Source organism: Agelaius phoeniceus, chromosome 4 (assembly GCF_051311805.1).
Source record: "Agelaius phoeniceus isolate bAgePho1 chromosome 4, bAgePho1.hap1, whole genome shotgun sequence".
Lineage (NCBI taxonomy): Eukaryota > Metazoa > Chordata > Aves > Passeriformes > Icteridae > Agelaius > Agelaius phoeniceus.
Genome location: NC_135268.1, coordinates 14,891,169 through 15,179,526, shown reverse-complemented (window position 1 = coordinate 15,179,526; position 288,358 = coordinate 14,891,169). Strand labels below are relative to the sequence as shown.

Here is a 288,358-nt window from a genome sequence, read left to right as displayed (position 1 = left end):
GTGTTTTTAGGAGGTCAAAATTCAGGGTACATCACACTTTTTGAAGCAGAGGGGCAGTGACTTTTCTTGTTTCTTTAAAATAAGTCAACTTTGTAAATAATTTGGGTGTAATTTGTACACAGTCACTGTGATACTTGTAGTTCATCTTGTACAACTTCTTGAAAGAGAAATTCCTTACCTGATAACAGTAATGATCTAAAAAAGGGACTCTAGAAGTCACTCTTCCTACCAGACCTACATTATTTCAGAATCAGCTTAGTCCCCATATAGGTCTATACTGACCACAGCAGTGACTGTCAACTCCAAAAATCTTAGGAGAAAGCAACAGAAACATGCTAACATCTCTTGCTTCATGTGAATTTACCAGAAGGAAAATGGCATAATACAACCAGATTTCTTTCCTCCATATCTGTTTTGCTTTCTTTTCTCTTCCCCCCTTTCCACCTGAAGTAAACTTACAACTGCAACCTACATTTAATGACAAAGCAGCTACAAAAGTGAAAAATCTGTTATTTCTCCAGAAAAAAGTTAACTCCCAAAGCTATCACAAGTCCATTGTATTATGTACAGAACACATTAATAATGTATATAATTCAGGAAAGGAGATCAGTATTTTCTTTCAGTTCAAAAGACATCTAAAGTTTCATATCAAGATATTTCCAATAAAGTAAGCTAACCAAAACAGTGAGCAGATACATTTCTCCTATTTTCCATCTAGCATTGTCTTACTGAATTTAAGATGAAAGGCGTTTCCATATTTTAGGTAATTTAGTCTGACATCACTAAATAATGCATTCAAAATTTTGCTGGAACCTTAACATGTATTACATCAAAGTATCCTGTACATAAAAGTCTTGAAAAACCATTTCATAATGTGACTGCACAGCCAAAAAAGGTGAGTTATGAACTAGAGACACATAAAATGTCTTTCAAAAAGCTGTAGAGACATACTGTGTACATAACTCTAGCTAAATACAAGTAATCTGTCTTTTAGAGTGAAAAAAAACGTAAAACTGAGATTAGAAGACTGGCAGATGTAATTAATAAGCTTGTACATCAGTGGGATTCTTTTAAAGCAGACTTTTCTTAAAGTAGCACTTAAAAATGTGTATCATACTTACGAGGATTTTGTATCTTCACCGTTGAATCTGGGTCAGGATGTTGTTTATGTATTACTTGAGTGCAAATTTGTTCAGTCAGAATCTAGCAAGAAAGAAGATGCCAAATCAATGTACATGAAGACAGCTTACTGAAAAATAGTTGGATACAGCACAAAAAACATCATTCTAAAAATCATCCCAAAAAATCCCCACTAACTTTCTTGATAATTTAATTCATCCTGTTTCTAAAACTCTATAAGCTGCTTTATTCTTTTATTTCTCTCTTAAGTGCATACTGTTATTTAAAGTACACTGGAAGATGAACGCGTATCTAACCAAAGCAATTACACTAAGGCAAGATCATTGCTATAATAAAATTCCACATCTACATGAGCATCTGGTTGAGACATACAGGTTACTCATTATCTAGAATTGTTCATAATGAGCATAACCAAGTTAAGGAGGGGATAAATCCAAAGTAGTGAGCTTTGGGGGGGAAAAAAGCAGCATTCAGCTGCATCACACTAAGTTTTAGTGTCATCTGGAACATATCAGCAAAAATATGTAAGCAATTTTCTAACAATGTCTTACAAGTAATTAGAAAGATTGAATTCTAACTACAGTGTATGACTACCTCAAACAGGACATTGTATGTGGTCATGGTGAATAAGCTTGTCTGAAGCATCAGCCTTTCAGCCAACAAAGAGAACAATCCATGTCCAAGCATGACTTCAGCTTTTCTCCTAAAATGGTAGAGAAAGATTAAACAACGTGCATTCCATTTGCTTTAGGGGAGAAAAAGTTTAAAACGTGTGCCTCAAGAAATACAAAATTACTGTTAAGATATTTTTCTTGTTTGTTCCTTAAGTCTTTCACTTTTGGTGAAGGAAAAGGGGAAGTGTTCAGATTCTGAAAGGACAAATCATTCCCTGAAGGCAGCCACTTTTCTTCCATAAATGAGGTCCACTCACCCATAGGCCCAAAGAGCTGAAACACAGCCTTGGGGATTTCTGGATAAAGACTGAGGAAAGCACACCTTGGCCCTCACTTCACTCAAAAATGCAACCATGGATAGCAATCTCAATAGTTATCTACTATCACAGTCAATTCAAGACATATTAAACCTAGTTTTCAGTAACATGGGGTTCCATCTCACCAATCTAATTCTTGCTATTGATTTCACTGGAAAAGGGTCACTTTAAAAAGAAGGAGGCCATACTGCAAGTAACTATTCAATCAGCCTGATAAGGAGTGATAATGTCTCAACACTACCTGCCAGCAACAAGCAATTCCACCATATCAAAAATACATTTGTGACAAATAGACTGAAGAAGGTAGTTGAAGAAGAGTAGCTCCTATTCAGTGAAGCCTATTTAGTGATTAACCTCCATTATAGCTTTTTTCTGCTTTACACACAAATGTGTGTATTATACACCCAATAATTTATACCCAAAGCAACAAATAGAATGTCTGTGTCACAACCTACCTTTACTCCTTCCTTTCTTGGGAGGTTTAGTTTTAAGACCCAAATCAGTACTTACTTCGGAGAAAGATGCTTTAAGAAATATCCCATCACTTTCAGAGCTTGCACTCTGATGCCTTCACTTTGTGATGCTAAAAGCTTGTAGACAACCCTAAGTGGAGAAAACACATTGGTCTTCTGTCAATGTGAAGAATAACAAACAGAGGTTTTTGTTCCTTGTAAACCTCCCATAAAAATTTAAGACATCTAAATGTATTTATCAGTTACATCCAATTTCTTTGATCACTTACTTTTTAGACAGTCAAGTGCTTAGGGCCACATCACTATCTGATTCTAGTTTGACTGTGGTTCATAGTATTCAACAGATCATTAAATCTGTGAAATACAATTTTACTTATCTACATGGACTACTAAGCTCTTTTTAAAAAGAGAAAATATTAATTTCCAAATGTTCCATGAAATTATATTGGAACAGAAGGCACAGTACTTATCCTTTACCATAAATAAGATAAAAATTTTGAAGAAATTTAGATCATTTCATTTGGGGGAAGGAAAAAGCCTACCTCATTTAAACAATTTTGGAGAGCCTTTCCAAAACTATCCCATGTTATGATATGGCATTTTATATCTGCAAGTTTTAGTGTTCAAAGGACTTGATGTTTTTAGGCCTTATCTATACATAACTGAGCACTCATCAATAGTTAGGTACTTTTATTTTTATATACCCAAAAATAACTCAGGACACCTGAACTAAGACGAAAAAAAAAAAAAAATTAGTTCTATACCAGATACCAGAATTAAAGGTAAAACCTAAGGTGATTAAATAACAGTTATGTATAACAAATAATTTATCCTGGAGAATGCTGCAACCACAGAAACTTTAGAAGGAAAGAAATAAGCCAAACTTACAATGCACTGGCCATTCAAGCAATAGAATCCATTTCTCTTCTTTTCTTTACAGAACACTATCAGGATTTCCTAATTGTATAGGGGAAAAGCATTTCCTTGCCTTTTTTTTTCTTTCCCCCCACTAGACTGGTTACTTTAACATTTTAACATTTTAATTTTAAGAGAACTCCAAATATTTATAAAGTTTTGGAAAATTCTTTTTAAATTTCAAGATTATTATGCCTTAATTGCAAGAAGTAGATGTATCAAGAAGCATACAAACAATCCATTAAGTGACTGGAGACAATACCAGAGCAAGGAGTGTAACAAATGAGATGGGAAAACAAAGTGATTTCTCACTGTGGACTGACTATTCATGCTGACTTGCTCATACACTTGTTAACAAAAAATAAAAGCACCTACTGCTAGTTGTTAAATAAAACCAAATGTACTGCATTGGAGACCCAACCTGACACTCAAATACTTTAGTATTTAGAGTATTTTATTAGTTTCCCATACATAACACATTACCATACAAATGAAATCAAATCTGATGAAAATGGGTAAGAAGAAAAATAATCAGTCTAGCACTAAAAGGGGAGAAAACAGTTAGAAACATGTCTTAATGCAGTCTCTTGAGAAAGGGCACCTGGAAAAAGAATATATATATAAACAGGGATTAACCAATAGGTGCACCTAAATGTATGAAATGAGACTCTGCCTTTACACAGTGAGAGAATTACTACTCCCCATATCCTTCTATGAGTTGTTCTTACATTTGTTTGCCTGTACCAATTTTTTCCCCACTGCGTTCAGGCAGGTTCCTGTTAAATTAGGAAAGCTCAATACCATGACCACCCTCTGAGAGCCACAAGACAAAAGGAGTCATAACTTTACTCCTCTAGCAGATTTTCTACTTGTACAAGTAGAATTTGCTACTTCCCCTACTTTTCTCTCATGATAGTGTTAAACACTTTTTTTTCTATTTGTTGGGAGAAAGATTCCAAACAGTGCATAGCACAAAGTGCTACTTTTAAACAAATAATAAGTTTTTCTGGAAAAGTCTCACAGGAAAAAAAAAAAAGGGCAGAGAACTAACAAGGATCAGAAGACATCTGAATCAATTTTTGTCAGCCTCCTTCCAGTTCTAAGACATCTGTAAGAATGGGGGCTGAAGACAGAGCACCAGTAGATGAAGACATCAATGCACAGACTGAAATGGATCACTCCCTGTTTAAGTGTTACTGGCAGCTTGGAAACATTAAAAAATACCACCTCGTTGATAATAAATCCAACAGCACCTCTTGTCAAAATGAACACCTGGACCCAAAAATCTCCCAAGATGAGGAGTCTATGATTGCAATGCACACACTGATGAGAACCATTCAGATTTCATGGGAATTCTTGCAAGCAACAGTATGGTCAAAACACTGTTTCCTTTTTCCCTCTTAGAAAATTCAAACTTACTGTAATCCATTCCTCTGATCAAATGCAGGAATCATAGAACCAGGATGCTCTGACATCAGAGCAACCAGCAGCTGCAAGACATCCATTAGATTGTCATCCTGTTGGATAAAAGTTACAAATTTGAATTAACAACACATACACACCAGAACATTGTTTTGGCTAAAAGAACCACTAGAAAACATTTCAAAAGTATGTAGAGATTAATAATAAACTAAGGACCAAATCACTTTGGCCAGGATCAAAAGAGCTATAGCTCTAAAGGCAAGTGCAGGAGAAAACATTGCAAAAAATATATTTAATTGTTAAGGGTGAAAAGTGATATATCAGTGTCTGGGATGTAAGGATTTGACAGGCAATGGAAATTTAGACCATGTTACTTCCTTCCATACACATGCTCCTCTGTTTGCATGTGTATTTCCCAATCCTTTCCTGCACAGGAGCTACAAATAAACTGCTGCACATTTTCTGGGGCACAGGGTGGTGTTTAATGAAAAGTTTCTACTTAGAAATGTCCAAACCATGAGAAAAAAATACTACCTCCTGCCACAGACAATATTTTACATGGGTAATTCAAGTCGCTTAGTAAATTTTTCCATACTTTTAATTTAAAGCAGTCTAAGCTACAGTTCATTAATTTGTTCCAAGTTCATTGTAACTAAAAATAACCTCAGAAATAACAAAATGTAACTGTCTTTGCACATACTCTGTAGTACGAAAATGAAAGTTTCTTTTAAAACAAAAAGAGTCCACAAATAAAACACTGACCAACACTTTTGAACAAATACTCTGATTCTTTACTCTAGAGTATTCTGTACAAATATGCTAATACTCAATTAGAAAAATCAGTTTTACATTCTCCTGAACAACTCTGTTCACCTGATGATATTAACAGCTGACATTACAGATGCTATCACTATTTAGCCATATGAGAAGGCTAAATTTTACTTTTTTTGTTGATGTTTTTCTGAATCCACAGTTAGATTGTGAGATTCAGCATTCATGGATCTTTGACACATGAGTATGCAAACTGCCAAGATATTTAAAACATCACATCTTCATCTGAAGGCTATGTAAAGCTTCTGCAATTTTAGTTCACTCTTATATGGTACCAAGGGTCTTATTATTTACTTCTCCACATAAAAGTAGAATTGCTTGACTATGGTAATACCAAGTAGTAGTAATCAGCACACAGAATAAAATGAAAATATAGGTGTAAGCAAAATTCTTTAAAAATACAAAAATCTATACTGCTTGAAATGAAGTTCAATTAATTCCTGATTTTACCCATTTCAAGCACCCTTACAGAGATGAGATCAGTTAGATTTATGTACCCATTTCCCTTGTCTTTGATGTTGCATCTGGCATAAAGTGCCTTTTCCTGGTGCTAAAATATGAAGATGCAGATGTATCAGTGGTAACCAACATTTTCTCCCAATTAAGTTTATATGCTTCTCTTAGATGCCATTAACATACATCTTTATTTTTTTAATGCATGTTTTCAATTTTATTGCTTTATTTAAGAAGCAAAATAAAAAGGAGAGGGAAAAGAAAACAAAAAATATTACTTAGGCAGCCTAAAACAAGGTTTTGACTTTTTTTAAAGTCAGTCTCACCATCTGTTTTTCTGCTTGGTAAATTGGTTTGTAGAACATAAGAAACCATTTTGAGTTACTGGCTTAATGAACTTCAATCTAACATTGAACATAGTGCTTAAATCACTGCAAGAATATTGGCATATCAGCACACTACTCTAAAGAATTGGACAATGTTTGCTACTTCCTCTGCAGAGCCATCTTGTGGCACGAAGGAGGTTATATTTGAAATTAGTCAAACATTTGGTCACAAGCAGCACTAGTATGCCATTCTTCATAAACACACCCTCCAAATTAAAAATTACCTCGTGTATAGTAAGCAGGTAATTGAGGATAGCCTGCAATTCATCTTCTTTTATTCCATAGTCCTTTAAAAACAAATAGGTTTTAAGTATCACCTTTCAAGTACAGAATGCTGTTTCCAAAAAAAGCATTGTTACAAGAAATGTTTATATCACAAAGCAAGTACCACACAACAGATTTGCTTTCACTTGATCCTGTAATAGCTTCATAGCTGCAAGGTAGCTTCTTCCCTGCCCCCAAAAGCACCCGCTGGATGCCATAAAAGTGCTTTAAAGCAATTTCAACACAGGCATAAAAACAATATAAATAGCAATATAGTATATAGAAATTGTTAGAGTAATACTTGTTAATTGATACAGTCAATTTGAACTGAGAGCTTCCTGTTAATAGAAGAATTAAATTGAGGTAGCATAAAGGACCCAAAAGCAGATCTGGAAGTTAATTATAAGCCTCTTAGCTATACCCATATCTATGTTTGGTTCTTATTTTCCACTAGAGAAGCCCATCTTCAGTTGCTATCAATTTTGAAGAAATCTCAATCATTTATGGCACCTATGCCAGCAATTTGCCTTGAGGTATTTTTTGTGAAAACAAAAACCAACAGTTTCTAAGAACAGGATGAGGGTAGGCAAAAGCAAGCTTCTTCACTTATAGGGCTTTTATTTTTTAAAGCAAGTCTTTCATTTCCCAAAAAGATTTTGCACCACTATGTACAAACAGAAAACTTGCCAAAGGATCAAACTCACCAAACTTTTTCAACGGGTGCTCTATCTATTTTTGTGCTGGTTTTGGTTGGGGTAGAATTGATTTACAGGAGACAGCACACACTATGGTTTGGGTTTGTGATGGAAACAGTGTTGATAACATAGAGATATTTTTGTTATTGCTGAGCAGGGCTTACACAGAGAGACCAAAAACTTATGATAGGAAAAGGTCATGAAGAGCCTATAAGCAACAGAGCTCCTGAATTCCAGTATTCCTCTAATGTCCAAAGAAACAGTTGTGAAACTTACTGATAGTCTTTCTTATCCTCCTCTGTCCCACTGACCCACAGCACATAGTATCAAATATTTCTATTTAGTCTTTAGGCACTTAAGACATAGCTGATACTGTTCAGGTTAAAAAAAAATTAAATACTTTTTTCCCCAACAGTAAATATTGCTAAGCTAATAATAGCTCCACTTCTAATTAAAACAGCTTAAAAGGGGAAAAAAATACATCCTTTAGCACTGCTCTCTGTGGCAAGAGCCACAACAAAAAGAAGCACCTGACATGGCTGTTTCTATTTATTTGCTATCACAAAATTCAACATGTTTAAAGCATATTAGGCATTTCTTTGTGAAAGGAAACTCAAATATCCTACCCTAATTTAAAGCTATCCTACCTTCATGACTAGCTGTTTAATGAACATCAACAAAAACGCTCGCAGGGATAAAATCTCCTTCTGAGTAGGCCGTGGACCATCTACAAAAAAAAAAGTAGATATATATAAAATAAAAATTAACAGTCGTTATTAGCACAGACAGCATTTCCACAAAAAGAAAAATAAAAGGCATTTTCTGGGTGAAGAAGGCACAACTCTAAGTCTTCCCACCCTCTATTTCAGACTACAAAACACTACTGTGTTTTATCACTTTTTATTAGCAAAATGTCTGGATAGTGAGGTTCCACTAAGGCTTCACCTAAATTCTGACAGTTTTAACGTTTCCTTGTAGTGCTATAAATCAACTTCATGCAAGGAATAAGACTGATACGAGAACTTTAGTTCAGAATTTCCAGATTTCAAATTTTTGCAGTTTACATGTTTTTAAGTTTGCCATAGCTCAAAGCAAGAGCTACGTGCCACCATTATATACTGGCTAAATGCACAAAAATCAATCTTACAGTGCCATGTATAAAGAGTACCTTGAAAGACATGACTTAAATTTTTAACTCAAAGTCAAAAAGGACTGGCTTCTGCCATCTCTGTGTAAAGCAGACTTCCGAAGAAACATTTTAAATACCCAAACACTCAGTAGCTCCCAGGAGAGGCAAGGTTAAAAAAACAGGTGCAACCAAGTGTCAAAGTCAAGTAGAAGCTTTGGTACAGAAAGCAAATGAAGTGCTGCAAATACATTTTGGGGGACAGCTTTTACATTTGCCTGTAGGGTCACAGCTCTCATGATCTTAATCATCACAGAAAAGCAAACCATCTAGAGAATGAAAGTGATCATATGAGTCTGGTTTTATACAGCATAGGCCCACAGGCATATTTGGTTTAAGAAGAGCTATTTTCAGTATAAACCAGCCTAGTCAAAATAAGCCATTAAACTGCATTACTAAGAGTATCCTACTCATCCACTTGCCTCAGGCTCAATAAATGAGTTACGAAACTAAGTAAATCCACAAGAGACTAAAAAGAAAGGAGAAGACATGCATGCTTTGCTTCTTAAAGGATGAAAAGTACTACAAAACAATCCTTACAGCCCTCTAACAGGCAGGTAATTTTGAGAAGTTGGTGTCAGGAAGTCAGACTCATCTAGGGAGTACTGACTCCTAGTAAATCTAGCTCTCTCCCATCTTTTCTCTCTGAAATTCCAAAAATAACACAGAAAGACCATATTCCCAAGCACAGCTCTAATGTTCCAACATCCTACCATTTCTCTGACCACCTCTGCCTAGTATCAGTTGATATAGGTGTCTGATGACAGAGGATATGACTTCTAAAGAAAGTTTCCTATAGATTGTGGGAAAAAAAATCTTTCAAGGACAGAAGCACACCACTGACCCTGTTACAGGGAACCCACCCCACTGAAAGTTAATTATTTCTGAAGAACTGACAGATCTATTCTAAACATTGTCTATAAAACTTTTTTTAAAACAAACATCAGATTGTGAGACTAAAACTCAATATATATATATATATGTATATATATATGTACATACCTATGCCCTTGGGAGTTATCCCACTGCGATCCTGAGGGTTCACTACCCAGTAATAATACTTGAGGGTGTGCATGACCAAAAGAACTGTCCCAACCCGCCGGATTGCTCCATAAATGTTAACAGTGGCAATGAACTCAGTAGACAGGTAAGTGTACAGGGTCAGCTGAACCTACACCGCCAGTCAGGAAAACAAAAAGCATCACACCTGAATTACAGCATATCAGACAACTGAATTCTTATGTTTTATCTATCAAAATATCCTAAATCGATTTTTTTCTGTATAGCTTAGTCTTAAAACCTCTGAAAACTGATGAAAAATTTAATTACATTTCTGAAACTGCGCAGTGCTGGTAATAAGGTTACAGCTGCAAAGTTTTGATCAAAGTTGTTCACTGTCAGAGAACAGAAATTCACCAAAACAAAAAATACTCACTTCCAATTTATATCAAGACTTAAAATCTGACAACCAAGATAATTTCCTCTTCAAAAATTGCTGAGTTTTTCCCAGCTAACCCGTCCAAACTTCCTTCCCAGACTGGGTCAAAAGTCACAACTCTGTTCTGCAGAACACTCCAAGTTTCCCAAATCCCAGAAAACCCTGAGAGTCTCTGCAAAACTTGACAATTATATGCAGCAAAGCAGAGCCTGAAGACAATTCCTGGATGATTTCTGTTGTGGAGCCGAAACCCATAATTCTTTGGAGTTAAGGCTTAGTTTCAACACTCCCAAATCAATACACCAGAAGATACCTTATTGATAAGAATAAGCAATTTTACCTGTGCTGGGATATGAATCCATATTGCAGGATTCAGGAGAACATGATCACACAGCTGCTTCAGCAGGGGTACCCCATTGTGTAAATTGCTCAGGTATTTTGAGAAGGCAAGGCAAAGTTCTAGCACAGCTCTGGTAACGTGAGCTTTGGAAGACTGCAAAAGAAGATTTGCTTAAAGAGAGCCCTGCAACAGTCTAGGAAAAGTATTTAACTCAAGAAAAAATTCAACATTAATGCAAAACATTAAGGAAGATTTACTTTACCTTTTCTAGGCTGTGTCCTATCACAAGGAAGCCTTTACAGGAAAGCATCTGTTCTTGCATAGCAATAGAGTTCTTCAACAACTCCATGATGAATGCCAGTAAAGTAGAACTGGAAAATATGTTTTAGTAAACAAAAATGCGTTAAAGGGTTACAACAAGACAAAGTATTTCCAAATTAACACTCCCACCACACAATCCTGAGATACAAGTTAAGTAAATGTTCTGTTATGTATATCAGAACTTTTAAAACAAAAAGCAAGACTAAATTTTGAATGTTTGCTTCAAAAAACTTCTTTATTTTATTAATGCTTTTCTAACTTGAAATTCTGAACTCTGAGATAACCATAAAAGCAAAATCCGTCTGAATTCTTGCAAAAAGGCAACAGTCAAGTTTGTACTACTCTCTGCTTTATGTTTCAACTACCAACTCCTGCAAGATCAGTTACAATTGCCATTCTACTTCTTAAGCTATCAGATGAGCAAATATTTTTCTAGACACAGCTTTGCTGTTGTGCCGCTGCCAGAGGTAATATTCCTGTCAAGCCATTACTGCCTGTGGATCAAGACTTCAACCAGTTGAAAACCCCAGTATTGTTGGGCCTATTTGCAATTGCATCAAACACCTGACTTATCACATAGATGCCCAAGTCTGAGCCAGCTCAGGAGACACCCAGACACAAACAGATGGGCTGAAGGAATATTGTGACCATCCTTTCTAAGAAACAATATGGATGCAGATAATCTTTAAAGAGTCATGAAACTACAAATGCAATGAATCAGAGCAATTACACAAAAATTCTAAAAAGCAATCCCTTTGCTTTTACTGCTGCTCTTTAACTTAGGAGCTCTAGAGCTTTACCAGCTTCTGTGTCTGGGTGTTCAGAAGTTGGATAGAGTTGAAACAGAGCTCAAACCAGAGGAAAAGCCTAGCAGCAACACTAAGTAACAGTATGTTCCAAAAATCTGAAGGTTAAAACAAAACCAAGAAAAATTCCAAGGAATGACTTCATCTTGCTGAAAAATTCACCCTTCCTGGAGTTTCTCTTGAAGCCTTCCCCAGTGAATTCTCTTCATGACAGGAATAAGCTCAAGAGAATTACCCATTATTAATGCTACAGAGGAAAAAAAATGTTGTCAACTATAAAATTTGTGTACATTTTGATTCTCTGTGAGCTTTCACAGAACATGTGGTGCAAACAAGTACATCACTTTGAGGTCCTGCCTGTAACCTTTTTGTTCTTAGACATAATTCACTGTTGCACAAGACAATGCCAACTACTCTGCCATTGGATAAAGCAATAGGCAATTTCCTTTACTTCAAAGGAACAAAGCCCAGGACACTGCAAGTACATGCACTCACCAAACAGTTGTGTCAATGTGGTCTGAGGAATATTGCCTATAGTCCAACTGTGCAAAGAGAGGGAAAAGCACCTGCACTCCTCCAATGGAGTGCAAGGCACTTTGGATGGAGTGCGTCAAGACTGCTTTCACATCCTGAGAAAGAAAAAACATGAAATATTAAAACCTCATTCAGACACTGATAAAAAGTTTGTTAAAATAGCCTTTAATTTCTTCAATATAAAAGCTGTATTATTACCAAACAAAAAGAAACAGTAAAAACAAACTGGCTGGCACAGTCACACTAAATGCCCAGTATGCCTGACCTACTGCTTTAGCTATAGATACTTCTAGACAAAGATCTACAGTGCAGATCCTCAAGTGAATATACAGAAGGTAGCATTCAAAACACAGGGAAGAAAAGGATTTCATATTAACAGGGCAAAGGATGGGAGATAGGGAACATCTGTAGGGGAGTGAACATGTCAGAAGTGAGGAAGAAGGATTTTTTTTTTAAAGCTAACCCAGCCTTTGTATTTATTAATAGAATAAATTGTTTTCTTAGGATTTTTGGCATTTTCTTTAGTTCAAGAAACAGGGGCAGGTCCAATCCAAAAATCCCAACCTATACGCAATTCCATATCAAAATCCCTATAAAACTGGATTTTAGGTTTTCAAACAGAAATCATTTGTACCTTCCAAATCTATGAAAATGTTGATTTACCTGCAGCATGAGGGCATGTGGTGAATGAACAAAAATAGAAGGGTTATCCTTAGGGGATGACTCAAGACACAGCTGTGCATCTGTAGCCCTTGGATTGTACATAAAAGCAATAGCACTGGAGAGTTTGCCATCATATAGCAACAATTTGTGATGTTCATCGAGGAAGAGATCACTTTCTGCCTTGAACTTGAACGTTCCCTGGATTGGGAAACAGGGTTGAGGAAGGAACAGAGAAAAAAATTAGATTAAGCACACTGAAGATACAGATCAGAACAACTACTGCAAAAAATGATTAAAATATTGACTCTTGAATCAAGCAGTACTTCATAAAGAAAGGTTCTCATAAGAACCAAAGACTCATAAGACTCAAAGTCAATTTTACAGCATTAAAATGGCAGAATTCTTTTGTCCCTGAAGAGTGTCATTGCCAGGATGGTGGGTAATGTAAAAGAACCACATCAGCCTGGAAACAGCAGGACTGTCAGCAATGTTCACTCAGAAGGAACTAATAATTGAGGAGCAGATAGAAAAGGAACCATCTTTTTTAGCATATGTTTGTACAGCTGCTGGGGAACAACAGCCTTCAATTAGTGCCCCTCAGGCTATGACAAAACAAATAATAAATCACTGCAACAAAACTAATCCTCAGCACTGACTTCACACATTAAAAAAACCCCACTAGCACAAGCAACTATAAAGCCACATTTCTAAAACAAATACATCATAACTGATCTAAAGTTTTCAGTCTCAATGAAAAAGTGAACTCAGTCAGAGATAACAGCCGTATCCCAACCACCAACATGGAAATTCTGAGAAGCAAATAGAAGCACCATTCTTTTTGTTTTATAAGAAATCAAGAAACTGAACTAATGCTTACTTGTAGCTTCTAAGGCCATACATAGGCTTACAGAAGAAACATAGAAGAGTTTAATAAAAATATTATACTGTAAGATCATTTTTTTTGGACACAGAGGTCTCACAACATTCTTAAGACCTACCATAAAGAATTAAACTTAGGAAAGTCAATTCTAAGATACCTTATATCCCAGGCCAAGCTGATAAATGGCAAAGATCTGAGCAGCATTGAGAGCCTCACTAAAAAGGTAAACAGATGTCATCTGCCCACAAAACACTCGATTGGCATCTGCTGTTTCTGAAGAACCCAGGAAACATTTGTCAAACGTCTGAAAACAGAAAACAGAACCCAGTAACAGGGTTTAATCCACGCTACACAAGCAAATCATGCAAAAAAATATGCATTTCATAGGGAATATTTTTACATAAACAAGTACTTGAGAGCCCCAGCAGAAACAAGTATTAAGTTCTGAGATGCATAAAACCACAATTTATTCCTCTACCAAAAATTTACCATTTTTATTTCAACATTTTTTGAAAAAGCATAAAATGGGGGAAGTTTATTAATAAAATGGCAAAGAATATCTATGTAATGCATCAAGATGATCAGCTGTAGACAGTGTGCAGGGATTACTCACATCACTGGTGTTGACAAACCACGTTATTTCCCCATAAGATGCCAGCTCCCCGTTCACATAACACCGGAGTTCGCTGTTCTTCCAGCGGTTATAGATGTGCACTATAGTCACCATGTACCACTAAACAATAAAAAAACAATTGATATAACTCTATAAACACTTGGGAGTAGCTTAAGCATTCAAGTGGGGCTTGGAAGAACAAATTCAACTCTTTATGTGAATTAAATTAAGACTGAAATATGTATTTTAAGTAGAAAAGATTAATAAGTCACTGGTGAGTTTTCTTGCATTGCTATGTTAAAGAATAATATGCCATTCTTTCCACAAAGGAGCTTAAAAGGTATTTATGGCATCTAACTCCAAAAATCTTTATGACAATGCTGAACGAAATTTACATTGAAACTACTCTGTAAATAAGTTCTAAACTGAGCTACTCCTAGCAGGATGGACTACTACAGATGCCATTCCAAAGAGCAAGGATGGCTCCAGACTAAAGCCTCTCAAAGGCTGTGCATGTCAAATTATCACAAACAGAATCCATATTTACAGCAAGGGATTGCTGATAAGAAATTCCTGAGGAGGCCTGTTCTCCCACAAGATGTTTACATCAATTCCAGAATATCTAAGTGAAAAAGGGAACATCCAACAATATATAACACTAGCTAATAGGCAAGTCAGCCTTGAACACCAGTAATAAAATCAACTCATCTTTTAGTTGTAAAATTCAAAATAAATAAGAATTCAGAACACATATTTGTTCTGCTCATTCCAGTGAAACTTTTTTTCTACAGAAAGATGAGATTAATCAACAGCTACAACACAGACTCCCAGGCTACAATTTTAGACTCGTGAAACATGTTTGAATGATTTTATTATTTTCACTCACCTTTTGTGGCTTGAAATCAAATTTTACACAGTGCTGGAAACCTTTTCCCTTTGATTTTATGGACGTTATGATCAAGCAGCCTCCAACAAAGTGAGCAGAATAACCAAGTCCTTTGTTTGTTCGAAAACTGACAAATCAGAACAAAATCAGCACATACACAAATGGATGCAGAAATCATTGAAAAATTACTAGAAACTGAACATTAGCAATATCAGCTTTACATAATACTCACCAATATAAATAAGGCTTATCCTTATCCACATTAATATTATTTACAGGATCCATTCTTAGCCAAGTGTGGAAAGTAAATCCATTCTGGTAGGGCCACTTGGCTATAGGAGGTAAGGCAATAGCCTGAAGAAAGCAAGAAGTTATTCATGTAGAAAGATCAACACAAGAATAAAAGTGTGCAGCTTAAGATACACTCTACAAATATGTGCTGATAAACAGAGGCACACTGCAAATGTATACAGTTCCTCTATACTGAAGAAAAAAAAATCTGGCCTAACTTCTGTTCTCTTTGTACTTGATTGTTACAATATTTTATTAACTTAAACATTTAAAAACTGACCTTTATACCTCAAAAAAGATTATTAATAGTAACCTATGCTTCAAAACTTCACTTTAGTGAAAGCCTTATGGAATAACAACTTCTTAAAGTGCAAACAGATTGGTTTGGTTTTATGGCAACCTGACAGAATAATCAGTTCCATTTCACATAGTGTTGGTATTCAGGAAAATAACTGATCATAAAGGGAAAGCTGGCCATATTTCACTTAATAAATTATTTTCTCTCCTGAAGTTCATATTTAAGTAGGCTTCCAGAGAGCATAACACAGAATTTCAAACTTCCTCAAATGAAACAATGCAATCTCCACCAGGCAAAAATCTTCCTATCAAACATTGTGTTTTTAGTGCAAAGCCCTTGAGTTACAAACCATGTGTCAGAATCCTTTGTTTCAAACAGCTGGGGTTTATTTTTTGGAGTTTTTCAGTTCATTGGGTTTTTTAGCATTACTATTAACTTTCTGCTGGTGTGCAGCCCAGATTTGCAATACACACTGCAATTAAGATTGCCATAACCTCTGATCAAAGATGCCACCCAGATGATCAATATCAATGAATAAAAAAACATCAAAGAACTCAAGTGTCTCCAGACTTGTTGTTATGTTCCCATGCTCCATTCAGCTACTCCTGTCCACACAAAATGCTATAAATCCTTCTGTATATCAGCTAACCAATCAGTCTCCATGTCTTTGCAGCCAAGTCTTGGGAATTGGTAGCATTATCACTTTACTTAACTCACAATGGATCACAGAGTAATTATAGTAAATACTTAATTTCTTAAACTTCTTAATTTAAATGTATATAAAAATACCCACACATAAAGGTTACTGAGGCACCCCAATCATAAAATATGGTTAAAGCAATCAACATAATTAACCAAAGTTAAAGCAGAAGTTAAATAGAAAACCATCAATACCCAAAATGAACACAAATGTGTCTGTCTATTGCCAAGTTCTGTTGCATGTGATAAAACTGTCGGAGCATTTTTCTAGTAGTTGGCATTTTTCAGCCTCCAAAGTTTTCATTCAAAAAAATAATTCATTATGTCATCAAGTTGGTGAAATTCAATCTCAAGCCACCAAGGCAGAAAGCTAATGGGTTTACGTGAAGAAAACGTGAAAGAGTCATCTGATAAATCTTATTCAAATCTTATTCTGAATTAAGCATGAAATTTTGAACATAATTTTTCATTCTACAAATGTAGAAGCAAAAGTGTTGACATACTTGAATTCCATCAGAAGATTCTGCAAAGGATTTTCCAACTGCCTATTTAGTTTCAAATTCTTTTTCAAGTGAACACCACAGAACTTAGAAATTAGTCACATGACTCATTTACAAATTACTCAATTACAAAAAGACTAATTGTTGCTAAATTAAATCCTTTCCAGTATTATTCAGCCTATAAATATATAGCATTGTCTAGGATCAATGCTTTCTCAAAGATTTCTCATAAGCATCTAGAGTGAAAAGCAGGTATATTCTCTTGCAATACGATTTAACTGAACCAGTCTGAAAAAAACCCAACAAAATACAAAAAAGCAGCCTCATTTATATCCATTCTTTATGTAACATTATTGTCCTTCTGTAGTGATATCACACATCTATTATAAACACAATTTGTTCAGCCACTAGTGTAGGTGTCAGGCAGAGAAAAAAATTTGGTCAGAACTCTATGACAATGACAGATGAGACAAAGAACACCATAAATGAAAATAACCAAAGGCCTTAATAGAACAGCAAGCAAACAAACCAGAAATGTAAAATATCTACATACCGCAGCACTTTTTCCTGGAAAGTTGAAGAAGGCATCAGGTCCATACTTCTGAGGCATGTGTTTCAACACAGACAGTAACTTCCCAGCATGGGGTGGCTGACAAAGAGAGTTATTAAATTTGTAAATAAGTAAAACAAACCTCTAAGAAAGAAAAAACTACACATACAAAAAGCAAATTTTAGCACATTTTTAAAACTTTGCACATGGTTGAATAACATCCTACTAAGACACTCAGCACTCTCAATAAAACAACATTAACAGTCATGAATACCTTCACACAATATACAGTAGATGCACTGAATTAAAGCTAATTAGGTAACTTCACTAAGGACTTGAAGGCCAGAGCCACATTCACCCAGCATAAACTAAACTGACCCTGAATGTTGATTCCTGCCACTGTCTGTTCATTCCCATCAGCTCTCTGTATGACTCTGCTGGAAGCTAAAGAAAATGAACTGGTCCAGATGAAAACTAATTTAGGGAAAACAAATGCAAACCAATTTTTAATTGCAGTTGTTCTGGGAAGAGGCTGAGCAAAACCTGTGCCAGCACAAGGGAGACAGGGAATAGCTAGCAGAAGGGAGAGGGAAGATCAGCAGAAGGATTATTTTCATCAGGACGACAGTCACACATTAGATTAAACTGATTTGGTTTATACTTTCACTTAAGTCCATGGAGAAAGATTCCAGTCCCAAGGGCAGTTTGGAGGACCTAAACTGAGTGCTCAGTGTGAATACTTAACACTCCACCACCCATATCCTGCTGATTTTATTGTAATAGTCTGTAACTATACACTCCAAATCAAGTGTATGAGCTCACAGCAACAGGAGAACAGCAAATACTGATCATAGTGACAGGACAATTTTGCGTGTTGTCTTTCACCACACCATATCTTTCCGGCAGATCTATTTTTAAACTACAATTTTATAATACTGATATTTTCCTGAAAGTGCCCTTTTTCACTCTGTGGTTAACAGTTACCCTCTGAAAATCATGCATGATGCTGGAGCATTGCATGATCCATCACAAGTATTTCAAATGTACCAAAGTTGGAGTCAGCTAAGCAGTGCTTCAAGAATCTGAGTTAAAACTGAGGAGGAAATGCTGAGAGCTGCTTAGATGTCTGCAGTGCCATAGAATTTGACCAGGTAAATTGTGTTGCAGCAAAATACTTGGTATCTTTTCAGTTCTGCTGATTTCAAGATTTATGGAGTTGTACAACTCCTTGGCAATCCAACTGTGGCATTTTTCTCTTGCTTTCCCCTGTATTTGGTCTTTAATAAGGAAAGGAAATTAAATGCAAATAGCAGAGAGACAGGAAATGAAAAAGTTAATGTTACAGAGACAACTTTATTTCACCTACAGTTAATTATACTCTCTATGTTCAATTACTAAGTTTAAACCATCTATAAAGTTTAGAGTATTTTTCTTTAAGGAGGTTAAGATCTCCAGAGCTATTTATTTCAAAGGGCCTTTTAAAGTCTGCAGTATTATGTGTGCATACTTGCTTTTATATGGTATACTATTTTTTAAAATTATTTGAAGTCAACAGAGACACTGCTACCTCTCCCCTACACTAGTCAGAGTATGTAGAAATAACAGGAGCTGAATTAAAATTCAAAGCAGGTAAAATTATTGTTAAAATAGTTCCCAAGTCCAAAGAAACAACAACTGTGTGTTGAAGAAAACTTTATCAGGTGGCCTCTACAACTCACACATTTTTACTTTAGAGAAAGTGGTTATTCAGCTGTAAAAGGGTCCCTTTCTACTCCACACAGGAACAAGAGAAAAATTTTATAATTTTTCATTGGGACTTACTTCCTTCAGTTCAATTTCTGCCAGAGTTTTCACTTCCCTAACTGGATAATTTTTTTTTCATCTTCTAGTAAAGTACAGCAATGTGAAAATGGGAGCAAACAGAACTGCCTCTGTAGGCATGTTTTATTTATTTCTCTCTTCTGATTTAAAAAAAAAAATACACCTTTTTCCTTCAATTTCACATAGCTAGAATCAAAAAAATAAAATCATGTGCATAAAAACACTTAAGAGTCACTTTATTATTCCCAGGTGTTCAAAAAGACCAATATAGTTCACAGGTTCAGGAAGAAATTTAACTTCATAACTATTCTACTCTCTGTATTTTAATTGCTTTCAGGTAAAAAGATTCTTCATATAATACAAGAAAGCTCCCTATATTTTTTGGTACATTCAAAATTTGTCTATCATGAAGTTTTTGGAACAGTCTTAACTTGTGAAAATTAGGAAAAACAAAAGCAACACAATAAAAATTGTTTCAGCTTTGTGTTTTGTTTTACCCATCTCCCTTTTTCTCCTTGCAGCTTGCTGAAGAATAACTTCAGCTCTCGAACTGTCAGGTTATAGCTCGCCAACACACCAAGCATGTCCACTAAGAGATCTGAAAAGCAGAAAGAACAGCGATGGAAGTGCTTAATAAAATGCAAAGGCAAATTGTTATCATCTAATAACTGTGTCCATGAGAAGCAGCACAGTTTGAGTCCTACACTGGGGGAGGCTGTACCTGCAATCATGTTGTCAGCTCTGTCGATCCTCCTGAGCACTTGTTCCACGAGCCCCACTTCCGTGCAGGCCTGGAGATTCCGTATGCTTTTCTTCAGGATTGCTGTGAACATGCTCCAAACCTCAGCCTGGCAGGTGATGTCACACTTATCCAGTAAGTCCACCATGCAGGTGATGCCCTCTCCTTCTTGGATGATAAAGTTCATTTCCAAGTCAAACTGGCCCCCAACGAGCTTTCAGAGAAAAATATTTCAAAAAAAAAAAGCTTAAGGCAACTGTATCAAAGTATTACTCTATGCCTAAAGTTATTCATTTGTGAGAAGAAAACTACTGAAGGGGAAAAAACATAATAATGAGACCAATATCTTATTTTTCTTCTGTTTCAAGTTACCATCTTATTTTTCTTCTGTTTCAAGTTCTGTTGAGTAACAAAGGTGCTCTTAAGGTGTCAACAATTATCAGAGACAATTCCTGCAGAAAAACATTTGGGTAGTTCAGGACAGAGATGTCCCAAGTTGAGCTGAAAAGTGAAGATACCAAGTGAATGTTCTAAAACAGGTGAGCCCAACAAAGCAGTCAAGATATCTTATATGACCTGGAGTGACCTCACATTTGCTTAACAAATCTCAATTAAGAAGGCAATTCTAACCAAAAGGAGCTGATGCACATCAGAAATATTGCCACTTATAAACACTTATGAGACGTTTCCGTGACTAAAGCTGGTTAAGAATTAACTGCCATTAGCAGCCCCAGGTACTCAAAGGAAGCAAAGGCTTGCTGTATTTGCAGGCATGTGGAACAGCAGCACTGTTCCAAGCCTTTGGCTGCAATTTGGCTATGACACTTAAATCCTGTATTATTTCAGGTCTCCTAGAGGCGAGTTTTGTTTGAACGTACACTGAGTATGTAACAGGCCACATATGCCTGTGCAGAGGAGGTGGAGGGGGGAAGGAAATAACCTGCTCCACTCTCACTTGCATACTTCATAAAACAAAAATTCCAGCTGAAGGCAAAATGCATTATACTAAGTTAACTCATTTATACCAACTCCCTACATCCACTCTTTAAAGTTCTCTTGGACTTCAGAGCTGTATTAACCTTAAAAATGTGCCATGCTTACCAAAATAACCATTATATACCAGCACACAAACAAGAATTCAGATATCATTGACTCAAATTATCAAATGGCTCATAACCAGAAATATTTCAGCTCGTTCTCACTTCTGCAAGTTTATGTTATTATTTCCCTCCTACGTGGTGGTGCTCTTTGACAGGCTTTGGCCATTAACAGCTTCAGTACTGTCACCTGCTGAAGTCACACCATATCTAAACTGCCCCAAAATCCTAACTTGCTTCCATATTAGCTCCAACATTCTCTCTCACCTAGTCAGGGTCCAAAGAACAATTTACAGAAGAGAACATACGCTCTTCATTAACCACTGAAATTACCATACGTTTTCCTGAAGTGTCTAAACCTTGCCACTTTGAAGGAGCAATCTTTGGACTTCTGGGAATAAATCAGTAGTGCCAAACATCACAGGAAACAGAGAAAGTTACTGCTCTTTTGACAGAATAGACAATGTCACATGGCAACGATCTCTAAAAAGTAATTTACACTTTTCCATTTTCTCCTCTCTGGGTCATGAAAAATAATTATGCAATTTACTGTCAGATGCTTCCACAATATCTCGGAAAACAGCAAGAACTGAATGGGGTGACTTGAGTTATATTCCCAGCTTCTCTATATCAACTCATGCTGTCAACTCAAACAAATCCATCAAATCATTACCATCCTCCAAGCCTTAGCTTTCTCCTTCCAAAAGATGGAACAGAGGCCTAACTCAAGAAAGATCTGTAGGGTATGCTAAGCAGAACAAATTGACACAGAATTATTTCAAAATAAATGTGAAGAAAAATATACACCCTCCCTTAAAGAAAACTCTCAACAGAGCATTTGAAAATGTAAAATACATAATCAGAGTTATACCTCATTTCACTGAATTTATCTTCTACAAAACTGAAGTATTCCTCAAGAATACTCTTCTTAAAATCAAGGTAAGAAACAAAGAAAATATTGTATTCTGGGTAGAGACAGATCAGCTAAAGATTAAATTCTGGCCACAAACCACCTGCTAATTCTTAACAAGAAATTCAACTCTTTATGCATTTGGTTTTAACTATCAGCCAACCATCAATTATCACATGAAAACCACATACAGCTACTGGAGGTGACCTTACCTTCACCCTATAGTCTACACCACCAATCTTTCATTTTTGGCTACATACACTATTATCAGAACCCACCCATCCAGGAAGCTGTCAAATTAGGCTTCCAATCTCATCTGCAAACATAAGCATTTCAGGAAGGACGTTCTAGGAATAATATGCTATGGTAAAAAATAATTACCATTTTAACACTTCCTGTAAGGGAAGTGAGGACAAAAAAAAATTGCCAGGGAAAGCAGAAAACCCAAGGCAGGGTGCAGCTGATGCACAATATGTATGCAATCCATTAGATACACACAGGCACACACACTCCCCCACACTATGTCATATTAACCCTTTCTAATGGTGATTTGAAACTGATCAACCTTCAAAACACAAATTTGTTTCCAATGACAGGGATCATAATCCAGGTCCATGCATTGGCTAGTTATTATCTGAGCTGCAGTAATGGCTGTGCACAGCAAAATGTAATCTTCCCAAATGTCACAGTAAGTTATGAATATCTGAGCAGCTTAATGCACCTTACTAGCCATGAAGTGTGAGAATGTAATCTTATTACCTTTTTTATGGTTGTATTTTTTTGAATAATGTAGCCTTTGAACTGATGTATAGTCTTTCCTTGCACTTTAGCATGATTTGGTCTCCTGTGTCGCGCAGTACATTTTTCAAAATTCTCCAATTCAACGTATTTTAAGTCCTGTGCTGAGCTGCATAAACAATCTTTATAGCAACCCACAGGGTGGCATAACGTTTTCTTTCTCCAGCATGTAGAATTAAGTACAAGCTTACAGGAATGGTTTTAAAGGGCAGCATTCAAATACATCCTCACAAATTTTGGATTTTGCCAGTTATATCCATCCACCTTCAAAAAAATATATATATCCTAAACCAATAGCTCAAGCTTCTCAGTAAATAGTTCTACATTTAGCTGATTGAGAACAGGGAAAATACAGCAATTTTTGAATACACACGCAGAAAGTGTATTTTTCCCCCCTTAGGGAATTAAACTGATGAGAAGTCAACATAGTAGCACTGACTTTTAGCATAAAATAGCACTACAACACTTATAAATAAAACCAAAAAGACAATTTAAACACACTTAACTTTTCTTTGTAATGAAGTGATGCGAGATATGAAAGAAATGCTTCACTGTTTGGGGGTGCATCTACCAAACTACTGCATACAGAAAATAGCCCAGAATAAACAGTCAAGCTCCACTTTCCTGAAAGAACATGACCTGGATTAATAATCTAATCCAAATTATTCCTCCCATTAACAGATATAAAACATTTAGAAAGCTTGCAAGACAACCCAAGAAAAATTATTTCAATGACCTATAACACAAAAAGAAGAAACCAAGTCCAAAATCAGCATTTTCCCTGGAAAAGACAAATTGGCTATACTTGGGAGAACTGCAGGGCTGGATCTTCACATTTTAATCTCTAACTCCCCAAACAAGTCTTCACTTCTATAGAGTTTCCTCATCCTTCTGGCTGTTAGATAAGCCACAGATCAAGTACTTGCTTTGTTCCTCAAAGCCAAGTTGAAGGGCTGTTAACCAAACTGTGAACTCCCCCTTTTCCTACAGATTATCATTTTTTAATATCAGAATTGTTTCTTTAGTATGTCCAAAACAAGGAATATGAACACCTATTCCATGAAGAAAAAAAATGCAGTCAAACAGGCTGGCTCAATCTCAGCGAATTTTTTTTAAGTTTATGCTTAATAAGAACCTGCAAAGCTGGGCATTTATAATATTCTTTGTCTACGCTTATCCCTTTCTTCCACCAAAGAAATAAACCACGTCCCTGACTCCAATGTCCCCTATCACATACTCAGAAACACATTTCACATATGCAGAGATTCACTGAATTTAGTTGATTGAAAATTATTGATCATCAAAAATAAATGCCAAAGCTATGGGAAGCATAAGAATTAAAATCTCTCTAGGGTAAGAATCTCATAAGATCATGTATGATTCCAAGGTGGTCAAATTCCAAGGGCACACAATAAATAAGAAAAGGCAGCACCGTGATACACATTCATGATGTGATAAAAAGATGGTTGTGATTTGGAAAGGCTTCTTCAGAACAGAAAATGAAAAACATTGCAAAAGATAATAACTCAGACATACTAATTTCCATGCATTCTTTTCCACCACACCTAGAGGTGAGAACATTAAAATCTGAGTCTTAAGAAGATTTGGCAGGAAAGCCAAATAGTTTGGATAGTTTGGATAAGTACATCAAATAGTAACATTAGCATGAATGTCAAGTCAGTGAAACAGGGCTTAGGTCCAGGGAGGTTAATAGGGAGGGCAAGAAAGGGGTGGGAAAAGCCTGGGAAAAGCCTGGGTGGATGTCCACTTTTTTCTTCATTATACTGCTATTGTATCAACCACAATGCACCAGAAAAACTAGAGAAAACACAAAGAACGGGGGAAGACCCACTCAAGCAAGACACAGATGATTTACAGTCATTTGCTACCTTGACTCAAAGTTTAAAGTAAGTGAGACCATGAAGGTGCAAGTGACCAGTGACTCGTTCACAGAAGGAAAGATTCTGTTCCAACCACTTTTGTAAGCAGAAGACTCCTCTTGAGTCTCACTCCAATTTCAGACTTGATCTCTCCCATTGGAAATAGGTTTCTCCCATTTTCAAACAAAACCAGAAATTACCCAAAAAACCCCAAACAAACAAACAAAACAAAACCAAAAAAACACCCCAACAACATCAAAGAACAAACAGGTAATTTTTGCAGAAAATCACAAACTTTTCCTGCTGATGCATCAGGTTGAAGTCACCAATCTCCACCATCCAGCATTATCCTACAGTTACACCACAAAAAAAAAAGAATACTAATAGTACTAATCTACCTTCCAAAGGAAAAAGGATGGTAAGAAAGGAAGAAAAAAAAATCTCCTTAATTAGCTGCTTTCGCTCTTATTGCCAAGTTCATAACAAAGCCTACAACTTCATTTACCTGGCAAATGAGAAGTCCATTTTAAACCCAGCATATCAAAAGTGGCATTGCACAATAGCATTACACCCACTTTAAACTTGATGCTTCTATGGGATTCTGTTCAACACTGTTCTTAACTATAATCAGAGCTGGATCATTCAGGGAAAAACCATTCCCATTGCTTCCCTTCAAAGGGATGTAATATAAATGTTTTGCATTAAAATAAAATTTCTTCAAGTCTGTCATTTGGAAAACTGCCTAAATGTGAATTCAACAGGCACCCACAGGGTGTTAAGAGTCTACTGCTACCACCTAATGTTGTATTTAAAACCATCAGCCTAGAATCACACATTTTTAAGGCAGTGTCTCAGCACTGTATCATTCTCTTCCTCCTCCACACACCTCTACCAGCAGCTTATATCAGCATGCTTCATCACAATGAAGAAAAAAAGCTTTATCTTGAGGAAGTAAGACAGGATAAAACTTCCAAGTAGCAGAAGAGTTTACATTTAAGCACTGGCTTCTATAAAATCAGACTTTCATCAACTTCACAAAAGCTAACTACAGAGGACATACAATCTACCCAGGAAATTACTGGCAAGTCTCCTATCCAGTTCATCTGAGACATAAACAAACTCATTAAAACTGTTCTTTAAAAATGCATTTAGCTATGCATACATGAAAATTACTCTCTCAGTGAAAATAAATGCAAAAAAAGCAAAATTCTTGACCATGTAGGTACAATACCTCTGAAGCATCCTTCTGATGGGTTTTTCTTTCCCAAGAGAATAGGAGGAGATAAACAATTTTAAAATACAATTATGCTATAATCAATGATTATTTACCCTAGTTAATAATCTAGTATTTCCACTCTACTTGCAAGCATTTTTATGTCAAATTAGTTCACTAACACAATTAGTTCAGTTTGTAGTGTGCAGCTGAAGGCCCAGTGAAAACAGAGCAATGCAAGGAAGAATTAGCTCTACACAATTTTTTTAAACATGGGGGCTGGGGAAACAGGTCTATGAATTTCAAATTTTCTATTTGTCTTTAATCTTGTGTTTGTTTTTGTGTTCAATCTACTTTAGAAAGAGCCATTAAATATCTTTTAAGTACATACCAAAATCTGAAAATCAGTATCTCATAAAGGGACCAACACCAGTTTTAAGTAAAAATATTAGCAAAGTTAAATTTTATCTTACACAAACAAGAAAAAAAATTTCTACAATTATCAGTTTGGTATCCGTTCAAAAAGGGATCTTAGTACAAACAGTTCAAATCAAAAACACCATGCTTGAACTCAAAACAGTTACAGCATTCCATGCTAGATGATCTTTAAGGTCCCTTCCAACCAAGCCATTCTATGATTCTTTGACACCATCATGCACTGTGCCTCTATCTTCCAGAAATTCAACAACAGATTCCAAAGATGAAAGGCAGAAACAAGTCCAATATAAGGAATTCTTCTCTTCTCCCAGTCTTTACTGCCCTATCAGGAGGTGGGAAAGCTGATACACAAAGGATTGCCAAGAACACAAAGCACAAGTCCCAGGAGCCCACAGTGCAGTGACCAAACTGGAGATAGTACCCAGCAAGCCTGCAGCCATTGGAAAAGTTCAGATGGGGAAACAGAAGACAGGATAAAACTGATTCCCTACCAGATTCTATCTGACACACAACACTGGGTATAAAGGCCCTTTGCCCCTGAGGAGGCTGCACCACTGAGATTTATTTCAAATCCCTGAAAACAAGGAACTACAAAGTTGAATTTTTGTAAATCAATTTCAAGACTAAATTTCAACATTCTCCAAACAACTGCTAAAGGTGTATTTACAACACATGGCAGTTTCCCTTGTTTGACCTGCATTATGTATTTCAATAGATATTACCATAGAAAATATCTAAATCCAGGAGAAATTCCCATCTTTCCAGTACCTGTATTACCAGCATTAAATTCTGCTTTTGTTTTAATTAACTTTTTTCAGTGCACCTTAGCCTATGATCCTGTTTAAGACATAAAAGAAAGATATAACTGAGAGATCGTTTAATAACATGCAAATTTGTAGCTCCATGCAGGAAATGAAATATCCTAAATCTTTACATCACATCAGATTCATATGTGCATTGAAAGCAAATAAATCATTTAAACCATGATACAGAGAACCTTTTTAAATTTGCATTTATCTACAGTAAATACTGCCATGTTCTTTAATAGCTTGCTAGTGCAATCTTAGCAAACTAATGATTTATGGTTTTGGCATTTTAAAAATCAGAAATCTGTCATTTTATGACACCCAGTAGAAAGTCTGCTGGAGTTGGAGTTACATTACTCTGAATTTAAACTCAGATACATGAAGCATACATAGCAAAGCACTGTACCAAATATCCATTTCATTATTCCAACACTTCCCTCCCTAGCTACATGTCTAAAAGTTATCTAATGTTTTAACTTGATTTTTTTTTTTTTTTAATTTTCATCAAGTAAGATACCTTTCTGTCAGTTCTGGAAATATCACCCATCAGCAAACAAACCCAATCTGCTGTGGTGCACTGAGAACACCATACTTCAGTGACCAAGTACACAGGTCTGCATCATGTCCTACCTTAATCCCTCCCCTCAAGGAAGGCGCCCAAAAGATAACATTTCTAATACCACATTAATCACAAACAAGTCCAGAGTGGGGAACAAACCCTACAGTCAGAATGGCTTTACAGGGAATAATACCCTGCTTGCACCCACTTCCATCAGTCAGGACATTCATGCTGTAAGCAATTTTTTTTCTGCCTAGAGGTTAAATCAGACAAAAAACCAGCACTGCCCACCACTGACAACATGCCTGAGCAAACATAGCTGCAGTTTACATGCTTAGCATTTTCTAACATGCTTAGTGTTCATCATCAAAACAAAACTAACAGCCCGCTTTTTGTTACTTAAATGTAAAATATTACCAAATATATGTTTTCTGTCAACCAAGCCGGTGTGCAAAGCCAGTCACTATATTTCAACAAGAAAACATTTTAGGAAGTTTCATTTAAGCATTTATTTTATTTATGATTTTATGAAATATTATATTTATTTCCATTTGGCAAAGGAAATCACTGGTGTAGTAAACCCCTTCCAATTATAAAGAAATACAAACAATTATTGAGTTTTTCCTGTGTATGCCACTTGCACCAAACAGAGATGCTTCTAAATATATATAGATACATATCCATAATGAGTAAACAATGTACAAAACACACTACATTTGAGCTTCTGAAAATTCCAACTTCCAAGCTAAGAAAACTAGAAAGAATGTAAGTAATTCTCAGAGTCTCTCAATGCATCCAAAGAGAGGTATCCACCCCCAAGCAAGACATTTCTCTGGAACATGGGAAGAAAATACTTTTTGAATCATTACTAAAAAAAATTTAAATTAGAAAGTTTTTATTTTCTCTTTAAGCCTTTTGAATTCCTATTTTTGTATTTGTTATAATATTCTATACTAGTATAGCAGCATGGATATAATTTACAAATAATAGTATGTATTTATTGGGAATGAATGATTATTTTTTTTAACTGGCAGTTTGTGCAATCAAAAAGGTTTGAAGACCACTTCCCTAGATGCCAGAGAACAGACAATGTATCCCCATCTTCTCCTCCAGATCAGAACATCTGACTGGTATTTAACAGCGGGTTGAGGGCAGGAAGCTACCACTCTTTACAGAATCTGAAGTTTGCATCCTGCAAGTCTCCTACAAACAATTCCTCACAGAACTTTATAACATGTTTGAAAGTGTTTTGCTAGCCTGTAGAAACTAGGGAATAACAGTAACAAGTAAAGGAGAAAGGTGAAAGAAACAAAGGAAATCGAAGGAAAGTAACAAACCAGAAGATGTTCCAAACATGGAATTGCACACCAACAGCAAATAAACTTGCAAGGGAAATAAATCAGAGCTCAAAAAGCCAAGAAAGTACACAAGATGAAGAGATTACTCAATTTACCTATGAAGCTCTGGCAGGTTTTATCAGATTTAGAAACCATAACGTTAAACACTTCCTCTCCTACAGGAAGGCGCAGCCCCCGTGTAGCTCCTCCACTGCCATCACCTTTCACAGCACAGCAGGCAAATTGCTGGGAATTTCAGCACAACTTCCAGGCACCAGGTTACAAATTCCAGCAGAAAACAAGAACCAGCACATCTGTTTTCATCATTTCTGGCACTGCCTCGATCCAGAACAGCTGGAAAACACCCACCACAGTTGCCTGCTCAGAACTGGCAGAGTTTGCTGCCATGGCTGCAGCAGGGACAGTGATGAGCTGGGATGTAAGGAACACTAAATGACATGCTACAGGAAACGTAACACTCAGCTTGCCTTCTCACCATTTTTAAAATTTTCTGTAGCTGTGATCAACATGAGACCACCAAGCAGCCAACTCTGGCTAGAATAGAGGGTGCTTACAATAAGTAACAGTCTTTTATTTATTCTTACCAAGTAATAACTTTTGGGGATTTTTGCTTCCAGATTCTGCCATTCCTTTGTTCAGAGTTTTAAAGAAAATGAACTACTGAAAGCCAGTGTATAGAAATATTGCTAAACAGAAGATTTCTGCTAATCAGGAAAAAAAAAGTGCATTTGTGAGAACAGGTATACCAGGAAAGCCTCCACAACTAGACCATTTTTATCTTTATTCCTTTCAATGTCCATAAGACAATACTTAAAGCAAGGACAGAACCGTGACTCTGACACTTAATGTTTGTTACAAGTGGCTTACATTTCTATGTTTGCAAAAATATTTTAGATCTTCCCCTCCTCCCTGATTTACCACAACACTGTTTTGTGGTTGGTTGGGTTTAGAAACTACTATTACTCTAAGACTCTACCCCACCCTGATTTCCCTCTTAACCCTTTTCTCAGCGTATAGGCAATGACTGAAACAAACTGTCTCCAAGGAACAAGGACAACAGTAAACAAGATAAAAAAAATCTCACAAAATCACAAAGAAACAAGGAAGACAAAGACTACAAGTGTTGCATACTATCTCTATCACACCATCGCCTACAAATGCACTCTCCTGTTTACAGCGTTGCGACCAAGGTAATTTCAGTTGTTGAAATTGAAAGCGCTGTAATTGAAATTGAACCTAAAAAGGCAAAAAGCAGCCTCAATTAATACAAATCCAAACTACATTCTGTTTTTTAACTTGGCAATCAAATTACCAACAGCAACTGCCACATATTGTTCAGCAAACCTGGCAAGACCCTTCCATTCCCTGTGACCGACTGCAGTTCAGACTGGAGGAAAGTAACTACTGTTAAATAAAATGGGGCTGAATTGCATTTTGAAGCAAGCATTTAGCCAGTAAAGCCAGCGTTTGCTTAGGCTTGACCTCCTCTATTCTTAACCTTAAAAAGAATTTATTTAAAACACAGAATTCATCAGATTTATAAAAAATTCTGCTAAAGACACAGTATTAATGGAGTTCTCACCATTTTTTCATCAACACTGTCACATGTAGCTGCACTTCTAAGGCAAAATGCTTTTTCTGGAATTACTACACTTGCAAGGATTCAAGAATTTAGGAGGATGCTTAAAGCTTGTCCCACACAAAAAACTGTGAATCAAAACTAAATTATTACCCACAAGTGATAATCCATATAAGCTGAAAAAGGCTACATCTGAATAATGTACGAGTTTGTGACACGGTGTTTCTTAGAACACTCTTTTCCCCATGAAAAGTGTGATTAAGTGAACAATAAATCTTGCTTCAGTGCGACAGTGAAGGAAAGAACATCTGCCAGTATGAAAAGCTACTCAAGTTGAACACAAAGAAAGCATCATTATCAAAGGAGAGGTCAATGCCATCAAGACAAACAACAGCATAATCTTTTCAGAAAAATCTTCTCTCTCATTCCATACCCAAATTATTCCATATCCTTTTTTCTTTAGTGTTAACAGCCACTGTTAACTAATAAACATAATTTCCCTCCAATTCTGTAACTAGCAAAGCGTCACAATAATAAAACAAAAAGTAACCATCCTCCTAGTTTCTTAAAACCTCTCTCCTATATGAATTGTATTTATTTACTAAAACAAGTTTCAAAGAAAATATAAAACATCTATTATAGTCATGGATTCTGGGGCTGCAAAGGTAACTACAGATTTTACAGATAAAAACTTTTGGAAATCACACAGGACTTCAATATTTTTCATCTAAACAAATAAATAGAAAATCACTTTATCTTTAAGTAAATCATTTTGATTTAAACTCTAAACCTGGAGATTTGGTGAAGCTTCTCTCAGAGGAGCTATTTTGTTCTCTTTCCTTCTACTGGCACGTTATCTCTAGCAATGAAGTTTTGCCAAGCAAATTTGGCACTATGAAGAATCACAGATGCATTCCTCAAGTTTTATCAAATCAAGTTCTCAGTAACAGCATTTCCTGCAGCTTTCCATGCACATAAATATTTACTTATACGAGAAAGAGATTTCCCAATGCAGCAACAGAAGTAATTGCCACAAAAACTATGAAACAAGAAACAAGTTTCAAGACAACAACCCAATCAAGAGTATAAACTGTGGTCTCTTAGGTGTGAAGCCAAAGACCAGCACCAGTATCTGGTACCTGCAGTGGGATAAGGGAGTATGTCATGAAATTCATGGACACATACGCCTTTAAGAGGAAGACAGGAAAAAACCCTAACGACAACAACAACAGCCTTTAATCTCAGGGTTTCCTTTTCCTTTCAGCCTACACATTACCCTTTGTTCCAGTGTAACTTGGAGAACAAAACACAAAGAGCATTACTATCTACCACCTGCCCCAGCAGTAGCACTGGTGGGCATACACACACACTCCTGCACAGCTCATCACACTTTTCTGGGTAGAAAGGCACCTTTAAAGTGGCAGCTATGAGTTGGTGAGATTAAACCACCATTAATATTACACCAACTTCATTTATACACTGAGCTTTAGTGTTGGCCTTTTTTTGTCAAAGATTAAGTCAGATGGCTCTGTTCCAAAGCTCCAGTGTCCTCACAGCATGCACATTTCTCTGTAAGGCCACCAGTTACTCTCTGTAGTGGGCTGACCCTGGCTGGATGCCAGACACGCACCAAAGCCTCTCCATCACTCCCCTCCACAGCTGGAGAGGAGAGGGAAAATATAACTAAGGGCTCTGAAGTTGAGATAAGGACAGAGGGAGATCACTCACCAAACTGTCATGGGCAAAGCAGACTCAAATTAAAGACATTAATTGAATTTATTACTAACAAAATCAGAGCACTATAATGAGAAGTAAGATCAAACTTAAAAACACCTTTCCCCCACCCCTCCCTCCTTCCCAGCTCTATCTGCTCCCCACCAGAGGCACAGGGAGACAGGGAATGGGGTTCTTCTCCACCCCTGTAGTCCCCCCAGCTACCAAAACCTGCCCACAAATGCAATACATTCTCACACCTCACATTCTTCCAACTTATATTTCTCTACCCCCCTTAATTTTGCAATCACGTATAGAGCTCACAGTAGCTGTAGTCTTTCCACCCATTCTGTTTCTGCAAAGAAAATGTTATGTTAAAAACCAATCATTTCATCAGTATTTTCTTGCTGTTTGGAATTCAGAAAACTCCTCCTAAAGCCAAGATAAATGCAAAAGCAAGTTTCCTGAAGCTTCCAGTTCCTAGGCTTTTATGTCACTAGGCATCACAGAATTTTTAGAGTTGGGAGGGACCTCTGGAGATCATCCAGTCCAACCTCCTGCCAAAGCAGAGTCACCTGCAGCAGGTGACACAGGAACACATCCAGGAGGGTTTTGAATGACTCCAGAGAGGGAAACTCCATGACCTCCATGGGCGCCTGTCCTAGGGCTCTGCCACCCTCAGCGTAAGGAAGCTTTTCCTCGTGTTAAGTTGGGACTTCTGAGTTTAGGGCCACTGCCCCTAATCCTGTCACTGGACACAACTGAAAAGAGCCTGACACCACCCTCTTGACACCTGCCTTTGTGGTATTTCCATGCATTTAAGAGATCCCCTCTCAGCCTTCTCTTCTTCAGACTAAACAGGCCCAGCTTCTGCAGTATCTCCTCATTAGAGAGGTGCTCTGGACCCCTCACTATCATCTTCATCCATCCATCAGATAAGCTGGCACAAAACTACAAATACTTTATGACACTGGTAATCCTGTCAGATTGTCATCATACATTTTTTCTAAACAAAATAAAGCAGGGATGGTTTACATGGTTACAAGCAAACCTACAAACAAGTTGGGGTATTCTGCACACAAAATAAACTCAAGTACACCTATCCAGCTCTGCTACCTATGCTGGTTATTCCACACAAGTGAACAGCACAAGCTCATATGCAGTAAGATTGCAACGTGACAGCATACAGAGTAACTGAAAAAAGAAATCACTTCGCAAGTCACATGTGGTCAAAGCCACAAGGAGATTTTTTTCCTTTTTTAAAAATACTGATAAAAGAATACTGTACTAGCAGGGAGGAGTACAGATTGCAGAAAATAAGTTCAAAGAAATAAATGTGAACCTCATTCACTTACACACTGTTCAAATTGTAAGCAAAACTACAAGGTCTCTAAGCAGGTTTCCTAAAAAGAGAGTCAACTTAATTTTAATGGATGATGTAAACAGGGTGTAGTACATGAAAACTGATTTCATATGCTATGAAACTCCTGACTTTATATTCATGTTTGTTTTCCCCGTTATAATGACTCATTCAAACTTGAATATGAAAATATTCTCTACTGGACTATGATAAGAAGAATGTTTACTCCTACTTCACACATTTCTCAGAAGCCACAGTCCCTTGTGAGGCTGTAGCAAGGTGGGAGTTGGTCTCTTTTCCCAAGTAACAAGCAATGGGACAAAATACAATGGTCCCAAAGTTGTGCCAGAGGAGGTTTATGTTGGGTATTAGGAAAAATTACTTCACAAAAAGTGCTGTTAAGCACTGGAACAAGCCACCCAGGGCAGGTTGAATCTCCAGCCCTGGAGTCATTTAAAAGATGTGCAGATGTGGCACATGGGTACGTGGTTTAGTGGTGGACTTGGCAGTGCTGGGTTAATGGTCAAACCTAATGGGCTTAAGGGTCTTTTCTAACCTTAATGATTCTGTGTATTCTAAACAGTCAGAAAATTCTGCCATTCAATTTTGGTTGGTTTTTTTTTTACATTTTAAACTCAAGAAAAGCATTATCTAATTGCCAGTGAAAGACTCCAAATCACTTATTCTACACCTGCTTAACCTGATCCCTCCAAAAACTAAACAGAATTGAAGTCAAACACAAGTCTGATGCCTTCTCTGCTTGTCAAGACAAGAACCCATTAATGCTGACAGCTGAGTACAGGCAGGGTACTTGGAATAGCTGACAGCTGCTGTATTAAGGAGTAACAAAATATTAAATTTCAGAATACTGCCTTCAAAAATAGTTATTTTACTATGATAATAATTAAATTAATTTTAAATACTTGATTAAGAAAATAATGATAATTTGTTGCAACTGGGATAACACTATTTCACAACCCATGAACAGGATGCAACTGCTTACTTCAAAACCTACTTTCATCTCAACTACAAGATATTATATGCATTGTTTGTTTCAAATCATACAACTATAGAAGAAAAAGCAGTTCTTAGTGTAAAGCAAAACTCACACGAGTGCTTCAGCAATCATTTCAGTGTACAGCAGTTTTCTTAATGTAAAACAAACAGCAAGTATAAAATACATGTTTTGATTCTGACAAAACTTGTGGTTTAAGCTTTATTCTTAACAAATTTAAGACTTGTACCATCAGCTCAGTAAAGGGCAATTTATTCAGAAAATCTATTTATTATGGATTCAAGATTACTAACAGGAAGCTTTTTGCTTGTTTGTTTCACAATTTTCTTTTTTCCATTTGTAAGAAAATGTCCATACAAACAACCTTGCTTCTAAGCTGTGGGGTATTTCAAGCTGTAAAACACTCATTTCCTGAGAGACACAACTGCTGTCTTTTTAGAATTATTATTAAAAGACCTCTACCTCTCTTTACATTCTCATATGAGAATGAAAATACTGATTCCTGGGGAACTGCACTTTAACTTAATTCTCTGAAAATGTACTCTCTTTGAATTGTTCAATATGAGATTTGCACTGTGAGAAATAGCAGTATCTGATGAGAAATGAGTTTTTCTGGGCCATGAAATAAAAGCACTTTTTGGAATGAAGCAATTCTTATAGACGTCACTTTTAAGAATTGTCAAAGGTTCAAAATCTGTGTTTTCATCATATGAGATGTAGGCCCACATTCTCCTCATTTGTACTGGCCCTACTTCCAGCTGAGCTATTTTTTTCTAACACCAACACAACAATCTCCAGGATTCATTTCATAGTCTATCTTGACTTCTTCCATAATCAGCAACTTCCCTGAAGCACTGCAACATTATTTCTTGTTAAATGAAACATTCCAAAACAGGGCAGGGAAACCCACAAAGAAGTGAAGGAGAAAACAACAATAGATCTGAAGGCACAAAGAAAAAGAAATTATTTTTTAAGGGACAATAAACAGAATGAGAATTACAGACTATCATCTCAGTGAAATAGTATGGTGAGAAGACTAAATCTAAGAGCAAGTTCCCCAGGTTCCTCAGAAAGAGGGAAAGGTTGCAGGACACAAAGGGGTTTGTTTCAAGGGAGCAATGCTGGAGTGTGAAATGGAAAAACAAGTACTGTTTCTGTAATATATTATCCTGCATTGTAGAAATATGTACAGAAATCATATTCTGCTTGTACCTGTCCCTGGTTTCATCTTTTGCATATATTTGTTCTCCTAGTTTCATTCAGCTTTTCCATAAATATTCTTGCTGAAATCTCCTCTATATAAGTTTTTTTTGCACAGTCTGGACTAGGGTTAAAAAACTGTTTGTTGTTACCTTGCCTTTTCATTCTTAAGCTTTACCTGATCTTCAATTACCACTTACTCACATACATTATCACAGAATCTCAGAATGGTTTGGGTTGGAAGGGATTCCAACCCAATTTTGCTCCAAGCCCCCTGCCATGGGCAGGGACACCATCTGCTAGACCACGTTGCTCAGGACCCCATCTAACCTGCCTTTGAACACCTTGAGGGATGGGGCTTCCAACTGTTTCTCTGAGTAACACCTTCCAGTGCCTCACGACCATCACAATTAAGAATTTCTTCCTAATATCGAATTTAAACCCGCTCTCTTTCAGTTTAGAGCCATTACTCATTGTTCTACCAGTAGAGTTTTGTAAGAAGTCCCTCTCTAGCTGTCTTGCAGCCCCTTTATGTACTGAACAAAAGGCTGCAGTGAGGTTCTCCTGGAGCCTTGCCTTCCCAGGCTGAACAACCCCAACTGCCCCAGTCTTTCTCCCATGGGGAAAGGTGCTCCATCCCCAACCATCCCAACACAGATGACTCAGCATCAATACATAAATGACAGAGCTCCTTCTTTCACCATAATCATCAATTCAAAAATTAGCAAAAAAACTTTCTGAATCCTCCTTGCTCATCTCTCTCAGCCTCCAGTAGCTACAATACAATTATGCCAAATTACAGTCCAAGATAATTTTAAATGTTTGTCCTGCTCATTTCAGCACACCCTGAACATGTGCAAATCCTCCTGTTCCATGTGAAATTTAACATTCCAAAATGAAAACTTAAAACTCCATTTTGCCAAAGGAAATTCAACCAGAGCTTAACTTTTTTCTTTTTCACCTAAAACCAGAAACCCTGCTTTTCAACAGATACTTGTCTTTTACTTACTCTGGTTTTACTCTTGTCTTTACTTCTGGTTTTGCCTTTATTTTTATGTCAAGGCGCTCTTCTCAAGCACTTCATTATCTTCTATTCTATGCTGTCATAACACTGCTTTCAGCAACCACTGATAGAACTGAACATACAGACAATTATAACTCAAGTTGCTTACTTGATCAAAGCTACAGTGATTTGAGAAAGAAAAAAGGAAAAAAGCCTATGAAAAACACAAAAGAAACATTTAAGCACCATTCACAGAATTTGGAAGGGAAAAGAAGTTTCCAGAGGAAATAGATTTTTTCCTATGTCCTCTTGGTCTGATTTATTTTGAGCAGCCTGTACAAAGATTGTCTTTGTACAGAACTGATCTTTGAATACCTCCCTTAGATCAAGTCATCAGGTTTAAAGCTGCCCTCATTTTCAGAGGCCTGTAATCTCTGCTACTAATACTTAGCAGATACTTTCCTTGAGTGTCATCTTAGTCAGTTATAGCAGAGGTGCTGATCACTTCATTCCACTTCTCATACAACCAGCTCTTGTTCTCACACCCACCTATCAATATTGACAAGTCCTTCCTTGGGAGTTTATCTCTGTCAGTTGTATCCTCTTCCAGATCTCCTCCCAAGTTCCCCAGACCATTCAGGTCACAACTCTCAAAATAACAATGAAAACAGTTTGAAATTGTAAAATAACTCATCTGGTTCTACCGTGCTGCAGCCCTACTGACAGAGGACACACGACAGACACCATGAATGGCCACAAGCATCAGCACTTTATTATTGCCCAGTACAACCTTTTATACACATGCATAACACCTGTGTGCCCTTCTGTGATTGGTCAAGGCACATCAGCATTCCATGCTTCTCTTCCTTCAATACTGTTCACCTGTCTTATACAACTGCAACCTGGCAGGGGCAAGATTGCCTGCAGTGCTATCTCTATTCTTTTACAACCCATTCTCCCACACCCTACTGCAACTATTTCTGTAACCTTACTTCAACTAGAAGACTCTCCTAACTTCTGCCTCTTATTTTGCTGGTTTTCTCCCCATCTTGCATCTAAAATTACACAGTACACTTTCAGAAAACAGCAATGGGGCTTTGAACGTTCAGTCTAGCTCAGAGAAAGGTCGAACAAGGATTTGAGCAGCCTGGTCTAGTGAAAGGTGTCCCTGGCCATGGCAGCGGCTTGGAACTAAAAGATCTTTTAAGTCCCTTCCAAACTAAACCACTCTCTGATCCTCCCTGCCTTAATTAACAGGAGTTTAGCATTTCTCTCTTCTCTCCTTGTTATAGGCTACCTGCATGACTCAAGGAAAAACCTCAAGTCTTTTCCAAAAACCAAACAAATCAACCTCCACCAGAAACATTACAAAACAAAACACACTAGTGTAGATTAGTAGCAGAATGTTCTCTGCACATCTGCTTCCCTGGTGTTTAATACTGGGTAGGACACTTTGGGTACTTGGTGTCTCATGAGGATTTGAGGAAATGTGTAATTGCTGTTAGCAAAGGTGGTTGATGAGTGGTTGCAGAGCAGAAACCAGACAATTTGACACAGACTGTCACTTCTGGGCCCTCAGTAGCCTCATGCTGAGCCCTGCTGCCACAGAAGCCATTTGGAGCTCCATTTAGCCTGGAGCTGGTACAAGAGCAATGGGAATGTTGTTGTGAAGACCTTTGGTTGTTGGGGAGTGGATCCTTGTCACCTCTTAACCTTGTACTGGCTCTGTAAGGGATATTGGACAGCAGGGCTCCTGGACCCAAAGCTCTGACCTCATCTCTCCTGTGAGCTTTCCTTTAGGCGCCATTGGAAAGATGGTTCCAGGTCCAGCAAAAGCACCCATCTTAGGAGATCTCTGAGAAACATCCCTGCTGCAGCTCAGTAGTGTCCCACCTGTTCATGTCTTGCTGAAGCCAGAGGAATAGAAAGCAAATAGGAGTTTTAATGTTGTAGTTCAGATTCTTCATTTGTGATCGTTTTAGCCAAGCTCCCTCCTGTTGCCTGTGGACCTGATTACCCCAAACATCCAAACAAGGATTTAGGGGAAGAAATGGCAAATGCCTTGTTGGAGAGACACCTTTCACAGTTGGTAGTATATCTTTTCTGAGTATGATAACCTGGCGCCTTGCCCTGCCACAGAGAGCAGTATTTCAACAGAAGGTGACTCAGCAATACAGATACAGGAAAAAAAAATCTATTTACACAGCTAATGGCTGAGCTTGTCTGCCATATCACCTCTGGCAGACTGATGGAGCAGTGCCATGAGTTGAGTTTTCCTGTGCTGCCCACAGAGACTGCATCTGAAAGACAGCCTTTGAGTCCTTGCTCAATTATTTCAGAAAGAAAAACCTTCATGGCATTCTCAGCTTGCCCTGCGCTGCTGTTCCAGTGGCCTGTAACTTGCATGCTTTGGGGGAAAGTTTGCACCCTGATGTCTTAGGGATTGATTCTGAAATTTTTTATTTTAATATGATCAGCTCAGGGGCTTCCCTTATAACTTCTGGCCTGGTGGCTCTCCCCCTGAGTTTGATAGCAGCTCCAAGGGCACAGTGCTTACAAACTTAGTCACAGCCACTGGATTGCATCCCTTCAAAGACGTGTCTGTAAAGAATCAGTTATAGAAAAGTTGTTTCCTTGCAATTTAAATTAGTTTAAATTCAGTTAGAACAAATAAAACTTTCCCAGATCTTAGGAAATAAAAGACAAAAGTAAAAAAGAAGAATGAAAATAAAGCAGCACAAAAAGGATAGATGTCTAAACACTTTCCTATCCTTTGGCTATTTAGAAACACATTTTTTACAAAAAAAATTGCTAACTTCTTATTTGTGTAAATTAGCATCAAATCCATCTGTCCAAAGATAATCAGATATCAAAACTGGTTTTACACACACTTCAAAATAACATAGCAATGGGTATTTTGTCAATTAATTCAAGGTATTGTCAGATTTTTTTGTTATTTTTCTTTCTCTTATAAAGGCAACAATGCCAATCACCGCATCCTTACTGGAAAGTCAGGACTATGCACAGATCTCCTGCTACACAGAAACAAGACTGATGAGCACCATCTCATGGGCATTTTAGGTAACAGAAAAAAAAATAACTTTGTCAAGTCTCCAGTATACGGATTTACTTTCCAATATAAATACATTGAAATTGAATGACACACAAGCATAATTTCAAAGTTTCAGATGCTTAGATATAAAAATATGGCTCATATTAAGCATATTCCAAAAAATCATTCACTGCAAGTATACCTGACAGGAACATTGTCACATTCACACAGGAAGAATTTTAGAAGTATTTAGCCACTAAAAAAGTATTTAAAGGCAGTTAGGTACATACAATTAACAACACACCCATCCCAAAGAATCTGGCAGAGGAACTGTAAAATAAGTTCTAAAAAGAATAAGATAAGAGCAGTACCAACAGAACTCTTATTTCCCTTTTATATGTAATTTTAAAAATAACTTTAAAAGCATGATTAAACACTTGACTGTTTTCTTTTCAGCTGTATAATAATTAATAACGTTCTAAGAGGTTGCTTACATCCATTCCAGCAGATCCTAGAATGACTAAAACATGACTCGTTAAAAACAGTCTTGAGGGCCACATTACTTGGGAGTACTTGACATTCAACAATGCAGTTCCTCTGTGGCCTGAAATTTTACCCAGCAACAGCAATACCTCAGAGAGAACAACCCAGTTCAAGTTACAAAGACACTCCTGTTGTAGCTCATGACATTTTGATCTTTCTTCAGTTAATTGGAAAGTTTAATACCAAATAAATTTATAGACAGCTAACTTTGCTAAGTACATTTCCTGATAAAAAAATTGTTTACTATGGTTTCTGTAAGCTTTATTGGTAAAATATCTTGAAATAGTCACTGTCAAACTAGTTTTACTCCTTTGAGTGCTAAATTTTACCAGCCCTGAACATCAAATGAAACTTTGTTTAGTGTCTTTATTTATTGGATACCGGTTAACTAACAAACCAAGGACCAAACCAAAACAATAGATTAATCACAGCACTTTTAGCACCACTGCAGAAATTAGAGAATGCAGATTCTGCCAGCACAGGCAAAGCTGCTCCAGGCTGAGCACTCAACTACAAAAAAACAGACTGTTCATTCTAGAGCAGCATCATTTTTTAAAAGATATGAAGCATTGTCATGTCCCCACTGCCCTGAAGACACTCTAGTTCTGGGAAAGGTGTTCGTTAGAACAGTGAGGCTGGGACCTGGAAGTGGAGGCCACAGCTCTCCAGCCTTTGTGTCACCTGCCTGCACCACCTCTGCCATCATCCCACCGCAGCCGGGGGTCAAGGCAGATCTAATATTTCAGATGCAGATCAGGATGACTCTGTGTAATCCCTCCGAGCAAACCCGACAGTGTTTCCTTGGCTTCCTCCCAAAACTCACTCCAGTGATCCCTCTGCACAGCCTCCCCAGCACAGAGACTCAGCCAGCTCCCCACTCACATTGTATTAGCAAATTTGCCAGGCTAGATCCTCCCCAGTTGATTATATGATATAAATTCTTGTTACACAACTTGTCATGTCACAACATGAATCTTCATGAAACTATCAGGTTCTAAGCAGATGCCTTTTCTCAAGTTCACTTTTGCGAGGACAAGAGTATCAATTCTCAATCAGCTGAAATAATTCTAGTTATGACCTGAGGCAGACCAAGACTGGACTGCAGGGTCACCAACCCTGCCAACTAACAAGGGTTTCCTGCCTGGTAACAAATATTTCAGCTCCATCCCATGAGTCCCATCTCACATCAAAAAATTAACACTAGGGCAAGACACATTTTATATGAAGAAGAACATAATTATCACAGTCCAGACACTTCAGCATCTTTCCATTCCTGACTCAGGCAGGTCTGTACCAACTCAAATATTATCTTACTCTGGTTTCCAGATTTCTCTAATAAAGATGAGAGATTTCTGCAAGGCCAAACATATAAAGTTCCACCCAATGTATCAAGCCAATTTCATCATCTTTGGATGGGCTTTCATTAGAGCACTGAAGTTTCTTCCCTTTACAAACAAAAAGTTGATGCATCATTTGTTCTAATAAATACAAAATCCAGGCTTTTTAAATTAGTCTACAAGGCTGATCTGCATTCTGTAAGACTCCATGGAACTAATTTTAGTACAGTGTTTCCAACATCTTCAAATTTCTAGCAGAACTCCTCATATAAGAAACACTTGGCTGTTTTTAAGTTTTTGCACTGTTAAACTTACTGCCACTCAAAACCTAGATGACTGCAGGCCTATTGGCAATTGTTCTAAGCTGTCCCCTAATCCACTTTGCCAAGATTTATTATTACACTTAGTCTGCTGACTAACTCCATAAAATATTAGTTGGCCTTATGGTTGATGTTATGCAGGAGGTCACATTAGCACATTGATCCCTGGGCCTTATAATCTATACTTGACACTCTTTCAAGGGATGCTTTTATTGGCAACTGTAAACTTTGAAGTGCTATTCCAAGATAAGCCTTTCAGTAGCCGAATCTTAGGAGGAATGTTGCTCTTCCCTCAAACATTTGTATCTTTTTTAACACTTAAACTTCCACTGTTACAAAACAACAGTACTTGCCTTCTAAATTTTTATGTCAGCCACCACAATTATGGCACAGAGTACTACACTTCTAAAGTTGGATCACTCTGCTTCAATGGAATTCTAGTAACTGGTTTTGTTAAACAATATTATAGCTCTCTTATACTTCTGTGGAATACAACAAATTTTTTAAAAGCCATAAGCATATCTATAGATAGCACACATGTACAACACTATAAAGAGTAAGACAGCATCATATGCAGGTGAACTTAAGTAAAAAGCTAAAAGAGTATGCAAAATATTAGGTTTTATCTTAAATTCAAAGAGTCTGAACATAAACACTTTTCAGGTGTAAATGGCTATGTCTTAATGCACTAAGTACATTGCAAATAGCTTTATACACGTCCCTGAAAACCCAACTCAGGCTGGTCTCCAAATGTAAAACATCCCCATTGTGTTATCAGATCAAGTTAATATAAAAACCCAAAGTAAACCTCTCCTTGTACTGGCATGACGGGTGAGCACACAATTTGTATTAGAGAAGACTTTCTGTAACAGAAAACTGAAGCAAGAAACACAAATACCGATTTTGGCATGGCCGCCACATTATTTCAGCTCTATTCATTGCTGAGTTATGAAGAGTAAGAAAGAAAACCTCTCTCTATTTACTCAAACACTTGCAGTAAGAGCAATGAGGTCTTGGAAATCCAGCTACACTTATAAATAATAAGTTTTCTGTAATACCCTTAAGATGTTTGCAAAGTATGGGATTTTCCACCCAGTAAAGTCTCATTTTCCTTCTGAGATTTATGATATATCTTTTTCCTATTTAGCATTTACTTAAGACTGAATTATGCAGCATGAGTGAAGCAGATTAGCATTTTAGCCACATTAATCCCTCCTCAAGGGAATAAGCCTGTGGAAGCACATGGGTGTCTCATGTATGACTACTTAGACATACAATTGTAACATTCTTACTTTATAGAAAGCCATCACTACTGATGTGTATTTATCCTGTGAAATTGTAGCATTACACACTTTCAAAAAATCATGTTTGTTTGGGTTTTTTATACACGTAAACAGAAATACTGAGAAAGAAATTATTCAGTTACCAACACTGGGGAAAATATGGAGTCAATGGAAGGTAAAAGGAAAAATATTTGTTTCTTTGTGTTTGTCCTGGTTTAGGGCAAATTTGGGACTTAACTTGAGAAAGGGATGGGATTGTTCAGGGTTTTTTTTATTACTGGACACCTTTTGCAAAGCATTCAGCACAAAATACAATTCTTAAATAACCATTCTTTTTTCAAAATGAACCCAAAACTTATTTCATCCTTGCTGCCACTCACCTGCCTTCTTTTATGTGCAATGCTGTCTTTGGCAAAATTTTTACCTAAAAACAGCTGGTCAATGACAGAATTGGAATACAAAAGGTTCCTGTGATACAAATATTATCCAGAAACTGAAGTGTACTTCAGTATAAAAACTTCAACTTTGTTCCTTCCTCTCATGCAAATTTTGAGACAAGAGACAGGAAAGGGACATGTGAAACACATTTATAGTCAGCCCAACCAAATACTAATGAAACACTTAAGTAAATGTTCAGGAAGAAAAGTAAAAGTTGTAGAAGAAATTCAAGTTACACTTATCTGTAACCTTATCAAAGTATAAAGCTAGTGTCAATTATGCTCTGACAAAATACTGTCAGCTGCAGCTTGTAATGTTTGTACAAAGCAACTTTCAGACAAGCCAGAAAAGAGAACAGATTTCAACATCTAGAAAATTCTAACAAACGAGCGTTTGACTGCAACACCAACAAAACACATTCAACAACTGTGCTATTCCAGTGATTCTATCACCTCAAAGATCCTTTTGTTCAAAAACAAGGTAAACAAAGCTTTAAGAAGAAATCAACATTACTTAAAATGTCATTGCCGTTATATTTACTACATAAATGAATCACAAGTATCTTGCTGAATGTCACTAGCCTTCCATATCAAAAGGTCATATGAAGCAAGGTTCTATTTTTGATTTACACACTTCCCATTAAGACAACTAACCAGAGTGCCGAACACTGTACCCACCTGTCTCTTGAACAGTCGTGGGACTGTTTGCAAAAGTTTGGAGCTAATTTAGCTGCCTAACTCTGGAGACTGCTGCAAATCCTGATGCCACTAAAGTAAAGAACAACCATTACAGTGCTTCTGTCCCTTTCTGCCTGTGGGCAGTCCAGGCCAAGAGGAGAGGCTGCAGCAAATGTAGGGCAAAGCACTAACACAGTTCTAGACTGAGCAGAACATACAGAAGAAACAGACAGTAACAGCATTCTCCCTGAGAAAACTTATCACTGGCAAGCACTTCATCACCACCAAAGCTCTGCACTGAGGGGACCAACAGGGAAAGAAGAGGATTATGGAAAATAAAGCTACCAATAAAAACCCCTCTCCATGGTAGACGCCTAAATTCCTAAAATATTACATACTCATTTGCTCAGCAGCCATTTTTAATTTAACTGGGTTTATCCTATTATACCAGTTTAACTATATTACACATGGCACTACAGATGGTGCTAAATGACTCCAGGTAATCAGAAGAATGCTCTTGTGAGATAACATTTAAGAAGCAATAAAATTAGATTTCTTTTTCTTGTTATGTTCCAGACCTATTTCTCACTGTGTTTAATACAAAACTAATTTCAGCTTTATAGCACAGTAATATTTTTGGAACCCAAAAATATGTGAATGAAGTCAGTCATGCAAAACTCAAGACTTTGTTAGACTGTCATAAATAACCTGAGAAATGCATCCATTTAAGGGAGAATTTTAAGGAGTCTGGTAGGGAAACAGGAGTAAATTTTTCTGTTTATGCCTCCTATTACTCCAAAAATTAGGAATAGCTTTTATTCACAATACATTAAAATGCTACATTTACTAAATAACCCAATTTACATATTTCCATATTTCATAAGCATTCCGTCCATGAATAACCCACCCTACTAGCCTTAATTCTTTCCATCAAATCCACAATTAGATTCTCATAAATTCAAAAGCATCATCTTAGGGGACAAGGGGCCTTAATTTTTTTCAAATTACACTAGTCTGGTTACCAGTTTAAAAAGTTTTCCACATGGTAAGTATAAAAGCTCTTGGTTCTAACCTCAGATAGCTGTTGGCAGTAACCATGATTACGGCCATCTGCAGTAATAGCAGTAACAACAGCTGCAGCCAAAGCCAAGCAAGTCAGATACTTCAAATTATAACACATCTGTCCTTCCTCAGAGATCATCCTCCACACCTGGCATTTGCTGCACAAAACTAGGCAACCTAAAGATCTGTCCACAATGTATCTGCTTCACATGACCTACAGGAGCTCCAAACTTTAGCTGCTAACAGTTACACATTTCTGACTTCACATTTGAAAACCTGAGAATTTTCACTTCCTCCTCCATTTGAAGCTGCTTCTTTAGAATGCACACTCCAGAGAATGAGCAGATAAAACAGAAAAACAATTCCCAGCACCACTTTTAGCACTAGCAAACAGGACTACTTCAGTATTTGTATACTTTCTTTGGTAATTATTTTTTCAATACAAAGAGCAAATATTATTTCTGCCAATACATGTTAATACAAACAGTAACTATTACTCTTCCTGATATGTGTTGTTCTTCACTTCAAAGAAAAATTAAAGAAGCATTTTGCATTCACACAACTACTATTATTTGGGTCTGGTTTCAAGCAAGTATCACACGAGTTCTAGCATGACTTTAGGTTTTAGGACACCCTACTTTAGGAACTTGTTTGCACAACTCAGCCTGTCTCCTGCCTTTACAGGAACAAGCCTCTCACTGCACTGTCAGTCACCAAGAACAGCTTTGGTGTTCAGTTCCCTTTGCATAACTAAGCACTATGTAAAGTAGTGATTGGCAATAAGATTCTCAACACAAAGATGATGAAGTCCTCTAGTTTCTCACTGCAGTTAGCAGTAGGCTAACTTTTGGGACAAAAAGAGTGTTTCAACAAAACACAAAAGTCTGTCATTTTCCCAATAAATTAAAAAAAAAAAAAGTAGCTCCTCACCCCCAAGTCTACCAGAGGACTTGAGTGTTTACAAATTTTCTTCAGTGACAATCACTGTTATGGGACAGGTCACAACCACAGCAAGACAGAACTCCTAAACAACACAGCTTCATATTCCACTGCCAAGCTGTAGTGATACGATCCTTGCTAGAGCTTCAACCTCTATAACCTCACTTCAGGTTTTAGGTCATTACTTTCTGAAGAGCTTCAGTCACAGTTATAACATGTTAAAACAGCTAAAAAAATACCCATATCACAAATTACATGCTTTAAAAACTAGACTTCCCACCTCCTTTTTTTTTCCAGTATTAGGCAACAACAGAATTAGCATAGCAATATCTTACTGATAAAGCGGCTTTTCAGGAATATTGCTCTTATGGTGTTCACAAAGTGATTAATAGACACCCACATTGTCTTAGAACAATAAAGTTTAGCTCACTTCACAGTTTCCCAATTTCTAGTTCTCATTTGACAATTTCACTTTTTACTTTCTCATTTTTAAACAGGTTTTTACTTTTTGCCATATAGGCCATCTCATGAATTGGAAAACAAGTAACTAAATGGCAACCTACACATAGCAAGTACCCCTCAGAGGATGTTTCATGACTTGAGCTAACAGCAGTGAAATCTTGCAGTATATCCTGATATGTATTGACAGATAATCAATCACAGAATCACCCCACCTGTTTAAAACACAGGGAGATTAGAAGAGAAAATCAGCCCTTCAAAGAAGGACAGCTTGTTACACCTTCAGAATGAGAACCCAGCTTCAGCCTTCCAGCTGCCTTACAACAGAATTTGCAGATGAAACAGAACCAATTATGTGTATACAAAGTAGAAGAACAATGGGTGCTGCTGAAAATGCAATATTTCATTCCAGTCTGTAAAGTTTGTGTGGCTATTTATTGGAAAAGTCACATTCTGAGTTACAACAAACAGAACAAATGTTTTCCTTTCTGCCTTGTAAATGCAAAAGGAATTCACACTTCACATAACAACACAATGCAACAAGCATAACAAGGCAGCTCTAGAGCCAGGTACTTAGACTCAATACTCCTTGATTATCAAGGAGGAAGAATAGCTGGGCCAAGCAGTGGGAAGCCCAACACGACCATCCTCCTTTTCTAGGTTCCAACTCAACTTCCCTGATAAGCCTGACTGCACCCAGCAGAAAGCACACATTTGCTGCTGCTTTGAAAGCACAGAATCACAGAACAGTTTGAGCTGGGAGGGGCCATAAACAGCACCTAGCTCCAAACTCCCCACTGTGCACAGGGATGCCACCCACTAGATCAAGTTGCTCAGGGCCCCATCCAACCTGGCCTTGAACACTCCCAGCAGTGGGGCACCCACAAACTCTCTGGGCAGCCTGTGCCAGTGCCTCACCACCCACTGAGTAAAGACATTCTTCTTGGCATCTAATCTAACCTGCCTGCTTTCAGCACACTCTGTGCAGCGAGAGTGTGTGTTAGAAGATCTGTTGTTATGTGACCAAAGGCTGAACCCACACGTCACTGGAGCACAGTATCACATAGTGCCTGCAAAAAAAGGGTAGAACTTCTGAGAAAATCCTTTTAGATTGCTTAAAACAGAAGACACTGAACAATCTTAAGGTATGAACCACTAACTCTTCAGAGCAACTTCTCAATTATCTCAACATCTTTTACAGTACACATCTGACTCTATAAATACCTTACAGGGTCACAGCACCAGAACACAGAAATGCCTTACAGAGATCACAACTATGTCACACATAACTAATATAATTATAGTTGCTATCCATACATTTGATTATTCTGTTTTCTTTGACACCATGGTTAATTTAACCAGAGAGAATTAGCATGCAGGCTCAAAATGGGCAATAACTCCTCTTGTGCAAATTATTAACCCTCCTAAACAAAGGCATCTTTGCCTTCAAAATTCTGAATATTAAGACTGAGGTTCAGGCACCTTTTAACATAGAAATTTGCACATACAATTACTGAGAAATCCTTTACTCTGCATCGATCCCATTGTTATAATGATCAATACCTGTTTCAAGAATCCATATGTGCATTCAAGCATTCTTTCCAATTTGCACGGTAAGGTCACAGGCAAACAAACCCATTTAGAAGGATCCTTGGTAAACAAAACTCCTTAAGAGTTGAGAAACACAATTCTAACTACAACCCTAGCCTCATATATGTGAGCACTAGAGCTATAGGAAATATTAAAGCTGACTCTTAGAAGCTGAGAAGTTGAACAACCAGCTGGAAAATTACTATAAATGAGCATTTAAAGCTGTTCACCTCCTTCCTAACTGGAAATTGAAGCATCAAGATCACTCAGTACTACAGAACTCAAATGCACTGCCAAGCCACAGAAGACACACTCTAAGTGTATTTCAGAGCTAAAGAGCTATTCTGCACAGTAGGTATCATGCATGGTGCAAAATGGTAACTAAGCCTGTGTCTGACCAGTCCCATTGTAATATGCAGCATCACTAAGCTGAAATACACAGTAATATCCTGTTCAGGATGATACTGGAATTCAGCTACAAGTGCAGGAATGAGGCATGAAACACTCACTAAACCCCACATGTCAGCAATAGCTACAGGATAGTGTCACACTACAGAGTAAATGAAAACACAGACACTAAACAATACGTGACAGAGATGGCACAAGCCAAAAGCCTCTGAAATTACTCTCCCTCCTGGGGCACCACATGTAAATTAAGCTTAAATTTCTGGCACTCTTGTCTACTTGAAAGTGGGTTTTCCCATAGAGATGAACAAAGAATTACAAAATCACCAAAAGGTTTGGGTGGGAAAGATCATTGTGTTCTATCCCCTCTGCCATGGGCAGGGACACCTTCCACAAGACCAGGCTGCTCAAAGCCCCATCCAACCTGACCTTGAACACTTCCAGGGGTGGGGCATCCACAACTTCTCTGGGCAATTTGTAATCCTGTGAGTGGCCCATCCATCAAATTCACGCCTCTCCAGTTTATAGACAAGGATGTTGTGCCAAATGCTTTGCACAAGTCCAGAGAGATGACATCAGTTGTTCTTCCCTCATCCACCAGTGCTGCAACCCCATCAGTGAAGGCAACCAAATTTGTCAGGCCCTTTGATATGCCCTTAGTGACACCTTGCTGGCTCTCACCAATCATCTTCTTATTTACTATGTGCCACAGCACAATTTCCAGGAGTATCAGTCCCATGATTGTGTAAGGCACAGAGGTGAAACTGAACTGCCTGGAATCCCTGGGTTCTTCCCTTTTTCCCCCCCTCTTTTAACACTGGGAGTTATGTTTTCCCTTTTCCAGTCACTGCTAACTTCACTAGTCTGCCACAACTTTCCTAATAGGACAGATGGTGACAAGATCGTGATATTTAGATAGTCAGGATTTGAATCCAGAAGCTTGAATTTGAAACAAATAGTTTATAATCAAGTTTTATAACAACACAATTACAGTGATTAAACTAAACTGTGTGATGTTATTTTATGATGATTTCTTTGGGCAGCTTGGTTGCTCCTCTAAACTTCTATTCATATGTCTAGAATGAATGAGACTCCCAACTACTCCTTGCATACCTAGTTAATGAATCCCTACAGACACATCCATCTTTAAAGAACAGCAACAAAGACAACAGCTCAGCACTCAAATAAAATTTCAGTGTTTTTCCCCCATTTCCACTTTGTATCCAGTACTCCAGGTTTCTCAATTTGCACACACAAAACCCAGTTGAGGGTAAGCCTGAACTGACAAGTTCGCTTGTTACAGTCACCTACATCTTCTGACAATGTGAAAATTATTTTCACCACATGCCTTTTTTTTGGAGGAGGGGGCAGACAATACACTACACTAACTTGTATCAAGAAGTGTTATATGACTTTTTTTCATGATCCAGTTGGAAACAGGGATATCACTTACCTGAAAAATGACACCATCATGAAGCAGGAAACCCAAGTTTCTGCCATCTAAATTCTATCTTTTTGAAATATGTCTAAACAACTCTAGTGATATCTCAGTCACTGGACAAAGCCCTTCACCTGAAAATAATGCACTTTCCAGGAATCAAGTCAGGATTTGGTACATTACAAAGAAATCTTTAGTAAAGTCCTAACATGCAGGCAAGAAATTCACTGTCTTCCAGCTCCAAACCTCCCCTGTCATGTATGAGTGACTAGAAAACCTTGTTCAAACACCTTAACCACAAGGTCTGACATTTGTTTCTTTCTGTGCCTTCTCCCCATACTCATTAATCTGGCATTTTTTGCTGTGTATGAGCCTAGTCTTTGCATTAGAGGTGTTACAAGTGCTCCTTTACAAGTCTTTCACAGCATCCTCAATCCTGACAAATGGCAATTTGAATCCCCTCCTGCTAAGGGGAGAAATCAGGGTGGTTTTCACTTCCTGCAGAGGTGAGACTTTACCAAATCAGCAAAACTCCCAAAGAGCCATATAGATTCCGCTTTAAAAGCAGTACACAGGAAGGGCACAAGTCTTCAGCACCAGGTCTCAGATGAGTCATGGAAGAAACATGTCCCCAAGGCAATGCTCCTCCTGCCAATCAGCTGATCCACAGCAACTGCAGCACACTGTGGCATTCACAGATTCCCAGCCAGCTACAGATTCCAGTGAGTGCTCAGACTCATTTCTGCAGCCAAGGGTGAAGGCAGCAGGTGCCAGGTCATGGAAGAGGAGGCAAGGGGGCACAGAAAGGACAAAGCAATGTCCTGGTGTGAGGTTAGACAGTGGATAAACTAGAGTGGCACAAGACTGGGACCTTACTTTGAAGGTAGAAATGGGCAAGGAAGCATGGCAATAATTTCCTCATAAGCATTTACTGATTTATATAGAGATGGGAAACCAGTAGCACACTTTCTGATCCTGAGAACTCTTTTCACTGCACTTTACTGTTCAGTTGAGCACCACTGCTACTCTGTTTAAAACAAGGACATTTGAAGTGATAAAGACATCATAGCTTCAGAAGGTGGCCTTTAGCTATAGATTACAAATTGGACAGATAATCTCCTGCAACTCCAATTGAAATATCCATTCCCAGCATCTCAGGTGTTCTCCTATTCTATAACAGCAGCAATATATTAAAAATACACATCTCCCCATCTCATGTTTGATGGTTCAAAATACATTCTAAAAATGCAATCACAGTTACTCAGTTTTATACTCCATATCAGATACCTAAAAGCCAGGCATTAGGGCACCTAAATTACATACTAGAAGCAAATCCTACAGTATAAGTAAGCTTCCATTATATAGGGAGAAAAAAAAGCTTGCAAGTTCTTTTCAATCAAGTTCACAACCACAACTAGAGACAAATCACATGCTTAGTTTCAACAAAAACATTAGCAGGAGGCAGATGCTGACTGGACTAATAGTTTCCATTTGTTTATTTAACAGTCATGCACCATTCACAACGTTAGTCATTTGGTTCTTATCCTCCCCTCAATGGCATTGTTATAAGGCTCATCAGCAATTCTACTTCTTTATCACTGGCCATATTTTGTAACTGAAGTCTATGATTCCACATAAAAAGCTTTTGGGTTTGGTTTGATGGGCAGGGGGGCAGGGAAAGTGTGGTGTTTTTCAGATTGGTTTGGGGTTTTTGAGGGGAGGGGATTGTGGTTTTGGTTTTTGGGTGGTTTTTTTTGGTGATGGTGGTTTTTGGTTGGTTTTCTTAAGCAGTGATTGATTCCAAGGTCCACCTGGATCATTAATAATCACACACAAAACAATTGTCTTTAGGAATACTGTTTTAACCCCAGGAAGTGCAAACAGCATAATTTAGAAGCTTCTCTAATAACAGATTACTAAAACTTAAAAGTTGCAGGATCTGCAAAGCCTTTATTCAGCAGTTCTACAGCAACAGAGTTTATCTCACTCCTTACCTACCCCCACCAGAATCACATGTGGGAAAGCAGCCAGTACAATTCCCACCCAAACATACACAGTTTGATAAAGGAACCACTTTGTGAGGGTTTACCATGCAAACATTCAGCATCCTGGACTTCATAACCACACATTTCCCAGTGTACTGTGAAATGCTACTGGTTCTCTTCTTGCTGGTCTTCTATTACAGAAATTGCCCTCCTGCTGCAGTTACCATCTTACCTGCTGCCTCCTGGTGCCTCTTGTATTTCAGGACTTCCCAAAGAGAGAATAAATAAGCTACAGGTCACCCCATGCATTCTTACAGTTACTGTTTTACAGGGCTAGGCCAGGACAAACCGAGAAATTTGGAGTATCTAAGTGGAGCAAATAGAATAGGCTCCATTTAGTGAATTTATCTCAGTAATTTCTGTCCACACCTCAGACAACTGCTGATGGAAAAAGGGGAAATGCTGACACACACAAAACACACTTTCATAGAACAGATGAGTCCTACACCATTACTCTGGTTTTGACTTCAAACTGCAATAGAAAGATAACCCAGAAGCTCTTCAGGTCTTGATTTCTTCAGTTGCATCAACAAAGGAGAAGAGGTTTTGCCTGAACAATTCAATTCCAGCTTTTCAGTCACACAAAAAATAGTCTGAATTTCCTGCATTGATGCATATAGAATTTTTTTCCAACATATATGCAGAACACAAAAACATCAACAAAACTATTCATATGCAGGCTGCAGTAAAGAGATTTGCAGCTCAAACTCATGGAACATTTACAGGAGGCAATAGAGCACATCCTATTCCCACTAGCAATTCTCATTTAAATATCTTCTCAAGGCAGCTATTAACAAGAAAATCATGCTCCCAGCTCCCCAGTTACTACTAGGGGAATCCAGTGCAACAGAAGGCATTAGATTTTTCTTCTCCTCAAATTAGTTTCTATTTAGAAACTACTTATGCCTATTTGTGAAGCTCTGGAATCTAAAGCACTGTGGCAACACAAAGCTCTTCACAAATTATTCCAGGCTCCCAGTGTCAGCACAAAGCCCCCAGTGGCTCAGGCAAAGGTACTATTGCAACTCCTGCAGTATAATCATTTGGTGAGTTTGATTACAGCAGTTGTGCAAGGATGCATCTCGATTGCTATCTGCCCTAAGCACAGAGTGCTGCATGCTGGAAACTGCAGTCTCCACTGGCCAGGCAGAGCATTCACAAAGCAGGTGGCAATAGTATCCTGTTTTACCATATTCATGGAGCCCTCAGCCTCCTGGCAAACGGCCAAAGCTCACAAAGCTTGAGGGTTTCCCAGAGTCAAATAAAAATGGCCAAACTAGCTTTTGGATGGGCAGTAACGTGATCTAGCCTGATATCGAGTTCACCAGAAAAATCCAGAATTAGTTAAAGCAGAAACATAATCTAAATTAGGACATTAGTAATTAGGTCAAGCTAATACCAAAAACCATTATGCAAAACGCTGTGAAGAGGCCAGCAAGGCCTCCAGGGGCTGGGGAAGACACTTGAACAGCAGAAAGTTAGCTAACTGTAATTAGTGATTATGAATAAAAACTTTCTGGCAGACTGACCCATTTAAAATAAATAGAAGTTTTTAAAAAGATATGCAGAAATTTAATGCATGCAAGACTGAATTTGACAGAATAGATTTTTAAAGAGGACAGACAAAGACAGAAACACCAAAGGTAGCAAGAAGCTATTTCACATTCCAGTGACTAAACGGCAGAGCTTACTTCATCTGTGCAATGGATTAAAGCTTCTCCTTAAGGCTCATAAAGAACTTGATGACTGCATGAAGACAGAAGCTATCAGTGCTTTAAGCTGCCAACTTATCTAGCAAAAAATAAAAGGTCAGAGCAACGCATCAAGTGACAGACAGCTCAGAATGAGAGCAGGTTCACCAAGAGGTGGTAAAGTAAATATACAGATAGTCAATGAAACCACAGACAAAGCTAATTTTTATCTTTCATCAGACTTCAAGCCATAACACATGCCAAAAAAAATATCAGGCTTGATGATTTTCAGAAGACAGGGATTTCTCAGCAAACTTCAGCATTTGAATGTACACCTGACTAACCAAAGGGTACTGAACACTGTACCAAACCAACACTACCTCGAAAAAGAATTGAGCAAATACTTCATCTTTGATTTTCCTCAACCTCCAATGTTCAGCCAATACAGCAACTTCAAAAGCCTTCTCTTCACTCACACGCATTTTCAAAGAGACTACTGGAGGAGTGAATCAACGTGTGCTGATTCAACATGCATTACCAATATCCATTTTTGTATCACTCTGCAATATCCAGCCTTTGTGGCAACCTTGACATGCCATCCACCTGCTTCCCTGATGCTTTTGACTAATTTCATTCCATTCCCTAATCCGCAGATGCTTTTCCTGAGCCAGTCCATATGGCCCCTAGGTTTCTGTGCTCTCTGCACTGCTGGGTCAGGCCCATGGTCCATCCAGCCCAGGAACTGTCTGGCAGAAGCAGCAAAAAACCCTACCCAGAGACAGCAAAGCAACTGCAATGGAAACCTGATTCCCTCTCCTCTGTTACCAGACACCACCTAGAAAAATCTGTCATTGAACTGATGTGCTCCCCTCTAAAGGGGAGTTCTAAGCCACGCTATAAACACATTTTGACCAGGCTTCCTTGTAGAACAAACTGCTAATTAAAAATTGTCAATAAATTTTGCATTATTGAGACAAGATATAAATAAATGCACAGCTCAGTTTTGCTTTTTTGGCTTTATGTTTGTACAGAGTCTATTAATGTCAGTAAAGGATGCCAACACTGCTGTAAAACACAAAGCATGTTCCAGGCTTTCAGAGACACTTGAAATCTCATTTTGGACACACAAAGCTATAAAAGTCTGGCAACTTAGCAGAGGAGTAAACAAAACTGAACACTTTCCCATGCAGTCTTTGAAATTTTGTCCTCAATATTTTGTTGTCCTACATTGTGCTTTAAGTTGCAGTTACAGAAGTGAGTTGATACTACAGCCAAAGTACAAACCAGCTCCTCTTCAGAGCCTACACAATTTTCTTCTACATTGTTGCATGCCTAATTAAAGACAGCTATTACCACCTCACTACATTCCACACCTTTCTCAGCCAACCACAAAATTTCCCTCAGTTCCTGCATATACTACATAGAGTAGTATTTCCACTAAGTACAAAGTAATGTCCAAGTTGCATCAACACCTGAAAAAACCCCAATATGCATCACTTCAATAAGTAAAAACCATGTGTGACCTCTAACACAGCTGACTGTTGCATTTACTATGATTTTTTTAAAAAACCCTACAAGCCTGACCCAGCTAAAGCCACGGACTTACCTATCATCTGCACTTTAAGTGGACAGAAGTGACTGAACTAGGATAACTGTTGCCAGAGGTGAATTTACTGGGAAGCTGCTAAGGAAGACTGCATCTACTAGGAAACACACAACATTCAGTGATTTTCTAGGAACTACTTGGTTACTCTCACTTGTCATCAGCATTGATAAGTTTATCTGGAAAATAAAGTCTCTAAAAACAAACAGTAACGTAATGAAAGGAATGCATTGTTATAAAGACATTTATGGTAGATTTTTACCACTGCAATACATTTAATTCTATCAGCATTAACTTTGTGGGGTTTCTACAACATGATACACGCAAAGTAAGTCTGCAACAAGAGATGAGAAAAGGGGAATTCAGACTTCATTAAAACCATTATGAGTGACAGGGTTCTAGTTGCATTAGTGTGCCCAAACCATCCAAATTAGAAACGTGATGTATCAGCAGGAAAATAATCTGTAAGAATTTTTTAAAGTTAGTTTGATTTTTTGTTTGTGGTTTTAGTTTGTCTGGCAGAAGTGAAAGAGCTGACAAATTAAATTTACACAGCAATTTAAGCCTCTGCTCCTCAGATCCCATTATTTTTCCTCCAAAGGTGATAAAAACTTGTGTTTCTTTCTCATTTGCACTTTGTCACTCTTGGTGAGAATCTCATAATCCATGAATAGAATCAGAAACAACTGCACATTATCTTCACCAAAGAGAAATTTAAAAAAAAAAAGTCTTTGCATCACAGACTGAGGGGAAAAAATTGAGCCAAATCAAGTAACAATCTATACCATAATCAATAAAACAGTTTGAAGCACTAAAGCTTTTTCAAACAAAACTGGCTTAGAACTATTTTAAGTTAGTAACAGATCCCACTGTAAGTAATTTATTTTTTCATTCTATCATCTTCTCCAACCAGGAGGGGTTTTTATTTTAATAAACTAAGGGGGCAAATATGAGGTAACAAACAGGAATTCACCTGATTTGTATGCAAAGGAAATTAAAGGAGTTATTGCTGCCCACAGTCAATTAAAAATAAAATTCACAATGCATGAGGAATATATATCCATAGTTTAGCTTAGTCTATCTAAAAAAGGTACCAGAACAGATTAATACTTGAACAAGAATGTGTTTTCAAAGTTGTCCACAGAATAATCAGTTTCTTGAAAGCTCCTATTTCCCTCTTCACTTCTAAGAGGTGCTGAAATATACAACAACATATTCAACACGGGCTGGGAAGCTGAGTTCATTGAGAAACTGACCAAAACAAAGCAGATCAGCTTAGATCAGCTTATATGTTTCTAGGAGTAGAATTTCCAAAGACAACAAAATGAGACTAGTAGAGTTTTGATGCTGGAAGTGAGCTCATTAAGCACTTTGTTACACTGCTGGACAGAGAAAATGTCAGAGGGGGCTCTTCAAGATCCAACACTGCTGAAGTGAACAACTTATTTCCTTGAGTAATCAGAGCTACAGAGGCTTACATTTCTTTAGTAAGCAGCAGATCAATTACTGTGCACTTTAGATTTTTGACCTCCTGAGTCTTTCACATATAGAATGTGATCATCTCTTAAAGATGAGAAACATCAAGACAGCACTTGGGTCTTCTCTTGATAACCTCCTTATGCTACAGCAAGTTGGAAGGGCATAACTAAGTGCAACATGTTTTCTCAAGAAGTTCAAATTAGGGCACCTAACATCCTTGTTTTTAAACTAATCTCTTCACATTCGAGGGTGGTTATGCCAGAAAGAACAAATATATTAAGCCCCCTTTCCACCCAGATTTGCTCAGCCCTCCTTCCACTCTGGCCCAAAGATGCCTCAAACTGGTGACCAAATAAAACCCCAGATAGAGCAGGTGTCCTCCTTCCAAATCATGAGAAGCAGGCTAGCAGATCTCTGCTCCCAACCCTGGTGACTGCAGCTGTGAGTCACCACACAGAATGAAACCAAACAGGAGGGGATCCAGGGCTTAACCCCACCAGGCAACAGCAGATCAGGGTGTGATTGCCATACCCCCTGCTCAACCTGCACACACCCACGGAAACGCTCCCAGAGCCACTGGGAAACAAACTACCAGAAAAGCCAGAGCTAAGCGTCACCTTTTCAGGTAAAAGTTACAGACTTTCTGCACACCCACACAGAGGAAACCAAGTACACCACTGCTAACCAGTACTTGACACACCTTAAATTCTGGTCAGTGTGATTTCAGAGGTATTACTTGACAAAATGGTCACAGGTAACAATTTAACAGAGGCAGAACTCTGTGACAGATGGATGAGCATTGCTTTGAAGAAAGACTTCATATCCCTCGTATCCCAAAAAGCTACATCAAAAAGTCAGCTTCACAGTTTTTATTTTATTTTTTTAATCTAGAAAACAATGGCTTTCTGTAACAAAAATTATGAGTTTGTCGGCTGGTTTGATTCTTTCATGCATTTCAGTATCTTCCAAAATACCTGATTTGCCAACTAGCTGATGTTTCCCTAGGTCTCAAAGAAATCAAGGGGCCTACTGTTTTTGCTGTTGCTCCAAAATTTGGATTTTGTTCTCACATATCTAGGTAAAGTGTCCTTACTACCAAACTGTTGGCTGTGTCATGACACCCAACAGCTAATAAAACAATGTGAGCACAAGCATGACCTTTAGCCTCCCACATGGTAGGCAGGTGTGCTGAAATGGTTGAGGAACCATCTCAGAGAGGTCGGGGTTGCTGTTTCACTTGTAGAAAAAGCGAGAACACAGTTTCAAAAATTTCCAATGCCAGAAACTCTCCCCTGTCTATCTGGGAAATGAAGATCCAAGAAAATGCAGTCCACAGATCAAATTCTCTTAATCTAAAATCAAGTGTACTCTAAAAAATGCTGAAGTTTTTGGTCCTCTTTTCTCCAAAATGGAGCAGAAGGAATCAAGGAGCTTTTACATTTTTAATTATTCTGCTGAACCTCTTTCCACTGCTGCCACAAAATACACCTCTAGCAAGCCACTCAAAAGGCTACACTAGAAACAAAGTAAAATTTAACATGTTCATGAACAATTTCCCCTTACACAAGTGTCCCAAATTCTAAATTATTCACCAGAATTTCCTTTTGAACCTCATGTCTATATATGTGAGCACTCTGTTTAGTCCGGGACATTGTCAAGTGGACTCCAAGTACCTTTAATCACTTCCTCATACTTGAAGAATCCTTGAAACCTCTGCTCTGCACCTTATTTCATCACTACTGCCATTTCCCTGTATTGAGATTTTCATCCAAACAATCTAGGGCACTACACTGTTAATGCAAAAATATTCCAAACCAAATATTTATCATAACCCAAGAAGATAACACCGAAAAACATGAAACAGACACTGCATACAAATATTTAGTGACCACTGAAACTTGCATGTAGCAAAGAATACCAAAACCAAAATGACTGAAATGCAAACAGCATAAAAAACCAGTATGACTTCTGCCTCAACTTTTCTTGTTACTGAGCTTTAAATTATTAAATGCTCTCACTTCCTGGTCTGTCAGAAACCACATTGTTTTAGAGTCAGAGCTGCTCACTCAAAGGAAGAAGGAGGGACAGCAATTGTTTTTAGAGATGTTTTAAGACCTCTAGTAATAGCAGAATATCTTCGTAAACTTGAGGGCTTTTCTCCTAACATTTGATCTCCTGCATCAAGGTAACTTTACTTACTAGTCTACTTGCTTTAAATTAGGCAATTTAAAGCAACTGGCCCAAAAAGTTCAGTGGTATATATTAAATTTGTAGCTTCAACAAGGAAAAGTTGTATCCTCAATCTTTAGTGAGATCTGTTATGAAATTTTAGATACAGCCACAGAGCATTCAAAAAATAGCAGCTGAGTCCCTAATTCATTAATTTAAAAAAGGACACTGAAACCATATTCTGCTCTTTCCAAAAAGCAGACCACGTAAAACATGTTTGAATGAACTACTCCCTGACACCCTCACCCCCAGCCCAAGCCAACAGGAAGCAATAAGGGATGTAAACATCTTTGAAAAACAGCTTTGACTTATAACAGCATGTGTTTGTTGATGACAGTTTGAGTTACTAAATTAACACTTAACTTTCTTGTTGAGTACACGTTAAATGTTATAACAATATGTTTCTCTTCTCTAAATAAAGCAACAATTTCTCTGATGAAAATGATGAAATAGGATGCTTACAGCTGATTCAAGTATAAGAGTGTCTATAAAGAGGCTCATATGCTTTTTTCCCATCTTTTGAGGTAAGTAAAAAGAATATGGTTGAAATCCAGCATGGTGAAAGTGTAAACACGTAAAAACATATTAACAGAAAAACAGCATCAAAACCCCTGCAGATTCTTCTGCATACCCATGCTGTTTTTCCCCTCATTCAGACAATCAACTTACCAGGTTAAACACAGTGTCAACTATATCTCTGTTGGACACTTCACCAACTTCCACCAGTCCTGTCAGCACAGCAAATTTCATCTTAATGCCTCGGATGGGGACTCCTGGATTCAAAGGCTGCAGCACACTTCCCCCTTCAGCAGCATTTCCTTCTTTTCCCGCTCCTCCTCCTCCATCATCACCTGTTGGCTGAACAACTTGTTTGCCTTCACTCGCCATGGCCAGTTCACCGCAGGCTACGGCTTCCAGCGCCAGCTCCACACGCTCGCCGCCCCGGGAAGAGCTGCCCAGCCGGGAAGGTGAGCGGCGGCCTCTGCTTCCTTCCCTTGAGCTCCGGTTCCCGAGGAAAGCGGCGTCCGGCGGGGGAGGGTGTCAGGCGCCCTCGAAATCGCGGCTCTCTCCTCGGCAGGAGGCGTGTGTCACAGCGCTGCCCTCGGGCAGGTGCTCGCAGCCCTGAAGGACAGCCCGAGGTGTGTTTCAGCCCGCGCTCCGTCAGGCGCTGCCCACAGCCCGCACGCCCCGGCCCCAGCCCCGCGCCCGGCGGGAGCCGCCCTGGGAGCGCTCGCGCCTCTCCCCGCGGAAGTGCTCCCGGACCCGCCGTGCTCCGAGCCCCCACCTCAAGGGTTTCATCTGCTTTTTTCTCTTTTTTTTTTTTTCCTTTTCTTTTTACCAAGAGGGAACACGTTCCTCCTTCCCGCCCGGCTGCTGCCCGCCGCGGCCCCGGCTCTGCTGGGGCACGGCCCCGGGCAGGTGCAGCGCCCCGCCAAGTTCGCACTCACCGCGGGCTGCGGAGGGGGCGCGGGCTGCCCGACGCGCGGCTCCGGGGCCGGGAGGCGGCTGCACTGCGCGGCTGCGGGCTGCGCTGCGCCGGCCGCCACTCCGCCCGTCCAAAGGCGCCTCAAGTTCCAGCCGCCGCTGCTGCCGCCGTCGCTGCTGCCGCCACCTCACAGCGCCGTCCCGGTCAGCCCCATCTCCTTCCTGCCGGCGCTGCCGCTCGCTGCCGCCATGACAGCGCGGAGCCCCCGGAGCGCCTGCGCGGGCCGGGCGCGGGCGGGGCCGCGGCGCGGGGCGGGAGCCGCGGGCTGCGCACGCCCAGGTGAGCGCAGGTGAGCGCAGGTGAGCCCGAGCCGCGCCCTCCCCCTCGTCCCCCTCATCCCCGGGGACGCTGCAGCGCCCGCGTGGGCCGGACGGTCTGGAGGCTGTGTGCAATAACTTGTCCCAGACTATTGCAGTGTTCACAGAGTTGGTCGGGAAGGGGCCTCTGGAGATCGTGGGATTCATTCCCCCTGCCAAGGCAGGGTCACCTGGAGCAGGTGGCACGTCCAGGTGGGTATGGAATGTCTCCAGAGAGGGAGAGTCCTCCCTGGGCAGCCTGTTCCAGTGCTCTGTCACCCTCAGTATAAAGTTCTTCCTCATGCTGAGGTGGAACTTCTAGTTTTAGCTCATGGCCATTACTCCTGTTCCTGTCCCTGGGCGCTTCTGAAAAGAGTCTGGCACCATCCTCTGGGCACCACCTTTGCGATATTTATGTGCAGTAATGAGATTGCCTTCGGTCTTCTCCAGACTGAAGAGACCCCAGCTCCCACAGTCTCCCCATAAGAGAGATGCCCCAGACCCCTCGTCATCTTTGTGGCCCTTCCCAGGACCCCCTCCAGTAGCTCCTTATCTCTCTTCTCCTAAGGAGCCCAGAACCAGACACAGCCCTCCAGACGTGGCCTCACTAGAGTTGAGTTCTGCAGCTGTTCAATAACTGAAGTCTGCCCTGCCTGAAACAATTTTCTTTTTCTTTTTGGGAGGGGTGGTTTTGGAGAAGGGCGGGTTTTTTTGTTGTTTTTTTCGGGGGCAGTTTTTTCTCTTTGTTTGTTTGTTTGTTTGTTTTAAGAATCAAAGAAACCCAATGCGAACAGCGGGCCCCCAGCCGGGCGCTCCGCGTTCGCGGACACTCTCCGGGGGAAAACCGCAGCTGTGCGGGAGAGGAGGTTGTTTGGATGCTCCAGCTCCGGCTCCTGTCGCTGCCACAACGATCCCGGCGAGTCGGGTGAGTCGCTGCTGCCACCCAAACCTCCAGCATGGGCGGGCGCGCTGTCGTTCTTCCTCCTGCTGCTGCTGCCGCTCCCTGGAGAGCGCCAGGGGCGCGAATGTGGGTCGTGAGAGACGCCACCCAGATGTGACGAGCTGAGGAAAAAAGGGGGCAGGATGAGGGAAGGGAAACTCGCTCTCTTCCTTCAGGTGAAAAGCCCGTGGCGGCGGCGCCGGTTGTTTCGGTTTCTCAGAGCCGCTGTCGCAGCCGCTCCCCAGCCCCAAAAAGTCTCCCCAAAGGGGCGGCAGTGACAAAACCCGGTGCCCCAAAGCCCCCGCAGAGCCCCGGCGTGGGTGGCAGAACCTCCACGTACAGTTGGGGTAAAGCGCGAGAAGTGCTGCCCTTTTTGTGCTCTCTCCTAGGGTGAGTGAGCTATAAATAGGCATCAATCCCATCCTGTCTCTTTTGTTTGACCTTTTACTTGAATTTATTTGATATTAATCAGAGTATCTGTTAATAAAGAAGCGGGAGGGTCTACTCGTCCGAACTCTTCTTTCAAGGAGTCTTCAACTGTGCATTTTTAAGGAGACTGCCTGTGTTAGTAAGGATTAGACACACTCCTCAAGGCTGTAGGGTCTTGTACCAGCTCTTTAACACACAGACAAGTGTTTGAGGTTTGTTAATAAAGTATCACAGCCAACATGACAGCATCAAAGATTTCCAGAGGAAGGATCATCTCAGGAATGTGAACACAACCTGCAGACAGATACAGAAAACAAATATAAGCACATGTACCTTTTAACCTTTCACATCCTCTCTGATATAAAAAGCTGTCATTTATGTAATTCTATGGAGGGGAAGGGAATGAATCTTTAAACTGGTAAAAATTTCTGTGTTTTGAGATCTAGCATTAAAGAATTTCCAAGGAGGACAACTGGCATTTGTATGGGAAATAAAAATCTCCCCTTACATTTGATACTGCACCGTGTTCGGGATGAAACCATTTGGATGTACCCCTCCCTGACTGTGTTTACACAGACAAAAAAAAGGTAGAAGCAAACTCAAACTGCAGTTTTTCTGGAAAATGCTTTTCTGAAGTGATCTGCAATGTTCTTTATAAGCATACCATATATGATTGCAATTATTTAATATTAATTATTATACTAACTCTATTATCACTATTAATATTATTACCAACATTGTATAAAATTTTAACTTGCCTGTGGCCCAATTTGAGAATGCCATATTTAGTATGTGTAGGTATCAAATTTCCCACAGTTTTGGGGCAAAAAGTATGAGGCACTCAAGACAAGACACATTCCATTATGCCTGTTCCATTCTCTTCCTACATAATTTTCTCACATCGTTACTTTTATCTATAGAGAACATGTCAAGACTAGAACATTTCATAGCTGCTCTCCTGTTTGAATTTCCAAGTCCTAATTTCCAAGAAAAGACTAAGCTCCTTTCTTTCCTTTTCTCATTTTCCTTGGTTACATACATACGTATACATTATTAGGGAGGGATGGTAATCTCTAATTTGAGCAGCAAACATCTGCAGTTTCTTCCTCAGAATGAGAAATGTTTAGAACTGTAATGTTGACACAGTCAGTCTCTGCAAAGCTACAGTGGTCTTGTGTGGCTACACACACGCTGTGTAATCTTGAAATTTTAATCTTAGTGTTTGCTGCTGCCAGCATTTCCCATGCATGTTTTGGATTCCTTACACCTACTGCTTGATCTTCCCTGTCTTTCTGAGTCACCTGTAGTTTGCTGAAGTATTACCTTCCCTCTTGTAAGGGACATACCATTTTTATTTGAGCCTTTAAGCTGGCTAAGTACACAAACATGTCAGTTTTATCTGCCTGCTTTTAAATACCCTCTCTCCATGGCCTTTAAGGTTTCCATCAAGCTATTTGCCACCAGGCAAAAGCAGAAATGAAATAATGTTTGGAATTTTTTGCGTACCTAGTGACTTGGAGTATGTGTTCTCTTTGTGGCCTCTCTTGTTATCCAAAGAGAATGTAACATTTATTGTTAATATTTTTCTGCTTTCTTCTTTGTTTTAACATCTCACTAGAAAGAAAATACATAAAATACAATAATTGCAAAAATCCAACTTAATGGGTTTCAGATGTTTTCATCTAAACTGCCTACTCCAATAGCCAGCAAATCCAGCTTGCCAGGAAAAGCAGCACTGTCACGTTGAATTCTGTCAGATCTTCCTGTATTTCCTTACAGATAAATAAATATTCCCCGAGTGGCCTTGATTGTTAAAGGCAGTGGGGTATGTGCATTAGTAAGGCCAGTAAAGTTCAGAAGACTGCCAGTTCAGAGTTCCATAGACAATTGTTTAAAAATTATTTTTCAACCAGGTAAAATCAGTGTTAAATTCTTCAGCTGACCTGTTGATCTCAATTTGGGCTGGGTTTATGTTCAAGCAATCATGCCAAAAACCCATCACCAAAGATCTGGAAAAACAGACTACATTGGATTAAATAAAAGTTATTTAAAAGATAGCTGAGAGTTGAAAGTAAACCCTGTGGTTCTGAGCTTCCCAAGTGTGGTTACAAGCCCAGTGCTGGTTCTGCCTCCCACAAGCAAACTGGAAGTGTTGTGCTAGGGGAATAAAAAATGACAGAAGCTTTCTGTAAACCTTGCACCCCAAAAGAAAAATCAGAAAGTGTGGATTAAAAATTTACTTAAACCCCATCTTGGGAATGAACTCCACAGGATCTTATGGAAAGTATTAGCAAGGTCTCTAGGCCCCATTTTAAGAAAAATTATACTTTCTCTTTAAATAACCTTTAAAGTATTACTGTGGGTGCTGGTTTAGAAGCTCTGTTCCAACCTTCTGAATTCATCACTGGTCAGACCCCTTTGGGGAGGCTGTGTCCAGTTCTGGGCTCCTCAGTACAAAGGCTCATGGGCACACTGGAGCAGGTCCTGGAGCAGCCCCAGAGATGGTGAAGAGACTCAAGCATCTGGTAGGAGGAGAGTCTGAGGGACCCAGGCATAGAAGCCCTGGGGGTCATTTCAATGTGCATTAATAGCTGGTGGGGAAGTAAAGTACAGCACTGAGGAACAGACCCATTGCCAGCTCCATTGCATCTGTTGTAAGAGTAATTTTTGGCAGCTAGAGTCATTACCCTTTAAATTGCTGCAGATAAATCTGAGCAGTGCTCAGGGATCAGATCTTTTAAGTAAAAGCTCCCATTTAGTTCATAAAGGAGAAGAAAGCAAGGGTCCACAATACCTCATAACTTTCTTCTGCTTTCGCAGTGCAACTAAATTGATGTTCAGTTTTGTCGGGGTCTGAGTGGGCTTCATGACACCTAGCAATGTCAAAAAAAGTTTTAAACTAAGTATATTTTAACAGCTTAATACTCTGCCTTTAAGCAAAATGAGGGAAGAGAAGTAATACATGATTTTATAACTTTTTATGACCAAATGCTTCTTAATCTTCAGCAATGGATGAGAAGAAATGGCTGCAGGTTGTGCCAGGGAGGTTTAGATTGGATATTAGGATCAAAGGATTATCCAGCATTGGAGCAGGCTGCCCAGGGAAGTGGTGGAGTCACCCATCCCTGGAAGTATTTAAAAGATGTGTGAATGTGGCACTTGATGACATGGTTTAGGGGTGAGATTGGCAGTGCTGGGTTGATGGTTGGACTCCATGATTTAAGAGCGATTTTTCCAGCCTAAATGATTCTATGATTCTGTGATTTAGAGCTTCTTTAAAAATCCTTTAATATTTTAATATCCTGGATATTAAAATTCAAATGAAAAAGCCTCTTTTAAATATGGTTCACCTTAAATATGACAGGTGTCCTCAGTTTCTACAGAGAGCATACTACGTCAAGAGAGCAATGTCATCCCAAAGCAAAGATCAGCCTTGCCTGAAGAGAAAACTTTTTTTGCTTTCCTTTTGATTAGGTGAGAAGGTTTTTGCAGTAAGTGTTTGATGGCATTATTTCATTTTTAGATATATTTTGGTGCATTTTTATAATGTACTTTTAAAAATGCAGATGGTGATTTTTTTTCTCATTTTTCTTTACAAGTGTAATCAGTATAACTCTTAATTTGTCTGCATCATGTGTTCATGATTGGAAGATTGCTGCTATCAGTGTTCTTAAAAGCATAGAATTAATAAATGAATGTTTAATGAATCTCAGCTAGGTGGCATTGGAAAATGTATTTCCATTCTCTAAGGAATTTATTCAGGCACTGAGCTGAAGAAGCTGCTTTACCTCATTTCTTTGGTTCTCTTAACCTAGAAGGAGTCTTCAAAATGTCACTGTAACTCCTTACACTATGCAGGTTATATCAGGAAATATCTCATGAAGATTTACCACAGCAAATTCTGAATAAATTTATGGAACACCTCATTATGTACTACTCTTAATGAGCAGTCTTTACTTTACCTTTAATTCTGCACCCTTATTTTCTGCACCCTTTTTCTTCCACTGACACATTTGTACTAAAAGATGTGATTCTTCTTGTTGTTGTTGTAGTCTCCTCTTCAGAATCCAGCTTCTGGCAGCACTGAAAGACATATTTGCTTTGCTTTCTGCTTTGGTAGTAAACCCCACGTTGGTTTTGGGCAAAACAAAGGTGCCTGACATGAGCAAACAGAAAACACTACAAATCATGTTTCTTCACTTGGGCCCTGTTCACTGAAAGCCAAGTTTAAATTCATGAGGTCAGATATCTGTGCACTTGCAGAGTGTGCTGGAAGGAGGTGCCTTTGCAGGTGCTCACCTGCCCTGCTGCACCCAAAGGATTCTGTGAGCCTGTGGAAGCAGCTGCTCCCAACCCTTCCCTCAGCACATTCAGCTTGCACTGCAGTTGTTTTTAACATACTGTTCAAACTCTCCAGCCAAGCCTCATCCAAAAGAAGCATAAGATCCAGAAATAACTCCATATTTGAGTTTTGAGAGGGATTATGAGAGGTTTTCTGCATAAAACTCTAGTATGATCTCAGCGGATGTTTTGAAATCCCCAACAAATTGCTTCTCACAGAGGCTGGATTAAGATCTGTGGAGTAAATGCAGTTGCTGGCCTGTGCTACATCACAGCAAGGAATGAGTAACAAGAACTTGAATTACTACTATTATTATTAAAAAACAGCTCACAGTTGGTAGATACGGTGATGCTTCAGTCTTTCAGTTCTATTGTACAGATTGAGCTACAAAGGTTAGAGATGGTCCTGTAATGGACACAGGAGCCATGTAATCTCCCTCTGGCTTTTAGTACTCCTCTAGATCACAACACTGAATCAAAAACAGAAGAGAACAGACAAGCCTGAGGATTTTGGCAAAGTAATTTTTTTTCCCAGAGATCACATAGCAACTGGTGGCTACACGAAAGGGAAAAAAATAAGGGGGAGATTGTGTCTCTGAAAATTCGTGCTGTATTTGGTTTTCTTTTTTTTTTTTTTAATAGCTTATGTACATTTGGGATGCTATATTGATTTTGGCTCACCTGAAACCTTTCTATTATAGATACTAATTCCTTATATTTTTCTGTCACATATATTTTTGCTACCTCATTTTCTTTTCAATATAGCTCCTCCTGAATTGATGCTTTTCTAGGATTCAGAGGGAGGAGGCTCTGTGGGAGGGAGAAAATTTAATAGGGCTTTGTGTAGAATGAGGAAGCATAATGACAACATCCATCCAGTTTGTGTAGAACGAGGAAGGTGTAGGTCAAGGAAGAGAAGGTGATCTTCATGTTTTAGAAGGAAGGAGAAGGACAATATCAAAATAATGAGGTGAATTAAACAGAGGATGGAACAGCAGAAAGTGAAAGGAATGGAGACTAAGAGCCTATTTTAGAGAAACAGGAATCAATGGCAAGGAAATGCCTAGGGAGACAGTCCATACAGAGCAGTAATGAATCTGTTCCTGCTTTAGGAACAGAATGGAAACAGGAATAAAATATTTAGAAGATTGCAGTTTTACCAGCCTGCAGTGTCTTTCATTAGATTATTAGAAGACATGCACCAAGGAACATTCTTTTACTTATTTACCTGAGGAGTCATAAAGTGATCAAGGATTGTCTGACTGGATTAGCTTCGGTGTTTTGCATATCAAGTCACTCAAACTGCCTACTTTGCAAAGCAGCCAGGTGCTCTAAGACAGTAGCTTATTGTTAAGTATCAGGCACTGTGGAAGCCAGTATTTCCTGAAGATACAAATCTTTTACATAATCCTTTCTGTATTATCCCCTATATGCTATACCCACTAGATTTATGAAACCAGTGATTTGCCACTGATCCAATTACTCCAGTTAGCACCAACTGAAAACAAAAAAAGTACTTGCACCTCAAAATGCTATGAACATCTAGCTAACCCAGGGGAGATAGGAGATCAGAAGAAAATCTGCAATTTGGTAGCAGGGACCCTATATTAGGATATGGAATTAAGGCAAAATGAGGAGATAGAATTAAAGAATTAATTGAGCAAAGTTGGGTCTAAACAACCTCCATTGCATCATGTCCATCTTGGTTTGGTAACACTTGACCAGATGGTAATACATTGATAGGAGGTGCTACTGATGTTACAGCAATTCATCTGTGGAAGGAGCAACAAGGGACACGAAGCCAGTCCCAGCTGTTACCTCGATGAATAGTCTGTGTGAAATTCATCTTCTCATAAGAGATGAATTGCGGGATGAGTCGGTGGAGTTGTGTGGTGACTTAAATACGATGTCAAGTGATCACCCCAAATGTTATTAGTAAAAGCAGGACTATTGTTATCTCTGCAGCTGCCAGCCACATACTCACCTGCCTAAGGGATAAACTGATCCATTTCTGTTAATGAGGATTAGACACCATTGCAAAATTATTGATTTACATATGGCCAGATAAATTAAATTAAACTTGTGGTTTGTTACTGCACTTTCATAATAAAGCCCTAGCAGTATTCTAGCACTTGAAAATATTGCAAGAGTTCTGATCCAGACTATGATGCACTGCTGCCACATTATCCTGTCTAGAATTATTTTTCATTACTGCTATCTGCTGCAGAGTTTCACAAAGGTACTTAAGTATTGTTTCACTCTTGCTCTGGTATTACAATCTTAATAAATGCAAAAAGGCCCCAAAGATCCAGTCTTTTTTAAAACTTATTCCAGTAATTCTCATAAATCCTAAATTCACAGCAAAAATTTCAGAAGAAAACATTCCTGAGAGACTTTGGTTTTCTCACATTCATGCACAGAAGGCTAGAGAGATGTTCAGTAGGATTGTTTGAATCAATAATCTGCATCAGATGAAGAAACTGTATACTTCAGGTCAGTCAAAAATGCCAAAGGAGGAGGAAAATAGTAAAAGTTTAGCAATGAATATCACATTTTCTTGATTTTTGGTCTATTTAAGTCATGGATTCTTTTCATATGGGAAAAGAAGAGAGATGGGAGAATGCTGCAGAAATAATTGCACGACTGTGAGTATTTAACAGCCAAGTAGGCACTGGGAATCTTTAGACAGAGCTTCCCAAATCATGGCACGTGCCAGTGGTGGCACACAAACCACTGCCAAGTGCTGTTCAGGAAGAGACAAGAACTGCTGCTACCTCAGGGGCTTTCAATAGCAACGTCAGGTGCTGCACATCCTCCCCTTTAGGCCTGCCCAGGGATCCCAGAGCACACAGGCAGAGGCCTCTGTGAAGAACCTGAATCCTCCTTCAGTTAGCACTTTTTGTGTGATTCACTTCCAGACACCTTGTAAATCTGAGGGAAGATGAAAAGTCTAGGTTATCCCATGTCCTACACTTCGGTCATTCCAAGTGCCACAGTAGATATTATTACTTTTTTAAGTATACCTAAGTTTTCATTGTAATAATTTTAAAAATTATTCTTAATTAAGTCTCTTCTCTTAAAATAATGCAATTTTTAATTACTCTACCAAATTCATCACTAATGGGTTCCCTGTACATTAAAAAGCTAGCTTTCTTCTGCATGTTTCCATTTCTTTGTTATGTTCTTATGAGCTTGCAAATCTGTAAGCACTTTTCTCTGTTTGCAGGCCAGTGGGGGAGGTCAGGATGTTTATAAAGACCTGGAATTCCAAAAAATTCATTTTGTATTTTAGTTTGGATTACTACCACTTAAGCGTAATGACAACATCCATCCAGTTAAAAGTCCAGCTTCATTGGAAATTGGGGGTTTTTTCCAGCGAAACACAGCTAATCAAAAATGTATGAGTAATGCTTTCATAAGTAAAACAAAAAAAAAAAAGGTAAAATAGTCTCATAAAATAAAATAAATAATGGAGAGTGAACAACTTTCTGTTCTAACATGGCCATCTGTCATTTATAAAGACATCACCCCATTAACCTGTCTAATCAACTCCATTCTTTTTTCAAAGTTGGTTAGGTAAGTTTATGAGGAGACGTGGATGTTCTCTTGATTAAATCTGTTGTAAAATGGCGTCCCTGGTGTTCTGCTTTGTGTGCATTTACACATATAAAGGTAATTACAAGTACATATCACTACTGTAAATTCCATGCTTGTCATATTACAGTACATGACATTTTCATTTCCTCCTGGTGAAAATGAAATCTGATATTTTCTGTTCAAGCAATAATGACCAATTAGAATTTGTTATTATTAATGTTTACCCAAAAGTACTCCAAGTCATGGGGTGGTTTCCTCCAAGGCAGCTGAATTTATAATGTGGAAAAAAGGGGGTTGACATGTTGCTATACCACCTTCAGCCATTCCCTCCCAAGCCTGGTTATCCCTTCAGCAAACAGGAAAACCCACAATGCAAGGAAGAATATTACTGAGTTCAAGTCTGGAAATGAAAACCCTGAGATTAGCTGAGTTGGTCAGAGCCTGGTGCTAACAACGCCAAGATTTTGGGTTTGATCCCTGTATGGGACATTCACTTAAGAGTAGGACTCTATGATCCTTGTGAGCACGTTCCAACTCAGAATATTCTGTGAAATCATTCCTTTCTTTCTGTGAAACCACTCTCCTTGCAGAGATTTCAGAAGTCTGTCTGACATTTCCTCCCTGGTATTTTGCTTTTATCACAGGAAGCAGAGCTCAGCAGTTCTGTGGCAGTTGGAGGCAGTTGAGTTGGACCAGTCTTGGTGCAATGTGGTTCAGTTACCTACACCAGGATTGCTTCAGTGGCCTTGGGTGCCACCAGCAATGGGGGAAATTATTGGAAACTGACTCTCAGAAGGACTGCCCAAGAATCAATCCAAACTGCGCTGTCCCTGGGAATCACAACAGGAAGGTTTCTCTAGCATGTGGTCAAAGTTTATTGAGGTAGCTCAAATACTGAGTACATTTTAAATGCTTAACTGGTCACTTAGGGAAGCCCCAAATTGCTGTGTTTCACAAAATGCCAGTTTTTTCACTACAAATTTCAGCATTTGGATTATTTTTAATTGCCTATTTCTTTTGTTTAAAAGACACATTCTCAAATCCTGAGATGCATAGATTTACTCAGATTTACGTAGATTTTTCTAAAAAATCCTTCAATGGGTGATGGAAAGCACCCTTATTTTTAGAAAGGTTTGAGTCTGAGAATGAAAACTTGTTATATTTGAAATCTTCCCTCTAAAAACTTTCCTCTCTGGAGGTAACCTGAGAGATGGACAACACACAAACCCACAGTGAAGAGAGGAGGAAAACCAGCCCTATATTCTATGGAGAGAGAGAGGGTTAAAAAGCAGTTGGAATTATGTTGGGGTATATCATAGGACAGAAAGCAGAAGATAAGTTTGGGATCCTCCCTTTGGAAGATGGAAGCAGATCTGCTCTACTCTCACTGAAATTCAGTGGAGGAAGCTGGCTGGGGAGTGTTACAACTCAAGGAACGGCCAGCACATCTCTTGACTTCCTGAAGGGTGGCTGTGGTGAGCTGGGGGTCGGTCACTTTCTCCGGGCAAGAACAGACAGAATAAGGGGACACAGTCTCAAGCTGTGCCAAGGGAGATACAGGCAAGAATTAAGGAGGAAGTTTTTCACAGAAAGAGCGGTCAAATACTGGAATCATCTACCCAGGGAGGTGGTGGAGTCACCATCTCTCAATGTGTTTAAAAAAAGACTGGATGTGGCACTTGGTGCCATGATCTAGCTGAGGTGTTAGAACATGGGTTGGACTCGATGATCTTAAAGGTCTTGTCCAACCTAGAAATTCTGTGATATATCTCAGGGTATTAGAAATTCAAGGCAGCCTAAAAATATTCAGATATAAATTAAATACCCATAGCCTTGTGTCTAGCATAGAGACAGAAGAATGGAGAATCTGACTGGCCACTTTTTCCTCTTTCCCAGGTCATAAGCACCCATGTCATGATCACAGACATAATGTGGCAGCTGTTTCATCACCTTTTTTTCTCTCTGAAGGAAACTGACACTTGGAAAAACAAGGAGTAGGCTTAGATCACCTTCATGGTCTGAAAACAGCAGGATGTGATACTATGCTCAGCTATTTTTAAAACTTCAAAAATTGTGCAGTTTTGAATGATTGTGCTTTACTGGCTCTTCCCTTAATACTTTTTTTTCCTCAAAAGTGAAGAGAGAGAGTAGTATCAGAAGCTGAGAGTAGAAGTAGTAGTGGGAGACTAAAAACTGAACTTCTGCTTATTCTGGCAGCCAGAAGATAGGATGTCATGAGAATTTGTGGATGCCCCATCCCTGGAAGTATTCAAAACCAGGCTGGATGGGGCTCTGAGCAACCTGGTTTAGTGGGAGGTGTCCCTGCACAAGGCAGGCAGGTTGGAATGAGATGATCCTTAAGGGCCCTCCCAACCCAAATCACTGTGTGGTTCTGTGATTCATGGCAGGGTGCTCTGAAGGGCGAAGGGCCACAGAGATGGGTCAGTCTTGGATACCAGCCTCCTGAGAGCACAGGGACCATCCACCCAGAACTGCAGGAAAATGGGTGCACACAGAAGGCAGCCAGACTGGTTGAACAGGAAACTCCTAACTCAGCTCAGATGCGACAAGGAAGTGTGTGGGGATGGAAGTGGGGATGGGCTGAGCAGTAGAAACAGAAGTTTTGTGGCTCTGCAGGGATGGAGTTGGGTGGAGCTACTGCATGTTGACAGACAGGGTGTCGAATCCACAGCTGTGGAAATTTTAATAAAGCTTCAGTGCATAAAACCCTGAGCAACCTGACTGAACTTTCCAACCTAAATTAGTAATGATTCTATATTCTTTACAGAAATCAGAGTTGAACAGGCCAGCCCAGACCACTTTCCTCAGGGCATTGTCCATCTGAGTTTTACTCTACAGGAAGGCTACTTGCCATTTTAACTTAGTCTTATGAAATGAACCTAACTTAAACTCAATCCTTACTGTTTCATTTCTGGCAGTCTTTCTTTTCAATTTGTGTGACATGTATGTACCACTATATGCATTCCTTTCTTGGAGGGGATGTCAGTTTTCAAATCAGGATCTGCATTGTTATGAGGATTTGAAGATGGAATCAATGAACATCCTGATTAAATGTAGGGTAGAATTGTTTTTTTCTATAGAAATATAGGCTGAAGTCTACCTTTTTGTTGTTTCTTTCTATGTGCACAGGCAGTTTATAAATGTATACTATCATATTTTGTAATGAGAGGTACTTCAAATTCTTGTTAAAAGTTGTTTCATTTTGAATATTGGTAGTTATTAAAAAATGAAAAGATTTACAAATGTTTTCTGATAGCCAGTCAAATCAGAAGAAAAAAATCCATGTGTTGTTAGCATGATGAAAAATAAAGAATACAAGAGTAGCATGAATTTTCTACAACAATCACTGCACTTTTTATATAACATTTTATATAAATGAATGGATCCAAAAATATTTATAGCAGGGAAGTGAACTAGATGACTTCTTGATGGCTCGTCCTGTAAAATATTTCTGTGATTTTTTTTGTCAGGATATCCCATTACTACAGACGTAAGCCCAGAGTTGAGAAGCCTTTGTGCATAAGTTCATGCATATTGAAATATGATGAGGTCTCTTTAGTTAGACCATAGTATTTAGCTGAAAAAGGTCCAATAAAGAAGGCCTAAGTGCAGAAATAAAGATTTACATGATCTGGTATTGCAGCTGGACTGGTTTTTGATGAAAATATCATGGGTGTTTTTTCCCCCTTTTATATTTTAGGTACATTTCCAGTAGAATAGCAAGGATATGTATCCATTTCAAAAGAATCTCTTTTTCAACTTACAAATTTGTATCTTAAAAGAGTATAGAATTAAAATAGGTGTTATCAAATGTTAGCACATAACCTCACTGTTTAAATTTAATAAATATAGCAAATGTGAGTCCTGCTTAAAGAAAGAAACAAAAACTGAACAAAGGGTTTGGGATTCAGCTATAAAAAATAACTCTAAGTATGCACAAGTTTTTAAAGGCTTGAATTCCAGCATTACAGGAGTGTGAACATTGTTGGGGATTGGATATAGTATCATTCTAGTGATAAGTCTATTTGCTGCTTTTTGAAAAAGAATTTTCCACTAAAATTATGGCTGCCAGATTTCCTACATCCTTTGCTTTCCTCAAATATTTTGAAGGCTCCCATCATCTTAATATAAGCTGTGAAAGGGATGATTTGGCCCTGGGAGCACATATACAGCAGTTCCTATGACACTTCAGACAGCTGGTAGTCTGAAAAGCACAATTTGAAAACTCTTATGTGAGCAAATAATCATGTTCTCCACTTACTAAATTAATTTAATGGGCCACATTGTAAAATTACACTGCAAGCCATGCCTGGACCTTGAGATGAAACATGCTACTCTTCAAATAATGCTGTACAGTGAAATATTTATTCCTTGAAAGGAAAAAAAAAAATCACAGAAATATCTTAATTTAGCTGTGGTACCTGATCTTTCATATTTTTAACATATGGACCCAGTAAAAGTGATGATTGGGTAAATAGACAGTCAGGCAAATGCCTTTTAGACAAAAACTTTCAAAGTCTCATTTTCTTAATTTGAAGTGGGTGCTGGATAAAATGCATGAGGAAAGTCAGGGGTTTTTTTGCCAACTACAGCATAGTGGAAATCTTCTTGCATAATGAAGTGTTAACTAAGTCATGCTTTTGGAGAATGATTTAAAGTGTGATTCCAGCACCAAGAGACTGTGAAAAAAGCAGGGCACCATGGTGCCTCAGTAATTTCAGCATAGGATATGCTGAGTTTGCAAGGAAAAAAGGTGGGAATGTTTGGTTTGGGATTTTTTCCCCTTCCTAATTTCCAGCTGGCCAAACTCCTCCTCTGAGATTTTTACATTTCATGCATGATTAAGTGGAATAAATTATCATAAGACTAAGTTGCATGATTGACTATAGCTCAGTTGGTAGGAGAGAAGGGGAGATTTTAAGCTGCACCATGGGCAAATTTGGAGGGCAATAACTGATAAAGAAAATTCTTAACCACCTCACTAGGGCTCTTTTACAAAATAAGGTAGGAGAATCAGATCTTTCAGAATCGCATAGTAATGAGCTAAAACAGCTTGTATAAAAAGATGCATGCTATTCCAGTTACAGGAAAACTCACTAGCAATTTTATGGATGAATTCCAGATTGTTCTATCAAACATCAGGAAAAAAATCCAGGGAATTGGGAAGCAGACCAGTAAATAAAATTTTGATAATCAATCCTTTGCTTAGGATAGAAAACAGGAAAAAGAAGAAAGAATACACAAAAATGCCCTAAAGCAGGTAAATGTGAACAATCAACTGAAGCATAACCTAAAAGAGCAGAGGATTATGGACCACTGCCCTCCCCCCCCACCCTGTTTGATTTGCAGAAGTGAAAAATTAACAGGCAGTGGCCTCTTTTCCCTACAGAGGCCACATTTAATTGTACTTACACTAAGAGACCATTATTTTGTCTAAGTAGCTTTCTGCTCTTTCAGCCAGAGGGCTCTTAGGACTCTGGCTCTACCTGTGCCCTGCAAAGCTGCAGCAGAAGGAAATGGATGGAGATTCTGGGGGAGAGGGCAGGAGTGGCCACTCCCAGGGAAGGGAGTAATATGAGAGATGAGAGGGGCTGGAAATTCACTGTGCTCCCTCTTATTACAAATGCTGGGAAGTGATCCATGCTAGCAGTATTTTTTCTTCATAATTTATGTGCTATGCCATGGTGTTTTGCTACAGTGGGATCCAAACTATTCTAAGTATTTTTAATTAACAAGGACCCATAAAGGAAGAATTATATATCCATGCAAGAAAATAGGACAGCAGGGAGGTTCTCATGTGAGCCAGGGCTCTACAGAAAATGTTGCCAATAAGGCATAAGGCTGCCTGCATCTGCACTTACAGAGTGCTGTAAATACTTTGGGTGAGTTAAATAATGTAAATTTGAAGGAAAATTGAAAGTAGAGAATTAAATACACTGGAGAAGTGCCATAGAAAAACATATGCTCACCAAAAATGAAGACTGTGTGACAAAGTCCTCAGATCCTAATTTTTTTCTGGCTAAATTACACCTGAGCTGTTGACTAATGTGACTCCCAATGAAATTCAGGTTTGACTAATCTATTCCTTAATACCTGCTTGTTGTAGGCAAAAATAAAGCATTATACATATCAAAACCAAATATTTTTTCCTAAATTAGAGTATTTTACTAAAAACTTAAGTGAATTTGCCATGGAAGTGGGCCATCAAGATCTGGCTGTGCTGAGGTACAGAGCTGGCTTGGCTTTTTTGCTATGCAAGTTATTTCTGTAGATATACCCTGCCTGTAAGATTTGCTAAACTAGAAGTGCAAAAACAGTTGTAGGAGTTATCTGAGAAGGGGACAGGAGGATTTAAAACAAAGAGCTCGTGTTTTACTTTGCTTGTAAGGTAAAAGCAAAGGGAAATGTCAGGATAATGTGTATTATGTATACTTTATGACAACTAAAATAAAAGGGAAGATACTTTTTTACATCTGGAAAAAATAATCTTCTTGATTCAGATGCTAAATAAAATGATGATAATTCCTCCTTCAAAGATGGAATACATAAATAAGTTATACAGAAATACTGATTTTGTTGTGCAGTACATTCATAAATATTAGATAAAAAAGGAATCACAGTTACAGAAAGCAACTTACAAAAGCTGTTGCAGTCTTTTGGGTTTTCCTTTTATTAAAATAAATTAGTAGTCTTTCTTGGATCTTTAAAACCAATTTCTATCCACAAGTTAAACGTATTTATTTAAATGGATAGCATAGATTTCCAAAGAAAGAAAGGCCCAACGTTACTGTCAGATTTATTAAGAAAGTTCCTTATTTTTATTTTAGTAGATTTAAAAATATATTTTGAATAAAGCATGGTTTATGTTGATTTACTTGATCATAGTTTGCATGGTCAATGTATAAAAAAATTGGTCTCTAGAAAAGAGTCTGTTTTGGCAGGAACTGAAAGTTTTCACTGATGGCTTAAAAAAATATCACAAGGTTACATTCTTAGGAACATTTAAAAATATCTTTTACATGTAGCAATAAGAAAGTGTTCAAAGCTTGATCATTTAAAGAGAGCTAATAGTGTTGTCTTATACATCAAGAGTTCTATTATCATTATAGTACAAGGAGTCCATATTTGTTGTCTTATATATCAAGACTTCTCTTATCATTATAGTGCAAGGATTTTCATATTGCCAGAGTTTCGTACCACCTCAACATTTCTTGTAGGCATCTCCTCTAAGCACTGACTGTTCCTGGTCCTTGTAGTAACCATCATCTGACTCCAGTTCCCACCAATCCACTCTTTTATACCAAAGTTCTTATTTGCTGCAGGTGTGGTCGGTTAGCATCAGGCCTGCTTCTAATTTTTAGTAATTGGTTCAGCTGCAACTCTTTAGGGGATAAGATTACATTCTATACCACCTTCATTTACCCATACTGGATCCCCCAACATAACAGAAATCCATTTTGTTCAGACTGGTTATCTGAAAGGACAAGACTGAACAAGACTTTCATGCCCCTTTTTTAGAAAAAGAACAAAGTAATATCCTGAAGTGTTGATTGAGCTGTGCGCTCTCAGTTCTCCTTGGCTTTAAAGGTGCCCTATTCTTTGTCTGCAGTGTGTGATATGGGAAGTGACTTCTCCTTTCTTAAACCTGTGTAAAGATCTTTGGGACTGATTTGATTTTATTTGATTTAGGGAATTTGAGAACAGGAAATTTCTGGCACTTCCATTGTCCTTATCTTTCATTGTGATTATTAGCAAAGGGCACTACAGAACCACTTCATGTTGAGGAAACTCTTTGCAAAGGCCAGTCATTTTGGGTGGTATAGACAAGATCTCAAAACAGTTAATTAGTTCCATGAATGAACAAAGCTAGTGGGGAGGGCAGACTTGGCTTCTTCTATGTTTCCACAGATTTACCAGGAGCTACATAAAACATCCTGGCTTCTGAAGTAGGAAATCATATTTATTCCTAGGTGGGGGTTACAAGTCTTCATAAGGAGACAAACAGTTCCTTTTCTCACAAAACCTTTCAGCTAGCAATAGAAATGAAATAGACCTTAGCATTTAAAGTGAGAACTTCTTTAGCCCTTAGTTATTCTCTTTACACATATATTTTAAACCCAGTTCTAGGGTAGACATGCATTTCAAAACTAGTTCTGACCATAGGAAGTAACTTTGTCTGACATTGTGGATAGGAAAACCACATTTCACAGCTTACCTTCTCTTCTGTCTCCTGCCAGTCAGTAGGAGCCCTCATGGGCCAGTCTGGTGGGACAGTGGGCAGGAACACCTCTGCTGCTTATAGCCTCTGCTGAAGCCAGCTTTATTTAGAGAAGTACCAAAGCCTAATGAAGCCCTTTACTCAGCACTGCTGATGCCACACCTGGAGAACTGTGAAGGCCAATGGCTTCCTGGCCTGCATCAGCAAGTGTGGCCAGAAGGACCAGGGCAGTGGTGATCCCCCTGTACTTGGTACTGCTGAGGCCACACCCCAAATCCAGTGCTCAGTTCTGGATCCCTCACTACAAGAAGGACATTGAGGTGCTGGAGTGAACCAGAGAAAGGAAATAGAGCTTGGGAAGGGTCTGGAGCAGAATTCTGATAAGGGAGATAAGGGTGTTTAGTCTGCTGAAGAGGAGTCTCAGGGGACCCCTCATGCTCTCTAAAACTACCTGAGAGGGGATTGTAGCCAGTTAGGGGTTGGTCTCTTCTCCCAGGTAATAAATGACAAGACAAGAGGAAATTGCCTCAAGTTGAGCCAGGGGAGGTTGAGATTGGATAATTAGGAAAAATATGTTCGCTGGAAGGGTTGTCAAGCTGTGGACCATGCTGTGTGGGTAAGTGGTGGTGTCACCATCCGTAGGGGCACGCATAACCCACATACAACCCATTTGCTTTTGCAGTTTAGATGTGGCACTTGGGGACATGGTCTAGTGGTGGACTCGGCAGTGCTGGGTTACCACCTTTAACTCCTAAGGGTCCTTTCTAAGCTGCAGGACTCCGCGGCTCAGTGCGCGAATCCCAGCGCGGGGGCCGGCATCAGGCGCGCTCCCAGGCCGTGCCGCAGTGCATCCTTTGTGCCACCAGGCGGCGGCAGCGAGCGCCGCTCTGCCCCCCCGCTCCCCGCCGGGCGGGCGGGCGCTGCTGCGGTGCCGCGCTCCGGGCACCAGGCGAGCGCTCGGCGGGCGGCGCTGGGCGGGAGCGGCACCGGTGCTCCACAGCCTCTGGATCGCCCTGCGCTCACCGCATCCTGGTGATCCACAGCCTCTGGATCGCCCTGCGCTCACCGCATCCTGGTGGTCCACAGCCTCTGGGACTGCCCTGCGCTCACCGCATCCTGGTGCTCCACAGCCTCTGGGACTGCCCTGCGCTCACCGCATCCTGGTGCTCCACAGCCTCTGGGACTGCCCTGCGCTCACCGCATCCTGGTGCTCCACAGCCTCTGGGACTGTCCTGCGCTCACTGCATCCTGGTGGTCCGCAGCCTCTGGATCGCCCTGCGCTCATCCCGCTGGGAGATCTGCGCTACTGCGGAGAACTGACACGGAGAGCTTGTGCCAGCACCCAGCGCGGGACGTTAAATCACAGCTGAGGCTGTTTCATCGCCCCCTCCGGGCAGGAAAAGCTCCCAAGGCCAAGAGAGGAGGGGAAAGGAATGAAGTGCTTTGAGGCACAGGTTTCACGGTGGTCACATAACTCAAGTACACTACAGGTACTATTGCTGGACATCATTATGGGAAATAAATACAAACGCGTACATCCTGGTCTCCACGGAGGAAATACGCTGGGTTTTGTCCCAGCTAACAAGCTCCCGATAAAATTTACTCTGAGGCACTGGGGAGACCCTGCAGGAAAGCACCCTCCAAGCTATCCCATTCCTTCAGCAATACAGACTAAGGGTTACAGTGTTGAAGGCAGTTCTTATGTGGCAATTACTCTGAGATACTTAAATCAACTTACTGTTACCATCTTGGTCCCTCTCCCAGTTAAGGAGTTGGGAAACTCCCATTTTTGCTAGAACATTTTTCCCCATGCACAGATGGAAACACTATGCGGAGGTTTTGCCGTGGAGGAGTTTGCTGAGAGTGGGATATCCTGGGAACCCAGATACCTGAACTACTCCTGCTTGCAGTCGTCATCCTGTGGGTTACCCTCAGAGACAAAACTGAAGCAGGGAATTTGAAATGTGTTTTCCAGTTATTGGTTCCTGTGACACTGTGCAGACAACCCCTATGAGTGCTGCTGATGGGGCAAACCACAACCCTGGCCAGACACAGGATACAACAGCAAAGATCTCATCTGTCACCCGCAGGCTGCAGAGTCTCAGCAGGACTTGGCTGGGACTCGTGCTTTGTGCTCTTCGTCTTCATGGAGCTGGCACTCACAGTGTCTTTTCAAGGAAAGGGAAATACTCACTAATATGAATCAGTGCAGTAGGAATTGCAACGCTGCTTCTTTAACTGGCATGAGGGTCATGTTACGTGATTTATTTCTGTACCAGAGGCCAAGGTTATATTTAATGTGCCCTTTGTATGCTTGCTGGGATTGAGGCAGGCAGATGAGCAGACACAGGTCTCAGAAGAACTGCTGAATTCAGAGCTGGTCCTGATGATGAGCAGCAGGACACAAAAGCAATTTTGTCAGTATTTACAGATATATTGCATTTCCAATGGAGCAGGTGATTACTGCCCTGTGCAGACATGGACACAAGGGAATAACTCTGTGGGGAGACAGATTTTTGCCCATGTCATGATTTGGGGAAAGGGCATTAGAATAACTTTGCAGCTCACCTGCCATGTCACCCCCAGCTTTTGCTGTTGCCCAAGATGTCTATGAGCATTTTGGTAGGAAGGGACATGATGAAAAGCCACTGTGGTCCTGCATTTGTAATTCTGTGTCATGGTTTAATCCCAGCCAGCACTTCAGTCCCACAAAGCCACTCAGTTGCTCCTCTTCCCTGGTTAAAGGGGGAGAGAATCATAACAGTAAAAGTGAGAAAACTCATGGGTTAACAGAAAGACAGTTTAATAGGTAAAGCAAAAGCTCCACACACAAACAAAGGGAAAGTAGGAATTCAGTCACTGGTTCCCATGGGAGGAGTTCAGCCACCCCCAGGAGAGCAGGTGACTTGGGAAGACAAACACCATTACTCTGAATGTGCTTCCCTTCTGCCTTTTCCCCTCACCTTCACATGCTGAGCATGACTCCATATGTTATGGGATATCCCTCGGGTCACTTAGGGTTGGCTGTCCTAGCTGTGTCCCCTCCCAGCTCCCTGTGCACCCCCAGCCCCTCACTGCTGGGGTGGGATGAGAGGCAGAAAAGGCCTTGGCTCTGTATAAGCCCTGTCAGCAATAACAAAAACATCCCTGTGTTACAAACACTATTTCCAGCACAAATCCAAAACAGAATTCATGCCAGCTACTAGGAGAAAAGTAACTCTACCCCCAGCCAAAACCAACACAGACTGGTTCTATGAGAGAGCCCAGTTATTAAAAAGGAGGCACAAGGAGGTCCCCTAACCACAATGTCCTCATAACTAATCATTTTCCTTTAGCACCCAAGAGAGACACAATCAAAAGTCCACATCTTCACCCAGCAAGGCTGCAAATAAAACCAAATGGGTTTTATTTATTTACCTCAAAATCTCCACAGCATTATACTCATTCCAGATAAACACCTACACAGCATGAGAGACAGGTTTTCTTGGTGTCAGGCAATTAAACCTTTATCAAGGTATGATTCAAAACACCAGGTTACAAATCACTGTCATCAAACATTGCTGGAGGTTATGTTTGCCTGATTCTTTTCTACACCTTACTAACCATTAACTTTCTGGAATATGCTCTTTTAGATTTGTCAGAGAGTAACACAGAACTTGAATTCAGGTACATGGATGAGTCTTAAAATACTGGAAAGAACGTTGTGAACATTCGTTAAAGCTGCTTGTGCCTTCATTTATTGGCTGTTACATTAACTTGAACCCATGTCATGTTATGGAGAAGTATGCACAGATACGAAGCTGTCAGATGTGTCACAGCTAATTGTGTTGGACTCCAAAGAGCCTGAGGGTCTGTCCTGTCAGCTGGATTGTGCACCTGTAACTGATACCCACCTGACCATCTTATACATGCTGGGAAGGTGCCCAGCGAGGAGCTGGGGCAGCTGCCAGGTCACTGATTTCTGACTGTCGCACGCTGACGTCTGTGAAATTTGACTTTGCTGTGCTACACAATTACTTAAATGCATTACCTACCCTTTGAGGCAAACAAATCAAATTTGCTGCTGCTGCTGTACACTGTGTTGTACTGGGCACTGTGCTTTTTCTTTATTCCAGCCTTACACCATCAAAGCTGTCATTGAAAGAAGATGTAAAATGGAAGGCAAAAAACTGTCTGCATTAAGTGACATTTTACTGTATAGGCCATGCTGGATGGAGTCCTGTTTATCTCCTCTCTGTTGCTCATAGTCATATCTTTTAGAAAGGAGAATATTTTGCATGGTTTTATCAAACATTTTGAACGTAGTTCATGCAAAGATCAAGTGTTCCTATGTGGTCAATAAGTGATGAGCCATGTTTAAAATGCATCAGTTAAAAGACAATCTAAAAGTGCTGCTTTTCCAAAGGATCACGCAGAATTCAGAACATGCTGAACTCAGAAACAGGTACATCATGACTGCTGTGGGAAGTGGAGGCCAAGCAAAAAAGTGACAAGGTGCCTGTTGAGACAAGGAGGTATAAATCTTGCAGGAACAACAGCCAACTCCACTCACCTTTCACAGGATATTAATGCTGACCCTAAGACCTGGCCTTGACTCCCCTGAAATGAAGAGAACCAGGGCCTGTGTCTGTCCATGTCTCCTCTGTGCCAGAGTGCTGCAGTTCAGCCCCTGCAGAGGTACCTTGCAGAACATCTGGGTTTCCTCCTCAGCTTACAGGCACTGTGTGTGGAAAGGATCCTCCACGTCAGCTCTGCAGTCTGGGCCCAGATTTGGGCAGCATTTTGGAAAAGATGCACTCTAGCATCTCAATGGCTGTTCACACTGTGATTTAGGGTTAACAGCTGTTAAGAGAGAAGCAGCACGTACATGTTTTTGTTTGTCACAAGAACATTTAAAACCAGACCTCGTAAATCTGCAAACAACAGTGGTGTTGGCAACACACTGTGCTCTGTGCAAGGGAGAACTCTGGCCAACCATAGCTGGAGCATGATGATCACAGGGAGGAAGAGAATGGGGCCAGGGAAGGGAGAGATTCAATAATTAGATGTGCTCTCACAAAGCATTTTGGCTGGTTCTGTGCTACAGGAAAAACCTCTTTCTTTGCGACACCAAGTATAAAACATATTTTCACTTATTTCAATACACTGGAAAAACAGTCATTTCTCAGTGGTGTAGAAAAAGATGAGAACTTAAATACAGACTGGGAGCAATCTGAAACCCAAAGTGAGAGAGAGGAACAAAATCATGCACAGATGCAACTGCACAAAGTGACTCACCTGAAAGACAAAAGGCTGACCAGCTCACAAGAGTCTCAAGGAGCAGAGACCAAAGGCATGTAGAGACAGGACCCATGAGAACCTGTGAGGGAACACTTCTGTTTACTGAGGTTTTCCCATCTGATGGGATAACCATATGTGTTTTCATTCAGGACAACTGGGCCAGGCTTGCCCAGGGTTAGAATACAGTAGGTGACTGAAACAGGATGAGCCTACCTGCTCAAATTACCATTCCCTTAACTGGGTGAAAAAAACAGGTAGGCTCTGCCACCCTCTGTCACAGTAAAGGCAAGAATTAAGGCCATACTTCATTTTTGTTTTCATCAATATTTACTATCATTTCTTTCAAAGCAATTCTTTTAAACATAGCCTTCTGGATGACCCTCCACCTGGTTTTGGAAACATTCAAATAACATTCCTAAAGATCATCCCAGGCAGTTAATCCTGCACAGGTGGATTAAGAACCGTGTGACATTTAACAGTGTAACTATCACACCTCCACCCTGTGAACAAAGCTAAATGCAAATATTACTTCTTTCTTCTCCCTGTATTGAGTTGTTCTGAGAACTAAGCAGGTATTTCCCTGAAATGCTGACAATAAAATTTGTGTTATTCAATCAGCACAAATGTAGAGTTTTGGAATAATCAGAAATGGAAGAAGATGTCAGCAGCAGATATTCTGCAAGTGCAGAATCACAGCACCCCAGATTCCCAGTGCCTGTAATAGGCCTTTACAAAAAGTAGATGGCAAAGCAGCTCAGATCACACACAGAGAAGGTTTCTACATGACATTCTCATGTCAAACCCAAAGATTACACACAGCTGAAGCTTCCATTCAATGCTGGATATGATTTTGAATGCATCCATCTTCCTGTGGACACAGTGCTGTCCATGCTAAGTCAAAATTTGGAGGATTCTCCGAAATTTCCATATACTATGGGTCAGGACCTGCAAGTTTCCAGGGTCACTTGTAAACACAAGATTTCATGAAATTGTTTGCATTTCAAAATGATGCTTGAGGATTTCATTTTGCATGTGGACTCTGGTTTTTCTGGTTTTATATAAACAGGTAATTTAATTTGAATATTGCTTCTATTTTGGTCTTACAGAAGGGGCATGGATTTACAACACTGAATGCTTATTATCCTATTCTTAATTGCTCTTAAGATAAAGCAGTAACCCTTTCCATAACAGCAGGCAGTGATTGGAGTAACAACTGGTAAGTAAAGATGAGTAGGAAATAAAAAGGCACAGGAAATAAAAACTGCTAGTAAGTATAATAATACCACAGGCTGTGTCACACATGAGCTGTCTTCTGTATGATTTCTACTTTGAGGAATTTGTGCTGATTTCTGCCCTCAAACCCATAAATACAAAGAAGCAACTGCTTTCAGAAAGCACTCTCTTTTTCTGTGTCAGTTCTAGAAACTCTTGAGAGTTCCAGAAAGAAAAACATGGCAAAGCAAGAAGCTACTCCTACACATCAGGCTTACCTAAAGAAACAAGTATGAGAATCTCTTAAAGAATGCTTGTCAGCCATTACCTCACTTCACCTGCCCTATTTTCCAAGTTTGCCCCCAGAGACCCCAGAACTGCTGGGGCATCTGATGAGGCTCCCACGGGGCTGATGACAAACACCAGGCAAGTGCCCTCCATTCAGATCACTGTAGCACATTTCCCCTGAGCAGCATATGTTTTCTTGAAGATGCTCAGCTCAGTTCTGCTAAAGCTGCCTTAAATCCCAGATATCCATAGCAAATAAGGAAGCCAATCCAAATCAGAATTAATACATAACTGGAAAGCTTTGGAGAAGAGCAGGAGATATTCTTTATGTTAATGATGCCTCCAGGATTCTCCATCATTAATGGCTTTACATTCTTATTGATCATAAATGCTGAATGTGGGGTTGAAGGATAAATTATGTGATGCCCCAGACAGTTGAGATGTAAAACATAAATTAAAAGGATGCAGGTTGTGCAGCTAAGAGCTGTGCTTGCTTTCTCTTTCAATGAGGAACCACAAGTCACAAGAATTGTCTTGCGGTGGTGGGTGAAGCGTAGACAAATGAGAAATAAACGCCCCATTGCTCAGGGCTGTTGGATAACACAGCCAATGTGAGCATGGACAGCTCCTCCACCCCTCTGGAAGCCTATGCCAGCTCAGAGGTGTGTCCTTGCTTGTCTGGAAAAAAGCCTGGCAGGCAGCAAGCTTCCCTCTGAGCTCCAGGCTGTTGGGCAGTCAGGAGCTGCGCATGACCCAGCAGTGCTGGAAACGAGTGCCTTTAATATTGCAAGGCTGATCCGAGTCCAGCAGGATACTTAATAGCATGGATTGATTGCTAAAGAAGAGTGGTTGCCAAGGAAACCACTTAAAAGCCTGCTTTAAAATATTTGCTACATATTCAAAAGCCACAATCATTTCCTGCTGTCAAATTACAACAGCTCTTCAAAAATAATTTGGAATATTCTTTAATCATCAAGGCAGAAATAGCCACGTGGTTCTTCTCAGCAGGCAGATGACTGAATTCTGATCCATAATATTATCTTTGTAAAACCAAAGCTGTGATACTGAAACAAAGTCAGCTGTGCTGCTGTGCAACCATCCCAAAAATCAGATCTTTCAATTTCATATACAAATAATACAAAGTTATCATGCATGGCATCCTCATATTTTGAAGCATCACAACTTCTAACTTATGATACTTCCTAATAGAATAATACAATCATTTAGGTTGGAAAAGTTCAAGGAGAAATTCAATTTACACAGCTTACATGTTGTAATTGGAGAATGCCAAAGGCACAATGTGAAGGGCTAGGAACACTCTGTTCTAACTCACTTTTCCCTGCATTAAGATGACATCTTCTTCACAAGGGGCACAAAAAGCTCAGCCAAACCTTTTTTTTTTGTCTGTTTCCAAATAAACTACTTGAATACTCCAAAGCCATTTAAGTCAGGATAAACAATTCAAACATTTTCTTTTACTTTAGGAAACTCAGTGTGTTGGGTTAGTTAACTTTCTCGTAGTTATCCTCAGCACTGTGGTTTGTATTAGTAGCTGGAGTGGTGTTGAAAACACAGCAGTGGTTTGGCTACTGCTGAGCAGTGCTGGTACTGCTCACTGAGGAGGGGGAGTGACAGTGGCTTCACTAGGTGGCTGCTCAGGTCAACCCACCACACCAGGGATCACCAAAGAATGAAAGCTGACTTCCATTTTAATGACAACAGCCAATCCTCTAGGCATGCTCTTGATCTGACTTTCCCAGCACAGTGTTTCGATGCAGGAGTTTATTTTCCATCTTCACCAGGACAGAATCAAGCTATGTCATCTGAATTGAGAGGAATCCTGTGGGAACAGATGTACATCTGACTCCCACCTTCCTTGCAAGTGAGAACTGGTTCAGAGCCTGAAGTTTGATCTGGGCAGTCCTGGGAATGTGCTTAAGCTACATCACAGCCCTTCTGTTTCAGAATGCCTTTTGTCTCTGTGTAAACCACGAGTCCCAAATGAAGTAGAAACTTACTGAGTAGGATAACCAGAGGAAGACTACCATATCCCAAAGTCTGAGCACAGAAGGTTTGCACATCACCCATAAAAGCATAGAGTATGAGCTTGAGAATTAAGTGCTGCACATCATTTGAGCAGCGTCAAAACCAATATTTTTTATTTCTTGTTTCTAAACAGAATGCCTATTAGCCTGCTTAGTCATGTTCCAGTGTTAACACTGTGATTATTTATACAAGGGCAATACCTGGCAAGAGTTTCAAAAAGCACATTTCCTTGGAAGTAAAAAGCTGCTTGTTACCCACACCCTGAGGACTGTGTGCAGCCCTTGTCAGCATGGAGAAGCATGGCTGCTCCACCAGGGCTGGGGATAAGGGAGATGGTGAGGCAGGCAGGAACCTCCCTGACAGCTCCATGGCACCTAAGGAGTGCCAGGCCAGCTGGGGACAGCAACAGGGCATCAGCTGCAGTCCAGGGACCACCAGGCCTGACCACAGAGACTAGCCAGATGCGAGGTCAAGACAGAGGATCTGTCAGCCAGGGAAGCAGAGGATCAGTGAGGTACCAGGCCAGGAATGGGCACACCCCCAGCATGGCTAAGGCAAGGGTCTGAACTTAAATTTGGCTCCTGATCCAAGGAAAAGAGATCCCCAATAGGCTTTCCTGCTGTTCTTTTCTCATCACCAATGTCCACGCTGAGAGCTGGAGTATCCAGAGCTGTCCATGAGCTGCTGAGAGGCAGTCAAGTGGTCATGGCAGGGGTGACACAGTAGCTCACCTAATTTTGAAGGGTTGCCTTTGAAAAGTGCTGTGAGAAATTATAGCTGTTGCCAGTTATTTGAATGTTGATGTTAAAACAGTGGCCACTTCACTGTAGACACAGGTTGTTTTCTGGTCTCTTCTGACCTGCTAGGAGACCTAGATTGTACAGGCAGATAATTAGCCAGAAGTGTACCATAAGGAAAAGAATTTCCCTTATGAGGACAGAAAGCATGGTGTAAGAGTAAATTCTCCAACTTTTAACATCATGTGCTTGTGAAATGGCGCTAGAATCAGTTTGCCCTGCATTTATCTCAGCTTGGTCTGAGATATGATACATGGATATTACAATGGACATTTCTTTTCACCCCACCCAGAATTCCAGCTGCTGTTTGTTAAGTTACAATGCTGGGCAGGACAGCACATAGAAAACCAACCTGCCCCTGCCCCCAGGAGCTTGGTTTGTTTTCCAGTCACACAAGACAGTCCCAGATTAAGGGTTTAGAATTTGAAGATGGAAGCTTACAGGAAAGATGAGTGAAAAAGGGAAGAAGAAGCAGGAGAGAAATAATCAGAAAAATATGTGCAAATCATTAATAAAAAGAAGAAAAAATAAAGTAGAATAGGAGGCAAGGGAGGGAAAGGTCAGGAACAAGATGAAGCAGCAAAAACAGAGGCAGTAAGACAGAAGAGACAGAGAAGCTTGCAGGAGCAGAGATTCCTTGTTAGGAGAGCTGGAATCTAGGAATACTTACCTCATCCTTTAGGGGAAAAAAAACTTGTGAGGGGAAAGTCCAAATTAACTCTTTGAAGTCAAAACTAAATATTGCAGAGTACAATTTCCTGCCTTTTGTGTTCCTGAATTTTTTTGCCTCCTGTCCTCCAAGTGTTATCAGAGGCCCCTCAAAATACCAAATGCTGCACTGCAGCCCATCCTGCCTGCCCTGTGCCCTGATCTGTTCCTCTTTGTGTTCTTGCCATTGTGCCCTGGCCTTGTCTTCGAGCCTTCTGCCTTCTCACAAAGCTATTCTTATGCTTACTGCCTCATTTTTTCCTGCTGCCTCTCCAGATGCCTCCCACTTGCCTTCCAAAGCCTTGTAAAGATAAGAGCAGTTCTACTGCACATAAGGGCTCAACATGAAACATTTATCATTTCCATGCTGGCCTTTCACTGCCAATTCAATGGGGCAGAAATTGTCTCCCAGCACTCGTGCCTCCATGTCATGTAGGACCCTGACACTTCTGAGAAGACCCCACTGGTGCTGCTCTGCAAATGTTTTACAGATAATATGCTGGTTTTGTTCTCAGTAATTCACTGTGATACACTCCTGTATGAATCTTTTGTGCTCAGGAGAACTGCTACTCTCTGCCCAATGCCAGGAGAGTTGGCAGGAGAGCTTTGTTTTTCCTGCCTCACTGAGGACAAACGGGAACCAGAGAACAACTTGCAGTGACAGATGACACTGTTGCTATATCCAAAAGACTCACAGGATCAAATTCCATTCTAAATGCTGAGTGGGACACCACACATCTGGAAACCAGAACAATCTGGTATGTGCTGCCATGTTCACCTAACCCCTTCTTCTACAGGTAGAACTGTACAGTGAGAGGTCTGAGAGGTTTTATTGCGGCTTTTCTGATCAGGTTTTGCAGCAACCAGAAACCTCACTCCAACAAAACAAAAGCTTCTTTACCTCAAAAATATATAGGACAAATTTGACAGCAACCTCCTTAACCTCCTATGGAAATTGTATTGGCTCTGACTTTTCTCTCAGGTGTCTGTTTTCGAGTACTCTGGTCTCCAGCAGACAGCACGAAATGGAATGGACAGTGTGTTTCAAGGCTTTTGTAATCAGAGCCATCTGATTTGCCAAATTGCGTCAAAGGTCAGAGATCAGCAGTAGCACAGCGTGGAGCAAATGATCCCTTTAAAATCCTGATCAGACATGGGTCTCGTCAGGAGGCAGCAGGGCTTTGCTCATGGAAACAGCTGCCTTAGAGCAGTGCACACAGCTGTGCTTTAAATCTTTCGGATATTTGTTGCATAAGGGCATCACTGCTACTTCCAGAGGCCTCTTGGGCAGCCTGTGGGCAGCAGCTGCAGGCACAGCCTGGCTGTCCCGGCCCTCGGGCTTCCACCTGCTGAATCCAGGCCTGGAAGGAGGCTGGAGCCAGGTGGGGGTCGGGCTCTTCTCCCAGGCGACCAGCGTCAGGACGAGAGGACACAGCCTAAAGCTGCGCCAGGGGAGGGTTAGGCAGGACCTGTGCAGGGCCAGAAGTGTGTCTCTCCAACCCAGTAAATTCCGTGATTCTGTGAAATTAGGGGGGAATTCCATCACAGAAAGGGTGATTAGACATTGGAATGGGCTGCCCAGGGAGGTGATGGAGTCACCCTCTCTGTATGTGTTTAAGAAAAGACTGGATGTGGTTGGACTCAATGACCTCTGCGGTCTTTTCCAGCCTGAGCGATTCTGTGATTCTGTGAAACCGGGGGCTGTTCAGGGTCACCCGCAGGGTCACTCCGGCCACGGCCACTGCCGCGTCTCTGCTCCCGGCGCGGCCCCAGGCCCGTGTGAGGGGCCGGGCGCGGCCGGGGGGCGGGCCGGGGGCGGTGGGGGAGGCTCGGCCGGCGCGGCCGCCGCCGCCGGGGCCGATTGGCCGGGCGGGCTCGGCGGGCGGGGCCGGGCGGTGGCAGCGGGGCCGCGCTGCAGCCTCGGCCGGGGAGGCGCCGCTCTCGCACCGCTGAGGCGCTGCCGCCGCCGGGCCCAGGCGCGGGAGGAGGTAAGGGCCGCCCGCCCGGGGCATGGGCCGGGGGCGAGGGAGGGTGAGGGGCCGCGCTCGCAAGTGTCTCCTGCTTTTGCCCCTGCCGCTCGCTCCGCTCTCCCTTCTCCTTCAGCCGCGGCTGCTGGGCGGGAAGGGCCGCGGCAGGGTTGGGAATGTCAGGGAGCGGGGCTGGCACATCACGGAGCGGGGCTGGGCACGGCTGGCGTTCCGCAGGGGCTGCCGCCGGACGCCGCAGCTTTGATATGCACGGAATAAACGCGGTCTGTGGCAATTCGTGATACGCAAACTGCAGCAGAGACGTCTTTAAATTGCTGCTGTGCGTGTCCAGTTTGCTGTCCGGGCAGGGAAGCGAGACTAGATTGACACGGATTTAAAAAAATAAAGCCAAACAACAAAACAACAACGCACCTGCTTTATGGCGAGCTTAACCCCCAGAACCGCACGGTCCTGCCCACAGCCGTGGGGCTGGGAAGGCACGCGAGGCAAGTGCACTTGGAGTTGTACATTCCTTTTTACATACGTCGGATCCCCTGGGGCAGCAGGCATGCCTTCGCTTTCTTCCGGGTTTCCTTTTCTTCCCCTTTTCTTCTGGCAGCCTGGAAAATTTCCATCTTCCGAGGAGCAGGCAGCCTGTAAAACAACAGTTTTAATCACCTCATCCCGCTTTAAGTGCTGTGTTTCCCTGCCTGTCTGTAGGACCGGTTTCCCTCCAGGAAAACGTGTACAGATGAACAGGATCAGATGGAGCACCTCAAAGCACATTTCTATCTAGAACTGTCCATCTTGGACTTTGTCTCTAACACCAGTGCCCCCCTTTTCATTACCTCGGTCTTGTTTTGCCCAGATGGGTCTGCCCAGTGTTTGCAGGCATATCAGCTGGGAAAGCACAGACTGCCGTGTGTCCAGAGCTGTTTACATAACAAACTAAAGAGCAGGTTCCTACTTCTGTCTTGCAGAGACACTTGGAAGGCAAAACTATCGTCACTATTTTTACTTGCCTGGTGAGAGCTGAATTTGATAGGGAACAAATGCATTAATTAGCTGGTGAGTTTGGATTGATCCTCTGATTCATGCTGTGGATACTGGGTAGTCTAAATATAGCAAGCATTTCATGTTCTCTGCTCAAGCTGACAGAAGTGAAAGTGAGCGTGGGTTTTACTAATTGACAGGCTTTTAGTTTGGGCCTGCTGTGTTTCACAGAAGGAAGTTAACCTGCTGCTGCTGCAAGTCAAGGATAGCATGAAAGAAAAAGCAGCTCCAGGAAGTAAACCAGGTTTTAAATACCTGTAAGTATGCTAAAATAAGGGTGTGATATTGCTATCACCCTGCAGTAAAATGAAAAATCCCAAGATTTCAAATAGTTCCATATTCAGCTGGTGCAACAACAGTGATTTCCAGAACACTCAGCCTTTTATCAAGTCAACAGTTAACCTCTAATTGCTACGTAAAGAAACCTTTCCTCTTTTCATGCAACCTAAGAATGGCATGAAAGATAAGCCCACAGCATCTGAAGCAACATCCCAGCTTTGAGCTGGGAACAACATGTTTATTGTAGGCCTTCTGAAAGCTCTGTCACTGCCATTTTCTACCAAAGCAACCCGTTACTAATTTACCTTTGATTGCATGTTTTTTTGTGAGGACACAGACTTTTATCTAGCAACTTAAAATCATAGTTTTAACAAATATTTCAGATGTAGAGATGCAGTTGTGATTGGCTTGGACAGAGGGCAACAGCAAGGCACTCCAGCTCAGAATTAAAGTGTCTCTGGGGTACAAGTGTTGCTCTTTGCTGCTCAATTACATCAGATCACCCTAGCTTTATTGTTATTATTATTATTTTTTTTTTTTTTTTCATTCACCATAAGCCTGGGTATATTTAGATCCTTTGTTGTCATATAATACTTCTCACTCATAATTTTGCCCTTAGCAAACTTTGAGTAATTAAATTAGAAATTCCTCACAAGGCTTATATCTTTAGTGTGGTTAGTTACAGTGATCTGTGTGGTCCAGTTTGAATTACTCCATTGCAACCACATGTAATTATTACAAACTGCATCCTTGGACTTGGGTGAAGTTGGGTGTTACTCTACAAACAATCAAATAATCCAATCTTTCTACACTTTTCAGCATGCTATGTGAGTCATCATTAGCGAATTTTTGTCTGTGCTGAGCCAAGTGGTGTGTTTGAATTTATCTGGACTGGAAAAGAGATCTGAGAAGCCAGTAGAAGATCTTGTCTGCCTGTGTTATCCCATTTCAGGGTTAGGTGGCAGAGAGCTTCAAGCCAGACAAAGCAGAAAATAGCTGCGTGGGGTTTTTTGAGGGGGAAGTTTGTGTGTACAGTTGTGGATGTCCATGGATACACTCTTAGTAATCCTTATTATAATTTTTAAAAAAAATCACAGCTAACAGCTCTGTGTTAAAAAGTATTATTCAGGATCTCCATAAATGTGACAGAAACAAATATCATGTGCAGATAAAAAAATTTAAAATCTAAGCATATATATTTTTCCTCCCTTTCCCCTGGGAGTCACAGTGCAGATATCTCAGCTGGTGTTTGCAGAGCATGCGTGATAAGCTCATTTTCTCAACCCTATCTCATATTTTCACATATTCATATTTTAGTATTATCATCACTCCCATTTACTCCATCTCAACCCCTTCAACCTCTGAAATCTCGGGATGTCATTCTGCAAGGGGCCAGCAGAAGTTCCTCCCTGGCTCCGTGTGCAGAGCTGGGGCTGGATGTGGGATAGTTTCCCGGTGAGTCACGCACATCTCGCTGCAGTCGCTTCCAGGGAGTGCTGTGCTCCGCATGATTAGCGGGCTCTCAGGGTGACATTGTTTCCTGAATGATGCAACTGAAAATTCCCTTTCCCGTGCTTCTTGTTTCCTGATCGATTTTCCCTCATTCTCTAAGACATCCCAGCAGCTGCGTACCTTTTGCTCCTGGTCCCTTTTCCCCTGAGAATCTCTGCGAAGACAAGTGATGTCCACAGCTACCCTAATTAGCTTGGTACGGAATGGAGGGTTCCAAGTAAGGAGGAGAGCCGCGCTCACGTCCCGCCTCCTGCAGGACGAGAAGCGCCCCGCAGCCGCCTGCTCCATCTCCACCTGCGAGCGCCGCGCTTCCCGCTTCGACCCCGACGGCAGCGGGCGGCCGACCACATGGGACACCTTCGGCATCTGGGACAATCGCATCGATGAACCCATTCTCCTCCCGCCCAGCATAAAGTACGGAAAGCCCATCCCAAAGGTGAGCCTGAGCAACGTGGGCTGCGCCAGCCACATCGGGAAGCGAAAGGAAAATGAGGACCGGTTCGCTTACGCTCAGCTGACAGAGGATATCCTGTACTTCGCAGTGTACGATGGGCACGGCGGGGCAGCAGCTGCAGACTTCTGTGATAAGTACATGGAAAAATATATTAAGTAAGTTCTCATCAAGGCAATGTGTGTCAAATAAATTACAGTCGAGATTCCTTCTTTAATGGGTTGTACATTGTAGCTAATCCTCCCAGGTTATGTTGCCGCCTGTCCTTATGGGACAGCAGGAGCGCTGGGTGGAGCAGACATGCTATGAATGACCTAATGCGTTGGTATCCGTCCCATTGGGCAAGCCCAAAACAACAGAAGACAAAAGCACAATTGTGCCCCCTGTCCAGGAAAGGTCTTGGAACACAGGGAGAGTGTGGACTAACAGTTTTCACACAGGCTCTCTGTAATTGCTGACCTATGGTTTGCTTACACTCTTCTGTATCTATCATATCCCTGGATGCTGGATAAGGAACTTAGATATCTCCAAAATTACAGGATTATGCTTTCAGTGCACACAGTAAAATCACATTACCTTTCCATTCAGGTCCAGCATGATTCAGTGGGTACAGGGAGGAGATAGGACTGCAAAACAGATTGATCAGGATGTATATTTCTTGGAAAGAAGTTTAATTTCTTTGTTTACTTGCTTGCTTCCAGGGAATTTCTTGCTGAGGAGGAGAACTTGGAAAATGTTTTGAGCAAAGCTTTTCTAGAAATAGACAAAGCATATGAAAGGCATGCTAATCTCTCTGCTGATGGTAGGTAAAAAAAAATTCTACTCATATAAATATGGAGAATAAAGTTTGTTTTATTTGCTCAATAGTTTTGCAGTAAAATGTCCAGAAGACTGGCTTGAAAACAATTTTACTTAACACAGGATTTTGCTCTGGTCACTTACTGCAAATAAAACAATTATGCTTTACCTCCTAAAAATGAAATAACTACTGTAAGTCTCAATCAAATTTACTGGAGGAGTTATGAATCTGAATGTTAGCATAATCATCAATGAATTTCTCTTAATGTGATTCTAAAAAGGATTATGTTTGTCAAGGTAGCAAAGAATGATTTAGATATTTAGGTTTGCAAGGACCATAATTTTACTGGTAAGAAATGTGGAGAGGGGTGTTTTTGATTCTCTTTTTATTATTATTTTAGGGGGGGGGGGAGTGGGGTGTGTGTGCTTTTTTATGTTTGCTTTAAAGCTGTTAGTCCCGTGGATTAAAAGCAACAGTGTCAAGGTTCCCCTTCCTAACTTGGCTGCTGCACCTGAGGAGGAACATAAGCCAAAATTAATGCAGTCCATATTGCTTCTGTACAAACAGAATCACAGGAGTAGCTGAGTGGGAAAGGGAAAAAAGCAGTGAAGAGGAAAACAAGTTTGGCCGTGGTAAGGCTGTGGTAAAGCTGGTACCAGCTCTTTTAGACTCCCATTTAATCCTGGCTGTTAATGAAGTTCTTGTATATGTGTCTAGAGACTAAGTACCTCTGAAGTTCCAGTTGCAGCAAGCAGAGCTTATAGTGAGTCACTTAGGAAGGGAGATAGAAGTACCTGTCCCAGTTCTGTCACAGGAGCTTTCTCAGCCATGAGATACAATTTTGAGAATCAGTTTAGCCAGTTGTAAGAAGAAAACCCCAAACAAACCCAATTAAAAAAAAAACAAACAAAAAAACCCCAAAACCAACCCAAACAACAAACACCTACCCACAACAGAAAAAAACCCAAACAAAATCCCCCACAAACAACCAAATGAAAAACCTGTCCCCGTGCTGGTGCAGGCACAGGCAAAATAGCTGAGGTTTTACCACAAAAACAGAAACTGTAAAAGTCTTCTCTCCAAGAAAGACTGGAAACCAAGAAACCCTGTATGGACTGAAGTGATACTGTATTCTCAAGCTGCTTTTCTGAAGCACTGGTTGGATACAGTCAAGTAATGGGGTGACTTTCTGCACTTTAATTGCTAGATGAATCTAGGTAGGCTCAAATGCAGATCAGGCAGCCTGACTGCTGCAGCACTGCCTCTTACCTTAGCCTGCACCAAGGATCAGGAAAAAAGTCTCAAGCTCTGAGATGCAGCCCTTAAAAAAGGAGGATCAGATCTATAAAGGTAATTTTCCTATTGTATTTCATGTTGTAAAAAGACCAGAGTTAATTTTGACCTATGAGCTGAGTTTTAGCTAAGCTCTTGAGAGACATTAGCAGAGCAGATGTGCTTTTTATCCCACAGCCTCTTTGCAAATGTATTTTCTTACCAACCCAAATCCAAGACAGTATTTGAGTACAAGTTTGTGTGCTTCCCTGGATCAGGCCATTCCATTTTCAGATCTAATTGTCCCCTTCCCTGCCCCTTTGTGTGTAAGACAGCTCTTGGTTTGCCTCATTGTAGTGACCTCTGTGTCAGAGCAGCTCCTTGAGGAGGACTGAGAACTGTACTGGATGTATTTTTCTGTTTTTTCTGAAAACTATTTTAAATCATAACAGCTTGTAAGTGAGACTTACAGAATTGGATAAGAACAATATTTGACAAACTGTGCAGCAAGCAGAGCATTTTAGAACTGCTTATAGGATTTTTTTCATAACCAATTAACTGGTGCTGCTTAATGCCAGAAAACGTATGCAATGGTTTCCAGGATACTGCACAAGCCCCCTTCATTAAAAAAGCAAAATAGAGGGTAAAAGAGTTGCCAAACATCCACAGGGGCCACGCTCTGGCAGGCACTCGGTGTTTCTCAGGCTGAGCACCTGCAAGCTCTTGCAGGAACCTCGGGGATCTAAGAGAGCCCATTGTTCTTGGCTGAAAATCAAGCTCTAAGGCAAAGAATGGAGTAACAGGGTGCAAAGTCAAGTTTGGATTTCTGAACAGATTAAACTTCTCGCATATCTGTTGTTAAAGTAACTCAATACTTTGTTGACTGCTTTGTGTGGATATTTTTGTTGTTGCTGATGTTTTGAAAGTTACATAAAATTTCAGTGCTTGGCATGTGTCTTTGTTAGAATCCTGCTTCCAAACTGATTCAGTTTGCCAGCAAAATTTCTGATTAAGTGTGGCTATTCTGGATGTGACGGTCAAGACAGTTGCTAGAGTACCTTGAAGTTGGTGGTTGATTGTGTAACTTGGTGTATCTGGGTTACACTGGATGCTCCCCAAGTCTGACCTCCTTTTGAAACCTGGCCATAGCTGATGAAGCGCAAAATAATAGCTTTGACTTGGTCCAGCAGATGACCCTTCCAGGGCTCACTCCCTTCACTGTGTCTGCAAAAAAACCAGTTCACATTAAGGATGTCCAGCTCTTTACTAACACACAGCCAGCTCTAAAACTTGTACCTGGATGTTTGAAGGAAACTAAACCCTGGGACAAATCCCTGTAGCCAAAATGGCATGTTTGAGGCACTGTTTATAGTACTATTTAAGGGGTAAGCCCTTACATAAGGCATAAATTTAACAGGACTAGAGCAGTCTCCTTGGGAGACCCCAGCTATGTCTTCAAGGGCATGGCCCTCTGTAGGTCACTTAACAATGATACAGTATTTGAAATTACAGATAGAAAATACAAAGCATGGTAGCTCCTGTGAGCTTTCAATAATAAAAATGGTTTATGTGTGTGTTCCAGGCACTGCTGCTGTGTCTGGCATGCAGCTCCCCAGTGCTATTGCCAGCTGTATTGGCCTGCTGGGGCCTGCTCCAGTAACCCCTCTGACAGTGACCTATACCTGCTGTTTCACACAAAAGCATAAGAAACTTGCTGTAGGCAGGTCTGGGATAATCTCTGCTCTGCCTGAATCCTGTGTAATCATTAACAGCTTAGAGCTATGTCTGAGCCCTGAAGCTTGGTGTTTGATACCTCTTAAAAAATGCGTTTTCATTCATGTCCATGCATTTAAATAGAGGCCAGTCACTTTCAAATCACTGCTAAAGTTAGGTACAGAACATAAAGGAAGCTCACATCCAACAAATGACATTATCCATGGCCCCCAGAGATGGGCAGCATTTTCTGCTATTTTTTACCAGCCGTAAAAACTAAAACATAAAGGCTGAAAAGCTTTGCTCAGCAAGAATAGAAATAAGAAATTAAATTCTGTGCTTGAGGAAATTTGAGCATTTCCCTGAAGAAATGTGAGACAAACCCTTTCTTGGCCTACTAGAATCCTACCAGGTATTGTTACTGCTTCTGTTCACTGTGAGCCAGAGAAAACAAGAGGGAGTTTGTCCATCAACCTCTACATTCAGTGCATCCAACTCCAATCACACTGGCCACTCACATCTGGAATAGCCATCTTGTTAAAACATAACCAGGTATTAACTTTTCTACCCATGTTTGAAAGGATTCTTATTGTTGAATCTTATTATGCTGACAAACACCAGAAGTTATTTTAAAGTAATTCTATTTTTAAAGTAATGTTTGTTTTGTTGGGTTTTTTTAAGTTACCGTTCAAAAATTATTTTCATTTCTTTAAATATGTTAACCTGCAACACTGAGGGAAAGGGAGAGCTGCAGAAATTGTACTTGAATATTTAATAAATTTGTCAGCATTGTAAAGGCAGCCTTTTTATCCAAGGGCTCTGATTATTACCTGATCAATTTAGAAGACACTAATTAAAATATTAATAGTATGTTTGTTTTGGCTATTTCCCATTAGTCAGAACAATTCATAAACTTCTATCCAGTGCCTTTAAGATGGCCTCATTTCATTTGGCACTAGTTTGAACTCCCCATATTGGTGTAATTACCTTGAGGGAGCAGATATTCTTCAGTGGCCACTCTTGCCATATAGGAGACAGCTGGTCCTCTAGCATTGATAAAATTCTTCATTTGATAGGTTGGTTGGTTACTTATCTCCATAGGGGAGACTAAATTTAGATTTTATTTGGGCTGAATTTAAACTGGTTTTGTCACACAGTTTTAGTGAGAAGGTGAGAACACTGGCAATTCCCCAAAAATACCAAGGCTGATTTACCAAGGCCAAAGATGCAGGTGCTTCCTACGTGACCTGCACAGGGCAGTGCAGGCAGACCTGAGAGTGACTGACTCCACCTCCTGTTCTGCAGCCCTTGTTCTTGCATCTCCAGTGTTGCAGGTTTATTTTGTTTGAACAAAGTCCCTGGGTGAATTTCCTATTTGCCTCTGTGTGCGTGTTATTTGTGGCAGACACTGTACCTGGTCAGCAGCTCTAGAACTGGAGGCCCTGGACACTTTAAGCTGGGCTTCAGTGGAAAAAGAGATCTGCTTAATTTTGTCCCAGGTGAAGGAGTCCAGCGGTTCCTAGCCTGGACTACTGGAAGGTTTCCACATCCTCTTTGTCACATTAGTTGAGATGACTTGCAGTAGAAGTTGTCCAGTGAGTGTTAAGAACCTATTGAAAGATCTTAGTTTTATAGTGATATTGTTAGGAAAACAAACTCTTTAATTGTTAAAACCAATACATGTGCTGATGCAACATATTTTGTGTTAAACTAGTAGCAGTTGTAGAAAAGCATTAGAAATGCAATCCCATCATCATTCCTGTGGTTTTGAGCTGTGCTAGAAATCACATAATGCTACATCTGGCTTCATGCATGTTCTTTCATCCCTACCCAGAGCATGAACTGGATCCAAGGAAGAGGTTGTGAGAGAGCATGTATTTTTTAGAGCAGCATGTATTTTTTCCTAGGAGTGCTATTTAACTAATAAACATATTAAGTTCAAGTCACTACCAATATATTTTACCAACATATTTTTCTTTAATACCAGCCCTTGATTTTGTGATAGCAGCTCTTTTCATTGGGAGTTTGCACTGAAAAGATGCAGATTCACCTGAATTCCAAATATTTCCAGTCTTCTGTGAATTGAAGACTGTGATTTAACTTTTCATATGTTTCTCAGCATAGTTCTAAAACCACAGAATGAAATGGGAAAGTAGCAGCAGTTCTGTATTAATTTTAATGTCTATATAAAAGGTATCTTCTGTAAAATAAAAAGGTAGTTTAACATAAGTTGCTCTAATTTCACTTGTTCTAACTGTTGGCTAAAACAGGTATTTTACTGGTTCTACTAAAATTTCTAATTGCACTGGTACTTTTTAATATCTTATTTTCATAATGTGCCTCAAAGTGACCCTGCACTGGGCTAGTCCTTGCTTCAGATGAGAAACAGGATGTCAGTGCCCACCAGTGCCACCAGTCAGAAGCTGCCACATCCAGTTTCCAGTGTCCCAGCCTGCATGGCCCTGGCACAGTCCAAGGTGTGACCATGGCCACTGATGGTCACCTCTGACCTGCTGGTTCAGCATTCAGCTAAACCCAGTCCTCGCTGCAGTAATAATACCTGTTTTAAATAATAACACCAGCTTAATTAACACCTGTTTGTGAGGGTTTGTGTTTGGGTTTTTTTGATTCATGGGCTCGCTTCTTTCACTGCACAACAAGGCTCAATGCATCTTCCAGGGCTTGGTGACTTCAGTTTACTCCCAGCCCCGTTTGACTTACAGGGTGCTGAGACCTCACAGGGTTGGGGAAGGAGGCTGTAAAGATCTCACAGCTCTTGCATTTCTGTTTCTACCTGTTGGCATCTAGTCAGATTTGGGGCTGCCTGGCATTCCTTGGGGTCAAACACAAAGTCCTGTCTCAAATCTGTCCCCTGCCTCCAGGGCTGCAGGGCCAGAGGTAGGAGCACATGTAGTTGTAGCTGATCTCTGCAGAAGCAGTGGTGGAAAGACAGTGACATGTTAACTATTAGTACATGAAAACAAGAATATAACTGGGGAGGCACATCCCTAAGCAAGCCCAAAACTCATCTCAAATTGGCTTGCTTTGAAAAACCAGAACTACTGGAAAAGCCCAGAATGCAGGTGACCTACAGAGGGCTTTTCAAGGGAAATTGCATTGGCTGTAGATGCAAATGTATTCCAGGCAGTAGCTGGTCCTGTCCAGACATTTTGATGTAATAGGTCAAGTTAGCAGAAGCTTTCCAGGCCTCACTTGCTGGGTTACCTCTGCAGAATCTGCAGGAAGAGACAATAACAACTGTAAAGTGGGACTTGCCCTTTCAAAAAGCAAAGAAAATTAGGAAAGCTGGGCAGTTTTTCTGGCATTTCTTCACTGCAGCTGATACAACAGATCTTTTTCCTGAAATAGGCACTTACATTTCTCTTTTTCAAGAGTTTCTTTTTTTTTTCTTTTCCTTTTTTTTTTTTTCTGTTTTTCTCCAGTCCATTGTAGCAATTGAAATGAGAAGCCCTCAAATCTGGCTGCATGAGTGAATCCAGGCAGGTCCCTGAGTGCAGTCAGCCAGCTCAGCTCACTCCCTTGCCCTGCAGGGGAGGGCAGCACCAGGGCTCTGTTTTGCACTCACAGTGAACCCCTGCCAGGTGATCCCAGCAGTGCCCCAGGAGGCTTCCCAGACAGCCACTGCCACCTGCAACAGTTTGCAGGCACAAGGCAAGGCTGAATCTCAGAATCCAGCTTCACCTTTTGCATTGGGACCTCCAACAAGGTGACAGGGAGCACCTTTCCTGGAAAAAGCCAGGAAGCCTGTTGGCTGAATCCCCCTCTGGGGGAAGCAGAGGGGGAGTAACAGCTCTGACAGCAATAGAAGGATGCCACAGACTGATCTACTGCTTCCCTCTGGTGGAATTACAGTTACTGTAACTATAATTTATAAATTACTGTAACTATAATTTATCAATTGCTATATAATTGCCCGCTTCACCACCTAAAAGAAAGAAAGAGCCATCACCTTTATGGTGACCTACTTGTGCAGTCACTGTGCCCAGGGATAAGGACAATAACCCTGTAATTTGAGGCGAGCTCATGGGGCTGAAAAACTGCTACAAACTGAAAGGAAGCTACTGTACCTTGTACTGCTTTTATCCCACTTGCCCTGTTTGCATAGAGCCATGTTGTTGCACAGAAACACTTCATCCTTCCCACTTCCCCTCTCTTCCTCCAGCCCTACATGCATGCATGTTTGCTTTTTTTTTTTTTTTGTATGTGTAAATTTAGTTTTAACTTCAGAGCAGTTACTTGCTGATTAGGTAGAGCATAAGTTGTCTTTATTTTACCAATTGAAACTGTTGCTGTTATAAAGGGCTCCACTCTTTGAGGCAGTGCTAAAACTTCTCTCTTTGATGACATTTGTAGCAACTCTGCTGAGCTCTGGGACCACTGCAACGGTGGCTCTGCTCCGGGATGGAATTGAGCTGGTTGTGGCAAGTGTGGGAGACAGTCGGGCTCTGCTGTGCCGGAAAGGAAAGCCCGTGAAACTCACCATTGACCATACTCCAGAGAGAAAGGAGGAGAAGGAAAGGTACCTGCAGGCTGATGATGTGGCTTCCCAGAGCACAATGGACTTCTGCTCTGCTGCTGGGTTGGGCCATAAAGAAAGCAGAGTTGAACACAGAGCCCTTAGACCGCTCAGAGCTGGCAGTAAGCTCCAGCCACTGGGTCCAGTTTAGAGGAGCAAGGATGTGGAAAGACCTCCATGAGCATAAGATCTCAGCAGTAAGATCAGCATCACTGAGATTGAGAACACAGCTATGACCACCAGGTTCAGACTTGTGCAAAAGTGCCAAGTTAGAACCAACTCAGAACCTAAGGAAATGCACTGTGGTTCCCAGGTCAGGACTCAGCCCACCAAGACACATCACTTCCATAGAGCCCTTCAAACAGCTAAAGCCAACCCTCAGCCCCCCAGCATAGGCTCTCCATACATCATTCCTCGTTCTAGCTACTGACAGAAATAGAGGATAGAGATAGGGGTAATGGTATGAAGCAGTAACTCATTTGCTTTTTCTTTTGTGCTTCTGGACAGGATTAAGAAGTGTGGTGGCTTCATTTCCTGGAACAGTTTGGGACAGCCTCATGTGAATGGTAGACTTGCAATGACACGGAGCATAGGAGATTTGGATCTTAAAAACAGTGGTGTGATAGCCCAGCCAGAAACAAAAAGGGTTCAGGTAAAAGAAGGTCTGGTTTACAGGGACAGCAGCACTTGGACTAAGGGCTTCATAGGTATTTGATGCAGTGGTGGTACCCACACAACACAAGTCCAGGTGAAGCCTGATGGCTATGCATTGTTTTTTACTGAAATAACCAGAGAACAACTCTCATTAAGTTATTTCAGATTAACACTAACAGGACAGAAAGGAATCTGGTACTAAATTCAACCAGATCAACTTCTAAATCTCACTTCTCACAGCAAAATATATGATAAGGGAAGAAAGGTAACACATGATATGTATTACAGCTGTTAGTCTCTTTGGGTCCTGTGGTCAAATGAATAATTTTGAGGCTAATGCTGGTATAAAACTATCACTGAGAACTGGGTGGGATATGGATGGGCTGCCATCAAAAAAGTAGGATGTATAGAGATTTGCACAGTTGAGAGGAAGAGGGGAAGGAGGAAAGGACAGCTGCATGTATCTTACCATGGCTCTGTAGTCATCTAGAAAACAAACACCAGAAGGTATTCAACTTCCACTTTGGCAGGAAGCTCTCCTGTCAATTCACGTTCTGTTTGTTACTTTTCCCCAATGCACCTCCCAGGGCCTCAAGAACTTCTATTGCTTTGGTCCCAATAGAGTGCCACCCATGAGGGGTTTAGGGAGATGACTGCAGTGCTGTCATGTCTTCCTTGAAATCCTCAGCTTCAGGAGAAATTTTGCAGGAGAGCACACAGCACCCTAAGAAAATAAAAAAGTGGTTTGCAAGAGTGTAAAACCATGGGGGCCATTCCCTTGCCTTGCAGCACTCACCCAGGTCATGCACCCCATGTGCCTCTGTTGCAGCTGCACCACGCAGACGACAGCTTCCTGGTGCTGACCACCGATGGCATCAACTTCATAGTGAACAGCCAGGAGATCTGCAACTTCATCAGCCAGTGCCATGACCCTGCTGAGGCTGCCCACGTGGTCACTGAGCAGGTAATGCCAGCGCTGCTCTGGGCACCAAGGGCTCCTGGTTGGGCTGGTTTGGCTTAAAAAACTAGGGTTTTGTTTACAGAATACCACACATTCAACTGAATTGAATGGTGTTGGATGAGACACTCACCATTCCTGCTGGCCAGCCTTTTCCTTACCCTGGGTCTCGCCACATCCTTGCCAGGCATCACATTAATTACCTTGTTTAGCTCACTGTCCACTGAACTGCATGGGATTGTAACTGCAGCTTCTGCCTGTGCTGAAAATGTCATTGTCATAGACAGAAATGGCCAGTTTCTGACCATGGTTCTGGATGGTAGCATATCCTATGGAAAGCTCTGGGGCAAATCAGAATGGAGTATCAGGGTTGGGAAGGGGCAAGGGAGTCTTGGGCCTCAGGGTGTGCTGTCCCACGTGAAGCAAGACATTGTTTCCCTTTCCAAGCGAGACACCGATGCTGACACTTTGTTTCTTCTCTCAGGCAGCGCAGTTTGGCTCTGAAGACAACAGCACAGTTGTCATAGTGCCATTTGGAGCTTGGGGAAAGTACAAGAACGGGGAGATCACCTTCTCCTTTAGCCGCAGTTTCGCTTCCAGCGGGAGGTGGGCGTGAAGACAACGCCGCAGCGATCCTTTCCTGCCGTCACCTGGACACAGTGTGCTACAGGAGAACACCTCCATCTGTTCCTAGGCTGACTCAGTGTCTTGTCCATCTCTTCTGTTCCCAGTGTTAGAAGATGCCACTGCTCCCTTGGTGCGTAGTGCCCGTTGTTGCTTACGGCTGACTGTGTCTCGCTGCCCGCGTCATTCCCGGCAGCATCGCGGCAGCGTCCTGGGTTTGTCACCCCAGCAGCTCCACACATCACTTTGTTCACACAGACGAGGTTCTGGGCTTTCACCTGAGGCTGGAGGGGGTGCACAGTCATTTCATGCCTACCTGTACTCCTCAGGACCCTCAGCTCCCTGGCAGCTGTGAGTCCCTGTGCCACATGCTGGCTTCCTTGTCCGATAAAACACAGGGGAACAAACGCACAATGTTCTTAGGTAGACAGAAAGAGGGTTTGTTGTCTTCTTCTGCTGCAGCCACCTGAAACTCCCCTGTGCTCCAGGAGAAGTGGGTGAAAAATAAAGGAGAAGTTTCAGAATGTTTAGGTTCTGATGCCAGTGGAATTTGGTGTAGCTGTACAAGTTCCTGAGACAGTGCTGCTTTGTGCTCTCACTGCCATCATCCGTGATCCTCTAGCTCCAAGGAGACAGACCAGGCTGGAGCCATGTGCTGTTGGACAGATGGGAACCTTTCTCCATTGGGTCCAAAGCCTGTGCAGTCTCTGTGGACCATGCAGCAGCCCTTTGCACTGTCTTCTCTTTGCTGTCAGTGCCTGACAGAAGCACAGAGGAGGGAAAAAGACGCACAGTTTTGATATCCAGAGACTCGTCAACTTGAATTTCTTCTTTTTTTTTAATAAAGAAAATAAGGTAATTTCAAAGAGTTTACTCTTCAAGATCTGATGTGTAAGACAGTTTATTTCTTCATACATACATGAAGATTTTCCTGCCCTCTGCTGAAGGCGTCTGAGTTAGTTGTGATCCCTCATGTCTCTTCATGGTACACCAGGAAATATACTTTGCCCCAAACAAGCTAAAGAAAGGAGGGAGCATTATAACAATGTAAGGTATTTTTTGTAAATTTTGGGCCTTGTTTCGAGTAGATATCAGATATTCAGATGCCAGAAAGGAATTTTATACTTAAAGGCAGTGTTTCCACTTCCCTTCTTGGAGGGGAATCTGTATCCAGTGAACATGGGGTGACCAGAGCTCTGATCCAGCTCATATCACTGCTGTGACATGGACTGCAGGTGACATGTTGGCACAGGTGAAGATCTGTCCTGGTGTGCCTCGTTCAGACCTCTTCCTTCCTCTATTCCATGTCAGCTGTCAGCTCCTGTGGCAGTAAAATATGGCAGAGAAGAATTGGTCTTTTCTCAGACTTGCCACAGTATTTTTCCTTCTCTGGATGCTTCCAGTAGCACAATTGTAAAAACAAAACAAGAGAAGTTGCCTGATGCCAAATCACCTTGTAAAAAAAAAAAAGAAAAAGCATTCTGAGGTGCCTGGACTGATTCTGATTTTCCAGTGTGAAATACATATTTTTATTACTTTTATCCCTTTCCTTTAGTCCAGGGTTAGCCCTTAGGCAGTCAGTCCATGAGTTTTTCCTTGTCTGTGGTGGAGGGCCCAGCAGAGCACCATGTGGTACTGACAGCATTAAGTACTGGGCGTGCAGAGTGCCCTGGTTTTGTCTGTCCCATCACTTGGTGTGGTGTGCACAATGTACTTACTTGGGCTGTAACTGCAGTGGTGTGTGTAAATCTCTGCTGTACTGGATGCTGGTGCCCAGGCCTGTGCAGTGAGCACACCACTGGTTTACAAGCCTAATTCCCTCTCTCTCCTCAGATTTTCCCCAGAGTCTGGGTTCAGTGTTCACCTGAGGTCAGGATGGTTGCTGTTGGGGGGTTTTATTTCTCCTAACAGCACAGTTGTCTTCTTGGGGGAAGGATCCATCCATAACTTCTTTGAAATTTTGCCAAGGAAGGGATAGGACAAAGCTCTGTGAAACAGAGGGTGATTAGATTCAGGTGCATTGGTGGTTGCTATTGCTGCTTCTCTCCTATCACAGAACACTTGGGTTGGGAAGGACTCCCGGGCACCATCTCACCTCCAGTCCTTTCTATTGGATCCATTGCTTTCTTTGTCCAGTTTCTTTTTCACTCCTGGGGCAATTCCTGTCATTGCTGCTGTTGTTTGAGTCCTGCCTCAAGCCCAGCCCTCTCAGAGCACTCAACTGAGGCTCAGTGGCACAGGCCAGGCCCCAGTATGGGGCAAAAGCAGCTGGTTTTCACTGGGGTGGGCAAGGCACCCCTCCATCAGGTGACACACTGGTTTGCCAGGGTTGGTGCCCATTCAGGTGTAAAGTCCCAGGCTCTGGGTGGTGATACCTGTGCTAGGAACCTGCCCAAATCCTTCCACACACCCTGCCAGCCAGGGAACAGCTGCCTCAGGGTGCATTTCAGTGTTGCCTCACCCAGAAATCTTCTCTTGTACCATGATGACACCAGATTCCACCAACCCCATGATGTGCCAACAGTGTCAGCAGCATTAGCAGCTCATATAAGCAAGAACAAGGACCCCTGGACCCTGCACAATCATCCACACCAATCCAGAGCGAGGGGAGGGAGATGTATTCCCTCATCCTCTTGTGGAGACAAGACAGTTCCTGCAGCTCAGCAAGGCCATCCATGCCAGGACACAGCCCAGAGCCACTGTTTGTATAAACACATTCCCAGCTTCAGCCTTATAGAGGATAAGCAGTGCAGCCAGCAAACTCCCTGACTCCTGCAGGAGGTTGTGGCTGCTGCAGCAATAACACACTGGGTACAAAGCTGCTGCTGTCCGTGCCCCATGTTAGGTGCCAAAAAGGACCATGGAAGATGAACCCTGGCTGAACATCAGCTGCCCAAGCTGCTCTTATCACTCCCCTTCTCAGAAGAGTGGGGGCTGGGGCCAGAAAATAAAATTAAAAGACCCCAAAACCTGGTCAAGATAAAGATTATTAATAAAGAATATTACCAGGCCCTTTTCAGGTGCCAATACACTGCCCAGCATTGCGAGGATGCTGTGGGGAGAGGAGCTCCATCCCAGCCAGGCCCAATAAACACTTTAGGTTTTCCATCTGGTCATTAGGCCTCCTGCAGCCCATGGCAGCTCTGCAAGCAACCAGCTCCACTGTACTCCCCCAGGGACTGGCAAGATCCTCCTGAACAGCAGAGCCCCTTCAGCTTGAGGACAAAGAGCAAATTGTTCTAAAACGACAGCTGCCTGCCAGAGAGGTTTATTATTCCAGGACAGTGAAGGATCTCACACTTTGAATGAAACAAAATGGAATGTTTGCTCTCTAGCTCACTGTCTTTCCTGTGCATCTGAGTTTTCAACAAAAAGAGTATTTTTTGTTTATGACAGACTGAACCAAACATTAGGGGTGACCTCCTGAGCAAACTGAAAAAATGTTCACTTTTTTCTACCTTTTAGGGGATGGATTCTGAAATCCATTGGATTTGGTAAGAATATTCTCCTGCCTGAACATGCTCCCTGGAGCAGTGGAATCTCTCTCTGTACAGGCACTGTAGGAGGGTGGGCTGTGGGTGCAGAAAGACAAAAATGCTGTCCAGCCAAGTATTCATTTTTACTGTGAGGATATGGAAAGCATGGGGGTGGCCTCATGTTGCTGGAGGATTTACTAGGAGAGGTGTTGAGGCTGCAGATGGATTTCCAACTTAAGTCTCCCTGCCACTTGCAAAGATGGGGGTTTCATGCTTTATAGAGGGAACTCCCAAAAAAGTAGTTTGCAGCCTGATTTAGGAGAGCTGGTCTCTCTGGGTGATGAATGTAGCACAGGAGACTGAAATGAGGCAGAGATAGAGTAATTAATTGAATGTAGGCTTTCATTGCAGTTAGTCCCTCTGGGCTGAAATGCTTAGGGCTGGAGAATAATCCTGGAGCAGCTGAAAATGGGTGTGTGGAGAGAAATCAGCAATATCACTGCTTTTTACATATTTGGAAAATGAGAGGAGCTTAGACTCACCACAGGATTTCTGCTGTGTTCCCTGGGATCAGGGTTCCATGAGCCACATTTTCTGTCTCAGCTGGTGGATGTGCAGTGGTCAAAGACATTGGGATTCTTAGCTAAGGGAGAAGCACAAAACAACAGCTATGAGTGAAACTGGTTTAAAAATAATTTCTTTTAAAAACCTTCAGTTGGGCACTGCCAGGTCATTGCTCACTCACCCAAGAAGCCAAATGTACAGTACAAGAACACTCTGGGCATTCCTTGGTTCCAAACTGCTGTTCTGAATGCAGAGATACCCATCAGGTGCCCTCTTGATCTGGGATATGGAGTGCTTGGGCAGTGGTGCCTGTCATAACTTTCTTACAGACTTAAGCGCAATCGTGCACATTTATTACATGCTTTGCCTTGGGGCTGTGTGTAATTTCTGTGGTTTGATGTTTATCTTTGGTGTAATCAGTGGTTGAATTTCATCTACTATGAAATTTTATAGAGGTGCCCATCTCGCCTTTTTTTTTTTTTCTTTAGAAATGTTTTTTCATCTTCATAAACTCAAAGCTACAGTAGAGCAGCTAAGTCTGTACTGGAATGCTTACAAGATCTTTCAATAAAGAATTGGCTTCTAGGAGCTGTGTCACTACAAATGGATTTTTCTTCTTCCACCACATTGCCAACAACCAGAAAAGCTGCAGCTTCTCAAGCTGTGTCACGGCTGTCCTGTTAGCCCCGGGCCTCAGTCCTTGCCATAAAAAGCTGCTGATAACCAAGGCTTTGGCTACAAAGACCTTCTCCCAGTGATAACCAGTGCAAAGCACCTCCTGTCTCTGGGCTGTGCTGCACCAGGATGTAATGTTCTAACTTGCTATTTCTGTCTGCCTGGGTGGCTGTCATGGTGAGCGATGCCAGCCTGTGACACAGGGCAAAGAAAAAATTGAGCCTCTGCAGTTTTGCTGCTGCATGAATTCAAAGCTGCTCTGTTACACTTGAAGAAACTATAAGGAAAAAGTAAGAGCTGAGGTTTTAACTCAGCTGCAGAAGTAGCCCTGAGATCACTGGTATTTTAATTAATACAGCTTTTCACAGTTGGGCTCAAACCTATTTTACCCTCTCTCCCTTGAAGGCAGCAGCCTTGACTTGAATGACGTCTTAGTTTCCTACAGCTGAGCTCCAGCATTTCTTTTTAGGAGCAGAGTCCTTTTCTGCTCTCCTTCGTTGCCAATCCACATCTCAGCTCAGTTTGGAGCTGATCAGCTCTTGGATATATGCACATATCCCATGGTGGTCTTGTAATCACTGCTCACATGGGTAAATTTGGAGAGCTTGGGTGGTGTGCTGGAAAATCTGCTGGCCAGCTCTGCCCTTTCACAGGACTTGGGATATGGTTCCCAGGTTTCTCTGCAGTTGGAGCATTGATCCCGTATTGAGCATCTCTGTGAGCTGCTACTTTGTGAGAAGAGGGCAGTGAAGCACCAGCAGCACCATGGTGGTTTCCCTCCCCAGCTTCAAGACGGTCTGGGCAGAGCAGCCAAGCTTTAAGGAGAGCTTAAAGCTCTCAGAAGCTGTGCCTGGGAAGGGCTGGGAGCCCTTCCCAGAGCTCGTGTGAGCACCATCCCCCGCCCCTCACCCGCACAGGATTTTCATCATCACCGCTGTTGGGCAGAGCCTTGCCACACCTCTCCCCCACCTCAGCGCCGGCACTGGAAACGCTCCCACCCAGACGCTGTCTCTGCTCCTGCCCGGCTCCTGCACCAGGGGCTCTGGTGCCCTCTGGTGCAGGCAGGATTGCATTTAGGTTCATCCGTGACCAAGGTTTGGTGCCATTCCTTATTAAGTGCCCTTTTTTGTGGGGCCAGGCCCACAGTCAACGCAGCGCCACACAACTCTTCTCCAGGAAGACAGGGCAGGATTTGGCTCCCAGCACATCAGCCCTGTTCCTGGGCTTGCTTAAGATTCCTTAAAAACACTCATACATTTTATATAGAACGCTGAGCCTGGAAAGCAGCTCAGCCTCACCTTTCTGAACTGAGTTACTGCACCTGTCATGAAAGGTAATTTGGTCACAGCAAATAGGCCACAAATTTGGTTTTACCTGCTAAATGGAATGCCTGGTCCCAGGCAGTGCTTCCACCTGGCAGGAACTGTGGTGGAGCCAGAGCTAAAGCTGGGGCACTTGCAAGGAGCTGCCCTGTCATTCAACAAGTGCCTCATTTCACTCCAAAACCGGCTGCTGGCCCCGCTGATGCCTGTTGGGATTTACAGGGCTGGGACTGCACTTTCCCAGTCAAAAGATCCATCAGGATTGTGGGCTCCACCACTTCCCAATGCTTGCTCCTGGCACCTCCGCTCTGCACCATGCCTGGAAAATGAGCTTGAAATATTGCATATAGTAATTGACCCAGCTGCACAGAGCAGCCTGGAGCTGCTGTTAGTAGGAAATCTCTTCCCAGAAAGAGTGGGAGGCAACGCCAGACCCCACAGCCCGGAGTTGGTATGGTTACCTGGCTCAGCGCTTTGTTGACATTCATCCATGACCTGCTCCCTGGCAGCACAAGGACACTCAGGCTGCAGCTGTCACGTGTCTGCAGCTGCTGAGCACAGTAACTCCCCCAAAACTGTTGAAGAGAAAGCATTTTTGGGTTGTTTTTCAGTGTGTGGAAAGATTTAAAATGTGGAAATGGCCAACTGTGAAATACTTAAACCTATGAAAAGTGGACATTACCATCCTATATAACCAAGACATGGCTAAGCAAGGCCATGGAAATGGCTTCTCTAACTCCCTCCTTTTCCACTGCCCTTGTCAAGCAGGACTTAAATAATTTTTTTGTCTGCTTTCACTGTATTGGCAGAGCCTGTTCTACGCACTGTCACATTCTGCTGTGGCAGAAATGCTGCAGCCTGCCTTGAGGCGTCTCCTTCAGAAGGCGCTCAGAGAAAGGCCACGAGAGCAGAGCAGCAGCTTCAAGTCCACGCACACACCACAGGGAGCTCAGTGGGGGAAAGACAGGAAGGGCTTTGCATGGTACATTCCAGCGAGGGGCTTATTGCATCCACCATGCCAAAGTGACCAGAGACAAAAGACAGGATCACGTGGGATATTGTGGACACTTAAGTGTGGGGTCAGTGACCAAAGATCTGAAGGCACAGCGGGGGAAAGGGCAGGGCAAAGGGCAGCAACCTGTAAGGGGGATGAGGGATGAATAACTGGGGTGGGCAGTGTCAACTGGCCAATGGGGAAGGCAATCTGATGTAGACTGGCAGTAGTGCTGCAGAGCATCATGTCTTCTCTATCATAAAGTCTTCTCTATCAGCCTAGGTGGGGAAAACTCTATGGTATCAGGGGATTCCACATTCTGCTGAATTCACAATCTACAATTTAAAGCAAAAAAGAACAAACTAATGCACATGATTTCATGCTGCACCATCATGGATGGGCATACTCACACTCAGAAAGCAAAAATGTGACAAGTAACAGAAACTTACTTCTCATGATGACACAGAAAAATGTTACTCATTAGTTACCGCTCCCGAGTTAAAAACGTTTATTCAACTGCAAATGATTTGTCTTTCCAACAAATGCAAACCAGCTTTTTGGTGGTAAATAGCAGGTATTTATTTGAAATGAAAAAAAAATACTTCAGTACCTGAACTATTGCATTTAATCATGTATTGTTGTAATTGTGTTACTCTACCTTTTTGCATTGGAGACAAATATACAATGAACATTCAGATATCACAGATTGCACACTAGATAGTAAATCGTCAGGCCTTTTACGTAACCACCAAAAAACAGATATTGGATTCTGCAATATAGTACAAAATTCCACACTCCAGTCTTAGCCAGTTATCTTCAATTTACTCCTGATGCTGTACAAATAAATGGCCATTTAACTAGGGCTTACAAGTTAATAACAGGACAAAAAAAATATACATTGCACTGACACAAAAAGTCAGCTGTGTTAATAGTCATGCAACAAGTAACCAAACTTGCTGAAATTAAAAATACTTTCTAAAAACAGTTTTAACTGCATAAGTATTTTATACACAGTTCATTTACTGAAACAAAAGGAGTCTTTAATGATACAAAGCAAATATAAGTTTCTACCAATTTTATACATAAGAAAGTGCAAAATAACTTATCTAAAGTGTTTTGCTATTGAACTGATGAATGTTGGCTGGAGGCAGCCAACCCCTCTCAAAAGCATGACATTACAGTTGCACACTACATACGAATGTTAGGAGTACATGGATAAGTTTACTACAAAGAACAAGGCAGGAGAAGACATGTGAGGTACTTGCAGAGAATACAGTCTACTAATGTTAGTGTAAATGAGTATATTTTTGCTCAACAGATTTTTACATGGAAAACAAAGCAAGTATTTGCATTAGAAGCTCGAATGAAATGGAAAAAACCCCACTCCCACGTGAACACCACAGTTGCCCACAGCACCAGCTGCCAGAGGGAATATGAGCAGGTGTGTTTGTCCCCCTCCACCTCCAACAAGCAAAACCGTGGTCTTTTGGGAACAGAATTAAGTCAGAGGGCCGTGGTGGTTTGCTTGAAAATGTAAACTGGGCCTACCTGCACACTGCAGAATTTGTAAGGAATGAGGATTTCTTTAGTGCGCCGCCAACGCCGCAGGCGCGGAACAACACCCGTACAACGCGTCTGCGGCTGACAGCCCCGTCCTCAGGACCCGCAGCAGGACTCTGTCCTGGCTTCAGAGCTGGACCACATCAGTGCTCTTGGCATAGCCTTGCTTTTATTAGGGTCTAACCACGTGGCTGTACAAGATGCAGTCCACAGAAAAGAAGGCTTCCTTAAATTTGGGGATGATTTGAAAATCTGGAGGCAAGGGGAGAAAAACTGTGGACTCAAAGGCATTTAAGAGTTGTTAAAACAGCCTTTTCTTCAAACAGAAAACGTTAAGGCCACTAGCCTGTCTTCTGAACTATGCTGGTTTTGCATCATTTTGGGAAGGGTGAAGGCAACGTTAGAGAGAACGGCTGAACACAGAAATTCCAGTGCTCTGCACATGCTTACCGAGGACCTCTTCCTGTTTTTAGGGTCAAATCTGCCAGGTAGCCAGTAGTCAGTGTGCCTACTTGACCATCACTCTTTGGATCCAAAATTTGGGTCAGCTAAGCTCAACAAACCTGCATTTACTCAACAGTGTGCAAGGGCTCTAGAGAAGCCTTTCTGTTCATTTGGGGACCTAGTATACATACCAAAACAGGAATATATCTCATTTTACAGACCAGCACATACATAATAAACAAACAAGTATCAAAATACATATTTAACCTTCAGTGCATAAACATGTGATACCAGGGTAAATAGTAAGTGGTCAGAATTAACAAATTATTCACTGCTAAAAGCTCAAATCAAGAGAAGACAGGGGTGCCCACACAGCGCCAGGGACCCTCTGGAAGGAGCTCACCCCAACAGAGAGGGCCTGGAATTTTTGATGGTGCAATTCCAACAACAATGCTGGTTTTAAGGATTTGCTGTCCCAGGGCCACAGCCTGCCCAAGTCATTCCAAGTGAAGGATAATCTCATCCCTTTGAGTGACAACATGCACTCGAGTACTGCCAGAGCCACCTGTCTTCTGTTGGTCTGGGTCATATCCTTACCTCTATTTAAAAGAATCCATTGTGAATATACCTAGCTCTAGATCAGTTTGTCACCCATTTACAAAATATATACACATGTTAAAAAACAAAAACAAACCGACCACCAGCCTGCCTGCTGCCCTCCCTCTACCCAAACAAAAACCCACTGGCAAGACCTCATGCAGAAATTAAGTCCATGGGCCTATCCCAATGCACGTGCTCCAATCCCAGCAGATATCAGTGTCTCTACTTCATCCCACATGTAGTGCAAAATAAATGACAGAGTAGTAAAAAAATACTGCAATTAAATTCATATTGAAACTTAAAAACCATAATGGAAATCTACTGCTGTCCTCAAGCTGATGGTGTGTGCTGAAAGACAAAGAGAGCTCCGAGGAGCATTTCTGACATGACCAAGATCACTCTGCTTTAGAGCAATGCCTGTTGTTACAAAAAGGTTTTTTGCAGAGAAGCTAGGGGACAACAGCAGTTCAATTTTATGCACAAGGAATTAATTCTGTACCTATATGCAAAAGCCAATTGCTATTGACTACAGAAGGTAAAAGCTGGTTCTTGCACTGCATGAATCAGCTGCTAATGAACAGTAAGTAATTAACAAAACTGCAGCTCTGACATATGTATAAAAGAGGCCTTATTAAATATGAACAACACTGAGGTGGTAAATAGTTTGGTATAAAATGCAACACAAGTGTACAATTTAGTTCCTGGTTATCTTACAGCTAGAATAAAATACTCCAAGTTCCTATTCTCAAAAATGTTTTCTTTTGAAAAATCTGTGTAATTCTATGAATAGCCTCACTAAAATTAAGATACTGTGGGCAACTGAAAGAACAAACATGCACAGATTGGATTTTTAACAGAAATACACATAATGCCTTTGAGTTTTCTGTTTTGGTTTTTTTTTTGTTTTTTTCTTAAACATTCGTATTTAAATTGATAGATGAGATAAAGATGCCACACAAAGTACAGTGGTTAATCTGAAGTCCCATGTAACAGGCAGTTAAGTTCATATTTAGATAAAAAGGCCGTTATACCTATTTACAATATACACAGTTGCTTGCGAAGAAGGCAGATTTACAACTATCTTCTAAAAAGCCTTGCCCTCCCTCCCCCCGGTTAAGATGACTAACTCTACAAAAACAAGACAAGAAGGGGTGTTTATGATAAGTGAGGATTTTTGTGACAGCCACCCCAGCATGGGCTATGGGGCTGCCAGGTCTGTTGGATTTGTGGTTATTAACCATGTCTTCCTGGGCCTTGCTCTTCTCCTGCTTACGCTGTTCGCCTCGTCTGCCTTCTGTCAGCACAAACCAATGCAATGATCCCTTTTTACTCTTAGTGCTTAGAATGCAGTATAAACGTAAGTGTAAACAGACAATATTCCAATTCCTTCTGATGCTCTCACTGGTTCCTGGAGTGATAGCGGGGCTGGATGAGGTTTGCCAGGCCCCATCAATTTCTGGGCCCCTCCTCTGAGCCCCGCTCGTGCTGCAGGTTGTAGAAGCAGTTCTGGCACACCCTGACCGGTGATGAAATCTTCAGCCGTTTGATTTCTGACTGAAACCGGCTGCACCTGTGGAGAATAAACAACCATCACTGAATGCAGGTCCTCTCCATTTCTACCCATTTTCTATTGAGCTGTGGGAATTAGCACCATGACTTCAAACACCAGAAAACTGTCCTAACTCACCTTGACATGGAGATGCAACGCAGTGTGGCAGAAGCAGAATTTAACTCAAATGATCACCACAGAGTCAAGGCAATGAAACAGTGTGACAGATAGCTCAACAACAGCTGTTGTCACCAGTTTAGACTCAGACAGATAAAACTAGAAATATCATCTCTGACCCAGGGGATCAGAGATGAGACTTGCACTTCAGTTTGTGGGTAAGGAGAGCTCACACGCATCCTCTATGTCATACATTTTGTCTGAGGCTACCTGCTAGTGGCCCCTAAATCAACATCCTCGCAGTCCTGCACACAGTTTAGGCAGCCTCAGTCTTTCACAAGAGTTCTGTGGTATTTCACAGCTTTACCCCACCTAAAATCCCGTGTGGAAAAGAGCCCAAAGGAAGCTGTTGGCTGCTTACTTCTGGCAGAATAGCTGTCCACAGTTCCTGCAGTGGTGTCGCCTCTCGGTGAGCGAGAAGCGCACGGTGCAGCCCGAGCAGCTGTCGCCGCCCTCGTCCTTCACCCAGTGGTCGGCCGCGGACCGGCCCGGCTGATCGCTCACGGACCAGCTGAACACCCTGCCCCGGCCGTCCCCAATCAGGATCCTGCTGTGATCCCTGCAAGGAAAAGCAAAAGCATTCCTGCAACAACTCTGGCACAGTAACACACAAGCATCGATGCCTGATTTTAAACGTCAGAGAATGTAAAATGGTAAAGCACTGGTGTGGTGACCAACGCCCCAGCTGCCCTGCTCTGAGAAATGGATCTGCAACACTCTGTGTAACACAGTGCAGCTGAACAGCTCTCCCTTTCTTTAGTGTTTTTATCTCAGTCCTTGATGAAGGCTATCCCAAACAGAAGCACCACAGAACAGAGTTATGAACAATGGCACCTCTTCCTGCTGACAACAGCCAAAAATGTTTGAAGTCCTGATGTGTGAGCTACTCACTTGGAGATGCCGAGCGCAGTGATTTCCGCTGGGTGTGCGTTGTCTTTGCGATCAAATGCCGTGTGCATAGTTAGCTTGCTTCTGAACACCAGCTGACGCTCCCATCTGTATCCTACAAAGGAGTGGGAAGTGGGAGGGGATAAAGTAAATTTGCTCATTCTCATTTTTGTTCTCTCCTCCCCCAACACACTTGTAACTGCAACTTTGTAGTAAGAACAAAATCTCCCTCAGAGATTTCAGTTTTTCTCTTTTTCTATAACATTTCACTTAGGAATAAAACTGAGGGCTGTGCACGGTTTCTTTTACCTGGTTTGAGCTTGCTGTAGTGCCGTGCTTCAGCATAGCTGGGGTGGGGGTGGTTAACCTGAGCATGGGGATGCATTTTTGCTTGTCCCTCCGAATAATTCACAAAGATAAATCCATCTTTCTCATCCAAGCTGAGCTGGTCTGACCAACGCCTGGAGTCATCGGAGCCGCTGTCTGCTGACCACGCTGCTGCTGCTCTGGCTGACGATGACCGAGGCCTGTGGCTGGTGCTGCTCGGTTGGCTCTGGCTCTCCTGCACTTTCGTGTCCTGGCCTATGCATGCATCGTCTGCCTCAGAGTCACTGCTGTCCTCTTCGTGGGCTTCCTGCCCTGGATTGGCACAGCAGGGAACAAGGCACTGTTAGTGAACCTGGTTATGGCCTGAGCTTTTTCCTTACTCTGCTGCTGCACTGCCTGAAACCCAATGGGCACCAACTGCTCAGAGAGAGACACCGCATGCAGGCATCTCAGAGCCTTTTCAGAGATTCAGCTCCTGCCAGGAATCACACCATTCATATTTTTTGCACTTTTTTTCACTTTTTTATGTTTTGCCAGAGAATGACACGCCTTAGCTGAAGCTGTTTCCTACAATAGTCCCTCTGAGGAAGGCTATGATAGACAAAAGGAGCTAACATTCCAGAAACACTCAAGTTGGCAAAACCTTTCAGCAAAACTTACACTAGTAAGCACAATCAGCTATGCTGAAACTCTGACTGAAAAATATGATGCAGACTTGTTAATAACAGGACTTGTTAACACAAAAGAGCAATTAACAAAGACATTTATACTCCAAGTGACACTGAAAATAACCAAAAGCTGTATTTATATAATAATTACTTATGAATAAAAATGAGATTCAGGTCCAAATGCAGATCATATATTCAATATGAAGAGTGCAGGAAGAAGACGAGATGGCTAAAAGAAACAGTCATAAGGCACAGAGCAAAATCTTCCAAGAGTGGAAAGGGACATTATTGCTTGTCTAGTTTAAGCTGTTTCCATCAGTAGATTCAACTTGGCTGTTATGCTACAATTCCATTTCATACTAAAACATATCTAGCTTTTGGACAATCCACTGAGCGTGCCAACGGCCAAAACAAACACAGAGAGAAGTTCCACCTTAACAGAACAAAAAGCTATCATGGGCAACATTTTTCCTTACTTGTAGCAATATGAAACTACCTTAAGTAAGGTGGTGAACACAGAACTCAGATGCTGTTCATTGTGCCCACTGCATGTCTATTGCTTTTTGAGATAAAAGGTCCATCATTCCATTCTGCACTGTATAACCACAGGACTTGACCTACCTATAGCAAAGATCAGATTCAACAGGGAAATACCAAACACTTGTCAGGAGACATACCTATTTGAGCATCCTGACAGTCCTCTTGCATTTCCAGCATCTCCACAGGCTCTGGAGCTGGTGTTTCTGGCACTTGCAAAAACTCCATCCGCCAGAACTGGAGGGACAGGGGATAAGCAGAGTGGCACTTACTGAACTCTTGGCTTTTTCCTGAGTTACTTGAAGAGTTAAAATGGCTTAGTAGAGCCGTGAATTTGCACTGGTAGCACACAAGGCAGGTCACATCTCCATACTAAACTCTGTTTTTGAGGACTAGAAACTATAAGAGGACATCTGTGTTCATGTCTGAATCCACTCCACACAACTGTCTGACCAGCAGACTCCGGTTAAAGCTGCACCTGAAAGTACTGCAAGCTGGATTAGACATGTAGTGATCAGAGATGACACTAAGTTTCTCTTTTCTTTCTAGCCAAGCAAAATGAATTATCTCAAGGTGTGTGAAATTAAAATGGTGAACCAAAGTGATAGTCTCCAGGTATGAAAGCTGGTGACCAAAACAGGGCAGGAAGGAAAATGTATGCTCTGCTGACTATTGCTGCTTACCACATCCCAATGGGGGCACCAAAAAAGAGAAAGAACTGTTCAGGTGAAATTCCCAAGTAAAGCAGGACTGCTTTTTGTCCTGGTCAGGACACTGTGTTGTCCTGGAGAGGCATGACTTCTCTAAATACTACCACCACCAAGGCACAAGCTTTATCCTCCAGGCAGGACTCCTGGTACTTACCCGGACAACTCCGTCCGAATGCCCCGTTACAATGACATTCTGGGTGTCCCACTCATTCATCTCTGACACAAAACAACACAAAATTTGCTGGCTTCGGCCAGTGAAGGTGTTTACACTCGCAGTAGGGCTGCCATTAATGCTCCACACGTGGATGTAAGTGCCAGCACATGATACAATGTCTCCCTGCAAAGACAAATAACACCTCCAGATTTCAAAACAAAGTTGCAGGTATTCTTCAGCAAAAATATAAGGTCAAGTTCATTTATAAGTCAAGTTGCAAGGCTGGCACTTTTCAGCAAGCTCTATTCAAGGGGCATCTGGCCAGCTGAAGAAACCTTTAGGATTATATGAATTTTCTTTTTTTTAACTCTACCAGAAAACCACACTTAGTAGCAACCAATTTCTCTATTTACAGCATAGAATGAGTTGACCAATTCCTCCACTTTTCATAGCATAGCAATCCAACAGCCTATTTTTAGTACTTTCAGTTTCTAAAGACTGCTCATGTTGATACCGCTCTTTTTCACAAATATGTATCACCTTAAATTTCATTTGCTTCCTTATGGGGAACAGTCCAAACTAGTGCAGAGGGAAACAGGAGCTGCAGTCTAAAGCACTGGCAGCACTACAGCCAGACCACCAACAGCTAATAAACTGTACTTGCTACCCCCTGCTTGCATTACAGCCCTCTCTTGTCTTGATTTCTACCACTGCATCTGCTCCAGCTGCAACAGGGTCCATCCAGCCTTGATGGCCATGTATGGGAGCTGGATAAATGGTGACTTGTAACTCACAGGACCACCAGGGACAGAAGCTTTCAGGATGCATCTGTTTCCACTACAACTGGCACTGCATTGTCACCCAAGGTATCCCCTGTTTCCTTTAAATTCGATTCAAGACAAGAGAAGCCAACCAAGGTCATGTATCAAAAGATCTTCTAAGCTCCTGTGGCAGATCTGGCAGCTCGCTCGGAATGTCACACCAACTACACTGCTTGCAGCACTGTTAATAAATAACCTCCTCTGAGCTCAAGCCACTCTGCATGGAATGCACCTATGCATGGCTCTAGACAAATGAAAAATTATTCCTAAACCAGCTGTTAATCAGTTTTCAGATGAGTTATACAAGTTCTGCCAAATTAACAGGAGAGCTCAGTGGCTTTTTTTCCTTTGGTTTAATGATTTCCAACTCTTGCTACTGCTCCCACTGCAGCCTGGCGGACGGAGTTTGGCTCTCACCGTTAATTCATTTATACAGAGTGCTGAAATTGGAGCCCTGTGCCCTCGCAGCTGTGTCAGGAAGGAGAGCTTATTCAGATCCCAGATGATGCAGGTGCGATCCCGGGATCCACTCACAATGATGTGATACGCCAGTGATGCTGTTAAGCACGTAACAGTGTCAGTGTGACCCAGCAGTGCCTGCAAAACACAAATCAGGAGCAAAAGTGGAAATCAGGAGAGAGCAGAAAAATTCCACATCAAAGCCTCTTACCTGAAAGATTCAGATAACATAACCAGAATATCCCATCAGAAGATGCAGGCACCTTATAAGTCTTCAGTTGATAACTATTTCTATCACTGAAAATGGTAAAAGTAATATTTTTTTCCATTTAAAAAGAGCTCTGACAAAACAAAATTTCGAGGGTCTAATATTACAGATCCTTCCACTGAAGAAAATCCCATTCTGCATCAGTAGCCTGTTTAAAAGGTCAGAAAGTGTTCCAGGCTGCACCTGAAATTACATTCTGACTCCTACAGTAACTGCTGATGACTAAGAGAAGACAAAAGAGACAAGAAACAGTTGCAGCCAAAAAGCAAAGTCAGTTGGAAGGAGAAGAAAAGTATGATCATCTACTCATATTAGGCCCTACTTTTACATTTTAGGCTTAATCTATTGGAAAAAGAGTCTGAAATACAGTCAGATTACTGCACCTTACTCAGTTAAAATGAACTCAGTTAAAATAAAACTCACTGAATACAGTAAATGTATTCAAATATGTGGCCCCAAAATTTAAGATACAGTGTTTTATCATGTACAGTTTTAAAATAAAACACTTCAGAAAAGCAGCTTTGGACAGTTGTTTACTGCACAAGGGAAGTTACTAAATAATTCTCTCAACTTTTTTTCATAAATTTGAGGGAAAGACTTCCTCTAAAAAGCAGTTCTTCTATGAAGATGCTAATGGAACAGTAACACAACCTATAACAATGATACACAGCTGCTAGAATATATTGACTTAGTTGTGGTTGGGTTTTTTTGGTTACATTTGTTGGGTTTGTTTTTTCCTTAGTAAATACACAAAACTTACTTTGCACTTAGCTGCAGCTGACTTTAAAGCATGGGTGCTTGTTTTAGATTAAAAAGTGCAATAATTAAAATAATTAATTTTTTTTAAAAAGAGGAAAATTAATCTTTAAGGCAGCTTCCTTTTATGTCCTTCCTGATACAGTTTTTAGATGGGGGTATTACATGTAATACTACAAAGCAGTAGTATCATTTCACATAACTCACCTGCATAATTTTGTTAACATCACTATCAAGCTCCCTTTGTCTCCAGAAAGCTCCTTGTCATCCACTATTCTTAAAAACAATGCAATTTTAAAGATGCATTTTGCCCACTTTCAATGCAGATCACTATCTCAACTACTCCATTCTCTGGAGATCTGCTGGACTCATGGTTTCAAAGGTGAACAATATCCATTACACAATTACTTTGATCTTATAACATTACTTTACAGCTTTATTCCATTTTACCTGTTTCAGTGTGAGGGCTTTAACTTTTTCTTTGGAGACACCCATTTCCCACACACACACTGCTGTGCTCGTTCCTCCAGTGATAACTAGTTTGGGGTTGGGGCAAATGGCACACAGGATCTGACCCCATTCTGATAAGCATTCATAAACAATCACGGCCTAAAAATACAAGAACATAAAGAATTACTTACAGAACTAGTACTTGGTAGGATAAAAAAATAAAATCCTGGCTGCCACCTTGCACTCATTAGGTCACTAAGACCTGGTAAAAAACTATTATGAGTTAATGTTGTTCTGTCAACATCCTGGTGAAGACCCTCAAGAGGGAGCAAAAAAACCTGGTGCAGCAGATTATTTCATTAACATGTGAAATAAATGTCCATTGTTATGTTTTTTTTTCCACTATTGAGTATACTGATTGCTGTAACAAATTTCAGATTACAAACCTTGTCTGACTCATAGGTACCCAGTCTGCAGCTGAGGTCTGCATAGCCCCAGGCAAATGTTTTATTCCAGGTGGGTGGGATGAGAACCTTGTTCTGTTCTACTGCCAGAATGCCTTTATCAGTACACACGATCTGCCCCACAGGCTCCTTGAGCTCTGAAAGAGGAAAGGGGGTTATGTTTTATTGCTGGGAGAGACAAATACTATCAGATCCCTTTAAGTACCTGCTGCTCTTCCAAAGCAAGGTCTCTGTAATGGCTATTTTTACATTCTTTGCATCAGCTGCAGTGATGGCAACTTTTGCTCCATTCCTAACAAATGCAGAGCCAAATATAGATTAGTGCTTCCTAATTTCCTGACTTAGAGTCTTCCCTCTAAGCCCTGCTATGCCCCATTTAATAGCACGCCCTTCTCTCCTTACAGCAGGGAGCCACAGATTGCTCTACTCAACTAGGAAAGAAATCCCTGTACAGCATTTACCTGCCGTGCAGACAAATTTTGTTCAGTCCAATGTCAGATATGAAGTAAAAAACCACTTTCTTTTGTCTCAGTGCAGCTACCAACACCATACTTTCCTGCCAACATTCCTTAGTATTTCTTGGCACTGTGATAAATAATCCTTTTGCTATAAAAATTACAAAAACAGATTACAAATTCTGGACTATCACAGGCCCAGAAACAACATACTCTGAATGTTGTTCGTTAAATTCAAACTTATAAAGAGGTGCTTGGGCTCCATTTTATCCCTCTATTTAAAAAATTTCATATTAAACTGGTGCAGCTATGGTGCTTCCCAAGATCCTTTAAAGTAGCTAAGAACATAATTGTACAGCATTAGGATATTTTGAATTTGTCTCTCTCACAAAACTACGGGCAGTAAGAATATTAGAAGTAAGAAAAAGATGGAAAAGTATGATCTTGCTGAAACTCTGAATGCTTGGGCAAAGAAACAGCAATAACTACTGTGAGTTTACAGTTTACCTTTCACTGGGGCAAGAGATGGCCGCAGGTTGTCCAAATGATGGAAAAAGATCTTGTCACCTGTGGAACCAGGGGGCACAGAGGTTCCCACAGCCTCTCCATTCAGACGGCTTCTAACACGCTTTGGTGGGTGGGGTTTTTTGAAGAGCTGAAATTCATCAAGAAACTGATGATCATCAAAAATTAGAGGTTTACAAGGGCACTAGCTTAAAAAGATCATAAATACGTTCAATATATCTTCCAAAAATTCTGCAGGCAAGCAAATGCTTTACTGCTCTCAGTATTCACTAATAACTCATGGTGAACATTTCAAAAACCTTAAACAATACAAAAACCAACAAGGGGCAAAGTTGCCCTGCCCCCTGAGGCCGTGGCATCTTGGTACCCTCATGGAGTCTGTGAGAGCCCTCTTCCAAACACACCACCAGCTCTGCAATATTTTACATCACAACTTTTTAAAATTTGAACCCAAACTGCCAGGCACACTGCTAGTGGAAGAGATGGGACAAAGAAGATGCACGTTACATTGTGCAGGAAAGGAGTGCAAAAATGCACAGCAGCCATGTCACAGAGAGCCTGCCCTGGATCCCCCATAGAAAATAAGAGAAGGAAACAAAGACTCTACAGTTACATAAAAATGTGCTCCAAGAGCACTCACCCTCAACAAAGCCTTAAGGAAGTTTTGAGTTTACCAAGTTTACTGCAGTCTATTTCCTCCAGCAAAGCATCATGCAATTCCTGGTAGATGTCACCACAGCTTTGTACCTAACAGGCATCTGAGGATGCAGGCAGAGCTCTGGACTCAGCTGCAGTGCTCTCTATTGCCCCGCCCTCTGCCCCAGTCCCTATCTGTCCATCTGTCTGATTATCACCACAGGAGAGGGATTGGTTATTACGTAAGAGGAGAAAACTCTACAGCCACTACATAATTAGATTATTGAGAGAGAGCAAGGAAGGGAAAGGAGAAAAGCCACAGAAGACAGATAAGCAGTTCTTAGCCTTCCTTCCAAGCAATGAGAGACAGCTCTAAATGGGTTGCCACAGGGAATATTGTGTGGCTGTCCTGAAACATTATGTGCTGAGAGCCAAGTTTAGAGTTTCCAACACATGGCTTGAGTTCCCAGCCAATTGCTGAAGGTATATCTGTGGTTTCCACCAGATCTAGGATTGGAAATATTTACCAAAGACATTTAAGATTTTCACTGGATAGCAAAAAGACTCCAAAGAAATGCCCAATAAAAAAACCCAAATCAAAACCACCAACACTGAGACCCCCCCAAACCTGAACCCCTAGATTTAATATTACATTGAATCATTTAATGTAGTCTCCTGAAGAGAACGCAAACTTTAAAGCTGCACCAAAACCTGGTCCTTTACAGCTTCTTAACTACAGCTGTCCTACAAGAGGGAATCACCCATGAGACTAGGATAAAAAAAAAAGAAGTTGTTATAGAAATTGTTTTATTACAGGGTAACTTCAAATACCTTAGCACTGGGCATTACTTTGAAGTTGCACTTTCATTCTTCCCCTATGACTTTGCAGCAGGAACATAGTTCTGGGTTTTTTTAATGCTGATTTTAAGAGTTGAGCTATAATTCATTATGCCTTTATTTTAAGGATGTAAAGGGGAAAAAAGACATTTCTAAGCTCACAAGTAAAGCCCAAAGTCCATCTTTGCGTAATTTATGATGGAAACATAAATGATTTTGTATCACTGGAAGAATATTTACGAATAAATACTCCCAAGAAGTTTCACTCCTAAAACACCTTCCTGTTTTATATTAACACATTTCAATTTGAGTGTTAACTGGAAAATAAGAATTCTACGAAGGGTATACCTGCTTTGGTATCTGTCCAAAGTTATTAATGAATCCTATGGTAGCTGTCTCTTTTAAAGGATCATTGATGTTATATATGTCCACTTGTCCCTCATAGAAGAGATGGTGAAAGACATTTACAGCTTCTACTGCAGCAGGGCCTTGCTGTTTATAGCCAAAGATCAAGTCAATCCACTCATGCAGGTGAGCACTCACAAAGTCACATTCCAGAGCCTGAAATTCAGAAGGCATGCATTAAAATGAGTTGAATTGCTCACTGATTGAATTTACTACACTTGTCACAAGAAGAAATGCAGAACATGATTTGACATATTTTTGTCACATTTTGACAAAGCTTTTCATTGAAGCAAGTCTGGCCTCAAAGTACTCTGTAGCCAAAAAGGAAGGAGAGGAAACGCTGGTCCTACAGACCTTGGCAACAATCAGACTCCAAGCCTGAACTCACAGACTGGCCTGTGACTGCACAAATTGAGCTTAGATTAATGTGCAGTGGAAAGTCCCAACAGACATTCTACTGTCACCATTAAAATTCAAATTACCTCCCGATGGACTCTGATGAACTCACGAGGATCTCCTTTTGCCCATGGAGGGAGTATTACATCACCAAGTTTAGTGCCATTTTGTTTGCAACCTAATAAAAAAGAAGGAAAAAAAATGGACAGAAGCACTGAAACTGAACTGCAACAGCAAAGGTGAAAAAAAAAGAAAAAGAATCAAAGTCTAATATCATGTATGTATAAAGGAAGCCATTGCAGTCTCTTCTTTAAAATACTATTGTGGTTTTAAATGTCAGGCAATAAAACATGAAAAATTCTGCCCCAGTTGTTCATGTAAGATTGCTTTCAGGAGAAAGAGTCCAAATACTCCTCGCTAAGGCTTCTGAAGAGGAAAACAGCATTTTATCATGGAATGAAATTGTCATTTTACTCCTGAGAATAGCCTGTACTCCTGTGATGTGCAGCCAAACACTCATTTCCTAACAGTGCAGAGCTAACTGGTATCCCCCACAAGCTCCATGCCCAAGGATACTGGCAATTCCCTGATATGACCATGGCCTCGGCACAATACATTCACTCTCTGGACATCAAATAGTGGCATGTTGTGATCAACAAAAATATATTTGGTAAAACTCTTCAGTTATATTCTTGTTCTGTCACCTGTTGTCAAGAGACAATTCCACATTTCCTATTAACTCAGAGGAACACCTACAAATTTCCGACTTTACAGGGGCACACAAAATTAAGTGCAATGCTCCAACAGAAACTTTACTTGCATCACCAAACTTCAAATCTTCCTTTCTTTTCACCTGGGAGGATGGGAAGCAGGTTTGCTACAAATTACCACAATCTAAAGTACCTCAGTGTTTCACAACTGCTCCTAAAAGAGCCTTTTCTACTGTTGGTCCAAATGCTCAGTGAAGAATTTCCAATGGTTACAGTCTAAAATTATCAGATACAAAGATAAGTGGACAAGAGCTCAACATTTTTTCAGTAATACTCATATTCTTTAGTGTAAAATATAGATGGAAGAGGTTTTGCAAAGTGTTCTTTGGGTTTTGCTTTTCTTTTTTTTTTTGTAAGGTTGTGCTTCCAATCTGCTACAATAGATTTTGAATAAAGGCTTGCAGGCCATTAAAACCTATGATTTGATTAATCTTTATTGTTGGTAATAGATTCACAGCACAGAGTTCAGAATATAAGAGCTTAACACCAGTGTTAAGAGTGACATATAATAAGTAACATGCATCTCCAACATACAGGTCTCCTACACGACTCCTGCTGATTAATCACTGTCGCAACTGCTGCGACAATTCAAAAAACCTTTAGGAAAATTTTCAAATGAAGTTCTAAAAATGAAGATTTTTCAAACAGATTTTGAGAAGCTTCAAAAAATAAACAACAAAGATGGTGAACACCATCATGGAATAGGTTACATGGAGAAAAATGCAAAGCAGTGGAATTCTAAGTAAAACGTTATTATCTGTGCATTTTGAACTGGTAAAAAATCCCAAATTGACAAAAATACACCGCTCCAAACAAAAGTCTTTTCAGGGACTAGTTCTGCAATTCTCAGAAGACACTTTTCACTAAACTGCTTACAATGAACACTCATGGCTTGAGAAAATACCTGGAAGTCTGTCTGGCTCTGTTCTCCCACCCACAGTGCCGCTATCAAGCTCCTTTTGCCTACCTAGGTCAAAATTGTTGGAATTGAGCAGGAACTCGGGGAGGTAGAAGAACTCTGGGATGAGCTCCTTCACGTCTGCCATGTTGTGCTTGGAGGCGGAGTACCAGGCCTCGCGCACGCTGTGGAACATGCGGTCAGCCAGGTCGAAGTGACCGCCCTGCCGGGCAGAGAGAGCAGCACGTCAGTGTCACAGCACCCCTCAGCATGGCAGGCTTTGCCAGGAAGGCAAATCAGAGCATCCTCTGCCAAATGAAGACACTAGAACATAGCACATTTCTTTTTTTAACACAACCAATCTAATCAGCTGCATTATCATGTACTTTCAGGTACATGATAACACAAAATATAGGTACAGATATACAGAACTTTAGGAAAAGTCTCATCTGTCTGATTTCAAATGTAGTCTCTTTCAGAGAAACAGCAAAATATTTTTCACAATAGAACTCTTTTTGGTTTTTGTCTGCTGCTACTTTGTTGTGTACATTTAGGAAAATGTTCAAACTACAAGGGAAAAAAAAAAGGTGAATTCCATCACACCTTTTAAAAAGACATATCAAAAACCTGCCAGGCAATAAGAACTCTGCTAAAAGGTGTTTCTTCTATGATATTTGATGAAAACAAAGCTGACTGATCTTATTTCCCAGTGATGCCTGAAATACACAGCAGGCAAGAAACTTGAAGTGCATTTTTACCTGTAACCGTAAGAAAATCTGAGTAAAAGGCTCCATCCGGACAAGATAGGAAGCCACAATCATGGCTGAGGAATAGTGAGTCCCATAGTGATAAGCTGGGGTTTCCCCTGCAGATTAAAAATCATAAACATAGGAGAAATAAAGTCATTAGGTGAGAGAATCAGTACTACTGGAAAAAAAAATTAACACTGCATTTTAATTACTCTGCAGCCTTGGACACCTTCAGAACTGGAATTTGTAATTTTCATTCTCAGGTATCTGAAAGATTTATGTTTTGTCACTTGAGTTTGGCTGCAGTACAGTAGCCCTAATTCAACAGGGTTCTGCAAAGCAGTACTGAATGGTTACTAATTTTTTGTTTTAACTAATTGAAATACTGCAGTGCAACTACAGTGATTTCTGCTGAAGAAACATTTTTAAAAGTTTTTTTTTTTAATTTTTGGTGTTATTTTGTACTATGGATTTAAAATCTTGGGCAGAAATACGTATCAGAACTGTTGCCTACAGATTTTGTACAGCTTTTACTTTCTTAATTTCCTGGCAAAATGTCTGCACAAGGACACTTAGAAAACACTGATTTGTTTCTAAAAATGACTGTCTTTGCCACCTACTGCTGTTTGACACAGAACAGCACTGCAGTAGTTAAACAGGCTTCTATCTTCTATAGGCTTCTATCTAATGAAGGCACACAAGAAAACTTGTTTTGCCAAACACAGAAGTTTTATTTTCAATGTACAAGAAAGCTCTAAAATCATGGCTAGGTAACTTAGCTGCATCTCATTCTGAGGCTTTTTTAGCTAAGAAGCTGCTGTTTCCTCAGCCAAAAAACCATACTTTAAGATTAGAAATGAAAAAACTAGAATACTGCTAATGCAGAAGCATTTGAATTCTTTGTACTACTAATTTTCATACAGCAGCAATCAAACTGTATTAGCAGACACAGCTGATTGTGTGCTTCATGTGCCTGCCCATATATATATATAATATTAAACTCATCTAAATGTGCAACTGTTCTTTGTTTTTACATATAAACAAAGATGTCATTTAGATTTAAAACAACACAGAAAGAAAGCCAACATCTCTAAGTTCTAATTTAGACTTTGTTGGATGGTCACAAAAAAGACCATGGCAGAGTTCTGCACATCCGTATCTAAATCTCTCTCCCCACATTACAAAAAAATCCATGAGTCCTTCCTATGATGACAGGCACATGTTCATCTGTTCTTTCTGCAGGATGGATTATTACTTACCATTGGGATCCTCCCAATCCTTGTATCGCTTCTTGTACTGGGCTAACCTGTCCTCTGTTTGAGCTCCCATGGGCTTGGCCAGGTTTCTGAATGTTTTGGGATTTGTAAGATCCAGTTCCTTTAAAAATATATCAGACAATGATTTTATAAAACCAAACCACATCCTTTGAAAGCTGCTGATTACCACAGTTAACACCACCTACCTCTTAAGGTTGTTATCCCTGCTTTCTACACACACAGCAAGTGCCATGTTGGATATGCTTAAAACAGTCCTTCAGTCTGATCCAAGACAGCCAGCCTGTTTTATCTGCAATCACATCTGGGCTCTGCACAACTTCTGCCCTGCTCCTCTTATCCTGTCCCCAGTTCCCCCTAATTTTTTCACAAATACTCAACAAGTCCCCTAACGATATTTTATGTAATGGTCTGGTTGGTGCAATGGCTGTCCACAAAAGCATCAATAGGATGTTCCATCTTTTTCAAAAGCATATTCTTTCACCATGGGGCCAGATTTCATAGTAGCCCCTACCACAGCCTTCTGAACAAGGATACCTTCTCTGTGGGCTTAGCATACTTCAGGACACACAGCTTAAAGCTAATGCAGACATTTACAAGAACTGCTGCAAGGTAGAGGGGCAAATGCCTCTCTCTGGATCCCAGCCCTCACCTGTGCACAGGCCAACAACATCTGTAAAACCAGCCCAGCCAAGATTCTCTAATACCCTCCCTGTTGAGAAGTGGGAGAAACACAATAGAAACGTTCAACTTATACAAGACCACTATCAAGGCTGGTACTCATTTACCTCTGAGTCATAGTCTGCGAGGATCCAGGGGAAGACAGGGTACTGCATGAGGTCGTTATAGGATCTGCCAGCCAGGGTGTTCAAGTGCATCAGGTACTGGAAGTTACTGATTTCTCCTCTCTTAAGGCAGACAGATAACAGCACAGTAAAGTTTTCACTTTACAACAATCAAATGTCAACCAGCCAGACTGTCAGTGTGCAGCCCTCCTCAAACATAAACATACTTCAATATTGCAATGCTCACTCTACTTTTACTACAGCCCTCCCCCTGCAATTCAACAGTAGAACCATTTCCTATTTGATGATGATACCACGAAATACTAAAAATTAAATGCTGAGATACACTTGCTACAACAGTGTGTTCCACCGGTTAGAATAAGAGAATGCAACTTATGTGTATTGATTATTTATGTATCACTACAAAATGTGGAATTTAATACAAAAAATACCCCAGCATTTTCATACTTACTTCCCATCTTTGAGTAACAGATTTTTCTCCCACTAAAGTGCTGAGCAAGCCAGACCTAGCGGGAAGAAGAAAGTGAATTTCTTGAGTTTGCAGTAAGAACTCGGTTACATTTTCACAAGACAACCCAAAATTTCAACATTAAAAGTTATAAATTGCAACCATTAGAAGAACATGTATCTTTTCCTTTTGCAGTACCTTTTTTTAAAATTCTAAACACACACTGTAAAAATTATGCATGTTAATTATGCAATTCATTGCAAGTGGTGGCTGATGAGTAAAATATTTTTAACAACTTGGATAAATCTGATGGCTTCAGCACTCCAATACCTTTCAGAATGTATCAGTATACTGATAACATTAATTCTGATATTCTCCAGATAATCATGATATCAATGCAAGCATCATATATTGGAAACTGATGAGCCCCAGAGGTTGTGAGGAACAGAACCACCTACCCTTGCTCTACGCTGGTGTTTGGTCTCTGCCCAGACACTGACTCTGAGCTGTCGGTCAGAGATGGCACCACAGCCAAAAACCTGCAGCAGCAGTTAGAAGATTATGATTAGTGTTTCTGCCTTCAGGATGTCATCTCCTGAAAAGCAGCACGCATTTAGTACAGTTCCAGACTTCCTTTTGAGCAGCTCCACAACATCCCCAACAAAATCACAGGAGCCTCTTCTCACTGAAGGCATGCAGTGCCTTCTAGTGGCTCCTTCCTGCAGCAGTAAGCTGCTAGCAGGCACCAAACAAAGCCTCCACATAGGTATTTGCAAACATTCATGTTAAAAACTCTAATTTATTTTACATTACCTTTGATAAACTTTGTTTCTAACCCCTTTCTGGAAAGCTAGAAGATAGTTCCGTCCATCTCCTGAGAAAACTTCAATTGCAATTGGCTGAAAACAGAGGACAAACCCATGTCAACAATAACTTATTTTCTTGTCACCTCTGAAGCCCAGGCACAGACGAGTTTAGTCATGCTATATGTGGCACTAAATCACAGTGAAGCAGACTTTGCTTAGTGCAACCAAATGTTTTATTTTTGGACAACTGACATTGACTGACATGCCCAATAAACTAAATCTGGGTAAGTTGCAACAAGGATGCCCAATCTAAATGCTTCAATTTCAACACAGTCAATAGCTTCTCTTTCCAAATATTCTTCAGTTATGTATTGATTTTCATTTCTAAAAATTACATCATCAAAACACTCCAAATATGGGGTCCAAGTTACCTGCAAAAGATATCTCCTTTTGTGCACCTCCTTGATATCTTCATATGCAAAAATGCTGCAAGTTCTTTTGAGTTGACTTGGACCTTGCCTTGCTCCCCTAGGTATGATTGGCTCATGCATCCTGTAAAGGAACATAAACAGGCCTGAGTGAAGTGATTAAAAAGAAGAGAAATTTTCTTCATGGAAAAGAATTATTCAATTAATTTCATATGAGAGTCCAGTTACAGAAACAGCTGATAACATATTTTCACAATATACCATACTACAAATTGCTCAGTACCTGAGGTCTTCCAGCATCTTACATTATCTTGGAATTGACTCCTCAAAAACCTCATTGAATACTTCTTGTTCAGTTTCTAAGGATCAAGGAAACTCTCTATGAATGTACTCACTTTGGAGGCAGTGTCTCAATGTCCCGGATCTCCCTGGTGGCTGTCATGGTAAACCCATCGATTACGTAGAAGTGCTCTTTCCCAAAAAGAAGCAGCCCCTCGCTGGTGTCAAGGCCCTGAACCCGAGCACAGCGGTACATGTGCTGGATCTATGAGGAAAAGCAGATGCTTAGGGAAAGCAGGTTAAGGAGCACAGGCTCAGACCACTGCTCTGTTAGAACAAGTCCCAGAGACTGCTGTATCATTTGAACATACAGCAAAAATTCTGTCAGTGTCTCCTTTAATCAGACCTAATGCCAGTGACTATTAACTGGGGAGGAAGTTGGATAAAGCCTCATTAGTATGATATAAATGTATCTATTTACCAGTTTATCCACTCGCACTATGCTGCACTACCTTCAGCCTACTCAACCATGATCACAATGCTATTTAATGGTATACTTATGATGGACAAAGCCTGAAATACCAAATACACAGCATGGTAAATCACCACTGATCTTGGGTATAAAATACTACTTATCAAGGCTTCACATTCTAATGAAGGCAACAATTAATTAGGAACAGTGTGCTAAATTCAGCGCTTACATTTTCAATGTTTATTTTCTATCCTGATTATTAAGTTGACAGGACAATAAACCAAGCATGGGATAGCTCATAGCCTTCATTTCAGGGCAGGTGAATTTTTCCCTTGCAGGCAGAAGGTAAAAAAAAAACCCACAATGTTTCCAGTACAGCATTTTTAGGGTGAGACACACAAAGTACACATTTAAGGAAGAAGCTGATGAAATATACAGACCAAGGAAGATATATAGGACATTTATTCATGTCTGGGACACATAATGAAGAAATTCCAATACATTAAATTCTTAGTGTTTTGAAACAGTACCTTCTCTCCTTCTTCAAGAAGTCGAAGCAAAGTTGTATTGTCAGTCTTCTCCTCTTCATCAATTGAACTCCCCTCAACAATTTGATCCTGTGACTGGTCCTGGTTCTCATCATCTCCTCCATCAGGAGCAGAGCGAGATCGTTTCAGGGGAGGCTTCACCAGGCCTGGAAAAGAACAGAGACAGATAAATGTCATAAAGAGACATAGAAAATTAACTTCACAGAACCTATAATCTTTCAAATTACTGACCCAATGCCAAGAGAGAAAAACAAGAGTCCTGCAGGACTTGCGCTTGTCTTAATGCAAATGCATGAGAGGATGACAAACCAAACTATCTAACCTTTGACTCTTGCAATAGTGTCCTCGCCATGCTCTGGCTCCTGCTGAGCTGTTTCCCCAACTGTGCTCTCTTCTATGGCGTCCTGGAAGACGGCGGGGTTTCCGGAAGCCAGGCGCATGTAGTACTCCTTGCTGTCATAACTGATGGCTCTCCGGTAGCGAGCAGGTTTCTTGGGAATAATGGAAGAAATCGCTTGGTCAGCCAACTCCTCCCTCAGTCCCTCAGTGAAGGTCTTTCAGGAACAGGGTGTGCAGCACAGTGCATGCCCATTGAGTGTTTTGTGCGTGCTCATATACCAACACAGACAGGAACAGAGACTCTTCAGGAGATCTGATCTGTTGGCTAATTTGCAAGGAGCTATAGAGCCATTTAAGCAAACATGGGGTTGCAGAAAAGCCTGCAGATAAAACTAGAACATAGGGAGTAGGTGTGGTCAGTATGTTATGAACTGTCATAAAAGGCTGGGATACTTGTGCTTAACACTGATTGCTCAGAAGGCCATTTTATCATCTTTTTACTCCCTACCAACATATGTAGTTTATTTGTTAGCCAGCTGACTTCTCTGTTAGGCAGTCATTTTAATAAAAAATTGTCTCAAGAAGATACAACTATGTGGAAGCTGGTATGAACTAAAAGCACCCAGGGATTGGCTTTAAGTCTCAAAAATTCTTCATTAATTTAGTTGCTTCTTTTTTCATAAAGTTTCTGATGGCTTATGGGGAGGAGACTGGCATGAGAATATGCATGTGCCTGAAGTAAATATTTGAGCATTGTTTGTACCTTTGTGTGGTGTTTTTGGTCTTTTTTTTGTGGGTTTTTTTTTGCTTTGTTGAGTGTTTGTTGTTTTGATTTGGGTTTTTTTTCTGTGTGTAATGTTTCCTTCCTCTTTGTCTCCCAACCCCCATCACAGGGTAATTCTAATGTTCCTCACTTAATTAAGGAAGCAACATTCAGAACAGAAATCAAACTAACTTTATTACAAGTTGATGCTTAGGATGATAAGGATACTAAGATCAACAACACAGAAATTTATTATTCAGGTCAAATTGGCTGCTACCAAAAATCAAAAACTTAAGGCACTGTAATTTAATTTCCTGACTTATGTTTAACCAAGTCTTCACTCCTTATCAGCACAAAACTGCCATTTAAATGATGCTTAAAACATTTGTGGAAACAACTCACATATAACCTACAAAGAGAAATCTTTTATAGCACTGCTAAGGTGAAGGAATGAAGGAAAACAGTAACAATTTATATTAGATATTCTGTATAACAGAATTACTTGCATTTATATGAATTAGATAATTGTAGAAGGAAATTCAAAATGAGTGAATGCACATTACACACTGTACTTAGTGATGGGCAAGACCGTGACTCTAATTAACAGAGAAAGGCAGAATATTGAAATGCTTGCAGAGAAGCCACTTCCAAGAATGTCTGTTCTTTTCAAGAAAGGATTCATATTTTTTAAGCAAATGTGTGCATTTTATCAATAGCAAAACAGAGAAGAGTCAGCTAAGACAAAATTAATATGGCCTTTAACAAAAGTCAGCCTTTTACAGCCCATTATGGACAAAAAGGAGAAAAAATGCTCCCCAGATCCTCTCTTAGAAGGAAACACTTTCCCAGTAAGTGCTTCCAAGCGATGTGTTGCCCATTACTAAATGTGTTCCACTGACCAATAGTTTCAGGTCCCAAAGCCACAACACTCCACACAGTGAGAACAGTGGTAGCACAGCCCAACACAGCCTGTTAGTGTGCAGCAAAGAAGGGAAGGTCTACAGAAAGTTTAATTAGGTGAAGGTTGAGGACAGCACAGTAACATCTTCTAATGTGATTACTGAAAAAAACCTTAGGTGTGGAATTGTTTACTGAAAGAGCAAGTTGAAAGCCAAACGTAGAAGCCTTGTTAAGACTGCCTAACATGCAGAAGTTGTATTTATTTTACATTCTTTCAGTCAGTGTACTTGTTTCTTTACCTTTTGAGGAATGGTATCATCAGATGTCTCAGGAAGTCTGTTTGAGAAGTCAGACTGGAAACAGGGCATCAATTACATAAGCATCAATTACATCAGAGAAAGAACACTTTTGAGAAGAATGTATGATGGCATGTTCTCTACTTCATGTGAATTAGACTGTCACTACAGCTACTGTGTGTCAGACCACAAGCAGGCAAAAATATCTAATAGTTTAAAATTGACTGACTTCAAAGCTTTCTCTGCTTTTTTAAAGTACTTTGACACTCAGACATAATTTGAGGGGAAAAAAATCCTGCATGCATACACACATGCTTAAAAAGACGTAATAAAGACTGCTTCCTTTCTTAAAAGCAGTGTTCCAAAATTAACAGGAACTAACTGCAAAGCTTTCAAAGGCCACAAACTTTTCTGCTCCACAGCCCACCTTCATCTTCATGGACTGACGAAAGTACATTTCAGAAGTGCACCCAAACCAAGGCCTGTAGCCCTTTTTACCTTTTTTTTTCCCAGATCACCTTTTGCACATTATCTAGATTAAGGACAAGAACCCAGACTGAACCTCACACGATAATGGAACTTTCAGTCTCTGGAGGCTTGTGAAGATGCCAGTGCTGTTTGTTGGCAGGATCACTCAGCACACCTCACATTATATTGCAACATATCCAAATTTGCTTTGTTTTGAGCCAAGTGACTCAGTCCCTTCCCTAAATATAGCATGAGGAACAACTGGACTTTACCAACCATTTAGAACAGACAGAAGAATATCAGGTCGTACCAAAATAGTAAAATATCTTTCTTAAGAAAAAGTTATCAAGGAGAAAAAAAAAAGCAGCATTTTGCAACAGGGTGTAATCACCCATCTCAGCCATCCCAAACTCCTGAATACTTACCAGCAGGTTTGTTTCCTGCTCAGCCTCGGGCATGTAGGGATACTGAGTATAAAACATGTCATTCCGCACCATCTTTTTCCTCATTCTGCAGGGTCCCTCGGTCATCTCCAGCATCCACTTGTCCAGGTGGGAGCCGATGGGGGGCCCCCAGAGCCCTCGCTCTCGCAGTAACTCGTACTCAATTTGAGACCATTCCTCAGTCACGTATTTCAATGCATTCTGCTGGCGCTGCACACAAACACATAAATGCATGGAATTTGAAAAATGATTTTAAGAATGAAACCAGATACGAGGACTTCCTGTCCTTATTTGCACAGGAGAGAAGTTCAATGAAGCAAAGTTTCGTGGTCGGTTTTTGAAACAAATTGCTTTGAATGACCTGTTTCTCTCAGAAGTTATTTTTTAAGATTTATAGCACATAGCTCAGCAACCAGTTTGAATGAAATGCCTTTGGGAATGATTGGCAGACACCACAGGGTGGAACAATTTCATTCTGGAAGGCACAGACCAGCCACTTTCTATTACTGGATGATACCACAAAATTTTCTTTGTGTTACTATGAAAGTAGCATTTAGACACAATGCTTCTCCACATTTCCTCTCAGTTTTTCTACAATGCTTTAGAAATACAGTGTACTTCCAATCACTCTCTTTTTGTTCCCTGCTTTGGTTTTTTTTTTTACACTTGTAAGGAATTTAAGCTTCTTTAAAAAAATTCACACTTAACATGTGATATTGCTACAAAAATTTTAATCTACAACCAGATCAAAATGAGTTTGTTTATTTGATTGTACCTAAAAATCCCTTAAAAATAACAACTGTTTGTAAACATCCATGCATTTCACCTATGAGAGGCCAATATTTCACAAGTCTCATACTGAGAAATGGCATTGGTATAACTTAACAGGCTGAAGTATCAGTGTCAGGTAATTAGCACTGTAAGCCATCCATACCTCCTGGTATTCTTTATACTGCATATCAACCAGGTCCCGAACCACTGCAATGTGAGTAAACATCCACTGGGAAATTTCCTAAGACAAAAAACAAGGTGACAAACAGAATAAACAAGAGTTTGTTCTTATAAACAAGAGTTTGAATGAAAAGCCTAGGAATACACCACATTGCTAAACCTGCTCACAAAGAATAGTTCCTTAAAATAAACATTCAGAACATTCCTAAACAGATTGGCACTGGAAAAAGTACTCTTCCCTTCTTCCTTTTAAGTAATATTTTGTGGATAGTGCCCAGTTTGCTGGAAATCCTCAAGACACCCACCCCTCCTCACTTTGTCCCATGGTATCTCTGTTTTCACTTATTGCTTCCTCTTCTGATACAACCAGGACCAGCTCCTGTCAGCTCCATTTGTTAAGTTCTTCCCTTTCCCCTTCATTATATACCTACTCACCAGCAAAAGGACTGAGAGCACTGAGAATTCATTAATTTCTCAATTCCACTAATTTTCAGCTCAGAAAGAGAACTAGCAGCATATTTTTCCACAAAATTTTCAAACCCCTCTTTCCATCTTGAGGGCAGAATGGGGAAAAAACCCAACATCTGTATCACAGCTTCCATTTCAGTGCAGCATTGCAAACTGAACTTAAGATCCAGACTACCACAGTCATGAACCAGAAGCAGCTGAGCAGTCTCACCAACAATGAAGGGCTGACTCTTAGCTTAAGGTTACAGATATGCAGATGGACCTACTAAATTAGATACACAGAAGCAAGATGTCCAGTCTGGAGAGTCAAAAAAGGGAAAGAAAACCAAGCACAAGATAATACTTCATCCTGTGCAAGACACCCCACCTTGGGATATTTACCACAGATCCTGAACATATATTGCTGGATTTTAGACTGCATGTTATTTCTTGACAGAAAATACCTGTGTGGAGAGGTTGTGTTTACTCAGCCCACTCTCCTTGCGGTTCCTCCTGGAACCAGTCAGTTTAGAGAGGCCAAATCCACTGCTGACTCTTGAAAGTTTGGACTGTGTGGTTGGAACCAAAGCCTCTCCTCTACTGATGCATTTTTTCTCATGAGCTGAAAAACAAAGGGTTGGGAGCACTTTTAAGAAGGTTTTTTTTTCCCCCTCCCCCCATTATACTTGTTTTTTTAGATAGAATGACCTTTTCTGTTGCTTCAAAAAAGGTGTAGCTGTACTCAAACGCTTTCTGCAAATACACTGGCCATGAGGGAGATATTGGAAACCTTAACAAACATCAGCCAGGAACACACAGAAACACAGATACTGCAAAAACAAGTATTCCAGGTTTCCAAATATGTTTTCTGTACATCCAGGTTAACCTCAATTACTTCAGAACTGTGAAATAATCAAATGAGTCACATCTATGGAATCAAGTTACAATTATGGAATTGTAATTTCTGCTGTCTAAACTCTTGCTAATTCAGTCAAGCACCAATTGATCTTTATTACATGGATGCAGAGCTAATTTGTCTGTAATTTGTCCACCAGGATTCCTGGGTCCTTTTCCTGCAGAACTGCTTCCTATGCTGAACATATTTCCTAGCCAAGAATTAGTCATAGCATCACTGCTGCTAGAGAAGGACTGCTCAGCCACCAATTTCCCATCTCAAGAGTTTGCAGGCTGCACCCAGACATGCTTAAGAGGATCCCCTTCCCTGCCTGGCACATCTAATCCTGGGAATGGTAATAGAGGTCACCACAATTCAAGGGTTCATGGGGAGGAGCTCAATGCTTCTACCACTGTAATCCACAATAAGCTATTTGCTAACTCAGAGAGGGCCCTGTGCACTGGAGCATAAGAATATCCTGTTTATGGTCCTGTTTCTGAAGGATTCTGTATTACAGAGTGCCAGTTTATAGAGTATTTACAGCTACAAAAAAAGTTGAGCCTATATTAAAACATCCAGTGCATACAGTTTATGCTGAGGAAATCCATCCTTCAGGACAGCCAAATCCTCAAGTCAGGACTTACCCAAATGATTTTGCCAACATTTTAAACTCGCTTCTTCAATGAAAGGTCTGGCAACAGCTATATCCACTTGGCCACGATCATTGACAGGCAGTGTCACTTTGAAAACTTCTTCCAAAACCTGTTTTTTACTGTGGATCAGCTCTGTCCACACTCTGTTTATGGCTTTTAAAAGAAGCTGGCGACCTGCATAAGTACAAGATCACAAACAGCAAGCTCTCTACAGTGCTCATAGCATTGACATTTTTACAGTAAGGAAATTAATAATTTCTGTGATTACACTGTAGTTTCTCCCCCCCCCTTGCATGATGTGTGAAATGCCTTTGGCCAGAACGCCTGTTTTTGCCATTATGTATGCTATCAGAAAGTCCAGCAATTAATTTTGACAGTTTTTTCCCTGTGAATTTGAAACACTGGCTCTGATTAGTTGTGACTCATCTCCCACACCCATCTATTAACAAAATTAGATTGAAAAAACCTTATAAGAGTCTGTGTCTATAAATATATATATAATTCTATACATACATTATGCTTCAGCATTTTCACATATAACGTGTGCCTAAGTACCTCCATCAATATTAAATACACACATTTAAGAATCACTGAATACTTTCTTCCATAGCAAGTTCATAAATTTCCTTTGAGTGAAAGATTGTAAGCATAGTATACAAAATAGTAATGTATAGTTTATACCACATATTTCTTACCTTAAAATGAGCCACTTCTATTGCATTTAAAGCAGTGCACATAAAACTGTCTTTCTAATTCTGGAGAATGTCCAGAAAACAATGAAGAGCTCTTACTATTCTAACAAAACATTAATTTATCCTCAATGTGTCTATCTTGGTACTTCCTTGAAGAGTCTTTTCATCTATTTTTTATGCAATTTTATACACACACAGTCCCAGTGCCCCTCCAGAGAGTAACTGGGTAACACACACATACCATAAGACCCTGCCCTGGGTCACTGGGGTAAAAGATTAGTGATGACAATACAGAAGTGGCATTATGAGACATCTGTGGCTTTGTCATTCTCAGATTACCTTCACTGACATCTTGATTGTAGACTCCATCTGGTTCTATATCAGAGGGGATCATAATGTGCCAAGTTGTCATCCTGGCTTCTGCTTCCAATCCAAACCCATCAACATTGCTACAAACACACAATGGATTAACAATCATCAGAATAAAGAGACACAAAAACCCAAGCCAAGATAAAGCATTTGATTTTGTATCAGATTCACAAAGATTAATACACACTACTACAGCAAAGCATCTGCACTTCTGTCCATTTGAGGTCTGACAATTTGTGGTCACAAGCTGAACTGAAGGTTTATGAAGAGATGATGTGCCACAGATACTGGTGTCACTAGCAGAAGATGGTGATATTTGAAGAAACACAGAACAGACGAGGTCAGAAATGGGGAACACTGGGGTTTGATGACTGTTACTAAGTATCTTTGGATGAAACACAAGTTGTGGATCTTCTTGGAAAGAACAAATGAAAATGCCAGGCTGGCATTTGCAGCAATGCAGGAAAGGAGGTGTCTACAGCATTTGTCACGGACGCCTGATTTAATGCATGACTGGCCTTACTCAATGCTATACAGAAGAAATACCAAGATATTGAGCTTGTATGAAATGATTCAACAGACAGTAAGTCCAATGACAGGATCCTCTGACTATTAATTACCTAGCACCAGTGCTTCCTTCTATCTTTAAAACATTTCAATTTATAAAAAGTCAACAAAATAGTTGGATAAGCACATTTGTCAGTATTTAGAATACCTCTACAAAAGGAGGTAAAAATGTTCTCTATTTCCAGGATCTTTAAACGTAGTGTTGTCTCAAAATGAATTTCTTAAGCTTGCTTGCAACTCACTGGCTGGAAAATTATAAACAGCCCTCCAAAATTTGCTGACTTATTTGCAAGGTGAGTAAAAAAGGGTAATTTTAGTACTTCCCTGCCCTGGCTGTGGAATGCACTTCTGTCTGACATATTTACCTTCCCACATGAAGATTAATCAAGCAGTGAGCTAGGCAGCTGATGAATTCCTGATCATGATTTCCAGGTCCCAAAATTAAGTTCCTGTTTACAGTAAGGACCCTTAGGGAATCAAGGAGAGCCACTTGCTGAGGAACAGTTTTGTGCGCTCTTGAGAACTGATACAGGATGGTTCTGTTCAGGCAGTGATAAATGGCATCCAGCGAGAGTCCCTGAGATCTTCTTTTTGACTAAAGGGAAGTAAAAAAAACATGATCAGAAGTAGCAGCAACTCATTTTACTGGCACACAATCTTCCCTTGAACTGACCCAAGCTCATTTTCCAGAATTAGCATTTTACTCTAAGTGTCAATTCCATTAATTTCAAGGACTTAAATGACATTAATGATTAAACACTTTGAATTTTAACATCTATAAAGATGCTGTCGATTTCTAACAGTAAGTCTTCTAACAATTTCAAATAAAAGTGTGTGAGGAAGGTTCCCAAAAACGTCAAGGTAAATTTAGGGAGCGTCTCAAAATTCATGTGATGCATATTTCACTGTTTATTTTGGGGGGGATTTCTAAAAAAAATAATGTGATCTGAGAGCAGTTCTTACTCAACTGCTCTTCACAGAAAGATGTGCTAAGAAAGCTCTGTAAAGAGAGAGTGAGCCTGAGAAAGAAAAGCATATTCTGTGCTTTTCCCAAACATATATCACTATCAGATTGTTTAGTGACATCACTCCATGCATTTCCACATAATCTGCAAAAATGGTTTTTCAGGCAGGGTAATACAACAAACAGCCCTGTTACCTGTGCAATGAGCTGGATTATGAAGTCCACAAGAAGCTTGGATTCTTTGTTGAACATGCCCTGCCAAAGCTTATCTACCACACGCTGTGTAAAATAAAACACATTGTTCACCAGCACTTGGTAGCTTCCTCCACTCGTTATAGGCAGAGATGCATCTTCACCTAGGTAATAAAAACCCCAAAGTTTTCTACATTTGTCAAATGCTTTCAAACCCCATCTGCATAAATACATTCACATTAGTTTATGCTTTCTAGACTTCTATAAAAGACAAAGAGATTCAGTCAATGAAAGCTAAAACCTCATGGCTTCCCTACAATACAAAATCCCTTTGATGTAAGCAACCACGGCTCTGGACTTTTATTTTATCTTTTAAAAAACTATTCTGGATTTTTAAAACATTATTCTGGATTTATTTTATTAATGCACTGAACCCACAGGAAGACTGTGGGTGTTATTATTAAATTAAATTTATTGAATTACTGCTGTGGCAAGAAATGGGGAACCTTACAAGGAAGTCTGAACAGAAATGCATACAGTTCCTTATGACACCTGGGATGGAGGCAGAGCAGCCCAAGAGCTCCAGGGAAGTCCAGCAAGCCACCATGAAATGTGACTGGACCCCCTAAGCCATGTAGTTTTTGTGAATAACTTATCTTACAGCTTTGGCATGATAAAGGTAGGGACGGAACATGCAAGCACATCAACACAATTTACACATCAAAGGAAAAGAAAGGGCAGGGGAAAAAAATTAAGACTATCAAAGTTGCAACAAAACAGACTACCAAAAAATAAAAAGTCACAGAATCAAAACCTGGTGTCCAAATCAATAGATTGACTATTAAACTTTGGTATATTACCCAATAAAACATCAGCTGCAAGTAGGTGGTCCATCACTCCATCCAAAACATATGTCTGAAACTCCTTCTGCTGGGTTCGTGTTGACCTTTCAGGAGAAGCCTAAAAAATGATATTAAAATAATATTAAGATAATTATTATCTCTGAACAAAAAAGAGGGAGAGGGATGGTGTTCTACATTATTTCCTTTTCTCTCAGCTCCCATGAATTACATTTTTTTTTCTCTTAACATTCTGTCTCAAATAAAAAAGTTTTGTCTTTATCAAAAATCTAAGCATGCACATCGAGTATACACTGGCTGCATGCAGTCTTGCAAAGCATACATTATTCCTTTTTAAATCCAGGAAATTTATCTTCTGCCATAACAGGTACTGGAAAAGAACACATACTGAAAAGGTACATGAAACTCTACACTATAAACATATGTTCAACCTGTGATTTTCTAGTTGACACAAGTCACCTCCTTCAGTAAACAATGAGCAAATGGGACACATCAAACGTTTAAGTTGAAGAAAGAGAAATAACAGTAAGTTTGGCAGTGTGTACCTACCTAATTCTATTTATGCTAATGGGCAAGTAACACTGATAAGTGATAACAAGTTAAAAGAGCTGTGAAGAACTGCAGCCACTTGAACATGATCTCAAATATGCCTCCCGTGTCTGTGGATAACTGACATCTTCTGACATTTCATTTGTTTTTGCTTAGTGACAGCAAAGAGGTGCCCAGCTGCCCCAGGAAACTTGTTAGGAAATATACAAGCATGCAAGTGGGGCCCAAAATTCCTGCAGCTTTCAAAAAAATTCTGGGAGACTCAGCAACACATAAGGTGAGGTAGTTAAGAGGTAGATCAAGGTGAATGAGAAGTGATGTGAACATTTCAAAATGTACCGTCTGAAGGTGTAGGCAGTTAAACAGTAACTGAACTCCTCACCTCCTTGCCTCACCTCATTAGCAGGACAATGCTTTCTTCATGTGTCATGAACTTCAGAAGTTGATTGACAGCAAGACAACACAGTTTTGTGAGGTTTTAATGTATATGAACCCGTATGTCTTTTTATCTAACTGACACCATCTATGGCACAATTTCTTTTTATCTAATACAAACAGAACAGAAACCCTAATTTCTGCAGGGGTTTTAAATTTTCAACAAAGTCAATAGAGATGTCATGGTTGGAAAGGTGCTTAACCACTGAATCATACTCCACAAAATAAAACTTGAAGAAAGCTTCTTACGCTGGTTTTCCAAGCCATTAAAGAAAAGTGAGCAAGCTACTCTTTATGAAACATTAGTGTTTCTTTTTTTCTCCACTCTTATTTCATGACAATTCCACTGAATCTCAGGTTACCACTAGCCTAACTTTGTAAGGTAATAGAAGAAAAAACATTTTATGAAAATAAGGTGTCACAACTAAGCTCAAATAACAAAACCAAACTAAACCACAAAGAAGTTCTACCTCTAGCAGAAGGTCTACCAGTGGAGTCTGTTTGCTGGCTGGTGTGAGACATAGGTTATCAATGATCATCACACGCATGAAGTCAAACACGAACTTCTTGGCAGGGTGGTTGGTCAGGTAGGTCTTGGTGCCCACATTGCAGTATTCTGATTGGCTCCTGTTCATGCCAGAATCAGCTGCAAAGGCTTTAAACTCTTCAGCCGGGGACCCAACTTCGTCATCAAGATCAGTGACCTGTAAAAACCAGCATGTTAAAACTGCAGACATCAGCTAATTAATGGCAGTTTCTTCACTTCTCTATTTTTTGCTTGTCTTTCTAAAGGTATTTCACTTCACATTTTGCTTCTTAAGAAGCCTTTTTAGAAAATTATGATATTCAGAATCACTTCTCCAATATGGAAACATCCAGTTTTGGATTCTCAAGGCAAATGATGATCTGGCATGAGTTACATTTCATGCTCCCTGACCAACAGAATTGGATGATTTCTAGATACTTGGCAAAAATAAATGTTCTCATTGAAAAAAAAAAAAAAAAAAAAGAAATGTTTTGAAAAAGTTATTAACTAAAGCCGTTAAAATAAAATCAAGACAGAAGCCAACTAAAAAAAGGCCATCAAGCTTACATAACATAAAACAAAAAAGGAACTGAGCCTTTTTTTTTTTCTTTTAATACAATACCTTCATCAGAGTGCAGTTATGGGTAAGCCGGTTTCCCAAAAATCTCTAAAAGAAGAAGAAAAAAAAAAGGGTCTCCACAGCTTTCCCATTTCTGATGAACAGAAACCTTGAAAGGCTAGCTCTTAAAGAGGACTGTAACAAAAGCACAAACAGTAATGAAAGCTGTCAAATCCAGAAGACTGACTCTTTCTATGCAACTCCCTTCCTTAAATGAAAGATGAGACAATATGATTTCCCTCAACAGGATTCTTGCATCACCAGCTTACATGTCAAGTAACCAAATGTTTTGAACATTTGGTCTGCTTTAGCAGGAGAGTGTTTTTAAGAAATTAAGAGAAGCCCAAATATGTATTCTTTCTATTTTTAATAGCAATCTCAGAAAAGCTGAAAGACGTTTAAAAAAGTTAAGAATCTTCTCCCAAGGCTGAATTTAAATTATAATGTTTTATTGCAGAAATCTGGCTGTGATTCAGGTATTTCACCAGGCACTGATTAGTGCTACACATTTGGGCAAACAGAAACACTGGAGGAGTAAACCAATTTGGAGTGAAGAGCACCCTCAGACAGCAAAGAGCTCAAGTTGCCAGGCAGCTACACAGAATTTTAAGGGATCTAGTAGTTAAAGTCTGCTTAGAGACACAAGGCTCCTCTAAAAACTCTGTACAGGTGAATGCCAAATCAGCATTACCAGTTTGTAAGTGGAACTTTTTTGAGAGAGAGCAAGCTCCTAGTATGTACTTGAAATGCAAGTTTAACAAAAAAGCAAAAATCCCCATGTCTTTAAGAGAGACTCACCAGTAGGCATTGTTAAAAATTGGTCTCCCACTTTTATTGACAACAAAATAATAGCATACCACAAGTTATTATTTCCTGAAGTTTTTTTTATCATACTCTCCATAGTTCTAGCATTTGGCAACCTCTAGACTAATTATCCTTCCATGTTCTTAATAAAATTACTTTTAGATGCTGGCTAACAATATCTGTTTTTTCCCTTTCCATTCATATTCTAGAAATAGTATCATATGCAAATGACACTAGGCTCAAAGAAAACTTCAGCCAACAATGCAAGCAAAGTTGAATTCACACCCTCTCTTGGCTTGAGCTCAGTAGTTTCAGGAAATACAAGAACATTGCTTTGTGGTTAAGCCACAAAACCAGAAATGGGAATGGGAAATGTGAGGAAAAAGAGGTTTTGGGTTTCATCACATCCTCCAGAGCAGAGGGCTGACAGTCTCTTTTGCTTGTGTAAATTTGAGCTCGCATTTTTCATACAATCGAAAAAAATGCCCTCTAGAAAACAAGCAAACTGCCTATTGCCCCTAAAATGCTGCTTCTGATGTCCCTGCACAACAACTGCCCTGCAGTTTAACACACGCTTCTCTCAGATCCACAACTCAAGTACAAAACATCCAGCTCAGCCCTGATGATGACCTCTTGTGCAAGTGAGTAGAGCTTTATCTTGGTATGACTGGTAATTGATAAATCCTCAAAAGCAACACTCATGTGAGAAATAAAAAGGCAAGCAGCTGGATTTCCTACCATCTCAGAGTATGGCCGGATGTTGAAAGGAAACACTGTTGCAGCCAGCGCACACAGGAACTCTGGACTCATCCACAGGGAAATGAGGTCAGGTACATTGTGATACAAGTACCGAAAGAACTGCATCAGGGTGACTGGATATTCCCGAAGCCAAGAGCCTTCCTCCTCTGACTGCCAGGGCTGGGTTGGGAAACAAACACCAGATTAGCACAGACTGCAGCACCTGAATATTTCCTTCAGAAAGGAAGAGCACGCTTTCAAGCACGTTTGAAACAGGAGACCAACAGCATTTTACAGCACATCATTGACCATAAGCTAAAATGTGTGCCCTGTCATGTAATGACTCAGAAGTATTGGCAAACATGAGCAGACTGAAGCCAACCCAAAATGTGATGGCAGAGTTGAACATGCCTGGCGTCAGCACACAAGACACAGCACATGTCTCTAAGCATGTCTGAAGTGTATCCAAACAGGTGAGGACCAAACACAATGATCGGTCACCAGCAGAGAGACCGAACAAGTGACAACAGGAATGGGTTCTGCAGCAGGTACACTTGTCCAGAAGATGCTTCTGGACATGTTACCTTGGGAGAAACATGCAAGCAATAGAGCATATCACATACACATGATGATCCAACAGGTGACAAGCAAACAGGTGCTGCTTTTCAAGCACTTCAGGAGGCAATTTTCAGCAGATAACACATTCTGGCTTCAAGGAAATACATAATTTTCCTACTGAGAAACCAACTTTCCCTACTCTTGACATTAGATTCAAAGATGAGAAGATGACACATTTCTCTGGCAGTAAATTAATTTCTTCTGGCATGGGGCTATTCGTAGTCAGGGACTTCTCTGCATGGGGAAGGTTCCTGAACGAAATCTGCAACTCACAAAGCTCTGAGCAGATGGGATACAGAGTCTCAAACATTCTCCCATGATGTTAATCGGGAAAGAAACGGAATTATCTCTGACGAGGACATTGTATCCTTCTGCTTTCTTGTTTCATTTTAACTGCAGCTGAACAGAAAGCTCAGCCTTTTTGTGGAAAAACAGTGATAATTTTGTTGCTACTAATATTTCCACAGATACAGGGAAAAAAGTAACATAGAAAAACCCAAGAAAATTACACTTTCCACCAAGTATTACAAGACTAACAGCCAATTTTGTCATGATACTAACAAAACCTTGACCCTTCTAATTTGGCTTTTAACCACGTGGAAAACTTGAACAACACAGTATACTGAAATACAAGCAAAATTTCCGATGCTTACAGAATTCAGCATGCTCCTCAGCATTCCCAGTAACAAGAAGGCAGCTTCTGTGCAAACACTGTGTATTGAGGAGGTAACAGTGCCACAGGAGGCAGGAACTCCAAATATGAATGTCCAAATGGAGTCTAAATCAAACTGCAAGAGGTGAAAGAGAAGACATTAAATGATCCTTTTATCCTGGGCAATTGTATACTGCTTCTTATTACAGATACAATACACTCATTTTGCAGTAGATAAAAAATTAGTTTACATCCTCCAAACTTTATCACCAAATGTCATATGAAGGTCACATGTCACTGAAGAAAATTTCTTTTAACCATGAGCTAATGGAACTGTAACTCTCATCTTCTCACTTTCTTCTCACTTCTCATAAAGTATGCAAATGTTTTGAAACAAAAGAATTGTCAGCAGATGTGCCATACAATCAACTTTGTTGACCCACATCTAGCAGTAAAACCCACATGGTATTCCATAGAAAAAAAAAAGAACACCACAAACAAATCAAGTTGTATTTTCCAGCAAGTCTAAATAATAAATAAATTAAAAATAAAAAGGAACCAAGTGTCCACCTCTAGCATTAAGAGTGCTATTAAGTAGTTGAATTTAGTTTCAGTTTAACAGTGTCATACTTCAGTGCTGTAGGCAGAGGAGTGAGTTTCACAACTCTGCCTCATGGTAGCAGAGTGCTGAATGTGCTGTCAAGTACTCCTCCTGAGAAAGAAACCGGGCACCTTCTGGTTTGAAGTTCTACTTTTCAGTTCTCACTGAAAAATAATGTCAGCACTGCACCCATTTTAAATAGGCACCCTGTCTATCTAGAATGGAGTGTGTGGCTTTTCTTCATAAGGCACTACCCTGGGGTTTCCTAGGACTGTTGTAGGTAATAGAGTATCTACTCATGTCAAAAAAGCCCAATATAACCTGTTCAGAATAAGAACAATCAACATTTTTTCAGCAACAACTGAGTTGTCTCCCTATAAAACCACACAGACTGAAATAAAAGCAACCTTGTTTTGCTTGTAACCTGTGAACTCTCTTTAACATAGCAACTGCCCACTTCTTAAACAAAAAAACACAAAAAACCCACCTCACAACCAAAGCAAGTAAGCAAAAGATTATGTTCCCTTAAATGCCCACAACATGCCAGCTTGAACTAGGAATCTACTTCTCATTTGACCCCAAAATGGACCAGAGTGACACCAGTGACAGCTAAGCCATAGCAGGCTGGCTTCTACATACTCCCAACCCAAAGAGCATAGAACTAAACACCACATCATGACTGTGAGTCAGCTGCAGAGAAGGAAAGGGCCCGGTTAATTCATTATTTTCTTTCACGACAGACAGAATTGCATTCACATCTTACTGGACAATCCCTACCTTGGCACCCTGATTACACTGGCTGTTGATGACAGGTGCACTGACCTGCAGGTTTTCAGGCAGTTCAGTGACTGGCTGCTGCAGGAAAAGGGCCATGAGGAGGAAATAGAGTGCGGGCACGTTCGTGTGCTTTGGGAGAAGGGACTGCAGAACGGGGAAGCCTGGGAAGTGACAAGCATCCCGGTTAATCTCCCGCACCGTCGATCTGCCACCAGCACTCCGGCCAACATTGAACCCTGGGACAGAAAACAAGGCACAAAGGCAACAACGTTAAGAGGGAATTGCCTGTGAGGACCTTTCTTGCTCACCTGGTGAGATTAAAAGGGAACCTCCTCAGAAACTGATGATGTACAAAACAAATGTGCACATACAGACTATCACACACAACACCATTCTGCTTCAGATGTCTCATTTTTTTTAAACAATTAAAAAATAAAGGAAATTACTGCTTTCCAGTACCATATAGATGACACTGTTCCATACAGACTGCTTAATATAACTGCTTACACACATATCCATTTTCTGGCTGTGACCATAACTTCTGACTTTTAAAACCCAGGCTTCTGAAAATAGGTATTTTGCTGGCTGAGATCAAAATATCACCTTAATCTCAGTTACAGATTTATATAATGAAGCAGCAATCCATGGTCCATTTAAGTCAATGGGCAGCTAATTTGTGTCCAGAGAAGTCTCAAAGGCATTTTGTTTCAGATATTTTGTTAATGATTAATCAGCTGGTAGTAAGCCTTAAACAATCTTATTTTATTTAAGTGCTGCCAGAACCACTTTTTGTGATGCTTCTACCTACTTATTTCAACTTCCTACTTAAAGGAAAAAAAAAAATACACCTAGGTGGCAAAAGCACTTATTTTCAAGCAAGGAAAGAGGCAGGAAGACAGGTCTGTCTCCACATCAGCACTATGAGCCATTGGTCTGACACTGCCAGTGGTCAGGTGGTTTTTCTGAGGCTCAAATACAGACACACTTTCCACCAGAAACTGACTTTTTAAACAGAAAATCTCTATCAGGAATCAAATTAATGAAATCTGTACTACACAGCGGACAAAATTCCATCAATAACCTTCAACAAAATTCATCATACTTGGTTTCATGAGAAATCTTGGAGCCAGTCTGTTATGATTTCTTAAAAAACACAGCATACAAAAATTAGATTATCTGTCACTATCAGGTTATGAGACTCAAGTTTAAAAATATCTTTTTCACCACGGCCTAGCTTGGACTCAATTAAAGTGATAGTATAATGGGAAAAATAGGGAAACTTGAAAAATGCTTTCAAATGTAATTGTAAATCAAAATCTTACTTCGAAAGATTTTGTGACTGAAGAAAATGTTTATGATATTGGACATTTAGAGTACATACTGAGTAAAGAATGGCCTATTCCCTAAAAAGCCAATGGTTTAAGTTTTTAAAGCACAACCAGGCAAGGGAAATGCATGTGCAAAATTGTTTCTTAAATAAAATACAGAACCTTAATCAGAATGAGCCAAACAACAGATGCTTTTTATTTTAACAAGAAAATATTTGCATGGGTTTTACAGCTTCTGAAAAACCATTTTCCTTAATCCTCCTAATTCATGGCAATGCAAAGAACCATCCTATGCCTGTAGCTGAATATCCTGAGGGATATATTGTGGGAAACAGTAAAAAGAGAGTTTTCTTTAAGCAAAAATAATAAGATACTATATTTGAAATCTATCAAGGATACAAAGCAGAAAGAAATAGTTTTTGTATTTTTGTATTTTCATTTCAGGAAAATCCCTCTTCATGAAAGGAGATCACTTCAACAAGACTTCAATTACTTCCTTATAGTGAACCAATTCAGAAAAACTTTTAGTGCAGCAACAGATCATGTACTGCTGCAACACAGACAGGTGGCTCCTTGAACAGCTATTTACAACAATGAAGTACTATTGATACCACTGCTCTGATCTAAAGGCTACTGAGGCTTATGAAAGACCCTCATTTAATGTCAATGAGTTTGCACCAGAGCCTGAATAGACATTCATCTGAAAAGCACTATTTTATTTTGACTAGAAAAAAAAAAACAGGTTGGTGGGAAATTGCCACTACACCTCTCTATAAAGAGCCGACAAACGTTATTTCAAACATTTGGAGACACATTTCAGACAGCTCAGAGATGCTCAAAATGGGCTCTGTAGCCCACTAAAATCTTATACACAATTCTAGGTCACAGGGGTAACTGAAAGGTCTGATAAGCTGGCTAACAGAGGATTTAAGAACTTTAAATAAAACCTTTAATAGAAAGTGTGCTTGTGTACACGAGAGCGCAGTGAGGGAAAGGAAAAGAAATGCTGAGACTATACTGTGAACACAGAAATTTCCAAGACAGCAAAAATTCAAACTGGTAAATCTGATGGACACAGCACTCACTAGTCAAAGCAGCTCAGACATAATGCTGCACAATTAAGTATTAAAGGAATCAAACAAGCAAAATTTTCCGAATCTTTATTAGTTGTATGCATCAAGTGCTGCTCCTCTATGCTTCCTTTGCAAGTAGCTCAGCCACGCCTGCCCACGGGACACACTTAACCTTACCCTGATGGTAAGACAAAAAAACCAATTAGCTACATATGATGCACCAAAACTGAACTACAATGGCCATCTGTGTCATGGGCAGCTTTGTAAAACCACTCCCTTTTGCCTAGGAAATCCTAACTCTTGCTTGTAAGAAAAATGAAGTGCAGAAGCATCTGATGGCAGCACAGACAAGAGTAACAGGAAGGCCTCAGCCAGACAGCACCCCCACAGTAACCCATAGCTCAACACCCCAGCACAGGTGCTCCCAGCAACCCCTGAGCCCCCAGGGGCTGAGATGCCTACCTAACACAGTACCAATCTTATTGGTCAGGACAGAATCCGTCTGATCCAGCCAGCCTCCACCACTGAGACCTTCCTTAAACTTAATAAGGATGGACTGATTGCTCAACAGGACCACGAGAATTCGCATGGCTGCTGTGACTGTGGTGGAATGAAGATGTTCTTCCATAAACATCATAATCCAATCGAAACCCAGTGTCTTGACCAGTTCTTCACAAGCCCTAAGTGAAGGGGAAAAAAAAAAGTCACATTTTACAGCATTTAGTTTTCTACTAGACAGCAAAAATAAATGTCCTCCACTGCAGGGAAAACCTTCAGAGGAAATTCTTAGTTAAGTTTGCTACAAACAAGTAATACCACTTATCAACTCTTTATATGAAACAGGTAATGTGCATTTGTTTAGAAGAAAGGAAGGACTAAATACAGCTCCTGGGACTAATTCCATTGCATGAGATTTCTCCAATAGCTGCTTTTGATAACAAATATGGACTTTGAACTGAAATCATCTTGTTGAACAAGAAGTTTTCACATGACTTCTTCATGACCTGGTATTAAAAAAATGAAGGAAGATTGTTTCTTTCTTTGTATTTATTATGGGAAGAGTTACTTGGGAACATTTGAATGTGTTTTTTGCAATTTAAAGGGGCATTCTAGGGTCGATGATCTTAATGATAACCCCTACTGAAGCCTCTGGATCTCAACCAAATGAGAAGCTGACTATCCCACTTCTCTAAAACTGAAAGTTTTCTCTTGGACAGATTTTATTTTTCTATAGCCACACACGAAGTTGAGAGAAAACAACAAAATTAATAATGTATCCCATTTCTACTAGCATACCCGAGAGTAATTCAGTGACATCTGCATAAATCATTCAACATTTCCTATAAAATGACGCAATTCAACTAGTGATTTGAAGGGTGGCTGTATAATTCTTCCCCTTGAAATAAAATATTATATCCTTTCTCTGCTTCAAGGGTTTTTTTGTACTTACTGCAAATTAACAGTTGTCTTTTCTTTAGATGTATATAGAAGTTTCAGAAGGATATCTAAAAGCCTGTTCCGCAGTAGAATAAGATTAGCTGAAACAAGTCCTCCAAAATCATCCTCTGTTCCTAAATATTGAATAAAACCAAACAAAAAAAAAAAAGAGGCAAAATCAGGATTTTGGAACTTGGGCATTTTAAAGGCTATTCATAAATTCCATACATAAGCCAATACAACCTGACCCCCCCCTCAGGCTCCAAGGAAGCTGTGCTAAAGTGCAAGCAGACTGTAATATGGTGCTGAGAAATGTCTGGTGCCTCCTTATCACCGTCCCACAAACTTCAGACAGCTTGAAGAACAGGAAAAAGAGAATCATAGCTTCTCAGACAATAATCTGAACTGAGGTGGTCACTATCTGTCACCTTTCCTTCCCCTTCCCATCCCTCCCTTCTCTCAAAACTGCAAAACATGGTAATTAAATAAACATTTTGCATTTTGAAAGCAGAGTGGTTCGGGGGGATGTGGAAATTGTAGGGAAGTGACCCTGATACTTCCCAAATCACTCCAAGTCTAAGAAAGAGAGAGAAAAATCAGTTTCCTTTTCTTTCAACACATCCCCAAGCTCATCATCAGTTGAAAAACACATTTACTGCAACCAAGGCAATCCATGCAGCACAGGACTAACTTTACAGCTATTTTGCAAATCACTCTTCCTGTAGCTTATGCTGTCAAAGAAGGACCCCGCTTTTACGTTATTAAAAAAAAAAGGCAGCACAGCTTGAGGCAACATATGCAAAAATGAAGACAGACAGATAAATAGAAAATTTCTGGACTGAGGTTTTGTGCACAAGATAGAGACACAAAGGATCTTCTATGGCAGAAATCCAACAAAAGTGGTGAACTCCACTAGGCTAAAAATCTCATGCCTTTTGCCTCAAAAGCTTCTCTTTTCATTTCTGCCACACCCTGAATTTCTCCCCAAGGTTCTTCAGTCCCCTATGTAGGCAAAAACCATCTCAGGCTGCTGTTAGCATGGGGGAAAAAAACTGAAATGAAACTCATGGCCTGCAATGGGAAGACCAATCTGGATCTCTCTCCAATACCCAATACCTTCTTTTTCACTAAAAAGCTCAAATTTAATCATCTTTGAGACCACAAAACCAAAACTATTCAAAAGGAACAGGTGAGGCACAGGAAGATAATGATGAATCCCACCAGACCATGGAATGGTTTGGGCTGGAAGGAACCTTGAAGAGCATCAAGTTCCTACCCCCCCTGCCATAGGCAGGGACACCTTCCAGTGGACTTCCTCTGTTTGTTCAGAGCCTCATCCAAACCGGCCTTGAACACATCCAGGGACAGGGCATCCACACCTTCTCTGAGCAACCTGTTCCAGTGCCTCACCAGCCTCTCACCACACTCACAGTAAGGAATTTCTTCCATATATCCAACCTTAACTCTCTTTCATTTTGAAGCCATTCTCCATCACCCTGTCACTACGTGCTCTTGTGAAATGTTCCTCTCCAGAATGTGCAGACTGCCCAAACCCTGTTTTTTGTGACACCAGACCAATATAACTAAAAGAAGAAATATCTCTCTCACTTGTCCCTCTGCAACAGTATATTGCCAAAAGATGTAGAAACAGAGGTTCTTTGGATAATCCTTCTTTTATTTGGCTGACATCCACTGTGGGACTAAAACATTTCTGTTCAGGGAGACAGACTGAAAATGCAATTGCACAATGTCAATAAGGGTAGAAACGGTCTCAAATCAGTTCAATGTCAGAATTATTGAAGGATGGTAACATTTCTTTTTTTTGCCTAAAAAAAGGTTACTAGGCAGTCTTAGCTAATTCTTTCACTTCTTTCACACCTGGAGGACTGATGCACCCAGCAACCAGTTGTTTGGTTTTGTTTTTCCTCCTTTTTCCACAAAGAAGCAGAGATACACAGCTGATTGGAGGGAGCAAGTGGAGGAAAGAGAACAAAACCATACGGTGTTAAATGAAGGAAACAAAAAAAAGAAAGTTTTGCTCTGCTTTGCACTCAATACTGAAAACTAAAGCCCCACTAACTGGCAGTCAGGTTATAACAATATTGTAACATTGTTCATTATACTATTTATACATTTTTTGTATTCAAGCTCAGAAGATACTATAATATATTTTATTATACTGCTTCTAAGTACTGTCAACACTTACCACTGTCAAGCTTTTCTTCATTGTTTATTTCCATGACCACAAATTTCTCACAGACTGCAAACGTAGGTAAAGTGGAAGAGATGAACTGTCCAAACCTTGATGTATACAGAAAAAACATTACTCATTGATATGACAGATGCACTCTCATCCATCAATAATTCACCTTAAATATAAAACCATGACACCAGCGACAGGGAGATACCCAAAAATGTCAGCTTCCTCACATCTGAAGATTGATAAAAATGGTCTTCATTTAAAGTTACTAGCCAAAACACAAATTAATTTGTAGTAATTAATAGAATACTTGCAGACAAGTCTGCAGGTAAGGAACCCTTAAAATGCTAGGATTCAGGAAAGGGAACTGAGAGATACCGCTGAGTCGGTAAAGTGAGTAAAAGGAACACCTCAAGTTAAAGGAGAGCAAAACATTATTTGCAACTCCTTACAGCTGAACAATTATTAGATCAAAACAGTGGTTACTCAGCTCTGGAAGAACATTTATGCCTATAGCTTGAGGTTATGTAACACAGGGTCATGGTTTTCCATGACAAGACACTGATGTACCACTCCAAGAAAGGCGATGCAATATATTTCTCTTTCCTCTACAGCTAACCTGAAATGGCCCCTAGCTAGTGCAACTTTTCCCAAGTTATGCAACATTTTTCATTCTTTATTTCCAGGAAGGAGAACAGAGAACACACGTCTACAATCTATTCTGTAACCATTTAAGTAAATCAATAGTTTTATTCTTGAGTAATTTTTTTTTCCTGTATAATTAAAACAAAGACAGGTAAGAAGATATTCATGTTGAGGCTTCTGATACCTTTAATTGTACTTAAAAGTAAGGAGCTGAAAACATGACTATGCATATGCAAAGAGCTTCTAAACCCCACAACATTTTATCCATTTCCATTATAATGAAAGAAGAGATGAAAAAAATCAAGTTCTCAAGGAGTTAAACTATTCTTAAAGCATTTCAAATACTCCTGTACATATGAATTGCAGTAACTAGTGTAATTTTCATCAATCAGAATTAGTAGCACTATATCTGACATCCTTAAATACCTTTTTATACAGTGATGATTAAGAAAAAATCTGGAACTAAACCTTACATTCAAGATAGTAATCAAAACTGCATTTTAACCAAAATTATCTTCTTAGCCCATGTCAAATAATATTCAGTGGCATTCAGAAGGAATGCTTAATGCTTTACATGAACAAAAGGGGCTGCTCAGAACCTTTACTTTTCACCAGTAGAACATTAAACCAGTTTGACCATTCAACCATGCTTGGTCAGATGCAAATTGAAAATCATATGCAAATCAAGGCTTCAATATATTGCCAATGTCTAGTTCAATCTAGTTCATAGAGGGGAAAAAAAGAAATCAGTACATGAGCATTCCATGTCACACACTCTTCAGCAGTATGACCATGAAGTACTTTTGACCAAGGTAACAGAACCAAGAAAGACAAAATTATCCAGGTGTGGGCTACCTGAGTAGGTCATAGCTGCTGGGGAAGCCCTGAAGCAGAAAGCTCAGCACATTGCTAATTGCAGCAATAGTGGGCTGGGACAGGGACATGTCTCGAAGAGTCAACAGCAGTCTTGGGATGAGCTGGAATTCCCTCATTAACTTTGCATTCTTTGCTGCTTCACTGGAAGAAGAAAAGAAATGAGATGGCCATTTAAAATTGGAGTATCCTCTAAATATCATCTAATCCTGTAAATCCCATTACTAGGCTTTCATCAGTTCATACCTTGACTCAGTGAGGAGTTCAATGAAGTGCTCAAATAACGACAGATGAAGCTCGTAGGGTGCATGAAGCCAGACCTGAAATACAGAAAAAACAGTATTTCTTGGTACACAAATCAACTTGTAGGTTAAAAACAACATTAATAAATCAAAGGTTATGAAGATATTAAAATCATTCATATACATGACTGTTTACCTGGGCATGACAAACCACACATCAATTAAAAAAATATTCTCTGTAAGGGTACCACACTGAAAACTTATAAAGGGATCTAGACAAAAGGTCACACACCCTTGTCATTTTGCACAAACTTTAAACAGACAATGCAATGACTCCAAAGGAGCTATTGGGATTTACAAGGCTGTGCTAAATTTATTTCATTTAGGTGAAGGCTTATGTCTTCATAAAATTAACTTACTACCTTCCTCCAAGATTAAACTCAAGATCTTAACTGATTTTTTTACCCAGCATTGCCTGCATTTAAATTATTTAGATTCTTTACCAATACCCCCAAAATATCAATTGTTCAATCAATAGAAGTAATAGAAGACATAAAAGCCAGAAAGCTCACAGTTACAGCCGTAAATCTTAAAATTGATTAGCTATTGAATAAAGCACAATTAATATTTGTGCTCTGGTGTATAAAACTGGCTTAAATGAAAAGCTTTCTAGTTTTTGCTCTTCTCCTAATCTTATAATCTAAAATGATGAGAACAAATCTTTTAATTTCCCTGTTCAGCATGACTAAGAACATCTAATTTATCCAAACTAAGCGAAATGTTTGGGTCACTGATTTCTGAATAAAGTAAATAATTAAAACAACAATCAAAAAACTGAAAAAAATAGTCAAACTCTCAGACTTTCTTCCTAAATAAGGTTTCCAGGAGTGCTTTGAAGTACTCAAATAGGCATCTAAGAAAAGGAAATGGTTAAGTCTATTAAGTAATTTGTGCAAAACTGAATTGCAATATTGAGTCAGCAACTTATAGCTGGCTTAGCAGTGGTAGTAGGGTTTTTACTTACTTACTTTAATGTATATGAGTCAGAATTCTTTTAGTCAGTCTATCTCAGGTACAGATAATGCCAAAGGAGAACATACCAAAGGGAAAGTTCTGGGAATCTTTTTTCAGCCTCTACTGCATTAGCATTTCCCTCTGAAATTTGCTACTTTCCTTACTTGAACACAACATTTAAGTATTTCATAGGTTATGCAAACAGAATTTTAACTCCCTTACTAATAGCCTTGTAGGAGATGTATGATAAAGTGATTTCCATGTGCTATGTTGGAAGTTTACCTTCTATTTTCAGGGCACTTTTCATGCCTTGATATATGTACTGCAGTAGAACACACAGGTGAAAAGAAATTGAGGAACAGAAAACTACAGAATGTTCACTTCTAAAACAACAAAAAGCAGAAACACCTGTGGCACCCATCCATTGTTTGTGCACTGATTCAAGCCATTTCAGCAGGGAAAGTTACCAATAATCTTACTGCTCACCTGCTCCACTGTACAATATAAGAAATAGGATGTTCTCAGTATAACAGCCTAATTTGCTACTGTTGAATATTTGAGGTACCCTATCAGCATCTGACTTAATCACTATCCAGCATAATAATCACTCTTCTGTGCAGCTCTACATACTTCAAAATCACAGAGCAGGTCCTGGAAGGCAGCAGAATTTGGGATAATGGATGTCTCATGCCCGCTGTCAACAGTTCCCACCAAGGAAAAGGTCAGGTGGAGAATGTGGCTGTTCAGAAGGGACCGTTTCTTCTTTAACAGCATTGCCAGCAGCTTGAACAAGTAAACAGAAAAGGGATTAGTCCTGTGAGCACACAGCAATGTTGTCTAAGCATGCTGGAGAACAGATGAAATGCCCCTTTTGAGAAGGCCTTTAAAGTATGTCTGCTGGTTGATACCCTTGATGAAAGAGTTTGCAAGTGGCATTGCAGTTCATTACAAAAGCAGCATCTCCAGGACACTTTCTAGCTCATAAAACATCTGTTTACACCACAGATAGCATCTAGGCCCTGAGGATTAGGGACACACACACCGCTCTCAGCTCACTGGCAGTCAGTTTAAGACAGCACATCCTTAAGCAGTTATGTTCCTGGACGGCAGTCACGGACATGGCAGACAAATGGAGCAGGCCTAGAGCACTGCATGCCCAAATGAGAGGTATTCTGGCACTGAAAAAAAGTAACATAAATATGAATAAGCCTCTTTTTTTCTTGCTATGCTTTGTTCCCCTAGGCATGACTGCAGTCCCCACTTCTGCTCTAACTTATAACCTGGGCTGGGAAAGAACCATTTGCCAGATTTACTGTCATAGTCTCTTTTCTTCTGAAGCAAACTTGTTTAAATACTCAACATTCTGGCCTGTTCAGCTTTACCATCCTCAGTGAAACACTAAAGAAACACAGATTTCTGGGAATCTCCCTCAAACCACACTATTTGCTGATCTCAATACAAGTGGAATGTAAGGTCATTTGTGATGATCCACTGACTACTCATGATACAAGAAGGACACTGTCTAGACTTGTTTGCTCACAGTAAGCCAAGGTCTGCACCAGGCTCTTTGGAATGATACGTTTTGATGTAACTGCACCAGGCACTAGCATTTCAAGGTTTGTAAATACACAGCCCAAACCACAGAACTTTCCATTTCAGTAAAGCAACTTCCATGAGAAACATAAAACGCATTGCTCATGTGAAGATCTCTTTGAATCTAGTCAACCAATCTTTCTGCATAAGTGATTGCCTTTTCCCCATCCCAGTGGAGAATTATGCCTTCAGCTTGAAAGGAAACAGCATCACTAACTACAAAATCCATGCAGTCTCCTTAAAAGGATGCTTCTAGGAGTTCACTTGTTTGGGGTTTTTTTATCCTCTCTCTTGCTGGCACATCAGAGACACAAGCTCCCGGGCTTGCAGGGGTGGGTTCAAAATCACAAGAAAAGACTCATTTAAGTACGACAGTTGTGCTCTTCTGTGATGTCACTGAAGGCTCAGTTTCAGCAATGCAGCTAAATGTGCACAATGGCTTAGCAAAAAACTTTTCACCCTCTCCTTTAAAAGACATCATAAATAATTCATCTATGCTAATTAACCAAGACCTCAAGAAACTTTTAAAGGGAAACTTGGGTTACAACACAAGAGATTTCCATGGGAAGTGTGATGACAAACAGTGAAATTCAATGCAATCAGCCTAGTCTGTTTTAAGAGATTTCTTACATACCTGATAACCTTTGATTCTTTCCATCTCTTTGCTGGCCAGTGGATTGCTCTTTACCACACAGACCAAGGCTTTCACAGCTGCATACAACCCTTCCACATCTGATGCCATGGCTACAAGTCCCAAAATAGCAGCAGCCCCACCAATGTACTGTAGTGTAGTGGCAACAGGTTTGGGGACAAATGTTCTTACTCCTGAGCACAGAGAGAATGAATTAAAATATATTCAAATCAAATTTTTGCAAGAAATAATTGTGAAGATGTGAAAACAATTTTCATTTTAGCATTACTTGAATTATAAAAAGAATGTTACTAGAAGAATTATGACACCTTAGAAGAGAAAGTGAAGGAAATATATAACAATAGTTTATGACCTAAGGTAAAGTATTGATTATATTTTCATATTAATGAATCATAAACTGAAACACGCATCCCACGTGAGCAAAAAAAAAAAGATAACAGTATACCCATAGAATATAAATGTGTTGAACATAAAAATGTTCAATAAATACAATACACCATTAACTTTCATCAATCACATGATTTATTTTCTAGACCTAAGTTCTTACTGACAAGTAATTAATAACTTTAAAGCATACTAATTCTTAAGTGCTCAACTCACCCAAATACCCTATCAAAGCTGCACCAATGGAGCGTGCTGGTCCATTCAAATGTCCTGCTGAGTTATGTAGCAGCTTCACAGGTGTGGCATTTTCATGAGAAGAAATTGCCAGCTGAAGAAAACAAGAAAAAAACCAGCAGGGGTTGAAGGGAAAAGGTTATTTTATGCAAACCTAAAATTCTTAACAAATTTTCCTGCTGTGATCAGGAGTAACATAAAACAAACCCGGATTAAGCCTTTCCTCTCAGGAGAGATGCTCCATCCCTCTGATCATCTTAGAGGTCTTCCCTGGACTCACTCCAACAGGTCCATGTCTTTCTTGTGCTGGGGACCCCAGAGCTGGATGCAGCACTGCAGGCGGGGTCTCACCAGAGCAGAAGGGGAGAATCCCCTCCCTCACCTGCTGCCCATGGTGCTTTGGATGCAGCCCAGGACATGTTTGGCCTTCTGGGCTGTGAATGCTCATGGCCAGGTCATGTCCAGCCGCCCTTCCACCAGCACCTCCAAGCTCTTCTCAGCAGGACTGCCCTCAATCTGCTCATCCCCAGCCTGGATTGATACCAGGGACTGCCCTGACCCAGGTGCAGCACCTTGTACTCGGTGCTGTTAAACCTCATGAGCATCCAATTGGCTCACTTCTATAGGCCCATCCAGCCCTAGAACTCATCCAGATCCCACTGGATGGAATCCTGTCCTTCAAGTGTCAATAACACCACTCAGCTTAGTTTCATCAGTGAATGTGCTGAGGGTGCACTTGATCCCTCTCTGTCATTAATGAAGGTATTAAATAATACTGGCCCCCACATGGACTCCTGAGGGACAGCACTTGTCACCAATTTCCATTGGGACTCTGAGCCATTAACCATTACCCAGGGCATGCAACTGTCCAAGCACTTTCTCATACATCTTAACAGCCCACCAACTGAATCCATATTTCTCCAATTTAGAGAGAAAGATGTAGTGTGGGACTATGTCAAAGGCTTTACAGCAGTGCAGATAAACTACATCTGTAACCCTTCCCTTGTCCACTGATGCAGTCACCCCATCACAGAAGGCCCCTAGATTGGCCATCTAGTGCCTAGAGAAGCTGTGATTTCTCAGTTCCTGGAAGCACTCAAGGTCAGGCTGGAATGCACTTTGAGCAACCTGACACAGTGAAAGGTATCCTTGCTCACAAGAGGGGAATAGGACTAGATTGCTCCTGGCTGCATTGAGCAAATTGTCTTGAAGTAAGTTAAAAGAAAGGAAAAAGTCATACACATTTACTGCCTGACTTCCCAACATACCTGTTTGGCAATAGCTTTACTATCCAACTTGTTGTAAACTTTCCTTATTTTTGCCACTGTAAATGAAGAAACTGACAGTGCATAGAGACCAAAGGAGACCTTCTCTTCTGGTACCAAAGATACCGGTGATGGATTGATTCCTTCAGACTTCGAATCTTTACCTTAAAGACAAAATAGAAGTTCCCTTCATTAATGGCGCTGTTTTTCTTTTAATTTGAACAGTAAAACCTTAAGCAACTTGCACTGCAGAATAGGTATAAAAAAAAGATTTTGCAAATAGCTGAGATGTGATACTGTCCAGCCTAAAGGCTGTAAGCTTCCCTTCTCTTCTGAAGGAAAACAAAACAATCAAAAGCCAGAGAAGCATTTGGTAAATCTGCATCTTTGCCTGTGACAACTGGCTTTTTATTACAGTTTGATAGGAAAGCTGCCTTGGAATGGTACGAGAGACACAAGATTCAAAGAGAATATATAAACATATCTTTAAAATGTTGTATCCTTTCTGATTTCACTTTCTACAGATAAATATTGCATATAGTATGAATAATGACTTTTCTACTTGGTTTAAAACTGAAGTGAGGAATACAGGAATACACTTCTACTGTATCTCAGCACAAGAATTTGGATTCCTATCATCCTCTTCAACAGCAGCTACTTATCTTCTTCCTGTGAAAAGCAAGCTTTTCCTCCCTGCTCCTGCATACTTTCTCACCTCTTCTGCCAGTACGCACAAAAAAAGTCCAGCCCAGCCAGCCCAAGTTACCAGGTGCCACCTGACCTGTACTTACACGGAACATAAACCGCTTGGAAGCTCCCGACGTAATTGGGTCCCAGCTCGTAAATGGTGCTGACCCCTGGGGCCGGCAGCACCTCCTCCAGGAAGTGTGTGGGGCCCAGGCGCCACACCAGGGAGGAGAGCTGGCGCTGGGCGGGCGGCGTGCCGATGTAGGCGTACACCGTGCTGACCACGGGGGGGTTGGCAGAGCCAGAGCCACTGGGGCTGCTGTGGATGTAGTGAAGCTGTGAGGGAACAAAACACAGGCAAGTTAGTGAGGGAGCAAGGGTACCGTGACAAGATCAGAAATTTTGTCCGAAAATCATTTTACAAGCCAGGGGAGGTACCAAATGATTGCTATGTAACGGAGGGTATTCTCACACTCTACTGAACTAGACAGTAAAGAACATTAATCAGAAAGGAAATGTGAAGACCAGAAGTGGCTATCAAAAGATGAAGATGTGTATGGAAACACAGGAGAACATGACAATTCTGTGCCTAAAGAAGCTGTGTCTTGATTCTAAAGACATGGTGCTCAAAGTAGTGTTGTTTTTCCTTACCCAACCTTTGGAAATTACATCATTTCAAGCTAAAGTGCAAATGTGATGAACTAAACTCAGACTTTTCAAACAGTTAAACAAATACACGAGTAAGATCCTGGCTGATATATAAAGACAGTAACAACCGCACAGGCTTTTTTCTATTTGCATTGTAAAAATTCTGTTTGTAGCTATTAAATGTAGTCATGCGTAGCCAGAGAGATGGCCAGATAGACACTCATGTCTTACAGCTGTCAGCATAACAACATACTGTAGTCCTCCTCCTGCAAAAGGAATACTGGGAGGTAAACTTTGGAAGTCAACATGCTGTTTTACCTACAGCAGCACGGTAACATTAGCCAGTTTAAACCCCACACCAGGTTATGCTTTATACCTTAAAGCCCCCACCTGCCAGTTGTCAAATGATGTTTGGATATCTGTTACAGCTTGGGAATATTTTGTGCTCAGTGGACAGGTCCACAGTGCTCTTTACTGCTTCTGCAGTACAATGAGGTATTGATCTTTGCAAATAAATGTGGTGTTTGCTTGTTGTTTTTTTGTTTGTTTTTTAAATTCATTTTTTTGTTTTGTTTTTGTGGGGTTTTTTTTGCTTGGGTTGGGGTTTTTTTCTATTCTGTTGGGGGTGACCACCTTTTGGATGGGGTGGTGGTGGTGATTTTGCACTTTTTTCTTGTAAGGTTTTTTACTGCACAGAGGAAAAAAAAATCACTCAGACCAGTAAAAATGAGAATTGAAAGATTTATTTTACCTTAACAGTGTTAACAAGCTGTCCATCGAGGTAGAGTGCAGCTGTGCTGTTCTTCAGCATGCCTTTACTCATGACCAGAACTAGGTGATGCCACTGGCCTTCCACAATGAGGTCACCGCAGCGGAAACGGGCACAACAGGGAAGAATTTCATAAAATGATGATTCCTCACTGAAGTCATCAACTAAAGGAAAAGCACCAGTTAGTGGGCACCAGCAGAAATGCTACAAGAGCTTAAAAATCACAGGATATATTCAGACTTTTAAGAACTGTATTTTACTTCTCACCTTCTCCCCTCTCTTCAAAATTTTAGCTGGAATTACTAGTTTGCTCAAGTTTTTTCTTTCTCTTGCTGCCATGCAAGTTACAGAAAGATCTTTTGTTGTTTTCCTGAAGATGTTTCTACAGTAGCAGTCACCAAAAACCACAGCTGTGTCCCCAAACCCACAGAGCTATTTTTCACCTTTCTCACACTGAGGAGAGGATGATACCCATACTCCCAGACCTTTTATTCCCACTTTTGCATCACAAAAATGACCCTTACTCTACTTAAAAGCTGTCCCAACAGTAAGAAAAAAAGAAAAAAAGGAAAAAAATTCCCCAAAACCCAGGGAATGTTTCAACCATGAACTTTTCAGATCTCTCTTCACTCTTTCATACTGAAGGAAAAGAAACCATTAATCCTCTTACCACAACAGCTGCCTGCACAGGGAGAACACTCATTTCTTTAGAAACAGCACAAGGAAAATGTTAAAAGCAGAGTATTTAGAACTAATGTTCAGATACAAAAATAATCTCAAGTTCTTTTTCTTAGCCAAACATCTCTAAGCACAATTCTCGCTCTCAATAAGGGTCCTTAAATCATCCCATTTATTCTTACAAGAGACTGTCAGCACTTCCAATCCCTGTGTTGTGCACAGCACTTCCAGTCTCAGTTCTTCAGGTCCCTACCTGCTCAGCACTCAACAGTACACCACCAACTATGATTTAGACACAACAGGGTAGCATTTGAGTGAAGCAAAGTGTCCTGGTTGAAGCAAAAAACAGTCTTTATAGTCAGAAACCTTCATATCTTCTCTGACAAAGCCTTTTCAAATCCAATCTTTTTCAGGGAGTTTGATTATAGGTACTCACTAAACTAAAAACATATGAACTATAGCTTAAGTGCAGGCTAAAGCAGTTAGTGTGAAGATAAACTTGCTTCATTCTTCTAGAATTTGGTCCTCTGAGAAAGAAAGCACTGTCAGTATCTTTGTAATTTAGGAGGTTTAATTCCTACTTTACACTATGGGTTTTCAACTCTCAAGTTATTGGTATCACCAGCTTCACCTAGATCTTCACTACACTTCCTGTAATTCCTCTCCTTTGGGCGCAGATACTGAATGGAGATACAAACTGTTTCTGAAAACTGACCACAGCATTAGAACATGAAGTGAATGACTGTTTGCCTTCAAAAAATCCCTCCAGTACTGGGACTATCCAGACTGAAAAAGCCTTCAACCTATTAGTTTACTGTTTCCAAACTTCTTCAAAGCAAAGACAGTTAAAATTTGCACATCAAGACCTCAAAACATGATGTCTAAAATAAATGACACAATATAAATCAAAGGCAAAACCTTTCAAAACCAATGATGTAATCCCTCCCTTGAATACTTATTACCTGGGGTTTTGGCAAAAATTTTTCTTTTATATACAGAAATCAAACCTTCTTTGGAAATTATAACAGCTCCATAAATTAATGTTTACAGTTTGCATTTTTCCATTGTCAAAAAAATCAGGAACTGGTGAGGCAGCGATTAAAGTTCCAGCACAGAATTCTTCTGGCTACTGGGTTTAAAGTCAACTTGCTCTTGCATCCCTATAATACTGCCAAGCATTAGCTGATGATGTGGCACAACTCTTACCATAATTCTGAAGCAATTCTTCTTTAGTTGAAACAATCAGTGAGCGGTCTTTTGCCGAGAGGACAATGGCAAGGCAGACGTAATGCTGCTCCGAGGAGTTCGCGCGCCGCACTACAGTGAGGAGTCTCACAGGATGGTTATTGGGGGGTGTACTAAAATGCTCAATACAAAACCAAGTTGAGTAGCTTAAACCAGATGGCGGTGGGAAAAACCTTTCACCTAAAAATAAAAAGAAGCCCATTACATAGCTGCAGTTAGGATACCTACTTGGTCCTGTTCCTTTCTTCATATCAGCTCAGCTAATACTAGCTGTGTTTTCTCAGATGTTGAAGAAGCCCCTGTTAAGGGAACATCTCTCTACCACATACATCTAACTCCACTTGATATCCCAGGATGCTCTCACTAATTCTATCTTACTGCAGTAAGCCTTCACCTTAGTTTTTAGACTTAACAACTAAGTGACCATGTTCAATTAATCCCACAGCTTTTAATTAAGCATTCTGGTTCCTGTAGGGTGAATAATCCACAACAATATGTAAAAGTGATGGCAAACAATTTAGATGGGGCTTTTGTGATGGTGTGTGCAACTATGCCTGTAATAAATGCAGTCAAGGATTCAGCAGAACAAAGTCACAAGTACGGCATTACAATTCATTCCACATTTCCTATGTGCTCTACACACTACGACCTCAACTTTTTCTTAATGCATCTGGCTTATTACTCATACACGTTGGTTGATTACAATTTAGCCTTCTACTTTAAGCTTTGCATTTTAAAGCAATCACACATTTATATTTTATATTGCTTTTCACTGTCTTGGGGGCAACAGAAGCACATTAAAAAAAAAGACACAAGAAGTTCCTGATTGTGGGTGCACAGTGTCCAACACCATACTATCAGTTCATGGCTAACCATGAAGTATGGGGTTGGACATTTCTCTTAGAAGTCTAAGAGAACTAAACATCAGATGCAAAACACTTTGTTACCAGTCACACTGGATACTCACCAGTTCCAATTCCGCTCACAACGGCACCATCAACAAGTCCTGTAGTAACAGCATTATTTGTAGGTGCATTGTGGGGAGCCAGACTTGGCAAGAACAGGCAGCTGTTAAACACAAGACCAGTAACACACTGGAGTTTATGGAAGTCAGTGTAAGTGGAGTTCAGTACAAACAAAACATGGCTTAGGAAAATATACCATAAGCACACATGCTTTGTGACTTCTGTAGTAATGAAAAATAGGAATTAATTCTCAAGATTGCTCATTGTGAGTCTAAATTATCTCTAGCACAAAGAACTTTGGCAGTGTAAGTCTTTGATGTGAAGGTATAGTGTCATGCCCACGTGGCTTCATAGCCTAAGATGTTCCCTTGTGGGCACCTGCATCTTGCAGCAGCCTTTGAGTTGTTCTGAACTTTCTAAAGAGACTGGATCAGCCAAATAGTCAAAGGATCTGGCAACTGCAGACAATGACATTCCTATCTTAAGAAAGTATGCTCTCACACTAACATCATATTCCTCCAACTTAGCTATGTTTGGTCCTTACAAGAGCCTCTGATGCTGTGGACACAATGGAAATCAATATAAGGAAAAAAGTTCTTAATTTTTTTTTAATTTATTATAGAAGCCTTCTTAGTTGACTTGCTGAAATTTCAAGAAGTCACAACTGCATTATGTGAGTTACTTCTGGACATGTTACCAGTACCCACAAATCTCCTGAAGCAAACACAATGAAAATTCATTTTGCCAGCCTATTTCAAGTTCTTAGGTCCAGACAATTTTCTTTTCTTCTCTCTTATGAAGGATGTAGAACACAGATTAGAGTACCACTTGTTTACTAAAAAAATAAGTCTGTCCCTGACTGTATTGGATATTAAGGCTAGATGGAAAATGGAAGCTGCACCTTGCTTTACAGAACTGAAAAGAGAATGCAGACAGCAGCAGAGGTCCCAAGTATTCAAGATTTTCTGTTTCATTTTTATAACCAAAAAGACCAAACATTTTCCTTAAACAGATGTTGAGAATGGTGTCATGCTTTCATCTTCTGAATAGTTAAACCATATTACATGATCCTCAAAAAAGTGCTTCACTCAGCAGGTGTTTAATTAGAGAGAGAAGAACAAGTAAGTGGTGCTAAAAGAAAAAAATTAGCTAAGCATGATATCCAGGCTACGCCTCCAGTTAGTAATACTAAGTTTCATTCAGTTCTTTGAACTCATCATAGCTGCCTTGTCTGCTTCATTTGTATTTCTGATGCAGTTTCACATTTTCATGTTTTTCAGCAATTTTAAGTGGGTCTTGGAATACCTGTGCCATCCAAATGTCATACATAAATCTCAGCAACCCTTCAAGGGTATGTTGGCATTCCTTTGTTTCAAAAGGGATGTGAAACCCAGAACTGAGAGGGTCCCATCAATGACACATACTTCTTTTTTTCACTTTCACACATGGCAAGCAAGCATTTTTTATCAAGATATTAATGAATGAGGAAGTGGAAATTTATGTGATTCGAAGCATTCCTTTCTCCTCTTTAAAGAGTTCATTTGTTCCTTAATTGCAAACAGTCTATTAAAATTTAAAAGCATTCCTTTGGGCAAACAGGAAGTAAGCAAACACTGCACTGTGCCCACGCTACTTGAGAGCACGGCAGGACCTTACCCAAACCCCTCCAGAGACGTGTCAAACTCGATGAAGGCCGGTGTCACCGATGACCCGTGAAGCCTGATATCATGTGGGGTTGTCATGGAGACCAAACACTTGACTCTGGTCAGGGGCACTGTGCTCCCTTCTGCTGGCTTGAGCAGGCTCTTGCTTATCCGATAGCGGCTGTCCTCGTGCGCACCGAAGACGCTGTCAGGACCCAGGCCTTCCATGGAGGTGACCATGCTATCTACAGGAGAAGCCAAGAAACAACACAGCATTGCAATACAGCATCGCAAAAGGGAGGCATTCTCAGGCTGTTTATTTGGACCTTTCAAGTCTGGTGGAATAGCTGAATTGTCCACAGATTATCATCTAGTTCAGCTTCTCATAAGATAATGAGCTGGGCAGCACTGCTTTGATTATAAAAAGGCTCAACCAAGGCCGAAAGATGGGCATCTTGCACAACACACCAAGGAAAGTTAGTGATAAAGCCAAGAGGCCCTCCCCATTATCTCATGTCAGCACAGTGTCCTTTTTGCAGAGGCTCCTCTTCAGATGCATTCCTGCTACCTGACTTAACAAGCAGGGAAAATTCTGCTTTGTGCTTTTTCAGATGCAATCTCAGTGAGCAGAAAGTGAATTTAGCTTAGGCAATTTAACCTAACTTGTGGTATTCAGGAGGTAGCTTTGCATTTTCTTTCCTAGGCTTTTCCCATTGTTTTCATTCTTTATTTTTCCCAGTGATAATACTCTAATCCAAATATATATATATATATATATAAAAATAAATAGAACACTGGCCAAGAGATAAATTGAATCTCTTCTTCTCCCTTCTTTTAAAATCTAGTGAAGATGTAATATAACACAAATTCAGTTAATTTATTTTGCTTATTTATTTCATGATTTAATGCTTATCCAGTATCATCTAAGATACTTTCTAGTTTCTTTTAAATATTTCAAAAATTTCAACTAAGGTATTTTTAATGATATGTCACAGTCAGCCATATAATGACCAAGCCGACACACAGAAATAAATATCTTGTGCTTTGGAAACTTTTCAAAAATTTCTTTGTATTACAATTTACTGAGACTCTACTGTACTACATGAATAGCCATTCCCAAGCTCTACAACTCAAGGATAATGATAGGAGATTGAGCAGTTATCTGACACCTTACTGAACCTATGGGAGATACTACACAGATTTAGTGATTTGTTGTGTGCACATGAAAGTAGCTGAGAAAAAAATAATGTTAAGTAACTACAAATGCACAACCTACTCAAGACTTAAAAACAAACTACTACCATATTTAGCAGTTACTTCTTAATACAAAAACCTGCAATAATCTTTGCTGGATATATACTCAATATAAGTACTACATTCCCTCTGGTTTTAGAACTTTTCCAGTCTGACTGTTCTGATGATTTCACATTCATACAAAGCTGGGGTAAAGTTGGGTTGTTATGAATGCTTATCTAAAAATTTTAAATAGGTATGCAGTTGGGGGACATGAGTGAAACATTATTTACACACATTTTTAGCACTTGAGCACCTACTTCTCATTTCTGGTTCAAAACTCAGTGAGCTCGGTTTGTGCACTCGGTACTGTTTCAACAACTTTTTGTCCCAGGCTCCACAATTCAAAGGATTTCCCAAGCGTAAAAATTCCCTAAGAAAGAGAAAAAAAAATTTGGAAGTATTTTTCTCTACTTATTTGCCTATAGTGGCACCAAATCTAATAGCACTTTTAAAAAAGACAGTAATTGCTTGCAATAAACTTTTAACTAAGAAAATTATGCAATGCATAATTATGATCCATAACATATTTGATCCATTCAAAACAATTTAATTTTGGAACACATGCTCTCAAAAGTTGACACTATTTTGAAAATCAAGCAATTTGGATAAAGTAATTTATCATAAAATAAAGCAATTTTGATAATTCCCTTCTCATCATTTGAAAACATGGCAGGAGGCTGCTGCATTCTGTAGGAGAACATCAGGACATTCAATGATGCATGTCCAGCAAGGGGAACTCTTCTGGAGAGGTAGATCATAGGCTGAAGTAAGTGACTTCAGCTTTGTTTTACCAGTGTGTCCTGTTTGGCTGGGGGAATCATTTCACAGCTATCAACACCTGTATCTCTAGATAACTGTACTATCTCACTATAGAGCTACCCAGGCTATCAATGGCTCTGCTTAGAGAAGCTGAAGTCCTTGTAATGTGACTATGAGCTAAAGGGCTCCTTGCAGAATCCCTTCTGACACAGCTACATGTCACTGAGGGGAACCAAGCAGCTGTCCTGGCTACAGGTCAGCCAGCCAGTGATCCATAGGAAATAATACAAATAAATTCCCTCTTACAGCTGAGACCACAGAACCCCAGGACAGTTTAGGTTGGAAGGAACCTTTAAAGGTCATTTGGTCTAAGCCCTCTGCTGTGTGCTGGTACTGCTTTCACTTACACTAGGTTGTTCAAAGCCCTGTCTAACCTGATTTGAACAACTCCAGTGATGGGACATTCACAACTTCTCTGGACAACCTCTTCCAGTGTCTCAGCTCCTTCACTGTAAAAAATGTCTTCCTCAAGTCTAATTTAAATCCAGCCTCTTGCACTTTAAAACCTGTAGCACTGGTACTCACTACAGGCCCTGGTAAAAAGTCTCTCTCTGTCAAGAGACAACCTATTTGATGAGAAAAAATGGGATATTGTGCTATCTCTACCACATCAGGTCACTAAGGCTCTCTACCACTGCCAGCCATTTACAGTGAGCCAGGGACAGTGCAGGCTGCAGGCCTCAGTCCAACTGAACTTCAGGGCTATCCTTCTGACCTCAACACCATGGGCTGCAGAGCCTGGGAGGCCAGCCTTTCAAACATCCTTTGGAGTGGTGGATGCAAGGAGTGGTCCTCATCTGCCAGCGCAGCGCTGCATCTTTGCAGAAGTCGTGCATGGAGCCCAGCTTCACACATGACTTGCTGGTTTCTCTCTGTATGCACCAGAGATTGCAGGATGTTGGCCACCGCCAGCTGCAGATCCAGCGCATGCTGTAAAAGAGAACAGCACAGGGCTTGAGAAAGTGCCAACTGAGGAGGAAAATAGAAGACAGGCTTTATACATAATAGAAAAGAAACTACCATTAGCAATAAATACAGAAAATTAACTATACTTAAATATACATGCATGCACTTGTGTGTTTTCAGGGTGTGTGTGTGCACATGTCTGTGTAAAGAAACACTCTGCACAAAAAAGGGTAATTAGTTAGACAAAGGATTAGCAGAACTATGGTCAAGAAAAATAATTCAGGTAAGAATGGTTAAACTAACCTCTACTTTTCACCAGCAAAGACAGCCAGCTTAGAGAGAACTAGAAACTCTTATTTTTGTGACTATTAAGCTATTCCTAGTAACTTAGAAACATAATCATTTAGGTTGGAAAAGACCTTCAAGATCACTGAGTTGAACTCCTAACCCAGCATGGCCTAGCCCACCACTATACCATGTTCCCAAGTGCCACATCTACATGTCTTTTAAAGACTTCCATGCCTGCCGACTCAAACAGTGCCCTAGGCAGCCCATTCAAGTGCTTAACCTTTTTGGTAAAGAAGTTTTTCCTAATATCCAACCTAAACTTCCCCTGGCACAACTTCATGCCATTTCCTCTCAGCCTATCACTTGTTTGACTTGTTGAGACTGCCCCTCCCCTTGCTACAACCTACTTTCAGGTAGTTTTAGAGAGAGGTAAGGAACCTCCTTGAGCTTCCTTTTCTCCAGGCTAAAACACTCCCAGCTCCCTCAGTTAGTCCTCTCAGGACTTGTGCTCCAGACCCTTCCTCAGCTCCTCTGCTTTTCTCTGGACAGGGTCCAGCACCTCAACGTCTTTCCTGTAGTGATGGGTCCAGAACTGGACACAGGACTTGTGGTGCAGGCTCAGCAGTACCAAGTATGATCACTGCCCTGGTCTTTCTGGCCACACTTGCTGATACAGGCCAGGATGCCATTGGCCTTCTGGGCCACCTGGGCACAGCTGGCTCATACTGTAGACCAGCATTCCCAGGTCTTTTCCAGCCATTCCAGCCTGTAGCACTGCCTGGGGATGTTGTGACCCAAGAGCAGGGCTCAGCACTTGGCAATCTCACACAACTGCCCTCAACCCATCAATCCAGCCTGTCCAGATTCCTCTGCAGAGCCTTCCTTCCCTCCAATAGATCAGCACTCTGGCTGAACTTGGTGCCATCCACAAATTGACTGAGGGTGTACTTGATTCCCTCAACCAGATCAACACAGATACTAAACAGATCCGGCCCAGTCCTGAGCCCTGGGGAGCACCATTGGTGGCCATCTGCCAGATGGGTGTAGTAACTCCATTCACCACCACTCTGGGCCTGGCCACCCAGCCAGTTTTAACCCAGCAAAGAGTGCACCCACTCAAGCCACGACCAGCCAGTTTCTCCAGGAGAATGCAGCGGCAAACAGTGTCAGAAGCTTTACTAATGTCCAGGTAAACAACATCCACAGCCTTTCCCTCATCAACCAAGAGGGTCACCTTGTCATAGGAGACCAGGTTAGTTAAGTAGGACCTGCCTTTCATAAAGCCATGCTGGCTGGGCCTGATTTCACAACTGTTCTGTACGTGCTGCAGTATGGGATGTGTAATGATCTGCTCCAAAGCCTTCCCCAGCACTGGGGTCAGACTGAGGGGCCTGTGGTTCCCCTGATCTTCCTGGCCAGTCTTGTAGATGGGCATCACATTGACTAAATTGCAGCCAGCTGTAATTTTCCTGATTAGCCAGGACTGCTGGTAAATGATGGAAAGTGGCTCAGTGAGCACTTCCACCAGCTTCCTCAGCACCCTTGGGCAGATTCCACCAGCCCTATCAATTTGTGAATGTTTAACTTGTGTATCAGGTTGCTAACTACTTCCCCTTGGATTATATGGGCTTCATTCTGCTCCTCACCACCACCATAACCTCTACAAAACTAAAGACGTATGCAACATACTTGTCAAATTTATGTCATGAAGGCAGAAAGTTACCACACTCACGACCAGTAGAGACCAAGAAAGAAGAATGCAGTAATTCTTGCAAGCTTTCAGAACTTTTTTTTTTTTTTTAATAAAAAGTATTCTTCAGGGAAGACATCTCAAACAAAAAATACATAAGCAACTTGCAAAAATGTCCAAGAAATCCTTCACATACAAAGACATTTTGGGTTGGGAATTGTACAAAGCAGTCAGTATAACTTAGAACTAGAACATATTTAGAACTTTAACTAGAACAACTTTAGAACTAGAACATATTCCAGCTCCTTCAAACAGTGTGCATAGCCCAAGATATGATGTTCAGTCCTGTGTCCTCACAGTATGCATTAATACCAAATAAATCAGGGAAAACATGAATTAATCACAGTGCTTGGAAACTTATCTGATGGCCACTTCAGACCTTTCTTTAAACTTACATTACTTACAAGAGTTTGAAAGAGATAAACAAAAGAAAGCCCATGAAATAAAGAAATTTCTTTCAGATCTCTATGCCAACTCAACCTGGGAATATACAACTCAACCTGGGAAATATATTAGTTTTTCAGTACAAAATGAGAGGACATCACCAGCTTTCCTATTTCCCACAGCCATCCCTTCCCCCAGCAACTCCCAAAGCTTCAGACCACACATTTTTTTCCCTTACCTCTGGGTGTGTTGCTGATCCAACAGAGGCCAGAAGATCCAGCATTGCAAGCATAGCACCAGGGTGAATAATGACTGCATCAGAGCTTTGTATGGATGTGGGTCCTGTCTGGAGTTTCACATCAGCTATGTTTTTCTGAGGGCAAACAGGAGGTGTTGAAACAGAATGATATGTGTGCCTGCAGGACAGAAAACATCCCATGGTTACAACACCCAGCCATTATAAGCTCTGCATTTTTCAAACAGCTGTAAAATTATACTGGCCTATATTCCTTTCCCTTCCCTCAAGAAGTTCCTCTTCTCAAACCTTTTGGGCATGTTTCCCTAAAGACAGCCAGGAGAGGCTTCAGTTTCTCAACTATTCTTGAATTTGGAAGTGTCTTTCCCAGGTGCTACACAGTTTCAAGAATTAAGAGATTGTTTTTATTGCCTCCCTCTTTTTATTCTAGTTGCCGTGGCGGCGCACAACAACTGCAGTGAGCAATCTACCACTGCTCCTGTTCTCTGCATGTGTCTCCCCATTCGCTTTTCATTAACAACTGATTATGAAATGTACTAGCACAAAACTCTCAGCAATCTCTAATCGGCCTAGGGGAATAGAAAGGTGGTCTTTGTGCTCATGCCAGCAATCTGTATGTTCTCAGTCCTTCCATGACTGTTACAGCCATTTGGTTCTGCATGAAGATGCTTTAGCCTGATCCAGGGAAAAGAGGATTTGACACACTGACTTAGAAGCAACCACTGGTGCTGAGAAATGCAAACGTTCTTCATTGAAACTCCTGGAGATATCAGTTTGATGCCACTCTTCTTTCAGCAAGGGTTTCAACACACAAACAGCATGAGCAGCATACTGAACATATGCTTTCAAGATGGTGCTTTAGAAGCAAAAGCGAGATTGAAAGACTCATGCTCACCACAAAAGAAGAAAACCAAAACACACAAGAAACCCCCAAAAGAAAAAAATCCACGAACCCAGAAAAACCCCAACCCAAATCGCCATAGCCCAGTGTATTTATCATACGCTTATTTGTAAGAAGAAATAGAACAAACTCTGTGTAAGAAATTTTTTTGATGATCACATATTATCCTTTGTTTTACAACTGAATACAGCAAAACAAGAAGGGTTTCTTCTTATCATATCAGTTGAAAGAACTATTTCCTCGCTTCTGTTCTCAGTGACAGAAATTTACTCAAACCCTGACCCTAACACAAGTTAAGACTTTGAGACTGGCTGTTCCTCATCCTTTAGACACTTCCAACAAGGCAACCTCCTTCTCCTGGGAAAAACAGGACATAGATGGGAAATGAGGAAGGCTGCAAACACAATTCTGCCCTAAACATAGCCATCAAGCCCAATCCTCCAGCAAGAAACACATCTATGGGGGAAGGCTGAGACCTCAGATTATTCAGCCTAAAACAGGACAACAGGAAGCACAGCACAATCTTCTTGTGCTGGCTGGAAAACTGGTTCAATAAATAATGTTCCAATAAAAAGGTTCCTACTGAAAAGCTTTATGGCAGATCAGCAAAAAATTGGCACCTGAACAACCCAAGAGTACTGTTCAAAAGAGAGTTTTTAAGAAAAATTAGATTACCAATGCTTTATTCATTTAGCTAATGCTTACAGGAAACAGAAAGTAATATGGCAATTCTATTTAAACCAACTGCTAAGAAAAAGATCTCCCTAAATGAATTTTTCTTGTGTTTTTTACAAACCCTTAAGCCATTCATTTTCTACACTTCTCTGTCAACTCCACCACTTATGGAAACATCTAGCAGGTAAGAAAGGCTTCATTGTTGCTTTTAAAAATGAATGGAATTAAGAACAGTGTAACAACTGGTAATGCTATCACAAAGAGATGTTATCTCAAGCCTCTGCCCTGACTTACTGCAGAGATTGGAACACAGGCAATTGTTTCTCATGCATCCTAAAAGCACTGCTCTTCATCTGAAGGAGAAATCTGCACCCTCTTCCCACTGTCACCTTGAGCATCTCAATGCAAGTTTTACACGATGCACTTAAAAAACCTAAATATCCATTTATATTTAAGAATTCTCATAAGTCTAGTAAAAGTCCATTCCTTAAGACATTCTGCCCACTTTTAAGTACAAATTTTACTTTTAAGCACACTGATCTCCACTATCACATTCACCTTGTCAGGTAAATTATGAGGTTAAGACATGGTAGTACACAGAGAACATAACAAAAACATTGCTCACTGTGAGGCACAAACATAAATATGATCCTGGTCTCAAACCACCTGGACTGCAACATTCCACACAACTGAAAAGGCAATACAGTCCAGACTAGGCTTCCTGTTAGCAGACTACAGAAGAATTCTTTTTTAAAGCATATATTATTAAAAGTTTTTCACGTAATTTTAAAATACCTTCAATTTTTAGTTTTTCCATATACATTTCCATATACATATACAAGGAGAAATTGTATCAATTCAGGAGGGGAAAAAAAACCAGCTTGTAAAGATATCTCTACACAGAAAAAAGAAAAGAGATCTTACAAAATCCTTCCAAAATATTAATTAAATGTTATAGTTCTATGGGTCAGGGTAGAACTTGCAATAACTTCATTTAGCCATACTTCCAATTCTTATATGCCTCCTTTAAGGAGGAAGAAGAAGAAGTAGATAATGGAAAAAGGCAGTGTACACAAGATGACATGCATCTGTATGTCTAATCCAATTTAATAAAATATATAATTTAAGAGAAATTAATTAATATAACTTTAGTTATATAATTAGCTATAATTATTGATGAAAATTACAACAGCATTTTGATCTGGAAAGAAATAAGTAAGATTTACTGCAGATAAACCCTTTGCAGATTGTTCCCCAAGAGTGATCACTACATAACCTTTTAAAAATAATGGCTAAAAAGTCAAAGCTATATTCTACTTTATATCTCTACGTTACCCTGTCAGGACTAAAATGTCCTTTAAAAAAAAAAAAAGAGAAAATGCTTATTTCTGCTAAAATTTACAACAATCAAAGAGTTGAAAAAGCTGTAGTTCTTGATTCAAATTACACAGGTGTGGAAGAACAATGCATTGCAGGTAACAGGGAGGACAGCCATGTACTGCCATCCCAACACATGCTGCAGGAGTCCCACCTACTCTGCTTCCATATAGGAGAACACTTGGAGGGCAGCACTCCACAGGGAAATACAGCTTTGAGACACGTCTGAGAGACAATATTAGCATATCAGTGCATCTAAAACTATTCTAGACTGTGTGAGAAACCAGAACTGTGCTATTTTTGTTTATAAGAATTATTTGTGTGCACAGTGTCTGCTTGCTCTTTTAGCCAAAACAACAGAGGGCTCTCCCTCAGGCATCTATCTTACAAGTCAAAAGGCAGAAAATCAGGCCACAACAAGGGAGATCCCAGGGATGCAAAGCAAAGGAGACAGAAAACAATAAGAGAAGAGCAAACACTTCTCTGGGAAGAGTCAACTTTGACAGAATTTGACTGTATCTGACATTTAGGAGGAGAAAAAAAATATTGGACTCCAAACCCCAAGCTGCTTATTTTTGAAAGCAGAAAGATCACAGCCACTGGCACTGAATTCACTAGGAATGACAAACATGATGCTGTGAGAAAGCAGACAGCTGTTCAAACAGACTTTCTGGAATGCCTAGGTTTTTTTTTTTAATTTAAAACATGCTTTTCAGAAAGGATCTGAAAGTCACCCAGGCAAGCATGATCATTCTTTCTGTCCACTTTTACTTTGAGTCTTACACAATTTGTAACAATCCAAAGGCTTTTTTTGTTTGTGAAAATCCATTTCAAAAGCACTTAACCCCAGCAAGTACCTACATTACTGTACTGGAGCTTACCTGAATTGCTGCAAGCACCCCACATGGATAATGACTTTTTAAACTACCCAATCTTTACCTTGGGTTTTCAAGCAACTGCTTGCATTTTCAGTACCACAAAAAAACCCAAGGGAAGCCTAATGTATCTATTCATATATAGCTATATTTATATTTTAATTTCCAGGCTGCGTCAGCCACCCATCTGGCAGTCTTGTTCATCACACCCTGGAATCAGCTCCTGTTTGGCAGGCACTGCTTGCTGCAAGTCTTTGCATATCTGTGTATTTGAGTAATTCAGTGAACCTGAGCAGCCCTGCCACCTACACCTGGGAGAACAGCAAAATGTAGCAAAGGGATGGGCAATCTGCAACACTAGGGGTTAATGCAGGGCTGAAGCTGTAAAGAGCCTCCACAGGACACACTGTTTTCTCACATGTTTCTTCAGAGTAAATGACAGGGAAAATACTTTGACAGCTAAGGTTTTTCTCTGTAAACTATAATGTTTGTTCTTCAATGCCTCAGGGTTATAAAAGAAAGGAAATTACAATCAAGTGGTTCTGGGTTACTGGGCAGGTGCCTTTGTCCAAGCCACCCCTGTAGAATACCCAGGTATGACCTGGGTAACATCACTCAGTAAAGAAAAAAGGTTCTCTTTATTAACCTGCTTTAGTATAAACATTCCTTTCAAATCAGTTTCCAAAAGCATCTTTGGTTGTTTTCCTTTGCAAAATATTTTACATTCCAAGCATGAAGCGTGATGGCCTATCTTAAGCAGTATACCAATCAATAATGATCGTATTTTCTACACATGGCACCTGCATGTCAGATAACCCTGTGTCTTTCAAATGCCTTTTTAGCTCTCAAAAGCAAATTTCTGTCTAACTTCCATCTGTAGATAGCAAAGGGCTGCTCCCTTCCCTGAGGACTCCAGGAAAATTTTTTTTTTTGCATTTGCACAAACCTGTAAATAACACTGTTCATAGAGTAACCTTTATTTTAAAAAAATATTAAAGTCTACCAGACACATTAAGATGCATAAGAAAAGACTAGCTTGGGAGTGAAAGCAGGTGCTTGGATTTCTGAATTGGGCCATTTGTGCTTTCTTTCCAAACCTTTTAATTCAGCATGTCTCTACATGATTTGGTAGTCAAGTGCTGACAGGTTCATTCTTTACCTTTTATTCTCTGCAATTACTAACAAAATGAGCACCTTTACAAGCATCCACCTTCCACCAAAAGTAAGCTTCCTTGAAAAATTAGTCAGGAAAAAAGAAATCCTGCTGTATTCATTGATGTACTAGCACAGTCTGAATCCCTTTGAACTGTTCCTGAGAGTGTGATATATACCTCCCTTAGATAATTTCTTATGCTAGGCTTTGTTTGGTTTTGAAACACAAGTCTAACTTTAAGTGCTATGGGAATCTGGAGACATCTCTAATCTCATCACTGCCTAGGATTCACTATGAAACATGCCTTTACATTTTTTTTATCCAGTAAACACACAAGTGGAAATGCACTCCTCAGAATAGCAATTTAAGAGAAACATCCCTCCCCCAAAATGAAGAAACACAACAGCAAGAGAGAAAAATTGGAAAGGAGATCAGCTTCTCTTTGAAGGGTCGGTACCTTTTCCTGGACAAAGCTGGCGTACCCCAAGGAGAGGGGAGAGAAGTCTCATTTGTCAGGCAAGGAGGGATCTGTTCTGCACGACTACAGACAAAACAGACAGGGGTAGGACAGAGAGGTTAGAGAAGAAACCAGAGGCCATAAGCTTGTTAGTTTTACAAAAGCACCAATAAAATTGTTACTTGGATCCACCCTTCAGAAACAACATGGATGACAAAGGACAAATTGAACGACAGCCTCAGGTGAACACACAGAAATGCAAAGTGTGCACAGGTCTTGTGGTGTGACTCTGCACTGCTTGTTCAGTGCTCTGCTGAGATACCAGCAAAGCAGAACATCTTTCAGCGTTCAACAGCAGAAATTCAGAGGAGAAGTAAAGCTTCAGTAAATTAGATATAACCAACAGGAATAAGAAATAAAGTCAATGTAAATTCAATAATGAATGATGAACAGAAAATTTAAAGAAGAAAAAAATCACTGAAAATAAAAGCCAAAAAAAAAAGGGAACTTCGTGAGGTATCTTATGCAACATCACCATGTGATTTACTTACCCCACTGTTTCCTCATTCTCTACTGTTAGCCAGTGTCAACTTCTAAGTATGAATAATACACTCTTAATACAAACTGTCCTCCTACTACCTGAATGCTTTAATAACACTTCAAAATGAGATTAATTAAACTGATTTCTGAAATTGGCTTTTTGGTGAATGTGTCAGAGTGTGAGTGTGTGAGTGTGTTAGGGTGGTTTTTTTGTTGGTTTGTTAGTTGTTAAAATTTTCATTAAAGAAAAGAAAAGCACTAAGATCTCTTGCTTTGGGGGCAAGATGGCCCATCTTATTATAACAGGGTCACATACATTCAAAGGCTGGGGTATAAATAGCTTAAAGGTCCCAGATACAAAGGTTAGGTTTGTATTTCATGTTTTGTACCTTAAATTGTGGCAAAAACTACTTTAAGACAAGCCAGTCTTCAATACGTATTTCACAAAGCTTTGTTGTCATTTTGAACCTTTAAAACACATTTCTGCTCATTTTGAGTCTCATTACAATTTAAATTCAAGTTGTTTCACTCTGGGAGTGTCTCCCAGTTAAATTTAAAAAAACAATAATTTACAGACTACCTAGAACTTTAAAGAACAAGCAAATCCATGTCAAACAAGATGTTCATCTTATGTGCAAGCAAGGAGAAAAAGAGGCACAGGGAAGGCCTTATCAGTCTCTAATACTACTTGAGAGATGGTCATAGCAGTAGAGCATCCACCACCTCTCCTCCCAAATAACTAGCCAAAAGGCAAGAGGAAATGGCCTCAAGTTGAACCAGGGGAAGTTTAGATTTGATATTTGGAAAAAAAATTCACCAAAAGGGTTATCAAGCATTGGAACAGGCTGCCCTTGGATGAAGTTGAGTCATCATCCCTAGGGGTCTTTAAAAGATATGTAGATGTGGCACTGAAGGACATGTTTAGTGGTTGATTAGTAGTGCCAAACTTAGAGTTAGACCTGATCTTAAGAGTATTTTCCAGCCTAAATGATCCTATGTTTTTAAATTAATCATGGTATTATTTAATCATTTACTTTAAAGTTCCATATCAAATGAAACATGAAGTTAAGGTATGACATTCAACAACCAAATTTTCATTTCACTTAGTAAAAGCATAGTTTTTCTAATTATGATAATGCAACCTGTCAGCCTATCAACCAACAGGTTGCTTCAACACATCAAATATAACCATGAACTGATATCTCTATTTTAACTGCAGCCACGATAAAAACATCCAACATCAGAGAGAATGCTGTACACCCTGGAGAACACCAGCAAGCTAAGTCATTATTTGGTCAGATGTTAACACCTTATCCTCCTCTCAGTGGAGTGAAGGAAGAAAGAAGTAGATTAAAATGGAAATACAAAAGCAATGAAGGTATCTGAAGAGAACTATTCTGGGGAACACTGGTGTGGGGCAGGCAGAGAAGATGAAAGAAAAGGAAGGGGAAAAAAAAGCAAAGGCCATACCTGTCAAAAGAATCCGTTGCTACCTTGTAGAGGTAAATAAAAAGTTTGCTGCAGTGTCTTAGAGTAGGTGACACAGAATCCAGGGATATTAGGTCATCGTCCAAAAGCCTTTGAAACAGTTGTGTATTTGAAGGGAAGACATTCAAGGGACTTATTTTCCTCAAGTCTGAGAAGCAGCCAAGTAATCGAACAGCATCTGCCAGTTTTTCATACTGGATCTCTGTCTTGAAGAAGTGAGAGTTGGCTGGCTCGTAGCGCATTGCTGCAGTCAATGTGCAGAACACAGTGTGAAGCAGTTCAAACACTTGGTTCTGGTTTACTTTTTCCCAGCCATTCTTAGGTGGTGAGCACAAAGATCTTTCCATGGCAACAAGTAAAGATGTGACGTACACAAATCCACCAACTTTCCTAAAAACAGTTCTTGTGCGGTGACTCTCTCTCAGCACCAAGAGTAGGGCCTGTAGGACAAAACAAACAATCAAAACAGGGAAACAACAGCAACAACAAGCAGCAGCATTACAAACAGCCTGGGAAAAGGTAGGAACATTTTTGTTCACAAAACATTGTTGTGGCAGTAAAATCCTTGTGTCACTTGTCTGAACTTGGTAATGCCTGAAATCTCTGAAGGTCATCTTATACTACAAAAATTCTGATACTCAAAAGTTTACAAAATAAAAAAAAAATATCAGGAGGCAAAGTAGAACATTGACCCTTATTTAGAAATAAGAAATTACCTTCCAACAGAAAAGACCTGACCAAGCCCAGAATGGAACTCAAAATTGCCAAATAATTCTCTTAGTGACTAGGTGGAGAGTATCTCTGTTAGAAAGGAATCTTCTCTGCCATCTCACTTCACAAACAATTTCAAACAAGAGAAGGCAAATTACTTCTTTCAGCAATGAGAATTCCAAACCTTGGAGCATCCTAACAATCCCCTAGAAATCAACAATGCGGAAACACCTGGCAGCTATGAATCCACAACAGAACTCAAATGTAACAACTCAGTTAGCAAATTCAGGCAGTAAAAATTAGCCAAATATGCCCACTTATTTTTAGCTTTCCTCTATAAATCTTTGAATTGAGACTGAGACTATATTTTAAGAGATTCTTCTCAAAAGTAAGCCCTAGAGAGAAACGAAAGTGGATAAAACCTTACTTGCTGAACAAATAAATGCAAAGCCATGGTATAAACAGCAGAAAATACATGAACTTAGGTACTAGAGAATAATACTCATTATCTGTGAAATCAGGAGGCAGAGAAGCCCCTCCATACAGCCAAAAACAAACGTAAAGGATACCTGTCATGGGAAGTTTGAACAACATGTGAATAAAGAAGAAAAAGTCTCCCTACAGAAAGCATCATAAACAACAGAAAAATGTTACTGATACAGAAAAATAGGCCAAGGAGAATTTCCCATGACTGAAAGTTTACTTCTTCAGAATCAAGCTGCTTTTTTAAGCACTCAGAAGATAGGTAGTGAAATAGCAAGACTGTCATTCCTCTGAAGGCACCATCTCCTTTCTTGACAAACTTGAACAAACAGTAAGAGACACATCACCACACTGTTCTGGGCTGTCAGTTCCATAACCAAAACTTCTGAGAACAGCATCAAGGGAGGACAAGTACAACAGGTCAAGGGAAAGACAGAAATCCTGATTTTCTGTTAAATCCTCTGGGGAGCTCCAATATCTTTTCTTTCCCCGTAGGTATGGTGAATAAATAACACATGCTCAAAAATGGCTGAAGACCTTCACAGACATTACACAGAAAATAAATAGTTTTATTACTAGTTTTTCTTTATGTCTTTTGGAATAATATGAAGCTGTTCATCTGCCAGAGAAATATTACAGCTCCTTTGAACAGAAATTAACCTAGATGCCTGAGTTATCTTCTTTAAGACTCATGTGCTTTCTACTATTTGCCTCAGCTTTTCTACCCTAAAATAAATCAGTATTTTTTCAATTTAAAAAATAACATTAACTACTCTGAGGAGAAATTGTGGGTCTAGATTAGCAAACAAAATACCTAATACAACAGGAAACAGACCAGAGTTTTCTTGCTTCTTCCTCCACTCCCAGCCTTACTTTCTTACTATTTTGCTTCAGCAAGTTCTTCAGCTTTATCTTCTACTATGATCATTACAATTTGCATTTATATTAATTATTTCAGCATTCATAGATAAAAATTGGTAAAATAAGATGCCACAGAAAATGCAAGTCAGAGCTGAAAATAAATGTACGTTACTTGCTTGCTTTTTTTTTTGTTTTGTTTGTATTCCCATTATTTTTAACTCAGTAAGAACCCACCAAGGAAAATTATCCTAACTGCAGAACCTAATTTTCTATCCACAAATGTGATGACGCTAAAAACATATTCACTAGCCTACAGCTCCAGTTCTGAAGCCTACCATGGATATAGATGGTAGAAAGGAAAAATAAAAGCATGGATCAAATATACGTATTTCAACTCCAGAGACAATCTACATACTACCTAAACACCACCCATCCAATCCAGCTCAATCCAATGCCCTTCTCAGTGTTTTCTCTCTTGGAACCGCACTGTAGGAGGAAGAGTGCTGAGGAAGAATGCTTCACCTACCCTTAGGATGTCAGTTTTGAGCTGCAGTTCCGTAGGTGGGGCCGAGTGCATCAGCCCCAGCAGGGTGCCCATGTCATCCTCTCCACTGGGTGACAACACCAGCTGCTGGATGATCATCAGCGCGTGCTGGCGGCACTGCGGATACTTCACAATGTTGTGCACGCACCTGGCACCACCAAACTCCCTGAAAATGCCTGCTCAGAAAGAGGGTGGCAGAGAAAGCACTTTTAAGAGTAAGCAAAATAAAAACAGTGGCAAATAATGACAACAAAACAACACCAAAAGTGTTAATTTTCATTTCTACAGAATGAAGGGCAGAGTTTTAACTCTATGGATGTGAAATGATTTACTACTATTTTTCCTCCTCTAACACAAACAAAAATAGAACTTCAATGTCTTCTGACAAAATTTTTCACTAAAGGCATTGTGTACAAGAATGGAGGTCAGCTCTAAGAATTTCCTCAATAATTCTGTTTCTCCAACAGCAGTTACTCTTTACATGCTAGAGGTCAAAGGGTCTCAGGATGAAATAAAAAATGTACCAAACCCTCCATGTTTTGTGAAGACCATATACTGTTCTGGTTTAGGGTAGTGTTATCTTACATTTAGTAATGACCTAAATGCACTATGTACTGAAAATATAACTGGGATGTTTCTGGACATAAGCACTGGTTGAGAAGTGGTTCAGTCTATCCACATGATTTGTAAGATTCTGCAGATTTTTTGTGGCAAGACCTATCCCTGTACAGATTAAGCATAAGTCAAACAATGTTTTTCAAGTTTGCTGGCTACTGTGATAACCAAAAATTATATGAAAATTGATTCTGAAAGCATTACAAACCCCAAAAGGTATATATATGGCATATATAATGTGTGTTTAGTACAGTGTCAGCACCTAGAGCATTGCTCTTATGTTAATTACTGAAGATGAAAACTGACTGGGGAAATGGATCAATGCTGCATTACTGCATCAAAAGGGATAATTTTCCATGTGATGATAAACTCAAAGAGCAGCTTAAATGACCAAGTTCAGGATTAACAAGTTGATAAGTTGATTCCCTCTAACATATATATATATATATATATATACATATATATACACACACACAGACATGAATCCCACTATCCATTTCCTGCCTCCTGCTTTTTCTGATGTCCTTTGGATCCTTTGACATGAATCCCACTATCCATTTCCTGTCCCCTGCTTTCTCTGATGTCCTTTGCATCAGAGATGGATTCAGTGCAAAAGGAGAGACCTCAGACCTTGACACAGATGAGCTTGTTGCACTCCCCTTCAGAAGTAAAGCCCATTTCCTTTGTGGTCAGGTTTTCATAGAGACTGGGATAACATTTTATGTTTCTCCCACTCTTAGTGTAGGTTCTCAACTATCCAGCAAACCTGTGTGGGTCTGACATCCAAATTTCCTGTTGAAATGTAGTTGGCAGTTCTGCAATACTCTGGAAAGCTTATCAGAGAGACTGGTTTAAAATCAGAAACCAAGCACTGAGTGTGGTATGAATCACTGCAAGGCTGTGCCTACTTATGCTTCTGTGATGACCTATAACCCCTGCTGGCCTCTGGATACAGCGCCACTGCGCTCACATCCCAGTACAGACAGCAGCCAAACTTTTTGAGAAATAGTTTCTCAGCTCCTCCTGTATGCTCTGTCCTACTCCAGAACTGGGAGAGCTACTGATGAAATGAGGCCCTTGAACTCTCCAAGATTCCTCAGAAAAACCATCTGTGGCATCATCCCAAAGTGCTGATGCCTTTTACACTCCCACTGTTGTTTCTCCAGTGGATATTGAGATATTAAATCAGTCTTGAGAAGCAGCAAGGAGGTCCTGATGGCTAATTGATGCTTCCTAGGTGAGGTCAGGAATGCCATCTAACAGCAGTCAAGGGTTTGTTGCAAGGCAGGTGGATGCTACCACAGTCTCAAAATCACTAAGTCTTGGTTAATGAATTATAATACAGAACTGCCTTACATTTACAAAAGGACAGTTGTAACAGAGCCCTGTTTGTACATACTGACTGGGAATAACTCTTTAATATAAATGAAAAAACATCTTTAACTAAAGATACAGCCATTACATTAAGTAGACATGACCCTGTGAACACTGAACTACATTTCTAATTATGTGCCTAAATTTTTGAATATCCAAACAGTCTTACAAACACTACCATGAATTATTATAGACCTGTTGAAGAGTGATGGGTCTGGTGTTTGCCTTCAAGTAAACAATACCAAAGAAATTTAAGTTAAACACTATCTTGTTCTCCTTATTTTATGCACTCTAGGCTATGCTGTCTGTTCTCTTTGCTAGGAAAACTTGGCCAGAGAGAACGTGTATTTCAGTGTAGTTGAATACTGGCCTGAAGATAGAAAGTCAAGACATGATTTTCTTTATACATATCTTGACAACAATCTCTTCACTCACCTGCATTTGTGTTTGATCCTTGTAGTAGTACTGTCAGGGTCTCCATAACCAATAAAGCCAGCTGCTTTTGGTCCTCAAATGAGCTGTTTCTTGAATCCACTACAAAAAAATTTCAGAAGCTAAAGTCATAGAAAATATCACTCTTTTCAAAGATGCTTCTTAATACTTTCCACCAACACTTTTATTTTCTTTGCTTCCCCAGTGAGCATGCAGCCCAAAAATTTTCTAAAGCAAGCTGCGACTTAGTCTACACATGCATTCCTGGGAAAGCTTAACCATGAATCATATGAAAAGTTAATTTTATAAAGACAATAATTTAAACTGAAGTTTTAGAGCATTGTGAGCTCCTGACATTGCAGCTATTGTTTCCTCAAGCCACAAAACAACACCAGTTGAAGATTAACTGCATCTGCTCTTGTTCAGTTTTCAGTACCTGAAAAGAGAAAGAAACTCTGCAGAAAACCCACAAAACTACACTCACATAATTACAGCAAACGTGCTGATTGCTTAACAGGTGTAGCAGATCAACACTGCAATTGGCATAGTACACACAGAGAAACACTCCAGGAAAAACAGTGGGTTTTTGGTTATTTTAACTTACTCTAATAAAAGGTAAACCCCAACACAAGGACATGTGCACCCAGGTAGCATCCTGATTAGATGACAGTTTCATCCATTTATTTACAGGAATATAAGAACGGATGCGTTTTCCAATGGAGTTGAAGGGAGCAAAGCTTTGCAACTAACCTACAGCTATCACTCACTAATGAAGCTTCATACTATTAAATCTGGGTGAAACATCCAGCAGTTATGGTTAAAAATTAAGTGTCACTGATGCACACAAGCTTGAGTGCAGTTTGAATGAAGAATGTAAAAAAAATTGTCTGTCTGTGCATGTAGGCTCCTATGGCATGCGGCAGAGCCTGCTTTGGAGGCCTAGCAGCTACAGCTTATCTGAGATGCTCCAGTCTGGAGACAACTCATCTTCATTTATTTTTTTTTTTAATGCTTAGAAAAATGTAGACCCTGCTTATAAAAAAGTCTCCTATTAAGAGCTCAGATATGCACTCTATAGTATTTTTTCAAATCTGGGGCAAAAGTTACAAAGTACCTTTTGTTAGGAAGAACAGTGATGGTATGCATTGTCCCTATACTTTTTCCACATTAAGTAACAAATATTGAACCAGTACATCAAAAAATCATTTAGAAAGGAAAATATGAGCTTGTACTACTTTGCATTCATACAGCATCATTCATTAAAGTTAGCCTCGAGCTTCTCTCAAGAAACTGAGAGAAGCAATTCCAATGAGCTTTTAAGATGGCACAGCAGTCCTCAGCAGAATTCAGGCCTTGAGGTACATGTTCAGACTCTCTCCTTTCTCCTAAATGCAAGACTCCACTATTTCCAGCCAAAAAAGACAAGTATTAGTAAAATGGAAATGGACACACTACCTTGATCATTCAGTGCCTGAGTGGGATCTTTCAAAAGGGCTGCATATTTATGAAGAAGATTTACCATCACCTCCAGAAGCCCCACTTCCCTGAAGACATCCTTAAAGATGTAATCATGACGAGTGAACTTCAAGAGTGTCTTCATGGCAATGATGCTACACTGAAAAGAAGTGCTGGATTTTAAAAGGATGCTCACACTGATCAGTTCTTTACAGGGTATGTAATTCAAGCTGAAGACAACCAATTCCAGCATCTCAAAGTATTTGGTCTGCACTTCTGGAAGTTTAGGAATTTTCTCTGCAAACTGAGACAATGTGTGCTGCGATTCCAAAATGAAGTAGTTGGCATTGTCCGCCATATAAATATTCGTGATGGCATCAAGGATGATTTGTGCTAGATAGTTGGTTTTTGCTCTCAAAAATGCATTCTGGAGGACAGAAAATGCTTGAATATTCCTCACACTATGACCTAAATCAGGAAATAAAGTGGGATGGGAGGAGAAAGGAAAGAGAAAAGTTCTTAATCACCATAAACAATGAATACACTTATTAATAATGATGCATGCATTTTAATAAGTAGGAATAACAGTGTATGATGTCACTTTTAATAAAAACATCATTAAAATTAACTTCAAAAAAGTCTCTGCACATCCACTTACACTGCAAATTCCACAACCTACTATTCTTTGAGATGGCATCTTAATATATATTTGGTAGTAAGAGTTTATGTAAGCAGCTAAAGATGCTGATCAAAGATAATTTCTTTACAATAAATAAGTACACTGATTTAGTGTTAAAATGGACATGGGGTACATGGGTCCTAGAGACAAAACAAAGCCTGCTCATGATGCACCCATGCCATAGGAGAACTCATTATAGCAACAGTGATAGGTTCTGTAACGCAGAACACAGCCCTTGCAGCTGGGAATAAAAAAGCTATGGCAGGGTCCAGTACTATTAACAATTACAGAATTAAAACACAGGGAAAGAGTTGTAAAGCATAAAGTAGCTATAATATTAGCACACAAATATCTCACAGCTTTAAACTCAGTCACACTTCGTCTTGTAAGTACCTTCAAGTTGATTGATATCTCATTCACTTAGCTAAAGAATACATCATTTATGAGTGTGCCCCAAAATTTTCTATGGGCAGATATTATTCTACTCAAAAGATGCCTTAAATTCAACTTTTTAAACTTCTTTAGGAATAATACAAGACACAGTGGACAGATCCCATGATCAGAAAACAACTAATGGTAAAATATAACTAACAAAATACACAATCAAGAGTGAGAACTTTAAAGACAATCTAAACAAAGCATTTAGGATGCTTTAACAATAAAATCTTTTTTTTTTTTCCAATAAAGGTATATGCAAACTTTTAACCTGATTTGAAAACCCTTTCATAAACAAAAAATTCTTATTTATTATGTATTCTCTATGGCACACTACTCTCTTCATTTTTGTAGACTAAGTTGTCCCAACTGAACAGTAAATGCAATTAACTACATGCCTAGCCTCCCCACCTTCCATTTCAGTATTTCTCCAGAAGGCAAGGGAAAACTCCCTAGTAAAAGAATATTGGAACAATTTCACATCTGGAAGAGTATTAGTTACATTATAACACAGTTGTTCCTAAAAGGACTTATTCACATGCTTTCTTTACTATGAAAATGTTCAAATGAGGGGATTTAGAGCTTCTTAAATGTGACAGGAACGTAATAGTGTCAGATACAAGTATTAATATTCTAACTTAGTATCAACAGTTGTTCCAGGCAATCAAGTAGATTAATAAATTATTTTTGATTATTAGGAGGACCCCTGAAGAAACCAAATTCTAACCAACTTTTCAGAGTTCAAGAACTAAAATGATTTAAATGGAAATAATTGAGAAATTATTAAATTGAGAAAACAGTCTTCATAAAAAGACAATTTTCAAACATTATGAAAAGCAGGTAAAAGGAACAGAGATGTCCTGACAAACACCACAAAGGTAAAGAACTCTTTTGCAGATTGCAACAGACCATGGTTCTCTCATATTATTGTACCAGACAAGCTGATTACCCTAAAAAAAAAATTATTATCAAAACATGAAGAAATTAAACTCTGAGTGTTCACCTTCTTTCTCTATTTAGTGCAAAAGAAAAACAATTCCTAAGAACAATGAACTCTCTCCATACCAGAGAAAGGATGTCACTGTCCAAGGAACCTAGGATGTATATTCATTAGTCTATAAATCTGTAAATGCAATCCTAGAATAAACTTTTCTTGTGCAGTGGTATATCTCATAAAAGTTCAAAGTAGCTCTACAGTCACCATTAAATTCCAAACTCCTTAGTTACATACAAGACTAACCTGAATTTTAAGTTTATGCACAGGATATGAAACATGAGTTTATTTTTATACAACCCTTTGTCCCCCAAGACTTCCTCAACCTTATCTCCAAATTGTAATTGACTGGTTTCAAACACATCACAGATTTTATCGCTCTGATCACAGTGGTGATGAAATAACAATTTCAGTTCACAAGTTACATTTGCCTGAGCTGACAAAAGCTAGCAGAAAGCAAAGTGGAAAAGGGGAAGGATTTAAAAACCAAAAAACCCCAAAAACAAACAAACAAAAAACCAAACAAACAAAAAAAAAAAAAAAACCAAAAAAAAACCAACCAAAAAAAAAAACCCCAAAAAAACCAAACAAAAAAAAATATCAAGCCAGCACATCAGCCTTTCATATCAATTTAGTAAGAGAGCAGCTTAAAACACTATAAATCAAATCAGTGCATCTCTCCAGTAAGATAATCTATTCAAATCTCCACATAGAAAACTGTCAACTCTGCAAGCTCTGCAGTGAAGAGGCTGGACCTGTCCTCAAACACAAAAGACCTAAGCTTTCTTCTTTGGGTACCAAGCCCAAAATAAAATATTTGAGACCAAAATAACTGAGTATTTGATACAGAATCTTAGGTAAATAACTTAGACTTAGTTGCAAAGGGTTTGTGCAATACACAGCTGGCTCTGTATCTTGTCACTTGCACATAGAACAACAAAAAAAGTAAACTGAGAGAGAAAGAAAGCAGACTCACCTTTGCCTGCAGGCTGTGGGACTGCAAATCCAGGTAGCAGGAAAGGTACTCCAGTGGTAACACCAGCAGGCTTTAATTCATTGACACCATATGTTGTTAAGGAAGTTATCAAATTAACTAAGTCCTTCAAAGCATCCTTAGATTCAGCTTCTTTTGCCTGTTCTAACCTAAAGAAAATACAATAGGATCAAGTTAGCAGCACTAGTTTATCTGAATCAAATCACTTCAGTAAGGATCAAGTTAGCAGCACTAGTTTATCTGAATCAAATCACTTCAGTAAGGTCTGTTTTGTTCTATCAGTTTAGAGACTAATTTTACTGCCTGATTCCTGCAGTATTTTCCATGTCCATATGTCATACCATTAGATTATTCAAACGTTGGACTTAAAAGAGCAAACAGTTATTTGCCATAGGAATTTACCTCACAAATCTCTCCTTGAACTCAACAGTCAGCAGAGAGACATGAAAAATTACATTAAGAATCCTCTCACAGACATGAAGATACTGTATAGGAAAGTATATGATAGTCTGTAATTAAATAGATCTGTAATTAACTTGCTAGACTACATCTGCCACTTTGAGAGTGAGTATTTTGTGCTAATGAAATGGTATCTTGGTAAAGGCCTAGCACTCACAAGCATGGGATGAAGCACGCTCACTAGAACTACAAACTCTTAGCACCTTTGAACACAAGAGAATGGAAATGCTAATCCCATTCCAACCCTTTACTGACAGGAACACACCATCAGACCAAATCCTAAAAACTGACTCTGAATCCTAACACCATCCTCATTTTCCTGCTACTTCACCACAAACAAAACCATGTTTAATTATTTACTAACTGTAGATCTCAGGAGTAAACTGGGGTCCACATTCTTCTATAGACTCAGGCAGTGCAAGCTCTGTTTTGCTTCTTGCTGACAAATGATTGTGGGAGCCCTTTACAAGCAGCTCATTCTGCATCCTCCATCTTCTTCTCAGCCAGATGTGGCTGAGGAAGGAACCTCCTTCAAACAAGAACCTCCTGCAAACAACCTCTACAGAAGCACAGAGCTCACCTATTATCATTCTACTAATCCTCCACATGCCCACATGCCCTTTCACATCATCCAGATGAAATTACCAAAGTGCTCCTCCTGCCCGCACAGATCTTCTGCAATTTCTTACTGAGCCACCTTCTTCACACATCCTTCTGCTTTTCCAGCTCCAAAGCCTTTCTTCTTTGCAGCTTGAGACCCAGTGCCCAGATTTCCTACCCTCACGTGACAGTTATCATCATAAAAGTGCCCCAGAGTGAACAAGTCTCTGTAGGCAGGTTTGAGCCAACCAGGGAGAATACATCACTGTCGTCCATCACTGACCAATGCATGGGCTCATTCAAGATCACTGTTTCTTGAAAGGAACTATTTTCTTCTAGAAAATCCCCTCAGGAAGAAATGAGGATAACACATTCCTATGCTATTAACCTTTACTGATGTCACCTGATGATCCCAGGTGTCCTCCTTTTTCAATGAGACATTCAAATCCCTAGGCTTCCTATATATTTGGCAGGGATCCCCCATTCTTTGATCTAAGGATATGCAAGCTTAGGGGAGAATTTGTTTAAAACACTTGATCTACAGAGAATCACTTTAGTACCTCAACATGTAACATGACAGCATGCTCCCCTCATATTTCCCCTAAACTCTGGCTGACAGTTTCTGGAAAACAACTGCATTTGAATTTTACTACTTTGAATTAATGCATTAGTGAATATAACATACTCCAAAACTCCACTTATATTACAAGAAAAATAACAATTCCTTAACAGGTGCTTTAGCTTTTGTGGCACCAAAGGTAACTTATGAGTTATTTTAAGTGTGATTAAAAATGTCAAATGCCATGCCTATGTCTGGTATCCATTTAAAACAAATAGAAATTCCCCTAAGAAGTATATAATGTAGTGGAAAATTTAGTTCAAATATTTGGGTGCCAAACTTCAGCATACTAACACCAAAAATAGGGAGATAACAACATTGGCATTTCTTAGTAATAATGTCTGAAGCATCTTTGACCCAAATATACTTCATAAGGCGTACACTTATAGTTATCCAGTATGTACCTTGGATTCATAAAATATATATATTTTACAATAGCAACAGCTAAGCATTCTTCTTCAGAACTTCATATTCAAACAAAGCAACACAGACTTTACAGAGATTTTACACAAATAAAGCAATAGACACTCTTTTCTTTCTTAGTCAGAAAATTAAAGAAGTTTCTTTCATGGAAAGAAAAAAGAGATCATGGATAAATCATATACCAAAGGTTTTTTGGGCAGGCATTTTCATTACCATATTTTTTAATGCATTAGCAGCCTAGAAGTACTTTTAATTAGGAAAAAAACCCTATTCCCTCATAGGATTCACCACATTTACATATGGGATTTTTCATTATGATAGCATGATAAGACAATAATTATAGAATTATTTAAGTTGGAAAAGACCCTCAAGATCATTGAGTCCAGCTGTTAACCCAACACAGCCAAGCCCACCACTAAACCACTCCCTTAGGCAAAACAAAACAAACTCCAACCACTCAAAAATCACTAGTTGCAGCCAAAATTTTATGTTCTGGATACTCTTTAAATATTTAGTACCAGTTTTTTTAAGCAACTGCTATCTTTCCAAAGCAAGAAACACTTAGTAATAAACCAGTACTAAAGAACAAGAAGTTCAACAATGTAGTTTAATAAATGAAGAGAAACACAGAATTCAATGTTTTGATCTTAATATCTTAATTCCATAATTATCTATAATCACTTATTGTTTAAACCTATTAATCTACTCTTTATTAAGAAAACTATTTTTGAAAAATTCTCAGTGATCTGTCTACATTTCTTCAAGCATTTTTGCCTACCTGAGGAGAAGGTCACAGAGGAAGTTGTATCCTTGCCATATCCTAAAATCATCCAACAACGTTTGGGAAACATCACTGGAGTCTTTGAGAAAACAAGAAAGTCCAGCAAACATCTCAACTATTTCTAGGGGAGAAAGGTCATCAGACTGCTGCATGTTCTGGACACATGTGGACAAACATTCCTTTTCTGAAAAGAATTGCAGTGGATAAATTTAGGATTTTACTGACATTAATGACAGCAAGAGGCATAACCAACACACAAAACACAGCAATAAAATTCAAGTATCTCTTGTCACAGAACACTTAATACTACTTGAGGATGAGAAGGATTCTCAAATGGCTTTGGATCAGAACCCCAACCTCTTTTTGCCAACCTCTTCCTCCCTTTTACAACCTTTACTCTTGAAGGAGGAAACTGTGTAGATAAATACTAATTTTTACCTTAAAAGTCTGACCAGATAACTCAACAAAATAAAAAGACAAATATGGCAACTGCAAGTAATTCTAAACCATATTTTTTCTTTTAAAACACAAAGTTATACAAAGCGCTAACTTGAAGTGTTATTAAATTCATACATATAAACCCTTACAACTTGTCATCTTATTCCTTTCTCTGGCTGGCATTTCATTAGCTGGCATCAAAGAGACATAGTTGCCTTGCCCTGCATAATTCTCATATTCCATCAGTTCAGTAGGTCAGTAACAAAGTTTCCTCAAATCTATAGTGAGATTTTAAGTTGCACTCTGTTTTAAAGATGCACAAATCTTTCTAGCTAGATTGATAACAAAATTTCCCAGAGGTTAAATCAGAGCATGAGAGCATAAAAGGATACTTCCTTTGCGTATGATGAAATATCTTAAATTTTTCCTGAATATAAGTTGAGTCTTGTGACAGATGTTGTTATCTCTTAAGTCAGGTTCACTTTTTTAATCAAAAAGAAAGAGGTAATGCTTACTGGCTTTCTTTCTAAAACTCCATTTCACTTTTTAAAGAACCTAGAGTATTTTTCCACACACCAGCTTCCCTCCTCTATGGATCAAGCCCATAGAGAAGTAATAATGGTAGCAACTGTAACACGCCAAATGACAGTCAAAACTCCAGTTATTTTCTTTGTTGCACTTAATAACAGCTTCACACATATACATACACCTTCTACACTCATCAAAAGCCCACCAGAAGCCTATCACCTTTTAAGTCCTAAAAACACTCAACTGGTGACTACGCTGTGCTTTGAGTGATACTGTACATTCACATCTTTTTGACTGGAATTGGAAACACACTGCTAGCAGAAGAAAAAAAAAACAGACTGAAATTTTCTCTGAAACATGTGAGAGCAGGGTGATGTATTCAATAAACTATCAATATAGAGTCTTGTAGCCACTTGTTTCTCAGGGTGTGAGCAACCCAAAATTGTGGGTTTCTTCTTTTCCAGTAGGTGTATACTGCTAAAATGTGTAAGGATGTTAGTTCACTCCAACAGTCAGTCCAATTAAAAACTACAAAGGCTTCCTATGTTGCCCCTCAGTCTAAAGGCCTTAAATATAATATTAGAAACCTATTTTATCAGATTTCTTACCTCAAGTCCTGCATACCTAAACACCCATATGGTTTTCAATTAGTGCAAAAAGAAGAATTTGTATGCAAGCTGCTTCCAGACAGCTAATATCCTCTCCAACACTGGTTTTCATCTGCAAGTTGTCAACCAGCTTGGCACCTCCCTTTTTACCAACTCCTTGCAAAGATAGATGATGACTTAAGTACTGCTTTCATTAGCTACCAAAATCTGTAACCAGCTAATGTCCCTGTACAGTTTCCATGCCAGCAACAGCCAGGATCTACTTGTCTTAAAAATGGACAGGAGACAAACTGGAATGATTCTGGATGCTTCATTCATTTAGTGACTTACAAGCTGGATTAAGCCCATGAGTTAACTTAACTTGGCCTTCAGAGTGCACAAAATCTTCAATCTGTAAAGCAAGGTGGGGAAGATGAGGGCCTGGCAGAAGAAACGCAGACTGACTGAAGTGTCAGCAATCCAGTCAGTGACAGACCAGGGAAAACACAAGGGCTCCAAACCCATCCAGCACAGGTATGGTTCTCAGCCAAGCAAAGAGCCTCCACAGGCAAGGCCCTAGAAACAACATCCTTGGGTTGGGAAAGCTGGGCTGGACCACAGGGGAGGAAGACAGCTGCCTGCTAAGAATTAATGCATCTTCACAGCAAATGTTTTTCAATACAGGCAGTTACTGAAGTTACCAAAAGCCTTTCCTTTTGGTTATCATGAATGCTACACCAAATGCTACATGAAACTATCCTTCCAGATTAAACTGAAAGGTGAATGAGACAGACTCAGCTCTCTCACTACATAACAGCTTAGAAATGTCATCTGTATGTAAAATAGCACATGTCCAAACCAAAAGCCTAGAAGCTTCCCTATTATTTTCATGCCTATTTCCCAAATAAGAAATGAAAGAAGAGCAGGAAAAAAATCCCAATAAGTAATACTAAAGCAAGAGACATACCATGGATGTATTTCACTACATTGACACTAAGGCCATGACGAGATATGGTCATTAGTACTTCTCCTGCACTCTTCCTCCAAGGCAGGTTATAGGGAGGGCACCATGAGGTTATTGCACTGAATAGAAGCTGGAGATCATCCTTCTGAGCCAGTTCTTCCGCCGGGGACACAAAACTGCACAATTTTACTAGGATCTGAAATAGGAAGTCATTAAACAACTAGCATTAATACCTTTATCACTGAAAATTTTGCCTAGACTTAGTAAAAGGTGAAACATTCTTCCAGTGAGGAAACATGTTAAAAAAGGTAATTTGCTGTTTTCTCTTTGTGTGTTCCTATACTTTGAAAACAATACAAGGTTATGTGACATATGGTTATTTCAAGTCCCAGTTCAGTTTAAAATGCTTACCAGAAGACTGGAAGCAGAATTTAAATCTCTTTGGCTGACACAGCATATTTGCATGGATACCAGAATATTCCATTCTTGGAGAATCTGCCAGTTGCTTAATTTGCAGGTTTAAATTCTGCACTGAGGGAGAAGCCTTGTGAGGAAAACTGCTGTATCCCTTCCTAATGCAGGAAGAAGGCTATTGATGGGTTGTTGGCACAGCAGCAACCATAACATTTTGGTCAAATTAAGTTTGTCAGGAAAGGCTACAGCAAAACTGCAAACCTACCTGAATAACTGGCACCTGGTCTGAATTTCCTAATTACCAAAACCAAGACAAAATGCAGCTGTGTAAGTGAAACTACTACATCGCACTCCCTTTTCTGCATGTTTTGAAATGTTTGATTTTTTGCATCCCATGCAGGAAAAACTCAGGCTCCCTCTCAGAAAACTGGAGAGAGGCTGTCTGCAACTGGATGGGGAGGTCTGAAATCTCACTCATTCCAGTCAGTTCATTTGAGAGCACCACTTTATTATCAATACTAGCCTTTTTTTACATCTATTTCAATCAGTAACAGCCAAAGGTAACAAGTACTAGGACCAGTTAGATGAAAACAGAATAGTAGTCCACATGTTGCTCTTTTAAATATCTGTACAGAAAAGCAGCACAGATTTCTGTGCAAGAGGTATTTGTCAAAGAAAAAAAAACAGAGGAGGAGTGGGAATTTACCCTCAACTGTGCTTGCAGGAAAATCCACCTCTCTCTTAGCTATCGGTTTTTTAAGAATCAAGGAAAAGTAAAACCTGGCTCAAGTGAAAAGTTTCTAGACTTTGCTCACATGGAGTATTCACATTCCTCCTGCAAATTCCCTGACCTATTTAACCTTTCTTACCTGTACAAAGACTTTCTGTAGTAGCGCTCGGCGCTCTGCGAGAGGTAGCTCATTCTGTGCTCCTCCAACTACCTCAGGCACGTGTGGAAGGTCAAAAAACAGATACAGACATTTAACAAGTGTGGAAGGCACTGACATTGTAGTCATGCAGTCCACAGTTTTCTGAGGAAGAAGAAAACACAGCAAAAAATATCAGTTCAGCATATTGTATATTCCAAACATCAATAATAATGCAGTTGATTGAAATGCTGGTTTTTCTTTCTCACACCTTTGGCGATGTGTTGACACAGCAGTACAGATTCACCATCTATTCTTGAGTGCCTATCCAAACAGTAATTTTAAAAATAGGATGATTTATTTACATGACAACAGCACCTCATAGCCACAGTTCAGAGCAATCAATGCACAGGGCAGAAACAAAACCTGTCAGTCTCTGCCAACAGAAGTTAACAAGTTAATTACAAGACCTTCAGCAAAGCCCTCATCAGCTATCAATTCTTTGTAGTAGGAGAAATGGGAGTGAGAGGAGGACATTTCAATTTATGCTCTCACTTGGCAAGAAGGTGTAAGGAGCTGTAAGAAGCAAGGTAGTAGAAAATATGAAAGCATCAGTAGGAAGAAAAGACAAATTGGTGTGGAGGCTGGTGACATACTAAAACAGAGATAAAATGATGTGCTGAATTACAAAGGCAGATTAGAGCAGAAATAACAAACCACACAGCTGCCCAGTATACTGCCACAGAAAGATCTCTGATGGAGCACAGCACCAGAAGCAGAGGCAGGAATGATTCACTACCACCCCCATACCACTGCTGCTGGCCTTGCTTTTTCCAGCTGCTGTGGCCCTCCTCCAGTGAGGTGTGCAAAGTTCAAGGTCTGAACTATTTAGGTGCTCTATGTGACATGCATCTCATGGGGCACTAAGCAGCAGTATGCAAGAGAAACCTTTGGGCAGTAATAAAAAGTCGCATGCATTATTCAAAAGAACATTATAAATTCAAGTCCCAAAACTACTCTTTTTTCGGGCAACTGAAACCACAAGGAGCTAAAGCATAAGTCCTGTGACAATACAAGAGAAAGAGGATCTTAACACAGAAAAGCAGAATATAGTTACATCTTTTGGTGAGTGTTCATGCAGCTGATTTTATTATTGCTTTTGTCTCTTCCACTCCATAATTTATCTGTAACTTTGCTGTTTCAGACTAACCTGTCCTGATGAAGCTAGTAAATTGATTGTGGTGAGCAGCATCCAACCTCTACTTGCTTCTTCACTTTGATTGACCTCCAGAAACTGGACTATGGCACGACTTGCAGCCTCTGTAGGGGCAGTAAAAAGAAAAAAAGCAGTAAGAACTTAGTCTGCTAGTCTGCAGAAAGGAACGCATCCTCTCAGCAGCCCCAAGCACTGAGCATAAATTCACCTTTACAGCACTACTTAAAAAAGGGACTAGGTTAGGCCTATGCCTTCCAGACACACATTCCAGTCTTACACATACACTGGCTTTTACACTGGCAAGGCTGCAAGAAGTACATTCTTTGGTCATGCATCATCCTTTGACCAGCAGACAGATTTGAGTAACCTGCAGCGACATCTGTTAGAGCAGTTTTGCTTTATCAATATATAATATATTTTTTCCAAGGACATGAAGTCACCATCAATTAGCAGCCTCTGTGGAAATAGCTGAAATTTCTGAAAAAAAAGCTGCACTAAAACAACAGTATGGATGATAATGGGGATTTTGGGGAAGCAGAAGTGCTGAAAGACAAAAGGAATAAAAAACCAGGAAAAAAAGTAACATTGAGAGTATAATCAGCAATTACCACATCCCCATCTATTTTTTGAGAATGAAAACAGTAACAGCTTACAGATAATTCTTATGATTGAGAACCACTTCTGGATGCTATTCCATATCAGTCAGAGCCAAAGACAAATACTCAAACTAGTAAACAAGTTATCAGCCTCAATAAATAAATCAAGAGAAAATGCAACCCTGTATCATCACTGCTGCATGAATACACACTTATGTAAGAAGTCTAAAATGCCAGTTGTGATGTCTGCCCATTACCTTTAAGAGATATCTAAAAACATTTTTCATTAATAACTGTGTATCAATCATCTCCTGTGCTTTTAGTGTCAACTAGGGCAGAAAAGGAAGGAGAATAATATCACATAAAAAAAGAAATTACAAAGAAATTACTAATGGAGGAATAAATCTGCAACTGAAGAAAAATCCTATTTTAATATTGGCTTGGTTGCTTCACCTGCTGTTGAGATTCCCCAGCACACACCTGGGAAGTTTATTTGAAAGGCAGCACATTTCATATGGCCAAGTACTTATCAAACTTGTAGTATCAATTACAGTGAGAAGATCACTTTCTGAAGCATCACACTGTAAGCTGTGCAGATTTGCTTCATTTGTTCAACAGCTCCTCTCTCATGTTTCTGTCGGGCAGACTTTTTTCCATAACAAACTTTTGTACAAACCGCTGGCTTTTCCAATTCTGGTGCTAAAGTAAGGAGAGGCCCCTACCACTTCCCTCCATGAGATTGAGATAAAGTTTGAGATACCACGGTGAAAAGTAAGGCAATTTATAAAACTCACACAAACAAGGACAAGTAGGAATTTCCCAGCAAGCTGACCTGAAACTATCGGTGCAAAGCACTGGTCAGATGGTTGGGTATATGAACAGGCCAACCTAGCAAGCACAACAGCCATGACACACTTGCATTCCCTATACTAAAGGCATAGGCAAAATGCCAGAATTCCTGACAAAAGCTGGTTTTCCTCAGTTCTGAGAGCCAAGCATGTCTAAAGCATGCCCTGCTGCTACAAGTGCCCCACTAGCACAGCATAAGGAGTGATTTTGTAGGCCTATTACTTTTCTATCCCACCACAGACAGAGCTGGGCAATCAGTCTCTGCCTGCAAGAGACTGCACACCAAACTGGGTGTACACAGCCTCCTTTGGGCACAGTCTCCAAAGCCACCTATGGAATAAGGGCTGGTTCAGTTATCTTTGAAAGTGAAACTCAGGGGTTAAGTCCATGCTTCTGAAGTTGTCATGCTGCTGGCATCCTGGCATAGCAGTTGAACACTATAAATAGCAGTTTCAAAACTGTCACTCTTAATTAAGCACTACCTAAAACACAGACAGCATTTTAAGTGCTGGAACACGTTCTCTTGTCATCTGCTCTGAGCAAATTTGATAGCGCTATCATTTAAGATTACCTTCTATCATCAGCACTAGTCTTAATTTATTCCTTGTACCTTTCCCCTGTTTTTGAAGAGCCCAAGACATCATTTAATATAACATCCTCTATGTGCCCCACTCAGATGTCCTTAGTCCTTCAACTTCTGCTGCAGAAGAAAGCCAGCACAGGAGCAGGATATGCTAACTAGTAAAAACAGCAAAAAGGCAAAGAGAAAACCCTATAAAATAATATGTAAATATACCTACTGAGACAATGGTGCAAGCATGTACATATGAGTATGACCATGACTATGTAGTTACATGGTTAATACACAGGAGTCAGATTTTCCAGCATGGATTTAGTATATATGGGATAGAGGCTTGGTAGAATCAAACAACAAGATTTTTCTCATGTGTAAGAAGTGCACTGCATCCTGGACTTCAGAAAACCAAAAGGTAGCAAGCAGTGGGATTAGAGTAATTCAGATGGGTAGCAAAAATCACGCTACAAGCACTGCAAGCAATGTTGTTGCCTATAACAATAGCACTAAGGGCAAATTTAGTACAAGAAGCTTTTAGTTAGATGATCGAGAACCATAAACAGCATATAACAGCATAATCAGACTTCTGTAAAACTTATTCTGGAGGGCAATATTACTGAAAAAAAAAATCTGTTCATCTGCCAAGGGTGGGAGGGGAGGTGCAGTCAAAGGTATGGAAGGGTGTGTCAGGAGGTGCTGAAGGTGAAGCTGAAGTCAGGGATCCCTTCTCTAATGGAGCCTTCTTGAAGTCTCTGCTTCTTCTTTTGGGAAATGCCTGAAGACACAGTCAGGTATCTAAAGTTACAGAATACAAATAATTCCAACTACCTAGATAGTAAGAGAGAAGTATCAACCCAAATAAAAACGTGATGGCACAAAGTCTGCCTTCCATCATCAGGAGCAGAGTTGGGCTGTCATCACACGTGGCAGATATGAAGTGGCTGATGCCTTTGCAGTGTGCAGGAATGGAGGGCTGCCCATCCGGAGATAAACAACCCAACTGTGCCAGCTTCTAGCCTCACTAAGGCAGATGATAAAAGAACACTTTCTAGGATCTCTTGGAAAGGCACTATATTGTACTACACTTGCCTTGCATAAGATGTGGTAGAAAGCACCAAAAGCAAACAGAAAGATTGACCAAAAGTAATAAGATATAGGAGTTGTTGATCAGAACTGGCTTTTAATGAATAGTAGCTGACAGGACACTTCTTTTTCCCTTCCAGAGCAATTTCAATAAACACAAACCAGAATCACCTTATAAAGCAAAGTCCCCCACAGAATAGGAGGAACATATATATGCAATGAAAAGATGTGCAATTCCAGCATGCAAAATAATTTCCAACAGTCTCTTCTCAGAAGAAAAGTTAACATACCTAAAAAAGTCTGAAAGCAGCCCCTAAGTGCACTTCTTTTATTGACAAAGATACTCCCTATCAGGAAAACTTCAGACTTCATTAAGGAGCCTGAAACGCACCTTAATAGCAGAAGGTCCCTTCGATTATCATCTGTAATTCACCCAAATGCAAGATGCACTTAAACAAATTATAATAACTTCTGTGGATTAAGGATAAACATAAAATTAGTTCTGCTGATGTGACAGAGATTAACTAAAAAAAAAAAACCAAACCAAAACCCCAAAAAACCCATTAGTTTGAAGATTAATGAATCTTTAAGAAGAATAAAGGTAGGCATTCTCAGAGGCCAAATATCAACCGCAGATGTGGTTTTCTGCAATGATGATAGATGTTTATCAACTTATCTCCCAAAATGGTTTGATGATGAGATAATGACAGTCTTTCAGCAGATCTGCTAGAAAAATGCCTGAGGAAGTTAAAAGGATTTTCAGTGATGAAACAGTTTGAGCAAATCTGTGAAATTAGGAGGAAAAGAAATAAACTGGGGGTAGAACCCTTCCCCCCACAAAAACCCACAAACTAAAAAAAAAAATAAGAATCCCAAAAAAACGAACCCAAAACCAAACAAACCAAGAAAAACACTCCCTAAAAACTAAAAAGAAGGGTGGGGGAAAAAAAAAATCAAACTGAAAACAAACCAACTCGCCCCTCCTACCCCCCCAAAAATAAACCTTTAAAAAAGACAAAATCACTCAAGGTTCCGGCGGTATAAACAACTGAAAGTGCTGGAGGTAGGAAGGATTAGCTGAACAGCCCAGCAGTACAGTAAAAATAAATCTAGCATTCAATAGTAAATACCGTAACAAACATTAACAAAAAATGTTGTGAATATTAAATTAAAAACTGACTGAAATTAATAATGACACAGCTTAACTGAACTTAGAAGGTATACAAAGCAGTGATGTACACTAGCTATCCAAATAAAATCACCAAAAAACCAAACAAAGTTTTGAAACTGTCTTTGAAGGGAGGCTAAAAAGTTCCAGACCTCTGATGCACCACTTTGCTTTCTCAGTGTTCAGTTTTCTACCCTTCTTCAGTTTCACTTGTCCTTGTAACCACTTATTCATATTCTGTCTACAGTATGGCTTTCCAGGTAGCAGGACTGCCCATCACTTAGGGAATCATTCTGAATCTCCCTGGGATAAATGTTAATGCATTAAATAATGGGCCCTGACTGGATGTCATTTGGTGTACTTGAGATGCAGACAATGGAGAGGACTGAGTTAGAAACCCATTTTAGTAAAACTGGAATAATCACTACCACAAATAATAACCAGTATCCACCAAATAACAGGTTTGCACACCCTCAACTGATGAAGTAGGAGAAGCTGTTTAGAGTGAAAGAGATGTGTTGGTTAGAGCCTGGTGCTAATAACACCAGGTTATGGGTACAGTTCATGTAGGGGCCACTGACCTAAGAGTTGAACTTGATGATCCTTGCGGCTCCCTTCCAACTCAGAATATTCTCCAATTCCTTCCCTAGCAACCTTAGTTTAAAGACATGCTGTTAAAATATCTGCAAAATCACAGAACCACCAACTTCACCCAGAGTATATCTTTAGAAAAACACATTAAATGAAAGTGTGCTTTCTCTCCAGCCAAAGTAGCCATTAGTAGCCACATTGTTCTACCAAGTTTCAGCTGTGCCTGTCCCTTTTTTCAGAAGTGTTTTTCAGCTCTGAGCCAGATGCACTTGCTCCCAAAAGAAAAGAACCGAGACTATATTAGAAATAGATGTTTGAACATATATTTTACATAGTACTACCACAACTTTTTGATCAATTCAGACACAAAATTGGACTTATTTGTGACAAATGTGGCAGCTAAAAATCTCAAGTATATAGAGCTATCTCACCCATGACCCCACCATCTTCTAAACAGACTAGACAGTCCACGGCAAGGGAAACTATTCATTAATCCTCATAAACAGTAACTGCTGTCACCAGAAAATCATCCCTGTTGTACAGCAAAGACTGAAGCCTGCAAGATAATTTAACTCAGATGTAACTGCTTAATTTTTCTTACTATCCCTACCAGAGAAATAAAGCAGTTGAAATGTAGCTGAACACACAACTACAATGGCAATGTTCAGAGACCACTTAAGACAGGGTGCTGGCACAGTTACTATTGAATCACAAAACACTATTCTGAGAAAACTACTACAGTCTGCCAAGAATAACTGAGATATGCCTCCACCATGGCAGGCATTACTCACATAGCTATTAGCATAAATATTCAAAGGCCTGATGAAAATAATTGCCCTGTGTTCCATTATCAGATGGAGTAGGGGGAAAAAAAAGAAAAAGCAAAAGGAAAAAAAAAAAAAAACAACCAAAGAAACAAAAAAACAAGCCACAGAAAGAAACCCCAAACAACCACAACATACTGACAGGCAAGATTTAACCATACCACATTCCTCACTGTAAAATACTGCCAACACATTTATAGAAATCAAGTTCTTGCAAAATTTCTTCCCTGTCATTAACCATCAAAAGTTGACTTGTATGGAAAGCTTGTCTCTAACACAGGCTCAGCTATTTTGTTGACTTACATGGAGCACTTCATACCAACAGGAATTTGCACTTGTACATTACCAGAGACATTTCCTGCATGTTGTTGCTACTGAAGTATTTTACTTTTAAAAACATGTTAGGAGATATAATTTTCTGTCAGCAACTATTAAGACATGTTATACCTTTGTGTTTGAGACACAAGAAGAATGGTAGTTCTAAAAAAATTATGCAAGAATCTTCACAATCCACAGACACAGTATGAGGTCTTTAACATAAAACATATTCTAAAAAGCCAATAATTTCTTTTTTTTTTTTAAATCAGCATCACAGGAAGTGTGTATCTAACCATTTTAACACAGCAGTCTACAAACTGAGTTTTAACAGCATGTTAATTGGTTATTTCTGGAGAGAAAACTGCAACTCACTGGTCCCACCGAGAGAGTCACAATCTAACTGCACAACATGGACCCATCAGGCTTTCCTGAGGTCTAAAAAAGGTTTACTGACCAGAGTAACAGCAATCCTGATAACAGAGGAAAAATGACTGCTTTCTGTTTTAATACAAGCATTGGTATTCATCACATTAAAGCTTAGAAGAGCACCAAACTGTCCTTTTAGTCATTGTGGTCAAGTTTCCAAGTGGGGTGGAAACCATGAAAAATACCCCAAACCATCACCATCAACAAAAATCTAACTCTGACTTGTGAGGTTTTAAGAACTGGATTATCTCGGAGCAATAAGCAGAGATATGGCTGAAGTAACACACAAAAATGGTTATTCTCCACAGAATCCAACTGACTAGCAGGCATAACAGATGTTCCCTGGGAAAAAAGGTCAAGCAAACAGCTCCGTTCTGCCAGCACGGCTGTTGGACACTTATTTCCCCCTAATACTCAAAGAAAAGACATTTTGCGCCTGTTTACCCATAGAGAACAGGTTTGGTCTATGATATCTGTTTAGCCATCTGGAATGTTTCACTGCTTCACTGTTAGTCACTCCACTTAAAATGGAAATATATTGTAATTGGCACAGTTTGTGACTCCTGACTTCCTGTGCAATAATTTTCAGAGCCTTTTCCAGTCTTCATTTACCACCAAATCCAAACTGAGAACACAGCACAGATCTTAAAATTATCTAGCAGGCAAAGACTTGATACTTCTTGGAAGCACTCCTCTTCAGAAAAGGAAGACTAAAAGGAAAGCTAATGAAACTGCCCTCTTGGTGCACTGTCCTCAGTTATGCAACTGCCAATACAACATCAGGTTCTGATACATGCAGGGGTCAACAGAACCAAATCTCACCCTGACATTTAATAATCAGAGGAGTCCACTAACAGTTTTCTAGGGCTGGCATTGTTGGTCCGAATGTGGGATTTTCTGTACTTTCACATCTTATTAGCTTCCTGGGCAGCAGCTAATTTAAGATGCATAGTTTTGGAATGTTAACATATCCAAGTGACACAACACACCACCAACAGGCACCTCAGGCAAGAAACAGCAGCTGTTCGCATGCATGTTCTTGGCCTCCTTCTCCTAGTAGGTCATGCAACTCAGTTCACACCTCTCTGTCGCAGCTGTTGAAATTTTGTGGAACTCAGCTTTCTCTGTAATCCAGGGAGGAAACCTCTAACCTCTTCCTCCTCTCTACCTCAGTACAAAGGAACAAAAGACAACACATTTTCATTGCTAAAAACTCAGTTTCTGAGCCTGCACATTTGCTGTAAATGGCAGCTCTTAGTATTCTGACTGATCTGAAAATCACGATGCACAGATATGGAAAAGGCCACCCTTGTGCCCCATGCAATACCTGTGGACTTATTTGATGCTCTCCGTCGAATTTCAGTCACCATCAATCGTGACACTTGAGTAGTAAACTGCAGGAGGTCAGAAAATTTCTCTGTCATTGTACTTGGAGGAGCATTTCCAAACACCTAAACCAAGAGAAAAATGCATTAAAATAATTCCATTTACAAGGATCACTACCATGTTCCTTTGTGAAGAAGTATTCCTATGGAGATTACAAATTTTTCTTTACAAGCTGCAGCATTCATCACTGCACTGGTTTGCACAGTGCATGCTCTAAGATATGTCAGGGTTGGAATTCAGACCTCATTCAGGGAGGTAAAATCTGATGAATGGAGGTGAAAAAAAAGTTGTAAGTTTTCTTGCAAGATGAAAACCCTGCAGAACCCCAAAAGACTGAGATTGCACTTAATGAGGTAAAGAACAGGTACCAGAACAAATTCTCCAACAGGACTTCTGTTTTTAAGATAAACTCCTTTACTATCTACTAAATATAATGACATGTGTAAAGTTTTTTAAAAGGACTAAGAATTAGAACTGCCCTGTTATGTCCTTCCCCAATAACCTCACAATACCACAAAGTCTCCCATGTTGCTGATATCCTGACTTACTCTCCTCTTTTGAGATCCCCCTGAATGCAGCAGCAGGCTTTTTTTTTTATAAATTATCACTTAATTCTAGTAACTTATTCTTCATGATTAAGCATTTATTTTGTTATTTAATAATGTATTAGATCACATATAACAGGAAAAAATGTGTTAACTCTGTGGTATTACACTAAGCTGTGGAACACAATCTCAAAATGGATTAGCTAGTTGCTGCAGTAATTTACTCTCCATTCAAGACTGCACAAAAAATGGAGTCTTTATCCACATTTCCAATGTAAAACTTGCACTAAAATGGTCACAATAAACCCACAATATTCATTAACAAAGCATGCAATCCCAATTATGGTATCATCATGTGTGTTAGAGCTGAAGCAACAGAACAGCCTGCTCAACACCTGAACAGTCTCTCCTTGTTTAATGTTTTTTTTCCCTTACAGATATTTATGTAACGTTCAGTAATGTTCCTGATGAGCATAAAAGATGACAGCATTCTTCTAGCAAAACCTAAGTTCAACAGGTTACACTGGCCTCCCAGAAGGAGGATGTGTTCTACAACAGTACAGTTGATTTGGACTCAACAGTTGCTTCACCCCTGTCTCCTTTCTCTGGGTGACCCAGTTATCCTATTACAGCTAAACTGCTGACATACTTGGCTCAGGTCATTCTCAAGTCCAGTGAAATCCATTATTACAGCCAGCAAGGATGCATGGTAATTGTGGTGCCAGTTAACCTTGGAACCCCTAAGTCACTGAAGAAGACTTAAAAGGCAGAAGGAAAGAATAACCTTTGTCAAAGTTTGACTTCTTACCTCCTTTAGTATCAGCTTCTCCAGCACATCACAAAAAAGCCAAAAATATTTCTCCTGTCTACTTGCATTGCAAAGTCATGATGAAATGGAGCCAGAAATACAACACTGAAATTGAACACTCAGTTTCCTCAAAATAAAAGTAATTTTCACCCAAGGCATAAGTATTTCTCATACTGGAAAGATCAACCACTATTATTATTAAAGCAAGCAAATGGGAGACCAGACATTACAGGCAGACAACTGTTTTCTGCCCACCAAGAAAAACACCCCTCATTTGAATTACAGACTACACAACAGGCCTAGTACAGACATTCCAAGTTTCCCTAAATATTTCACAAGACCTCCTTTTGCAGTTGTCTGCATCAGCTCCCAATTCATCCAAGAGCCCCTAACTTCCACAAAGCTGTAAGAAGGGAAGAGGGCCTTGAGGTTTGCATGCTCACATAACATAAGCAAGATTATCTAGACCAGAACGCACACTAGCATCTTGTCGTCACTAATTGTTTAAAGCTCTTTCACGCAGACCAAGTGAAGAGGAAAAACTATTGGCCCTGTTACCTGTCCTGAGCTTGCTCAGATTCATCAGTAGTTACCAGGAAATGCAGAGAACTCAAAGTTACAGCAAAAGGTTAACTGAGGTCAAGTGGATTTTAATTAGTTGCCCCATAACCAAGTTTGCACTATGTAGAATAGGCATCTCCATTGGATATTTATATACCCTTAGACTAAAAGTGGTAGTAAAAACCAAGAACAGGATGTTACACATTTTAGCAGTAAATAATCTTTTTAATATGGAAAAGCAAGGCTCTTTCAAGATAATATAACAATGTACCACTTATTCAAAACCAGCCTCTTCATCATTCTATCCACTTTTCTCACATATTGCACAAGCATTACCACCACGTTGGTAGAGCAGTGCTTCCACAAACTCACTGAACTCTGAAAGGAGCCTTTTGAGTACTCTTCCACAGGGCCAATCTTTTCTTAATTACGCACCAATTTAGCTTTTCATTACTATGTGATTCATCATTTCATAAGCCTCCCTGAACAATGAAGAAAAAGAAGTGGTCTGTAAACCCACTTGTTACCAGAACTAGCAAGATGGTTTTATCCATGCAGATTTGAGACATGTTCTATCTATAAACCAAACTTAAGAATGCTTTAGCTCTGCTGAATATACTCATTAATAATACTCAAAATAAAAAAATAAAAAGGAAATTAAGCTGCATTTCCCACAAAACTTGAGATACCTCTAATAAAAGGAAAAAACTCAACCCTATGGCTAAGCAAGAAAGTCTCAAGAGCTCCTGGATACCCTGGTTATTTAACTGGCTGCCAGCTGCTGGCCACTTGGATGCCTCTGGGAAGCAGAGTTACCGTCTTCACTTTAGATCTCTGCACTCAGCAAAAATTAATAATGCTTCTCCCAGGACTCCTTACTCCATTTTGTGCACACACACACAGATCGCAGCCAAACACATGCAGCTGCCACTTCCAACAGCTCACCACTCTGGTATAGGAGACATTCTGGACTACACAAAGGCATAGCACAGAAGTTTTGATCTGAGCTTCACAACATGAGTTTCTCCTCCTAATAAAAACATCCCAATCTTGTAACAGAAAATGCTTTTATAATATAGCATCATAACCTTTGCTTAAGGCAGTAACAGGAAAAGTACTCTATTACACTTCAAAACCTTTGACAGAATAAAGATAACCATGGAAATTAACTGATGGATGGATTCAGAGTCTGAATTTGAACAAAGCTATTAACTGATCACTTCTGCAGCTAAGGATTAAGTTGGAGAAACAAGAAAAATTTTAGAAAGGAACTTCTAATAATGTTTTAGTGTTTTCTGACAGCAAAAGTGCCCCTTCTCAGAGAAAAGCTGTGTCAGAATTTTAGAGTGAACCAAGATTTACCATATTTGCCACTGAAAATCTCTTCCAAGACTCTTTAGAAAATGAGATTTTTTTTTTCTTGTACTATTTTTTATTCCAATCACAATTTGTCTTGCTGTGACCTGCAGCATTACTGAGCTAGCAGGATTGTTACAAAACAACCTGTACTATCAAGAGTTGACACTCCAGAAGACATAAAACTAGATAAGGTGTGGAAGCCACAGCAGACTCTGTATGTAGACATCAAAAGAAGGTGGCATTAACCAGGAATCTAAAGATGTAAACTGCAAAAGTAGAAATAGATGGCATCACAACTGCTCAGCCTCTTGAATACAGGAAAAGAAGAATGCCTTTACATGAAATGAAAGGAAAAAAATCCCCCTATAACAGAGACAGGATGAGAGCTGACTGATCAGGAAAAACCAGTTTTGTTTGGGTTACACTATCCCAGTTCATCAATGACTGATAATAGTTATCAAGGTCTGCAAGAAAGGAAGTGAAAGAGCAGAAACAACACCTGCTTTCCTCAATATGCCAAGTTATGATCCAGATTTTAGAGACTGAAAACTAAAGTGACAACATCTGGCAGGACCCTGTATTTGTGGCACAAAGGACAGCTCCAAGAAGCTCACAACCTCAAAGAAGGCAGAGCTTGAGGACAGCAATATTAAAAATAAACAAGGAAACTGGAGGGGAGAAAAATGAGGAAAGCCAGAAGTAGGACTGAAAAAGAAAATATCTGGCAAACATGTAAGAATGTGCCTTCAGCACCAAGTTCACTTCAGTAAAGAAGGGTACAAAAGAGTCTCTAGGACTCAGAGAAAAGAGCCCATAAACAAAACTAGATAGATTCTGCAAAAGAATAGAGACATGGGGAACCTGGAGAAGGAAAAGCTACTACAAAAAAGAGGAAAACTGAAGAAAAGAGTAGCCAAGACGCATTCATACAAATAGAAATCACAGAAACCAACAATCTGTTCAAGAATATAAATGGTACCTGAGATTACTTTGACAAGAGCTGATTTTCACAAAGTAAAAAGAAAACTTGAGGCTACTGATTTGGTTTTCAGAATGCTTCAGCACATGAGCTGAATGAAGGACAGTTAGAACATATGGTGCAAAGACAGGAAGTAACTTCAATTGGGTTTCAGCAGAGTGCAGAGGAGGAGCTGAGAATTAGGACAAAGCCAGCAAGTGGTGTAAAGGGAGGGGGGGATGTGTATTAAGAAAGAAAACAAAAAAGAGAAAATGCAGAAACAATGGAGAAATTAAAACTTGGATTTTTTTTCACCTCAGAACTCTAATCAAAGTCTTTCCTTAGACTGCTATACATGCATTGATACACTAATTTTACTTAAACCCAGTAAAATCACCTCTGCCATTTCTATAGATATAATGCTTCTGCCAGTAGTTACCTCAAAGGCTAAGAAAAAATTCTTCTCCACCTGCACATCAGAGTTAATTGCTGAAGAAGCTCAAGTGGGGACATTCTAGCTTCCAGAAGCATCAGCCTCATGTAACCACCAGAGGGAGATTTCTAAGCATACCTGCATCAAAATAACCTTCACGGGCTCAAGGCAAGATTAAGACTCTACTGTGCTAATTTGTAAAAACAAATCAAGAAAGTCCATAACTAAAAGGCATATAATCTAAGAAGATAAATTAAAGAGGAGGCATATGAAATGAGCTTACTTCTCCCAAACTCACACAACAGGTTACCAGTAGAAATAAGACCTAGGGCAAGGGAATGGCATTTAAGTGATCCATCCACTAAAGCACACTACCTAGTAGACTGAAAATCCTAGTAACACTATGTCTTGACTAGGATTAATTTTTCTACACAGCATTGTTATAGTTGAACCTCAACTGGCAGCTAAGCACCACACTGGCCCATTGCTCTCAGGTGGAATAGGGCAGAGAAACAGCAAGGCAAAAGGTAGAAAACTCATGAGTTGAGATAAATACAGTTTAATAGGGAAAGCAAAAGCCATGCAAGCAATCAAAGCAAAACAAGGAATTCATTCACTGCTTTCCATGGGCAAGTGTGCCCAGCCTTCTCTAGGACAGCGTGGCCCCATCATAGGTAACAGTGACTTGGAAAGACAAATCACTTGAACATCCCCTCCACCTCCCTCTTCTTCTTAACCCTGCTTTATGCTGAGCCTGACATCATATGTGGGGGATATCCACTGTGTCAGCTGGGGTCACTGAGTCTCCTCCCAGTTCCATTTGCACTCCCAGCCTCTTCACTGGTGGAGAGGGGTGAGGAGCAGAAAGGCCTTGCCTCTGACAAAGCACTGCTCAGCAACAACTAAAACATCCCCATAGTGTCGCATTATTTCCAGCACGAAGCCAAAACACAGCCCACAGAGCTACTTTAAAGAAAATTAACTATCCCAGCAAAACCAGCACAAGCATGCAAGCAGCTCCATGTCTAACACCTTCATAAGCCATACTTTCAACAAAACATCCTTTTAATTTTTTAGTTTTTGGATTATTCCAGATCTCTGAGCTAGCATATACAAGCACAAATCTATCACCCAAAAAGTAAAGAGTAAGAGCACACAGTGGGGAGAAAAACAGAAAGCTAAATATGTACCTACTGGTCTTTCATGACCCTAAAACTACCATCAAAATCATTATTCACAATAACCTGGTAGGGTAACTGACTGATAGAAGATATCAGGAGGATTTAGTTCCCATTAATTCCAGTGACAGTTGCCATAGTTCTGCGTCAAAACAAAATCTCAGTGCCTAAGTACAAGGGAATAATGAAATATGAATGCCACAGTAAAAGTGGCTCTTATACATTCCCTACAGATTGCTTGTTCAAAATGTCCCTTGTCCATGAAGGGAGATTCAGACTCAATACATAGAAAATGGCCTATAAGGATGATAAGAACACATGAGAAATAAAAATTGTTCAGCTCATATAGCCTAGAAAAACCAAGTTGACAGGACATATTATGATTGCTATCTCTAAATAAGCATCAGTACAATAAATGCAAAGAAGGGAGAAGAGCTATTTAGACTCAAGGACAGTGCTGTCACACAAAAAAAGTGTGTATAAACTTGCTTGCAAAGTTTAGGTTGGAAATCAGATGACTGTAATAGCAGTGAGCACTGCAGAAAAGCTGTCAGTCTACATGCATCTGTGGATTGCACTTGAGAAAAAGTGATAAGAAAAGGAAATCTCCAAAGGTAAGTTCATCCCCTAACACAAAACCATGTGAGGATAAGGAGAAAATTGAAAGGATGCCAATGGGAGAAAACCTGTTGTGCTAGAACCCAAAGGTCTAGGGAATACAAAATATGAGCAAACAATTCAAATAAAGAAAACACTTCTTGCAAATTGCCCGGCTTACCCTGTTGAACACAGGTAACATCATGTAAAGTTTTTCTTCCTGCTCTTTCTGTGTCATGTGCCGTGGAGGATGACAGAGCTCCGTGAAGAGGCGCCGCAGATGCATCAGGCCCAGCGCGTTGTCCTGGGGGCTGCACTCTTCCTGCCGGGGCCGGCCCATGATCCTCTTCACCATATTCATCTTGGCTGACTTCTGGAAGCTCCCTCGTATCCTGTTCAGAAAGGAAAAGGATATTACAATATCCTTAAAAAAGCTCAATACAGGAGACTGAGGATTACTCCACCAAAGCCTTCAAATACGTAGCACCCTCCCTCACAGTAAGTGCCACACTGGAGTTAAGAGCATCAGCTAATTTTATATGCCAGGCATTGATTAGGAGAATTTAAAGCCAACAACTTGAAAGAGCAAAACATCTGATATTCTCCAGCAGAAAGCATGGCTGGCCAGGCTTTGAACACTGCAAAATGCTTTGGTACTTTTTATTGGATGAGTTTTACAATCCTTTGGTGCACATCCCACAGCATTTACAACAGTGTTATCTACATAATGCAAAATATTCTCAAATTAATTCTAGAATAAAAACAGTACTTTAAAATCTAATCACACAAGACCTTCCAACTCTCTCAGACATCAGCTTTATCACACAGAGACAAGCACAGATTTTTTCCTGACTCTCCTGTGGCAAAGAGACAAAGCTATCCAATGGAGCTATTGTTCATCTCACCCCTCAGCTACCGGCTCTGCAGAATAACACCTCAGTCTTCAAAACAACACGGACCAAGTCTTCCAGCTGTGCGACTGAAGTCTGTCAGGCAGGACCTTGTATGAGAGGTGTGAGGGCCAGAACAGATAAATCCCTAAACAGATATAACCAATCCCTAGATAGATGTAATCGATCCCTAAACAGGTGTAACCACTGCAGCAAAAGGGACTAATCTCACAACCATGGTCATGTTAGGGAAGGAGTAAGTGGAATACATGGAAAACAGTTGCTGCTCCATATATAAAGACCACCAACAATGAAACACTCCACAGAATTGCAATGCCTACATCTCACTGCTTAAATTTAACTGTAAAAATTATTCAAGAGTAGAAAATGCCTTGCAGCAAGAAACTTAAAGAACTTAATTATTTAAATTGTCAAAAAGAGAGGTTACCATGAAGGGTCAATTAATAAACGGAGAGGTGGTGATTCCAAAGGTGCTGTAATTAGAGTAACAAAGGGAAAGTAGACACTACTGAAGAACTCCAACCCAAAGATTAAGTTGTGATGAAAGACTGTAGCTGGATGCTAAAGCCAGGAAAATAACATCAATAACAAACTGGAGCTATGCTTGTGAAAGTGAAGGCAATTAACTACCAATAAGAAACATTAATAAAAGAAAAATCTTCTCTCTCTAACCCAAGAAAAAGATACCTTTCTGGAACATGTTCATAAAACGTATTCATAGAGTATTTTACTAAAACATAGTAAAACATTAGGAACTAAAGCTAATGAACATTTTAGTACCATTATTTTTGTAATTCATGAAATGAGAAGTCATCAAAAAAGCTAATCTAAGTTAAAGCCAGCAACTGTAAGTCCATGCTGGAAATGTTCACTGGCTTTTCACAACTGGGAAAAAATTAGATAGAAATGAGTGTTGTCCTTTAGTATGTCATCCCTAAGAAATAACACCAGTAACACTTCCAATCAGTATTAATCATGCAGCTAAAAACAAAACATAGTTTCCTCCAGAAACCCATAGCTTTTCCAAAACTCCTCAGTTTGAGGATGCTTCTCTTGCTGTAACAGGTAAAATAGCAGAATACCACATCTGAGCTCAAAGACCCAAATCTTCACTGTCTAAGCAGCAGGAAAAAAGTCTGCATCTTCTTTTTAATAAAATCTTTTAAAGACAATATTTTAAATTTCTTTTTATGATTCACCAAATGCTGAGAACTTTTACATACCCACCCAAAATTCATATTGTCATCAAATCCATGACTGCTGTGGGCTTTTGCTCATGTGGCCAATTTTTCTTTTAAATTCTATTGCTTTATTCAGCCTAAGCACTCACCTACAACAGAAATTTACACTGGTTCAGCCACACACTTGTAATTATAGATCTGACAAGTTTTGTATAGTCAGAGAAGTCCAAAGAAATGTTACACAGTATTTTCCCAGTGTAAAGAAGCCTACTGGAATGGCATTTCGCACCTTTGGTCTATTTAACTCCACCGTGGCAGTTAACTGCAAGGGATGACAAACAAAGAGAACAATTACAATAGTCCTCACTTCCTCAACACAGTCATGGCCCCTCCTGTCTATTCCCCACCACAAGGAGGGAAGAGGAGGGGAGGGGAGATGATGTCATCCCAATTAATTGCCTCTTTTTTTTTTCAGAAGTAACCAAATTCCAAAGTAGATACTACTCCTGGAATTATTCCAGAGTTGTCTCCTACTGTGTTTCTCTCTTATTAGTGGGCTCCAGGCAATGTAATCTAAAATATATTGTACATAAACGCTGAAAGAATTTCTGTGATTTATTTTTGCCTGTCCAAATCCAGCGGTATTTTCTCTGATTATCACAGCACAGATTATCTATGGGAAGAGAGCTGTCAGCTCTGGGACCTCCAGCATTAGGCCCAAATCTTAGACATGTGAAAGTGAACAGAAAAAGAACAGTGTTGTATTGCTATTTTGTCCTGTACAAATATTTTGACTGATCTTTTCTTTGTTTAGAATTAGGCCCAAAGAAGAGAAAGCAGTATACCTAAACCTTTTACTATAAACAAAAAGTATCTAGAAAAAAACATATTCCTATTCTAACTGAAAGCATCTGCACAATCCTCAGTCAGTTGCAACCATCACATGTGACTTGAATTCAGCATTATGACCTGGCAGACTCCTTAATGTCAAAAATGAAAAGATTCCAGTATTTTCAGTAAAACAGCCACTTCACCTGCTCACAACTGCTTGTTTACAGCACATGACAATCGAGCAGCCGGCACAGTAATTAAGACAAGCAAACTCAAAAGTTAGGGAATGCCGGTCTTGTAAATGATTGTAGAGCTTGAACTTGGCCTGGCTCTGCACATGCCTTGCAGTAGAGTCTTAAATTGCACACTCAGTTCCTACAGTCCCCAGAGAGCCTCCTGCCTCTCTCAGCAGATGCTTTATGAGCAGCTGGTTGGTATTTTGTTACTTCATGCCTCTGAGCATGATGCTACACCTTGGTTCCTACAACCTGGACTGAAAGGCTGCTCTGCACACCCAGCAGTGCATTTCCTCAGGGATCAGAATGCATCACAACTTCCTTTCACAGATATGCTCCACAGCACAGGTGCTGCAACAGCCTCAATATCCACACAATGAACACACATCCTCCCTTATGCTAAAATTGATCATGTCTAATAATATGGTTATCTATTTGAAGATGCTTTGGAGATCAGCTAATCCCTCAATCTTGCCATGCTTGAATCTTTCTGCTTGCTTGCGTTGTGTCCCTTAGAGACCAGCTGATGTCCTTCTCCTCTCAGCTTGTGATCTCAGAGCTAAACACCCAGTACACTCAGATGCAATTAGAGGACAGCTCCAAAAACCTCAAGAGGAGTTTTGTGGAAGTGGCAAGGACAGAAACCTGTTCTCAGCACAGGAGCCTCTTCCCTGCTCGTATTCCCTCTTCTGGCACATACATCCCACTGCTGCCCCACATTCTTTACTACATAGCCCTGATGAGTTTCTTCCCCCAGCAGGTCCAAGCAGGCACACTCTTCATAGGGAACCTGTAAGTTGGACAAGCCAGCTGTTGGGTGTTTGGCTTTTTTAAACTGAGGAAGAAGTTATCCTGAAAAAGCAAACAAAGTGAGTGGAAGTTCTGTGACGCAGCCCCACCGCGACAGGCATGTAGTTTATCAGGAGGTGTGAAGCATTTCAGCCTATTGTCCTCATTTTAGCTACTAGAGCTAAAAATGTGAATTAATGGCAGTTGCAGAGCATCACGTTCTGTACAGACCAAGACTAAAATAAGACACTTGATGAGTAGATTACAAACATGCACAATAAAACTACTGCTCTTGTAGTAAACATTACAGTTTTCTCTTAGTGGTAGAAGCAGAAGAATCTCCATGTGAGGAAAAATGAAGCAAGCAGTGAAAGCATAGCATAAGCATCCTCACTTTAAAAACTGCCCTTTGTTTTTTTCCACAGGCTGTCAGATGGCTGCACATTTCCCCATGAGCATAAGCAAGGCTGACCCATTTGAGCAGCTCTGATATAAAGCCATTCACCAAGGTTCTTAACTTTCCTGGTAAATTTATATGGGAATCTCCAAGATGAACCCAGGAGATTCTCCAGAAGTTTCACAGGAGTTAGTGTAAGAGCTAATATCTACCCTTCAAAATATTTTAAAGTGTTTTCTATTGTTAGTGGAAGCTGTTGAAAAAATGATCATAAATTACATTACAGAAAATACCAACAACTTACACAGCTCAAAGACAGACACTACAAGAAAAACACAACACACACACACATAATCATTAACACGAGTTAGGGTATGATAATGTACGGGTAATACTACTACAGCTATCAAAACATTTGTGAACAAAAAAAAGTAGACAGACAGAAGCTGCATGAGACACACTCATTTTCACAACAGCTATTATAAATCCGAGCTCTGCATCTAGCTCCAAAAGGATGTTATTTAAATAAGCAGCTAGATAATTAACTGCTAAGTAATTACAGTCACAAGTGCCTGTTTCTCCAGGCACTATACTGTTATTACATCAGCAACTTAGCAGTGAAACAGGAATCAACTTCTCTCTTTGCAGATTATAATGGGACACCGGTACACACCTCCACCCCCCCAACTATCTCAGGAAAATGAAATTTAAGTATTCTTCCTATAATCAATCTCAGAAGTCCATTAGGATCAGTAAATTCCACACCTTCTAGTTCCCTCCCCACTAGGTCTGTTACTTCTTTCCTGAATTTCAGGTTCCCTACCCATGCAGTGAGTACTAACATTCTGAAGATGATCATCAATATGCACTATTCAAAAGGCCATTGTCTGGCCTTCAGAGGAAACAATAAAGAGCTGTTACTGGCTAGATACACATCCATTTTTGCTTAGAACTGAGCAGGAATAAAAAATTCTCTTTGTAGACAAAAACATCAGTAGGAGGGGAAGCGAGGAACACAACTACTTCCTCCCATTCCCTTCCCCCCCACCAGTCCTGCCACCAAACACAAAACAACTACTCACACACAAAGAAAATCATGCACAAGCAAGCTGTGTTGCTGAAAGGGATGCCATGAGCTTTCCCTGACAGACTGAACTGGCACGCATGCCTTTGGGGAATGTTGCCTGCTAAGAGAGAGCCTGAAGTAAATCTCATATTCTGCCCCAGTAATAAAAGTGCCTATTCCCATATGATGGTTTCCTCTTGTTAAGTATCCAGTCATCTGGCTGAAATGGGAACTATTTCATTAAGAAACCTCCCCAACATGAAAACACCACCAACTCCCACTCCACCTTTTAAGTATTGCTAAGTATCATTAAGGAAGTTAAGGAAGGTGTGCAGGCAAGGATTTGCAAGGTCACACTATTATTTCAAAGTCATGACTTTTGTGTGTATGGTTTGGCTTTTTCCCTCCTTTGCACTGAAAAAATTCAAAATTTCTTGAGCAACCTCATGTTACCACCTAAAAACAATCTTGGCTTTTTTAGATGAAAAAAGAGCTAATACTAGTCTGTTTCTATAGATTGAAGAGCTGCTTACAGAGGTGTCTCAGTTCACAGGGTAGTATCCAAACCTGAGAACTCAATGCAGCTATTTTTTGCTTTAATACCTCTAAGAAACAAACAAACAAAAAAGCCTTGCAATCCTTACTCAGGACATGTTTTTCCTGTTCTCTGAACTCCACTCAGATGACAGCTAAAGATAAAATTTCTCTGTTATTTGCAATATTAGAAAAGCTATTCTTATACTCAATCTGATCTTAATGCCTTGAAATCTCTGCAAAAAACAAAAATTCTAATGCTTCAACAAATATGAAGAACTTTAGTAACTGTTTATTGAGAAAGATAAAGCTATAAAACATGGTCTATCAGTCTTCTTCGATTTCCCACAAATTATTCATGATAATGACACATAATAGCAAGTGCTGATAGAGTAGATTTCCTGTGGTTTGTACCCTCTTGAAGGTTAATGTTTTATATTCAGTGTAAAAGGACAACAATTAAATAACAGTGATACTTTTGACCTATGCTGCTGGGATGGAGGAGAGCTGTCTTGCTAAAGACTAATAATGAACATATTCTTACTTACTAATAACTTAAATGAAAATGACCTTTAGTTATATCAGCTTTTTGCACTTCATTTTTTTCAAATAAGAAAATAAAGTACCGCTTTTGACTTCTGCAAATAGCCTATTTTTTTCCTGACTTACCGTGTAAAGCTTGTATCTAGAAGATAACTGTCACTGCGTTTTCTAGTGCTTTAATAACCACATTACCCAAAATTACTTGCACTACTATAACAAATTATTTCCAGGCTACAAACACTTCTGCCATCTCCAAAAAAAAAAAAAAAAAAAAAAAGCCTGTAATCCAAAGTATTAAATCCTACCTACTCTATCTGAAAATAGTGTGTAGTACTTCTCCAAACCTCAGCTGAAGTGGCATCACTTTTCTTCGTTGCTATCTCCATGTAAGAAAAGCAGAGACAACTTCGATACCAGGAGTACAGTCCCACAATCCAGAATGCCCTTGGGACTGAAGACCCTGCTCCAACATCATTGTTCAGAGCAACAGCACAGAACAAGAGTCACCTGGCATGAAGGACTACCCATTCACACGTGGAGGCAAAGGATGTGACTGCAAGCATTGCCCACAGACATCTGGAGATGGTGTACAAAACTCACACCTTGATGAAACAGAAGGGAACTACAAGTTACTTTTACAGAGAGTAAAGACAAGACAGCGCACAAGGAAGCAAATGTGTGCCACCTTTTCCTGTGAGGAACAAATTTGTCCACGCTGCATCTAGAATGTGATTTTTGGCTGGATGATGACAATTCCACTTCCTACATCTTTATTTAGCACTCATTATGATCTGTCATCACCAGGAACCCAATTCTCAGTACTGTTTTTCTTTAAGGAAGCCTTTAACAAGACTTAAGGACTTCCATTTTCTCAGCTCAGTAATAAACTGATAACCAAGCTAAAGAATTGAAAATGCTGAAAAAGCAAACTGCCAGAAAGCTCAAATACAGGCTATTTAAACTAGAGACATGTTGATTTAAGGTGTCTGCCTTTCTACACTTTACATCTTTTTCCATTAAAATGAAAGATGAATTCTTATTTTGTCTCAAACTATCACACACAATCCTGAGAACCAAAAGGTAAATCTGCTGTTGTAAACATTCAAATAGCTAAATCCACTACTTGTTTAAAAGCAGCTTTTGAAAAACATCACGGGAGCTGAATGAGTAATTTTCACTTTTCAGAAGCCAAATGGCATGTAATGAATATTGTATCCAGCTAGGAAGAGCAGAAAACCTCATCTTTGAGGTATCTGTAACAGATGGTCCTTCATCTCTTCACAAGACGAAGAAATACCATCCAACAAACCCTAAGGCTACCTGAAATCCATATTTGACTGCCAGGTTCTACACACCTTCATCTCTGAATTCAATGCAAAGTCTTAAACCACCTCATCTGCATATAAACGCAGATCTGATCTCCAAAAAAACAGTTTAGGTTTGCTAGCCATCAAAGAAGGTGGAAAATTCCATACCTCAAAATTGCTCCATGGTATCTGCTTAGGTTGGAGAAAAAAAGACAATATTTACACCAGAAAAAGGTTTTGAATAATTTGTTCATGGCAGAAATATATTGCCATTGCAGGGCTGAGGACCAACCAAACTCTTCATGTGTAAAAGAAACCTTTCTGCTTTATGAGATGAGAAATGGTCATTCCAGAAAATAAGTCACTCTTGCATGTTTCATTACCCCTAATCATCAGTTACAGTGAAGATCAAAGTACAGGGCTCTATGCAGGTATTATGTTAGAAAGGAGACACTGGATTAGCACCTTCAGGGGGTTCATTCATAGACATCCAGGCTCCAAGAAACCATTTGCCCCTGCTTGTGCAATCATACCACTGAGACATTTTCTCCACTCCTCTAACCTGTTCCAGTGTGGTCTCAAAGCTGCGGCACTCAGAGCTGGATTGCCAAAGTCTGAACTGGCTCTGGACATACAATTCCTCCTCTACTCAAGGAATGCAAAGGACATTTTTTTACCAGAAGAATATGCTAACCGAGGAGACAAAAATATGTGTAACACAAAAATCCTGACAGGCAGAAGCAAAGTCCAACTTAGCTGAAGCAGACACAAAACATGACAAAAATAGAGACATTGCTCACCAACATGTATTTTTGAAACACTTATTTATAGAAAAATGATGCCTAGTAAGTTAACAGGTTTTGGACTGAGGGAACAGAAATTCTGTTCTTCAGTGTAACCAGTATGCATACATTATAAACCCAGCAGATTAGTTTTGGAACCTATAATTTGTCAGATTAATGTTAATCTGGAACCGTGTAACTGGATATTTGAGGTGGGAATGACTCCCATTTCCACCTGCTGGTTGACAAGACAGTAGATAAGCAAACTCATATTATCCTGCAAACCTCAGTATTGCTATAAACATCTGGAGCTCAAAAACACATTGAGGAAAAGTAAATACTGAAACATCATTTTCATTTTTAACATATGCTGGCAGAGTTGTAACATCTCAGAAACATTTGCAGCTCAGCAAAATTACCTGAAATGGAGGAATCAATTGGAACATTTTATCGGAAGCTTATGAACCAACTAACCTATGCAGCATCAGAAAAAATACACAGAATACCACAAAGATAGGTAACAACTGGTTAAAAAACTCAAACTAAAATAGAACAGACTATTTGCTTCCTCAATATATTGGAGAGCAACTTCTAATTGAATTCTTGACGTGTTCCCTGGAAAAATATCTTGAGTATCTGTGAATGCTGGTTTTCTTGTTTTGAGTTGTTTTGTTTTCAAAAGGCCTAAATAAACTGATTTGCTTTAACTGGACAAGAGGATACTAGTTAGAGCCCATTGGACATATAGCAGGAACTGAAATTTTAGGTTGAAGTCCCGAAATGCATGACAATGACTAAACCATTAATTCAGGAGAGAAAATTCTGCTAAGAAGCCCCTAGAAAACAAAAAAGGGGTGAGAGGATGAGAGGGTAGGGGACACACACAGAAAAACAAACAAAAATGCAAAATAATCTGGGATCTGAGGAGACAAGCGTGTGCTTCGCTGGAATGCAGACATCAACAATTGCACAGGAATAATAACACTGCTCTGGACTTGTGGCTCTTGCCTTCACAGTAAACAAGCAAAGTGAAAAAGCCTTCCTAGGAAAGTTACTGCATTCGAACCAATAGTGAAACAATGAGCCACCATCAAGAACGGGGAAGAGTGCTTTGGCCTATTCACCTTTGGAAGTGATGGGGAGTGGGAGGGTGCGGTGGGGAAGATGGGGAAGGAAACCAGCGAAACTGGAACAGGAGAGAGCCTGTATATCCTCACAGTAAGGCCATGCAGGAAGCAAAGAAGCACCAAACAGGACATATTCAGTAATGACAATAGTGACACTAAGCACGGTTCTCACATTTAGCTAAAAAAGCCACCGGATTTTTTTAACAGGAGCACGGTCCCCATTTGTGGTGGTGGTGGTGGTGGTAGTGGGTTTTCTTCTCAACAGAAATCTAAAGCAAAAACTTCCTGCAGCCATGTAAACCAACCATTTATACACCAAAAAGAAAACATTTCTTCTGCCTTTAGGAAATTTGCATATGAAGGAGCAGTAAGTAGAAGCCCATTACCTGTAAAATTTGTCTCCATAGAGCCACCCTTGTTTCTAACAACACAGATAAGAAAAACAACAAAATTATCCTACCAGCACATGTTTGGCTGATGTAATAAAATTCCTCTCTCTGCTACCATCGAAGCAGAAAGATTGTAACAAAACCAGCAGCCTATCTGCATTTAAATCAGCATTAAAGGCTGGGCACAAATGCTTGTTTATTTTTGAAGCAAGAGGAAGTAAGTAAGGGTGAATAACCCCAATGTTTTAAGCTGCATGTTCATAGTATTTCTAAGTGCAAAACAAAATAAAACAGCCCAAGACCTTATAATCAGCAATTCAGTCCAGAGATTAATGGAAAAGCAGCAGAAATACTTGCAGACACGTTATCTTCTGCCTGAAATTAGGATGCTCCAAAGGCATCCACTGAGCTCCACTGGAATCAAAATCTGCATACCATACAGTACAGAACCCAAGGACCACTTAGGCTTGAAAAGACCCTTAAGATCATCAAGTCCAACCTCTAACCCAGCACTGCCGAGTCCACCACTAAACCATGTGCCCAACTGCCTCATCTGCACATCTTTTAAATATGATGACTGGAGCAGCCCCTTCTCTGGGCAGCCTCTTTCAGTGCTTGATAATCCCTTCTGTGAAGAACTTTTTCTTAATATCCAATCAAAGCCTTCCATGGCACAACTTGAGGATATTTGATGGCTGGGGCCAATGGGATTCTGGGGTGCATCTGACAGATGGGAAAGGTGATCCTGCCCCTCTACTCAGCCCTGGTGAGGCCACATCTGGAGTGCTGTGTTCAATTCTGAGCTCCTTAGGACAAAAAGACAAGAAGCTACTGGAGAGGGTACAGAGGAGGGACACAAAGACAATGAGGGATCTGGATCACCTCTCATGTGAGGAGGGGCTGTGGAAGCTGGACCTGTATAGTCTGGAGAAGAGAAGATTGAAGGGCATCTCATTAACGCCCACAAAGATGGGTGCCCAAAGAATGGTACCAGACTCTCTGGCAGTGCTCAGTGACAGGATGTGGAGCAATGGCCATAAACTAAAACACAAGAAGTTCCACCTCAACATGGAGGAAGAATTTCTTCACACTGAGTGTGGCAGAGCCCTGGAACAGGCTGCCCACAGAGGTTGTGGAGTCTACGTCTCTGACGACATTTCAAATCCACCTGGATGTGCTCCTGTGTCACCTGCTACAAGTGACCCTGCCTTGGTAGGAGGGTTGGACTGGATGATCTCCAGAGGTCCTTTCCAGCCCTAATGATTCTGTGATTTCTTCTCATCCTGTTACTTGGCACAGAAGACGGACACCCACCTCACTAGCACTTCCTCTCAGGTAGTTGCAGAGAGCAGTAAGGTCCTCTTCATCCTCTTTTTCCCCAGGCTAAACAATCCTCCTTCCCTCAGCTGCTCCTCATAAGAGGCACCACCAGTGGGAAAACCAGTAAAGATTCCTATGCTTTGTGTAACTAAGCAAGTATTGTAACAATGGGAGAAAAGTACTGTCTTTTCTCCTCACATTCCCTCTCTTCTCCTCCTCCTTGTTGGATGGCAGAAGATCCTCTGGGGATTACAGTCACAAATTGCAGATAAAAGCAATTCAACCCCTCTCAGTCTCATCTTCAGTCTTCCTGAGGATTGCAGGCAGAGCTAGATTAACATCCTGGGCTCCCAGGGTGGTTTTGGATCCAGCTCCACCAGACTGCACATGGAAACACTTCTCAGGAGCCTCACATGGAGCAAAGACAAAAGAGCTGATTGTGGACCTTTCCTTATAGAAAACAGCTCTAGCTCCTCAGTAACAGAAGAGACTGCTGCTCCCAGAACACTGTCTTGCAGAGAAAGCCTGGGACAGATCCAAGGCAGGACTGAAATGTTTGGATTTAGAAGTAGCCCATGAGATCTACAAGGTTTCCATCTCCAGCAGTGAATGTGTCAGATAAAGGATTAAACAGGAAAAAACAAAAGAGGGGAAAGACAAAACACCCCCACAAAATAAACACTTAACAAGAAAAAACACAAACCTACAAAGCAGACTAAAACTGCAGACTTTAAAAGCAATATTAATTACTCAAATGAATGGATTCCTCCAGTTCTCCAGTGAATTTTTTTTCAATGGCACACTTTTAAATGATCAAAGTGGGCATAGATGTTTTTGTATATTGAAGCTGGTGTCTCTCATAAAGGGAAAAAGCTGCAACATTTTAGAAAACCTATACTTATTTTGCTCATTTTTGATTGCCGATAAAGAGGTAGGTATATTTACTATTTACCATAACTACTTTCAAAACTATTTTTGTTTTTTCTCTTCATTACTCATGTTCTAGCCCTGTTTGGCAATAGTGCCAAAATAAAAGCTGTATTTCACAATGAATAAATGATTTCTCGACACCAGTTTGCAGTGTATTACAAGATTAAATACAGCAGCTAGAAATCCTCCCAAAAGTGAGTTCCTCTTATTCAAAGGGAAAAAATGAAGCCTATAGCACTCAAGAGACAGGGAAAATACTACCTTAATATTATTTTCTCCAAGTTGTTAGATTTCTTAGAACATGTGTAACACAACTCGATAACAAGCTTGCTTCACAGCAAAACTACTGCACTCAAGGCTCGTATTAGTTGTATTTTGAAAATTACCCATGTGACAAACTAAAATCAATTGTTTTCTTCCTTAGCTGGGATGATAAATGTCAACTACCTACTTTTAACTTATTTCTCTAAAGCCAACATCCTAAACACAGAAAATTATGCAGTTGTGCATTACTCATTTTATTCAAAAATATCACTAGATTGTGACTAAACCTTTGATCAGTCACAGCTTTGGTTCAACTTCTCCTATAACAGCAAGTCTGAAAACAAGAGGTGCAACTTCACACGTGCTAGTCATGAAATTAAATTTTAGTCTGTGGGGGAAAACTATCATGCAAAGAATTAAAAGTGGCTGGGATTCATTTAGGTCTCATCCTACCTTGAATTCTTGAAGTCCAGTGCCAGCATCTTAGTTTCCAAGTGGTCCCCTTGTAAGACACTAGAGACAGGAGACAAGCCCCCGTGCCTCCAAGGTGCTGCCAGCCCTCGGTCAGTAAACATCCCTGTGGCGGTCAGGCGGCTCTGCCGAGCTTTGCGCCACCAGCCCCCGCGCCGACTGTACCAGTGCCCAGGCGGGAGGGACTGTGAGCAAGGAGCAGCTGCTCCCTCTCCCAGCAGGCTGGGACTCCAAGGGAAGGGATCCCTTGTCCAGTGCACAGGCCCCAGTCACTGATACAGCTGCTTCATAAAGAATACATCCAAAACAAGCACCGGATCAAGATGAAAAACTGTGTGCTCAAGTAAATTGACATCTGGTCAGCAGTACAATCACTGCAAAGGAGAATGATGTATCATGGCTTACAAATTAATTTGCAAGATGACATTTTCCTGCTTCTCTTATCACACAGGAAAGTAAATACATTTCAATTTTGGTTACAATAGAACTAATTATTCTAAGGGAAAAAATAGACTAAGGACAAGAGACGCTCCTTTCTAGAATCTGGATCGGATGCAGTGTGGATTTTCTTGATTAACTCTTCTGCTTTTCAGGGCTTTGTTGGCTTGTTGTCTTTTTTAACACTGTTTACTATTCTAGCTTGCAATGCTACTTTCATGCACAGCACCATACAATCTAGAACCACCAGGTGTTTTGTTTCAATAACAAAAACTATTCAGAAGTGGTAGTATTTTCAAAGAAATCCATTATGTTATCCAAACTCGCATGTTATGTCTCACTACTACACTTGCCCCTATCCCTAGTAATAAGCAAGGGTACAGAAAACAAATTATGATTGAAGCTGCAGTTCTCTGAAAAGAATTCTCCTAGAATGATACTCAAATGATGACTATAGTGGACACTACTTTCCAACTAAATTTATCCCAGAAGAGAGCTTGAGCATCCACTTAGTAAAAGCACAACTACTGACATGGAGTTTATTCACATTTTTCCCTTGGATTCACCCACGCATACACACACTAAAGAAACAGACTTCCTTACTGAAGGAAAAAACATTAAGAAGAGAACAAAAAAAGAGAGAGTAATTGTCTATCAAATGTATTGTAATGCCATTTACATAAATCACTGAGTAGTTATTTAATGCAAGTCCTTTCTTCTGCAGTGCATCTGTGAAAGTGTATGGCCTTACTTAGATGACCTGCACTGTGCTTGGCTGTCTCTGGATGCAAAGAACCTGGGGACAGAAGTTGCTCCTCACAAGAGAGAAAAGAAGACTTTTCAGTTGCTACCCCTTTTCTCTGGTTTTGTGTTTCTTTTAAGACAGTAAGCAGCATACAGAATGAGGATAACTACTCTTATTTTCTTGTTTATTTTTACGACAAACAAAATGCAATAAACAGAGTGAAACACAACAATATGCTGGCAAACAAAGACACATGAAATAATTAGGCAAATAAATGCTCAATACTAAGATTTAATTGCAACAATAGTTGCAATCAACAATCAAAGTGAAGGCTTCTTCTCTTATACATCCATATATTCCATAATATATATATAATATTCCATAATATATACATCCATATATTCCTTCACAGTTTTATCGTATATTTCTTTCTTTAGTTTGATTTTACTTCTCTGTCTTCTCCTAAGGTGACCTTTTAGCAACACCAAAGAGTTAACCGTACTTCTACTATACTCTCACTGCAACACGGCAGGTGGTAGCCCACTTCTGCACTATTATTTCCTCACTTATAAAAATTGCTGCACATCAGTTTCATCTCCATGCACTTTGAACAGTTATTCTTGCACCTACAGGAATGCGCTTTTGAGATTTCTCCCAGGCAACTTCCTGAAATTAAAATCAAACAAGGGAAAGCTCTAAAACTAGGTTTACCATGCCTCCAGTTTGTTTCAATTCATGGGACTTAAAAGTCTTTCCAAGGGACTGCCTAAGGCTTGCCTTTCACAGGCTATCACTTAGCAGCAATGGCTCTTCCAATATTCCCCTCCCTTTGGGACAGAAGATGGGGCATGAAACCTTCACAGCATTCCTGTAATTCCAGTTACAACACTGGTGCACCACTTTCTGCTGCTAAGATGTACCTTCTTAATTTGTAGTTTTGCTAGAAAAACATTTGCTAGGATACCAAGGAAAAAGCCATACGCCAAGGAGTCAGGAAAACGGCAGCAGGGATCATAGAAACAGAGAGCAGCATCCCCACAGAGATAACCTAAATAGAGATTTTTTTTTTCCTGGCCTCACTATGCTTCCCATCCATAAGAAACTATGGCATCATAGATGGGAACATGTCAGACAAGGAAGTTTTAGGCATTAATCTATTGCTAGCAAAAATTACTGACCCAGTGTGAAATGTTAGTGTTTACCTCTAAGGGAGCCATGAAATGAATCTTTCATGATAACCTGACAACGATGAGAAGAGCATTGTGTATACAAGAGCATGGCACACAAACACCCCTTTCTATCACAGGGAATTTAAAACAAAGCAGTATGACAGACTCCTCTGACACCATCCCAAGACGACAATTATTTCCATATTTCCTATCTCATTCTACAAAAGCTCTTAAAAAATATGGTCACTCTTCCCTACTCACACATCATTCTCCCCGTGGCAGAATAAAGAAACTGCTACAAATAAACAAACACTTCCTTTCTAGTTCTAGGTTTCAGTGCTACAGTTTTCTAAAGGATAAAAAAGTACCACAAGCTGTGCTGTGAGTGTTGGAAGAGGCCATCCAATGCAGTAAACTCAGCATAATTAGGTTATACACACTGACTTAGATCCTTTGGTATAACAAATAAACACAGGGTGAGTCAGTCAGGTCAAGCCAACACACACACTTGGCTTATCCCAGTGACAAACAGCTTCATATCAACTCCCTGAGCTGCACATTCTGTCTACTCCCAGACTGACCTCACCTGCACAACTCATAAGTAAACTCTACTCCATGTACAAAAATCTAAATAATGGGTGCCGTTGACAAATCCAGCCATGACAAGCTAGTATAGTATGGAAGCCTACTTCAAATGCTTTTCCAAGTGATCTCAAATCCCTCTTAAGTGCTCCACACAACCAGTTTTAATAATTTTTGCTCCTGCAATATAGTAATTTAAGGAAGATCCCATTTAAAAAACAAAAACACTGCACATATTAGGCTCAAAAGAACATCCTTCAGAACCTTATACACTTCTATTTGTATCACTTCTCTCCCTTGCCTCCCTTATGCACTAATCTAATTCATCTGTCAAGGAAGCAAACTAATCAGTTTGACACTATTTTCTCCCTAGCAAATTTATTTTGGTTGGCTGTCTTCCCTTATCTCATTATCTCCTATGTGCTCATAAACTGCATCACAGTTTTTACTACTATCCATGTACCTGCAGGTAAGTCATTCCACAGCTGGAGAGAAACTCAACGTGGCCTCATGGAGATCTCAACCAAATCAAATATAGCAGGCTTGGGTCTGAAAGGAACACAACTGCAACCATAAAACCAAGCTGTTAAGTTCTGCCAGTTCTTGCACGTCCTCAGAACTGAAAGAACAGGACGCATGAAGTGCCAAGGAAATATTTACTACATAAATATCTGAATAGCAGATCAGGATTTTAACAAGACAGTCTTCACAGAGTCACAAAATAGTCTGCATTCAACAGGCTGCTTGAAACCAACTGCTTTTACTAAGTCAAGAGGAAGACCATCACGAGAGGAGATTCATCTTCATCTTCTTTTATTCTCCATAAAGTAGTAGATATGTCTCAAAAAACCTAAACACAATAGGTTGAAGGGAGCTAGGTATTTTCTATTAAAGTTAAAAAAAGGCATATTTCTGTCAGACCCCCTTGTGGGCAGGTTTGTGGTTTTTGTTAATGAATAAAACATTGGAAACAAAAGCAGCAGCACAGAGCTAGAATGAAAGTACTGATGTTGGAGTGCAGGATTTCACATGGAAGGACGTGCTTTGAGGTTTCTGTCTTTCTCTGTGCTTTTGTTAAATTAGAAGTGATACCTCACATTTTCATATAAAAATCTCAGTTTTATATAAAGCAAGATAAAGATGGCGAGAATACATCAATGACTAAAGCTCTTGATAAGAAGTGGCAGCACTTGCAGTTGTTGAGCTCTTCATGCCTCAAAGAGTGATGCCAACTAACATTTTCTTGTCTTTCCCACTGGGTCACTTCTTCACTTTCAGTATCTGTGACACGCTGCAGCCTTTTTTCCACTGGGTTGTTTTTCTTTTTGCTCCTAACGGGTCTCTATGTTAAAGGGTATCCTAGCAAAGCTTGGACATTACTCTTCAGTAGCCACACCACACACACACACACACACACACACACCCCCTTATGCTTGTAAAGTAACCTAACAAAGATTAGAATCCTTCACAGATTCTAAAAAACTGGACAGATTTAATAGATTTTAATCAACTCAACTCCTCTTATGGAAGTTCACCTCTTTGCTTCAGCAGTGCACTTCAACAGACCTAACTCTTCCCTCTCCCCCTCCCACTACTCCAACTAATTTTACTTGCTACATTCATTTTTCATCAGCAAATCAAGCCTTACTGAATTTCACAGCTACATAAGCTTTTTTTTTACTTCACTAGTTAAAAAGTAATCCACTAGGTGATAAATCTACTTAATCATTGGCAACTTTCCAAAAAACATGGAAGTAAGCTAGACTGAAAGTTCTAGTTGCAAAAGGAAGCCTCTTGTAGGCTGTAATATTTGTAGAAGGACTATAGAGCTCCAGGGAAAAACGTTCACAGCAAGCAGTCTATAGAGTCTGTACAAACCCAAGTAAACTAGGATATAACACCGAAATAAAAGTCACTTGAGGCACAAGTAGAGATGGCATTACCTCTGTGTGGATACAGAATGGACCCTTCCTAGCCTGTCAACTCTACTGAAGATCAGGAGTATTTTTCTCTCAAAGTAAAAATGAGAGATTTGAGAAATTCAAAGAAGAATCAGGCACTACAGACTCATGTATTATGATCATTCTTACCCTTTTTTTTTAACCTATTGATGAAAACCTCCAAGTTTAATGTAGCTTGTCTCTGAGCATGCATCACACCCACACAACTTTCTGTGACCACCCAGCAATGTATTTCCACAGCATCCCCACAAATAAACAGAATCCTAAATTTTGTTTGGGTAGAGCAATTTTAAGCTGACTGTGTTCTGACAGTGCCTGAATTAACTCCCTTTCTGTGACAGGCAAATGAACTGCTTCACACAGAATTTATTGAAGGGTGTGCCAATTACAAATCAAAAGGCAATTTCCACAAAAGCTCTTCAACATTCACATCACTAACCTCTACAGCATTCCTGGGATCAGAGCAAACAGCTTCAAGAGAACAGGGCCCATTCCTTTCCGAGGTTTCTCTTCAACACCAAAGCTGCTCTCTCACTAGGTAAAAGAGAAAAAGGTTAGAATATAAATGTGACAATGAAGTCACAGAGCTCTGCTCTTCTGAAATGAAAGAGGAGTCATTCCTATGACAACTGGACTTTCACAAACTAAGAAATCTTTTAAATAGCTCTGGGAAAAGGAACAGTAGCAAACTAGAAACTGACAACACAGCAGTATTTCTCTGATTAAATGACACTCACTGAGAGCATATGAAGGGCTAAAAGAGTTAATATAAAGCACAAGCCCAGTAATTAATGCACTGACAGCCCATGATCAGCAAGAGCATCCCTCTGAGGAAGCAAGTGACTTCCCACCATTACAGCATGGGAATAAGAACTAAGCTACACTGATACTAACCTAGCTGAGCAACTGTGAAGCTACTGAACGCACAGTTTTCCCTGGCCTCTCCCCTAGTTTGTCTGCCTCTTTATTTTCACAGTTATAAAATATTCATCTTGCAAGCAGACACACACAAGCCAACAAGGGGCATCAAGTCTGAGCTCACTTGAGCACAACTCCACAAATCCATCACAAGGCTCTCCTGTAGGACCTGGCAGATAACTAGGTGAAATGCTGCACCTTGGTTATTAGCCATGAGTTGGCAGACCTCTGATTATTTTACCTCTGATTCCCAGTCAGTCCCATTTGGAATTATTAGTACAGTGTTCCTACACTCTGGAGCACCACACAACACAGGCGTACCCAAAGCAACATAATACTACTTACATAATTTATTGTTTTAATATTTTGTACATTAAAAGAAGATGATAATATTTTGGTGGGGGGAAATTGACTTGGGTAAAAAAAAAAGCAGTACAGCATCAGATACCTTTGAAAGGCTTTGTAAGAGAGACGGCACTAACGTGACGATCTTGCTCACTGTGATGCTGCAGAGGTTAAAATTTTGTTACTATGTTGTTCTATGCTCGAAAGTCTTTAATAACTTACTAGCAAGTTCAAGTGTTCAGCATTAACAACTAAAGGAGAATTTCTCTCTTAACTCCATCATCCATGACCGTGAAACCTTCTCCCTCCAGTTCTATCAGCTCATGAGGCAAAGTAAGGAATCAGCAGCCACAACCAAATACCACCTGTGTACACAGCACATAAAACTGTAGAAATTGGACCATGGAACTCAAGAAACTCCAAAAGTTGGGAGAGCACTTCGATTTCATCTCTGCAGAAGCAAGTAAATATTTAAACTAAGATGATAAACAAATGGTCCTTTTGTCATAGGAACAGTTACTGGACAAACCTTAAAACAAATAAGGAACTGCCGTTTCAGCTATCTGCATTTCACCCTATTAGAACTTTATTATATAACCAAATGCTTCTCAGGTTCAAAATTATCAAATTTTGTTTTTAAATACAGACAGTGGAGGTTTCAGGCTCCAAATCAGAACAGACTGCAATTGCACTGAACTTAATTAACGCTTACTATATTTGCAAAGCTCAAATGACCAATTACACTAGCAGTACACAAAACCCATAAGCTTCCTAGAGCAGAAATTAAAGGGTAGTATCATCATCTTTTCTAGCTAGAACTGTAAGAAAGGTCATGAGGAAGTACAACCTTGAAGACAGTTGCAACCCTCTTTCATATGTGTTATTTACTTAGTCCTGAACCAAAAGTTTATCTATGCTTTATCTATATTCCCATAGTACATTTGGAATGCCTTGTCTCTAAGTCCTGATTCCCCTACATTTATCCTACTTCTATATTTTGTCACATCACAATAGCTTGAGAAAGACTTTATCAAATGTATCTGCACAAAGTTAATTGTTTTGACTTGCACTCTCAAAACCAATAAACACAGGGGAGCAGGAGGTCCTGTTTAAATATAGTTGACAAGAACTAAATGCCTTCTGTGGTGCCAAAAAATAAAGCGCTCCTACCTTACTTCCATCAACCAATCTTCAGCATTGCCCAAGCTTTAATTCTCCCTGTGGTCATCAGTTAGCAAATGTAACTAAACTAAGCAACAAAACAGGTCAGTTTTGAATCCACCAGTCAAGAGCAAAACTCTAGAAGCACTGAAAACACTTCAAATGACTCCAGTCTCTTCACAGCCCTCAGTCTAGGGGAGGCACAGCAGCCCTCAAGAAGAAACGGCAGCTACTCTGACAAAAACTGCTGCAATTTCTGAGAAAGGAGAACCAGTTCTGGTCAGTGTCAAGAGGGCAGCATAGCTTAGTCACCTTCCTGCCTTATTGAATCTCCAGTGTAAAGGAGAAATAGCTCTGGGAAGTATACTGACTGGCATGTTCAACAAAACCTTTCCTGGACAAAAGGATTATGTTTTTCAGACAAGATTCAGATTTAGCTTTCCTAGATGATTTCTTAGGGCATTCACCCTCTCTCCACCTGAACTAGATTCCTGACTTTCCACAGGGACAATGGATCTCCTGGCAACAGCAGAGAATATGGTACTCCATGGCTATGCTGCCTCCAGGCTTCCTTGTCCATCTCTGTCCACTAAAAGGGTGCAGAAAGGAATGTAAGTACACGCTGAAGCTCTCCAGACAGGCAGCACCTTGCTCTCTGGCTAATGGCTTTCCCATTTGCAGATCACACACTACCCAGAAGCTGCTCAAACCCACAATAGAAAAGCAGCACAGCAAAGAACCAAACTGCCCATCCCGAATCCGGCGTCTGCTCCTGACCACTGCCAAAGTGTCTCAAGTGGCAATTACCTCATGAAAAAGTACACCATAAGTAACAAATACAACAGGGAGTTACAGTGGTTCCACTTGCAGTGCAAAACAAACAGGGTGGAGATTTCTCCTCCCCAGAATGCTGTACGCACAGGTAGCGTCTGATTCAGCTGACGGCAGTGCAGATGAGGTCTGCATCACCTCGTTTTCATGGCCCACCACTGAACCCTGGCAGCAGCCACATCTATTACTTTCCAGAAGTGTCATTCAGCACATTTCCAAGTGTCACTCAGCAAACACGTCTCAGCCATCAAAAACATCCCCACCCATGGCTTACATAAAGCTCCCTGCTGCACTGAAGGGCTTTCCTTCAGTTCAAAGAGTTGGAACATATAATTTGCAACTCTTTTCTCAAAACGTAATATTAGGGTGGCCAGCTTGAGCATGACCAATAAAAACCTAAGTGACACTTCACCGCAGTTACCATCAATTTTAACAGACATCTTCTTTTTCAGACAAGTAACTATCTACAGGCAGTTCTTCAAGAGTTTATTTAGGTAATCTGCATAATTACATAAGATAAAATATTATAAATTAAAATATTCAATATTAAAATTAAAAATATTTTTTCCATCATATGAATAAAAGCTTTTTGGCTTTTCTAAATGCAAAGTCCATTGGCTGAACATGTATTTTATAACAAATGCACTCCGGAATTATAAGGGGTTTTTTTGTATAAACATGTTGAACTATTTCTTATCCAATCACACTTCTTCAAAACCAATGCAAAAAAGTTTAAATCAAGTACTAGTAGTATGTATTTATGACTTGAATAACTTCTCTTAGCTGCCATTACACCTTTGTTCTTGTGAATTAAATCTTTTGCTTGCTGTAACAAGTGTTTCCAGCCCTACATCCTACTAGGAATTCAAGCAGGTGTTTTAGGTCTCTTTTTATTTTGCCTCAGTATCTCAGTACTCACTATTTCTAGAGCTTAAGAAATAATAGAATTTGATTGCTACCCCCAACAGACATCATACAAAAAGTGCTAAATAACAAAACCTCAGCAACCACAAACCACTTGGTTCCTGCAAAGAGGAAAACTGATCAAGTAACACCATTCAAATTGGCTTTTATGTACATCTTATTTCTGAAAAAGAAATACAAACATTATGCAGACTCCTATCTTAGTTGCTTTCCCCTTATTTATTTTCCAAGTATTCCTCTGTGGATAAACTATGTTTATCAACTTCCTGAACACCATACTGGTGCCATCAGAATATTAAAAAAGGAAAGCCCTACAGGAGCATAAGGTTTCTTCTGTGCCTACACACACCACAAGTATTCAACAGAAGCCAATTCACACCTAACTAGCCATTTTCCTCCCTGCTTCCACATTTTGCAAAGTTACAAAACTCACTCACATGTTACATCAAAGAGAAGTCAAGGAAGACATTACATATAAACTGTTGTTGATAGGAATTACAGTAGCTGAGCGCTAGCACTTACTCCACATTCGATAAAGAAAAAAATCCTGCCTCTGATGGAAAGAAATCAAAGGGATCATAAACATTATGTGATCCAAGTATATTTTCCGCCTTTTCTAGCAGAGATGTGTGCTCAGCTGGTTCACTTTCAGACACACTGCAAGGGATGTCAAAGCCTGCCTTCAGTCAGATGAGGTCAGAAGTCAGGACCACAAACCAGCAGGAGCCTGGATCTGAATTCACACTATGATGAGAAATAACTTTGGCAACAACATATTTCTGCTGTACATAAAATCTGAGAAAAGAAACACAAATGTGGGCAATTGTAAAAGTACTCCCAGCTGTTTTAACAACAGGATCAGGATAGAAGAGACAGATGTTTCCCTGCAACAAAGACAAGACCTTAAAAGCCAACATAAGGGTCAGACCCAATTGTAAAAAAACAAAAACCTCAAACAGGTAAAAAATTACAGTTTCTGGCTCCCTCAAAAACACTCTTCATTACTGTTTCTTATTCACTACTTCTGCTAAAACAAACTCTAGTATTGCAAAACGGCATGCAGGAACAAGCAAAGAAAGGTACCACATCTGTTTCCAGTAAAGTTCACAACTCCAACATGTGGGTACTTTCTTCTCCTCACCAGCATTCCAACATTCCTGGATTCTTTGCTTTTTGTTTATAAATCCAACTCTCAGCACTCTTGTCATAATTCCAAATGAATGCATACTTCCTAGTGAAGACTCCATTACCTCCTCCTGCTCACGGAGGATGAAGGAACACATTAAGGCACACTTCACTTTCTCAGAGATCAACCCCAGAGGTTCACAGTAGAAAACAGCAAAAATGGCACACTCAAGTCGACAGACACTTGTCACAACAGACTGCTTAAAAACTTTCAGACTATTATTCCATCCATCTCCAAATTAGAATATGGTTGAACATCTGTAACTCTGTGTTCTTGGTGTCCCTAAGACCCAGTGTAACACAGCTTGGAAACACTAGAAAGATGATACCAGTAGTGAGCACAGAGGAAACGCCACTGCAGCTTAAACACAATTTTCTGGAGGCGAAGGGGGAATATGTAATCCCAACAACTAATCATGTTTAGACAGGTAAAAATTAACTGGGTGGAAAAAAATGAAGATACCCTACTCTGTGCAACAACAAGCCAAGTTCCAAGCAAATCTTCAAAATACCTTCACACTCAAGAGCGAAGGGAAGTACCCTCACAAAAGGGATTTTAATGACAAACTGTTACAGCCACCCTACTATATAAAACACTTAAATCTTGCTCCTCTTCACTGAAGTTGTCCAAGAGCCAAACACAAACAACAGAAACACTTGCTAGATTGCCTGGGCACCATGCACTTAAAAGTTCCTCCTTAATCTAAAAAATTCTGCCTTTCAGCCAGGTTTTTCCCAATATAGCAAAGCCTGAGAAGATGTAGATGCAAATAGCCAACCAGACACAATAAAAGGAGACATCAGCCAAGAGAAACTGCTTGAGCTGCAGCTGCATTCACATCTCCTCCAGAAGCATCCTCTATACAGAGAGGCAGAATGCAAAACAAGAACTTCAACAATCTGGCACTGGATACAATTTAACAGCAAGGAAAGTTTAACACCAACAGTTTAAACTTTTTAAAGCAAGACAGTGAAAGTCAAGGAAATAAATCCAGTCTCATTTGTGGGCAAGCTCTGTTGGACAACCCAAATCTTGCTTCAGTGTAACTGCAGTCATTTGGAAGTCAGGAGGTCTTAATGCAACACCTGATTTCTATGTCACTGGAAAGAAAATGCTCCATAAACTTCATTTATATTAAGTCAAAGCCAAAATTAGTCTGAAAGAGGAACAAGAAAATTGTCATACACGCTTCATGTTACTTCACCTTTTAATTACTCTCTAATTAAATTTGCATGCTTTGATACTATCTACTATTATAAGTTGATGTTCCAAATGGAAATAAATGCTAATTCCCTCTGCAAATGAACCATCAAAACTATGTGCATTTAAATAGATTAGAAAAATTTATTTCAAGTTGTCTTCAGAATGCTCTCACCTACCGAACTCAATCCTCAATTTACAGGAGTTTGCCAAGGATGCTTTAATTCAGGCACCTATAAACTGTCTTCTACTCTTAAGCAAAGACAAGTGCTTCTTGTAGAAGTAAATCACAATGTGTCAGTTCTAAACTCCAGATGCTCGCTACATAGGCATGCTGAACAGACTTGTAGGTCACCTATGGCATAAAATTTCATTAATTATATTGCTTGATAAGAAGCATCATCCTTCTTACAATAGAGGTTTTCAAACTAAGCAAGTGGGTCTTAACCTTATAGCACTACGACCTCTGTCACTGAAACACTGGATGTTGTTTGCACGTAAATACACAATGATACAGGATGGAAGACTTCTGTGAAGCTCAGTGCAGTCCAACCTCTGCTCAGCACAGGGGCAGCTTAGATCAGCTGCTCACGTAAGCTCTGAGCATCTCCAAGAATGGGAATCCCATGGCCCCTTTGAGAAACCAACTGTGCTGTTTACCTTCATGGTATAAATTTCTACCCTACTTGTAACTGGCCTTGTGCTGCTTGTGTCCAATGCCTCTCATCTTACCCCTGTGCATCTCCGAGAAGACAGTCAAAATTTCTACAGTGGTCACCTCTCCTGAATTACAGATTAGTGACCACAGTGATACTCTGTAAGTTGATCAGATACCTGAGGACAGGGCCTTAATCAGATCAGTCAGGTACACACTGATACAGTAAAAGTCTTTTTTATACAAGCTGTTATTTTATTTATGAATGAATAAAATAAACCTAGATAAACACACAATATTTTGCTTCATCAAATGGGAAATAAAGACCAGAATAATAGAGAGGGGTTCTTTGTTTATTTCGGGAAGCTAATGCCTGGCTCACTATTAGCTTTCCATAGGATGAACAAAACCCTCTGGATATAGAGACAAACCCTGATTATCTAAATCACTGGTATCTAAAATCCTGAAATCCAAAAGTCAAATACCTGCCTGGAAATGCCAGATGCTCTGGCATTTCTAAGAACAGATCAGTTACCTTGGTATTTGGAGGCTTCCAACACAGTTCGAAATCTATGTTCAATTCCCTCACTGATGAGTGAATGGTTATTTGTTTCTTTACAAAGAGAAGTGTATAAGTTGTTGCAAACAGTACACTCAAAAGTAAATAAAGATTTTTCCCTCTCAATTAGTGTCTACATGCTAGCTTGCTCAATATAGCTACACTCACTGATGCTATATTGCATAATGTAATCAATATATCACTATGTTATCCCTGCCATTAATTCCAAGCTCATAAGCATTTTTATTTACTTTAATTAATCACAAAGTTACAATTTCCTAACAAGGACTGAAGGCTGACCTATATTAAAAGGTGCCACAGGCTATTGGCAAACCAAAGACGAAGTCAGGCTTTTCACAGCACTGAATGATGGGAGGACAAGGGACAACGGACATGAACTGATACAAGAGAGGTTCAGACCGCACATAAGAGAAGCTTTATTCCTCCACTGAGGACAGAGAGGCACCAGAACAGGGCACAGAGAGGCTGTGCTGTCTCCAGACTTGGAGGTTTTCAAGACACGACAGGATCCAGCCCAGTACAACCTGGTTCCATGTCAGAGCTGGTCCAGCTGTGAGCAGGAGGTTGGACTGCAGCCCTGCCAAAGTTTCTCCCACCTTGAGAAAGGTTCTCTTCCCCACTGTCATGTATAGAGCAAGTCTTAATCCCAGTGTCCCAGTCTAACATTTAACATGCAAAGTCAGCTGACTTGCTGCCCTGCTTTCCCAAACCTCCCAACTGCATGGATTCTTCTCCCTCTGCAGCCTTCAGCTTCCTGCCTATCCTGACACTTCACAACAGGGAAGGTAACCCTTTACCAGTGGACATAATTTTCTCTCCAAACATCCACCTGAGGGCCAGAAAACCAGTCATTACATCTGGAATACATGAAAAACAGCAGGAAAAAAATCGGAAAGCAGACAAACTATAGAACATGCTGGGCAGAGGACAGGTCCTCCCCAAGCATACAGACCTCCTGAATAGCACAGCCTTTTGTATTTGACTCACATCCAGCCCTGCAAGTTCCAAGCAGGTTCCTCCAGAGCCCTGCCAGTCATCCAGTCCAGCACACAAGTCCTGTGACAAGTTTTTCTCCAGCTGCTGCAGTGTGGGGGTAAGATTTTGGCCTGTGCTAACAACCCTTCCTTAAAAAGGATCACAGAGAATCTTGGTGGTCCTGCCTGGAGTCAAGACTAGGGTACTATACCCAAAAGCACCTGTCATGGTGAGCTGCGTTTGATAGCAGCACAACCATTTGCACAGTGCTGTACTTCAGGTAACATTTTAATAAAGGCAAGAGCTGTCTTGCATCAAGCTGATTCTTGCATCTATGAATCTCTGCTGTTGTCCATCTGCGACATGGAGAAATTGTCCCAGAGCTAATGGAGCTGTAGCTGTGCTTCCTGGAGAGCAGCTTTAGCCTACATGCACCTCCTCAACAGCATCCTCACCTCAAACAGCACTGAGCCACTCACAGCATGCATAACACTGGGCCACTTGCTCAGAGTGTGCTGAAAGGAAGGAAAATTAGGGCAGCTGGCAGAGAGGAAGATGACTTCCAGGTAACTGGCGAGCCAGGCTGCACACACTTCCCAGCAGTGCTCCTGCCCTCGGCTCAGCACACAGTTCTCAGGCTGTGGGCTGCACAGCTGGCGTCCAGGTATATCCAGGGATCAGAAGAAACAGATTTGCAGCACAGCTTCCATTTCTGGGTTTCCAGGTAGCTATTTCTGTTCTACAAGAACTCTCTTCTGGTCTGTGACCTTCGACTCCCAAGCCCTGACGGACATGTATTTCAATAAATTGTTTCCTTGCTGTTAAATTAAATGTTGCTGTTCTGAGAAGGTCTGTGGGTCATGTCTCTTTGTGACAGAGAATTTTGCCAGCTCAGATTGAGTTAAGGCAGTAAGCAGCCTGTCCACCAAAAGAACAGATCAGTATGTATTTAAATGTTTATGAATAGCCTAAAGATTCTGTTCAACATCGCAACTGAACAAGTCAAAGTTGATATACAGGAATCCTAATAGTAAAGATTTATTTATTCTGTCACACACTCCACCATGAATCTTAAGCTCCCAGATTCTGTTTCCAAGGCCCATGCACAGCTATAAAATGTTTTGTAGTTATTGTGGTGCTGGTCATATCACCACAATTTGCCAGCCTTCACCTCTCAGGAGAGTGCTGCAGAACTCTGACTCTCATCTCACAGAAGAGTCTTTTTACTCAGCTTCCTGAACTCCCACTCATAACCAGTTGTTCGTACTCTGCAAGTTTGCAAGGCAGGAGCATATTTGGACAGCTCTCTCCAGGTCCAATTTCTAAATTAAATGAAATAACAAGGCATGTTAGAAAAGGAACAATAGGATAACAATTTCCACAAATGCTAATTTTGCTCCAGCAAAATCTGATAGTAAATTAGATGATGCCTTATTCTAGTAACTGCATGGAAACAAAGAAATCTACTGAACTACAGCCACAATCCTGAGAGAAGACAGATATTCTGAATAACATCCAAGATCATTTATGGTGTTCTTGGGAGAGCTTGTTCTGCAGACTGCCTGCAAAGGCCTCACATCTTTGGATTCTGCCTTCTTGGCAGCTGCCAGGGATCTCATTTTGAATCAAACTTTCCCATCTTGCCCAGCTAATACAAATGTTAAAAATAAAATTTTTAAAAATCCCAGCAAAGATCAGCAGAAAGAAATTGATACTGCATTTCCCAATAACTGCTTCAGTTTGCAATGTGAAATCAAAGAGTGTCCAAAGTAAAAAGCCACCTTCTTATTTAGCAACCCCCAAGTTGAACAGATATCTCCTCACAAATGAGGGTCAGACCTCTGTGCAGCCCATCACTAGCACTTAATAAACAAAGTTAATTGACTTTTTCCTTGAACTAAAGGGAAACTAAGGTACTGCAGAACAAGTCCTACAAGAAAAAAGTGTCTAAATGGAGTCACTCTTAAAATCATCTGCAAAAATTATGACTATGTACTTCTTTCTCTTCTTTCAGACAGCAGCAGTCACTACTTGAAACATGCCAGTCTGTTTCTTAAAAGTGTCTCCCTTAACTATTCCTTCATTCCTCAACTCATTCATTCCTTTTTCCTTTTTTCTGAGATGTTAGATCCAAGAGAGATCACAGGCCAATAAAGATCTCACAATACCCACTCCTGATCATTATTAACTTAAATCACATTTGGATGAGTAAGTAATACTCATTTTTATTTTTAGAAATACATTTTTATCCTCCAAGTTACAGTATAACTTGATGTATTGCCTAGCAGTCCTAAGAAGTTGAAAGTGTATGAATACAGATAATATATTTAGTTTTCCATGTTTTCTTTCTGTCATTCTACACAAAAAGCTTCCAGCCAAGACTTCACACATGATGTCTTTACATAAAAAACATGGGTAAATGTTCAGAGCAAAATCTGTAAAAACACATGGATGCAAACTTCAGATCCCGACAATTTTCAATGGCTAAATTTTAATACACACAAGAGGGAAAAAAGTTAAAGACACTGAATGACTAAGGAAATGTAACTTGCCAATATGAAACTACAATGTCTCTTCAGTCATCCAGTAACCTCAGTATTTGCATGATCTGCATGACAAATCATGAAGAAACATCGCAAGAGAAAATATCAACACATCTGAGATTTAACTCTTTTTCCAGTTATCCAGCTCTCCCTCTTGCACAAGCACAGAATCATATCTTCATTTGTAAATATTTCTAATAGATTTGTAGTTACTGAGCTTGTGTTTGCATGAAGTTTTTGTTTCCATATGGATTTTTGTCTTACTCTTTTTTGGGGCAGGTGCTCTGGCTTGATCTAAGGTATTTTGCTGAGGAAGGGAAAGGGGACAACATTAGGAAGAGGACTCCAACAGCTACTTGATGATACATGTTGATCCTTCCTTGCTCTTAACACATTCTTACTCAACTTGCTGCAAATGTAAGTTGAAGAACTTCTTCCTCTGCCTGTAAGCTACCAACAGTATCATTCTTTTGCAATTTTCCCTCTACTACCTGCCTGGAGTATTTCCCAAATGAAGAAATTCTACTACTTGTACTAAATGCAATCTAAGTTGTTCATAATTATTTTTTCTATTGAAAAGTTAAAACTATTTTAAAAGTCTGCGCGAGAATTATCAAAGTAAACCAGAAAAGCAAGATTCTGGCTAAAATTGTGTGTGCTATAACCAAGTGTACAAAAAAACCCATGTCCATAATTGAGGGGAAAAAAAAAATCAAGAAACCCCCAAGCCAATAATAAAGTTTCATTATCATTCTGCTACATGAGAAATAAGAAGTAGTTGAAAGAAGCTAAAAACTAGTGAAATATGAAAGCTACTTGTTAACACTATTTAAACTGTTGATATATTTTTCCAGGGGAAAGGAAGTTACTCTGAAAAATATAATTAGTGACACCAGGTAGTCATAATTTGATGACTCTAGATTTCTACCCATTCTGTAAAGAAATGTCACATTTGGCTTGCTGTCCATGTCATTGAAAAACAAAGAAAGTTCACGTGATGTTATTTTGAAAGAATTGAGCTTTTCATGACAATCAGAATTATTTAGGTTTGCTCTGGCAAAATGAGAAGCACTGCTGAACAGTGCAGAGTGTCAAAATAAACACATTTAAAAACAGATCTGGTGAAACAGAGCTCAAGAAAGGTATCAGGAAACACCATATTTACTTCTCTTGTATGAGACAACTCATTAAGCTTATTGATGTCATCATCTTCCTAGATAAGGGCTTCAGTTCTTCTTTAGGAAAAGAAGTATAACCAAGATAAGATACTAGATTTTCATGCTTTTCCAAGTCCAAACGAAATTGTTTTTCATATTGCAACCAAAGTCTGTCAGGAGATGTCAAGCTGGAGTTAGTTTCTTTACAGAGACCAATTCAGGCAATAATACTTTGCTGTATTTGCAGTGAAAAGTTACCATCTCAGTTCTCTTCTTGACCTAGGTTTGAAGTGCAAACAGTCTTTAAATACTGTGATCAAGTACCACTCTTGATCAAAATTCTTCTCATGCCTCTCCTTACTAGGTAACACAATTGAGATTTACCTCTTGTAACAATAAAGGTACAATGGACAGATTAGTCTGAAATCTCTTTTAAGAGAATTAACATTTCATGAATATGTCCTTAGTACTTAATTAGAAAATCCAAACAGTGCTTAATAGGAAAGAGAACAGACTAAAAAAGAAATTCTTCAAGAATATTACTGAACTTGAGCTGCTGTTCATTTCCAGTGTGCTCCTAATGCCATTGTCAATTGGTACCAACCCTCACCTGCAATTCAATAGAAACATGTGTAGAATTATCATTTCTGATTACCTTCAACAGAATAGAAACTCTCCAGTAACCAAACTCAACACTGCACTAAGAGGAGATTTACGTAATGGCAACATGGAAAAGAAACCACCAGATTTAAAAACAAAAAACCTTTCCTCCAAAGTAGGGAAGGTCGTCCTCCTAAAATGTTCAATTCCTAAGATTTCTAACTCAACTGCTGACTAGTTTTCAAAAGCAATAGTAAGAAAAAGCAAGTCTTCTAAGTTATTAGTCTACACCAAACCTTGTCATCTAGCCACGCACTAATTTATGCACACGTTCATTGAAACAGCTGAAGAGTCATTAAATGTTTCTCAGGGCTCATATCACTTAAACCCTTGATGAATCAGCTGGAAAAACTACATATATAAAGCAGAGACATGGAAGCAAACAACAAATACCCCAGGAACACACACTGCTATTAGGACCACAGAATATTTCACTAAGGTGTGAAAAGCAATTTCAAAATTCTCAATTAAAGTTTTCTACCTTACAAAAACACTGCTTTTGTGAATTCTGCATTAGACCAGGGCATTTCTCAGGGATCATATCACTTAAACCCTTGATGAATCAGCTGGAAAAACTACATATGTAAAGCAGAGACATGGAAGCAAACAGCAAATACCCCAGGAACACACACTGCTATTAGGACCACAGAATATTTCACTAAGGTGTGAAAAGCAATTTCAAAATTCTCAATTAAAGTTTTCTACCTTACAAAAACACTGCTTTTGTGAATTCTGCATTAGACCAGGGCATTAGCACCACCATGCTGATAAAGAATTAGACATAATATCAAGCTTTTTTCCAGAAAAATCTTTACAACTCTTCCCTTCTCATCATTACTTTCTGGGTTTCTCCAGTACCAGGTGCTCTGATAAAGCACAACTCTCGTATTCACAGTGCCAGAACTGCAAGGCTGAGGGAAGAATTCTAGCAGAACCTTCACTAACAATGGAAATAATCAAGTTAAGTCTGTGATAAATGCGGCTACAACATACATTCTCTTCCAAGCCAGAACTCAGTGTCTCTATCATGAGAAACTGGAGGGGAGAGGTGTGAGTTGACAAGACTGAAGCATACACGCAATATATCCCGTCTTTTGGTTGCAAAAGAGTATCTTCTGTGTGCCTGGTCTGTTGAAAGCAGACAGGGACAGACTGCCACTGAAGGAAAAGAAATTTCAACAAAAAGAGCCCAGAAGAAAGGACCCAAATTTCCTACAAATGACAGCACCTTCTCTGTACAGACACTGTGAGCAAGAAAACACAATCTTTGCACTCCCTATGACATCTTTAGCATAAGACTTATAAACTAAATAAGGACCTTAAACCCTTGCCCCAATTTATTTCCTGATATAGGACACTAAGCACTAGAGCCTATTTATGACTGATGCAGATCACACTTGACATGGCACCAAGCAGCACAGCCAACAGTGTGGTATCACAGACCAACTATTATTTTCTTCTGCTGAGACTTGTAGATGGTATACTCAGTTCATCTGTAAGCAGGGAATAACACTGTAGCCTACAAGTCTACCATCTCTTCTCCCATCCCTAAATGTTTTATCAAGGATCAACACAACCTGCCTTGGTCACCTACGTTCACAGGAAGCCATGAAACATGAAATGGAAATGACATGACATAAAACTGAGAACTGAAAATGGAGTGTGAATAGGGCAAACATTTTTACAATATATTAACTGCCTTTATTATACTGCAGTGAGATCACTTGGCTGTAAAAGTATGAGATTTACAGCTACCTCATCTTATACACAGGAGTACTACATTTTATTTGGTGATCCCAGGGCAGGACCAGGGGGAAAAATTCAAATTTCTCACAGGCCCAGCCTTTGAAGGAAGAGGAAAAAAACCAAGGAATTAAACAGCAGTTATTTACATGTTTCTAAAATCATGAGAACATGAACTTGGAAGTTTTGACCTGAAATCCAACAAAGGCCATCTGCAATATTTCATTTAGATCCAAGCAAATGCCTTTTCTTATGTACCCATAAAGAATCAAGTTACTTTATTTCCCTATACATTTTATATTTCCCATGATGTACATGGGCAGTTTGATTTTGCAGCATAGTGAATTGAAGAATGAACCCAAACAAACCACTGTCTCACTGGCACTAGAAAAATAAGGAAACAGCAGCATAGGGGAAAAAAAAAAAAAACTTGTTCACAAACAAATCAGGGTGGGGGCAGGGGGGGAAGAAAGAAAAGGAAAAAGCAGCAACCAGAACACAAGCAGCTGGTGCTCAGGGACTAGGAAGGACTTTGGCTCCACAATAACAGGATCAGTTGCATAATTGCTGCTGCCTGAGAAGTTATACAATGTCTGCCCTTCTCATCGTTAAGAAAACAAATAAGCAACAAAAGTCTTTTTAGGGCACAGAAGCTAATAAATGAAGTACCACATGTAACGTCCTGCTAAAGAGAAGGAGCTCTGTAGTTTCAAACACTACTTTTTAGCTTATTGAAACATTAAACATCAAATCATATGTTGACCCTTTCTAAAAACATCTATTTCCCCTAAAAGCAACATGTCCTAAAGCCAATGTCAAGCCACAAGAATTTCCCACCTGGCTTTTCCAGTCTGGCTCTCAGAAGACATGTTTGCATGGGAGGAAGCTGTCCCTAAGGCCAACTTGAATGATATGTGACCTCTCTTCCTGCTGTAGAACTTTATGAATTCTGTGGCTATTGTGGCATTTGAACCAAAGTAATAAACTACCAAAATATCCCAAGCACTAACACAATTAGAATTGTCTAACTGGATATTTTGCAGATACTTACAGGAGAACCAGAGTAACATTTATAAGAGAAATGAAGACAAATGAACTTATGAGGAATGACATCACTGAAGAATGAGCAGGAAAGAGGTTTTCCTGAGTGGTCATGTATTGTGCAGACCTGACACTGAGGCATGGCATTGCACGGAGAGTGAAAGTGAAGTCTGATTCAAGAGTGAAAGACCACAAAGATACTGCGTGCTAATTAAGAGGCAGTTGGACTTGAGTTTGCCAGCACTGAATACACAAAGATAATTCTAGCCTAATTATAGCTCTCTCATTAAGGACTTGGGCCAAAAGAACAAAAGCTCTATCTCCTCATCTAAAATTCGCATTTCCCTGTGATTACCTCTCTTCTGCTCCAAGTCTTGTCCATTTGGTTCTTCTTACCTCTGGGTCAGAAGTTTTCCATCTTTTCACCACAATTTGGGCTCACAGCCCAAAGCTACTGCATTGCAGGATCAGCAAAGACATGATGCAGCAATATTCCTGAATTTCTCTGGATGTGGAAGTACATGTCATTGCTGCCAATCTCTGAAAGCAATCCAGATAAAATTCAGAGGCCCATGGCATTTTAGAAAAAAATTTTAAGAACCCACAATGATGACACTAAGATGGCCATCCTGACACTTTGTGTCCCATTGCTATTTTCCAGCTAGCATCTAGAACACTGCATAATTCACTGATTGTGCAAAGACAGAACAAACATGTACTCTGCTACTCACCCCTAAAACTCCATGTGCTACCCTCCTGTGCTCAGCACACACCACTTCCAGAAACAATTGTAGGAATTAGCAGAGAAGTGGAAATACCAGGATCTGTATTGCAGTGGAAGTACAGACCAATTTCAGAAAGGAGACACCTAACCTGTATTCCTCTTGCCTCCACTCCAGCCTGTCAGCTCCTGGATAAGCAAACAGAATGAGAATGGCAGCATCCCTAGTGAAGGGAAAGGAAGCTGCTAACCTGAAACCCTGCACAAAGAAATATGCTAGCCATGCACTGATTCTGTATATACAAGATACTGAAAGACCAGCAACTGGAGAAAGGCACACTGCTCTCTGCTTAACTCACGAGTGCTGAACTTGCCTCAGGAAAATGCAGCAGCTGCTGTTCTGTCTCATCAGCCTCACTACACCCAGCAGATTGTCTTGACCAGTTACAACTCCAAAACCAGTGGCCAGGTCACAGCCACATTCCATTAGCAACCATCTCAACAGGAGAGCAGCACATTCCAACTCCACCTTCCTTATACTTTTTTTTCATATAAGGGATTGCTGCAAATGGCAATAATTCAATCCTTAAAGCCCCTTACTGTGAATATGCTACAAAGCAGCATAGCTTAATTCAGAATTGAGACATTATGGATAAAGTAAGCCACTTACCTCTCCTAATGCTTCTGCAACAATTCAGAATTTTGATTAATGACCTGCTCTGCAACAAGCATCCCTTACACCAACTTCATCAGCAGTCCACTCACTCCCCTCTTGACTCTGGCAAATGCTTTGAACAATTCTCATGTTTAGGACTCAGGGGAGCCATTTCACCTACTCAAAGAGTAAACCAACACCAGGCAACTCTCAAGACACTACTGTACACTAATCCAAGTGCAACTGGAATAGCTATTGTGGATAAAGAGCACGATGCCCTTCCTCGTGGAAAAGAAAGGAAGATCCAAAAATCTCACCCACTCTCCTATTCCTTTTGGACTTGGTGCTAAAGAAGGAGCAGAAGGAGAAAAACCACAAAACATGAAGTGTTCCAAGAATCCAACAAGAAAAATCTGGCACTGTAAAAAATTTACTTATAAGACACATAGTAAAAATGCTAAAAGCTAAGTAAATAGTAAATCTCACAGCTAAGCTTCCAAAACTCCTCACTTTGCTACTCACTTTCATTAGAAATGGTTTATATAAAAATGTGTCTTATTAGTAAACTCACACATCAAACAGAGAATTGACTCAAAAGACACTTCTAAGGTGGCTAGGGTTGCTCTAGAGTTGATAATTTCTGATTTAACAGCTCTCTGAAAGTATGATCTTCAAACCAACACCTAAGATAATGGGAATTAAGTACCTGCCAAAGACAATTATTTCCTCCCAAGGCTGCAAGGGCATTCCACATCTATCTTGATTTTGGACAGCTGGGTTCGCACCCTTGCAAGAGGTGAATTCTGCCCTCTGTGCAGTTCAGCTGATGAGCAGTTTCTCTTAACTTAATCATCCACTGTCCACTATCAGATACTTCAAGTCTATAATGATCTCTTTTCCAATAAAGAATGGACACTAACTCAGACTCACTGCAGAACCCCTCCTAAGACTCCAGGCTTTTTACATCCTAGTAATTTATCTTCAGGCTTTGCAAATGTAATTGAGACTCATTTTAGGTCCTGAAAAATTTTCCCCATTACATTAAATCTCTTTCTTCAAAGGGGGAAGAAAGAAAAGAGCAAACTAGAAAGAAAGAGGAAAAAACCCAAAAGGCAATTATCAGTAACAATTATCAGTGACTTGGAAAAAAATGACAAAATTGAGCAGGCAAGTTCTGGATGCAGGAGGAAAAAAAGGAGATGCATCCAGAAGACATGGAAAATGGAAGATGGACTACAATTCTGTGGACACACAAGTCCTGAAAACCTACTTACTTAAACCATGAGAGCCTCAAATGCAGATGGTTCAAACCTGATTATTCCCGCTTTATAACCCTAAAGTTTCGTTTCAGAGGAGGTCAAAAAATGAAGGCAACAATAGCATAAAACAATGAAAATAATAGTCATTTGTTTTTCTCTTTAAATCATTAAAAGGCTTCTGCCTGCTTTGTCAGTAGCATAATCTAGGAAATCCCAAAGCTTACTGTGTTTTGGCCTAAAAAAAAATGCAATGAAGAATACACCACTTCCCGAACCTGTCAAGTCTCAACAACTCTCCTGCCCAGCAAAAGAAAAACCACAAAACTTTCATCCTTACATCATCCTAGTCAACATGAAATGAACATAAAACAAAATTAGGATTTAGGATTTACATATCTTGCATAAAACTGAAGTTAATCCACTGATCACCAATCCTATGGACAAAAGGAAGCCATTGAAGATTCTATTAATCAGAAACAATTACACTAATCCCAAATTACCTGTGCATGTATATGCTGAAACAAAAATAACAAATGATTTGTCTAAAAAAAGCAGTATTATTTAGAACATCAATGATATCCTGGATTTAGGTGAACTGAACTTACTAGAAGCAATTAAGAGGAAAAAATCTATTCAGTCTTCAGATTATTCTCCCTTCGATTTTTAATGATAATAAGGTCTCCATATTAAATAAATTAAAAAAAAAAAAAAGGTGGAGGAGCAAGTTTTGAGATGGGTCCAAGTGCATAAGGCCCATGCTGCTATCTGTGGTTTCTTCCCTGCTCTGATGCATTTTCAGGAGGACACTGGAGGAATTCTCTGTAGCAAGCTTTCTCCAAGCAATATTTTGGCATGATTCCAAAGCACTTGTTTTAAAACAAGCCCAGCAGTCTGGATCAGCAACAGACCTGCAGAAAGTCCATAAGGCATAATTTTCTTTCAAGGGCAGATCAGGATCGTCATACAATTGAGATTATGCTGCACAAAAAAACACCCCAAAAAAATCTCAAACCAGCAGAATGGATAAATGGATAAACGCTCTGACAAACCAGCACAGACACACGCACACACAACTCTCCTCTGCTTGCTCTCATAAGCAGCATTTTTTGCAAGAGCAAAATATCAACAGACAAACAAACCAAACTCAATGGGCCAGGAAAGCGAATTAATGCATTTGTTTCACTTAAAGCGCTCCCAGGAGCAACAGTAGCACTTACATGCCAGACTTACAAGAACAAACACTGCAAGAGAAACACTAACTGTGAAGCAGAGATGGGTCACTAAGCTTACTTGTGGCAAGCTGACACATTCCTTCTGTCTGCTTGTCCAGACTTGTCAGCATTCTGCTAGCAAGCGGCTGAAAAACCTATAGCCATGTTGATAATCTAAAGTACGTTCAGAGAGCACCTCCTCCTCATCAGCCCAAAGGGAGAACTCCACCACCAAGCAATAAGCACCCAACAGGGCACAAGGGCAAAAAGGTGTCACTAACCAGCCACATGAAGGAGGAAGGCAACAGAGTGCAAATAAACACTCAGGGTGACTGAAGAGTAAACATTGTCAGAAGTACAAAAGAAATATTCCCTCTTAAATTTAATCAAACTTTCTCATACAATTAAAAAACAGGGACAAATCTCTGCCTGTGTCCAAGTGAGACTGACTAGTGCTATTTCCTAAACTGAAAGATGATGAGGAAAAGAGTATTGCATGATGATTGCAACACAATTTTCTTAAGCTTGCATATCTATAAAGATAGCTCAGAAGAGAAAGTGTCTTCCAAGACCTACTGTGGCACACACGGCACTGCTTTGTCTCCACTTCCATCTCCCTGCCCTGTTGACAATACAACCTGCACGCTGGAAGCCAAAAAGAAACAAAACTGTTTTAGTACTGGGAGGACCTCATATTCTGAAATTGTCTGTCATGCTTAAACTATTGAGGGGAAATTAAACAAAAAAACCTGCACACCAATAACAACAAAACAAAACACAGCACCACGATAACACACACCAAAACACCAAACCCCACAAACCAAACAGACAAACTCAACTCCCTCCAAGCCCTCACCTACTGGGTTAAGTAATTAAATTTCTACCATCTTGAGACTGAATTGTGACTACGATAATGATGATAATGTTATTTAGACAAGTTATATTAGTTCAAATTTGCCAGACATCTTTCTCAGAGACATTTATATATGCTATCTCACCTGCATTATTAAATTGATCACTTTGAGATAAGCATGGTATCTTCACACGAATATACTCAGTCACTACCAGAGCTGGCACATGCTGCTCAGTATCATTAAACTGATACCTTCAGCTCAGCAACCTACCTTTAATCACATTAAAGGTACACCAGCTAATATAAGAAATAGAAGCCAGTAATTCATGTACCTGGATGAGCACACTGGGGGAGTAGATGGTAATTACAAAACAATTATTTGCACCTCTTTGCAGACAGGGTACCTTCCAATGACACCCATTTTAGTACCTCCAAATGCACGGCTATGTGCTAGAAACCAGATTGGGAAGAAGGGATCTGAACACACAGAACACAAATCCCAAAAGAACCAGCACGCCCATGGTGACGTAAGTTACACAACCCTTGAGCGCAGCAGGAGGCATCCCTGAATTGGGGGAGGAGGGGAGGGTTTCAAAGCAGGCAAGAAATATTACTGCATAAACCAGCACACCAACAGACTACTCTGAGACATCTAAAGGTCAGCCTTCTTATAGCTCAAGAGAGCAACCAGAATACAAATGACTACCAAACACTTAAATATATTTTATTAGTGAAAGCTAAATTTATTATTGAAGGTCAAGATAAAGTTAAAAAGAGCCTGAGTCGGCATCTCTGCATGCAGATCATATTTATACAGCTCAGGGCTCTTGGACCAAGCAGATAATGGCATTACAACACATACTGGAAAGTGAGCAAACTCACTTTCAGTACGAAAATGAAACCTCTTAGGACTGGTAACTGGCCAGGAGAAGAGATTATCAACCATGTAAGATTCCCCCTTAACTCACAGCCATTAATTATGCAGAACATCATTTTAAAAGAGGCACCTCCATTCAAATAAAAGATGTTGCAGCCATTGCAGCACTGCTTATGTGGATAATCATTTCTTACAGCAAAAAACCATTACAGTCATCCAAAGCTGATCATCACTACTGAAGCAACAGATTCTTTAAAAGGCAGCTGTTTTCAACTAAGAAAGGACACCACATAGAGTGAAAAGATGTAACCTACTGCAATTATAGTGCTCCAGTACAAATGTTTCCCAGACATTGCTCTGAACACCCATGTTCTCTGTCCTTACCTCTTCCTTTACCATGCCTTTTTATTGAAATAAAAGCTAATTTAGACCTGGCTAGCTATTCTTCGAGATGAATCAACATGACATTTCAAAACAAACAGAAAATGAGAGTAACCTATTAAGAGGTATAAATTTTGATACAGTAGTACAAGCCTTCAGCTCATGATGAAGTTTTGCCATCATCCTCCCAGACCTGTTCAACATTTTCTTTGAGGTCTTAGAGTCCCATCTCAGGAGTATTTGTTACAAATGGTATAAACTAACATCAGCATAAGCAACAAAAAAAAGAAAGGGAGGGTGAGAACACCACATTCTTTCTGCAAGAGAGGAAAAAGGAGCAGCATTAATGCAATATCTGTAAGCACATACACTCCAGCCTAAGCATTATTCTAACAGTACCTGAGGAGAGAGCTGGAGGGCAACACAACTTATTTTTAACCCAAACACTAAGAGTTACAGTAAAATGGTCAAAACAAAATCCTCACATCTTGTTTGTTAGACTGTGGCTTTTCTTCTCCTACTTACATGCTGCTAATAAAGAAGCTAGGGACAGAGGGAAACAGACCTATTTTGCTGGTTTTACTTTTTATTGGTAGATTTTTGCTTGTTAACTGGCAAACTGGGCATCACCATACTAATAAAATTTAAAAGAAGGTGAAAAGAATTCTACAAAATTCAAGATACATGCAAATACCTCTTGTCCAGACTAAAAATAACCGCAATACTTGAAATAAAGAGAAAATAGCATAGAAAAAAATTAAAGTTTTCATCATGCCTCCATTTTCCATTCATGTAGACAGAGCAATCTTCCTGAAACATTTATACAGAAAACTACTCAAAGACAGTCTTCATACATTTGTAAGAAAATGCACCACTGCACACCTACTTTTCTTCTTTAAATATCAAGGCCATTCATGAACCCCAAACAGTGCAATTCTTTTAAAAACATGGGTTGTTCAGAGACTCCTCATCCAATATTATTTAATGCTTTAACAAGAAAGTGTGACTTCTGACCAATGTTCTTAACATGTTCCAAGTTTACTATTAACTTTCAGTCGAGTCAGGGTGCTCCGGATCAAGCTCCTGTCCTTCTCCACATGATTAAGTGCAGGCTCATTTCTTTGAGCACCCACCTTAAGCCAAGTAAAAGGGTCAAAGGGCACTTGTTTGTAATTAATTTATGTCTACGAAAGCAGCTTGCTTTCTCCTGGGTAGAGGTAAGAGTCCTCTGCAAGCTGTGCTCACTTTTCAACAAGGCTTCCCTCAGCCACTGCTGGCACATCACTGCCGCCCACCACTCCAAGAGCAAACACAGAAGTCTGAGCAGACCAGTTATTAGCCCACAAGTGGACAAAAAACCAGTTACAGGAAAATACCCAGTACTTTCATAGCCTACCACACTAAAAATTATTTTACTATCTTCAGCATCATGTGGGAAAAAAAGAGAGAAAAAAATATCACTCTCTGCCTATCTGCCACTGGGCTTCACAGTGGACATGAAACATTCCCATGTCTTCATTGGCTATTTAAAGCACAAAAAAAATCTTGCCCCATACCCTTACCTCTTTCTGTAAAAAGTCAGGCCTCTAAACGCCATGTTCCCAACCTCTGCAAATGTCCTACCTCAAGCACAATAACAGATGTCCCTTCCAACCAAAATTTGTCCGGTGTATTCAAACTTTTCCAGGTGAACTTAAAATTTAAGATGAGTCCTTCCTCACATCACATAATAAAGGTGAGTATTCAGAGACATCAGCAGTCTGTTGAACCCAAGTCAAGAAAATGCACTTCAATTTACAATGACCCTGCAGTGCTTGAGGTGCTCCACTTCCCTACTCATTGTGAGTATTTCAAAGGCAGACAACAAGCATGTCTAGGGACTTCCAGCTCAGCACCACAACCCTCAGCTTAATGCAACAAGACAATTCTGGGCTAAATTCCACACAAAATGAACATCTACTAATGATGGTATCCTTTTCTTTTCCTAAACTATTTAAATAAGCTTATTCTCATACTTTGTGCTATTACATTTTCATTTGAAATGTTTGTCCTTACTCAGGCAGCAAGTTCAACTTCATCCTGCAAAGGATCATGGAAAAGAGGATAGACAGAAAAGTGGAAGAGTGTTTTCATCTTTTAAATTTATTCTGTTTGTTCCAGAGAAACCTAAACCCTCACCTTGGTATGTTCTCTACTCAATCTGAGCTACTTCAGACAAATATCAACTATATTTATCTCCTCCTCTAAAGAAAGTTCACAATGCAGACACATAGCTAGACTAAAAAGACTTTTCCAAGTACGTTACTTGCAGTACACACACCTCCTCTGCTTCCTTTTATTAAAAGGGAGGAAAAAACCTCAACCAACCCAAACAAACAAAAACCTCATCACATCATCATCTGTATTTGAAGCATACAATATATACATATGTGCTTTACTGAAATAAAAACAGGTTATAACTTTAGGCTTTAACTGATCAGTAGGCTATCCCAATTCATACCAGGGAAGTTTATGTGCTGATTTTGGCTGGAGTAGAGTGCATTTTACTCAGAGTGGCTGGTATGGGGGTGTGTTCTGGATTTATGCTGAACTCAGGGTTGATAATACAGAGATGTTTTTGTTATTGTTGAGCAGTGCTTACAGAGAGCCAGGGCCTGTTCTGCCCTTTGTACCAGCCACACCAGCAAGGAAGCTGAGGATGCTTGGGATGGTGGGAGGAGACACTGCCCAGACAGGTGACCCCAGCTGGCCAAACAGATATTCCAGACCATGTGACATCATGCCCAGTATACAAAGTGAGGGGAAGAAGGAAAGGGGAGTGATGGTGTTTGTCTTCCAAAGAAATGGTTATCCATGATGGGGCTCTGCTCTCCTGGAGAAAGCTGATCAGCCCATGGGAAGCAGGGAATCCATTCCTTGTTTCACTTAGCTTGTGTGTGTGGCTTTTGCTTTCCCTGGTAAAATGCCTTGATCTCAACCCACAAGTTTCCCAGCTTTCACCCTTCTGACTCCCTCCCCATTCCTGGTGCAGTGCAAGTGAGCAAGTGGCTCCATGGGGCTTGGTTACCAGCTGGGGATAAACCCTGACACCGTACAAGTAATTAAAAAAAAAATCCTGTTACTTATACAGCACATCCAGAGCCCTGTCTGTACAAAAACACCACCAGCTGAACTACAAGGGCTTTCAACAGACAGCAGGGAAGCCATGGTCTCCCCTATCTTGATCCAACACTGCTGGGAGCATGGCTATGTTGCTGGAAAGAAATGCATGCAAAATGTTTCTGTCCAGAAATTGTTACAGTCAACGTAAGACATGTTGCTTTACACACTCTAATCTAATAATGAAAAGCTTGAGAAGATACTCCCTGGTTACTTCATGACCCACTCAAAATCTAAATTAAGTATTCATCACTAGCTTAGGCTCACTGCTCAGAACTGTTAAAAAGAAACTTTTGCAAACCTAATTAACAAGCAAATTATCATTCTCTTAGACCATATCCATAGAGACTTTGTTTTTACATTTGTACTGCGGCTCACTGCTCAACTGCTGACTCAAGTATTAGTATTTAACTTGTGATGCAATACCAAAACAGTTTCTATGCCTATTCCACATGACTGCTTATAAAATTATAACGAATATTTACTTCTGCCTGTTCAGATAGGCATGCTTTCTTCTGCAAGTGTAAAGAAACTCCCAAATAAAATAAATTTCACTCCTCCTCAGTCACCTTAACAGACAGAAAACCGGTGATGACAAGAATATTACCAGCTCTGATCACAGCTTTCTCAGTCTCATACCTGTGGCACTCCAGCTCAGAGAATTTTGCCATGTGAAGATTCCAATGATGATGTAACCCTCACAGTTGTGGGGAAAAAATGACAACTGCATGCTTAAGGCTCAAAATCAAAAAAGAAATCAATTTGGTTTGTGCTTTCAGTGCTTTAAAAGCCATAACTTGAGCCAATCTCACTACTGAGGGCCTACACCATGACATTTCAACTCTGAGAACAACAAAAGGCCCAACTTTTACATTAAGAAATGCACTCTTCAGCTGTTTTGTCTGTCATTCTGCCATGTGATACATTCTGTACTCTGTGCACTCATGCAAATACAAACCAAGGCCTCACCTCGTTCCTGGCTCTCACTTGAAGACCCAAGGACCTCCTTAAAATCCCATTAGAAGTAAACAAGCCTTGGCAAGCAAACACAGAACCAAATCCTAAGACCATCAATGGCACTCTGAATGCCATCAAGGTGCTGAATTCCTGTCTCTTGGTTCCAATACTCCTTTGGTTGTCTTCAGGCAACTGTTCAGTTTGATTTTTTTGTTGTTTTAGGGGGTTTTGTTGGGGTTTTTTGGGGGTGTTTTTTGTTTGTTCTTTGGGGTTTTTCCCCTAAACCTAAGTATAATTTCTGAGCTTGCTTCCATGCATCGCTGGCCCCCTGCTCTGCATACTTTGGCTGCAGGAATCACGTGAACTGGTACTGCCACTGATGCCTCCATATAAAAACAAGCTTCCCCTAGAACAGCTCTCTACCACAGGCTGATACTCCCCACTGGTCTAATAAACCTCAGACAAAAGCTCAGGCTCATTATGCCAAGTGCACTTACATCTGATTAACCTTCTCAGGGAACTTTACCTAAGGCACTCTGAACAGTCTTTCTCCCTTTCAGGATTGCCCATCACCCAAGCACTTTAAAAGTCTTTAGAAAGTTTTATTACTAACCCAAGTTGATATTTTGGCATATTTTATCCCTCTTTATCCTTTAAACAACATATCTTCTGGATACCCTAAGAATTTGCTTAGCCCTGCAATTTCTCCTTCTATTCCCCTTATCTCAAATTAAAAAAAAAAAAAAGGATATGCTTACAGTGCCAAATAACCAAACACAGACTTTCGGAAGTTCCTGCTGTACAAACCCCCTCTTCCTGTTACAGCCCATCTGTGAGCTCAGATTTTGGTTCTCAACAAGAACCAGGGATAAAAAGCAACACTATTCATCACCATGGCATTCAAACACATTCCACTTTCTGAAGCAACACACCATCACCTATTCACACAAATCAAACCATCCTGCTTTGGGACAACACTGAGATTTTTACCATGTCTTCAGATGAAAATAATAAATCATCTGGTAATGTAAGAACATAAAACATGGTTCACTTGCACCCACATTCCACCTGGCAGAACGATACTGAGAAAAGTAGCACTAGGTAGAGCTACTCTCTCATACCCAATGCATGGTGATCACTCTGACAAAAGCTGCAGTAAAATAGAAAGCCAGATGTACATTTTTCTCAAGAGCTACTGATCCACACTCTCACTGAAGTCATCAGATTCCAAAATTGAAAGACCCCAAAAAAATACAAAACACCTAAGAACGTGTAGGAGTATGTTCTCCTTCTAGCCATGTGTCTATCTTTGCACTACCAAATTGTCAGCTCTGAAGGTTTGGGGTTTTTTTCCCATTTGCTTATTTGATATAGCTGGTTTAAGATAAGGATCAATGTTGCTAACTCCCCCTTATTTCTGAAATCCTTCACTACAAATCCTCAAATGCAAATTCAAAATCAAAACTGTCACAGCCATTAGTAAGAAAATGTATGATTCAACAGATGGACCAGCTCTATAGTTAAATAGGTCTGACCTTTCTAAGGTAGTTGTCTTAGAATTGGAAAAAGAAGCTTAAGTTACCCATGGAACTGATGAATACTCACCCAGCCTAAAAAGCAGGAATTTATCACTTACAGTGCAACAAAAAAAATATCTGTAGAGCAAGAGAGAAAAGGATGAAATAAGCCACCTGGAAAATCCACTTCTTCTATGTGTTTTCAAATTTATTATTGTCTGTACATTAGGTTAGCCAACCTGATCAAAGCTTTTTCCATGACATATTGTAATAAAAACACATGGAAATAACAATATTTGTGAAGGTGTAAGAACTAAAGATCCTATTAATCCATTTCTGATTTATAATAATCCATTTCTGTTATAATTCAGATGCATCCATCTCATCTTTTGCTGACATTTCTTAAAATTTTCCCAGAAATAAGAAGCCACTTGCCTTCATACCATTCAACATCCCTTATTGTTTATGGCTCCCACACAATTCCCTCTTTCCTAGCACAACACTGTTCTACTGCACTTGAAATTTCAGAAGATATTTTTTTACATGTGCAAGTTCTGCAAATCTGTTTCTATTCTGTGGTATGTGAGAAGCATTACAAGTCACATGCTTAAGACAGGCAGAAATCCATCACAGGGTAGTGATGAAACACCAAAACCAGCAAAGCAGTCAAACTCCTTTTCCCTCATATGAGAAAGATGCCAAAAGACAGGATGTAGCTCTCACTGGAATAAAGTAATTCCAAAACAAGAAACTTTTTTTTCCCCCCCCAAATCTCAATACAGTTTTACTTCTACTATCACACCTTTGCTCAACAGGTAGGGAGAGAAAAAGAGAAAAAATTACACCATAAGAAAAAGCCAAAAATATTCCCTGCTGTCATTCAAAATTTCAAAAACATCAGCACAATTGTCAAAAATCATGTCAATTACACATTTGCATACAGAACAAGAATCAGAAAAATTTGCCCCAGAGCTTTAATGGGAAAAAACTAAAGATGTAGGTCATCTTCACTCACAAAAGACTTAAAGGAAAGAAAAAAAAAAAACCTCCTGCATACTTAGAGCAAAGCAAATAGAAAAGGAACAAGACCAATTCTTTCTTCTTTGGACTGGACAAAGCAGCCCTTCTCACTTGTTTTGAAAGCCTTGATACCAGCCAAGAGCTCCTAGCTCTTGAAATAAGAAAGCTCCCCCAACAGTGACAGCAGCACCTGAGGCTATGCCATGCCCCCCAGCAAGATGCTGCCATTCAGGCCTCAGAGCAGTCACCAAGTCCCTGTTTGTACCAGGCAGCTGCTGTATGCATTTACCTGCAATATCCAGAAGGACAGGGGATGTCACTAAAAAGCCAAAGCCTGCACTACTGCCTCATCAAACACGGGTTGCTTGCCAAACAGATGCTCTCAAGGCTGGATCACCACTAACGCATACTCAGTCCTGCAAAGCTTGCAGTGCTCTCACCTGAGCCAAGAAGCTGCTCTCACCTCCCCACCAATGACTTCAGTTAAAATGGTACATCCTGCCAGCAGGATTTCGTACCCAACAAAAGGATATGGCAACACCTTCTGTACTGTCTGTGGGACAGCAGCTTAAAACAAATGCACACAGGAGCCTTATAATCATGTCCTCCCCAGCCTGGAGAAGGTATGAACAGCCCAGCAGCAGGATGAAGGGCTCCAACAGAAGATAAACAGTTTCCCTCTTGCATTATGAAACTGTGAACGAAATGACAAAGTTAAAGAGAGCTGTTCTAGGAGATATGACAATCTTACATCAATGCACCTCAGTCCTTCAACACATGAAGGCTTAAAGACTCAAGCTGTTGGTCACTTAGGACAGATAAGTAACAAAAAAAGTACTTTTTAAAACAACCAGCATTTCAAACACATCAAAGAAACTGTTATGTATTTGTCATAACTTGGACATTTCCAATAGTGTACTATTGCAATCAGCACCACCACCAGCATGAAAAAAAAAAAATCAAGAAGGAAACCAGTGAAGTTAAAAGCTCCTATATTAAAGCCATGAGGAAATAATTTGTTTTCCACTTACACGCATACCCAGAAATTGTACTGTGGACCAACAGAAAATTCTATTTCCCATTACAAAATGCAAGTTACATTCTAGTAACATATCATAAGAATAGACTTCCATGGTACTAATTATCAGAGAAGCAAGCAAGCAATAGGGGGTAAATTGTGACTTAGATGTATGGTTTCTCACAGCATACTTTGTCTGAACTCTTCAAAATCTGTTTATTTTGGACAAATGACACAAGACTTCCTCATGGCAGGAAGTCCTGCAAGTCAAAGGCCACTGCTGAAACAGTATTTCCACTATTATGCAATAGGGACTGAAAATCACTTACAGACATGAACAAAACTGCTAATTAACATGAACAGATTTGTCCTCTGTCAATTTAACCAACCAAGAGGGAATCACTCTCTTCTCTTTACATTTTTCAGCTTAGCGCATCTTCAGAACCCCAAGTGAACGCCCAAAATCCAGCCACGGAACAATTCATACCAACATTTGGGAAGTGAAACATCATGTTACAACACCAAAGTTTCCAAACAATCTCATGACAGTCCTGAGCATTTCAAAGGGTAAGCAGAACATCTGCCCATACTCACCCCCATTCCCTGCACATAAAGCACCACTGAAAGCTTCCTGAACGCTAAAAATCCCACAGAACACTTGTGGAAAACTGTGAATTAGTTAACGCAAGGTTGGTGGATGTGAAACGCACAGCTGAATTCCTCTAACAGCAACACACATCAATACATCCTGAAGACCTGCTCACCTTGCACACTTCTGCCAGTTTAGCTCCACTAAACCAGAATTAAGTACCAAGGTTTGAGTAGCCACAGGCAGCTGTCAGATCACCTTCTCAGACCACTCCTGTACCAAGATGCAACAAGATAATGTACCCTTGTTATGTCAAGGTTGAAATTATCAATAACTATAATTGTTTTTTTTATTTAGCATCTTTCTGTTACCACTTGGAACAAAAAGATAAGTGTTTAAGTGTTCTTTTCCCATAGTCCCATTCTCTTTCCCTAGTACTGTGTGGTAGCAGTACTACCAAGTAGCTGATCGTGATGTACTGAACTGGAAACAAACAACTGACTGGACACACCAACCCTTACTTAAACCTTGATACAGAAATGTTGTATCACATTTTCAAATGGGTGCTGAAGATACTAAGTCACAGCAGCACCATGATTAACCAGATAATCAGCTGGCTAAGAGATGCAATATGACCATAAAAACCAAAACATACTACATTTTTATTCCAAGTCTAGAAGCCTAAAATTGCCCAACTAGAAAAGCAAATGTGCCCAGTTCCTAGCAAACACATACCAAAGTGAAGAATACCATGCACCATCCTCCAATCTGATATTTGAGGGATTCTTCTACCCAAAACACTTTGTTATCAACAGTGTTGAGTATTCCAGAGCTGGCTCCAAATGAGCTCAACAGACCCATACCACATAGTGAGGAGACACCCACTCACAGTCCAAACATGCAGCTGAATTTAGACTGCCAGCACGTCTTGACCAGGGCCACAGAACAAAGGCACAATGCCACATGAACATGGACACATTTCCAGGACACAATGCCTGCCTACAACCTAAAAGCAAAGAAAGACTTGGCTGGCTTACTGCCACTGACCAGTTCCCACAGCAGGTAAGTTCATATCTTCAAACGCTGTATGTCTACCAAGATGGCGCAGGATGAATGAGATATTGCAGAAACGTCAGTTCACACAGACTGTACAATTTGTTCACATAGCCTACTTCAAGATACTGCTAGCTTGTCACCAAAATGTGCCAAGGATGCAATCAAGCTGGCTCTCTCTGCAGAGCCTGACTGGATCCATAGGATTCTGTGAGCTCAGGAATATCCTACAGCTGTACAGCCATAACTGGGCACAGAAGCATGCACAGGCAACAGGAAGCAACCCAGCTTTGGGGAAGAAAAATAACTTCTGTTAGCTACAACGTGCAAAACTTACTTCTCTTAACAGGAAACCCACCACTTGTTTTTCGTAGTAAAATTTCATGGTCCAATACGTGGACACGCATGAACCTTGTCACAAACCAACATTACCAAAAAACCAAAATTCAGGCATTAAAATAAGGCCAGGACTCACAGGTCTACACTGAAACCTCGCAAATTACTCTAGTTAGCAAAAAAATTTCAGTTAAATCATTCATGAAACTCTAGGTCAAAATAAATACATCTAGTCCTTTGCACTTCTTCCATAAGTATTTTGCTATGCAGGCACAGCTACAAATTATAGTCTTAACATTTCAAGGTGAACATCACACAGGGTTTCAGCACCCAGCACTACTGACTGGTCTCGATGCAAACCTCTCCATTTGCGTCGACCGCCTCTCAGAACTGCAGGGCAAAAACCACGCTCAAGACAAGGAGCAGGTACTTCAGCAGCGCGGCAAATCCCCCCAACACCATGTTCCGAACCCTCCAGGGGCCACGACTCCCCTGTTCCCAGGGACGCACCGGGGACAAACCTGTCGGGTTCTGTAACTTCAATATCCCTGCCGCACCGCGGGGTCGACAGCTCGAGGCTGCCGCCAAAATCAGTACCCGCACGAAAAATCAAAATAAAACGCGGGGGGAAAAGCCGACCCGACGCACCGCCTGTGAGCCGCCCAGGAACCCCCCCACATTCCCGGCAGGCCTCCCCAGGGCCGGGGCCGCCGGGCCCCTCCCGCACCCTGCCGGGGCTCCCGCGGGAAAACCGCCCGCCCCAGCCACAACAAAGGCGGCCGGAGCGGCCCAGCGCTCGCGGGGCTCCTTCGCGACCCCCGGGCTTCCCCCGGGCCCCCCCGGCCGCGGCCCCGGCGCAGCCCCTGCATTGGAGCCGGAGGGGGGGTGCCCGCGCAGTGACAATGATCGGCCGCCCCCGGCACCTGCGCCGCCGCCCCCTCCTCCAGCCCGGCCCGGCCGCTCGGCATCCCCGGGGAGCGGGGCCTGCGGCCGGGCCGAGGGGGCGCCGGGTCTCCCCGGGCCCGCCGACGGCGCAACAAAGCGGCGGGGCCCGGGAGGCGGCGGGTAGCGCCAGCGGGCACTCACCGGGGGGCAGCGAGGTCCCGGCGGTGCGGCTGTGCCGGCCCGGGGAGGGGGCGGCGGGCGGTTCGTCCCTCCTCGCTCTCCTCTCTCCGCTGCGCTCTCTCTCCGCGAGCAGGGCTCGGCTTGGGGGGTTACGCGGCGCGGCGGCCGCGGCCGGGCGGTGCGGGCCGGGTCGGGAGGACGGCTCCTCCCGGGCGGGCTCCGGCGGGAGGCGCCGCCGCCGCCGCTGCTGCACCGTCCGGGCGCCGGGGTCGTCCCGGCCCCATCAAGGCCGGGCCGCGCCGAGGGGGCCGCGGAGGGAGCGGGGCCGCTCCCCGCGGCGGCTGGTGGCCATCTTAGTCCTCCTCCTCCTCGGCGCCGCGTGCCCCCTCCCCGCCCGGCTGCCAGCGCTGCCTCCTCCCTCCGCTCCTCCTCCTCCTCCTCCCACTGCTCCCGGCTGGCTGCGGTCGCTCCCGCGGCCCGGCGAGGCCGCCCGGGGAGAGCCAGTTGGTCTTGGCAGGCCGTGGGCCCCCTTCTTAATTCTGGGTTTTATTACAATTATCTTACCTTTTGGAGCGGCGGGTCCCCCCGTTCTGTGACAGAATTCGCACTCCTCTAGCGCTGACCGTCCGTGTCCTCTCCCTTCTGCCCCGCCGCCACAGGCCCGAGCAGCTGAAACGCGAGGAGAAGCCGTCCCGAGCAGGGAACTGGATGTGTCATGAGAAGGGGAGTGCCGGTCGATGCCGGAGCAAATAATCCACCCTTGAGTCGGGCTTGAGGTGCTTTCCTTTTTGCTCTTTGTCAAGTATACATCTAGGGAGAGTCCTCTGGATATCCCTGGTGCCGACCACAAAGAGGATTGTATGCCTGTGCTGACCAGTCACTGTCATCTGTATGATCCAGATGTTGAAACAGAATTAGTTACCCTTTTCCTACTTAATCCAGAACTCCTGTTAAATTCCCAAAGCCAAAGGACTCCTTTTTGTCTGCAGGACAAAACTTTGGTTTAGCCTCGCACTGGGCACAGAGTGCAGGGTGTAACTGCAACCCCGAGGCAAACTTCATCCACTTGGACACTTCTGAGGAGCAGTGCAAAGGTGTGTCCACTCGTGTGTGACCAGATATCCCTCTGCCTTTTTCCAATCACTTATAAACTTACCTCCTCTAAGAAATCAGCTGCTAGCAGCCATTCATTCTCTAGCAGTTTTGCTTGGGGTCTTTTTTTGTTTACAAAATCCCTTATGAAGCCTTCACTAAAAAAACTAAATACCAGTTTGGAGAATCTGGCTGCAGGGGTAAAAGCTGCAATAAAAAATGCACAAACCATCCGAGACCTTTATGTTTCATTGGCAAATTATCACAACCACCAGGAACCAGGACCATCGCCTCTTGCCTGTGGTACAGGGGTTTATTAAAGGAAGCTGTGTACTCTGTTGTGCTGGAGGATAAATGGAGTAAACACCATTTATACATTCTTCTTTCTCTGGCCCTTAGCATCAAACATGTAAATGCACTTAATGTTTTTTCTGGCTGATGTTTTGCTGTTCAGCTGGCAGTGGAAATGGTATCCAGTCCCATTCAGATGGGAAAAACTGCTTAAAACTTACAGATGTCTTGAGTGAGGCTAGCTCTACTTCAGCTCCCAAGAAGCACTCACTGAAGACAAAAATACAACTCCAGACAAAGAAAGCCTACTTCTCCCAACTGAAAAACAAAATAAGCAAGGAAAAGTGTGTAACATCCTTGCCTACACAATACAGTGCCATCTTTACTTGTTAAAGACATCTTCATGCATTCAAAACTCACTGTGTGGCCAGAAGCAACATTTAGCCCAGCTCAGGAGAACAGTCCAGGCTATGGTTTGGGTTGGAATGGAGCCAACTGTCCCTTTGCAATACCTGTACTTTTTTCTGTGCAGGACAGTCAGTGGAGAACCAAGAAAGAAATCATGCATTGTATATCAGCCATGGTCCTGTCACAACAACTGTAATATGATCAGTGGCAGAAGATCTTAAGACAGTTGGTATTCTTGTGTCTCCCAAGAAAAACTTAAATTTTATTCCATGCATATCTTGTTTTGCCCCTTCTAACAAAATGCTTACTTTTTGCCTACTTTTTAAACATAGAGCATTGTAACAACTTCTTCCCAACCACTCTTTGCAACCTCCCATTCCCGTGTCACCTGCTAACACCTGAAATTGTCACTGCTACAGAAAAAAAATACATTTATCTATGGCTAAGGCGACATAGGAAATGTTACAAGGATAAGAAGGGGAAATGAGGATGCTCAAAACATGAACCTACAGATTTTCTTTTAGGGGATGTGTTGTCTTATATATCAAGAGTTCTACTATCATTATAGTGCAAGGATTCCATACTGCTAGAGTTTCGTACCGCCTCAATGTTTCTCCCAGGCTGCTCCTCTAAGCACTGACTGTTCCTGGTCCTTGCAGCAGCCAGCTGACTCCAGATCCCACCAATCCACTCTTTTATAACACTGTTCTTATTGGCTACAGGTGTGGCCTGTTAACTTCAGTCCTGATCCTGATCTTTAGTAATTGGTTCAGCTGCAACTCTTTAGGGGATAAGATTACATTCTATACCACCTTCATTTACCCAGACTGGATCCCCCTACAGGGATGCCTTTCTGAGGGCACTCACCTTGTTTTGTAGGCATCATATAGCAATGTATACACAGAAAGGAAAGTATGTGTGTTGGGTTGCTTGCTATCACATACCAGACTAACGTGATTTACCTACCTTGTGTGAAGGCTAAGCCCAGGAGTCAGTGGAAAATATGTTTCTGCTACAAAACTGCCAGGGTCTGTCAGTCCATTCAAAGCTAACATGCACTGAATTTTTATGGATGCATCCTCCAACCATGCCAGTCTAGAAGCAAAAACACAATGAGCACTGCTAGGCAGAATTTGGCCCCGTTTGGTGTTTTCATTCTGACCGGCAGCAAAGGGAAGCACTGATTCCATCAGCTTGTTCCAACAATTATTTCACTTACTGTGCAAGATGCAGCCTGTGAATGGTACATAGCAGTTACACTTTACAAAACAAACAATCTTCTCCCTGTAATTTACGCGTAGGAGGAGACTTGTATCTTTCTTAGGTAAAGGTTTATCAGGACCTATCTGAGCAAGCTCTACTGAGTAAGAATCAAAGCTAACAGAGATGATGCTGTTCCTAATTCATTGTAAGTAGTGGGAAATCAGCAAAATCCCCCAGGATGGCAGTGGGAGTTGCAGGGACAGCTGTATGCTATGCCAGATACACAATTTGCTGCATGCCAAGTTACACTGTTTTTTTCTTCTTGCGCAGCTAATGTTCATTGCATTCCTATTTATAGTTCCCATCTTTTGGTCAGTTGTCACAGTTCCAAAATAAATAATGGCAAGCTGTAATGTTCCATACTGAGTGACACCAGACACTCTTTTTACCTTCTCAGCATCTCTCCTCTCACAAAACTCATCACAGGTACCTGCTTGTCTTTCTCAGAAAAGGTGTGAAATAGTAATTACAGTGCTATAGTTAGACAAAAGAAAGTATTTACAGTTCATCTTTCTTCCACTTTGCAAAGCAACTATGCACAAGGGATTGCATCAATCATTTAAAAAGTGGAGATATATTTAAATGTCTTTGCCTTCTTTTTTAGAGGGTAAGATGAAACTAACACAATTGACTTCCAGCGGTGCAATGCCACTCCACTTTCAGGTGAGATGCTCATATACTTCCATTGCATTTATTTCAGACATCTTGGGCATAAAGCTACATCTGTCCTCTTTGCATATACTAGCTTAAGGCAAAGTACAGGCAAATCCAGAACTGGAAAGAAATTACTACATGAAAGTGAGATAAAGTAGAAGGAATTTTAGTTTGTTTTTTTTTTTTTTAATTAGAATTTTTTTTAACAGAAAAAAATGGCACTGTTTCCCAAATTTACACAGCCTGATATTTTAATCATACAGGATTCTTAATGCTTCCTCTGAGAATTACTCTTCCCTCCCTCCTTCTTGCTTGTTTACAGATAGTTTTCGGTATTAAATAAGAGGAAGGGTGGGGCTGTCGAGGATCTAGTGCCCCTGTCCTGTGACACTCATGTTGAATTTGGCTGAAATTTGAAAAATAAAATAAGTCCCTTGTCATGTGTTCTTCAGAAAAAGAATGCCCTGCTTGTCATAAGTTAATAAATTATACAATCCCCAAATAGTCTACTACTGAGCTCATAGCATTTGTAAAACATTAACACAGTCACCACAGCAGAAACACCAGCAACCTGATGGAGTAACAGACAAACAAAGCAGAAGCCAGGGCTGCTACCCCTTCACCCTCTAGGGCCCAGCAATCCAGCCCCACTTTGGATAAACAGCCTTTCTTATGCTGTCAGTGTTAGTCACATGATTCAAATAAACAAACATTTGCATCCTAGTGCTGCAGAATCCAAGTTTAAAGGTAGATAATTTAAGAATAGTTTCTTACAGCTGGACATAACGTGTAGGTTTTTTTCTTCTGAGACAAAACCACCAACAAAGCATTGTAAGCAAGAACATGAGGATGAAGGGAAGAAGCAGAACAGAGGATGGTGAGATAACAGAATTCCCAGCCTGCAAAGCTTTAGGCCATGTCTGTAACTGTAAAAAAACCCAGAGCTTGCAGTTTAGTTCTCAAAATCCCTGCTCTGCTTCAGATTATTTGTCCAGAACTGGGTTCTTATGACGGAGGTTACAAATCTAGTAGTGCATAACTTGTCATACATAAGTTGTGTGTAATGAAATATTATTCAAGGAATAAAGCATCAATAGAAAAGGACACATGCCAAACTTGCTGGGAGACAAGTATTACATTGGGCATGTATGTATATGAAAAAGAGCATGTAGTTAACAAGAACATCAAATAAACATCATAATACTTAATATTCAGAGGATGTGGCAAATTTGGAGGTCAGAGCTGTATTCTGTGGGTCTAAATTTTTGCATACCTGTTTGCTAATTATTCTTTTTAGACTCTCAGACCTGCACAAACAAAAGGCAGCCACGAGTTCAAGGGCCTGGATTGTGCTCAGGCCACTTGAATGTGACTCTGCATGTCCAATACAAGTAGGAAAAAGGAGCAGGTGGCAACAGAGAAGGTACAGTTCAGCTGAGGTCATTGAGGCTTACGAAGCCTCAAAGCCTGATGATCCCAGGAGTGAATCTGAGAGGATGAGATCACACTCAGTGAGGGAAAAATGCTGCCATCTGGTGCCTCTGGAGAAAAAGGAAAAAAAAAAAAAAGAAAAAAGGAAAGGATTATGTTGATAGTGTGCTTCATCTGCAGTGGTATCAGTGCTTCTGGTTCAGTCCTGCAGACCTTCAGCTGTCTTTTTGTTGTTAGGAGGTGTTACCATTCTTCAAATCTTACTTTAAACAAACAGGCTGAAAAAGTGCATTTTACAGTGGTTTGCCCTCAAGAGAAATATTGTTAAGTATTAATGTAGTCTTTAAGGCAATTTTAGGAAAGATGGTTTCAAACAAAGTCACATCTGAGAATAACATAGACCTTTTTTATTTTGATGAAGTTATGCATATTCCCACCAAGAGATTGCAAAATGCTCTCCTATCACAAATCATATTTATTTATTTATTTATTTATTTATTTTACTATTATGTAGCAGAAGAAACCTGTAGTCTGTAAAGTACATTTGAAAGAGAACGGAGATGCTGGGTTTTGCTATCAAGTTGAGTGAAAAAGTTTAACAGAACACGAATTCAATGCATTTCTATTGCAGAACTGACTTTGACCTTGAGCATCACTGCCCAGCCTCTAATGCCCACTATTTTATCTTGTGAGCATTGTAGATTATACTGACTGCATGTCAGAAGCCTCAGAGGATACAGGACCAGACACTAAACACCACTTACTTTTATAATTCGCCTTTTACATCAGCCTATTTTGGATCGCTGTTGATAGAGCCTCAGAGGATGTGCCAAATATGTACTGAGACACTCCACGGTCTTAGAATGAGGGAGTGTTATTTTTGTCTAAGATATTTTTATTTTTACAAGCTTTCACAGAAAGCCATAATGGTAGCTTGGAGAGGTTGAAATTACTGATTAAATTAAAACCCATACATTGCTCTATTTTAGATGTAATAAAGATAGCTCTTTCTGGGAACTTAAATTTGTTTATCCCTTGACTAAGGGAAAGTCTGGGGGCCACAGGTCAGCTTCCGACTGGAAGTAAACTGAGTAAAGTGGTTCACATACCACATTCATTTTTAGACACAGCATTTTTGTAACAAAGTAGTCACAAAACCTCAGGAATGAAATTCACTCTTGCAGATAAACTAACTCCCGCAACACCATAAATTTCCTAGGAAGATACTCTAGTCTAAGAACAGCTTCAAACTCATGAAGTAACCCAAGGACCAGAGAGTCTTGAAAAGGATTTATTGTACAACTCTGCTGAGCAAAGAAAAGGAACACATCCCATTTAGTTCCTAGCCTTAATGTATCTACAGCCACCTTATACATGTTTTTCCTAAAAAATCCCTACATTTTCATTCAAAACAGAGCTAGATCCTTATATCACCAATGTTACATTGGAAAAACTTGGAGTTTCTTCCTCTCCAACGGCATTGGAAGAAACTTTGTTTGTGGCTACATGGAGGGAGTCTGAATTTTTTAGATGTATACATAACTTAGGATAGAGGAGTAACTTCTTTGACAATCCCTTGACCACGAACAAATCAGGCAACTTGAAGCCCTTCTAATATTCTTAGCCATATCATATAAAACTAGGTTTAAGAAACAACAAAAAAGCTTTGTCAGTGTCCGTGGCAGCCTTGTTAACACCCACTTCAGTCATCAGTCTCCATTCAAGTTACAGTCTGGGAAGAGCGTTTAATTTCACACATAAATGTGATTTTGCACAACTTCCACCTCCGAGCAGAGTAACTAAATCATGCCAGCAAGGTGATCCAAAGAGATTTCTTAGTAGCCAAACTTTTGGCTACTCCCAAGGGATTTGATGGGAGTTTTCTGTAGCAGATTGATAAATGGCTAAACAATCTTCTGAGCAAGCTGTGGGAAACATGGCTGGAAAGAGCCTGTGCCTTGTCAGTAGACTTATATTAACCCAGTCTATAGGGTCTACATCTCTACTGGATCACTCTTTAGGTTCCTGCCTTTTGAAAGGAGTGGGAAAACACCAGGCTAGAAATAAGCAGGGGTCCAGATATCCATGGCCCACAGAAGTGGAATTATAGTAGAGATAAGTTACAGCCCTGGTATATATGTGGGGTCCTGAGGATAACACAATACGATTCATGGTCTCTAAAATGACTTGCCCAATGCTTTCCAAATGACTAGATGTGTTAACCTCTGGGCCCAGGCTGCCATGATACCATGAGATGTCCTTACAAACCCCATTAGTTTCTCAGAATACTTTAGCCATCAGCCTACAATCATTGCTCAGTGCACTCATGCATTTCAAAACCTTTGTTGCAGGGATAAGAGAAAGATATAGCATGTCTTATCTTTTCCTTGGTTTGTGCGGACGGGTGCTGATAATCATCTGTCAGCACCATTGTCCATCTGTGCACTAGCATACGCTACTTTAAACATGTAAAAATGGCACTTTGCCTTCAGTCACAAGAGGCAAGCAGTGACTCCTGGCTTTTTTATGTCATCACTTTAGCCAACCAGCTTTTGCAAAGAAGTTTTTTTGATACACAAAATGGATGCTTAACCAGTTCTGGAAGAAGATAATGTGCAAATATCCCATAGTAAAAGTACCACCAGCTCAGTACGTGGGCATCAGCTTCCTTAAGCTTTTTAAAGAATTTTTTATGCACAAATGCTACCTTAAAGAATGGCTTCTTCTTTCAACACCCAATTGCCACTGTCAGATGTAGAATGTTGGCTTCTGAAAATGAAGCAGACTCCTCAGCTACCCCCCAAAGCAGAAGAAGTGGTTGCAGCTTGATGTAATTTGCTTCTGAAGTTCAAGTCAGCCACATAGCTGATCACACAGCTTGGGGTTTGAACCCTGCTTTGCCAGATGCACACTCATCCTAATGATGTTTGTGGCTAGCATGTGCACTTATTTTATTGCAGATGGATTACATGTCTGAAAATAAGACTTGGGTCTGAAAGGCAGCAGTTTCCTGCATGATTTTAAGCTTGTTTTTTTTTTTTCCCCTCCCCATTAAATCAGCTGATCAAAAAGTACACAAACTAGCTTGCATGTTCATTTTAATCCTCTCATCTATTCTCCTCCACCATGTGATCCTTTCTTCCTCAAAACACCCGACAGCTTTGTACATTGTCAGCAGTAAGAAACCAAGTACAGGAACCTCCAGAATTTCATGGGCCTTTGACAGAAGGCAGTCCTGAGTCTTATTGCACACTTGTAGTCTCTGCATGAGCCACTCTGCTTTCTCAAAACGTCTCATGAAGACTCTTAGAAAACAGTCCCTTCCCATAAACTCTTCCTGAGAATATTCCTTCATTTGTAGCACAAATCTTTCCTGTCAACAAATTTGCTCTCTCTCCTCATAATTTCCTTCTATGCCCTCAGAAGAGATAAACTGCAAACCCTGCAACTGGCTTTTATTTCCTCATTCAGGCACTGACCAGAAAGGCACGGGGATATTCTCTTGTCGAGTCATCAGCATAAAATGCTGACTATCACAGCTGAGCAAAGAGATGGCAGTTCATGCAAAATCTGTATTCTGGGAAGTGGCCAACAGAGCTTGAATAATCTCTCACCTGCTCATTGAGAAAAAACAAACAAACAAACAAAAACCCCAACAAAAAAAAAATACACCTAAAAGGAAATACCTTGGATATCCATTAGTACATCTGAAACATTACATTTTCCAGCAGAGGCTACAGGAAGGAAATCAAGGTAAAGGAGTGATATTTATGAGGAAAATAATGAATGTCAACTCAATTGATTCTAATTATTACAGAGATGGACCTGTGCAGAAAATACTTCAGCTGTTCCTTCTCCCTATCACCTAATAAGAAATCATGCAAGGAGATTTTTCTTTCCATTTTGAAGGAAAACCACAAACCTCATTTTTAGAAGAAGAGGAGTGTCCTGCTTATCTGCTCTTCCTAAAGCCAAAGAGGTAGAAGGTAAAGTTTGCTGAAACAATTTTTGCAGGAATTCCATTCTCCAGCATCTTCAAGAGGTGCCAATCTTTTGCCCACCAAAACCTCAGTTATCTCTCATAAGGAAGTAGTTGATCTAGTTTATTCTGTGATTTGTGACACAATGTTGAATTATTATGAAAATGACTCGCCTTTGGTCTGAGATAAGGACTGTAGGAGAAAAGCTGCTGCCCCCTTCAACCTCTGTGATATAGACTCACCAGATTCTTCTCGTTTCCCCTCACTGGGGAATCACCCTCAGATGCAGAGCCTTCTCATTCTCCTCACCTGGGAATCACAGCTGGTTCATAAACTTATCTATCGCCAGTTTGCAATAGAATAAGACTCCTATGGAAGTGGTCTTCAGTTCAGATTCTACTAGCACAGTGACTGAAAGGGAGAAATGAAGAAAATTTAAACAAATACTAGGACTGAAGTGGAGAACAACATCTGTGTTCACAGCAGAGTTAATTCTAAGATCAGAATTTGTGGTATAGACTCACAGTATTGGATTAATTTAAGAGATTTAAACCTTTGTATGCAATATTAAACAAGAAATATTAATTGGGGAAAAGAATCAATGTTATGTTAAGTTACATGATTTGTCTTTTTCTCCATGACTGTCTAAAGACTGGATGAAGACAAGCAAAACCAAAAAACTCAAATTATATTGGCTCACATGACTGACTCCTAATACTCAGAGAATCACATTTCTGTGGCAATTTTCCAGCAGTAAAAAAGCTTCTAAATTAAAGGTGAGATTGCTTAGTCATCAGACTTGATGGTGTAGTTGTACCTGCTGCAGAGGATTGTATTACATGACCTATGATTACCATTCTATTCCTACTTCTCTGTTGCACAAACTGCCCAGCAGAATTCCTAAAATTGAAAGGTGACTCAATCTCCCTATCCAGAAATAACGTTGATATTTTTTGCAGGGGTATAAGCTCTAGCTTGCAGTGTGATGATAAAATCTTTCCTGAGACACCCAGGGAAGGTCTCTACCATGTAGGAGTTTCCATCACTGTTCCTAGAGGCTTACTGAGCAATTCACATGCTTCCCACGTACCACATTTCCACCATCTGCAGCTTCCACGTGGTTTCCAGATGTCCAATTGCCACCAGCAGCCGTCTGTGAGGCAGCCTCCAGAGCAGGGCTTTCTCACCGTTTCCAGGGCAATGCAACATGGCCACACAGTAGCCCCAGCTCACCAAAACACCATCTCTGGCCTACACAGCATCCCACCACCAGCCAGAAGGCTAAACTCAGGCCAGACTCATGTGTCCTAATTGCACAAAGCGATTCAGAGCAAGAGGAATTGTGTCCAGCAGGCTGCAGAGAGGATTTTTTGAAGGTGGATTACAGAGGGTGAGAGCTGCTTGCAAGAGACAGGTGCCAGGAAGGGGACAGAGCTTTTGGAGGATGGGAGTGTTTTCTAATGAAGATGGCCTGAAGAATATGATTTGTGTGCTTGAGCATGTCCAACCAGTATGGCCACCTTCAGTTAGGAAATGTTGTGTGCTCCTTCCTGATCATGGAGACAGATCTCAGAGTTGGCTATTTTGCATAACTGCTTTCATTTTGGGTCATCTCAGTCCATACAGAAAAACTTTCATCTGCTTCCTCTATCATTCTCTTTCCAAAATACAGAAAAGCCTTCTTTTAGGTTTTGGTTTGTTGTTTTTTTTTTTTTGCTCAGTGAGCAGGTGAGAAGCATAAGTGGCCGATTCAGAAAGATTGCCTGTCCCAAAATTGCAGAAAGCGCTTGCATGCTCTTGTGAAAAAGATGTGGCACCTTAGTTGATTACTTGATTTTCAAGTTGTTGCTCCTAGACGAAGTCATAAGGTAGAAACTCACTTGGTGTTTTAAATAGCTAGTTCTGGCAAAGTGTCATCTTTCCCTCAGGTTTGGGGAGTTTGGTCTGTGAATACAGCCAATTTAGGCATTATACTGCATTCTCTTGGCTGGGTGGGTGTTGGATCAGGTGTTTGTGGCTCTGTGGGACCACCAGGTAGGTGCACTCTGCAAGACCATCCTCAGTGCCAAGGGCTGCAGGCTTGCATTCAGGGTGGCTGGAACATGTGAATGAGCGTTTTTAAGGTGCTGGGGTGACATTCTCAAGCCTCTGGCTCTGTATTGAGGGGGTTTTTTACAGCACCTTACAGAGGAGATGCCTGGTGCAATCTGTGTTTCGCAGCCGAGCAGGTGGATGCTGCAGGAGGGCTGTAGGTTGTGGACAGTGCAAGAGGGGAGGGAATCAGTATCTCCTCTGAAGCTGCAAGCAGCTTCTTCTAGGGACAGGCACACAAACAAACTTCCTCCTCTTCTCTCTTACTGGACTTGTCAAATTAGACAGTGTTCAAAAATACTAGTCTGGTTTTGTGGAAACAAGGGCTGTTCTCTAAAGACATTGGAAGCAGGTAAAACATCTAGCTTGGTCCTTTTGTCTAAAGGAGACAGGTTTCATTTGAACTACAAAATATATTCTAGTTTTTTAGTCCAGGACACAAGTACTGTTTTTCAAAATACTGCATTCAGCTGCCAGTCTCTTCCTATGTGAATGCACTTGATTTCCAGGTTTCCCCTCTAAAGTCTTGCTTTAGAGATTTCTGCTTTAGAGTTTTGTGAGTGTTTTTTAAAATAAAAATAATTAACCCCCCCCCCAACAAAAGTCCATCTTTACATCTAAAAGGACAAACATAAAATAACCTGTTTTCTGATGGCCAGATAGAGAACAAAGCTGAATGGTGAGAAGGTTGATTTATAATGCATTTTCCCAAAAAACAATTACTGAAAGAAGAATACGAGAACCAGGCTTAAGCAATGGAAAAATTGCACATAATTTAAAAATAATAAAAAAGCTGCTATATTAATCCTCAGTAAAACAATAGTTTAGTCCTTCTCTACTCTAGAAGTAAACTACAGTCTGAGCAAATATAATATAATTCACCCAACTGTGTTCTCACTTAGGTCAAGTTTAATTAAGACTTGTCTTAATTCAAACAGTACTATCACATCCCTGATAAAGAGCAAGTTAAACCTCCCCTTGCGTTGAACACCATCACATTCCCAAGAGTTTCAGTGTTAGCTCAAGTTAATTATGTTTAAATTATTTCCTTTAGTGTGCTGATGTAAAGATCATCATCTGACCCCTTAGAACAGTAGCAGCAAATTAAAGCTTTCTGCCAGTGCCAGCAAAAGCTGCCTTACCACTGCACCCTCGTGGTGGTTTGCCTGCCTTGAATTTTAACAATGAAGGGCTACATCATGTAAAAATCATTGCTCAGCTAACACTGCTTGGCTTCTTACTTCTTAAGATTCTTCCAGGGAGGTTTTCAAAATTCTTATCTTGCAAATATCTTTGTCTGGCAGTGGCATGAAAACAAAAATCACTGAGCATAAATGCCCACCTGTGGAACTTTTCAAGCATGGGAATGTGTAAATTGGAAGCTGTTTCTGTCCTACAGCACAGCTAATGACACAAAACTTCCAGGTGAGACAGTTGAGAAAAAAAGTGTTTCTTGGGCAGCATTCCCTTTTTGACTGTTTTGAAATAAGCCTTTCAAACAGACAAGGGACAGGAATGAAAGAAAAAATTTCATCCAAAATTGGATGAAATTGCCTCAAATCTGTTTTACAAGTTTTCAAAGTTTTTAGTCCAGGAACATTCAAATTGCCTGAAAATTGGGATCTTTTTCACATATTGTGAGTATACAGATGCTCTGGTCATAAAATCAAACCAAACAACAATGAACCAGAAGAATTTGTTTGTAGTTAGTGTTATCAGTGGCTTGAATTTTTGTGCTGAAGACATGCCAAATCTCTGCACAAATTAAAAACCAACCATGAAGTACACAAAGGGACCTTTTCTGATTCTGGAAAATGCTTTCTTCTCATCTTTTGTGGTGAATTTCTCCACTGTAAATAAATAAAAAATTACTTAAGGCTTTCTCCTAGAGACTCACACTTTGTGATCTGATGGGTAGGGATGATGCCACCTGCAGAAAACAGGCCATTCTTTTGTCCTGCTATACAGGGGTTTTCACAGAAAAAAAGTTTAAAAGCAGCAGAAATCTACAAGCTGTTTTTTCTTACATCCTCTATTCAAAAAGGGTGGCATTACATTTGCTGCATACCAGATTGTCATGATTTGACACTGGCACAATGCCAGTGCCCCCATGAAGATACCCTCTCCCTGGTTTCTGCTGTGAGATGTGACCAGGAATAAGCAAAGCAGGCTCCTACTTAGGAAAGAAAAGAAAACAGAACTTTATTAACTACTCTACAACTACAAATAAAAAGGAACACACACACAGGGAAAATGAAAACCTTACAAATACATTTCCTCCTCCCCCCACCAAATTTCCAATACAATACATCTATTCCCCAAATCACCAACTCTCGGTCCAGCACCACCCTTCAGACAATCAATCCTCAGTTCATCAAGAGGAGAGGAGTCCTTCTTGTACCATGGGCTTCCCCTGGAAACACAGTCGAAGCCTCGTGTGTTTCCGTGTCACTCGTGGCACCGCCCGGAGTCCATCTGCCGTCGTGACTTCTTCCTTTTCATGTCCAGTGCTCTCACCACTGAACACTGACCAGAGCTGCTTCTAGGGTTGTCTTTTAAGGATGCTCTGTCCCGATCTAAAAAAGGCACAGTCTCTCCTTTGGGACACCTGTCCCCACAATCTCTCCTTTGGGACATCTTTCCCCCTCATATTTTTTCACCCCCTGGGGCCAGGGGGCACCAACACTGAACCCTCTTGGTTCTGTGGCCATTGCCTCCCCCTAGAATGCAGTCTCTGTGTCACAAGGAACATGGTTCTGTCCATGGCTATACAAAAAGAGTCCAGCAAAAGCCACTCCATCATCTCTTCCCACTAGGGTTCTTCTCTATTCTTCCACTATTTCTCACTCGCCCAGACCTCTCTCACACTTGCACATTCCTTCCTCATCTTCCACTCTATCTTCTAGGAGAGGTCAATGATCTGTAAAGTTCTCATTTTCCAAAAAGGGGTTAAAAGCTCCTACAAGCGGCCGGCTGCACCCCTCCTTCTTCTCCATCCCAGCCGTGCTGCCGGCACAGGCCCATGTTTATCAAGCTTCAAGGTCACAGTCTCAGGCAGCGGCTCTTTCTCTCTCTCTCTCTCTCTGTCTCTCAGGGGGGGGGCACCCGATGGCTCCCGGTGTCTCTCTCTCTCTCTCTCTTCCACCCTTCCACCCCGGGGGCTCAGGCCTACCTCTCTCGGCCACATGGCTTTCCCCTCCCCCTGCCCAGCCAGCAGCTGGGCCAGGGGAGAGACCCGAACTCTTTCCCGCCAGAAACCCAAAAGGGCCCTCCCAGGGGAGAGCTCTGCTTTTAACCCCGTGTTCTCAGAGGCGGATCCATGTCCTAATGGCCAGGTTAAATGCCAATATTAAAGCCTGAATATCCATTGGCCAAAACACAGCCTCCCAAAAAACACATTTCCTGTCAAACCACCACACAGATGAATAAACACGATAATCTCAATGGTGACAAATTGTTTAAGAGAAGGCAGAAGGCAAATACTACGTTGTCTTCTAGCCAAAGCTTCAGAGGACTTTGTCCTTGGTTTTAAAATTAGGTCAAATACACCAATGCCTACAGACTAGCATTCTTTTCAATGCCACCCTAACAGGGAGCTCAAAGTCCCATCCAACCTGGCCTTGAATGCTTCCAGGCATGGGAAATTAAAGCCATTCTTCCTTTCTCTATCACTACATGCCCTTATAAAAAGTCCCTCTTCATCTCTCTTGTAGCCCTTTTCAATACCAGAGGGCTACTAGAAGGCCTCTTCAGGGCCTTCTCTTCTCCAGGCTGAACAACCCAAACTCAGCCTGTTTTCATAGGAGAGGTGCTCCAGCCCTCTGATGATCTTTGTGGTGTCCTCTAGGGTCCCTCCAACAGCTCCATGTCCTGCTCATGTTGGGGACACAGTACTCAGGGTGGGGTCTTAGGAGAACAGAGTAGAGGGACAGAATCACCCCCCTTTACCTGTTTCTTGCGTCACTTTTCATGCAGCCCAGGACACATTTGGCTTTCTGGCTGTAAGTGCACATTGCTGGGTCATGCCAAGCTTCTCATTCACCAACATCCCCAGTTCCGCTCAGGGCTGCTCTCAATCCCTTCACTGCCCAGCCTGTACTTGTACTTGGGATTGCCCTGACCCAGGTGCAGGATCTTACACCTTGTTGAACTTCATAAGGTTCACATGGGCCCACCTCTCAAATCTTCAAGGTCCCTTTGGATGGCATCCATCCCTCCAGCATGTCCACCACACCACACAACTTGGTGTCATTGGCAAACTTGCTGTGGCTGCATGCAATCCCCCTGTCCATCTCCATGTCACCCACTAAGATTTAAAACAACTTCTTTTCTAGCTAGGCCTTCTTTTTCCCTTTGAATCAGAAATGCTTGTAAACATGTATATTTGCAATGTGAAATTACTTTAGTTGCATAATAATTATAATTTGTCAGTTTACAGCAGAGCAGGCTAAGGTCAAGTTTACATGCTGCTTTTGAAAGTACATCTGGCATTAGAAGAGCCAAGGACGCTGCAAACTGAAGAAAAAAGCTTCCCCTCACGTCCATTCACTTTGCCAAGTAGCCTCCCTAGATTTTGTTTGAAGCTGAAATTAGCTAGTTTGGGACTGGTTTGGAAATTTGTTTTTGCTGAAGAGAAAAGGGCCTTCAAGTGTGGGAAAAACTGCTTAGTAACAAGGTTTCAGATAGCTTTGAGCCCAAGTTGAAAACCTAAATTTTTCCTTTCTATTTGCTAACTATGCTTAGCCTTGAAGTAGTACTGATTGCATGGGGTAGGAGCAATTTGGCCACTTTGCTTAAGTGCCTGTATAAAAGGTATAAAAGCCTCTAGAAGAAAATCCATCAAGATAAAAAAAAATCTTTCAGATCAACACGGTATGTTTTGATGAAGCCTGTTCCAGCTAATGCAAAATCTAGAGTTTCATTTAACCTTTGCTGCATATTTGGGAAGCCATAATCTCAAAATACATTTGAAGTCACTTTTGCACAAACAGAAAGGTTAGGGGGTATTTAAATACCCAAATCCAGATATGTGTTCTGCAGGATTCCTGCTAACTGATCCTGAAGGTTTTTGACAACACAAATGCCTACAAGCTTTCAAATTAAAGCTCCCCAGGTTCACCAACTTCTGCTCCTGAGATAACTCAAAACATGTCTCTTTCAGCCTGAGGATTAGCCTGCATATCCATGCTTATCCTGAACTTTCCAAACCCAGATCACAGCTTGCCATATCCTCCACTCTAAGGTGCTTGGCCTGCAGTGTCTGCCAATGACAGCTTTTTCCAGAAGAGGCCAGAAAGACATGATTGCTTCCCAAGACAGAGAGAGAGCACTGGGAATTGGGACCTGCAGCTTTGGAGGTAAACGCCTTTCCCTTTAGGATAATTAAGCATTGATTTTCCTTCTCAGACAACCTCCACATCACGGAATTCTGCTACAAACAGCCACGTGGGAGACAGGATTTCATTCCTGACATAGTACAGAGGCGCTCTCTAGAGACAAGAAGGAGACTGGAACCTGAGCTGGCCACTGTTGTACACTGGAGTAGACAAGGAGGGGTGATGGCTGCATTCCTGCCCTGCTGCTGGTTGTGGAGGGAATGATGGTCCTTGCTTGGCTCTCAAGAGAGAAGAATTTGTTCTCTCCCTTCAGCAGCAGGAGGCACCTCACTATAAATCACAGTACCAAAAGACACTGTACTATGACCAGAAATTTAAGGGGCTCTAGGATGTACAGGAAGTTGTCTGCAGCTGACTCTGCCAGCTCCTCATTCTGAAACACCCAATTCTTATCAACAGTTTTTAAAATGCCTGTTACTGAGATTATCCTGAAATCACATCAGGACAAAACACATCAGGACATCCAGATTTCTAGCCTCAAAACAGTGTATCCCTGGTGCAACTGGAAGTCTGCTGAGGCACAGCTTTGTGCAGTAGAAGCTGTCCTTTATTCCTGTGACCTCTACCACGGCTGGCTGTCCCTTGCTATTCTTGCGGTGAAGAAAGTTTCCTAATACCCAAGCTGTGTCTCCCCTAGTGTAGCTCATCCTGTTGCTTGCTACTTGGAAGAGACTCACCCCCACCTCACTACACCCTTTTCTCAGGTAGCGGTAGAGAGTGCTAAGGTCTCCCTTGTGTCCCGATCCCGCAGCCCGGCCGCCAGGCGCGTCCTCCCGCGGCGGGACGGAGTGGGATGAGGAGGGATGAGGAGGAACGCGGCGGGATGCGCGGACGGCGGGGACCCCTAGTGGCACCGAGGCCCGGCCGGAGAGGTTTTAGGTCCTGCTGCCTCACGCAGGCATCTGGTGAAATGCTTGTGGAAAAAGTAAAGTCAGTATTTTTGGACCACTCTGTTCAAAAGAGAGAAAAAACAAGTTCAGTGTGAGTAATTGTCACAAAACCGGGTCCACAAAGCATGGCTGTTTGCAAGTGATGCACACTTATTATTTAGCCTAAGTCTTACAAATCAAGCTTAAGAAGGGAGATGAACTGTTAGAGAGGAGAAGGAGGATGCATTCAAAAACGAGATGTACTCAATCTAATCAAGCCTCACCTTAATGCCCTGTGTCCAACACTGACATTAAACAGTTGACACCAAAAGCGTAAGGCCAGAGTCTTCCTTAGGGACACTCCAAATATTCTTTTGACTTCATAATTTTCAGCTCATGCTAGGCCATATACTGTTGTTGTCCATTTAGGATGTCTCAGTGTAGTGCAGACATGCCTTATACTCATGGGGCTGCAGTGCTGCGGCACAGTGGCTGGCCCTGGGCAGAGGGAGGCCCATCCCATCCCATCCCGTCCCATCCCATCCCATCCCATCCCATCCCATCCCATCCCATCCCATCCCATCCCATCCCATCCCATCCCATCCCATCCCATCCCATCCCATCCCATCCCATCCATGGCACTCACCTGTCTGGGTCTGCTATGGAGCCACCAAGACCATGTCAGGGAGGCAAGAGCTGCTCCTTGCCCTCCTACTGCAGGAGGTCTTTCTTAAGCAGATATAAGAACTACAAGACAGATAGTTCTGATGCCTGCAGGAGCCGTCGCCTGCTTAGAAGTAATGAAAGTACCCTCTGAAATTTAAAACTGTACTTTTTCTCAGCTTTTTTTGTTGAACCAATTTTTTGTACACACACAACTCAGGTAATTGGGCTAAATTGACAGTTTTATTGAAGAAAAATTATAACATATTATATACAAATACATATAAAACACAGTCTGTTTGCAAAATGTGTGTGATAAAAATGAACTAGATCTAATCATAATGTCTGAAGGGGAGTCACAGACTGATGTTACGAAGACATGGCCAAGAACAGTCTGGCAGCAGGATGGCCTGGGGACAGCCAGATGCTTGGGGCACTGTCCCTGCATCCATCCCTGCTGTGCTTCCCTGTGTCACTCTCTCAGAGGACGCTGCTGAGGCTCAGAGCAGCTGTCTCCAGGCACCTGCCTGGCACTGGGAGCAGGGCACTGCTGCTCCTGCTCCCGTGGGTGGTGGGTGCGAAGGAACACCCTGCGCGCAGCCCTGAATGCCCTCCTGAACAGGGACTGTCGCTGCTGTTGCACTGCGGTGTGGCTAGCTGTGAGCGGAGGAGATCTGTCTCCAGGGGACTGTGAGGGCAACAGGCAAGCTCCTGCCTGCCCTCCTGGCACAAAGGGCACTTTCCAGGAAGAAGTGGATGATACGTGCCCAGTGCTTGCGGGTATGGTGCCAGAGGCCTCCCCTTGCTGCTGAGATGGTTGAGTTGGGAACATGGCAGGCTCATCCTTGGTGTCCATGGAACCGGCCAGGTCAGGAGATGTGCTCTGCAGTTTGCTGATAGCCTCTTCTGCTCCTGCTGTGCGCTTATCCTCTTCCCCTTGAAACAGCTCTTGGTCACTGTACACTTCTGATATATCTTGGGACTCCTGGCATTGGCTGCATTCTTCCCACATGTCTGAGGGCACTGAAGATGTGATGTCCTCTTCCAGTATCTCATGGGACTGCTCCTTGTCAATCTTGTTTTCAAAGTCCTCTTCCTCATTGGCCAAGGTCTGTGGATCACTGGGAACATAGACTTCAAGCCACTGCAGCACCTTCTGCTTGCTCGAAATGGCCTCCAAGCTTTCCAGACCTGTTGGCAATGGCTGCCCAAGGTTGAGAGATGCATTCCCCTGGGAGGTAAGAAAGGAGAGAGGGATATTTCTTGAGGAGTTCTTCCCCAGCTTGAGTAAGAACTTCTTTACATTAAGATGGCAGAGCCCTGGAATAGGCTATCCGGGGAGGTTTGTGGAGTCTCCCCCTCTGGAGACATTCCAAAGTCATCTGAACTTTTATGCGTGTAACCTGCTCAAGTTGACCATGCCTTGGCAGGGTGTTGGACTGGACTATCTCCTGAGATCCCTTCTAATCCTAATATTTATGATTCTATGTGATTCAGTGGTTCTGTTATTTGTAAAGGTCACCTGGCTTCCTCCAGGAAATACCTGCTGGAGACCTAGCAGCAGCAGCTGCTGGAACAGTGCTGTGGGAGGGGGATGGGGCTGCAGTGGTGCAGTGCAGCAGCTCGCCCTGGTCAGAGGGAGGCTCATCCCCCTGTCCCATCCTGTCCCATCCTGTCCTGTCCATGGCAGTCACCTGCCTGGCTCTGCCATGGAGCCACCAAGACCAAGTCAGGGAGGCAAGCTGCTCCTTGCCTTCCTGCTTTGGGGGCTCTTTCTCCTCCAGGCTGTGCTGCTGCCATGGCAGGATGGCACTCCTCTGTGGAGCCCTGCACATGGGATGGGCCTGGCCAATTTTCTCTAGCCCTTGCAAAGGCTTCCACTTGCTTTTCATGATGGCTGGGGAGCCCCTCCATCCTATGAGCTCTGTGGGGGAGGAGCGGTCTGAGCCTGTCCCCATGGAGGGACAAGGCCTGGGCCTGGCTCTCCAGAGGTGCTGCCTCTGGCTGCCTGTGACGCACACTTGGGAAGCAAGACAAGGAGGAGGAAGAGTGGGATGGAGGCAGCTGCCTTGGCACAGCGTCCCCCCCAGTGCAGCAAAGCCAGCCCCAGCCCCCAGGCAGCTCTGTGCAGCCCCATGCCACAGCCGGCCTGTCCCTCCTGCCCCGTCCCTCACGTGGTGCATCACGTCCAGGCTCAGCAGCTTCCTGTGCATCTGGGACTTGGCATTCTTCACATGGCTCTCCATGTCTGTCTCTGACACTCTCTGCTGCAGAGCTGCTGGGGCTCCAGGGGAGATGCAGCCTCCTGTGGGAAGTGCTCTCCTGGGAGTGGGCACCCCAGGGCTCCGCACTCCTTCAATCCCCCATGGCCAAGGTGAGGCCTCACAGTGTCACAGTGGTCTCTGGGCATGATGCAGCCTCTCATCACAAAGCCCTGGCAGCTGAACCCAGGCCCCGCTGCCTGTGCACATCTTCCATGGCAGACAGAAGAAATTATACAAAAACATTTTATCCCTCATTATCCCTTCTTATACCTTAAGCAGATAAAAGAACTATAAGACAGATAGTTCTGATGACTGCAGGAGCTGTCACCTGCTTAGAGGTAATAAAAATACCCTGTGAAATTTAAAACTATACTTTATTTCAGCTTTTTGGGCTTGAACCAATTTTTTATATGCACACAACTCAAGTAAATTGGGTAAATTGACAGTTTAGTCAAGAAAATCGAACACTTACTATATAGATATGTGCAATAAATTTTATTTGTGAAGTATTTGTAGTAAAAATATGAAACATATCTAATCATAGTCTGTCTGAAGAGGAATCATAGGCTGGTCTCACAAAGCCACGGCCAAGAGTAGTCTGACAGCAGGATGGCCAGGCTGTCACCGACCCATCAAGACCTGCATCCATGTCAGGGTTGGAAGCTGCTCCTCCTGCTCTGGGAGTTCTCTTTCAGTGTCTCCTGCTGCCATGGCAGGGTGGCATTTCTCCTCGGAGCCCTGCACTTGGGACGGGCCCGGCCGTTCCACTGCAGCAGCTGAGGAAGGCTCTTCTTGCTTGGGTGGTTCCCGCCATCCTGAGAGCTCTGTGGAAGCAGTGGCAGCCTGTCTCCATTGAGGTCTGAGGCCTGGGGCTGGCTGTCCAGAGGTGCTGCCTCTGGCTGCCTTTGTCCCCCCTCCAGGAAGGAATAGGAGTGGCATGGAGGCAGCTGCCTTGGCACGGTGTCCCTCACAGTGCCAGCAAGCCCAGCCCACAGGCAGCTCCGTGCAGCCCCATGCCACAGCCGGCCTGTCCCTCCCGCCCTGTCCCTCACCTGGCACGTCCAGTCCAGGCTCAGCAGCCCCTTCTGCATCTGGCAGTTGGCATTCTTCACATGGCTCTCCATGTCTGTCTCTGACACTCTCTGCTGCAGAGCTGCTGGGGCTCCAGGGGAGATGCAGCCTCCTCAGAGAGGGCACCCCAGGGGTCTGCACTCCTTCAATCCCCCATGGCCAGAGCGGGGCCCTGCAGTGTCACAGTGGTCTCTGGGCATGGTGCAGCCCCTCATCACAAAGCCCTGGTACCTGATTCCATTTCCAGTGCACATCTTCCATGGGAGATATAAGAGACCATATAAAAACATTATTTTTGGTTTTGAATCATTTTTTTTTATGACCACAACTCAGGTAATTGGGCTAAATTGAGTTTTATTGATGAAAAATTATATCATATTATATACAAATACATATACAAAACAATCTGTTTGCAAACTGTGTGTGGCAAAACAATGAACCAGATCTAATTATAGTGTGCCTGAAGAGGAGTCACAGACTGGTGTCATGAAGACATGGCCAAGAACAGTCTGGCAGCAGGATGGCCTGGGGACAGCCAGATGCTTGGGGCACTGTCCCTGCATCCATCCCTGCTGTGCTTCCCTGTGTCACTCTCTCAGAGGACGCTGCTGAGGCTCAGAGCAGCTGTCTCCAGGCACCTGCCTGGTGCTGGGAGCAGGGGACTCACAGGTCATTGCCAAGGAACGCCCTGCACACAGCCCTGAGTGCCCTCCTGAACAGCGACTGTTGTTGCCATCATGTCAGGGACAGGGGAGGAGGTCTGCCATGAGGGGGCTGTGTGGACATCAGACAAGATCCTGCCTGCACTCCAGGCACTGGGGGATCTTCCCAGGAAGGAGTGGATGGTGCATGGCCAGTGCTTGTGGGTGTGATGGTGCTGAGCTAGCATGGCCAGTGCTGCTCTATGGGATGGCTGGGCCTGGCTTGCCCTCGCTTGGACAACACTTGACTCGGGCATGTGGCTGGCTCATCCTTGGTGTCCATGGGACCAGCTGGGCCAACAGACATGCTTTTATAGGTTTGCTTCCATCTGAAGTCAGAAGGCTGTTTTGTGCAGCTGGACATGACACAGCATGGAGTCTGGCAGAGCTTGCTTTTCTCTCTGTCCTGGAACAGCCTATGCTTGTATCACAGTTTGTCACATCTGAAACAAGGTCAAAGTATGCAGAGCTACACACACCCTTCAAGTCAATACAACCCCCAATGATAAGCCCCAGTTAGGTAGGTAATATAAGCCACTATTGGGCAATAAGAGCTCTCGGTATGTTTTCTTTAGAGGTGTGCATGATATCTGCCAGATAGCACGAGTATTTCACTTCCTGCAATCAAAGAGCAGGGTCCCAACAGCAGAAGTGAAAATCAGCCTCTTGCTCTGAAAACTGCGTGGGACTAGCTCAAAACTCAAGTTCCTGCTGAGCTGGACACAACTGGCCTAGTCACTTCACATGGGAGCAGCAACCACTTGAGGAAGCAAATTGCTTCTATTGCACCTTGACACAGACAAGTGCAAGTCACCTGGTGGCATTTAAAGGGGGCCAAACCCTGACTTCCCTGTGAAAATATGTGGCCTTTACACAATCACTTGCAAAGGATATGTGCATGCTAACAAAATCCTTATAATAACCAGTCTTTGATATCACCTGCTCCTTGAGGGATCAAAACATGTCCCTGTAATTCACCAAGGAACAAGCATCAATATTGAGAGGGCAGGGTGCAGTATGCATCCAATGAACAAATCCCAGTGTCTGTACTACTCAGCTGTACATTCATGGAGGACTTGGAGTGCTGGGCTAATGGCTAGGCTCAATCATGTTGAGGGTACTTTCCAACCTAAATTGGATGTGTGTTTATGGGTGACACATTCCCACCTGTTTCTGGCATCCTGTCATATATAGGACTCATGCTTAAGTTCATGCAATTTGAAATTGCTAAACAAGGAATTGAATATCCATTTTATAATTGGGAAACTACTTGCAAGAGAAAGTGAAATTGCAACTTAGGTAGTAGTACC

General features: G+C 40.6%; 3 protein-coding genes and 2 long non-coding RNA genes across 20 annotated transcripts in view; 1 reads left to right on the top strand and 4 right to left on the bottom strand.

Annotated features, from left to right (window-relative positions):
- LRBA (LPS responsive beige-like anchor protein) overlaps positions 1 to 61,342 on the bottom strand; it is a 369,517-nt gene extending 308,175 nt beyond the window's left edge. For all 6 annotated transcript variants that reach the window (XM_054633381.2, XM_077176952.1, XM_077176953.1 and 3 more), the window contains exons 1-20: positions 61,103 to 61,342; positions 60,324 to 60,776; positions 20,118 to 20,349; positions 19,894 to 19,994; positions 17,579 to 17,674; positions 15,470 to 15,591; positions 15,238 to 15,364; positions 14,352 to 14,471; positions 13,896 to 14,042; positions 12,859 to 13,056; positions 12,157 to 12,290; positions 10,797 to 10,905; positions 10,535 to 10,687; positions 9,759 to 9,927; positions 8,218 to 8,297; positions 6,836 to 6,898; positions 4,939 to 5,036; positions 2,642 to 2,734; positions 1,735 to 1,843; positions 1,122 to 1,203 (exon numbers count right to left, since the gene is read on the bottom strand). In XM_054633381.2, the coding sequence (XP_054489356.2) occupies positions 1,122 to 1,203; positions 1,735 to 1,843; positions 2,642 to 2,734; positions 4,939 to 5,036; positions 6,836 to 6,898; positions 8,218 to 8,297; positions 9,759 to 9,927; positions 10,535 to 10,687; positions 10,797 to 10,905; positions 12,157 to 12,290; positions 12,859 to 13,056; positions 13,896 to 14,042; positions 14,352 to 14,471; positions 15,238 to 15,364; positions 15,470 to 15,591; positions 17,579 to 17,674; positions 19,894 to 19,994; positions 20,118 to 20,349; positions 60,324 to 60,542 (2,452 nt within the window). In that variant the 5' untranslated portion in view covers positions 60,543 to 60,776; positions 61,103 to 61,342. The remainder of the gene's footprint in view (positions 1 to 1,121; positions 1,204 to 1,734; positions 1,844 to 2,641; positions 2,735 to 4,938; positions 5,037 to 6,835; positions 6,899 to 8,217; positions 8,298 to 9,758; positions 9,928 to 10,534; positions 10,688 to 10,796; positions 10,906 to 12,156; positions 12,291 to 12,858; positions 13,057 to 13,895; positions 14,043 to 14,351; positions 14,472 to 15,237; positions 15,365 to 15,469; positions 15,592 to 17,578; positions 17,675 to 19,893; positions 19,995 to 20,117; positions 20,350 to 60,323; positions 60,777 to 61,102) is intronic.
- Positions 61,343 to 62,806: 1,464 nt separating this feature from the next.
- LOC143693933 (uncharacterized) lies at positions 62,807 to 66,759 on the bottom strand. Its single transcript, XR_013181997.1, has 2 exons — positions 64,312 to 66,759; positions 62,807 to 63,099 (listed from the first exon to the last, which is right to left on the bottom strand). It is a non-coding gene; the product is annotated as an uncharacterized LOC143693933 (long non-coding RNA).
- A 13,244-nt stretch (positions 66,760 to 80,003) lies between these two features.
- LOC143693932 (uncharacterized) lies at positions 80,004 to 92,337 on the bottom strand. 4 transcript variants are annotated; one of them, XR_013181994.1, is made up of 4 exons: positions 92,129 to 92,337; positions 91,713 to 91,934; positions 84,260 to 88,679; positions 80,004 to 83,824 (listed from the first exon to the last, which is right to left on the bottom strand). It is a non-coding gene; the product is annotated as an uncharacterized LOC143693932 (long non-coding RNA). The 4 variants fall into 4 exon arrangements; XR_013181996.1 differs by having other exon boundaries at positions 84,260 to 84,341; positions 92,129 to 92,325; XR_013181995.1 differs by having other exon boundaries at positions 80,004 to 84,341; positions 92,129 to 92,322.
- On the top strand, positions 91,145 to 109,760 carry PPM1K (protein phosphatase, Mg2+/Mn2+ dependent 1K). Its single transcript, XM_054633582.2, has 7 exons — positions 91,145 to 91,301; positions 94,225 to 94,733; positions 95,277 to 95,377; positions 102,734 to 102,899; positions 103,404 to 103,548; positions 104,380 to 104,514; positions 104,993 to 109,760. Exons 2-7 carry the CDS (start codon positions 94,294 to 94,296, stop codon positions 105,122 to 105,124), a joined length of 1,119 nt encoding a protein of 372 aa, XP_054489557.1. The 5' UTR covers positions 91,145 to 91,301; positions 94,225 to 94,293; the 3' UTR covers positions 105,125 to 109,760.
- Positions 109,761 to 112,647: 2,887 nt separating this feature from the next.
- WDFY3 (WD repeat and FYVE domain containing 3) lies at positions 112,648 to 265,270 on the bottom strand. Of its 8 annotated transcripts, none has more exons than XM_077176944.1 (68): positions 264,896 to 265,270; positions 232,724 to 232,818; positions 214,493 to 214,703; positions 207,814 to 207,937; positions 200,052 to 200,161; positions 198,845 to 199,006; positions 197,565 to 197,757; positions 195,042 to 195,228; positions 192,145 to 192,311; positions 189,061 to 189,528; positions 187,609 to 187,707; positions 185,167 to 185,360; positions 182,568 to 183,025; positions 180,558 to 180,641; positions 175,102 to 175,279; positions 172,251 to 172,465; positions 170,974 to 171,086; positions 169,434 to 169,665; positions 167,780 to 167,880; positions 166,774 to 166,992; positions 164,872 to 165,053; positions 163,577 to 163,808; positions 162,789 to 162,949; positions 161,503 to 161,614; positions 160,885 to 161,075; positions 159,288 to 159,440; positions 157,648 to 157,721; positions 157,384 to 157,545; positions 155,890 to 155,984; positions 153,697 to 153,817; positions 152,709 to 152,926; positions 149,846 to 150,081; positions 148,469 to 148,603; positions 147,198 to 147,377; positions 145,659 to 145,703; positions 144,981 to 145,214; positions 143,527 to 143,626; positions 142,670 to 142,830; positions 141,876 to 142,105; positions 140,914 to 141,023; positions 139,874 to 140,056; positions 138,799 to 138,956; positions 137,871 to 137,948; positions 136,919 to 137,146; positions 136,029 to 136,082; positions 134,050 to 134,218; positions 133,710 to 133,873; positions 132,824 to 132,972; positions 132,432 to 132,552; positions 132,008 to 132,093; positions 131,653 to 131,733; positions 131,198 to 131,252; positions 130,729 to 130,848; positions 129,926 to 130,043; positions 128,676 to 128,782; positions 127,987 to 128,140; positions 126,336 to 126,427; positions 125,797 to 126,009; positions 123,958 to 124,105; positions 122,978 to 123,132; positions 122,532 to 122,690; positions 121,016 to 121,195; positions 119,778 to 119,960; positions 119,054 to 119,150; positions 117,691 to 118,020; positions 117,385 to 117,496; positions 116,855 to 117,052; positions 112,648 to 116,337 (listed from the first exon to the last, which is right to left on the bottom strand). In XM_077176944.1, the coding sequence occupies exons 3-68, from the start codon at positions 214,670 to 214,672 to the stop codon at positions 116,217 to 116,219; spliced, it is 10,629 nt and encodes a 3,542-aa protein (XP_077033059.1). In that variant the 5' UTR covers positions 214,673 to 214,703; positions 232,724 to 232,818; positions 264,896 to 265,270; the 3' UTR covers positions 112,648 to 116,216. The 8 variants fall into 8 exon arrangements, with proteins under 8 accessions (XP_077033059.1, XP_077033061.1, XP_077033063.1 ...); XM_077176946.1 differs by having other exon boundaries at positions 149,891 to 150,081; XM_077176948.1 differs by lacking the exon at positions 136,029 to 136,082.
- Between the last annotated feature and the right edge of the window lie 23,088 nt (positions 265,271 to 288,358).

Excerpts from the sequence above, each read along its gene's own strand:
- PPM1K (XM_054633582.2), top strand. The coding sequence starts at position 94,294 with ATGTCCACAGCTACCCTAATTAGCTTGGTACGGAATGGAGGGTTCCAA. Across the intron at positions 95,378-102,733 it reads TGCTAATCTCTCTGCTGATG|CAACTCTGCTGAGCTCTGGG; the intron begins GTAGGTAAAAAA and ends TGACATTTGTAG. Across the intron at positions 102,900-103,403 it reads AGAAAGGAGGAGAAGGAAAG|GATTAAGAAGTGTGGTGGCT; the intron begins GTACCTGCAGGC and ends GCTTCTGGACAG.
- WDFY3 (XM_077176944.1), bottom strand. The coding sequence starts at position 214,672 with ATGAATATGGTGAAGAGGATCATGGGCCGGCCCCGGCAGGAAGAGTGC. Across the intron at positions 134,219-136,028 it reads ATGATACCATTCCTCAAAAG|AAACCTGCTCGCTACCGGAG; the intron begins GTAAAGAAACAA and ends ATTATTCCCAAG. Across the intron at positions 122,691-122,977 it reads GTACCTATGAGTCAGACAAG|GCCGTGATTGTTTATGAATG; the intron begins GTTTGTAATCTG and ends TTGTATTTTTAG.